At 44.0% G+C, this 288,358-nt stretch overlaps 1 protein-coding gene across 1 annotated transcript; it reads left to right on the top strand.

Moving 5' to 3' along the window:
* Positions 1 to 64,407: 64,407 nt before the first annotated feature.
* MMRN2 (multimerin 2) lies at positions 64,408 to 283,808 on the top strand. The gene is made up of 8 exons (XM_078643296.1): positions 64,408 to 64,765; positions 248,918 to 249,040; positions 251,115 to 251,221; positions 262,982 to 263,059; positions 270,594 to 270,767; positions 272,649 to 274,586; positions 278,491 to 282,241; positions 282,286 to 283,808. The coding sequence occupies exons 1-7, from the start codon at positions 64,503 to 64,505 to the stop codon at positions 278,877 to 278,879; spliced, it is 3,072 nt and encodes a 1,023-aa protein (XP_078499422.1). The 5' UTR covers positions 64,408 to 64,502; the 3' UTR covers positions 278,880 to 282,241; positions 282,286 to 283,808.
* The last annotated feature ends 4,550 nt before the right edge of the window (positions 283,809 to 288,358 follow it).

The following is a 288,358-nucleotide window of genomic DNA, read 5'->3' as shown; positions in this document are numbered from 1 at the left end:
CACCAGTGTGGCATAGCTAACCTTGTGCAGGAGGTGCAGTGGCACCACTGTGGCATAGCTACCATTGTGCAGCAGGTGCAGTGGCACCAGTGTGGTGTAAATATCTTTGGTGGAGCAGGTGCAGTGGCACCAGTGTGGCATAGCTAAACTTGTGCAGCAGGTGCAGTTGCACTAGTGTGGCATAGCTACCCTTGGGCAGGAGGTGCAGTGGCACCACTGTGGCATAGCTACCATTGTGCAGCAGGTGCACTGGCACCAGTGTGGTGTAAGTATCTTTGGTGGAGCAGGTGCAGTGTTACCAGTGTGGCGTAGGCGTAGCTACCATTGGTGGAGCAGGTGCTGTGGTACCAGTTTAGTGCAGCAGGTGCAGTGGTACCAGTGTGTGGTAGCTACCATTGGTGGAGCAGGTGTAGTGGTAGTGTTGCTTAGCTATGATTGTGCAGCAGGTGCAGTGGCACCAGTGTGTGGTAGCTGCCGTTGTGTAGCAGGTGCAGTGTTATCAGTGGTACTTAGCTATGATTGTGCAGCAGGTGCAGTTGCACCAGTGTGGCATAGCTATACTTGTGCAGCAGGTGCAGTTGCACCAGTGTGGCATAGCTACCCTTGTGCAGGAGGTGCAGTGGCACCACTGTGGCATAGCTACCATTGTGCAGCAGGTGCAGTGGCACCAGTGTGGTGTAAATATCTTTGGTGGAGCAGGTGCAGTAGCACCAGTGTGGCATAGCTAAACTTGTGCAGCAGGTGCAGTTGCACTAGTGTGGCATAGCTACCCTTGGGCAGGAGGTGCAGTGGCACCACTGTGGCATGGCTACCATTGTGCAGCAGGTGCAGTGGCACCAGTGTGGTGTAAGTATCTTTGGTGGAGCAGGTGCAGTGTTACCAGTGTGGCGTAGACGTAGCTACCATTGGTGGAGCAGGTGCTGTGGTACCAGTTTAGTGCAGCAGGTGCAGTGGTACCAGTGTGTGGTAGCTACCATTGGTAGAGCAGGTGCTGTGGTACCAGTTTAGTGCAGCAGGTGCAGTGGTACCAGTGTGTGGTAGCTACCATTGGTGGAGCAGGTGCAGTGGTAGTGTTGCTTAGCTATGATTGTGCAGCAGGTGCAGTGGCACCAGTGTGTGGTAGCTGCTGTTGTGTAGCAGGTGCAGTGTTATCAGTGTTACTTAGCTATGATTGTGCAGCAGGTGCAGTTGCACCAGTGTGGCATAGCTACACTTGTGCAGCAGGTGCAGTTGCACCAGTGTGGCATAGCTACCCTTGTGCAGGAGGTGCAGTGGCACCACTGTGGCATAGCTACCATTGTGCAGCAGGTGCAGTGGCACCAGTGTGGTGTAAGTATATTTGGTGGAGCAGGTGCAGTGGTACCAGTGTGGCGTAGGCGTAGCTACCATTGGTGGAACAGGTGCTGTGGTACCAGTTTAGTGCAGCAGGTGCAGTGGTACCAGTGTGTGGTAGCTACCATTGGTGGAGCAGGTGCAGTGGTAGTGTTGCTTAGCTATGATTGTGCAGCAGGTGCAGTGGCATCAGTGTGTGGTAGCTGCCGTTGTGTAGCAGGTGCAGTGTTATCAGTGTTACTTAGCTATGATTGTGCAGCAGGTGCAGTGGCACCAGTGTGGCGTAGCTATCATTGGTGCAGCATGTGCAGTGGTACCGGTGTGTGGTAGCTACCATTGGTGGAGCAGGTGCAGTGTTGCTTAGCTATGATTGTGCAGCAGGTGCAGTGGCACCAGTGTGTGGCGTAGTTACCATTCGTGGAGCAGGTGCAGTGTTATCAGTGTTACTTAGCTATGATTGCGCAGCAGGTGTAGTACCACCAGTGTGGCGTAGCTACCATTGTGCAGCAGGTGCAGTGGCACCAGTGTGGCATAGCTACAATTGTGCAGCAGGTGCTGTTGTACCAGTGTGGCATAGCTATCCTTGTGCAGGAGGTGCAGTGGCACCACTGTGGCATAGCTACCATTGTGCAGCAGGTGCAGTGGCACCAGTGTGGTGTAAGTATCTTTGGTGGAGCAGGTGGAGTGGTACCAGCACAGGCACCAGTATGGTATAGCTATCATTACTGGAGCAGGTGCAGTGGCACCAGTGTAGCGTAGCTACCATTGTGCAGCAGGTGCAGTGGCACTAGTGTGGTATAGTTATCATTAGTGGAGCAGGTGCAGTGGCACCAGTGTGTTATAGCTATCATTAGTGCAGCAGGTGCAGTGGCACTAGTGTGGCGTAGCAGGTGCAGGGGCAACAGTGCGGTGTAGGTACCATTGTTCAGCAGGTGCAGTGGCACCAGTGTGGTGTAGGTACCATTGCTGCAGTAGGTGCAGTGGCACCAGTGTGGCGTAGGTACCATTGCTGCAGCAGGTGCAGTGGCACCAGTGTGGTGTAGCTATCATTGTTGCAGCAGGTACAGTGGCACCAGTGTGGCGTAGCTACCATTGCTGCAGCAGGTGCAGTGGCACCAGTGCGCCACATTGGTGTAAAACACTCACTACCACACACTCACCCCCACAGACTCACCACCACACACTCACCACTACACACACAACCACACACACAACAACACACCACCAGCCGTCAGTGCACGCTTTCACGAACCACAAACACCACCAGGCGTACAACACCAGCCGTCAGTGCATACTTTTACAAGGCGCACTCACCAGCAACCGTCAGTGCACGCTTTCACCAAACACACACACCATCAGCCATCTGTGCACGCTTTTACCAACCTCACACCCACCAGCCGTCAGTGCACCCTTCCACCAGGCACACACACCTCCAGCCGGCAGTGCACTCTTTTACCAAGCACACACACCACCAGCCATCAGTGCACAATTTCTACAGGCAGTCACACACACCACCAGCCATCAGTGCACGCATCAATTGTTAACGCATCCACAATTAACTATTGTAGCAATCTCAGTATGGTACACTTTACTTTTAAACATATTCATGTAAAGCACAGCATGCCACCATTGCTACAATTCCAATCTAACCCACATAATTCCACTACACACCACATGCACACACTCCATAACACATGGCGAAAAGACATTGCCATTTACAATGCCATTAGCTCAAACTCAAATAAATCCGAGCCCAATTGCATTTCCAATGCTTGTCTTACAGTCCCATTGGCCAGGTTGTTTGCCCTGGGCCCCTGGGAACTGTAGTTTTACACTTATCTTGGCTGCTGTAAAAATAAATGCAAAATAAGAAGGCATAATAGGAGCCTTCGGTCTTGCCATAAAATTTAGATAAGCGTTTATCAATTGCTGTAAAATATTTTATAGGAATTTTAATAGGCAGCATCAAAACATAAATATTAATCATTGGAAGTAACATAATTTTAATAGTATTCAGGCAGGACCAAGACAAAAATAGATGGAACCAACTCTGCATCAACTCTGAAATGATTGCCATTATAGCATCCATATTACAATTTAGGGTGTCACAGAGGGTTTGGTGGTACACAATTCCTCAACACTTGGGGGGCTATTACGAAAGTCTGCAAGCCACCGTAACAGTGGACGGAAACAACCGCCAGAGGTGCGGCGGTCCTGCTGTGGCCATTAGGATGCGACCGCCACCCTGGCAGTCGCATCCCACATATCTAACATTGTGGCGGGCGGTGCTCTGTGCAGCACCTGCCAAAAGGCCAAATATGCCTGTTGTGCATTGGTATGCACAACGTGACAGGCAACGCACTGTATCTGTCACCTTGTGCATGCCAGGTAGGTACCCCCCAAGTGCACCCCCAACCCCCCAACAACACGGGGGCCGGCAACGGACCCCCAAAGCCAGACACCGCATGTCTTTTCATGGCGGCATCGGCCGCCATGGAAAGGCTAAACTCCGCTGACACCGTAATATGGCGGGCGGTACCTGCTAGGCACCGCCACCACATAATTGCCCAGGACCGCACTGCAGGCAATCGTAACGATTGCTTGCCTGTGGTAAAGCGACGGACGGCCTTTCCGTCCACCGCTGGGTCCCCCGCCATCGTAATAGGGCGGGGGGTATTTGGCGTGCAGCCAGAGAAACAATTTCAGGCGATCTGCCCGACATCATAATGGACCCCTCAATCTTATCAGGCTTCCAGGCAAGACCCTTCTCAGCAAAAGGCACTTTGAAACAGAACTTTATTAAAGGCATCACTTCAGACTTTTCTACATTAAGTTTATATCATGAGACTTTTGAGTATTAACTAAGCACTTCAAAAAATTTAGTGAGTGGTGTTTCAGGTTTAGAGATATGAAGATGGATATCATCCACATAGGCTGTAAATTTAACATCAACCTTATTCAGCTGGAATCCAGAAATGGCATAGAGTGTTTCAATTTATAAAAAAAAGGTTTGAGTACTAGAATAAAAAGCATGGGTGATAAAGGGCATCTCGCCCGTGTGCCTCTATGGAGGGGAAAGTAAGAGGACTGGATACCATTGATCTAAACAGAAGACCTTGTGGAAGAGTATAGTATTAAATGAAGAAATTGAGGCCCAGCCTGTGCCAATGGAGATAAAAATTCCAGTCTACTCGATCAAATGCCTTTTCGGCATCTAAGGCCATTGCTGCAATGGAGTGATTATGTTTGGCTGCTTTAACATGGATGTTTAAGAAGCCATGCAAATTGTCTGTAATATTCTTATTCTTAACAAAACTGGATTGCTCCATATCAATTAAATCCGGCAAAAAGTCATTAAGACGTTAGACCAATGCTTTGGCGAAGATTTTACAATCAGGATTTCTAAGTGATATGGAACGATAATTCTTGCATAAAGAAGGATCTCTGTCTTACAAATAAGACAATTAACAGCCTCTGTAAAGGAACCAGATGATTTATTAAATGAGTAATTAACTTAAATAATTTGGGAAAAAGTAATTTTGAAAATTGAAGATTTTTATTTACCATGAACCCATCTGGACTCAGCACTTTACCCAATGAAAGGCATTTAACAGCATAAAAAAACTCTATCTCCAGTAGCGGAGCCTTGATAGGGGATAAATCTACAGGTAAGGATTTGCGCATAGAGGGATGTGAAAAGAATGAGCAAAGGAAATCCTCAGAATGTGAGGCTTCAGGGGCATAGAGTGTTTTGTAATAATCAACAAAATATCTAGCAATGCCCGAGTCACAAAAGAAATGAATTCCTAACTGATTGGTGGTAGAAGCAATAGAGGATTTTTCATTTCTACTTTTAAGATAAGTAGCTAGCAGAGTGCTGGGTTTGTTGCATCCCCCATAGTATCTAGGATTAATTTTGACAAGAGTACCACATGCCTTTTCCAGAGAAGTTTTATTAAACTGAATCTTGACAGTGACAAGTGAATCCAGGCCCACTATATTATCCTTAGACGTAAAGTATTTATGCTCTAATTTCTTAATTTCACAAAGAATGGCAGCCTATTCCTTCTCCCAAGCTTTCTGTTTGTTAGAAACATAACCAATTATAAACCCTCTAGATACAACCTTAAACGTATCCTAAACAAATTGAAAGGAAGAATCTCCTGTATTATTAATCTTGAAATATTCCTCAACAAATGCCTCATAAGAAGAAATTAAAGCCTTATCAGAGCGAAAGTGATTATTGAATCTCCAGCGAGATCTAGAAGGAGGATTAAAAAAACATCCAAATAAGTAGACACTGGATCATGATCTGAAATTAAGATTGAACCAGTCTCAGAGTTCACAAAATGTTGAATGAGATACTTACTAAGAAAAATATAGTCTATCCTACTCTGTGTTTTATGAGAAGCAGAGTAAAAGGGAAATTCTTGAAGAGCAGGGTGGGCTAATCGTCAAGAATCCAAAAGAGAATTATGCGTAGTAGCTTGAGTAAAAGCTTTGTGAGCTCTACGAGGACAAAATCTCACAGTGAATAACGATCAAGAAAAGGGTCTATGATTTGATTGCAATCAACCCCTAAAACAAAGTTGTCAGAATAGTGTTGAGTAACCAATTGTGAAATGTGTCTCCAAAACATGGGGTCAGGGTTTGTAGAGTCATATGCATTAAGAATCGTAAAAGTAACACTGCCAATAATGAGGCAAATTAAAACCCATCTACCTTCATTATCACTATCCTCAGAAATAAGGGAAACTTAAAACATTTTATGACTGAATGGTTACACCATTTTTATGCTGCAGAGAATCGGAAAAGAATAGGTTTTCCACCCATTGTTGTTGAGTTTGGTGATGTCAGTGTCTGTAAGATGTGTTTCGTGAAGCCACACGAGCTGGCAGCACAATCTAGATAGATGTGACAAAACAATTGGTGTTTAATAGGATTTTTCAACCTTCAACATTCCAAGTCGTGACTCTAGTGGTATACAAGGCAAATTCATGTGTGAACAGTGGAAATAGATGTATGAGCATAATATGAAAATGAAGTTTCAGCAGAGAATACAGGGAAAAAGGTATAGAATGGCGTGAGGGAAAAGATAAGCAAAACAGTTGATGGGGGCAAGGAACCCCGGCAAAAGGAAAACGGCAACACAGGAAGAAAAAAACCCTAGTTGCAAAGAACACCTTACAAGTAAAAATAGACATCCCCAGAGATAAGGAGAGAGCCAAGCACCTGAAAATGTTGCAGCCAGACATGGCTCCGGAAAATACAAGACAAAAAATAAAGGAGCACAACAATCTCAATGAAGAGAGGGAGAGAGGCATGTAGGATAAAATTAACATCAGACAATATATAGGAAGGTAAATACAAGAGGATGAAAAACAATTGACGATTAACTTACCATGGACTATGATGAATGAAATGCTGCGGAAAAGACATGCACAGTGAGGGAGGGCGAAACGAAAACGGAACAGAACATACAGGTGAATGATACAATTCGACTGGAGGACAATGAGAAAAAATATGACTTATACAAAATACAAATACTATGAATGAACAGAACCGAAAGGGAAGAAAAGATCAATTACAAGACGTTTAACAATTAGAACAATTATGAAAATCAAGTCTTTGCAGCCACGCCAATTATCACATCCTCGAGGCAGTGTTGACAAAGGAAGTTTAGCTGGATCTTCAGAAGTGTAAGAAGATTCTTTATAAGTTATGTTGAAGAAACATGGGTGAACAATACCTTATCTAATGTTCCTGGCTTTTAATTGTGGATGAAGATCCAAGAAGTGTTTTCTTCTTGCAACTGTTGCATTAGAAACATCCTGCGAGAAATACACCTTATTACCAGACCAATGGAGTGGGCCCGCTCATTTGTCAGCAGACAGAATATGCATCGTCAGTGTAATGTAGAAAAAGAATACTGATGCCCCTTTTGTGGTGTAGTTCCCACTACTCTGTAGGACCTGCGCGTTTGTTGGACAACATAAACTTTGGGTGAGGTGCCTAGACTGATTCCGGGCACCCCCGTAGGATATGTTGGTCTAGAGGCCAGCTAGTTTACAGTGCCACCATATCTCCGCCTAACATTACCAGGGAGTGAATGGTTTCTGGAAACCACTGAGCATGACAACCCTTACCCCTCATTGATCATGGAAACAGATCATAACCTTTCGCTCAGTCATTCATGTTTACTTGTGCTCAGATAAATACAGAAACCCTGCAACTGCTTTTGTTACAGTGGGGCCGATATTGCAGAAACTGGCCCCCAGTTAGACAAACAGCCCCCCAGTGGTCCAAAACGTCCCTCCACCCAGGCCGGCCCCACCAAAGACCCATATGTCGTAGTTTGTTTAAGACTTTTGTGCGATCCAAAGAACTCTGTGTCACAGTATTACACATGAGTGAGCCCCAATAGACCCATGTGCTGCAGACTGTTTACCATATGTGTGAGCCCCTAAAGGCCCATAGTAGCCTACTCTGTTTTCCCACCATGCACCTGATAACAGTGAAATCTGCCAAACGTGCAATAATGGGAGCAAGAGTCTTAAATTTGTCTCTTTTTTCATATCACCGTCTGGAATTACGAGAGCCATAACTACTAGGAAGAAAATTTAAATATTTCGAATTCCAAATTCTTTTTAAAACTTTACCTAGATAAAATGTTTTTCAAACCTGCGAAATTCGCTAAATTCACACATTTCATCTTACAGGTGTGAAATTTCGCACAATTGTCCTCTGAAGAGGGGTTTGCACAGAAAATGTCTCAAGGAGACATTTCATTTTTGACCCAGCCTCCTGTCAACATTTTGCATCACTTTTGAACATGAGGTATACCTTCGCATTCATTATTCATGCGAGATGAAAGTGAATTATGTGAAATTTCATGTAAAATGCGCAATACTAAAAATCTTTTTTGCCTTTCGGCGCTACCACAAAACTCAGCAGAGCGACAGACCGTTGATTCACTGCAAATATCGGCGATTAGATCTATGAGGTGAGTTACATATCCTCGAGTCAATTAATATATATCCGTTTAAATCCATTCTGTCTCAAAAGCCATCATTTTGAACTTCTAAGGGCTCACAAACAAGACAGTCATCTTTTAAATACTTGAGGTGCACATAGAGCTTGCCGTTTTACACCTAAAATACCACTGTAAGCGACAGGTGTGGTCATTACCACAACTCAGTGGTACAAGTTTTCTTAACATCAACCTGAATCAATGTGACATGCTAGGTCTTGGATATATAGCTGAGTGGGTTACGGTATCTGTTGCAGGGATTCACTTGCTAACCACTTATGACATATCAGTTTCGAATCTGCGCATGGGGCAACTCTGCCTCATATATTAATGTTCCCAATATAGAGACACTTGAGGACCCTGTAAGTCATGAGTACTCACAAACTTTCTCTTGGGGGCCGAATTTACAGTGTGGTTTGTGGCCAAGGGTAGCACCTCTGGGGGCGGAGTAAGTGGGGGAGGGGCTAGAGAAAAAAAACTGTAACTATGAGGTTGAACACAGGCCCCTGCAGTGGATGCCTTCGTCCACTGAGCCAACAGACCCGGCATACACACATCTCTCCCTCTCTCCCTCTCTCTCCCTCTCTCTCTCTCTCTCTCTCTCTCTCTCTCTCTTTCTCTGCCTCTCTCCCTCTCTCTATCTCTCCTTCCCTCTCTCTGTCTCCCTCCTTCTCTGTCTCCCTCCTTCTCTGTCTCCCTCCCTCTCTCTATCTCTCTCTCTCTTGCTCCCTCCCTCCTTCCCTCTCTCTCTGTCTCTCTCTGTCTCCCTCTGTCTCACTCAGTCTGTCTCCCCCTCTCTCTGTCTCCCTCCCTCTCTTTCCTTCCCTCTCTGTCTCCCTCTGTCTCTCTCCCTCTGTCCGTCTCCCTCCCTCTGTCTGTCTCCCTCTGTCTGTCTGTCTCCCTCTGTCTGTCTCCCTCTGTCTGTCACCCTCTGTCTCCCTCTCTCCCCTCCCTCTGTCTCCCTCCCTCTGTCTCCCTCTCTCTCCCTCTGTCTGTCTCCCTCTCTGTCTCCCTCTGTCTGTCACCCTCTGTCTGTCACCCTCTGTCTGTCACCCTCTCTGTCTTCCTCTGTCTGTTTCCCTCTGTCTGTCTCCCTCTGTCTCCCTCTCTCTATCTCCCTTTCTATCTCCCTCCCTCTCTCTATCTCCCTCCCTCTCTCTATCTCCCTCCCTCTGTCTGTCTCCCTCCCTCTGTCTGTCTCCCTCTGTCTGTCTCCCTCTGTCTGCCTCCCTCTGCCTGTCTCCCTCTGTCTGTCTCCCTCTGTCTCCCTCTCCCTCCCTCTGTCTCTCCCTGACTCGCTCCCTCTGCCTCCCTACCTCCGATTCCCCCTCTCTCTGTCTCCCTCGGTCTCCCTCTGTCTCCCTCCCTCTGTCTCCCTTCCTCTGACTCCCTCTCTCTCTCTGTCTCCCTATCTCTGTCTCTCTCTGTCTCTGCCCTCTATCACCTCACCCGTCTCTCACTCCCTGCTGCCCTCCCCCACCTCAGCTGAGCTCTCACTCCCTGCTGCCCTCCCACCTCACCCGGGCTCTCACTCCCTGCTGTCCTCCCACCTCACTGGGCTCTCTGTCCCTGCTGTCCTCGATCACCACACCCGCTGTCCTTCCCCCACTCCTGCGTGTGTGTGTGTGTGTGTCAGCCCTTGCTGACACAGCTTCCCGGGCACAAACACAGCCGCACCCCAGTATTTCACAGGTCTTTAAAAGACCATTTACATGTTAATGAGGCTTTGTTCACCTCTTCCTAGCACCCTTGCAGCTCCACTCTGACTGTGGCTGGAATCGTCCGGCCCCCACAGAGCAGTACCTGCGGTGTATGCTGACACTTAAAAAAAGAACACAGGTACGATGTCTGTAAGGTCCGCGGGCCGCCAAGGATGGCTTGACGGGCCCCTGGCGGCCCACGGGCGTACTTTGAGTACCCGTGCTGTAAGTCGTTAATTTAAATAACAGCGCAACCAAATTATCTTTTCGCCCACTAATGTCGATATAAGCCGGACTTGTTGGTTGAACGTTCTCTTTGTTGTTTGCAACAAAATAAATACAAAGATCAGTGGCAGAATGTGCTTCATAAAAACACAAGTCATTGTTGAAAAAAAAGTCAAGAGACTATTTTTGTTCATGGTGTGGTCAAGAGCAATAAAAACAGAAGCATCATACACATAGCCCCGCGCTTTACGAAGGCATTGGCACCTTCTGCAAAAAATGTACACTTTAAAGAAAGTTTATTTGTTTAATAATGAAGAGGCTGCTATACGTGGCATCCCCTCTAGATGGCAATCTACTCTAGCGCTGCCTTTTTTTTTCTTTGAGAATAGTTTTATTCTGTACTTAAAGGCAAGTTCCTCTTGGTAAGATCTACCCTAAGGGGCAGGTTCTGTATTCTTTCACACAATGCAACAAGAAAACTTTCTGCGCTGCTTTGCATGAAAGGGAGAAAGCAGAAATGCACCAAACATATGGCACATGTCTGCAGTCTCCTAGTGATAGCCCACGTGTGGCTCCTGAAGTAGCATCATTTTAGCCCCCCTCTTTACAGGTCACAGAAGTGCAAGAGTTAATGCACATAGACCTATATATTCGATGTGCTTAACTTTATTAATAACAAGTGAAGTATTTCAAAGTACTACCGAAGTTCATTCACTGTAGAACCTATGAATTCATAAACGTGTGCACATTTTTAGCTTAAAAATGATGAAGAAATGTAGTTCTCAGATATGTTTATGCTTGTCTCAAGTTATGTTGCATATATTTGGAAGTGCTTTACTCAATGTAAGCATGAACTTTAGTTGTCTTCACACTGTTGCATTTATTTTGAAGTTATATCTGCAGATGTAATCATGTAACCGAAATGCACATTTTAGTGTTCAACCATGGTAATTTAACTAGCCCTGAATATGAAACGCATTTGGTTGGCTTGTATGTTCTTTTCATTTAAAAGTTTTAAATAGAGCTGGCAAGACCCGAGGTTATCAGAGCACTTTACATCAATACATATTCATAACAGATCACTCATATTATCAGGACAGTAGAATTAAATCTAAGCATAGTGTAGAAGCACGAGTTAGGAAGAACATTAAGAGTGGAGGGGAATAGGTCTTGTGGGTGGTGGATGTCCTGCTAGTTGTGATGTCGGTTGAGGATGTGATCCTTTAGCTTCTGCTTGAAGCTCAAGAAGTGTAGTGTAGTTCCTATATTCCCAATAGGCTCTGCGCATTGGAATAATATAAACAGCAGTGTAGACGTAGGACTGAGGTCGACTAGCTCTCTACTGACTATATTAGACTTAATTAGTTTTGCCAGCTAGCTCAGAGGTCACTAGAAACTTTCTCGAATGTTCAGGAAAGAGTTAACTCTCCGGATTTAGACAAGAAGGGATTAGCTTCTGACAACCGCATAAACATGACAACTTTGCTCCCTCAGAATAAGAGTGTATCTCTAGAGTCGTGTGAAAACAATAGACAGCTATTTTACTCAGTCAATCGTGCATACTTAGTTTCACCAGAGTGCAGAGAAATAAAGAGACAGGCGTTTTCAATAAAAGGTGTTATTTATTGAGCAGTCTTCTTTCTCATGCAAGAGAAATGAATTGCCACAATTGCAATACTTAACATGAAGTAAAGTGCGTACAGTAAAAGTAGTATTATCAAATAATACTGTAAAAGCATTGATATGGTTTCTTAGCCATATGATACTTTAAAATGGATTAAATATATACATACATAAAAACATTGACTAACGTACTCAACTGGTGCTTCTAAATACGCCTACCTCGGTGTACCTGACCTAAGCCTAATACGTGGGAAGGAGTAAGTAAGTAGCAATTTAAGTTAAGTTGGTTTTTGCCAAGGAGTCTGAATCAAGAATTCTCTTAAGAATTTAGTCAGCTCCGTACCTTGGTAATAGAATGTAAGAGGTCTTGTATCTCTTTCTCAGGACTCGATATCCCAGCAACCCGCAAGGGTGGCTGGAAACACCGGAGCTGGATTTTCTCGGCTGGAGAAAAAGACAGCGTCTTTCTCAGTGTGTCAAAGGGGAGGGGCGGCTTCCTTCGGCTCCTCGCATCAGCTGGGCTTCCGGGTAAGTAGATAGCCGCTCTGCTCCAAACCACCATGTGTTTGATTAAGGCAGCGTTGGTATATTTATACCTGAAAGGTGCCGGGTTTGACGTAAGGTTGGACATAAGACGTCACTAAGAACTAACAGTTCTTTCTGGACTCTAGGAGTTCTTGTGCAAATCAAAACAAGAGCAGGGGGATTTCCCGGGCTGCTGGAGGCTTGGTTTGTTTAAAGAACGTGTTGTACTTTCTAGGAGTTTAGGGGAGTAGCCTTGCCGTATTTGGACTGCATGGGCTATTACTAAATATGGATATGATTCTTATGCCTTTATAAGGATATTATTTATTATAACCATATAAGGGCATAAATCGGGAATATCGAATTAGGGTCCTAGATAGCAACGCAACAGAAGGAGGGGTTTGTCATGATATGTATTGGAATGGAGTTCCAGATTTTAGGGGCATTGTTCGAAAAGGATCGTCAGGGTTTTTTGTTTGTGGGTTTTAGGCAAAATTAGTAGTAGGGTATTTGAGCTTCTTAGTTTTCTTGTCTGGCCTGCCTTTTTGAGTTTTTGTTATAAAACAACATGTGTGCCAGGACTGAGACTCATGGAAAACAAAAACTACCAATGATCTTTATGAATGAAACATAAACGTCTGCTTAATCATTTGCATCATTTAATGATGTACTTCACATTTTTTCGTTTTTGTACATTTTTGAAATTTTCGAAAGGAATATTCTTTTTGCAAAAAACCTTACAAGACAAACTCCAAATTATCTATACACATATATACAATATACAAGACATTTACAGTTGAAAATGTGTTGCTTAAACCACATACACACCTCTCTCAAACTTCAGACATGCATACTATACAGTGGTCCCTAAGTACACAATGGTAATATAAATGATTCAACAGAAAGAATAAAGCAAATTGTCATAAAACATTTACAACAGTTTTTCTATTTTTAACTGTGAATGAAACTACATAAACAATAATGAATCCGCAGTCCATGTGACCTGGGACCAGGTCGACGCGTTTCGAACCCTCAAACTGGTGGGGTTCTCATCAGGACCAAAAAGACACTAAAAGACAAAACCAAAACCCATTTGTAGATAGCTCATCAAATAACATCACCGTAAAAGCATCACCAATTGCCGGATCCCCTACCTTAAGTCTTCTCGGAAACTGCTTTCATATGTGGTTGAGCTGTCTCAGAATCTGAAAACCATACAGACCAAAGCTGTAACCAAGTCCAACTTACATCATACTCTCATCAAACTGACACACGGTTAGTGACAATCGATATCAAGAATGACGAAATGAGTCGCCAAAGAACCTTACCCCCATTCTATTTGGCGGGAGATGTGATTGGACCCTCCAAGCTGCCTGTTTAAACAGAAGGGAAAAGTTGAAATAAGCCTCTATTTTATTCAGGCATGAACTGAAAGGAAAACATCTTGGCATGACGTCTCACTTACCAAGTGTTGCCCCAGTGTCTCCAGGGGCTGTTTATGTATGAGCGCCGAGAAAATCCGTGCCTGCGCTCTCCTGGGGAACTACCTACGAAAGATGTACGTACATTAGTGGGTTATACGGCCAAAGGGCGCTTCGTACTGGCGGCGGCAATTTAAAGACCGGCATGTCTTGCTCAATCCAACTCTGGGGAAGAGTGGAACCTCCGTTAAAAGAGGGAGCGACGCTGCAACCCTCGGTGCCCAGTTCTAAGAGAGATGCCGGCTATCAGCTGAGGCTGCGGTTCCTTACCTAAATCTGTAGTTCACTTTGGTGTCTTGCTTCTCGTGCCGGCAGGACCATATCCCATGCCTCTATGAGCAGGTGCGCGGAAGGCAATGTCTGGAGCCGCCCCAGCACCGTCTCGTTTACTTCCTGGAAGTCACGTGGGCTCTAATGCTACCGGGCTTGTGGGAAATGTAGTCTCTATACCTGTTTGGCAGGCCATACGCCAAAACGGGGAGGGGGGGTTAGGTTGGGTTTGCTTGGATGTGAAAAGCTATTTCTGATATGATTTTGCTGATCGCGGTTGCGCGATGCCGATCTAAAAATGAGAAATAATTATAGTTGATCACGCTCGTAAGGAAAAGCTTGGATGCTGTATGCTGGAGATGGACTTTCTATGTTTTAAAAATTTCCGAAACTTCATTGAGGCCATTAATCGCGGTGTTGAATTTCATAATTAGAAACGCTTCTCATTGGCTAAGTCTGGCTTCCAGGTTGTTGCCCCGTCTGTCAACTTCAATTTTGGATAATACCGTCCTTTTGAGATCAGATTCCGTATGTTTTTTCATCAACCAGTGGTTCACCAATGATGCATTTGCCGCTGTTCTTCTTACCCGCGAATTATGCTGGGTAATCCTCTGGCGGACTTCCTGTGAAGTCTTACCAATGTACAGCTTGGAGCATGGGCACACTTTACTTTTTGTAAAACAGTCATGTTTACAGTGGATACCTTCGAAGGAGAAGACAGATCCTTCCATATTTTGATCGCAACAAGTGCAATTGCCGCACTTATGATAACTATAATTATTTCTAATTTTTAGATGGGCATCGCGCAACCGCGATTACATTTCCCACAAGCCCGGTAGCATTAGAGCCCACGTGACTTCTAGGAAGTAAACGAGACGGTGCTGGGGTGGCTCAAGACATTGACTTCCGCGCACCTGCTCATAGAGGCATGGGATACGGTCCTGCCGGCACGAGAAGCAAGACACCAAAGTGAACTACAGATTTAGGTAAGGAACCGCAGCCTCAGCTGATAGCCGGCATCTCTCTTAGAACTGGGCACCGAGGGTTGCAGCGTCGCTCCCTCTTTTAACGGAGGTTCCACTCTTCCCCAGAGTTGGATTGAGCAAGACATGCCGGTCTTCAAATTGCCGCCGCCAGTACGAAGTGCCCTTTGGCCGTATAACCCACTAATGTACGTACATCTTTCTTAGGTAGTTCCCCAGGAGAGCGCAGGCACGGATTTTCTCGGCGCTCATACATAAACAGCCCCTGGAAACACTGGGGCAACACTTGGTAAGTGAGACGTCACACCAAGATGTTTTCCTTTCAGTTCATGCCTGAATAAAATAGAGCAAAAACCACAGTTGATGGACAGAATGTAGAACAATGTCTTACATTCACCCCAGTACAAAGATCTGGGCCTAAATCCATCGTTTTTTTGCACTCCACACCACCCTAGGTCAGACAATGTCTATATGCAAATCAGCCTTGACCCTGTGCCTCATGGGTACAGTCCAGCCCGAACTACCAAGCCATGTCTTTCCTAGACCGGAATCACCACCCCCTTTTGTACCGCTTTTGGCCGCCATAAGTGTGGCAGGGTATGCTCAGACGTGAGTCCCTTGCTCACTTTGCCACTGGATTCAAGCAAGCCGGGCTGAAGACGGCTGGAATGCCAGAAACTGGTCCTCGGAATCTTGTTTCCGGTCCAGAGAAGACATGGCTTGGCAGTTCAGGCTGGACTGTTCCCATGAGGCACAGGGTCAGTCTGATTTGCATATAGCCATGTCTGAACTGGGGTGGCAGTGTGGGCTAAAGAACGGTGATGGATTAAACCCAGATCTTTTGACTGGGTGTGAGTGTTTGATTGATTCAGATGCTCCGTCCATCACCACCCCCTTTTGTACCGCTTTTGGCCGCCATAAGTGTGGCAGGGTATGCTCAGACGTGAGTACCTTGCTCACTTTGCCACTGGATTCAAGCAAGCCGGGCTGAAGACGGCTGGAATGCCAGAAACCGGTTCTCGGAAGCTTGTTTCCGGTCCAGAGAAGACATGGCTTGGCAGTTCGGGCTGGACTGTTCCCATGAGGCACAGGGTCAGACTGATTTGCATATAGCCATGTCTGAACTGGGGTGGCAGAGTGGGCTAAAGAACGGTGATGGATTAAACCCAGATCTTTTGACTGGGTGTGAGTGTTTGATTGATTCAGATGCTCCGTCCATCACCACCCCCTTTTGTACCGCTTTTGGCCGCCATAAGTGTGGCAGGGTATGCTCAGACGTGAGTCCCTTGCTCACTTTGCCACTGGATTTAAGCAAGCCGGGCTGAAGACGGCTGGAATGCCAGAAACTGGTCCTCGGAAGCTTGTTTCCGGTCCAGAGAAGACATGGCTTGGCAGTTCGGGCTGGACCGTTCCCATGAGGCACAGGGTCAGACTGATTTGCATATAGCCATGTCTGAACTGGGGTGGCAGAGTGGGCTAAAGAACGGTGATGGATTAAACCCAGATCTTTTGACTGGGTGTGAGTATTTAATTGATTCAGATGCTCCGTCCATCACCACCCCCTTTTGTACCGCTTTTGGCCACCATAAGTGTGGCAGTGTATACTCAGACGTGAGTCCCTTGCACACTTTGCCACTGGATTCAGGCAAGCCGGGCTGAAGACGGCTTGAATGCCAGAAACCGGTCCTCGGAAGCTTGTTTCCGGTCCAGAGAAGACATGGCTTGGCAGTTCGGGCTGGACTGTTCCCATGAGGCACAGGGTCAGACTGATTTGCATATAGCCATGTCTGAACTGGGGTGGCAGAGTGGGCTAAAGAACGGTGATGGATTAAACCCAGATCTTTTGACTGGGTGTGAGTGTTTGATTGATTCAAATGCTCTGTTCATCACCACCCCCTTTTGTACCCCTTTTGGCCGCCATAAGTGTGGCAGGGTATGCTCAAACGTGAGTCCCTTGCTCACTTTGCCACTGGATTCAAGCAAGCCGGGCTGAAGACGGCTGGAATGCCAGAAACCGGTCCTCGGAAGCTTGTTTCCGGTCCAGAGAAGAAATGGCTTGGCAGTTCGGGCTGGACTGTTCCCATGAGGCACAGGGTCAGACTGATTTGCATATAGCCATGTCTGAACTGAGGTGGCAGAGTGGGCTAAAGAACGGTGATGGATTAAACCCAGATCTTTTGACTGGATGTGAGTGTTTGATTGATTCAGATGCTCCGTCCATCACCACCCCCTTTTGTACCGCTTTTGGCCGCCATAAGTGTGGCAGGGTATGCTCAGACGTGAGTCCTTTGCTCACTTTGCCACTGGATTCAAGCAAGCCGGGCTGAAGACGGCTGGAATGCCAGAAACCGGTCCTCGGAAGCTTGTTTCCGGTCCAGAGAAGACATGGCTTGGCAGTTCGGGCTGGACTGTTCCCATAAGGCACAAGGTCAGACTGATTTGCATATAGCCATGTCTGAGCTGGGGTGGCAGAGTGGGCTAAAGAACGGTGATGGATTAAACCTAGATCTTTTGACTGGGTGTGAGTGTTTGATTGATTCAGATGCTCCGTCCATCACCACCCCCTTTTGTACCGCTTTTGGCTGCCATAAGTTTGGCAGGGTATGCTCAGACGTGAGTCCCTTGCTCACTTTGCCACTGGATTCAAGCAAGCCGGGCTGAAGACGGCTGGAATGCCAGAAACCGGTCCTCGGAAGCTTGTTTCAGGTCCAGAGAAGACATGGCTTGGCAGTTCGGGCTGGACTGTTCCCATGAGGCACAGGGTCAGACTGATTTGCATATAGCCATGTCTGAGCTGGGGTGGCAGAGTGGGCTAAAGAACGGTGATGGATTAAACCTAGATCTTTTGACTGGGTGTGAGTGTTTGATTGATTCAGATGCTCTGTCCATCACCACCCCCTTTTGTACCGCTTTTGGCCGCCATAAGTTTGGCAGGGAATGCTCAGACGTGAGTCCCTTGCTCACTTTGCCACTGGATTCAAGCAAGCCGGGCTGAAGACGGCTGGAATGCCAGAAACCGGTCCTCGGAAGCTTGTTTCCGGTCCAGAGAAGACATGGCTTGGCAATTCGGGCTGGACTGTTCCCATGAGGCATAGGGTCAGACAGATTTGCATATAGCCATGTCTGAACCGGGGTGGCAGAGTGGGCTAAAGAACGGTGATGGATTAAACCCAGATCTTTTGACTGGGTGTGAGTGTTTGATTGATTCAGATGCTCTGTCCATCACCACCCCCTTTTGTACTGAATAAAATAGAGGCTTATTTCAGCTTTTCCCTTCTGTTTAAACAGGCAGCTTGGAGGCTCGATTCACATCTCCCGCCAAATAGAATGGGGGTAAGATTCTTTGGCGACTCATTTCGTCATTCTTGATATTGATTGTCACTAACCGTGTGTCAGTTTGATGAGAGTATGATGTAAGTTGTACTTGGTTACAGCTTTGTCTGTATGGTTTTCAGATTCTGAGACAGCTCAACTACATATGAAAGCAGTTTCCGAGAAGACTTAAGGTAGGGTATCCGGCAATTGGTGATGCTTTTACGGTGATGTCATTTGATGAGCTATCTACAAATGCGTTTTGGTTTTGTCTTTTAGTGTCTTAATGGTCCTGATGAGAACCCCACCAGTTTGAGGGTTTGAAACGCGTCGACCTGGTCCAGGTCACACGGACTACGGATTCATTATTGTTTATGTAGTTTCATTCACAGTTGAAAATAGAAAAACTGTTGTAAATGTTTTATGACAATTTGCTTTATTCTTTCTGTTGAATCATTTATATTACCATTGTGTACTTAGGGACCACTGTATAGTATGCATGTCTGAAGTTTGAGAGAGGTGTGTATGTGGTTTAAGCGACACATTTTCAACTGTAAATGTCTTGTATATTGTATATATGTGTATAGATAATTTGGAGTTTGTCTTGTAAGGTTTTGTTGCACAAAGAATATTCCTTTCAAAAATGTACAAAAAAGAAAAAATGTGAAGTACATCATTAAATGATGCAATTGATTAAGCAGACGTTTATGTTTAATTCATAAAGGTCATTGGTAGTTTTTGTTTTCAATGAGTCTCAGTCCTTGCACACATTTTGTTTTATAGAGTATTTTGACTTAGCCTGAGTTCGAGTCAAGGCCCATTACTGTTTTCTGGTTTTTGAGTTTATGGACATTGTAGGCTGTTTTTCCATTGTGAAGGGCTTTGTGAGTCATACCAGTAGTTCTGAAGCTACACCAAGCTTCAGTTGGGAGCCAATTCAGTTATTTCAGGGCAGGGGAGATGTGGTCATATTTTTTGATTCATGTGACCAGTCTGGCTGCTGCTTTGAGAGTGGATCTCAGGGGTGACGGATGGACTTTCTCCATACCCGTGAGGGTGGTGTTACCATAGTATAGTCTGGACAGCACCAGTGTTTGCATGGTGGTTTTAAGATCATTCGGCTGCAGGTAGGGTTTAATTTTGTTCAGAAGTTTCAGGGTGTAGAGCGGCTTTCTTCGCCATGTTCTGTATATCATCTTTCATGATCAGTTTGGGGTACAGTGTGATTCACAGAGATTTGATGGAATCAGCTAGGATTAGATTGCAGTTAAGAGTGTCTATGGAATTTATCAATTTTTGCATCTGGGGGACAGCTCTGTCTTTGATATGAGAAGAATTTCTGTCTTATCTTGGTTGAGTTTTAGGTAGCTGTGGGATAGCCATTATTGTACTTCTTTAAGGGTGGCATTTAGCCGGTGTGCAATCTCAAGTGAGCAGATTTCCATGTCATCTGTGTATAGATTGAAGGGGATGTTTGCTTGGTTAAGAAAGACGGTGAGGGGCTACATGTAGATATTGAGCAGTGTAGGCGAGAGGACGGAGCTTTGGGGGGGACACTCCAGGTAATTGCTGTTGTGTCAGAAGTTAGATTGCTTATTTCTATTTGTTGAGAGTGGTTCTGATGAAATGATGTGAACCAATGTAGGACCACCCTTTGCGCGCCAATCCTTTTTTGGAGATAATCCAGGAGCAGCTTGTGGTTGATCGTATCGAAGGCTTCCAATAAGGCTAGGAGTATGAAAAGGCACCATCAGTCTATATCCAGGGATTTGTGATGGTCCTGTACTATGTTCAGAATAGATGTTTCATGCTGCATCCATCTCTAAAGCTCTATTGATGAGAGTCCAGGAGATTGTTGTTCTCTATGTGTTGGTTTAGTTTTGGAGAAGCCTTCACACACCCAGGCATCATATGGAAGTGGTAGATGGACCTTTTTCACGTTGGAAGCGTGCACCCAGTTTATCTGGCCTTCTAGCTTGACGGCTGTATGGGTAACAAGCAACACCTTGGCAGGTCCCTTCCACCTCAGCCCCAAACTGTTCTGTCGATGAAAATTCTTTATCATCACCCAGCATCCGGGCTGCAGCTGGTGCCTGGGCCGCTCTGGTACTGGTTGCAGTGTGGCTTGAATCTGTTGGTGAACAGAACGGTGATCTTTAGGCAACTCATACAAGTAATCGATCAACAGGGGGTATTCTATCTCGGAGTAGCGCTTGGGTCTCGGGATACCACAGACATTAGCAGGGCAACCAAAGACCACCTCGTATGGGGATAATCCTGCTCTAGGATGTGCTGTCACTCTCGTAGACAACAACGCCAAAGGCAACGCATCCGGCCATCACAACCATGTGCTCTCTTGGATTTTCGATAGTTTCAGCTTGAGAGTACCATTGTACTTCTCAACCAGGCCTGCTGACTGGGTTTGGTTTGCAGCAGGAGACTTTTACTTAATGTGTAAGCCCTTGCACACCAGATCAATGACTTTTGCATTAAAGTGACTTCCATTGTCACTCCAGATCACATGTGGCAATCTATAGCGTGGGAAGTACTCCTTCATGAGAGCCTTTGCTGTCGCCATGGCCGTCTTCTCTTTAGTGGGGAAAGCCTCAATCCATTTACTGAATGTACAAACTACCACTAGTACATATTTCATGTTATTTACTCGTTCCATTTTGATAAAATCCATCTGGAGATCTCGAAAGGTAAAGAAGGCGGTGTAAAGTTACCTGCCTCTGTTGGGGTGCCCTTTCCAGGATTATATTTCAAACAGAAAATACAGTGAATTACTAAATCTGTGGCTACCTTAGAGATATTGTCATTCTGCCATACTGGATCCAGTAGCTTACATATCCCTTTGGCACTAACGTGAGCCGGGCCGTGAGCCATAGTAACAACAGGGAGAGCATAGGCATTAGCCAGCAGCCATTTCTATTTCCATGACAAGTCAGTCCAACACCCATCCTCGTCCTGACGTCCCGTCCTTTCCTCCCATGTTGCCAGTTCATCTATAGTTGTCTCTCTCTGAATCTCTCTAACGTTTTCCAATGTGTCCTCAAACATCCCATTGTCTGGAACCCACCTAGCGGGATCTGCCACAAACATCTGTTTCATCTTTGATCAAGCTGCCTCCGTAGCCGTCTGGTCTTCAAATGCATTTCCTCTCCCAACACCATCTGTTATGGCTTTATGCTACATTTCACTATTGCTAACTTATCGGGAAGTGTTAATGCAGACAGCAATCTATGTATCAATGGGCCATCCTGTATTCGCAGTCCGTGCAAAGTTAAAAACCCTCTCTCTGCCCAGAGTCGCCCAAAATTGTGAGCCACCCCGAAAGCGTACTGGCTGTCAGTGTAGACATTAACAGTCAGTCCCTCACTCAACTCACAGGCCCTAAGGATGGCAACTAACTATGCAGCTTTGGGCCGACTGATATGGAATACCAGATCTCTCACCTACAGTGTATAACGTGGTGATTGCATAGGCTGAAGTAGTGGTACCATCCGGAAGTTTGAAACAAGAGCCACTGACATAAAGTTCCCTTGGGGGTCAGATAAGGGAACATCAGTCAGGTCTACCCATCCCTTCATTTCTTCCTCAGTCTTAAATAAACAATCATGGACATTGTTAGATCTGGCATCATTGGCGTGAGTCTCCCTTCCATTTTTGATGGATTGCCTCCTCTGTTTTGATATGTTTTAGCTGTATTTATGCTTTGGGCACTGTGCCACTCCTAATCAGTGCCACAGTGCAAGTGACCCTATGTTAAATTGATGTACTAATTGGTTATTCCATGATTGGGTTATTTGATTTATCTGTCAGCCCCTAGTGCAGTGCACCATGTGTGCCCATGGCTTGTAAATCAAATGCTACTGGTGGGCTTGCAGCACTGGTTGTGCCACCCACAGAAGCAGCTTGTAAAGTGTGTCTCAGGCCTGCCATTGCAAGGCCTGTGTGCAGTCTAGCACTGCCATATCGACTTGGCCCAGTGCACCCACTTGCCAGTCCCTAAACCTCCCCTTTGCTTCATATTAGACACCCCTAGTGTAGCCTCAAGGGCAGGGTGCATTGTAAGTATAAGGTAGGACATGCACTGATGTGTGTAGCATGTTCTAATAGTGAATTACTGCCATTTTCGTTTTTCACTATTGAAGGCTACGTGTTCTCATAGGCCAGAATGAGCAGTTAGATTATTACATTCCTATAATCCTAACTGACTCAGGGAACACAGTAGAAATTCGAATTTAGTATGCCTGCACTCAAAATAATAAAATACCTCTTTTAGTGAAGGTTATTTTAATATTCTGTGTTTGCAAATACCACTTTTAGAAAGTAGGTATTTGATTGCCTAACCAATTAAGCCTGCCTCTGCTGGATTGTTATTCCATGTCTGGATTTGTGAGTGACAGGGCTGGGGGATTCCAGGAGACAGGCTGGGGCAGCCCGGTGGTGAATAGAAAGTTCTGCATCCAGATGGGAGGGAGGAGTTACACCTGGGACTTGAATAGGGCTGGGCCTTCCCTCTACAATGCTGGCTCCACATCCTGTGGCTTTTCTGATGTCTCTGCCTTGCACTGTGAAAGGAGAGGAGGAATCATGTCAACAGAGTACTCCAGAGCTGTATCTTCCCTCCCCTGTGCTGGCTCCACCTCATGTGGGGTGTCTGATGTCTCTGTCCTGCACAGTGAAAGGAAGAGGAAGTCATGTAAACAAAGTGCTCAGGAACTGGTTTGCACTAGGCCTCCTTCCTTAGAGAACAAAGGATTTTGGGGTATAAGTATTGGGACCCTGATCACAAGAAATGAGATCACTTCTGGACAAGAAACCTTTCTGCCAAGGAGAAGAACCAAGGAAGCTGCAGGAGTTGTACTGCCCCTCTGCCAGTGTGATGTTGCTGGGTTGGCCTGCAGTGGTTGCTTCATTGCCAAGGGAAAGGAGAAGGAACTTTGTAAGGACTTTCATCTACAGAATATTCTCCAAGGGCTTGATCTGTGCTTGCCTCCTGCTGAAGTCTCAGGGACAAAAGACTTCACCTCCAGCTCTCTCCTGAATTTCCTTGCTGGGAATTCTGACTCCTGTCACTTGCGTGCCGCTGGGAGTTGGAATCGCGACGCATCGAGAAGAAGCGTGTCACCGCCGCAGCTGAAATCATCGTAATGCCGGAGAAGCAAGCCTTCGTCGCATCTCCCTGGAAGCGTGTGTTCATCGAAGCTGCCTGCCGTCGCATCACCGGAGAAGCGTGACGCCATCGTGAGAGTCGCCATCGTGAGAGTTGCCATTGCATCACCAGAGAAGCGTGTCGCAGGGCCTGTCGTGGCTCCAAAGTACAGAGTTGTCATCACATCACCGCATCAAGGGCGCCATCTTCTCGCATCGCAACCGGATCATGGCATCGCATCAAGGTGCCATCTTGCGCCCCGCAATGGGCCTGCAAGCCGAGAATCTATGCATCACCTCCGCACCGGTAAGACTCACGACGAGTCCTCTACTCTGCGCAAGCATGGAGGCAGGATGCAACCTTTCCCCCGGATCACGGAACAGATGTATCTCCCCTATTGCGAGCCTTTTATTTACTTTGCGTTATGCATCCAGGTACTTTTTTGAGAACTTTGTCGCACTTACCAACAACTTGAACTAAGCAACCTGAATCATCATCATCAACATCTTTATTTCGGCAACATTTGCCATAAAAGATAAAAGACACTATTATACAAATAAAACAGTTAATTACATCATGGACAATTAATCAAAGATTATAAAAGCAGCAGCATGATTCCTTAATACATGACATCATACTGATGGAGCAAGGATTCGCATATTACGCAACTTGCTTGGATTCAAGAACCTCGAATAACTTATAACAATGTAATTCAACCTGTTTGTCTTACTAATTTCCCTTTATTCTGACATTTGGGGTGTCCTAGTGATGCTTGCCTATGTGTTTACTAACTCAATAACGCTCGTAACTAAAAATGGCCGCTGGTTGGCGGGTTTCGTTCTGCGCATGCGTTAGTCACACTCACGTGACATGACGTACTTGCAGTTCTGGTGGGAAACTTTGCGCTTGCGCAGTGCTTTTAAGATGGCTGTTGGTGTTCTCACATGGTGAAGCTTGCACTGATGTTTTCATGTTATTGTCTGTTTGCACTAATCCCTCACGCTATAGATATTATAAAGTAAGGGGTATAGAGTAGCTATTCATGGTATACAGTGTATTCATTTATTTCTATGTTTTAATTTGTTTTCGCTTACTTTTCATGTACCGCGATATTGAGGGTCTGATGGGACGCTCGAGACTCCATATTGAAATGCTTTCTGCGCATGACAGTCTTCGGCCAGTGACATTGAACGGCTGCCAACCAGAGGTCGCGGCCAAAACGCGCCTGGGAAGATGCACCTTCACCCAGCCGAAGAAGCTAAAATGTCTTACAATTGAAACAAATGTATATCTTTCTATTGTATTCTGTAGAATAGGTCATGGGAACCCCAAAATCACTAGGCGGTCCCAGAATATGCAAAACTAGGCTTGTAGAGGTAAATTGTGATTGGTGTGTTGACCTATCCTACTTGAGGAACAATCAAAATTGGGGATTCTGACACTTGCAACATTTGGGGGGTGGTACACTGACCCGAAAACAGTATAACTAGCCTAGGTTTAGCTAGAGAAATTGTCCAACTTGTCTGAATAGCTGACCTGTCACTGACCCAACGCACTCAATAGGTGACTGATACAGAGCGCTGCGGAGCACTCTGTCCGAAAATATTCCATAGACTCTGGAGGATTTACTAAACCTTAAGTGCTGGCGGAGCACTTTGCTGGAGAATTCGCTAACCCAAATCGGGGTTCTGACTGATAGCTGCAGAGAGGGTGGAGCGCAGGCGTTGCTTCCGAACTGCGGGTGCTGGTCGTTCCTTGGTGGTCCTGTCCTGATCCTAATCTGGGTTTCCTGTCCTGTCCTGGGGTGTCCATTCTGCACCTGCTGTCCTGTCAATGACTGTCCTTCCTTGGGGTTTATCCTGTCCTTAACTGACCCGTGGCCAGGGTTGTTCTTCACACCAGTCTAGGTAATTATAGTGCTAAAAAGACTATTCTGCACCTTCTATTTTTCTGTCTTTGCTTCAATAAAGACATACTCTTGCATATGTTAATTTTCCATGCTTTTTTGCAATCTACTATATAAAAGTCATACAGTAATTTTCTCTTAGCATGTTCCTATGTTACCCGTCTTTATGCACCTTTCTCCATATTGTTTATGACATATAGATGTGGTTTATAATTTTCTCCTGAAAAGCTGATTTGAAGTAATGTTGCTAATAACTATAGCGTGTTCCCTTTTTCCCCTCCCTATAGATGCATAGGATTTCCAAACTTTCATTCAACCTTTGAAGTATTTTTCCAGTAGTGAAGTTCTTGTCTAGGATTGCCCATCCATAGTTATTCACTCTCAAGTTCCATCCCTGCAGAGCATGTTTAGCGGGTTCACTGTTCTTATCTCACTTTAGACTCATAAATGGTTGCCCTGATTTATTTTTTATATGGTTATGTGCTCTTTGTCATCTTGATTATTGATTGCCTATTAGTTATAAACTGTATGCTTGCTGAATCTGAATTCTAGATAAAGCTTTTAAAACTTCTCGAGTTAGTGGTTATTTTATGAATACAAAGAAATATAAAAGTTGGTATTTGTATTTGTCTGCCTTTTCTTTTACAGCTAGCTCCCTGATCCGTTGTGGTCATAGGTACCCGTAACGGTGGATTGGTAAGTCGGGTACAGTAGAAATAAATAGGAAGGAATCAGGGTTACTGGTAGTAGAGTGCAAGGTCACCTGATTAATGTATATGATAAATTGAAGTTTATGGGCCCGATGTGTAAATGGTCAAATTTGTTGGTTAGGTGACCTGCGCGCTCTATCAGTAATTTTCTGGTAGCAGAGATATGGTTAGGGACTAGTTAAAGTTAGGTAGTACTAGTTAAGATAAGTAGGTCGGATGCTGCAAAAAAATTTATTGCTGCTAATCAAGAAAATTATTGCTGCTAAAACGGTGAACATTTTTGTGAATTGATCAATCACGTGAAATGTTTTGCTTTGAAAATTATGAAATGTTTTAAATTGTTTTTTCTATTGATATACTGATATATGTATTAACCCACTCGTTAGTAATTGTTTAATGTTTGTCCGGAATCCCCGGGAATTGAATAGCGGGTGGTGAAGAGAATCCACGTCGTGGTGAGGTCACTGGCTCTAGGAAAATTGGTGCAGGTTAGGCAGAACTGGAAGCACTGATTAGGGTTTTCTGAAATGAATAGTTGAATAAATGATAGCAACGAGTTCGCTGGCAAAACTTCTTTTGTGACATAAACCTAGTAAGGGTCACACCGGAAGGAGTAGCAGGTTCGTCGGTCGTGGGTGACAGCAAAGGGGTTCGCTGGTGAAACTTTGGACTTAGTATATATCCCGGAAAGAAGTGGATGAGTCAAAGAAGTAGCAGGTTCCCTAATGCTTGAGTGAAGGGTAGGCGGAAGAGATCTATCCGTAGTGTTTGAAAAGTAAAACAGAAGAAGTTTACTTGCAGTAAAACGTAATCTTTCCTTTCTAGACACTCGAGTACAGTGGCGAATGTGTTTACGTTGTTAAATAACTTAAGCACTTGCACTTTAAAAGAGAAATCAAGTTTCCGTTACCTTGTAAAGGAGGGAGTCAGTTGCGGAGCTGCTCTGACGTCACTCTGTGCCGTGCTGGTATTGGTCGAAACAGCGGGTGTGTAGCGGAGCTGGAATTGTAAAGGAGGGGTGAGTGCCGAAGCGTGAGAACCTGTCTCACGAAAAGGCCGCACACCCATTGGTCGGGATTATTTGAAATCGTGCATTTCATTGGTCGCACGAAAATAAAAGCCGCACTTTGATTGGAAGTGATTTAGTAAACGATGTCGCTCGCAGCAATCGTATGTGGCACACGTATAGACCGCATACTAGACCTGATCCGAGACATCTACGGTTTGAGAACGATCAGTGGAAAGGTCATAACACTAGCATTATGTACGGAAACAAGATAAAACTGTCCCTTGTAAACAAAGTGAAGAACTATTTCAAAAAGGACAAACCTATTAAAACTAGAGAAGGTGTTGTCATACCGCCACCTAATACTCCTGCATCTTTCATGATGTTTGATAAAGGGTACCACTCATGTGTATGGTTGGAAAATTGGGCGGAGTACACAAAAGATGACGGAATTTTGGCTTTTCCGTTAGAAGGTACATTCAATGGCAGAATTCTATTTAATTTAAGAACCCGAATGAATGATTTGCATCCCAGACCCAGATTGACCCAGTACGAAGCCTTAGAGGAATGGGAAATCGAGGCTTTTGAGAGAGATAAGCCCCGATTGGACAAAGGGTTAACAAAATTGTATCCGAAATTGAAGCAGGAAACCCGAGATAAAAAAATGAAACAGTGGAGACAGAATATGATAGTCGAGGGACTATATCCAATGATGTCAATGAGTGGTCCTGCGGGAGAGAAAAAGACCGAAAAGACCAAGCATTGGGTGTCCAGTGGGGATTCGGATGATGATTTATTGGATGATATGTTTATTAAAAACCCACCTCCTTATAATGAAAGACCCAGATCCTCTAGTGTAGGGGATGCTTCCCGAAGACCTCCTCCTCAGGAAGGGACAATCTGTAAATGTAGGAGATGGCTGTCAAATACCTCCCTATAACGAGGGCCTAGGACCCATAGGTGCTAGAGATTCCTGTCCAAGACTACCATTTAGTGGGGAGTCAAGATACTCAGGTGAGAGAGACTTCTGTCCCAGACCCCCCTATGAGGGTGAGGCAAGACCCTCAAACACAGGGAATCCGTTCTCAAGACCTCCATATGAGAAAGAACCAAGATCCTTAAGCACAGGAAGCTTGTTCCCAAAACCTAATTATGGTGAAGGACCAAGTATGACTCATCCAACTGCCCCAACATTGTCTCCTCAAATAGTACCTGAAATGAGCCTGGAAAGAATACTGCAGGAAAAAGAGCGAGAGGCCCTAGCCAAACAAAGAACCAAAATAATTCAGAAAATCTCCCAGTTAAATACAAGCCCCGAAGCCTTGACAATCCCAGTAACTATTGGAGCAGTTGTTCCTTTGTATGGGGATAGACTGGGGAGTCCAAAGACTCCGATCATTACCCCAGCTATAGTGCAGCCGAGAAAAGAGCCCTTGATTGTAGATGATCTGACAAGCGAATGCGAATCTGAAGTCTCTTTAATGGATTTACCAATTAGGGACCCAAGAAAGAGCTTGCAGAAAAGACATAATCCTTTCAATATGAGAGAGATTCAGATGGAATCAACCTCAGGTACCAAGAGTGTCACGTTGGTGACTCCCGAAGAAATTGAGAGATGGAGTTGAGACCTAGAGAGGCAAACTCCTCAGACAAAACCATTAGATATTTACAAATTGAGAATAGAAATGGAAGAACTAACGGCCGGAAACGTGGGGTTAGACAGATTAAATACCTATTCTGAGGAAGAGCTGCTGTTTATCTGCAAAAGTCTTACCCGGAATACTAGAGTGCTCCATGAGAAATTAACAGACACTGCAGCTAGTATGGGAATAGATATTTCAAAATCAAGGCCATTACAAAAACCCTATAGAGCTGAGTTCTCAGACAAAGACCTGGAAAATATTAATGTGTCGGGGAAAAAGGCGCAGATCAAAGAATTCTTGACTGTGTTGCAAAAATGGGGAGACGTAGAAAAGTGGAAAGCCAGGTGGGCAAAGAAAAAGGATGAGGCTAGATCTAAACAAACGACTTCTGAGTTTGTTTTAAAAGAAGCAGACAAGCCAGAACAGTTATACCCCATGCGAGAAGTGCCAGGTGGGAAGTATGTGCACGTTCCATGGTCCAGACAGGATATTGTGTCCTTTACCAATGACTTTCCAAAATTGCGAGAAAAACCTGTGGACTGGTACAGGCAGGTGGAAAGGTTTGTAAAGGTGCAAAAATGCCTATGGAAAGACCTGGATGGGTTTTTCGACATAGTGGTTCCTGTTGATTTATGGACCGAATGTAAGATTGCCGTTGGTTGGCCTAGTGAGGAATACCCGAGGGACTCTAAAACAGGAGCTCCCTCTGATGAGGTAATGAGAAAATACGACCAGGTCATGTTACACCTGAAGAAAAAGGTGCCTGCAAAGGAAACCGATTGGACCAAGATAGATAGAACCACACAGGAAAGGGATGAGACTGTGCACTCATTCTATGAAAGATTGTTACAGGTGTTTAAAACGTACAGTGGTATAGATAACATCGAGATGAAGGATATGACCCACTTCATTTACAGGTTTGTAAACGGTTTAAGACCCGAAATTTGCCAATGGATTAAAGACAATAAAATCTGCTGGCAGTCTAAGAAAATGGATGAGGTCTTACGGTACGCAAAGTACTGTGAAGACGAGATGGCTGATAAGCGAAAGGCTCTGAAGGAAAAGGTTATGTGGGCACAAGTAAAACTAGCGGAACAGCAGGAAAATCAATTAGGTAAAATGAATAAGAATTCCCAAAATCAAGGTTCTGGGGGTGGAGGGAAGCCCAGAGTGAAAATGAGTCGAGAAGAAGTCAAAAAGAAATTTCCCTGTCACCAGTGCGGAGAAATAGGGCACTGGAGAGACGAGTGTCCATACTTACAGAGTAGTAACCCCCAAACACCTGATTTAAATCCGCAGACGCAGAATGAAAGGCCAAGAAAGACCCAGCAACAGGTAAAGGCAAGTCAGTTGCCCCGTGCTCCTAAACCAAATTATAAGGGAAAAACTCCGCAGGGGGATGACATAGAAATCTGGGGAGGCAATGAGGATAGAAATGCAGCAACTTCGCAATTTTTATTGAATGATACTTTCCTCTGTGACGATCAATACTGACGGGGCCTGAGCGGGGAGGACAAGGAGTGCGTACTTGGCACCTCCTTGCCGGTAGACCAGTCAGGGCCATACATTGAAGGAAAGGTTGAAGGCAATGATGTCACCTTTCTGTTGGACACTGGTGCTACCCGTTCTACTGTGAGAACAGCAGACGTTCCAAACCTACCCCTCTCGGGAGAAGCAATCCAAGTAGTGGGTGTATCTAATCAATTGATTAGTACCCCAGTTACTGAGCCCATGGAGATCACAATAGGGAACTTCAAAGAAATGCATACATTTGTGGTTTGTGATACCAGTCCAGTAAACTTACTGGGACGTGATTTGTTGTGCAAAATGAACTGCACCATCTTTTGCACACCAAAAGGCGTCGAAATTCAGACCCCAGACGAAGATGGCATATGCAAATTAATGTTAATCAGACCTGACTCCGAAATTAAACAACTGACAATACAAGACTTACCCGAAGAACTCCAAAAGACAGTGAAACCAGAAGTATGGGACTTTACCGGAAAAGATGTAGGTCTAATGGCAAATGTTGACCCAATCAAAATAGCCATGAAGGAAAATGCAGTTTACCCCAATACCAAGCCATACAAAATGAGTGCAGAAGTAAGAGCAGGAGTTGCCACTGAAATAAAAAGATTGCTAGAAGCAAACATAATACAAGAAGTGATGAGTAGCCCATTTAATTCACCCATAATTGGAATCAAGAAACCTAGTGGCAAGTATAGGGTAGTGCAGGACCTGAGAAAGGTAAACAAAATAGTGGTCCCCTGCTGCCCTATTGTTCCGAACCCAGCCGTGATCCTGTATCAGATCCCCTGGGATGCTGAGTGGTTCACCGTGATTGACTTGTGTCACGCATTCTTTTCGATCCCATTGCATCCAGACAGCAAATTTCTTTTCTCATTTGCATTCGACAGTCATGTGTTCGTTTGGAATCGCGTCCCTCAAGGGTATACAGAAAGCCCCTCTATCTTTAATCAGATTCTGAAAAAGTGCCTTGAATCTTTAGTCTTACCTGGAAAATCTGTTTTGGTGCAATATATAGACGACCTCTTGGTGGCGTCTAAAAGTCAGAAAGACTGTGTTGTCGACACCATTGCCCTACTGAACCATCTAGGTGAAGGAGGACATAAAGTATCACCTGACAAACTACAGTTCTGTACCAAATATGTAAAATATTTGGGGCACCAAATAGAGAAGGGTATCAGGAAAGTTACCTCAGAAAGAATCAGAATAATTCGAAACATGCAGTTACCCAATACTCAGAAAGAAGTTAGAATGTTCCTTGGAGTCGTAGGTTACAGCAGGCAATGGATTGTGGGATTTGCAGTCCTAGCAAAGCCTTTGATAAAAATGACCAAGAAAGGAGCAAAGGACCCAGTGGAATGGGATGAGGAAAGCTTGACAGCATTCACGAAATTACGAGAATGCCTGTGTACAGTCCCTGCTTTGGGAATGCCTGACTATTCTAAAGAATTTTCATTGTTTTGTGATACACGAGACAATTGTGCACTGTCAGTCCTAACACAAGCCCATGGTTTGACTAAACGGCCAGTGGCATATTTTTCTGCTACTCTGGATCCAGTGGCTGCTGGATTACCAGGATGTCTGAAAGCAGTAGCTGCAACTTGCACGAGTCTAGAACAGAGTGAATCCATTGTTATGGGACATCCTGTACTGTGTATGTTCCACATGCAGTTGTAATTTTACTGACCAGAACTAAAACCCAGTATCTCACCCCTAGTCGGCTGACTAAGTATGAAAGGATTCTTATAGGTGCTGCAAATGTAGTCATTACTCGGTGTAACATACTGAATCCAGCTACCCTATTACCAGACTCAATAATTGCAGAAGCAAAAGGAGAGGTCGAGCATGACTGCATTGACCTGACAGAATTCACTGCTAAACCACGCCCAGACATCAAGGAAACACCCCTGCCTGTAGAAGATAGCGAGCTGTTTGTGGATGGCTCATGTCTGAGACACGAACTTGTAGGCCTAAGCGCTGCTTATGCTGTAGTCACGGTAAAACGCACTGTAGAAGCATCCTGTGTATTTGGAGTGAAGTCTGCACAAGTAGCCGAATTGGTTGCATTGACAAGAGCCTGTAAAATTGGAAAAAATAAAAGAATAACAGTATATACTGACAGTCAATACTGTTTTGGGGTTGTGCATGACTTCGGCCAATTGTGGCTACAAAGAGAGTTTCTGACTTCTTCAGGTACTCCTATCCGAAATGGAAAAGTTGTACAAGAATTGCTAGATGCAATCCAGTTACCAAAAGAGTTGGCAGTAGTCAAGTGTGCTGCTCACAAATCGGGCACTGATCATGTGACAGTAGGAAATCGATATGCAGATGAAGTAGCCCAACATTGTGCCAGACATCGAATGTCTGTAAACATCAAATTGGGGGATATGGAAACAGCTGCCAACTTATGGTGTTTGAGGATGTGCCTACATGGGAAGAATTGAGAGATTGGCAGCATGCTGTGACACCAAAGGAAAAGGAAAAATGGAGGAAACTTGGTTGTCGACAGAGAAGTGAGGATGGTGTCATTGTGGGCCCTGATGGTATGCCTGTGTTGCCTAGACGCCTGCTTGCTTCTATGGCCAGACTGATGCATGGAGATGCACACGTTGGTAGGGATGCCATGGTTCGGGTTTTCCAACAAACACGGTACAACCCGAAGTTCAGGAAAGTGGCAGAGTCACTCTGCCAGAGGTGCTTAACATGTCAGCAGTTCAACGCTGGAAAAAGAACAGTAGTCGAATTGGGAAAAATTGGGAAATCAGGAGGTCCCTTTGTAAGATTACAGATAGACTTCATTCAGTTGCCCCTTTGTAAAGGAATGAGATACGTCCTTGTCATTGTCTGCCTGTTTTCAAAATGGGTGGAAGCTTACCCAGCCAAAAAGAATGACGCTATGACTGTAGCCAAGTTGTTACTGCGAGAGCTAATACCTAGGTACGGGGTTCCAGTCACAATTGAATCAGACAGAGGTGGGCATTTCCAGAATGAAGTGATTGATCAGCTCTGTAAAGCCTTCAAGATCACACAAAAGCTGCACTGTGCATATCGTCCAGAGGCTTCTGGAGTGGTGGAACAGATAAATGGCACAATCAAGTCGAGATTAGGGAAGATGTGCGAATCTACTGGCATGAACTGGATAGAGGCTTTACCTCTTGTTCTGATGGGAATCCGAAGTATTCCAGACCGAAAAACAGGCCTGAGTCCCCATGAAATCCTGATGGGAAGAGTGATGAGACAAGCATGGGTACAGGATACAAACTGATAAGCATTTCTGATGATTTGGTACTTGAGTACTGCAAGCAACTAGGTGACCAAGTGCGTTCTATCTCTCGCCAGAGTGGGGAAGACGCTGTCGCCAGTCCAACAACTCCAGTCCATAATTTGGTTCCAGGCGATTGGGTTGTACTCAAGAAGCATACTCGTTCAACTTGCCTTGCACCGAAGTGGGGAAGACAACGCCAAGTGATACTGGTGATCACGACAGCGGTGAAGTGTGCCGGAGTTCCAAAGTGGATCCATGCCAGCCATACTAAGAAGGTGATCAAAGACGAGAAAACTGACGCTGAAGGTTGTCCAGCTGAGGGGTCTCCAGACGATGGTCCTGAAGTAGCTGATGACGAACAACCGAGCACCAGTCAAGAGGAGTGGATACCCATAATCGTCCTGACTGACGATCCAATCAGAACAAGAAGTCAAACCTACGCAGATAGAGAGTGGAATAGAGAAGAAGAGACAGGAATAGGAGAAGACAATCAGATTATCGAAATCCATGTCAAATCTGAAGGAGAAGAAGATCAGACAGGGACAGTGCAAGTAATAGACACACCTCCACAAACTCCTGAGATTGAAAAGGGACAGACAGGAACTAGTGTAAAGGTTCAAGTGGAAGAAAATCAAGTGCTTGAACAAGACCAGATAGAAATAGAAGAACGTGTTCAGAATACAGAAACTGAAACGCCCAAAAGTCAAAACCAGTCTACACCTGAACAAGGTCAGCTTAGCGGCCAGGCAGAAGAAACTGAAGTAAGACCTGGGACTAGTCAGACAGGAAGGGAAGAAGCAGAAGCAGAAGTGCCACAAACAAACGAAAATAAAAGAGCGTTAGAAGAAAGCCAAACCACAGTGCCAGCTAAAAGACTCAAGAAAAAAAAATATCGAACCAAGATATATTAAGAGACTGAGACTGAGACTAAAAACAGTAGAAGAAAAACTTGAGCAAAGAAGGAAAAGTTCTCGTATAGCAGAGCAAGCTGGAGAAAGCGCCAAAAGAAGAAGTGATCGAATAAAAAGATTGAACGAAAAATATCAGGATCCTGAATGGACTTATTTGATATTGGAGGAATTTGAGGATCTTGATATAACTGACGAAAGTGACGAAGAACAGACAGCTGATCAGTCTGCTGAAGAAGACGAACCAACCTGAAGTTGCTCAGTGTAAGCTACCTGTGCAAAGTTACAAAGAGGGGTTGAGAACTTCTTCTAAGCGAAAATGTCTGATTCAAATGTGAATGGAAGGCCTAGAAGTAATTGTTGTAAAACATGCTGTAAAGTATGTATATGTAGTGTAGCGATAGTATTAATATTATGGATAGGACTAACAGTTTTTATTCCTTATCTGGTGAGCAAAAATACTAATATTGACCTTACCCAGACTGTGACCAAAGACACTGAAGAACTGACAACACGAAGTGTAGAAAGACTTGAGAAAGCACTTAGCATTAGACAAACAAAACCAGACTTAGAAGCACCAGATTAGGAAGGACTACATTATCACGGAATTAAGAACCAGACTCATTTAAATGTATTCGCAAATCTGTTAGTGCATTATATAGAGACCATGGAAATAGAAGACTGTTACGTGTGCATGAAGCTGCCTACTTCTGTAGCTGAGGGAGTGACTTACCATCACCTGCCCCTGACATACGGAATTTCCTGTGGCATTTTAGCTAGTTTGTACTACAAAAGAGGACCATTACAGTACTATTACTCTAACTCAGACGTAATATTTTCTGAACTTCCTATACGTGGAAATCTAAACCCTGTACATACAAAAAGTGAAGTTACACGTTATATGGGAGAATACTTTCTGACTATAGGTACCATAGATTTAGGTGAAGCACACAGAGATAACTTGACCTGTTCATTACATGAACAAGAGAAAATGTTCTTAAACATGGCAGAGAAGAGAAGGGAAAGTTTCCAAAGGAAGGCAAATGATAAAAGACTGAAAACCCCTAAATGGGCTGAAAACATGGAAAGCACCTCAAATGGTGGGGCGGGTCCTGCTTTGTTGCTGGATTTTGAAAGAAAGGGAAAACTCTGTCTTCACCGCGAAAAGATTAGTTATTATAATAACATTTTCATTGGTTCCAGTCAATGTGAACACAATTACAAGGTAATTGGAGGTTGGGGTTTCAAAAATGGGTCAGAACCTGTGTTTCCCGGAATTTATTATATATGTGGAAACAAGGCTTATTTCAAATTGCCGGATCACTGGTATGGAAGCTGCTACTTTGGAATTGTCTTCCCGAAAATATACCATGTGAATGAAATTGCTGGAAGCAATGAAGACACTAATGGCTTAGTGCGTAGTAAAAGGGAAAGCGTAGGTGAAATAATGGGTAGTATATTTAGTGCACTGATACCTGGAGTGGGAGTGGTTCTGAACACACACAGAATTTGCAAATTGTCAACAATAGTGGATCTGTTGTCTACTGACACAGCTCATGGATTTCTATTGGTCAATACCGAAATGGTTGCGATCAGATCTATGGTTTTACAGAACAGACTTGCTCTTGATACCTTATTGGCAAAAGAGGGCGGAGTCTGTCGGATGTTGAAAGCGCAACATTGTTGCACTTACATACCAGATAAAAGTGTGCAACTCAAAAGGTATGTAAGGAACATTACAAATTTGGAAAAGGAACTCAAACCACTGGAGGTTGATAGTGCCTGGAAGAGACTTACTGATGGTCTCTCCGCTGTAGGTCATTGGTTTTCTAATTTAGGTAAAAGTTTCTTGTTTAAGGTGCTGATGCCAATTGGAGTAGTAGGTTTCATCATATTCCTTATATTTATCTGTTGCAAATGTCGCAAACACCAAAAGAAGTACACTGTGAATAAGAGAGGTGTGAAAAGGAGTGTGGATGAACTTGAATTGGAAGAACTGAATAATCAGATTTACAAAAGGGTGAAAAATTCTCACCCTAACAAAGAAGTTAAGGAAAAACTGAATCGAATGTTGGAAGAGATTGAAATGAACAAAGTGTGAAAAAGTTGGCATCTGATTCCATTAGTTTGTGATGATAGTAAATATCCTCAAAGAGGGGATTGATGGAGCAAGGATTCGCATATTACGCGACTTGCTTGGATTCAAGAACCTCGAATAACTTATAACAATGTAATTCAACCTGTTTGTCTTACTAATTTCCCTTTATTCTGACATTTGGGGTGTCCTAGTGACGCTTGCCTATGTGTTTACTAACTCAATAATGCTCGTAACTAAAAATCGCCGCTGCTTGGCGGGTTTCGTTCTGCGCATGCGTTAGTCACACTCACGTGACGTGACGTACTTGCAGTTCTGGTGGGAAACTTTGCGCTTGCGCAGTGCTTTTAAGATGGCTGTTGATGTTCTCACATGGTGAAGCTTGCACTGATGTTTTCATGTTATTGTCTGTTTGCACTAATCCCTCACGCTATAGATATTATAAAGTAAGGGGTATAGAGTAGCTATTCATGGTATACAGTGTATTCATTTATTTCTATGTTTTAATTTGTTTTCGCTTACTTTTCATGTACCGCGATATTGAGGGTCTGATGGGACGCTCGAGACTCCATATTGAAATGCTTTCTGCGCATGACAGTCTTCCGCCAGTGACATTGAACGGCTGCCAACCAGAGGTCGCGGCCAAAACGCGCCTGGGAAGATGCACCTTCACCCAGCCGAAGAAGCTAAAATGTCTTACAATTGAAACAAATGTATATCTTTCTATTGTATTCTGTAGAATAGGTCATGGGAACCCCAAAATCACTAAGCGGTCCCAGAATATGCAAAACTAGGTTTGTAGAGGTAAATTGTGATTGGTGTGTTGACCTATCCTACTTGAGGACCAATCGAAATTGGGGATTCTGACACTTGCAACATTTGGGGGGTGGTACACTGACCCAAAAACAGTATAACTAGCCTAGGTTTAGCTAGAGAAATTGTCTGACTTGTCTGAATAGCTGACCTGTCACTGACCCAACGCACTCAATAGGTGACTGATACAGAGCGCTGCGGAGCACTCTGTCCGAAAATATTCCATAGACTCTGGAGGTTTTACTAAACCTTAAGTGCTGGCGGAGCACTTTGCTGGAGAATTCGCTAACCCAAATCGGGGTTCTGACTGATAGCTGCAGAGAGGGTGGAGCGCAGGCGTTGCTTCCGAACTGCGGGTACTGGTCGTTCCTTGGTGGTCCTGTCCTGATCCTAATCTGGGTTTCCTGTTCTGTCCTGGGGTGTCCATTCTGCACCTGCTGTCCTGTCAATGACTGTCCTTCCTTGGGGTTTATCCTGTCCTTAACTGACCCGTGGCCAGGGTTGGTCTTCACACCAGTCTAGTAATTATAGTGCTAAAAAGACTATTCTGCACCTTCTATTTTTCAGTCTTTGCTTCAATAAAGACATACTCTTGCATATGTTAATTTTCCATGCTTTTTTGCAATCAACTATATAAAAGTCAGACAGTAATTTTCTCTTAGCATGTTCCTATGTTACCCGTCCTTTATGCACCTTTCTCCATATTGTTTATGACATATAGATGTGGTTTATAATTTTCTCCTGAAAAGCTGATTTGAAGTAATGTTGCTAATAACTATAGCATGTTCCCTTTTTCCCCTCCCTATAGATGCATAGGATTTCCAAACTTTCATTCAACCTTTGAAGTATTTTTCCAGTAGTGAAGTTCTTGTCTAGGATTGCCCATCCATAGTTATTCACTCTCAAGTTCCATCCCTGCAGAGCATGTTTAGCGGGTTCACTGTTCTTATCTCACTTTAGACTCATAAATGGTTGCCCTGATTTATTTTTTATATGGTTATGTGCTCTTCGTCATCTTGATTATTGATTGCCTATTAGTTATAAACTGTATGCTTGCTGAATCTGAATTCTAGATAAAGCTTTTAAAACTTCTCGAGTTTGTGGTTATTTTATGAATACAAAGAAATATAAAAGTTGGTATTTGTATTTGTCTGCCTTTTCTTTTACAGCTAGCTCCCTGATCCGTTGTGGTCATAGGTACCCGTAACGGTGGATTGGTAAGTCGGGTACAGTAGAAATAAATAGGAAGGAATCAGGGTTACTGGTAGTAGAGTGCAAGGTCACCTGATTAATGTATATGATAAATTGAAGTTTATGGGCCCGATGTGTAAATGGTAAAATTTGTTGGTTAGGTGACCTGCGCGCTCTATCAGTAACATCATACAAGCAGTCTTGGTTAATCCATAAAAACAATAAAAATATAAAAGCTAATTGGATGTTGATATTTATTAAAATTAAACACTTATTCTGGAGCCCTGGATAGTGAACATCTTCTCTTCTGCCAAAAGGTTTCCAGATATTTGGCTACCGCAAACACAACCATGCCAGAAAGATCCGTTTTAAGAACCCTATATGCCTGGAGACAGTGGGTGAAGCCCAGGTTTTTACAGGCCGGTACAATCCAGTGCCTTCTTGCCAGCGCATAAGTTTGACAAAAAAACAATATGTGCAGCTCAGTTTTCTGCTCATGGTTGCACCCAGGACAATGACTCAGGGAGGGCTCAGTCCATTTACTAGTGAAGGCACGGATTGGTAGACTTCCGTACCTCCACTGTAGGTACAGTTTCCTGGTATTAGTTGGAAATATGACATCTAGGGTTCCCTCCAACTTATAGGTGTCCTTGATCTTTAAGAAGGAATCGGTCAGAGTACCAGACTGTGGGGCTCATTAGGAATGCGGATTTCCCGCAACCTCCGGGCCGGCGGAAGCCACCGCCAGCCCGGAGGATGCGGGAAAACCGCTGCAGACTGAAAAAGACCCCGCGCCAGATTAGGATGGCTGGGGGATCGTTTTTCAGTCCGCAGCTTTTCCGCCGCGGTCGCCTTCCGACCGCGGCGGAAAAGCAATAACATGGCTGGCGTTGTCTATCAGACACCGCCAGCCATATTATGATCGCGTAGAAAGTATGCTTTTCCACGGCGGCTTTTCCGCCGTGGAAAAGCATACGGAGATTGCCTTCGGGGGCCCGTTGCGGGCCTCCTGGGTGAAGGGGGGCGTGGGGGGTGCACATGGGGGGTACCTATGGTACCCCCCTGCATTTGCATGAACAAAGCGGCAGGCACCGCGCGGTGCCTGCCGCTTTGTGCACGCAAATGCTGTGCATGCATTTTTAACATTGCGGCGGGTGCAGCTTGAAGCTCCACCCGCCGCAATGTTAAAAATAGAGGATGTGACCGCCACCCTGGCGGTCACATCCTAATCTGTATGGAGGGACCGCCGCTGCCCCTGCGGACGGTCCCTCCTACTCTATGGTGGCGGACGGACTCAAGTCCGTCCGCCATCATAATCGGCCCCACAGTATGTCCTGTCTATATGCCACGATTTTACTTTCATGGTACAGTGAAAGCAACTGCTACCGGGAAACCATGGTTTCCACAGAATGCCTCGAATCCCTTGAGGACTCGTTGAATCCCCATAGGTGATTTAGACAGCAGCAGGGTGTTGTCCGCGAACATAATCGCCGGCACCCTGCTGCCAGCAAGTCTGGGGGCATCGCCGTCCTCAACCTCATTTAAATGGGCGATTACCCTGTTGACATAGAGGCAAATAAGGGTCGGTGCCAGCACGCAGCCCTGTCTTACCCCCCTGTCAACGGGGAATCTATTAGATAGAGAACCATCCCGGCCACATCTAACCTGCGCATAATTATCCGTATGTAAACGAACAATCAAATTTAAAAGGTGTTGTGGTACCCCCATATTGGATAAGACAGACCAGAGTTTTCTGCGGGGTACGAGATCAAAAGCCGCCCGTAGATCTACGAAAACGGTATAGAGGCTGCCACCCTCCAACTTTACCGTTTTCCAATATAAAAGGGCCAAGCGAAAAATTTGATCTATGGTAGAGACTTTCTTCCTGAACCCTGCTTGATAGGGGCTCAGGACTGAATGATCAAGCATCCACTCTAGTAAACGGTCCAGGATCAGCCTTGCAAAGACCTTTTGTGGGACGTCTATGAGGCTGATAGGCCTGTAGTTGGCTGGGAGCAGAGGGGAGCCCTTCTTGAAGATAGGTACAATCTCTGCCCCCAGCCAAGTACTAGGCACCTCCATCCCACCCAAGATTGAGTTAAATACGACCTGTAGATATGGGGCCCAGACAGTTGGTTCATGTCTGAACAAGTCTCCCGGTAGCTTGTCCAAACCCGGAGCTTTCTCCGGTGCAAGTTTAGCAATTGCAGCACCAACCTCCGCCACAGTAAATTCTACTAGGGCCAGTAAAGGGCTAGTGCCTATCACTGGATTACCTGTGTCTTCTACGTGATCTGTGCTAGCCTGTGAATATAGGGTACGGAAGTGAGCCTCCCAGACACTAGGAGCAATATTAGCTTCTACTGCTGGTGTTGGATCCACAGAACCATTTTTAACTATCTGCCAAAATTTCCGGGCATCTCTAAAGTTAAGTGCACCCACCATTTCAGACCAGTTTTCATTATCCCACTCAATCTTGGCGGTTTGAATTACATATTTATATTCATTCCTCTTAGCCCTGATCAGCACGGTGTTACCCCTTTGCTTCATGGCCTCCAGGAGTACGGCTTTGGCCTTCCTACAGGCTGTATTGTACCATGAGGCTTTCAACGGCTTGGCATTCTTTTTCAATACTCGCGAGTTCAATACCTCCGCTAATGCGCTGGTAAGCTCCAAAGTGAAGGTCCCCGAGTTTATTGTGTTTCTCCACAGACGGGCATAGTGAAGTAAGTTCTTCAACTCTTTCTAAAACCGGGACTATTGTGGCATAAAGCCGGGAGATGGCTTCTGGATTCCCTATGACTTTAGCCCATCTAATTCTGCGTCTATCGCTAGATAGGATCGCTCTAGGGTCCGGGGAGGTATTAGCCATCTGGTTCTCAGTGGTAGTGCCGGGCACCAGGAATTTCAGGGTCAGCGCATTGTGGTCGCTTTCATCACGTGGGGTTACCTGAAAGCGCCTTACCTTGGCCCAGTCATGCATCTCCACAAAGATATAATCTAAGCGTGACTCCTGCCCCAGTTTGTTAAAAGTGGGTTTCGGTGGAATATCCCCACTGACCCGCCCATTGCAGGCCCTTATAGAGTTATTAAGAGTCAGGGCCATAATTTGGGTAGACAGCGGCGTCCAGGACTTCACTGTTGGGCCCCCTACAGGTGGTATATCCCATTGATCATCCTCTTCCAATGTGGACTGGGTAAGAGTGGTCTGCTTAATTCAGGCACTCTGTTCATCACCACCCCCTTTTCTGAATCATTTTGTCCACCATAAGCGTGGAAGGGTATACTCAGATGTGAGTCCCTTGCTCATTGCACCATCAGGATTCAAGCAAGCCGGGCCGACGACGCCTGAAATGGCAGAAACCGGTCCCCGGAAGCTTGTTTCCTTCCCAGTACAAGAATTGGCTTGGTAGTTTGGTTTGCCCTGTTCCCATCATGCACTGGGACAGGAACAGACTAATTTGCATATAGCCAAGTTCTGAGCTGGGATGGTGCAGTGAGCTAAAAAACGGTGATGGATCAAGCCCTGATCTTTGGACTGGGTAAGAGTGGTCTGCTTAATTCAGGCACTCTGTTCATCACCACCCCCTTTTCTGAATAAATTTGTCCACCATAAGCGTGGAAGGGTATACTCAGATGTGAGTCCCTTGCTCATTGCACCATCAGGATTCAAGCAATCTGGGCCGACGACGCCTGAAATGGCAGAAACCGGTCCCCGGAAGCTTGTTTCCTTCCCAGTACAAGAATTGGCTTGGTAGTTTGGTTTGCCCTGTTCCCATCATGCACTGGGACAGGAACAGACTAATTTGCATATAGCCAAGTTCTGAGCTGGGATGGTGCAGTGAGCTAAAAAACGGTGATGGATCAAGCCCTGATCTTTGGACTGGGTAAGAGTGGTCTGCTTAATTCAGGCACTCTGTTCATCACCACCCCCTTTTCTGAATCATTTTGTCCACCATAAGCGTGGAAGGGTATACTCAGATGTGAGTCCCTTGCTCATTGCACCATCAGGATTCAAGCAAGCCGGGCCGACGACGCCTGAAATGGCAGAAACCGGTCCCCGGAAGCTTGTTTCCTTCCCAGTACAAGAATTGGCTTGGTAGTTTGGTTTGCCCTGTTCCCATCATGCACTGGGACAGGAACAGACTAATTTGCATATAGCCAAGTTCTGAGCTGGGATGGTGCAGTGAGCTAAAAAACGGTGATGGATCAAGCCCTGATCTTTGGACTGGGTAAGAGTGGTCTGCTTAATTCAGGCACTCTGTTCATCACCACCCCCTTTTCTGAATCTCCAGAAAGGCTGGCAGCGGCTCGAATTGACAATTAAAGTCACCCCCTACCAGATATGGAGTGCCTTGAGGGATGGTACCAAGGAAGAGGGATAAACCCTCAATTGTTCCTGAGACATTAGTTACTCCCGTTGGTCTTGAATATACATTGACTAATACTAGTTTAGCCGCATTTGCCCATTCCAATACCACACTTTGGATATCCGCAGAGTTTGTCTCAAGTGTCCTTGCAGAACATCCTAAGTGGGAACCCATCCAAATGAGTAATCCGCCAGACGGGCGACCCTTCCTGCCCCATTTTGCCTGGATTGAAAATGAGGCAAAACCAGTGCGCCAATAATCCTCCCTGGCCCAAGTTTCCTGGAATAGGCACACATCTTGCGTGTCAATAAATGACCCCCATTCAGGCAAGTCAAGTTTATTTAGTATCCCTGCCAAATTCCAGGAAACAATTGACAGGGGACCTAATTCTCCATTTACTCTTTGGCTATAATTCTTTGCCCCGTTTAGAGCCCGGGATGGTAGTGCCTGGGTTGTAATTGGGCTACTAGATCCACTTAGATGTTTAGTATCCTCACCGTTGCTATCCGGAGGACAGTCCAATACTCCTACTTGAATGTCGTCATCATTAGTCTCACCAGCTAGTTTGGGGAGTCAATCTACACCCTCCAGATCTGTTAGGGGATCAAACCTATTATACACTGGGACAGGGTGCACTAACCTGTGAGATGGATTAGCTCCCCAAAGTCCTCTCAGTCGGGGGATGGAATGGGAATTATGACATCCATTATTCATAACCCCTGTGTAAAAATAATGAAGGCCCAGGGATTGAATATCCCCCTCTCGGCCAAATCTAGGTTCTCTTCGAATATGGTCTACCACCCATGTGTCCCTAAAATTCATTAGAATACAGTCCCCTTCGAGATCTTTGGGGTTGTTACCTACCCAATGCACCCTTCTAACACCCAAAATCTCTAAGTAATCTCAAGTGTAGAATTGTGGATTTTTGTCGTTTGTGGTCTTGTGTTTAAGTCTATATAAAGAATACTTATTATTATAAAACCTGTGTTGTATCCATCTGTAGTGTTTTCACTGTATTACTGTGTATATTCACAAATGCTTAACACACTGCCTCTTAGATAAGCCTGTCTGCTTTTGCCAAGCTACCAAGGGGGTGAGCAGGGGTTATTAAGGAGTGTAATTACCTTATCCTGCCTTAGAAGTAAGGGTCCCAATTTGGACAAAGGTGAATACCATTGCCAACTAGAGACCCCCAGATCTAACAGACATCACTGTCCTTTTCCTCCAAAGGGAGGGGTAAGTAACGTGGCTGGGTTCAAAGTAGTGCATCAATTAATGGTAATGTGCGGAGCAAATAAGGTTAGCTCATATCCAGTGAGACGTGCACTGGTGAGGTGCTGTGTCTTTGTCTTGTTCAAAAGCGTATCCACAGCGTGAGGTACCATCACTGTGAGATCAGTATCAAGGACGAGCCCTGCCGATTGCCAGATAGGAACCACCACCGCCGCAGCAGCTCTCAGGCAGCTCAGAAACGATCTGGCGACATTGCCCAGAAACGATCTGGCGACATTGCCCAGAATAGCAGAGAAATAAGCGCAGGGTCTCTGCTTTCCACCGAAAACCTATGTTAGAACTGAAAGCGTGCAACCGTCCGCCTCATGCATGTAGAGCACAAAAGGCTTCTGGTAATCAGGAGTACCAAGCACAGGAACGGAGCAAAGCACAACATTTAATTGCTCAAAAGCTTGCTGGCATGCAGGTGTCTAAGGCAGAGGTTCATGGACATTTTTGGTGGTCAGGTAAAGAAGGTGTTTTGTTAGTAGGGAGTAATTAGGTATGCAATGCCTACAATATGAATTTATCCCAATAAACTCGCGTACCTCACATTGGGTCTTAGGAACAGGCATATTGGTAATAGCAGCTATGTGTTCAGGTGTTAGGTTACGACCCTCCTTCGACAGTAGGTGACCTAAGTAGGTGACCTCCTGTCGACAATATTGAAATTTTGAAAGTGACAGCTTGTGTCCATGATGAGCCCAATGCAACAATATTTTAGATGTGGCATCTTTGCAGTCATCCTCCGTGTCCGAAGCCACAAGGAGGTCATCAACATACTGCAACAGCACATTACCAGGGGGAACCTCCAAGGAATCCTATTGAGCTTTCAAAGCTTGACTATAAATACTGGGGCTTTCTGTATAGCCTTGTGGAGCATGGCAGAATCTAAAGCTCTGACAGGCTATTGCAAAACCGGACAGATATCAGCTAATTGTGGGTATCGGTATGCTGAAGAAAGCATTTTTCAAGTCAATTGCGGAAAAGAATTTGTCTGATAGGGGGAATCATTGTCAGGATCGTGGTAATGTCTGGGACCACAGGGTACTGAGGAACCACTATTTTATTGACCTCTCACAGGTCGACCCCAAAACGGTAAACATCAGGGTGAGCATCAGACGAATCTAAGTGCGTCTTTTTAAGAATACAAAGAATAGGGCTATTTCACACATTCGCCACTGTCTCTTCAACCATACCAGACTTAATCAATCCTGATATTTGTAATAAAGCCTTTTCTCTTGCCTGCGACCTCTCATACTGGGGAATGCGTGGCAATTTGGCATTGTCCTTTATCTGGATGGAGATCGGTGGGAACTGAAGCAACCCCACATCTGTGTCAGCTGTAGCCTACAATGTGCTTGGCACATCTGTGAACTCTGTAGGGAAGGGAGCATCTTTTGCAAAGCATTGTTTTGCATGAGCCACTTGCGGGCCAACAGTTATGTAAACATTGTCTGGGGAGCAATAAGTTGTCGCATGCAGCCTTTTTAACAGATCCAGTCCTAGTAAGTATTCCCCACAATTTGATATAAGTAAAAATGATGAGTCAACCGTAAAGGGGCCAATAGTCAAAGCAAGAGGCTTTTAAATTGAGCTAATAACAGGCACACCTGAGAAACCCACCAAGACATTGTTTTGGCCAGACAGTGCTGCCCCCGGGACCAGTGAACAGGAAACAGAGCTATTCATAGCCCCTGAATCAACTAGAAATGTATTTGTGGTGCCCTGTAAATCAGCAGTGACGTAGGGTCCGCGCTGATCCACAGGCACAGGAACTGGTCCCTTGCCCTGTCCCTGGCTGTCCTAGCTGTGAGACAGCTCAGTCACTTTGTCCATATTATAGTCGTCATGATAGTACTGTCTTCCTCGAGGGTTGTCAAAATAGTTCCCGCTCTGCCTATTGTACGATGAGTTCTCTGACTGTATCCCCCCTCGGCCTCCTCCTTGTCCCCATCCTCCAAAACCCCACCTCTCGGACTCCTCCTTTCTGCAACAATTCCGGACACACATTCCGCCAATGTCCCTCTTTCTTACAGTACTCACATTGATTGGGTCCCACAGGTGCACTTGAAGCACCACCCTGTTAGATCGAGGTGGCCATTAGCACGACGAACCTCATCCTCTTCCACTTCCCCTCGCAACTTGCTGCAACAACACCCTCGTATTCAAATCTTTCGAGTTCTTCTCTACCTTTTTCTTGTCCTCATTCTCTCTATGCCCGTATTACTGTGCCATACTCAAAATCACAGACGGGATGATGTGGTCCAAGTACTTTCCGAAGCCTGCAACCTGGTTGCAATCTCGGGATGCAAATTAGTGACAAATCTGTTAACAAACAAACTAACACCACCTTCCTGCGACAGGTCCTGACCACTAAAGTCTAGAAACACCCTTTCAAATATAGTAAAGAAAGCCGACACACTTTAATCCTTCTTCTGATGACACGCAGTTAACTTATCCCAATCCACTCTTTTTGGCAGGATAAGGAGTGCATGTAAGTGATAATACGCCCCGATAAAGCTAGGAGCTCCGCTTATGGCTTATCGCCGGGCTTACGCTCCTTATCCCATCCCTTGATCTCATCCCAAGTGCCACCCAACTTAGTGGCATAACAAAACTTGAGGGGGCTCCCCTGCAAGGTACGTGGAGGAGCCCCTCTGACTCAATCAGGAGCTCTGGGTGCTCTGCTGAGGGGGCCCCCTGGAGCTTGAGGGCTCCCCCTCACCACAGGGGCTGCAGGAGCCTATGTTACACCCATGAAATGAGGTGCAAAATAACATTTGGTACAACATAAACAGGAGTAGTGTGGCAATAGTGTAAAATTAAATGAAGCTGTCAAGTAGCTCAAAAAAGCTAGAAACTGCCGTAGAAAGTTGTCACATGAGGGTAATCAGTGTGCATGAACGTGATAGGATGGCAGCTCATTTACGTGAAAAATCACCATTGGTACAACAATAACATAGGTTTGCAAAACGTTTATAAACACAAACGTGCAGCATCACAGTTATGAGTAAATTCACTCTGTGTAAATGATGCAGGGTGCACTATCACCTTTTGGATCTAAATCTTATGGGTGCAAAACTACACGGCATGCAAATTTAGCAGGCGTGTGGAAACACATTTAGGAGTACAAATCTCTTTTAGGAGCAAAAACACATTTCAACAAAATTGAATTTAGTTGCAAAATCAGAGTTGGAAGAAAAAAGAGCTGGGTCTGATGAGACGCTTTCGGGTGGAAAAATAAAATTAAGACAAAAAGTTGTTTTGGGGCAAAAAACCATTTAGGTGCAATATCGCTCTAGGCACAAAGTCAGCAGGAGTGTGGCACCATTTTGAGGTGCAAAGTCATTGAATACAGAGAGAAAATACGGTTATAAGATGTTACATTAACTGTACATATGAGATGGACTATTTTCCAATCACCACTCCAAAATGTAAAGCAGCGCGATACACATATGGCTTTATACAAATTGGTAATACCCTTCAAGTAAGCAATGCTGAAGGGGGCCGACGCAAACAATTCAGTGGCTGGAGGCTGTTGACCCAAAGCTCATTCTGTGGATTTTTGTTTATCGGTGACGTGAACCTTAACAATCAGCAAGGACTCTCTGTAGCAAGGCCAAATATTCATGGAATGGAGTGTGCCACAACTGAATGCACCCAGTGTGCTTCCTGCCCTAGCTTGTGACGACTCTGAATAGGTCATTGTTTGCCAGTGGGACTGGGAGAAGGAAAGGTGAGGTGAGGTGAAGGTGAAGAGAGGCGTCACAGAGGTTGGAAATTAAAGTGCAAAACATGTTCCCACAATTTGTGCTACAAACACTTTGTAGGATCCCCCCTTCCTTCTAAGCAGCCCACCTCCACAAGGACTGAAAAAATACTCCACCTCATGGGCAGTGCTTATGTCTCACAGTGTGACTGACCTCCCAGTTACAGAGGTATCAGATGAGTGTCCTCTACATCTAAATATTGCTGCTACCCATCTTCCTCAGTCACCATAGCCCCCAATGGCACCACCCTCCACTCAGCCGCAGCGCCACCCTGCACTTTCATCTTCCTAAAACTTCCTCTCCTGCATTCACCCCAACTTTCCTCGATGTTATGTGTTCCACTGGTGTGTTGGTCTATATAAGTCGGAATGCATACACACAATGAAAACATGCACCTGAGCTCAGGCGTGCAACGCCCATTGGGCTGAAAGGGTTTCAGCCCCCCCTGTCGTGTGTGTCAGCCCGGGCTGAGACAGCTTTCCTGGGCACACACACAGCCACACCTGAGTACTTCAGAGGTCTTTAAAAGACCACTTACTAACGAGGCTTTGTTGTTCTTTCACCCCTTCTTAGAGCCCCTGCATCTCCACTCTGGCTATCACTGGAAGAATTAGCCCCAAAAAAATGTTTTGCAGCCCACCCGAAATGTGGCTCTAGTTACGCCTTTGCCTGGGCCTATAAGGGGTTCTCTCATCTGTGTGGCACCTGCGCCGTGTTAATGAGCTTGTACCATTCCAGAAATGGGCAGATGCCCGCGCATTCCATTTTACAAGAACGAGATAGCGGCCCCTCCTATAACAGAAAATAGAATGGATGTACAAGAAACGCAGGATCCTTTGTCTATGCTACCAGTGCACTCATCAATATGGCCCCAGTCCATCCACACGCGATTCCCTAGAACAGTAATTAGGTATGTTTACTTTACATTGTGGAGCAGGGTTCCTCTTGCAGAGAAGCTGGGGTAGTTGACTTCACGTCCGCAAGGCAGCATATTCAAGTGCCGAGCTTTCCTTTTACTATTGAAGGTTTTCAGGTTCGTTAGTCCAATTGTTTAAGATGAAATGAACCAGTGCTACAGTTCTACAATGCATGATGGCCTGCAGCTTCAGTGGCAGGCGCAAGCGGGCGGCAGAAGGCCGAGCAAGGTTAGCATTGGCAATAATTAAATTAAGGCCGCACCAGTCAGTCCTGGCCCGCATGGTCCCCCTCAGCCACTTCACCTCACGTGCACTTTTAATTGTGCAAAATGGCATGAGAATGAGCAGCTGTGCAACATTTAATTTATGATGAGGCGGCCGCATGTGCAACTACGGCGAGTGTAACATGTTACGTAACTCCCAGCATCCAAGATGGATCAGATGTGTGGGTGCAAATGAGAGCCATGACAACCCTTTCACTCGCTTTAGAATGCTGTTCAGCAGCATTTTTAGAATCATTGGAACAAACAAAAGGCTCTGTCAAACAATTTCAGGTGAATGAGGTACGCTGTTTGTATTTGTGGGCTTTGGGGGCCCTTCACTGCTGAGGGGAGGGGAGCCATCATTTTACGTTAGGCCGTCGCCTTGCTGACGACACCCTCCTTCCAAATGCACCAGGTTACATGAGCTTGTGAGGCTGCGCACTGGGTCAGGTGAGGTGAGTATTCTTTGAAGTTTTTCTGCACAGAGAGCTGCGCACAGCGAAGTTGGTTTTCGGTGATGTTGTGAAATCTCAGGCTCCCCATACTCAGCCTGGTAGCCGAGTGCAAACGTGGACAGCGCAGCTGAGTGCAGAGCGGGCTGGTACATAAAGATTAAAGGGAGGGGCGTTTTGCATGTACTGAGAGAGGACTGCAGCGGTGAAGGCTTATAAAGCCCAACTAAGAGCCCCACAGGCTCATGAGCATCACATATGAGGTGGGTGCTCCGCCGGACACTGCAGTCTGCAGCCAGGTGAATATGTGCGTCCTAGAAACAATGAGATGACCGAGCGCCTTCCTTATCGGCAATATAGTTTTTGCTTATATCGTAAGAAGGTGAGCTCCACTAATGGTGGGGGGCCATGGCAAAAATAAGTATTGGAGCAAAAAAGGATGGCAACCCTTACACAGTTCCCGATTTAAGGGACAGGAACGTAAACCTGATTTCCTTTCAGAAGCCTCAAGTTTTGGACAAGGTAAAGTGGTTGCTGGCTGCACGGCCACGGTGGGGGCCCCTGGAGCCCGGGGGCCTCCCCGCACCACGGGGGCTATAGGGGCCTGTGTTACGCCCCTGACCCAACTCCAATGCATGATCCTGCGTATGCACCTGCCAACATATATCCACTGGTACCAGCAGAACAAAGAACAATTCCATATCAGCTAACGTCATCACTGTGGAGGAGGCCGCATCCGTCAAATCCTTATAATATGCATTGGGGTTTTTCGGGGGTCTGGCAGCTGACTCTTTAGTGATAGGATCTCAATCCTCTTTCAAGAAGTATAAATCCACTGCTCCTGAACCGAGCATCAGCCCGTGGTCTACTTACAGTGTCTGTGGAGTCACGCAGTTCTGGTATTTCAGGATGGTAAATGGGATGAACCTCCCTCATAGGGTGCTGTGCCCCTATTGTCGGAATCTTTTTGAGCAGTCTGCCACCAGCGTTGTTACTTTGGCAAAAACCTCATTAGTAGCCATACCTGCAGCGTATACCCTATCCTGTATGTCATAGATGATCTGCCGTGCAACACCCTGAAAACACTGTTCCCACAGTCCTATTAACGTGGCCGACATGTGCTTAAGAGCATGCTGCTGTACGAAAGGCTCATAATCTTTCATCACACTCCACAGGTCTTCCACACTACAGATCGGGTTTAGAGCCCACTGAGCTGCTTGATTCACTACCATTCTCTTTTCTTCATCACCCATCGCAGAACGCACCAACACTCTCCATGCGGTCTGGCGCTGCAGCCCAATTCGTTTCATGCATCCCACGCACAGGCGTCTCAGCATTTGAGAGTATTTGGGGGGTCACACCCAAGGGGGAAAAAGCGGATGCAGAGACAGGTACCATCATGTAGGGGGACAAGGTTATAGGGGTGAAAAAAGGTGTAGCAGTGGAAAGAGAACTGATAGAAGGGACTGGAGAGCTAATGGCTCCCGCCTCTGTGGCTGGCGTGGGTGGAGGAGAAGGGAGTTGGGCCGTGGCTGAAGCAGTAATGTCAGAAATGGAAACACTAGAAAGAGCGGCACTAGTGGCTGAAGATTGAGACGTTGGGACTGTCAAGTGGCAGCCTAACGCTAATTGGAGTGTTCCCACACCTGCTGAATAAATTCTGCACTATACGATCTCCCGTATCGGCACCCACACCTAGGCACTGAAAAGCTCCAGCTTCCTAAATCCCTGTGCCGCCGAAGCCGATCGCACTCACGGCACAGCAACACAGAGGTGGTCAGTCCTGACACTGTGTCTCCCCCAAGGACTTTGGATATCCGTCTGAGCCTCCACACAATCAACCGCCCCATACCTCCTTTCCCTTCGGATTGATCCTTCCTGCCAGACTGTGGACACAGATCCGTGCCACGTCCAGGTTTTCCAGCCTCTAGCTCCACCATACGCAGATCTTGCTCACTGCACCACCCTTGTACCCTCTGATTGATCTTTCCTTGCAGACTGCGGACAAAGGGACCGTGCCCCGTACAGCCTTCGGCTCCGCCAGACGCAGACCTTGCTCGCTGCGTGACCCTACACACACCACCCGACCAGAGCCGCAGCACTGCTCATCCTGCAACCCAGTCCTGAAGATGATCCTGATTTAGTAGGATCGAAACGTTGTCAACTTCGCAGCGCAACTGACGGCGCATAACCTTGTGTGGTTCAATCAAATTACTGTCATTTCCTATCTAATCATTGCAAATCATTGCCTTGAACCACTGATTTCATTGTACATATTTCACCTATTTTTCACTGTGCGCCTTTTGCTGATCTCAGATTGTCACTTGCGTCGCCACTTTTTTGTGTCACGAGCACAATTGTGCACAAAGTCCTATTTGAGTTGCCTATGCATCCCTTGCCTACAGTGCTGTTAAAACTGTACTCTTTTATTTTGTGCCTTTAATTATATGATGCCATGTGCACATTTCAAAAACTAATCCGGAGTCTCCCTTCGTCCTTCCTTGTAATGTATTGTACATTCTTGTCTAATTGACTCCCTTAATGATACCAGTTGAGATATTGTAGCTTCTTCTTCCGCCAGAGGCGTAGCTAGAGCTTATGGCGCCCGGGGCTATTCCTCAGATTGCCGCCCCTAGGAGGGAGGGGGTTTGCTGGGGAAAAAGGACGGCGAGCACTTGAAAGAGGTCTGAGAGACACATAGTATCGCCGCTAATAATTACCTCGATCATGCAAGTTACATGCACATACATGACACAGTCCAAGGCTACACAATTGAATACACCGGTGATCGGCAGTACAAAGGAGAACACATGTTCTATCTGGGGACTCAGAAAAACCGCATGTGACATCCATCAGAGACCTACGTGAACGATTACCTGGTAATCCCTTCAGCACAATGCAAACATGCACATACATGACACTGTTCAGGGATCCGTCATCTACAGCTGAGTTGTAATGGAAGGCTAGAACAAGACAACAGAGACAATGCAAGCAAGAGAAAGGCCAGTTCCAGCTACAAGGATACAGGCAAACAAGAACCTAGGGTGGAATGTTTGTATTAGAACCTAGATGAGGAACAATGCATACCAAAGGAGAAATATAAAATCCACATAAATGTCACACTAGAATGACTCTTAGATCAACCACCTGTGTCATTTAGAAGGGCAAATGGCCTTACTTTCCAACAACAACACTACCATAGCTGACACTAATTAGGGGGAAGGATTCAAGACCCTAACCTCCACTTTAAATCACCATGCAGAACCCCCAAACACACTCAACATTAACACAGGTTAGGCTGGAAAGTGTCAAGAGGCAAAAGAAGGGGGTTCCCCAATGGGCTTCTTATTGGATGTAGGCGGGTCGAGGGGGAAGAAAGACTGAACAAAGAACAAAGAACAAACCCCGCCAGTGGATAATGTGGTCCCAAGTCTGGGATCCTAATGTACATGGGGTGATAAACCTAGAAGTTGGTACTGCACATTACAAAATTAACATAAATCAATTATTTATAAGAGACAGTTTTTATGTACATCCATAACACATAATTATTTTATAAATATAATACACATAATCAATTTTGAATGTTTGATTCTTAGGTAGGATTAGGCTTTGAAAAACTGAAAGAATGATAGTATGATTGAAGTATGAAAATGTTACTGGGTAGGTTCGAAATAAGTATGTAATTTTGTCACTTTTTTATCGCTTTCAAATTGATTATGTGTATTATATTTATAAAATAATTATGTGTTATGGATGTACATAAATGTTTTCTACACTAAAATAAAAATACTTATATATTTGCTAAAAACTGTCTCTTATAAATAATTGATTTATGTTAATTTTGTAATGTGCAGTACCAACTTCTAGGTTTATCACCCCATGTACATTAGGATCCCAGACTTGGGACCACATTATCCACTGGCGGGGTTTGTTCTTTGTTCTTTGTTCAGTCTGGAAAGTGTCAAGAGTCTCTCCTCCCCCCAACTCCCTTTATAGAACAGCTCTATGAGGATAACCAATGTCTTCCAAGCCAACCACCCACATTAATTTGATTCAGTTCCCCTACTGGAAAACCTCTGATAGATGAATCACAAACGCAGACTGATGTCTGCATAAAGTGCAGAGGCCAAGTAATTGGCTAACTCTGAACCATATCTGGCAGGTCAACATAACAGAACTGCTGCTACACATGCTAAACCTCTTCTATGTGCATTTGGAAACGTTGCATACCAGCTGCCCATACTGTCCCTATGCTGTGTGTGAATTAGGGAAGCTTTATGAGACCGTTCCACTTAAAAAAAATCATAATGGCCGTCCTTGTCTTTTTTTATATATTTAGCTGCTTACAATTGTGTTTCCATTATTTTTAATCCAATTTCCCAAATTAAGCTTGAATATTGACGTTCAAACAGTTTGAATCAACCTTCTATGTAGGTACACCAGGAATACACTGTTGTATGTATCAAGTCTGCATCAACTAGGGCAGTAAGGGCGCAGCCTGTCACCATTTCACATAATAGTAACGAAGATAGCCTAGGTGTGCAAGGATAAACGTTTCCTGTCTCTGTCTGCACAGTGAAGCTGTTGTACCGTACAACAATGGGAGGTGGCATACCTAGTTGTAACGACCCTCAAATGAACTCCTGATAACTCTTTCTCTAAAATGTCAACAGCATTGGTTTTGCCAACTTACATACACTATCTGAACTGAGAGGTTCTTCTGGGTAATGTTAATGTAACATGCACTCCAATCTCCAAACATTAAATTGTGTAAGCTGCATAATTGTTCACAACTTTATTTAAAAAACATGCATAAAGAAACATCATCCTCAGCAAAAGGCTCAATATGTTTCAACATTTACAATGGCTTCAAGTGGTTTCATCCGCATCAATGCATTAGATACAGGCAAAGCCAAATTAGTTGCAACCTTTCCACTGCTTGTAATTCCCCAAAGGTAGATTGATATTGTGAATCTATGTTTTAAAGCTCTAACAAAGTCAAAGGTTACAGGCATTAGTTGTAAAAAATAATGTTGTTCACTACTAGTGTCCTTTCACCACGGTACTGGCGCACTGCTACTAGATTACAATGTTCTCCTTTTTAGCACTTGACTCTCTCCAGGTAGTGGGCTGGCCTGGCCCACTACCTGGAGAGAGTCAAGTCCCCATTTCTAGAGTCAAGTCCCCATTTCTACCTGGAGAGAGTCTGTCCCCATTTCTCTCACAAGATGAAGCCTAATAGACAAGAACTGCTCCGGGGCTCACCCGCCCGAATGAAGCTCCCACACGCCGCACCCCAAAAAAGTGCTCAGGGCTCCATGCTCAGCAATCTGCAACTCACCACTTAGCCTCTCTCTCAAATGGAGAAGAAAACCAATACCAAATCCAACACCCACATGAGTGGACACCAACTCTCAACCACATAGCGCTCTGATATCCGGAAGGATCCTGACCGCGCTCTACAAAACCTTCAAAATAAATTAAATAAACAAATACTCCAAATCTCCACCAAAACTCACCATCCAGAACATATCCGATCACTACTTACCGATCACAGCATCCAGCGATGTGCAGGGCAGCAGCACAACAGTGCCAGTGACATCCCAAAGCATGGTCTCAGTCACAATCAAAACCCTGCAAACAAGTGTTCTCCCGAACTAGACCCTCCAGTAGGATATGGGGTGGTTCATCCAGCATCATGCCTTTCACAGAATAGCAAAAAAGGCCGCACTCAGGAGTTGCCACAAATGCCAGCAGTGCTAGAACCACAGCCATAGCAGATCAGAAAAGGAAGCCATCACAAGGCTATACATGGCCACAGAACAGACACAACCAAACAGAAGCCACCAACACAAACAAAGTGGAGAAACCCATCCCAAAATACACTTGACACCTGGGCAGCAGCAGGAGACCCACACACATACACACGCCGTCTAGCAACACAAGATGTAGACTCCCACATTTCAGCCCTGTACCATTCCGCCACCCACTATGGGACTGCCCGTAAATGGCGATGCACCGCAAAACTTTTCTGTATAGGTGTGCCGCACATGCGCAAATCATAACAGTCTCTGTTACTGCCCAAATGTTGATGGGGCATAGGCACAAATAAATAGAGAAAAACACAGAGGTCTGTACAACTCGAGCCCTTATCAGCTAAAAGACTAATAGCCCCAGCTCCCACCCATCTGGACTGATTGTCTGACCAGACCAAGGCCCTTTGGAGCCCAGCCTCGCTGCCTCAAAGCCCCGCCACCCTCCCCTGCTCCTCCCTTTCACCTACTCCACTGCCTCCCCTGGTCCCCCACTCCCGTGCCCCTCTCTTTACCCCTTCAACTATGACTCACTCCTTTGACTTCATCCCTGCGCCCGTTCTCCACTCCCCTCCCTTCGTACCCCTGTTACACTCTCTCTCCGTTCCCGTCTTTGCCCGTTCTCCCCATACCTGCCCCTCAGGCCCGGCTCCAGGAATTCCCACCTGGGTGGGCCAAGGGTTCCCCCATGCGGGCCACCACCGGCCCAACCTGCCGCCCCTGGAGGCAGTCCACAAGCCACAGACCACATCTCATCCACTTGCAAACAGTCACCAAGACACAAGGACCGCTTCCGTGTGTATACAGAGTATGTGGAGAGCCACCCATTGGCGCCCCACCACTAACCTCCCTCCCCGCAGATACCTCCACCACCATCCTCCAACAGTGCACTCCATCTTTCCATAGCCCCTCCTCATGACCTCCCCCCCAGACTCCCCCACCACCACCCTCCACCAGTGCCCCCATCTCTCCGCATCTGCCACCCTTCCCCAACGTCCCCCTCCTTGGACTCGCCCATTGCCACCCTCCAACAGTGCCCCTCATCCTTCCAAAGCCCCTCCTCCCCATGACCTCCTACTTGGATTCCCTCATTGCCACCCTCCACCAGTGCCCCTCATCGCCCCATAGCCTCTCCCCCCATTGACCTCCTCCGTGGATTCCCTCATTGACATCCTACACCAGTGCCCCTCACAGCTCCACAGCCTCTCCCCCATCACCTTCTCCCCAGACCTCCTGACCACCACCCTCCAACAGTGCACCCCATCCTTCCGCAGCCCCCTATGACGTCCTCCTTGGACTCCCCAACTGTCACCCTCCAACAGCGTCCCCCATCTCCCCGTAGCTCCTCTCTCACACTCGATCTCACCTGTTGTATAGCGCCACCCACAGTGTAGGGTGTCACAGCACCCACATCACGCAAAGACAATGAACCACACAAGCATGCAAATCAGTCCATAGGGAATGTCACACAAGCCAACAAGGATTGCAAGGTGCAGGCAATACACGTCATCTACACTGGTGGGCAGCATGTCTCAAGAGGGTTTGCTCTGGAGAAGCACAAACACAGACCCAAACATACCCCAGTGGTTGCGGAGTTGGCCCCACTGATCAAAATTTATATCTGCCAAAACAAACTCTCCACAGCAACACCAGAGCAATGAAAGACAGGGAAAACTCCAACCACATTGCAACACCAAAAAAAACAAGCTCCAACCACACCATTCAAGTCTGCATGCAGCTCCTTGACGTCAGCCCACAGGCCACTGTCCCGTTCCAGGACCAAACCTCTGTACTGCAAGCAACTCACTGAACAATCCACACAAACACAGTTTATCTGCATCTAAAATCCAGGAACAGACAAAATACTGCTCTCCAGCAGGACCACCAATCACCAGAGTTATCTGGACATTCCAGTAGCTCTGTCTTGCATCCGTCATGAAAACGACACAACGATATAAAATATACACATCACACACGAAGCACGTGTCATGCTGGGCCCTCATAGATCCCCCAAAAAATAACAAATATACGGATCACTGACAGAATATCGACAGTCAAAATATCGAGATGACAAAATATCAAGGTAAAAATATAGACTGCAAAAATATCGACTTCCTATCTTCAAACAGGTAAGTACAAAAATATCGACTCCAAAATATCGAGTGTAAAAAATATAGACTGTCAAAATATCGATTTTTTTAAATGTCTTAAAAGTAATTTAAAAGTAATATAATAATAAATAAAATTAATTTTAACTTATATAAAATACTTAAATAAACATAAAATTAAAGAATAATTAATGTAACTTAAAAAAAATATATTTTTAATACATATATATATATATATATATATATATAACTCAGGAAGTCGCAACCTTGTAGCATGCAGAAGGACGACAGCGGACCCAGGAATTTAAGGTGCAAAGTTTTATTTAGTGCAAAATACATATTATTAACAAAACATATACAATATTTTTACCGTAGAATAACGAGATGTTTAAATTTACTGTAAGGACTCCAGTAAGTGCAACAGTAGGGAAAGCATTGGATAGCGTAGAGGTAAAAATTACTATTCCCACTCCAGCAAGTGCAACAGTAGGGAAAGCGTTGGATAGCGTAGGGGTAAAAATTACTATTCCCACTCCAGAGAGTGCAACAGTAGGGAATGCGTTGGATAGCGTAAGGGTAAAAATTACTATTCCCACTCCAGAGAGTGCAACAGTAGGGAAAGCGTTGGATAGCGTAGGGGTAAAAATTACTATTCCCACTCCAGAGTGCAACAGCAGGGAAAGCGTTGGATAGCGTACGGGTAAATATTACTATTCCCACTCCAGCGAGTGCAACAGTAGGGAAAGCGTTGGATAGCGTAGGGGTAAAAATTACTATTCCCACTCCAGCGAGTGCAACAGTAGGGAAAGCGTTGGATAGCGTAGTGGTAAAAATTACTATTCCCACTCCAGCGAGTGCAACAGTAGGGATAGCGTTGGATGGCGTAGGGGTAAAAATTACTATTCCAACTCCAGATAGTGCAACAGTAGGGAAAGCGTTGGATAGCGTAGTGGTAAAAATTACTATTCCCACTCCAGAGAGTGCAACAGTAGGGAAAGCGTTGGATAGCGTAGGGGTAAAAACTACTATTCCCACTCCAGCGAGTGCAACAGTAGGGAAAGCGTTGGATAGCCTAGGGGTTAACATTACTATTCAAACTCCAGAGAGTGCAACAGTAGGGAAAGAGTTGGATAGCGTAGGGGTAAAAATTACTATTCCCACTCCAGCGAGTGCAACAGTAGGGAAAGCGTTGGATGGCGTAGGGGTAATAATTACTATTCCCACTCCAGAGAGTGCAACAGTAGGAAAAGCGTTGGATAGCGTAGGGGTAAAAATTACTATTCCCACTCCAGCGAGTGCAACAGTAGAGAAAGCGTTGGATAGCGTAGGGCAGTGGTTCCCATACTTTTGACTCCTGAGGACCCCCATTGAGTCACCACTGGAAGCCGGGGACCCCTAAGCAATTTGTATGAGTTAAATTTCAAATATTAAAACAGTAATTCGAAAAAAATACACACGTGTGCACACAAAACAAATACTCAAAGTACTTAGGGGCAGATTTACAATAAGTGATGCATCCATGCATATCAGCAGGGATTCGCCACTTATTGGGTGCTATGCCTTCGCCATCATTGATGCGCCGCATTTACAATGCTGCGCCTCATGGGGCAAAAAAGCACAGATGCATGACGCATCTGTGCCGTAAAGGTGGCGCACTGCTGGAGTTGCGTCGCAAGCGCGACACAGCTCCAGCAATGCTCTGGGGGGCCGAATCTTGTTAATGCTGCGTCAATCCTTACGCCTGCTTCAAGCAGGCGCAGGGTTTTGACGCAGCATGGGCCCCAAAGTGACTGAGTGAAATCTTGTGGATTTCACTCAGCCACTTTTAGGAGGCGTTCCTGCGCCGGAACGCCTCCTTCTGGCGCAGGGCTTTACAACGTGGCGCATCTCCCAGATGCGTCACGTTGTAAATACCCTGCACCATGGCTTCTTTTGCGTTGCCGCTTCATCACGAAAGTGACGCAATGGCGGCGTAAAAGAGGCACAAGGGGCTTGTAAATCTGCTCCTAAGGATTTTGGGGCCAGATGTACGACCATTTCATTTAGCGCCTCGCAATTGGCGACACATTGCGAGTGGCAAATTGCGAGTCGCTAAATGAAATGTACAACAGTGTGTTTTAACACTGTTTTGGATTCCCAATGGGGTCGCAATTTGCGAGGTTCATTAATATTAATGAGCCTCTCGCAATTTGCGAGCCTATTGGGAATGCCAGCCCTCCTAGGTATGGTGCCTGCTGGGCACTGCAGGCCACCATGTCTGGGACTGCTTGTAAATAAAGCAGTTTAAAAAAGTGCAGCCCATTTACCATGCATTTAAAAAAAAGAAAATGAAACGCCTGCCCTTAAAAAATAATTTTGCATGCATTTCCAAAGGGGAAGCGGTCCACTGGGAACCCCTTCCCATTTGCAAATGCATTACCATCTACTTGAAGTAAGTGCGAGTGTTTTGCGACCGCAAAACATTTGTACATGGTTTTAAGACTCGCTATTTGGAAGGGAATGCCCCTTCCAAATAGCAAGTTGCAAAACCTATTTAGCGAGTCGCAAACAAATTGCGACTCGTGAAATAGGCAATGTACATGGCCCAATACGTTTTTTTTACATGTGAAAGCGGGTTCACGAACTCGTTCAGGCATATAAAAACGGACCGTACATCTGGCCCTTAGTATTTTATATTGAAGTAATAGCCCCTCTGTCACATGTTTTTCATTTGTTTTATAGCATCTCTCATACCATTGTAGGATGTCAGAGCACTTTACATCACACACATATAGAGACATTGAATCGTACATGTAAATCAGTGTGTATATAAAATGTTTAAAGATTGCTTGGTCTGGAAAAGCACAAACTCCGAATTCAGAACATAACACAGTGGCTAGCACTGACTTTAACATTAAAAATGTATTTCCACCCAAATAAATCTTTTTAGCAGCATCTGGATAATGAATAACTGGGAAAAAACAAAAGTTACTAACTGGTACCATGCAGTTTGCAAGCAGCTCTTTGATGACAGTTTATAGGTCCCTCTGCTACATTACGATTGTCACTTATGAAGTGCACAGTAACAAAAGAATCTCTGTGAAAAAAGCAGTAACCACGAACCTATGCACATAAAATGCTGCTTTTTAAAATGCATGTTACACGTTCTTTGCAGTAGGCACATTAACCCTCTGTGCTACATTAGTTAAGTCAAATCTGCCACTAAACAAAACTCTCCTCACGCTCCCGCAGGTACATTAATCACTGGCTTTATCTTGACACTTTTATTGCTGCTGGAAAGCTGCTAATTATACAACAAACTTTTCTGTGCTTTTAAAACTGTTGCCTGCGGACCCCCTGGGAATGTGTCACGGACCCCTGGGTGTCCGCGGACCACAGTTTGGGAAACACTGGCGTAGGGGTTAAAATTACTATTCAAACTCCAGATAGTGCAACAGTAGGGAAAGAGTTGGATAGCGTAGGAGTAAAAATTACTATTCCCACTCCAGCGAGTGCAACAGTAGGGAAAGCGTTGGATGGCGTAGGGGTAAAAATTACTATTCCCACTCCAGAGAGTGCAACAGTAGGGAAAGCGTTGGATAGCGTAGGGATAAAAATTACTATTCCAACTCCAGTGAGTGCAATAGTAGGGAAAGTAAATACTTCATATATAAATAAAAATAACATAAATAGTAATACCAATTACAAATTAATAAAAATATTTTACAATTGTATAAAATATATTAAATATACAAATTAAAAAATTGTTACTAATAAAAATTACCTACTAATACTAATTAATTACCTATTAACAATAAATTATTTTACAATTTAAAAATCAATTAAATGTAATTACTAATTATATTTTATTTAATTACCAATTAATAATTAATTAACAATTAATTCTAAATAAATACCAATAAATTAAATAACATATTTATTAATTAAAATTAAATTACTTCCCACCCTATTCCCCTATAAACCCACAACCCGCTACAGAAAAAAAATTACTAAAAATAAATTATTTATCAATTAATCAATTAAAATTAATTACCAATTATATTTTAATTAATTACCAATTAATAATTATTTAACAATTAATTCTAAATAAATAACAATAAATAAAATAACATATTTAATTAATTATAATTAAATTACTTCCCACCCTATTCCCCTATAAACCCACAACCCGCTACAGAATTATATTACACAAAAATTAAACATTAATATTAATTTACCTTAAATTCGATATTTTTGTTGTCTATATTCTGTCTAGTCGATATTATGCCCATTCTATATTTTTGATTCGATATTATTGCTATTCTATTCGATATTATATTTTTCTAGTCGATATTTTTGTAGTCTATATTATGTCTAGTCGATATTATGTCTATTCTATATTTTTTACTCGATATTTTGTCTAGTTGAAATTAAAAACTCGATATTTTGACTACTTACCATTCTCCCAACTGCTCCGTTCAAACTCTGTGGCACAGCCCGATCTCACAAACAGCCGAAGGGGTCAGGAAAGGTGAATCTGGACCAAGAAACTCCTCCTCTCCAGCGCCGAAACATCCACGCAGTAGGACAGTGTGTACACATCACCCAGCGCCAAAGAGGATCTCTCCCCCCTCGCCATGCCCCTGCACCTGCACCCAGCCCACCCGCAAGAACCGGTTCCGCTGCCCCTCCCTCAAGCCTGCTCTGCCTCCGTGGTGTCCTACCGCTCGTGTCTGCCCCAGTCTCCCCGACTCCCCACCTGCATCTCTCACGCGCCACGCATGCCCCCTCCGGTCTCCTGCGGCGCGCACACTGGAATCCAGACGCCACTGCCAGGTGCACAGCGAAAGCCCCCAGACACTCGCAGAACGTCACGGGCCCATGCTAGTTGCAGGCAGCAGCCGCAAGCAGCAGGTGGCGGTGCGCCTGCAACTCAAACAGGGCTGCGCTCGCGGCACTGGTGGCCCGCCGCAGCGGGCCCACAATCCACCTGGGGACCCAAATAAACCGCCCTAAACACAGCGCTGCCCGGGGCGGATCGCCCCCACCGCACCCCCCTAGGTACGCCTCTGTCTTCCGCACCTACCCAGATCTCAACCTGGTTTATGGGTTATACTCCTGTTGTTTTCACATGATATAAGTCAGACCACTGGCAATCAGTTGGCGTAGCATTCCAACCCATTGTTGTTTTCCTCTCCATGTCACCTCAGTTTGGACCCAGCCACATACAAATCAGTCTCGACCCTTCTCCAATAGAAACAGTCCAGCCCGAACTGCCAACCAGATACTCCCTGAACTGGAGCACAAGCGGACCCAGACCGTTATCACTCTGACTGTGAGTCTTCAGTCAGATGTAGCTTAGCTCCAATGGCACAATGATCATAGGACCCACGTCTGGGTATACGTTAGGCCACATACAGCAAATCACAGGTCTATGAAATCCACGGGAAAGACCTAACCCAAAGACATGCACTGACGCTGGACGCAGCAAAACGGTCTCACAATATCCCTACTTGACCTAGGTCAGGAGGGCTCACATACAATGAATCACTCCCCACTTACCCCTGAAAACCCGATTGTCTTTGTTTTGGCCACAAGGAAGATAGTGGAAGGGAGAAGGGGTTTTGGGTAAAGCCCAACCCAGATTACACAGGCAAAACGTACTCCCCTTGTCCAAACAACTCTGATTCATCATGGTTATTTAACAAGATTTTGGAGACGATGTAAACTGATGTAAACTGCACATTGTGCTGTGGACAACGTTGGACCAGCAGTTTCAAATGGGCCTCCGAAGTTTCCATAGAAGGTAGAGACCCAGATTTACCAATTAACGGATGACGTTCAAAATGGCGAACATGAGATGAAAACAGTTTTCTTTAGCATCATTCTCTTGTAATCAGCTATCGTGCTCAATTTTTTTTGCCACCTTTTCAAGCCCGTTGGCGTATTTCGAGCATCAGGCCCATTCCATCACTACTTCATCCTTCAATGTGTCCAGTTCTTCAGTTGCCATAGTGATGTGTTCCTTTGCGATGGTCTCGCGCTCCTTGAGGCCTTTACACACCTCAATGGATCCAACCTCTTCAAATTGTAAACACGCCCCACCCCCACATAAACTTGGGTGGCCTCACCGCCCTGTCTAAACCATATAGGTATCTTGACACATCTGTTCGACTCTTTCTCCAACCTCTCAAGCGCCTGGGCTCGAAGCTGGACAGGGTGTGTTAGTCTTCAAAAGTCGACATGAAATGTATCTTTTTTTCAAACAGTTGTTTCAATAACCCTATTTATTACAGAAGAGCTCTTTATTAATGGCACGGTATGCTTTCGTGTCTCGCTCGCTTGAATGTATTACTTGCACCCGAAGACGTCATTACACCGATAAGTTTCTGTATGACGCTTTCCTCGTGGTGGGATGGCTGTCAGGGACTGGCGTTCTTTGCGGAAGGTTTGCTGTGACCTCTTTTCAGTCTGTTCCCTTTACGCTAACATCCCTTTCCTGTGTAGCCCCCGTCCCTCGGGACCAGGCCGGCGATAAGGCCGGGTTCCTGTTCTCAGACAAGTTTAAGAGGCTGCCAGGGCCCTGGGCTTCCTTGAATAAACCACCCCTGCCCTTTTGCGGCAGGGTCTTTCCCTGCAGGAACAGGCTTCATATTGTTTGTTGACCTTTCACATTTCCACACTGCCTGGGAGGGGACTGACGTTTTTTTTCCGCCCTTTGTTGCCGAAAGCGGGTTTCCTCCGTGTTAATTAATATTACGTTTTCGGCAGGGGAGAAAAGTCCCTCAGTGAGCGAAGGGCCTTTGAAGGACAAACATCGACGAGGGGCTGTGCGGCTGGACCACCGCAATGTTGGGGTATTTCATCCTTCTTTGCTGCTCAGTTGGGCCTGCGGAGCTGGTTCGGCCTTCACGACAAGGGTACAAAGCTGGGGTGTCGCCGCTCCGTGCCAGCCTCGAGGTGCATGGCATATCCCGGCACCCCAACGGCTACCCGTCGCAGGAAGCAGAAACGGTCCAGGAAGAGCTGCAGGCACGCGGGCCGAGCCCCATCGCTTCGAGTCCGGAGGCGAGGGAGGACCCCGACATGGACAAACCCAACCAAAGGAGAGGGTAAGTCATAGCCTCCAAAGGGCACACAGATGCCTTCTGCTGGGCTTTACAGGACCCCTGCTATTATGCGGCAAGGGAGGACAAAATTATGCGGTGAGGACAAAATTATGTGGTCGACTTTCCAAAATTATGTGGCAAAGACATGCAAATTATAAGGCATAATGCGCCACATTTTGTGATAGTATCAGTTTATTATTTTGTTATTTTTACACATATTAACAGTCTGCAAAAAAAAAAGGTTTCATCTTAGTACACGTTTTACACACAAACAAAGCAATATGCAACTGAAAGGTGAACAGTCAACCTTTGTGGAGGCCTTCTGTTGCACACCAATACACATCCCTGCTCTTTTAGCATCTTTTGACCCGTTTGAGCTAGAAACAATCTATTTTTTGTTAAAATCTTTACGTTAAGCAACAGGTGACGGATTATTGCAAATGGTGTAAATCCATAATTATGCGGCACTGGTCAGAGCAATCTGAATGCTCGCCCCTGAGAAATGAGAGAATGTGGGAATAAGGTATGGTTTTAGGAACCATGCGTTGTAATGGGGTTGTGGGGATAGAGCCTACAGTAAACGATCCGGGTGGGGAAGCGAAGGCCAGAAAGTCAGAGGTTGAGGGACGCAGGAGGCGAGGGGGTGGCAGCAGTAGACACAGTTTGAAGGAGCACCAGCTGGGCACCCGGTGGGCGTGGCAGGGATTCAGGAAGCGCGTGCATGTGAAGTACGGAAATAGTGCTTCATGCACGGATGATGTCATGCGCTACAAGAACAGCCAAGGCTAACGAGGTGGCAGTGAGTGGCCTCTGTTCACTTTCCCGACAGCCGCTTCACTCAAAGACTAGTCATGGATATTACGGTGCAAGCGAGCTGGGGTGAATTGGCGAAGAGCGCCTTGAGACCTCCTGCAGTGCGATAAACACGCACTTTGAAATAATCTGACAATTGCTGAGAATACTTTTATATTTGGTCTTGGCCATTCATGATGGAAAAATAGCAAAAAGGCATATCTAGTTGAGCGATTGAACAATAGGAGTTATCATCATCTAACTCAATGGAGCGCATATTGTTATTGACCACAGAAGGATGAAAGGCGGAGTCTTCCCAGTGGGATTTTACCTTAGGTCTACAAGTTACGAAGATTTCTCTGTAGTGTGTATCAAACCCCATCAGCTATTGAGACGCTTTGCTGTGCTGCGAGTGCTAAAGGGTTAAAAATAAGTTTAGTAGTCCAGTGTTTTTCTTTGGAGTCCACTGTTGGCACTATCAAATGCAGGGACTGCCAGGCTTTGTTTTCACTCTCTGACACCTTTTTTCTACCACCCTACTCTTCCTGTCTAACTCACTCTCGTAAGTTCATTTTATATCCCTCCCTTCTCCCTTTTTATTTGTGAGTAAACAGGTTCAAAACCAAGTTTATTTAGACAATTGTCCGTAAAACATTCTAAAAAGTACATATTATTTAAAACCTTTAAATGAACCCCCCTCCTCACCACCCCATCCCCATTACATTTCATTTTTTAAAATTCTGTTTAACAGATCGTATGAACCGAGCAATCCCAACTGCCACATCTAAGTATCGCATCTCAGACAGTAACTCTACCGCCTTGTTCCTATGAAGAGCATCATATTTAAAAAACAGAGGTCTTAAAAACCTGATCCAATTTGCAAGATAAAAAGCGCAGTCTATAAGAATATGCATAATAGTGCATTTGGCTTTCAAAGGGCAGGGACAAAGACCACTATTATTTTGCACCCTTGTCTTATATGGGTGGGATGAATGCATTGGATTACATCCGACCCGAACCCTTAAGATTTCTTTTCTCAAACCTGGATCTGGTAACTGTGATAAGTAAGGTAAAACACCATCCTGGCCAAGTGAAGCTAGCGAGAAGCTAATAGATGATTTCTTCTTTAGATATAATAAATCACATTTTTGTGACACCATAGCAGCAGATTCTCTCAATTTTCGTTTGCCTAGAAAGGTGAGCCAAGATGTGATCAAACCACTATTTAAATGGTAATTCTTCATTGCAGTCATTCTGGTTCTAACGGCCTTTGCCCACAACCTTTCGCTGCTTTGGCTCTCTTCCCAAGGAAATACCAAAGGGCCTTGACTCAACTCAGTAAGGCTGAGTCTATATAACTAAAGAACGAAACCAATGCCAGTACTGAACTACACTCACCAAATACTTCTAATTAGACCTTATGAATGAAACATAAAGATCCACTTTTTAAATTGTACCATTAAATGGTTTATTTACATTCAATTAATTTTACCTAAAACAAATTTTTGTGCATGTATATTCATATAATTCAAACAAACGGACTATATACATTAAGTACAATACATTTACAACAGACACCTATACCCACTCAATGTATACCAGCAAACGTACCCCTCACAGATTTGGCCAAACACTAGTCTCACACTCTCACCCACCATACATCCACCGTGCCAGTGCGGGTCAGGCTCACTGTTGCGTTACCCACAACCTGGACCACAATATTCCCAATATCAAACAAAAAATACTAATTACAATACATTCCAAAAACCATGTAAATATGATTTGCCATATTCACAACAGACCAATAAATCTTCTAGCTATTCACAATTTGAATGAACATTACATTTGACATGGGAAGAAAACAAGGCTCTCTTCCCAGTACAATCTGGATACTTTAGCCACCTCATCATTCTCCAGCAGGGTGTTAAAGTATCTTAGAGCCCAGGTGGCGGCCGCGATGTTCCAATATACCAGACTAAACTCTCTCCTTATAGCCTGGACCATGGTACCTTGTGGGAGTGATAGAAGTCTTTTAAGTACTGCCCCTTCCAGTCTGTCCCATTCATAGGTTGGATCAAGAGAGAATATCTCTCCTCCATACAGGCCTATTGGTGGAATCTTCCCTTCATAGGCCTTTAATAATGGGATATGGGATAGACCCCCAAATCTACCATTAAATCCAGATAAACAGCTTGCCTGCAGAAGAGCCTTCTGCCTAGGGGCATTACAATGTGCACCCCAATTCAAATTTTTCCTAAAAGTTAAACCCAGGTATTTATACTGATCCACTTGTTCCACCACCTAAGAATCAATATACCAGGAAAAACTCTGCATTTTTTCCCCAAAAATCATAATTTTCGTCTTTTCCAGATTAATACGAAGCTTGTTCTGCTTACTATAAGAGGCCAATGCGTTGAGTTTCCTCTGCAGACCAATTGGAGTGTAGTCCATTAATACCAAATCATCTGCATAAAGCAGATAAGCAATATGCTGATCCCCAATTTTAGGCGAAAAAGATTTTGATTGGGAAATAGCTGTTGGGAGGTCGGCCAAAAATAGATTAAAAAGTAGGGGTACTAAAACGCACCCCTGACGCAGGCCATTGTCGATAGAGATTATTTGGGACAACCTTCCTGTCTTGTCTAACTCCACCTGAGCCTAATAGCCAGAGTGCAGGGATTGAAGAGCCCCAAGGAGGTGTACTGGTAATTCCCAAGCGGCGAGTTTTCCCCATAAAATATCCCTGTCAACAGAATCAAAGGCTGTCCGGAAATCTGCAAAACAATTGCACAGTCTTTGATTTTCCTCCACTGCCTTTCGAGTAATAGCCCACAAAGCAAAGCAGTGGTCTATGGTTGAGTGACCCTCCCGAAAGCCCGCCTGTTTTTAAGGAATTCTCTTAGTTTCAATGGCCCATTCTTCAAGTTTGGCTAAAATAATCTTGGAGAATATCTTTAATGAAATGCTTATAAGCCTGTAATGCATTGGGTCTGTACCACTCTCTTTTTTAAAAATCGGTTTCACAATAGACCCCTTCCAGGTAAAGGGGTATAGGGGTATAGGCCAGATCCTGCAACCCAACTGAACAGGGTAGAGTAAATTTTAGCCCACCAAACATTTGTTTTAATTATTACCGCCGGGACATTGTCATGACCGGCGGCACAAGAGAGTTTTATTCTCTCAATAACTGCCTTAACTTCCTTCACTGAGAACCAGTTGGCTGGGAGGGTTTTGCCCATAGACGTACTGAGGGCCATCTAAACCTAAAGGTCCCCTGTATAACTCCGTCAGATGAGTGGCCCACTGTGCTTCCGGTATCATGCAGGTCAGAAACCCCCTACTTTGTCCATTAAACTTTTTGACCTTTGTCCAGAATTTTTGCTGATCATTTAATAGTATAATCTCCTGCATCTCCTCCCACTTCCTATGATAAAAAGCTACCTTTTTCGACTGCACAAGGGATTTATATTGGCGTTTAAGTTTAACCAGCTCTCGGGTGGCTAAAGGAATGAAATGACACCTAGCACTCCTTGCTTTTTGTCTCACCAGTCGTTTCAGCTTTTGGCAGTCCTGATCAAACCAGCTCAGGACACCCTTTGTGCGGGATTTTGTCTGTCCACCCTTTCCACTTATTTTCACTAAAATACAGCCCAAAACGTTTGCAAAATAATATTATACCACACAATAACATCATCAGCATGAGTAGGGAGGATAGGAACCATCTCCTCTAACTGAAGAGTTGCTAATTGTTGAAGATGCATAGTGTCTAAATGTGTTGTGAGTCTGCGCGGATAGGACATCTCTAAGGGAAACACTCTCTCAGGGGATACTGGCTCACACAAATCAAGAACTGCTGTGGTTGCCCAGTGGTCACTGCCCTCATATTTTGCCACCTCAAAGCTCTTAAAGAGGCCAAAATTCCAAAGGGACGTGAATATATAATCATTAGGGCCCAAAGAGATGTTGCTATAGCTGGTGAATCCTTTTTTAAAACGTCCATTTAAGTAAATCAGACCTTGACTTGCCAGCCTTTCACTCAGCACTTTGACCTCTTTTTTTATGGTACCTGCTGGAAATTGTGCTAAGGGAATGTTGTAGGAATCCAACACTTCTTCTCAGTGTTGGTCTAGCTGTACAGGGAATAAAGAAGCATTTACATCCCGCCATTATCACTGCTGCCGGGTATTTTGCCATCTAATGCTGGATAGGGGATTCAAATAATTCCAGTCAGTGATTCATTTGGCGATGATCTTCTTTATGAATATAAACGTTTATAAGTAAAAAATAACTGGGGACATTTTTACCCACAACCATTTCCACAACAGATAACTGCAGACCACTTGAAACATTTATGACCTCCAATGGCCTCTTAATCACCTTGGTCGATATTAATTTTAGTAGACCTGCAGATGCTCTCCCCGTACCCCGGGAATGACCTTTGCTATTCAGGGTCATAAAGCCTTCGACTGACTGGTCCTCTCTTAGCCAAGACTCCTGAAGGAATACCAGATGAAAGGATTTCAAACTTTCTTCCAGTTCGCCGCTGTTACTCAAGCGTTAAAACCCGTGGATATTCCAACTTAGGATTCTTCGATTTTGAGAGGACTCCTCGTTCTAGAGTAGAGTGGGCCTTATATTCCAATCTCCTTCCTCCGGCAGGTGTTGCAGTGGGGAAAACCTATTACTTTGAGGCCATGCTAGTTGTCTAAATTGTGAGAATGGTCTATCGTTTACTATAACCACTCTCAAATTGGTGGCTGGATGGCTACTTTGTTGTGTTGCTTCGGGCCATTGGGACAGAATATATGATAGGGATCGTTCCCATTGAGTTGCAGATAACCCACTGTGCATATTTAAAATGGCGGGAGGGAATGAACCTGGCTGAGGTACTAATAATTGAGGGCTCATTTTTACGGGACATTGGGCCTGAAGACCTACTTTTGCTAGGTCTTCGTCTGCCTTAAGAACAAGGTCAGCGATACAAGGAGTTATAAAAGAAACTCTGGAAACTTCTCTACCTTGATCGCCCAATTGAAACCCTACAGAATCTAAGTCCAACGAGGTTATCCCTGAAAGTGAAGGGATTTGTTGGAACAACTGGAGGATTTTGGAGCGATTTAGGGGTCGAAGTTTCTTTGCTTTTTTCCCCCGACGAATAATATCGAGCAGAAGTTCTGTACTTCCTAATTGCGATCTGTGAAAGGATTCCTGAACTGGGGGGTGTTCTAAGGGCATTTTAATTAAGGGCAGAGGCTCAAGCATCTTATTACGAGCTACCTTTAGATCCTTATTAGGGATGGTAGAGCGAACGGCCGAGGAAATAGAAGACAAGTCAGGACAGATTTTAGGACAGGGTTTCACACTAAGTTTTACGCTTTTATGTACCTTTTTATGTACCTTTTTGCATGGAAGCGCTTTTACAGTACTACCGCCTTGGGGTCTGGGATGTTGGACTTGAGCTTGGGAACCAATACCACTACTATATTCCCTTTTCTTATGCATGCGTTTCTTCTTGCATACACGTGGGGCATACCACCCAGGCAAAGTTTAGGAGTCCAGTGTTTTTCTTTGGAGTCCACTGTTGGCACTATCAAATGCAGGGACTGCCAGCCTTTGTTTTCACTCTCTGACACTTTTTTTCTACCACCCTACACTTCCTGTCTCTTTATCTCACTCTTGTGGGTTCATTTTATATCCCTGCCTTCTCCCTTTTTATTTGTGAGCAAACAAGTGAGCAACATTTCATCTATCTGAGAGTGTTAGGGGAAGAACAGAGGATCATGGCAGAGGAGAACTATTACTGCAAATAAATACTGAAAAAGTCAATAGATCTCACTTTTATTGCTAATTACATTTGACTCTGTTATTTGCCACTACTGTGCAGCATCGGCAACAAGCAAAGTGTTTTTTGGTGATACAAGTCATTACTTCTGGGTGGAAAGGCTCTTTCCCATCTCGGTCCCTTATACTGGAACAAACTTCCTCTGCATATAAGACAATGTTCAGACCACCTACAATTTAAAAAGCAGCTTAAAACCGCTCTCTCCATCTGTGATGTTGTAATTCAGCCTCATGTTCTGCCACACATCCAAAGCGCAGCTATACCCCTTTGGGAGTCAATTCAGGTGCTATACAAATAAATAAATAAATAAATACTGCCACACAAAAAAACCATAATGATGGGCCGCCACTGGCAGCCGTATAATTTTTTCTTATTTATTATTCACCATTCCAAGATGGCAGAATGCACATGGATCAGTAAATAAAAAGCTTTTTTCTTTTTAGATGTGAAAGTGCCTTTTGGAATGTGTAGAGATAGGTAGCAAATGGCAGTTCCTGGGCCCTGCAAAAATAAAAAATAAAATGGAAGCATTTGCTGTACCACGATGGGTAAGGGAGGAACAGAGAGGCAGTTGAAAGGTGAATCAACAGATAGATTTGAGTATTTCAGAGGGGTGAGAAATAGCAACAAAACACTTTCATTCTCATGGAGAAGTTACTGAAATGTGAGCAGTGGGGGGTATACAAGTCAGTCAATCAAAAGGATGGTAAAGAGGATATGTTCCAGGGGACGGACAAACAAGAAGAGGAAGGCAAGCCATCAAAAAGAAAGCAAAAGAGAGTGACAATAAAGGCAACACATGTTTATGCAGTATACCTACTGTACATTTTTGGTCTGGACCACAAGAGACTTTCATCTCTTTTGGCAAGACCTAAAAAGGGCATAATATGTGTTTTAGGTGTATCCTGCGGCTGTTTTCCTACCTCCCACTGCTCTTCCTTTGCCCCTTTCTACCTTTTGCTCTGGACCAAAGCCTGAGGATGAAAAATAAGTGCTTCTGGTCTCCAAGAACGTGGCAACTACATGCACATACTACACTGTGTGTCCCCCACAGACATGTTTCCTTTATACATTAGCACCAGCAGTAACAGAAAAAGATGAAACATTGCCGCTACACTGGAAAGGACACACCAGCCCTCCCCCACTATGGGAAATATCTGCCTGACTCTTGTGTGGTTTTGATGTGTTTGCTGGTGTTTCCTGAAGGAGTGTGGGGATTGATGGCCTTTCTGGCAGGAAATGGAACTGGCTGCAATGCTGTGATTGATTGGTGCCTCTGCTTCTTGTGCTGAAACATCTCTTTATAAATAAATAAATGAATCACTAAAAAAGGCCAGTACGGTCACTCAGTGTCAGCAAAACAGGTCATCCCAAGTGCATATGGTAAGCCAATTTAATGCAGAAATCTTCATTGTTTTCCTTTTCAGTGTAATTAACGTCTTAATATCTAAAGCCACTAAACAACTTTAGCTATTGAGTGAATTATGAGATTCTGCGGCAGTAGTGCTTTCCTTATAATTGTGAATTAACAGCATTTGCCACATAATCCATAATTTGTTGTATAATTTACAGATTTCAACAAAAAATGTGTCTGGCTTAAACGGATCAAAATCTACTAAAAAAGACAAGTGTCTCGAGGCAGGCCCTTGCAAAGGTTAACTGGTCATTTACCGGCGATGATTGCTGTACTCAGATTTTAAATGGGTACAAATGAGGTGCAACTCTTGCCCAGGCTGTATGCTATAATGAAAAAATGCCAAAATACTGCCAATGAATGTACTTCAATGTGCTGCATAACTAGTCTTTTCATTCCAAATAATTTAGTCAGCATTGCTGTATAATTGCGGCCTCAGTTTCCATAAAACTTCAGAGGTTCTGCTTATAAAGAATCTTAAACAGAGTGAGGATGGTCACCGTTCATCTATGTCCCTAAAATGCATATCTAAATATGCTGCATGGGAACCCCTAAAAAGATCTCTGGTTTATAAATGCAGCCGTTTCTGATCCTGCAGAAAGGGAGGCAGGGAGAAGTCCTTTCTCCAATCTTTTAAACACTGATGCCTTGGCTTAAACGTGTTAATTCTTGGGAGCGATCCCTGCCAGTCACTGTTATGGATTCCCTGAGGGATCAAATTCGTTACCCTCCTTCAGTCTGCTGAAAAGCTCTGACATCACCTTCCTCATACAGGTGGCCCTCAGGCTTCGTAAGATCATTGGCTCTCCTTAACATCACAGCTGACTGCTCAGAGCTCCCGAACTGCTATTCATCCTGTCCAACATCACAGTCAATCTAACAAAAGAGAGTACACGGTTCCCCAGAGAGGAAAAAACTCTAACAACAGTTGAAAACAAAGTGGGTGAAGGCACAAAGGAGGGCAATCCTCCTTGTTGGAACTGGAGTCCTCACACACCCAGCAAGCTAGGTGTCATGCTTCATCATATGGGCTCGCTCCTCGTCGGGTCGGTGGTGCAATACCCGACGGGCACCCATAAAGGGGCTCTTTAGCGGAGATCTTTTGTTCCTGCCGTATGGTGCTGTGGGTGTGAGGGCCCTAGGGGAGGAAGTGAAGGGTGTAGATGTGTTATTAGATTGTAGTCAGGGCACGTACACTGGACCCCTTTAAAAAGCCCTCCCTGTCCCTCCTTTTGTTGCAACATCACAGTCACTCTTGCCAGCCATCTATTTAGCTGCCTGAATGACCCAGTTCAATCACAGTTGATGGTCATTAAACATCCCTTGTGTACCAATTCAATTTACACTCCGAATTACCTCACAATTTTCACCCAATCATCAATACATGTCTTTCTTTCACAGCACAACAAATTGGTGGTTAAATACCCTCAGCACTTGCTTGTAGTGCATTTTTTTCGGATTGGTCCTGTTGGAGAGCTCTGTTGCTCCACACATGATACACCCCCATATTCTGTTTGACCGTAGAGAAATTTAGTGCCTTTCTCAATACCAAAATTCCCACAATTCCCACAAGGCCAGTAGGTGGTGACCCGGAGGCCAATTTATCGATATATGCCCATGTCTTCCCCATTTTTTGATGTTCAAAATGAGTCATACATTGCTAGTGTCTTGTTATGCCCTGGGCACAGTTGATAGGTTATGTGTGCAGGGAGTAATAAAAGACTCAGAGGCCAATATGCGGGCTAAATGAATACTTCATTTCGACTTCTGTCAGCACCATATTTGTTGCTCAATTTCTGCGGGAACTTGTCTCCACCCATGCTGCCCCTGTTCTCGAATGCCGTGCTCCTCCCCACACTTTCTGTCCACTTCCAGGGGCAGGAAGAGGTGCCCAGTGCCCTGGCTTTGCACCTCTGAGGACTCTTTCATGGAGGGTTCTAGTGTGCATACAACATGACATCTCCCCCTCCATAGCGGAAACTGACACATCTCGGGCATGGCATCTCCCCACTCTTAGAGAAGAATATCACAGTGTTCCCCGCACCCCCGCTTGAGGAGTCACCAGTGTCTGTCCGTGCATCTGGTCTTGCTAACTCAAAGTTTGTTGAGCCAGTCAGGCTGTTCCTGTTGCTGGTACTGGTGTGTTCATGTTTCTGTGTGGCTCCAGCTGGTGCTAGTTGCAGCTATTGATTCTGTTGATCTGATGGAATGTGATGCCATGCTGTCTGAATGAGTCAGCTTTTCAAGTGTTTTCCTGTGTCTTCAGGCAGTTTCCTGTGTGAACGTTCTCTTGACTGTGGTGAAATTGGTGATTTCATCGATTGGCCTGACTGTGCTGAGAGGCTACTAGAGTTATTAGATGTTTTTTCTAGCTGTCACCCATTGACTATTCTCAGATGATTTTCCGCCTGGGGTAGTACTTGGAACTAGGGGATCATGCTCAGCTCTGACAGATTCGCGTTCTTTCTTATCCAAGGTTTACCAATTCGGTTGAAGTAATTAATGGTAGTCTGTTACTTTGTCGCTTTAGGTCATTTAGGTCTTGTCTTCATTCCTCCCTTGTGAGACTGACCGCTGTCTCTCAGTTTTCCACACCTTGTTGTTGTCTTTCTCCTGTGCATTTGTACTATTTCTGGGTATGGTTGCATAGACTAATTTACAGCGGTTTGTGTACTGCTCTCTCCTCATGGGACCTCTATTGTGTGTGCCACTTTTATGTGGGGGTGACACTGCAGGACAGCTTCGCAGAGGTGTCTATGAGGCTTTGCAAACCATGTGTCACACAGCTCATTTGTGTTTCTGACTGGATTGGCCTGGTCTCTGGACAACCAGCTTGGGGCGAGGGGGTGTAATTCCATATCTCCCAGCTGTGAATTCCACGTGTGAACCACAGTACACAAATTTCAGACAGAGCCTATTTCCTTGATTGCAGGTTCTTTAATAATTCCATCTTCTACCAAAGATGTTCTTCCCACCATGGTTCCCACCGTAGAGTCAATCTCAGAGGAACATTAGGGACATTGCATAAATCTAGACAAATTAATTTTTCCCATACTAAAGAGGATGACCGAACCGTGGATGAATTGATACACCTGATTGCCGGGAACATTGTAACTGGTGCAGCACTGTCTAAAAATACCAGGAAGCAAATCTCACCAATTAATTTATCTTTTTGCTCCCCAGGAGCAGCATTTAGATCATCACTCTCCTCTTCTGAAGCCTCTAAATCCATTCTGTTAACATTTTATTCTCCTTCTTGAATAGAACCATGATGATTGAGGTTTTTTCTTCAAAGCAACTATTGTTTTCACCATGGTTTGCCGTAGGCTTTCATCATCATGGTCTCTTGTACTGGTTTACGTCTTACTCTTAGCAAGCGAAGGAGACTTTGATCTGGCACTGGAAGATGAGGAGAGGAAATCGTGATGCAACTCTTCCTCTCATGCTTCTCCAGACTGGTGTTTCAGTAGAAATAGCTCTTTAAATGCAAGTACTAACAAGAATTGAAATCAGAGACACAACTTCTCCCTCATTTGAGCCCTTAAGTAAGGAAAGACTTTCTTCTGCTTCGTATTTTGTGGCCTCAAATGAAAATGCCCACATGTGTAGACCTCACGACCCACTCTATATGTGGGATGGGGGTGACATTACCATTCCCTAGTTTTTTTTTTCTCTAGCGGCTTTTAACCTAACAGTGATTAGAAAGAATGCTGCCTCCAACCGTGTTGATTTCACGGAGGAAGAAACAATGAACAAACTGAAAAATTGTCCGCAATCCTTCCTAAGGGTAAGTTTTGGAACCAGCAGTGTCTGGTTGGCTGAAGGGATGCCCCCAGCTCCTGTCAAGGACAGGTGATTACACTTGCTGTATAACCCGTGCTCATCCTTGGGTAGCTTAGCACTGAGCAATCAGGCTCACTACAGAGGTAATGTGTAAACCAAAGGCACAGCAGCCACTCGTGATAATTGCACTGAATGTCACAAAAGAGAATTCACACAGGATGTATGCAACAATGTTTATATTCGGCACACATATTCAATCATTATAACATGACCATCATATACTTTTGGGCATAAAACACAATCGGAAATATTACTAGCAGTACAAGGCCCGCTCGTATTGTTATGATTTCACAAGTATGCACACTGTGGGCAATTGAGAGAGAGCACCCTTATGGGGTGCACCATATCAAAATTATGTACATACACAAAAATAAAACACTTTTTAGCAGCACCGCTGGCCAAAGCAATGTGGGAGAAACCCAATAGAAAAAGTACTGTGCTTTTGGCATCAATCAACATATAAGGTGGTACTGCCAGCCAGTGTCATGAATCACTGGCGGTCTGCACACACTAACTTTGCACCACTACGTGGTGCGACAGGTATCAGCTAGTCAATGCGGCATACTCTTATACATATATATATATATATGCACTCTGTACCCTAATGCAGTGCCACTGGAACCCAGCAGGTAAATGGTTCACCCTCTGCAGACGCTGTTGCCCGAGCCTCCGTCCACCCTCTAGTTCACCCTCATTTTAATATACCCATGGATGGAATATAACCAGCCCCGTCTCCCAAACACTGGGCTGCACATGTCCAAATTCAACCTTAGTCTTAGTCCTCGGAAAGCAGGTGGGAATATGTAACAGTTTAAATTAGGAGGTAGACGTAAACAAGGGAGAGGTTAGCAGCAACTTAGGAAGTTCACCCACAGGTCTAAAAACTCAAAGGAGTATCGCAGTCTCTAGACCCACTTCAGAACTGTCTCTGAAGCGTTTCTTCAACCCTGTCAATGTCTCTCGCTACTGCCTCTTGCCATGATGTCTTTGGGAGAGGCCAAGTGTGGACAGGGCAGTTGGTCCGCCTTGATGAGGGTCAACAAGGGAACAAGAGATGAATGGGGGGTAACACAGGGAGCCTCTCGATAGGATGAGGAACCCCAATCAGTACACGATGATCCGGGTCATACCCTGGCGATCCGGGCACAGCGATTGGTGTCTGTAGGGATGAATCGCACCAGGCACTTCAGATTTCAAACAAGATGAGTAACAAATTCTGCACCTCCCTGGTGAGGCGGCACAAGGACTGATGCACGTTGAGTTGGGTTGCACCAGACAATTCCGGTCACACACACAGTGAAGAGTTGCAATTACGTACCTCTCTGGAAATGAGACACAAAGGCTGGTACACGATGATATAGGTTGCACCAGATCATTCTGGTCACACACAAACAGACTCAAGTTCAGGAGAGCCACATGAGGCAGAATAAGGCATTACTCCGGGTATACCCCCACCTCTGAGGGTCGCACTCTGTGAATTGGACACCGCTCGCAATGAGCATATAGTCGGAGTGTTGCACAAGAGAAATGCAGCACTATCGGTGAAACTGGCAACATGGGTTCCCGCAACTGGTGAATCCGCTCACCATCACTAGCTGCTTATGAGTGTCACGGTCCCCACCATACGGTAGCCACACGCCTTAGATGCCGGTAAGATTTCTGGGGCTCCACACAAGACAATCCGGTCTCTAGAAACAAGTCTTAAGTCCACGCTCACACCATGCCACCAGTTTGGATTTAGTAGCTGAGGTGGGCACTGCTCTCCAGATGTCACATGTAGATGGTGTAGATCCCTTGGGGGAAATGTTAGAAGTCCTGGAGATCTCCTGGACAACAGGAGGCACGGGGTCCGGCCCTTAGATAGCACACTTCAGGGCCCCACGCTTCAGGAGGCCCTCGACCCTGGCCAGTCTCTATTCGGACATTTATCCTCCATGTGCACAACGGAGTCCTCTGACAATGTGCACCACGCAGTCCGGCTTCTCCGGTCCCACGTCCACACAAGCGTATCTCACTTTTGCTGAAGGATGGCACCCGTAGTTATACTGTTGTGTCTTAGAACTTGAGGTGGTTTAGGGGATTTTACCTTTGAACCACATATGTCTCCCCTAAACTGTAGGCCTGTCTGCCATGGGGCCTTGGAATGCTGATCTTAAACTTTAATGGGGACATAATCAGGCCCTTAGAGGCATGGGGCCATACGCAGATGACACCCAAATAGTGGTGTCTCTGCTACCAGGTCAGGAGGTGGGATTGGACAAATGTTTCCAAGACTGTATGGAGTCAGTCGGGAGATGGATGTGTAAAAATTGCCTAAAACTTAATTCAGGCAAAATGGAAGTCATGCTGTTTGGTAATGATACCAACTTTTGGACCCCAAATTGGTGACCGGACACTATGGGATCTCTCCCAACGCCTTAATTTTTTTTTTAAAACCTAGGAGTAATAGTGGATGAGAGACTTACCTTTGGTGACCAAGTAAATGCAGTGGCATTGACAACAGCATATGTTCTTAGAACAGTGAAGAAAATATTGCAGTTTCTCCCAACTGTTAGCCGGCAAACAGTGGTCACAGCACTGGTTATGTCAAGGCTGGATTATAGTGACAGTCTTTACTTAAACATCCAAGAAAGATTCATGAATAAACTCCAGCTGCTGCAAAATGCAGCCGTCCGAATACTCACTGTACTCCAAGTTCTCCTCAATCTCTAAAGCAATAAAAAAAATAGCATTGGCTCCCGATGAGGAATCGAGTGCGTTTCAAATCTCTCTTCACGGTTTTTAAGGCTTTTCAAGGTATAGGACCCGAACATCTAAAACACCAGTTTCAATGGTATACACCAAAAAGAACGCTTTGCTCGGTGGTAGCCAAGTTGGTCACAGTGCCATCCACAAAAAAAGTATTGTGGGGAGGGAGGAACTTTGCTTTCTGTGCGGCAAAAGCCTGGAATTACCTTCCATTTCATCTGAGAAATGCCACTGATCAGTTGGCATTCAGAAAGGGGCTAAAAACCTGGCTTTTTGATGAGTAAAACTCCTCTTATCCATTTTTTTCTGCTTTGCTTAAAGGAGTAGTGACTTGTGCCAGTACACCCTCGGGTAACCGTTGCACTTTAAAAATATCCATAACATAACATACGACTATTCAATTTTGCGAGTTGCAAGTTGCGTAGAATTGCGACTCGCAATTTGCGACTTGCAAAATGAATGTACAACAATGTCTGAGACACTTTGCGATTCCTAATGGGTCGTAAATTTCATGCCTCATTTATATTCATGAGGCTGTTGCAATTTGCGACCCCATTGGGAATGGCACGCACTCACAGGGATGTGGCCTGCTGGGGTCAGCAGACCACCATGTCTGTGACTGTTTTTTTAACAAAGCAGTTTTTTTTTAATGCAGTCCAATTTTCTTAAAGGAAAATGGGATGCATGTGTCCCTGGGGACCCCTTCCCGTTTGCGAGTGGCTTACCACCCTTTTGAGAAGGGTGGTAAACTGTGAGTGTTTTGCGACTGCAATTGCAATAGCAAGACAATCATACATAGGTGATGGATTCGCTATTAGGAAGGGATGCCCTTGGCACGCCCCTTCCCAATAGCGATTATAAGAGACAGCGGTCCCTTTAATTTTGATAATCAGAACATTGGTGGCCAATTTATCACAATAGAGAATGGCTCTGTTTCTGTCTTAATAGACAATGTCAAGATATTTATTTACATATAATTAAAAACACAACAAAATATACAAGGTGAGTGAGCTTAACGTGATAGAGTTATTGGAACTCAGCTGAATTCCGTACCACAGGCAAGTGACTTGAAAAGTGACTTTTAAAATGGACAAATATAGATATGCAAAAGTCACAATGAAAAATGCATCTAGTACTCCACATGAATAATGAATTAAAGTATAGAGTTAAGATGCATCTTAACTCTATACTTTAATTCATTATTCATATGCAGTACTAGATGCATTTCTCTTTGTTACTTTTGCATATCTATATTTGTTCTTTATAAAAGTCACATTTAAAGTCACTTGCCTGTGGTACGGAAATCGGCTGATTTCCAATTACCCTGTCACGTGAAGCTCACTCACCTTGTACATTTTGTTGTGTGTTTAATTATATATAAATAAATAGCTTGACATTGTCTATTGAGACAGAAACAGAGCCATTCTGTATTGTGATAAATTGGCCACCAATGTTATGATTGTCAAAATTAAAGGGACCGCTGTATCATACTTACTAATACCCTTGGTCCCTTTTCTACCCTAAGGGTTTTCCTTGTTTCTACATCTCTGCCTTCCTAATAGCGAGTCACAAACTATATTTTGCAAGTCGCTAATAGGTTAGAGACTCGCAAAATATGGTTTGTACATGAGGCTGACCTATTTTGCGGTTGCAAACGGGCCAAATTCCCATTTGCGACTGTCACAAACTGTATCTTCAATCTATCCCATTTGACCCTCAAATGGAAGAGCACTGGCCTTCCCGTGGGATGCCCATGTTATATGGTTTTCGATTGGGGAATGCACAGATCTGCTCCTCTAACCCCTAGTGTCCACTGGAGCCAGACACCATGGTCCCCAAGACTCTTGGAGCTTAGAAATGTCCATATTCTATGAGTGGCATTTCTAAGCGAGTTATACCAAAACCCCCTTTACCAATTAAAAAGATTTGCCACTGTAAATCCATTGATATGAAAAATCATGAGGATGCTCCTTTGCAATCCACCATTGCAGTGTGAAGTATTGCCAACCACTTCCCCATATTAACTTATGGACAGAGCAGGCCTCATAGGTAGTGAAAACACATAGACATTCCTCACGACCTGGGCGTACGTGCACTATTGCACACTCCGACCTGCGATGGCAGGAGGGACACTTACGTCCCAGCACCAGTGGTGCCAGTGCACCTGCCCGAGTCTGTACAACAGTCTGAACATGGGTTTAACCAATACATGCTTCCGTGCACACGCACTAACCTGCATTGGCAGGTGGCACAAGTAATCATGAACACCATAGGTGTGGGTATGCACTCACAGTGGCCTTCACTGTTAAGTTGCTCATGAGTTTATTCACGATCGATGTCAGTGCGCATCCACCTTTCTGCAATGACAGATCGGCTGTGTTTCAGAACATGGAGTCAGCACCATTCCCCAACACAAATGTGAAGGGTGCACGCACTTTCACGTGGCAAGAACAGACCGGGCACATGGCTTACCAAGGCCCTAGCATCTTTGGTGCCGGTGCACACACACCTCCTTGCTTGGCCCAGCTGGACATGAGTGGGCCCCCTCACCGGTATGGTTGCACACTCCCAACCAGCAAATGCGGACCAGGCACCTTGCCGCTAGCACCATGGATGCAAGCGCACAGACACAGGCTTGCACCGGCAGGCCTGACCTGGAGGTTAGAGCACCGGGGTTGCAGGTATACGCTCATCAGCCCGCCATGGCAGGGCAGGCATATATCCAATGAGCCATAGGTGCAGGGGCGCATCCTCCTGCCTGCCACAGCTTGCGGCACACATATCTGAAACAGCTTCAGTGCCAGTGTGCTCACCCTGGTCTACGTTGGCAGACCAGCCCATGTTCCAGAACAGTGCGTCAGTGCCTTGCACTAACCTGTGTAGGAAGGCGCACGCACTTCCCCACGACTTTGACAGAGAGAGCAGGTGAAGCCTCAATGGGGGTTTTATCGCGACCCAGCAAGGAACATACATCCTCATGTGCCTGCCCCGCCTTCAACCTACCACCCCCCCAGAGCTCTCGGGGGTTGGTAGGCAGGGTGCCCTCATGATATGGGATAACCAACTATAGGTTGGCAGAGGCGCAAATGATGCCAATCTAGGCAGGGGTGCAATAGCATCCCACAGACTTGCCGTGCCAGACTCAATATAGGGTTGTTGGCTATTCAGCGGGTGGCACACTCAGTGTTAGGTCCCACTTCTTAGCCCCTTGCGATATCCACCCCAGGTATGTGGTGTACCTGTTTAGAGGGCGCATGGAAGTGCGGCACCGAAACCCTATCATATTCGCACCCCAGCCCAATATGGGAGAGACAGGAATAAGCACCTTCCTTCTGTCTTACAAGGGGAAGGTGCCCAATTTCTTAAGGTAATGCAAAGAGAGTCAGGGAAGAGTAGGAGGAAAAAGCAAAAAGTTTTGAGGTAATTTCCCCCAAGGAGGCCATGTCCAATAAAAAGTAATAGAATATAATAGAAAATAATTGTACCATAGTCAGCATGTGCTTGTAGGGGTCAATGGTAAGTATAACCGTAGCAAAATCCCATGATGCCCTCTAGTGATGGAAGCTATTATGGAGGTCGAAACCCAGCTAGGCCTCTCCATATCTTCCCTGAAGTCCTCATCTGAGTCCAAGACAGGGAAAAGCAGTAGGATGCTGGGATTGCCAGATTCTCTATGGAATCCAATAGGGATGGTTGCAGCTTTCATTCTTAATAATTACTGGAGTTTTCTTCTCATTAGGAGGTGGAAATTTCCTCACATGTGTCAGGATTCAGCATGGTAAAGCCAAGAAGATGGGAAGACTCGTCGTAATATGCAGATTTGGCCTAATGCATGCCTAATGTACAATTGTTATTACTCCCTTACTCCATGGTGACAATTTGACAAATTCTGTGAATATGATGGTGGTGTGCTACAACAATTTTTATTGAACCATTAACTTTGAAGAGAAACATTAGTCTCTCAGTATTCTCATTATCGCCGCCATTTTGGAAGAAGCGGTGAGTTGGTGTTCTATTCCCTAGTCCGGGGGTCCATGAAAAGGAGGTAGATATGAAAGCGTCTTGCATCCCTTGATTAGTGTACCCTGACTAGAGGTAGTCATCTTACCCACTCAGCATCTTATACCACTCAGGGAGCACTCCAAGACTACTAATTGCTGCTTCGACTCTCTCCCTTATCAGCTACACCTGTTGGAGTATTTTTCTGCAGTTCCATTTTCTTCTTTTACCTGACCACATAGCCTACAGACAGTTGTCTACACCGCCATGGAATCTATAAGACTTAGCATTTGGTTACCTTCATCTCAAGTATATTCTTTGCAATATTTTGTTACTTGGTTCAGGTAACCTCTAGTTCAAAGGAATAGTTTAGCCTTTGAGTTGTGTGGATTTTAAACTCTGTCTCGGAAGGAAGACCTCCTGCTACATTTGTTCGAGGAACTTTTCTCAAGTTCTAGAGACAAAGTTATTTCCTGTGAATTCCTTTCAAGTACTTTTATCTTATGGATTTTAACTGTCACCAACTATGAAGTAATAGCAAGGAACAGCGTTCTCTTTTCTTATTTGAGCACTGCTATTGAACCCATAGTAGGTATTTATGAATGTCTATTTCTATTGCAATTTTTATACAGGAAGTAGTTGTTTTGGACCAACCTACTTTATTTCTTTCTATAGTTTTATTTATATAAAATAATTAGTTGGTAGAGCATCACCAATTCCAAGGAAATGTATGCCTTTGGGTGGGAGCTTTTATAGCTCATCAGTCACAAACAATACATTATGCTCAAGCATCTATATTCCCTTTTGGTGTAGGTCAAGAAAGAATCCAGACATTCCTCAAATTGGTACCAGCTGCTGTCTCTTTCCCCTTTCCCCTTTCCCTCATTGTATACCTTCCTAAAAATTACTATAGGTCCCAGGTTTGGAGTCAAGGAGTACAAGTGTAAGTTATCATCGGCTAGTATCCTTCATGGCATAGAGAGTAAGCTGACACATTTGAAGGTTTGGCTCGGTACTATTTGAGGATCACTGATTTGAAAGTGATCAGTGGCTCGGGTTATATATGAGCAACGTGGAGGAAGGAGTGAGGAAGTGCTCTGGTTGTTTAGATGGGGGAAAAGGAAGCTTGGAGTCTGAGAGATTAGTGACTTCCGGAATGCCAAAGATAAATATGCTGAATAGCGTGGATGGAGGTGAATACTGAAATGAAATGAAATGAAAATGAAATGAAAGGAATCTTATAATGCGCAACTAAGCCCGAGGGCATCAAGGCCCCTAACAACAAAACCATGAAAACAAATATAAAGTAACTACGGGTACGCCCTAGCGAACAGCCAAGTTTTCAAGGCTTTTCGAAAAAGCAGAGCGGAGGGCTTAGATTTAATTTCGCAAGGAAGAGTATTGGATAACTTAGGGGCGATTGAAGAAAAAGCCCTACCACCCCACTTATTCCTGCGGAAACAAGGTACCACAAGCAAGTTCTTTGAGGAGGAGCGTAAGTCTCTACCCGATACGTATGGTAGCAACAGCTTCTTAACACCCTCAGCACCCTTACCAGAGAGGGCACTATAAGTGAGACAGAGAGTTTTGAATGTAAACCTCGATTCAATGGGAAGCCAGTGTAAGGCCTTCCTGGCTGCTGTTGCTGACGCTGATCTGGGAGCGTCCAAAACAAATTTGGCGGCCGCATTTTGGGCAGTCTGAAGACGCTGTAACAAGCTCTTATTCATGCCAATATATAAAGCATTACAGTAATCTAGTCGCGAAGCGACAAGAGCTACCACCACTTGCTTCCGCGCCTGAGGAGACAGATAATGTTTTATTTTTCTGAGTATTTTAATAATACCCCAGCAGGTAGCAACCGTTCTGTTTACCTGCAAGGTCATGGAGAGAGCGGGGTCAATCAACACTCCCAGGTTCCGCGCCGACTCCGTAGGCGTGGGACAGGCTCCCAGAGAGGGCGGCCACCAATCAGGCGACCAGATGTTCTGGTTAGGGCCAAACACCAAGATCTCAGTCTTCTCGCCGTTCAGCTTAAGTGAATTGTGAATCATCCACAAGGAAACAGCTTCCATGCAGTTCCTAAAGCTGAACGGCGACAAGTTACCCAGATGGGAAAGGGACACCTGTCATGTATTCCTATAGGTTCTGAATCGATCCCCCTATTCCTGACCCTATTCTGGTTAAACTAACTATCAAGTTAACTAACAATCAGCCCATGAGGCAAGAAAAGCCCCCATGATGCAGATACCGTTATCTGACGCAGTCACACTACGGCACAGGAACGTGTTATCTGATTAGGTCATAACGCTTGAGATCTAATTAGACAAGCGACATTCCTCCAGCCCCTGATAAGGCATACGACGTTCTCATAACAAATCAAACCTATGACAACCTGGAAAATCCGTGCGGCCATTGTTTTGATTTCACAGAGAACTTCAGTAAAAGAATGTGCTAACGAGCAAGTCGTATGACATCTTTATTGACGCATCTATGTCCATCCTTACGTCAATCTCGGCACCTTTAAGGTATAAATATTGCCGATCTTGCCCTATGCAAACACACGCGTGGTGACGAGACGGAGCAGCCATACTTGCCGAAGCCCAGAAGCAGAGCAGACCCCGCTGGCAGCAGCCCCGCCTTCCTGACGCGCTGAGAGACGCGCTGCTATCTCCTACCGAGAGACCCAGCACCGGCGCTTTCGGGCAGCCCTCGCAGGCAGCCTGGAATATCGAGACCAGAGAAAGAGATACCATTCCTCATTCATCCTAACTTCCAGGTACAGAACTGAATAACCCCTCACAGAGAATTCTTTAGTTATTCACTTGGCAAAAACAAACTTAACTTAAACTGTAACTTTCTATTCCCGCCCACGTATTAGGCTTAGGTCAGGTACACTGGGTAGGCGTATTTAGAAACACCAGTTGAGTACGTTTAGTCAAATGTATATGTGTATGTAAATATATTTTAATCATTTTAAACATCATATGGCTCAGAAACCATATCAATGTTTTTACAGTATTATTTTATACTATTGCTTTTAATGTATGCACTTTACTTAACTATAAGTATTGCCATAATATCGATCCATTTCTCTTGTACGAGAAAAGAGACTGATCAATAAATAACACCTTTTTATTGAACACGCCCGTCTCTTCCTTTTCTCTACAATCTGATGAGACTAAGAATGCACGTACTGACTGAGTAAAATAATTGCCTTGTGCTCACACGACTCTGGAGATACACTCTTGATTAGGGGAGAGCAAAGTTGTCATGTTCTATGGTTGTCAGAAACTAAATCCCTTCTTGTCTAATCAGGGGAGTTAATTCTTTCCTGAACATTCGAGAAAGTTTCTAGCGAACTCTGAGCTACGCTGGCAAACCCAAAACTTAAGTCTAGTATCGACAGTAGTAGACCTAGTTAACGTCTGGCCTAGGCCTTTACTGCTGTAGGTATTATTCCAATGCTCAGAGCCTATTGGGAAGATAGGAACTACACTACATGGCGCCCAACGCGTTTGGAAAGGGCGATAAAACTAACGTAAGACATTTAGAGTAACTCAGTCGTGCTTTCTCACTCAGACCCCTTTTCCCAAATACTCCAAAGACGTCTGGAGTGGGTGAAAGGTAATATCCTCCAAAACCTCGCAGGAGGGAACTCCTATGTAAGGTTCTTGGTTTAGTCAACGTTGAAGGATACACTGTTCCAAAATATTGTGCATCTAATCTTTGTTCCATAAAGAAACCTGATCTGCAAACAAACATAATACCATCCTGTCGGTAAAATGTCAGACAGTGATGATGAAAGAGAGGCAGTTAGATTAGCAGCTGAAATAGCAGCAGCAGATACTGCACTAAAGGATGCAGACGCGGATATAATACTCATTCCGGTCAGCAAAAGGAAATCTATAACCTTAAAACTTATAGAAAATGGACTGACACCTAGAGGTGGCACAGTCATATTCGTAATTGAGGCACACGAATATCGGCAGACAGAGGTATACTATACATGGATACATTTTCCAGCAGCAAATGCTGTAACAAAGTACTTCCACTATTACAAAATAGAGGTTCCACCCGACATTTACACTCCTTTCGAGGAGGTGGAAGTACCACTCAAATTCCAAGAGCATTTGCTCTTATTTGATGGCGCCCTAATACATAACAATCACATTACAAGGCTCGGTCCTTTAGGTAGACCAGGAGCAACGTGGCCGGTCTTAGCCGGATACACACCACACCCAGACATCGAAGGAATGTCTACTGGAGAGCTGTTAATACAGCTAAAACAATTACTAAAAATTCATAGACAATTAGTCCAGTATGTAATGCGGACTTCAACAATTCAGCCAGCGATTAAACTTCCACAGCTGACCCCTCACCAGGGGAACACAAATAAAATCACACCACAGAACATCCAATCCTGCCTAGGTAAAGTTCCGGCTAAACGGGAACAGATACCATTCTGGTTGGCACAGAAAATCACCCAAATAGAGGCGGTATTTCCTGACACCACCCCGCTAGAAAAACACAGGATTTTGACTATATGTCTCCCAATGGGAATCGCACCACACATAGAGGACTGTGACACTTGGGGTACAGTCTTTGCTTCAATCTACACAAAAACGCACGGTGTTCCATCCATTTCGGTAATACCAGATGTGCTAAAACAAATTCAAGATGAATACGGTCCAGAACCAGCTTTAACTCTTGGTATGAAATTACTGAAAGACTTCAAGCAGGTCTCGGCTATATTATTAGCCAATATAAAAGGTGAAGCAGCAAACGTGGCGATCCGCCAGAGGTTAAAAGAGACAGATATAGCAGACCAACCAACTGAAATTGCCAGAATCATAGAAAAATCTTATGAAGAACTAGGTAGAGATAGTTTAGGTGGAATACCAGTAAAACCGCAACTGACTGAAAGTCCAGAAAAAATATTTTTTAATAATAATTCACCAAAAAAGAACTGGGATGGAAACAAACAATCCAATCCAAAAGAAAAGAAATTCCAGTCCCGAGGAAGGTCTCCTAGGCGAAGGGAGAAATCTCCGAACCAGAGACACAGGTCACCCCAGAGTGACCCCTCTGGGAAAAGATATAACCTTAGAAATAGGGATAATATTAAAAAACCTGATAGATATCAAGACATTGATACACGTCCCTCTCAATCTTTTCAGACTTCCTCGCAGAAATCGGAAAGAAGAGGACGATCAGAACAAAGAGAAGAGCACGCCAAGTCCAAAGACAAGGAACCTGCTCAACAAAAAAAGAAATTACAATTTCCAAAAAAGAAGGTAGCCAGTATCAAGGTAGTTAACAATGCCGAGAATACTGAGGACACAACTGAAAAACGGAGAGTGGGCTCAGACAATGCTAGACAGCGCAGCAGAAGTGAGCATAGCTCGCAAAGTCCTTATGAATCATCTGGAGACAGTGGACACGAATGAATATCTTCAAGTGGAAACTGCAGACACCAGAGTTAGCAAACCCCACAAGATATACGAGATAACATTACGTATAGAGGGAGATAAGACTAGGAAAATAAGGGGACTATTTTGGGATAACCTCTCCAAGGGTTATGACATCCTTCTAGCTGAAAAAGACTGGCCACCAGAGTTTGTCAGGGAGTGCCCTCATGGCGAAGAAGTAATTATGCCTGCCTTCTCGAATCAAATCCCGATTCATAAAAAATACACACTTGCTAGAAAGTGGGCAGTGGCCTTAGCACCTGCTTTATATAAAAATCATGTAGGATGGGATGAGGATTCTCCTCCTCACAAAATCCAGTTAAAATCACAACCTACTGCACAAAGGCAGTACCCAATTAAGCAAGAAGCTAAAAAACAGGTAAATGAAATACTAGATCAGCTAGAATACCAGGGGGTGATTGAAACTTGCACCTCACAAATGAACAACCCTTTGTTTCCGGTCTCCAAACCAGACAATTCATATCGTCTAGTTTTGGATTACCGACACCTTAACACATGTTGCAAAACCTTTGCAGTGCAAAACTCACCCAGTGCTGCACTAATGAATAACATAGTGCGCAAAAAATACAAAACAACCTTGGACATCTCCAATGGATTCTTTTGTCAAAACATAGCACCAGAGAGCAGATATTTAACTGCATTCTCAGTAAATGGCACTCAAAAGCAATTCTGTCGGTTAGCCCAGGGGTAAAAGAACAGCCCGGGGGTATTCTCAGCGAGAGTAACAGAATTACTACAACTATATGATGATGAAGCATTATCTTATGTCGATGACATTTACTTAACAGACGATGACTTGGATACTCACTTGAAAAGAGTGAACACCATAATACTTGGGTTCGCAGCAGAGGGTTACAAATTCAACTTTAAAAAGTCCAGAATTGCCCATCTGACAGTCCTGTTCTTAGGATATGAGTTATCAAGTGAAGGTAAAAGCCTGGTTGACAATTTCCTAGAGAAATGTGCCGTAATCCAAGCTCCTAAAACACTAAAAAACCTACAGTCAATTCTAGGCTTCCTAAATTTCGGAAGAACATACATTGCAAATTACGCAGAAAGGGTCAAACCCCTTTATGATCTAATTAAACCAGACTTTAAAAGATCCAATTGGACTCAAACACACACAGAAATTTTGAGATCCTTACAAACAGACATGCTAATTAAAACAAAATTAGAAACACGTGATAACACACGCAATCTTGTGATTCGAGTCATCCCAGGGAGATGCGGATTCACATACCTAACCTCTAATGAGGGAGAAAAGGTACCAATTGCATTCAAATCACACTTGTACACAGAAGCTGAACAGAAATTCAGCAATACAGAAAAATTGATTCGTGCAGTTCAAACCGCAATAGCTAGAGAAAAAGAGATAGCTGACGGTAGACATATCACAGTCAGAACAGCAGAATCAGCCTTTGAGGCACTAACAACACCGTGTAATTTACCAACAACAACATTGAATCCGGAATGGATACAATGGGTGAATTCAATCACAACGGACAAAGTATACTACTACTTTGAACCAGAACTAGAAGAATTAAAAAATCTAAAATATGAAAAGACGTATCCTCTGCCAATCGACATTCTGCCTCTACGACATTACGCCTGTGTAATCTATACAGACGGACATGCTCAACCCTCCGTTTGGGGAGAACATGCATACAACCCCACATGTGAGATTACAAAAGAAGTGTGGCGAGGAGGTAAACTAAGACCTCTATTAACAAAAACACACTCAGTTGAAACTAATTCAGAACTACAAACTGAAATAATAGCATTAAAAATGGCGCTAGATAATGCGGATCGCGAATTCCCGACACTTATAGTGTCAGATTCATATTACTGCGTCAAAGCATATAACAAGGATTTGCAGACATGGATTCAGAACGATTACAAAGATAACACAGATGCACCAATAAAGCAGAAATTGCTCTGGGAACAAATAGCTCTTTTACAAAAAGAACTACCAAAGACTCACGTGACACACTCACTGAGTCATCAGCGTGATGGCGTTCACGTTGTAGGGAATTCATTGGCTGAAACAGCCGCAGCGGCAGCCACTAAACCGGCTCCCGTAGATCGAAAAAAGCGTACATTAAAATACATTGACGGTGAAACAATGCTGGCGGTGAAAACGTCATCAAAAGGCGACTGCTCAGCGTTACCGATCAACTATCCACTCAATTATACATACATAATCGATGCAAACTCCGTCCCTTTTGCTCGAATCCCTGGAGTGGGGGATAGAGTGATTCCAAACATGGACAGGAGAAGCTTGTTAATCGCAGACGCACACATGGGCGAGGGTCTCAGACACCTCAAACTGAAAGATTCTCTGGAAGAATTACAATCACGGTACTGGTGGCCAGGCATGAGCCTGCATTACACCATGTTTGTAAAAAACTGCCCAAACTGCAACAGAGATCGCAGTGGGGAGAGAAACAGTTTAATACCTCGTCTTATCAAGGCAGATAATATGACCAATTAAAAGCAGGGCTTGCGATTAACTTATACAGGCTAGTTTCCACTTATAATGTAGATCACCAGCACTCGGCTGACGTCCGGACTGTTATACAAAGATTTGCGAGTCTAAATGGCATATACGCTAAGAGCATGTTACGTTTGACCATTGTCTTCACTCTAGCCCTCCGGCCGGGGGGGAAACATGGCCAAATGAGCACAGCCTAGCGGGAATCTTCTCACTTCCTTCCTGAGGGTACGGGATGGTGTAAAGAAAAAACCAAGGCAGAAAGCATTCTATAATGGAAAGGATATTAGGTTCGGGAGCTGGGTGGGTCAAACATCTAATAAGTGTCCAAACGTAGTCTAAATAACTTGCCAAGAAATTCTCTGAAGGGATTCAGTCCGTACGAATTATTATTTGGAACTAGAATGATTATCTCTGACCTCGACAGTCAGACTTCAGTGGTTAAAGAAAAAAGCTTTGATGTCAAAGACCGTTTGGCTATTTTGCAGGACTTAAACAAATCAAGAAAAGACCTGAGCAACATACAGTTGAAACAACAGCCAACAACCACTGAAGAATCACCACCTGTCCCAGCAAGACCTGTCTGGATTCCAAAAGTCGGGGATCTAGTCAGGGAGAAGATCGCGTTAAAGAAGGAATTTGGGCCTTCTTACAGAAAAGCAGTTCCTGTCTTGTCTGTCAACGGGACAAGATCAGTTGTACTACCGCCACTTGCTGGTAAAAAGGAGAACCGAGTTGTATCCATCGACCTGGTAAAACCACAACATGTGGCCGATAACAAACAGTAGGCCAAGTGGACTCCCAATAAGTAGCAGAACACCAAGGTTTGCTACCAGTACAGAGGTCCTAACAAAGAGGCTCATCACATTCGAAACGCCTACAGAAGAACAACAAGGACTATGCAACGATGCAATAGAACTCAGACCTCTGAAAACCCAAATAAAAACATTTAGCAGAGACACACCAATCTATAATGAAGTACCAAGTGAAAAATGCAAGAAACAAAAATCCTGAAGCAATTGGAACAATTGACAGAACTGCATCCGGCTACTTCATCAACTTCAATGATTCCTCTGAAAGCCTCAGTGAATCAAAGACACAGCCATCATCAAAATCCTTTAAAGACAAAGCTAAGGAACTTTTGAACCAACTGAAAGAAACATATCTGATTTCTCCATGGATTGAATTTTGGGTGGGTTTTGGTGCATTTATCCTCATACTTTGGCTCATCATGGTATTAACTTTGGGACGCTTCATTGAGGGAAAATATGCTAAAATGGACACAGCAAGTCAGAACATCAACTTGGTCCTCAAACCACACACATCTTCACACGTCGAGAAAAGAGAACTTTCTTCAGCCAACTTCACAGCCAATCCTATACCTGGTGGGGTAGCCTGGGACAACACTGACTATGAAATTTATGGTCCGGTCGAGATCCTGAAATACCCACACCAAATCAAGATCTCCTTGAGTGACTTTGCAAAACCAAACTCATTTGCTGATGATTGGGACTTCGAAAGCATTAATAACATGATGTCTGATTTAGTAATGTCTGCTAAATTTACCAAACATGATTATTTGCAGGGTTCTACAAATTATGACAGTATGTATTGCTATAACCACTATGGTAATCACTTTTTACATAGATCTGCACAACCTAGAAATGTGTTAAATTATAATCAATGGGAACATTGTGCAACACCTCCAAAAGGGAGCTCAAGAACCGTTTACGACAAATATTCATATTTTTCAGGTTTTAACACAAGTAATGCTGAAACATTTTATTTTAAATTGTCAAACAAGACAGGGATGAAAACCATGATAACCAACACAAAGTTGATATATTCAGATTCATTCTTCGAAGAAATGAATACTTTAGGATTTAATTATTGGGACAAAAATGTTGATTTGAAAAGTGTTTGGGGTACAAAAGAATGGCAAGTACAGGGTTTAGAAGCTTTGTTTAGAGCTTGCATGATCCCAGAACAAATGATATTTTTAAATGACACTGTTCAACAAACCACCTGTCTTGGCCTAGCCAAAATCAAAGATTTAAATAAACCGTCTATTCCAAAGCCAACAATGTTTAGCAATAACTCTGATACAGATGAAGAGATAGACGTAAACCATATATTAAACCAAAACAGAACACATCCTAATTGGAAACAATGGTTGATCTGGCCCACAGATACAAATAACTGTCAAGACAGATTCCTGAATAAAACACAGGGGTTCAAAATGACCAGGCCAGACCCTAGATATCCCCAAAGACATCACCCAGGGATAATAACAACCTACAGTGTGGGCAAATTATGCCTTCAGTGGCTACAAACTTCCACACTGCCTGAAATTAAGCAACACCTAACTTTACTTACTGATGGTGCTGACTTGCGTGATTTCATAATGGGACCACGCAAACAGCGTCAAAAGCGTTTCATAGCAGCCTCTGTATATGCAGCATACAATGAGGCCTGGAAGGTTACTCAAATTGAAACAGCAGAAAGAATACGGGAAATTGACCGTATTAATTTGGAAAAATCACTTTCTGTAGTGGACAATGGGTTAATGACTCTGTCCTCCAGAATTTTTTCATTGGACAGCATTGTGTCGTCAGCAATCGATATATTATCGCAAGACTTACTGTTATTACAACATGGTCAGTCACAATTGCGTTCTATTGTACAGCTTGGCTGGACGTTACAAAATCTGCGTTCAGGCTATGTGCCTTGGCGTTTAATCAACACAACGTCACTATTCCAAATCTTTAACCTTACTGATAGACAAATCGGTATGGCGCAAAAGGGTGCTGATTATACAATCTTGAGCATTGAAAAACTAGAAAGATTACCAATGACAATGTCAGAACGACCTGTCAGTGAATGGATAATCCACGGAATCATAAATATTCCAATCTCAACCTTCAGGTTTCAATACTGCCAAAAATATATACAGGCTGGCATGTACGAGAAATTGGGAAAGGGGTACCTTAAAACAACTTGGAACCTGCCCTATTCGCATGCATGTGTCAGTAATAAAGGACAGAAAGTGTTTCTTAGTGGCAACAATTGTGCTATGTCACTAAGCGGCACGCTTCTGTGTAACGGAATTAGTTTGCATGGAGCCTGTGAAGGGAATTCATACAACCTTTCATGTCACCAGCAAGGCGCACCTGCAACCGAAATAGAACCATTCTTTCAAAGACTCTATAATGGGAGTTACATTCTTATTGTAGACCGCAAATGTTGTAGTCTTATGCCCGGGACTCCTTATCTAGTCACTACGACTGCGAAGGTCAAGTGCTGTGGACGTTCTTTGTTCCCCAGCTCCTTTCTAGACAGGGAGGCAAGGGCATGGCCCAGTTTGAAAATTACTTCTATTCGAATAGATACTTTAAGCAGAATGAAAACAGTGCTTCTTCAGACGCCTACAAGGCTCACGTCATCAAAAGAAACGTATGATCTACAAGTCGCAAGGACGACTGCAGAGATACATACATTATTATCGACTAATTCCCCCGTACATTTCGCGGAAATCCTGAGCGAAATCTTAAATATTTCTGATACCACTGGGGTCTCAAAGGTATTTAAGACAGTATTTTCGATGGCATTAACACCATTCAAAGCCATACTGGGTATTTTTCCAGATTTCGTCCATTCGATTTTTGGCGGACTTCCCCTGATCCTGGGACTAATTGCAGGAATCCTATTCTTAGTCCTTATTTTTCGTTATGGCAACCCATGTCACAGATCAAACTCTCGCGACAATGGAAGATACAATCCTAGCCATTGGATACCGGGACCGGATATCAAAAATCCTGGGACTCTCCCGGCTTAGAGACCTGAACATGACTTGGTATCTATCATTTCGTCCAATGTGGCAAAGATGTGTTTTACCTGTATTGAGATGTCTGCTATGCGGAGAAGAATGCGTGTTAGACACCTGTCTGACGCTACAATCGGATGCGCCAGTGGATGCAGATACATTGTTGGTTCCTACCAAGGTTCACGCTTTGTGCTGCCCTCAAAGGCTGCCAATCCTGATGACGGCATTCGTGGAGTCTTCACCACTACGATTGAAGGGTAGTGAAGTTCAAGATGAAAGCAGCATTAATCAGGTACGACCTTCTGTCAGCAATGCGAATCAGAATGTCAATGGAGACAATCATGCGCACGAATGCATGGTTACACCTATTTCCGACTTAGTGGAACTTTCCCATGAAGCTGTTGACAGTTTTTTCGAAAGCCTTAATGATATGATGTTCTCTCCAGAACAGAAATAGAGACTTTTGAGCAAGCTCGCACACGGCGTTCCCTGAATTCGGCCTTCAACTTTGAAAATAAAGTCACATGAACAAATTTTCCCACCAGTTCACGGACAACAATTTCTTAGCAGCCCCAAATTATTTTTTACAAAATTTTCGGGACACTTATCTTCTGCTTAAAGTAAGAAACTATTCCTAGAGAACTAAGATTTCTATTTTTAGATACTTTATAAACTTTAGTTGCCCGCTGGTATGTTCACAAATATTTTATTATGTGATGAAATGGTCTCGGACTTTCTTTCTGTATAGCCATATTAAGAGCCATTTCATGTGTATTTCTCATATACCAAATAAGCAATAATGTCTACAAATGCGTGTTTATTTTAGCATTTAATTCATAGCTTAAGTGCATACAATATATATGACTGCAATTTTTCAGTATATTTGAAAATTTCAAAATGCATTTATGTATTTTGGGGTGGTAAGGTATACACTATACTCTATAGTATGTTGTACTATGTTATACTATGCATAGATTAGTAAATATGATCATAGTTAGCGTGGAGTGGGTGTCATGTATTCCTATAGGTTCTGAATCGATCCCCCTATTCCTGACCCTATTCTGGTTAAACTAACTATCAAGTTAACTAACAATCAGCCCATGAGGCAAGAAAAGCCCCCATGATGCAGATACCGTTATCTGACGCAGTCACACTACGGCACAGGAACGTGTTATCTGATTAGGTCATAACGCTTGAGATCTAATTAGACAAGCGACATTCCTCCAGCCCCTGATAAGGCATACGACGTTCTCATAACAAATCAAACCTATGACAACCTGGAAAATCCGTGCGGCCATTGTTTTGATTTCACAGAGAACTTCAGTAAAAGAATGTGCTAACGAGCAAGTCGTATGACATCTTTATTGACGCATCTATGTCCATCCTTACGTCAATCTCGGCACCTTTAAGGTATAAATATTGCCGATCTTGCCCTATGCAAACACACGCGTGGTGACGAGACGGAGCAGCCATACTTGCCGAAGCCCAGAAGCAGAGCAGACCCCGCTGGCAGCAGCCCCGCCTTCCTGACGCGCTGAGAGACGCGCTGCTATCTCCTACCGAGAGACCCAGCACCGGCGCTTTCGGGCAGCCCTCGCAGGCAGCCTGGAATATCGAGACCAGAGAAAGAGATACCATTCCTCATTCATCCTAACTTCCAGGTACAGAACTGAACAACCCCTCACAGAGAATTCTTTAGTTATTCACTTGGCAAAAACAAACTTAACTTAAACTGTAACTTTCTATTCCAGCCCACGTATTAGGCTTAGGTCAGGTACACGGGGTAGGCGTATTTAGAAACACCAGTTGAGTACGTTTAGTCAAATGTATATGTGTATGTAAATATATTTTAATCATTTTAAACATCATATGGCTCAGAAACCATATCAATGTTTTTACAGTATTATTTTATACTATTGCTTTTAATGTATGCACTTTACTTAACTATAAGTATTGCCATAATATCGATCCATTTCTCTTGTACGAGAAAAGAGACTGATCAATAAATAACACCTTTTTATTGAACACGCCCGTCTCTTCCTTTTCTCTACAATCTGATGAGACTAAGAATGCACGTACTGACTGAGTAAAATAATTGCCTTGTGCTCACACGACTCTGGAGATACACTCTTGATTAGGGGAGAGCAAAGTTGTCATGTTCTATGGTTGTCAGAAACTAAATCCCTTCTTGTCTAATCAGGGGAGTTAATTCTTTCCTGAACATTCGAGAAAGTTTCTAGCGAACTCTGAGCTACGCTGGCAAACCCAAAACTTAAGTCTAGTATCGACAGTAGTAGACCTAGTTAACGTCTGGCCTAGGCCTTTACTGCTGTAGGTATTATTCCAATGCGCAGAGCCTATTGGGAAGATAGGAACTACACTACACACCAAGATCTGTGTGTCGTCAGCATAAGAGACTACCTCCATCCCGAAAGATCTTACAAGCCTGGCAAGAGGGGTCACGTAGATGTTAAACAGGGTCGGAATTAATGCCGACCCCTGTGGGACCCCGCATTGGGATGGAGATAAGAACTCTCCCAACTTGACCCTCTGCTCTCTCTGGTCCAGGAAGGAGGCCAGCAGACTCAGAGCCGTCCCTTCCACCCCTATCTCCCTCAGGCGAGCTGTTAAAACCGAAGGGGACAGGGTATCGAAGTCGGCTGTCAGGTCCAAGAGGACCAGGATCGTGGTGTGTCCCTGGTCTGCCTCCATATGGATGTTATTCAAAACGACCGTGAGTGCTGACTCGGTACTATGGTACCTCCTGAAGCCATGTTGGGATTGATCCAGGAGACCCGAGGAGTCCAGAAAAGCCGCCAGATGTTGATTGAGATAAGTCTCCATCATCTTTGCCGGTGCTGGAAGCAAAGAGATGGGGCGATAATTCTTAAGCACCTCGAGGTCAAGTGTAGGCTTCTTCAGAAGGGGCTTGACCACCGCACTCTTCCATTGAGATGGAAAAATGCCCTCTCTCCTAGCCCTATTCATGATATCCAACAGTGAGGGCAATAAACAGTCTCTGCACTCCTTCAGGACTTTAAGGGGGCAAGGGTCAAGTGGGGACCCCGACTTTATCTTATTTAAAAGCAGATCAAGCTCCTGATATGATATAGGCGGAAACTCAGGCAGAGTCTTTGAGATGGTGAGTAAAACCTCCTTCGAGAGCAGAACAGAGGAGACGGGCGGGAGAGAAATAGAGAGAAATACTGATCATGAATAAGAAGCGAGCCTGACATGTAGAGGTGCGAGGTATGGAGTAGGCAGTTTTATACTTTCTTTTGCATGATGGTTAATAGGTGAGAGCGATAGAGTTGTAGTGAAGATGGGATCATGCTAGGTGCAACCTCAGAGTTACGGGATGAGAGGGTATATAACTTATGTATTGTAATTACAGGATATACCACCCTTTGGTAACAATACCCCAGAGAGTGAATGTTGACAGAGGATCATTTGAAGATAAGGACAGTCTGCATTATTCAGGAGAAGGCAAACTCATTTGTCTGGATAATATTTCCAGATCTAGATTAAGAGGGCAATTTAGCAAATTAACTTAAAATGATGGGAGACTTCTGAATGGTCAAAATTAAGGAAATTGCCTATTAGATTTGAATTGAGTTATAATGATAAGTTGTTGAAATATGATGGTGGTGAACGATATGTGGAATGGGTGTATCAATTTAGTTATGGGTGTTTTTGACACATCTGTGCCACATTTGTAGGGAAGCAATACCAGGCAATATATCTATTAGCCTGATGAAGGTGACTCAAATAATCCGACACTATGACATCATAGTCGATTGTTAGATAAGGAGTGGGATTTTAGGAAACATCGAAGAATACATATTGAAGTCCCACAGATGGCAGAATATATGTTACTGGACTCTAATTTTGACTCCCTAGTTCACCCATTTTCATTCATATTGTCTTATTAATTTGTGTTCGATGTTGAAAGAATAATGAATTTACAGGTTTTTAATGTGGAGAAGTATTTTAGGAGTGTTCAGATGTGTCACAACTATATATAAATGTGATAAAATAAGCTTGGTATTTTAGGCTATAGTCCCAAGCCAGTTGTTTATTACATAATAATAGATTCCATACTACCACTGTAATTAAAATTATCATCAGCTACAAACACCATTGTGGACATAGGTTAGTGAGATTAGTATACATTCTGATACAAGAAATTTCTTTGAAGAGGATGAGTACTGTGGAGGTAATGCACAAGATCTGTGCTCATCTTTTTGTAGCAAGGTGCAGGTTCATCAGCATGGTTTAGAGGTTCAATTTTAGAAATGGAGCAGAGAAGTTCTGAATGGGAGAACTCTGTGAAGTGAGACAAATTATTTGGTGTTTTTCGGGACAAGATGTTACTGGGAGAGTTGGGAAGGCATAAAAGGATGTTTATAATACTATTTATGAGGGTGGGCCTGCACACCTGAATTTTTTAATTCTAATCAAATCTTAAAATCTAATGTATTCTATTTATAACGCTGTTTGGCGTGCTATTCACGATGTGGGGTTAGCTCTAATCCCCTTTTAGGTAAAATTGCATGTGAACAAGGCCGAGGGAAACCCAGGCCTGCGTGAAGCACAGTTAAAGACTTCACAGTCTCTCCTAATTCTCGATATTTTCAATACAAGCTTAAATCAAAACCATTTCGAACCATTTCGAAAAAACAAACTCAAAAACATTTGAATTAGAGTTATTACCACTCTCTTGTATTCAACAAGTTGTCATTCTCAATACATTATAAATGTTTATCATCATGTATGTAAAATGAAAAGAAGAAACATATTTTCAATCTTGACAAACAATATTACAATAGGACCCAATGCATTTCGGGTTTTCAAAAAACCCTTCTTCAGGGGTAATCTGATCCAAGAATTCACAACTTAATTGACGAACTGTCCTCCGTTCAGAGCTACAACAGAAATCAAATGAGTATACAATGAGCCATTGTCATATCACGATGTTAGCAAATGACAAAAAATAAACTAAAACTAGGATTTGCACCCAGGAGGGTTAAGGGATAAAAGGAAGGGTGCAAAGTGACTGAAATATAGTGTGCTAGAAAACACTGTGATGTTTGCAGTAGATGAAAAACATTATTAAAGTTGCTTGTGAATGAGAGAAACTGACTGCTCTCCATCACCAATGCCCCACGTAAACTATTGTGCTGGATTAAAATATCAAGAGGCAAATTGCTGCTTACCCGCCAATTCAACTTTGTGCTCTGATAACTGAGGATCTGAGCACTGCGGAACACTGTGAAAACAACACCACCACAATGTATATTGAGCGTATGCACAGCGAACAAGTTATATCAAGAGGTTACGGTATGGCAGCCTCCGCCGTCTAAGTGTAAGAGCGCTTACCGATACAGACTACAGGACCGCAAGTATTGCTCCATAGTGCACTTGAAGAAATTGAATTTATATTCTAAAACAAACGAAAAAGGAAACGTGTGGTCAGGTTTCCCCACGAACCCCAATACTCGTCACAAAACTTTGCATGGCAGAAAACTCACCAGAAGAAACGCCATGAGATAGACCACAGTGCTTGAATGTCGAAGCCTGCGCACTGACGTGTATAACGTAACATCCATTTTTTAAAGAGCCAGACCGGGAAAAAAAGGTTAACTTGCTTGAAAACTTTATAGTGCCACATCTCCAGGGACAGAGAAACACCATCTGGTGAATGCAACATGTATACCACATACTCAAAGCCATGAATCCCGAAGAGTATTTCATTACTTATATGAGACTACTCAACAAAACAGTTTCACGAACGCGATCTCCAAAAAGCCTCATGTGAATCCCATACCTAGTCACCACTGCCGATTATACGAGCGCGATCTCCGCAAAACGTCTTGTGCGACCCAAGCCCAGTAACATGTGTACCAAATGCTCAAAACCATGAATCCCGGAAAGTATGAACATTTCTTATGTAAGACTACTCAACAAACTAATTTCATGAACACGATCTCCATAAAGCCTCATATGAGTCCCATACCTAGTCACCACTTCCAATTATACCAACGTAATCTCCGCAAAGCTTCTTGAGAGTCCCGTAAACACTGCTGAAACTCATGCTGTTACGCCTATGCATCATGTGATCCCTAACTGCTGTGTGACACTAAACAGTCTAAAAAATATGTCAGAGAGGAAAAGGAACGCAAATGAGTGCAAATCCTGTACAATGTAGGTGTCAACTAACACATTTTCATCTGAATAAGATATGCATGTATTCGATTAGACTAACTTCTTCAGAGAAAACATAATAATTCATAGTGATCATTAAGACCCCGAGGAATAACGGTGCCTAAATGCTTAATACAGTAGGTCTCCCTACGTGCTAAAACTGTATTTATTTCAATTCCAGGGATCATATGAATTTTTTCAAGAATAGTATACCTCACCTGGGGGATTGTGTGTGGGGTGTTCACCCAATGTGCTGCCAGAGATGAGTTTAAGTTCTTATTCCGGATTCTACTCTTATGTTGATTCATTCCTGGGTGGTTCAATTATAGCTTAGTTTCTGAATACTTGTAAGGTGATATCAAGCCAAAATCGGAATGTGTGGAAGCTTGCGGCATTGAGAACAGCGTTGGGTAGCTTGCAGTGGTGTAGGAACAGCTATGGGAAGCATGCAGAAGTGAGGAACGTGTGGAAGATTGCGGCATTGGCAGCATTGTCGGGTGGCTTGCAAAGGTGTAGGGACAGCTGAGGAAAGCATACAGAAGTGAGAAACGTGTGGAAGCTTGCGGCATTGGGAGCAGTGTCGGGTGGTTTGCAGTGGTGTATGAACAGCTAAGGAAAGCTTGCAGAAGTGGGTCCCCATAAACAAAAATAGAAAATCATCCCCAAAAAGAAAACGAAAAATACAGATTACGGCTGCAGTCCCCTTGTGTTCCTCTGATTAAGTGTTCTCCTTCTCTCATGTTTCCAAGACAGAGGTCGGCACAAAGGAGCTGCCTTCTCCTACAATGGAGCTATATTGACACCTCATTGATCTGAGAGCAGCCCCGAAGAGCCACGCTGAAGAAGCATTTTTAGGTCTTGCCTACGCAGCGTGCAAGTGCTGCTTTGAAGTGACCTCTTGAAATCGCTCCAGGCTTTTGTGGAAACTCGTGCATGTTCTGCACTGTTTCCAATGGGCACTCGTGCATGTACGGTGTTTACCTTGCGGGATCGAGCAGCGGCGCCATCTGTTTGCAATTATTGCACCAGCCGCTGCTCGCTCCCGTAAGGTAAACACTGTACATGCATGTGAACACACAGATGGCTCCCCACCAACTCTACTTTTGAATATTAAGATGCAAACTGCTCTGAGATTAGGCTGCAGAGGGAGACAACGAGACAAAGGTGAATCTTCCCCCTTCTTCCTGCACTGTCAGCTCATTCCCGATCTTGTTTTGCCTTTTTGTTTTCTAATTTATTGTTTTGTTCTGAACTCTTGTTTTTTTTTTTTTTAACAAGAGCAGACCCTCATCACAATAGCTCATTAAAATCATTTGGCGCTTGAAATATTTAGCTTCCCCTCTTTTCTTCTTTGGTGTAGATTTGCCACAGAGGCACCGTTATCCAACCTCCCAGGGCCAAAAAGTCCCTGTGTTATTTTGAATTGCCTTATTAGAGTGAGACTCGAGGTTCCTGGGTGCGCCTCGAATCACACATGCATATGCATAAACACAGGCGATCAATTATGCATCAAATAACCTGCTTTAATTGGCAACTAGAAAACAAGCGCGGCGGCCCCTGTGAATACGGCCCCTGTGAATAGCGATAAACAGCTTGGCGGGGTGGGGGCGGGGCTTAGCGCTGCAAGGAATGGGGAGGGCGCTTCAGAGCAGGCTTACCTGTCAACTGGCCTCGTGTAGTGAAGGGGACATTTTTCTATGCACGTTTGTCAAGCCCATGACTGCAAGAGGAAACAGACTTCGGGGCAATTCACACCTATGTCAAGTGCTCAATTTGTAAAATAAGTGCGGGTGCACAAAGCTTCCTCAAAGCCCACCGTCCAGGCTCAGCTGACGAATACCAAGGCTGCATAGCAGTGGTTTATTTGTAAAAAAAGAAAAGAAGAAAAAAAGAAAAATAAGTGCTGGGTCCATTTCTCCTGTGCACTCCACCTAAAACAGAACTAACTGCTATAATCATGAAAGTGGGTAGAGGATGTGGCGTAATGCAGCTGGAGAAGAAGGTTCGAGGCAAATCACTTAATCTCTCCGGGGCTTACCATAAATGAATGTGCAGTCCTTAACTGGCGCTCCCTCACTGAAACAAGCATTGGCATAGCCAATAGGTCTCGCCTTTGGGACCTTATAAATGTTTACCCATGCAACAGTTGATGTTTTTGCACCAAGGATATTGTGCTGGATAACTAAACACTTATAAGGTCCCAAAGGCGAGACCTATTGGCTATGCCAATGCTTGTTTTTTTGGGAGCTGTACGGATGCTCAGCTTGGGAATGTTGTAATCAGCACGGCTGTATAAGAAGATCACCCCCAGTCGCCCAACTTGAATTTCGTTATACGGATGCTGAGGATAAAGGGGGTGTTGAGTGAATATTATTTTTTTTATTCTATTTCCCAAAACAACCCCACGAAAAATTGCATGTGTAACAATTGCCCTTCCATCACTTCCTGTAGCGAACAAAAGCAGTTCTCCATTTATTTGCTTTCAATTGCGCTACATTGAGTACGTGGTTGGTGAGCTCCGGGAAACAAAAGGGAAAATGGGGCTACGGTTGGACGCATGGAGGCAGGGTAACTAAATGAGAGAAATGAATACAACAATTCTCAAAAAATCTGAGTGTTTGTGAGAAATGGTGTGGTATAATAGCATGACCTGAGGACTTTGGAACTGAGGAAGCAGGTTTGAGTCTTGCGTTATTCATTTCATGTACAATAACTCCTCAGGTGCCTCCTGCAAAGTAACGCAGACTTGCATGCAGCGGCATCAACATGTGAAATCTATTCGTATTTGATTGCATATCATAACAGTGGGAAGTGTTTGTTCACGCCTGCCCCATACATCTTAACCGCACAGGAAACCATGTACAAAAAGGCAAACTGTATAATTCAAGAAAAATGGGTCACACATACTAAAGACATAAACATTGAAAGACCCAGCTCTCACAGTTATAAAGTCTTCTGATGGGCAGACTACAATAGTAACTTGAACGGCGAATTGCATTAGACAAAAACGGGGCACCAGGACCAAACGATCTTCCAGGCGCCATATTTAAATCTGATATAGACTTTTGAATTAGAACCTACTTGCGTTGTTCCAAGCTTTCTTTATGCACACACAGCTCCCACAATCATGGCGTGGATCCATACTACAGTTAATACACAAAAAAGGGAACACATAGTAGCCGTCAAATTATCAGCGGATAGCCTTATTAGACATGGGGGCCAAAGCATACACAAATATTCTCTTAAAAGACTTAGAAAAGTGGATGGAAAAGAACCATTTAATTAATACTCATTATCAGACTGGATTTGGACAAAAGGCATCAACCATAGACAACATTGCTGCACTTTCATACCTGGCCCACTGAGTGAGTTGTCCTATCCAGCCGCCTATCTTTGCCTGCTTCGTAGAACACCCCACGGCTTTCAATGTCATGGACCGGCACATACTTTGCCAGAAAATAGCCTATTGGGATATGAGGCAAACACTACTGAAAGCAATAGTGGCAATCTATTCAGATTCACAAGTACAAGTCAGACTGGGTCATGTTGATAGGGTGTCAAAAAAAAATACACAAATAGGGGCATTAAACAAGGCTGTGTACTGGCCCGATGTTGTTTAATCTGTACACTGCCAATTCGGGGACTGCAATAAGAAAGGCAAAATCATTCCCTCCAAAAATAGGGCACCATAAACTTCCAACGACCTGGTCATATTGGACCCAAAAAATAGGATACAAAGGCTGTTGAATAAGCTCCATAAATACAACCTGAACGACAAACTGGTGGACAATGCTAATAAAACAAATATAATGCTATTCTGGGCGAAGACAAGATTGATTACTCAACAACATATAATTATCTGGAGATTTGGCTATCGTATACAAGTAAAGCACTAACTCAGTTGAATATCAATGGAGAGAAAAAAGCACAGCACTGAATATTTGTACTGTGCAGACTAAATGGCAAGTAAAATAGCCTATCTTCAGAACCCATTATAAAAGTATTAAAGGTCAAACTAATTCCCGCAATATGGTAGGGACAACAACACTTCCCGGGCAAAATGGATCCTATTTTAGACAAATTACAATGTTTCACCTACAGATGCATATTCCATCTTCCAGGGTATACCAGACGTACTCAGATCCAACTGGAATTTGGATTATCAAAACAAGATCTAGTTTGTAAGTCCCAATTTCTGAAATACTACTGTCAGATAGTATTGTTTCTGCTATTATTTTTAAAATATTACTGGTATTTGGGCAGTTGATTGTTTCACATTGATTTTTTTTTTTTTAACGGACCGCTTACCTGCACTCTGCTCCACGCACACATTAGAATCTTGGAGGGACACTTCCTGCTTGGCCTCCATCTTGGGAAGGGCGCGCTCTAGCAGCTGGGGGGAACTCATAATAAAGCATGCGTGCGGCGCGGACGCGCCGCTGGCGTGCCGAAGGCGTGCCTAAGGCAAGCCCATCTGCGCCCGCCAGCGTCCCGGAAGCGGCCAGCGCCAGCCCCGCTGCCCATTTTCCATCAAATGTGCATTCTGAACGCAGGTCATGGAGCAGGGAGAAACTGGGATCAATTGGTGAGTCCCTGAGCAGGTGCGCTCACGTTTGGACCGTGCTCGAAAATATAGATATCATTTGTCCGAACTGTAATTTTAGATTTCTTCACTTGGGGGCTCTACTCCCTTACCCAACCATATTCCTCCTTCCCCTTTGGCCGGGCAAAATATTAAAGCAGCCCTGATTAATGTGCTGTCTATGGCAAAGCATGTGTCAGATATTTTTGAGCTTCTGGTTGATAACCAGCTTGACCTTTTATTTATAACCGAGACCTGGTTAAATGATTGCTCCGCCCCGGTTATTACATTGGCCATCCCTATGGGTTTACAATTGCCATGGTTGACCGTAAAACTGGGAGAGGGGGAGGGGTTGCAGTAGTTTATAGGGAAAGTTGGATTTTTACACAGGGGAATTCCCATGATTTTATGGAGGGCTAAGCGTTGGTTTTCTCCCTCACTATTTCTCCTCATTTTTTGATGGAAGGTACACTTTTATATCGGCCCCCTGAGTCCCCTAGTTCTTTTCTCAAAGCGCTGGATGAAGCCATTGTGCATAGAGCTTTAAAATACTACAATTATTTATTGCTCGGCGATTTTAATATTCATTTTGATTGTAGAGAAGCTCCCGATACACATACTCTTAATGAGTCTCTGGATCTTGCCCAACTGACACAGTGGATCAACTCCCCCACCCATAGAGGCGGTCATACTATTGATGGGGTCTGCTCTAATTTTCAACTAACTGTACTTGACCCTCTCGCGGTCATTTGGTCGGATCATTTTTTAATTCAATTTACTTGGACCATTCAGTCATCCGCCTCTGCTACGAATATTCCAGTGGTGAGACCTCCCACTCGCATTGAGCCGGCTTCTTTTGGTATGGTTGTGGCCGACTCTCGTCCAGGCACATCAGGGGATTTACTGGAAGCAGTTGGCATACTTTAGACACGGTTGGCCGATGCGTTGGAGAATTTCTCTGTTCCACTAGGTCACAAAAGAGCAAGAAAATCCCCGTCCCAACCTTGGTTCTCTAAGGAGTTAAAAGAACAAAAATCTGCATGTAAGAAGTTAGAATGGGACTGGAGACAGGCTTACTGTCCTCTAGCCAAAACAGCCCTTAGGAAAGCTCAGAATAACTATTACTCTAAGTTGAAGGTGGCCAAAGGCCACTTTTTCGCAGAGCGCATTGCTCAATCTAAAAATTATTCAAAAGAAATATACTCAATCGTTCAAAGCTTCCTAGATCCCCGGGCTGAACAGAGGACTTCTCCTGGTTCTAATGATTGGTGTGAACAGCTTTCAGTTTTTTTTATTGATAAAATTAAAGCCATGCAGGATAGCTTTGGGTCCGTCAACCAGTCTTGGGAGATTCAGCTCCATCTAAAAACTGCAATGCCTGGTTTAGTGTGCCCTTCTTTGGCTACATTTTCTTCTATCCCCCTGTCCAGCACCCTGACTATTCTGAAATCACAAATCAGGCTCTCCTACTGACCCCTGTCGACAAGGTTATTGGCGGCAGTTGTGGATATAGTTAACCTGGAAGTTAACAAAATTGTTAATATGTCCCTTCTGACCGCCACGATTCCACCTGAGTGGAAACAGGCAAAACTTCTCCCTTTTGCTGAAAAACACCCTCACTTAATCCCACCATGCTGGCTAGCTACCGCCCAATCTCACTTCTCCTGGCTGTGGCGAAGGTGTGTGAGAAGGCTGTCCATAAGCAGCTCTCTGAGTTTGGCGAGACCTCGGGCGCCCTCCACACCGCCCAGTCGGGCTTCAGGGCCTCCCACAGTAACGTGACGGCCTTGGTTGAGATGGCGGAGGCTATTAGAGAGTGCCTGGATGCCGGCGGCAGAGCAGCGTTAGTGCTCTTAGATCTCTCCGCCACGTTTCACACCGTGCCTCACCAACAACTTCTGGCACGGTTGTCTCACATCGGCATCGTGGGGCAGGTTTGGAAGTGGATCGAATCCTTCCTAGCCAAGAGATCACAGCATGTATGGCTGCCTCCTTTTTCTTCTACTCCTAGAAGTCTGAATACGGGCTTCCCCCAGGGCTCTACATTGAGCCCTCTTCTGTTTAATGTTTATATGACGCCCCTGGTTTACTTGGCAGAGGAGCTGGGTGCTAAGATCATAGCTTATGCTGACGATACCCAGCTCCTCTTCACATGGATCAAAACCAACTCCTCTCCGACCATTGCTAAAAATTGTCCTGCTGAGGTCTTTAAGAGGCTAGCAAAGGCCCAACTGAAGTGCAATGAGGAGAAATCGGAAATGTTCCTCTAAGGTTCCTTCCCCCCGCCTGTGGGCTACCCCATGCCCAGCTCCTCCGTGTGTCCAGCAAAAAATCTGGGGTTCTGGTTTGGTGAGGATTTGAAATTTCTGCTCCAGATTAATAAGCTGGCGGGTGTGTGCTTTGGCACACTGAAACGCCTAAAGACGTTTTAGCCTCTTTTACCAAAAAGGGCTAAGGAAATGGTGACCCGCGCGCTCATCCTGTCAAGGTTTGATTATGCCAATGCCCTATACATTGGTCTTCCGGCATATCAGCTAAAAAAGCTAGATTGTTCAGAACGTGACGGCTAGAGCCTTATTGGGTATGCCAGGTAGATCCAGTGCTAGTCAGAACCTTTGAGATCTGCATTGGCTCCCGGTTGAGCAGCGGGGTACAGTACAAGGCTCTTACATTAGCTCATTGTGCCCTTTACAAGGTAGGGCCTCAATACCTTAGGAGACATTTTTCGTTGTATGAGCAGCCTCGACATCTTCATTCTACAGGCCAATGCCTTGCTGTTGTTACTAGGTTCTGCCTGACTAGGTTAGGCGGTAGCTCCCTTTCCGTTAAAGTGGCCATGGCTTGGAATGCCCTGCCCTTTGAATTACGAAACATTGAGAGCCTCAGGGTGTTTAAAAAATAATTAAAACCCTACTATTTAAGTAATCTCATGTTAGGCCATCCCTTTTCCTTCTCTACCATTTGGCTTTCGCGCCTGTACACTTCCGAGTAGCCCTGCGCGTTATAAATGGAGGCTAACATAACATAACAGAGAATCCATGCCGAGATGGGGTCATTGAAAACAGTACAGCAAGACATTGTTCACGGACTGACAACGCATGGACCAGATATCTAAACATGACAAGTTCTGACTTGGATATGAATCTCAATATCTTAAGATCAAACACCCTCTTTCTCAACCCTGAAACAGATCATGAAAAAAACAGGTAATGGGGAAATCAATAGAAACAGATTTAGAAACCTTGCAGTCACAGACATCACCATTCCAAAATGCAGATTCTTTAATTACAGCTTCACCCATCTGCTTCTTGCTGTCCCGAATTCAGGACTGCTTGCTGGATCCTGTTGAACCAAATATGTTTACTGCTAGGAATAGGTTTCTGCAAGGAGGCTCTGCTCCTGTGTTTTAACTCAGCTGACATTACGGTCCTGGCTCGATAATTATTTCAGAACTATGCTGAACAGATTTAACCATGGAACTAACCCGACATTGGAGGCTTTAGGGCCTGCGGCAACACTATTTATCACTGAACAAACTCTGGAAGGCCTTACATTTCACAAACCCAAGATTAGTCAAAGACTGAGCCATGGAAGGACGGTCCCAGTGGCGTCACAAAGGCCCCTACAGCCCCCGCAGTGTGGGGGCTGGGCTCCAACGGGCCCACCAACCAGCACAGTACTCTGGCCGGAGAACTTCCTAATGAGTCCGGAGGGGCCCATCCATGCAATTTGGAGAGGAGCCCCCTTAAGTTTGTTAGGCCACTGGATGGTCCGGATCCCCCTGAGTAAGCATCTACTGGGTCTGAACACAACTCACACGTTGACTGAAACAGCTATCACTTACTCTCCCTGTGCCTAACAAAAATGAATGTGTGTCCTCATGTAACGTAACTGGTGCTTTGTAAAGCGCTCTGATACCCGATTCGGGTCAAGTGTGCGCTATATAAAACTCTGCAAAAAAAATGATATACAATAAATGTATTCATCATCATCAATCAATCAATTCAATTCTTTATTCAGATAAATACATATCCATAAAAGCCCAAATCATATTACAGCACATAAAATAAGCAATAATATCATGATAAAATATGTCAAATCAAGTAAGTTAAGACATTATTCATAAAGTGCACATAGTTTTGCCGGCTCGCACAGCAATTTTCAAAAAGGCACCTTCTTGAAGAACCAATTCCTCATCTTCCAAAAGGAGGATGGATCTGTATGCAGTTTCAAGGTGAATAGGTGAGCTATTTTTAAAGTATGGTATTAAAAGCCATTTAGCATATTTATTATAAAGCTTACAGAAAAATATAAAAAAGTAATATAGGTTGCCTGCTCTGGCCATTGCACGGGCATGGCAGGAGATCGAGATTGACATGGAAGCCGAGGGGGAAGCGGAGTAAAAATGTCACGGTGCATGCTCTTAAGCGGAAACGGAGTCCACTTTCCCACTGGCCGATAGGTTTTGTAAGATAACTGGCCAACTGGTAAGAGGTGTTCTCAATTGACGAAAAAACAACTACAGTTGGTTTCTTCGCTTACCTGTCTAGTCTTACCTTGCTATAATTTGTGTAAAGTGCTGTGCGTAAGTCTCTTTTGCTAATAGTGTCTGCCTCATTTGGATTTGTGACAATATATTCATAATTAACCCTGCTTAGACTGGAGCGCACCTTTGCTAGCCTTGGGATATCCATTCCTTTTTCACATTTGAAGCAATTTCCTATAATCTCCTGTGTGAGGGTTGCCGCTTGATTTTTCCAGATAGCTATCCAAAATAGGGCTGTGCGTGCCTGTATACAATCTTCGATGTAATAAAGATCCAATTCTCTGTGGCAGACATTTTGTGACGTGGAGATTGGGGCAGGCAGAGGGAATAAAATAATAAGGAAACAGTGGCATTGAAGTGAGGAGAATATTAGAAAAGCAAAAATGATGAGAAGACGATGCCAGAAAAAATAAAAAGTTAGAGGAGGCTATACAGTGACAGGAACATAGTACTGGGATATAAGTATAGGGTGCAGATCATTCCTGTGTCTGTGTCAGTTCACACATATTGGTATATGGTACAGGTCACAATACTATTGTTCTGTATGAACTCTTGATATGTGAGTAGTGGGGTAGCAGTGTGGGTTTTAGGTAAGAATACATGTGCTTTATGAAAACTGTGCTAGTAAAAATGAAAGTGAAAATTGAGGGACACTGTGAACGCACTACAGACGAATCAGGAGTAGGATAGTGGTGCCTGACACAAGTGACTGTAGATGTGCATTGAGAACCCTGTGAATGTGTTAGTAATATTGGTGCATGGTTCAAGTCCAAGTGACAGCAGGTTCAGTGTATCATAATTGGAACATTAGTGCAAGACAAAAGTCAACTCAGAGTGATTTGGAAAGATCTCCCAGCACTGGGGTTCTAGTGCATATTGCACAGCACTTGGCGAGCTTTGTGGGTGCTTTATTACTTGAAATACAGTGACATAGTAGGGGTGTTTGGAAATGTGTCAATACTGGTTATAGTAATGAATGACATATCTGGGTAAATGTGTATGTTCAGAATACTCCGGCCTTAGGATAGCAGCGTATGATGCAAGCTAACACGTAAATATGTCAGTGTATGGTTCAGGGCAGTAAAGAGGTAGATCATGACAGCCCTGTGAATGTCTCCGGGTTCTGTCAGCTGGTGGATCAGAATGAGATGCATGTCGACTTCTGATTTTCTCTCCATCTGTGGTCTCAGTACAAAGTTTCCCATTACTTCCTGACAACTTGCCTCGAGCCTGACCTTAAATATCAGGACACCGTCCTGGAACTCACACTTACAGCTCTGCCAGATGAATGCAGCTGAAATGGGACAAGCAGGGGCGGCTTCTCCACTAGGGCGGAGGAGCATTGCACCACTGCTTTCTCGCAGTGCGAGAAGCAGAAACATAAAATGGTAAAACTATCATTTTATGTTTCTGCTTCTCGCACTGCTAGAAAGCAGAAGTGTATGGTTAGGGGTGGGCTATGTGCTCTAGGGCAGAAGAGGAGTGGCTTGCCCACTGCTGAGGGCGCTGACTGTTTGGTCAGCCCCAGGCCCAACCAAACCAGTCATGCACACACTGCCCTTTCTCCATGTAGGCTGCATGGAGCCTACATGGAGAAAATGGCCTCCCTTTAGGCGCCTGGCTGGACTGCGTCCCGACCAACCAGAACGCAGCCATTGCAGCATTATGATTTGCTTTGGGGAGAGAAGGGAGGCTGCCTGCTTCCTGTTCCTGCCAGCGGCAGGAGCAGACCGAGCAGTGAAGATGCAGGACACATGAAAAGTACATATTAATTATTTTTTTGTATTATTTAAACTCCTCTCCCCGCGTGACCACCCCCTTCCCTCACGGTCATTCGCCCATCCCACCGACCCCGCATCCACCCGTGACCCACGCTGGCCGCGACAAGGGACAGGCGATGGCCCTTGCTATTCTGCTATTTAGATGCATGCACTTTCACCGAGGAATACTTGATTTGAAATCCTGGAGCTCTTGCTACACCTGTGCAACCAAAGGGTGAGAAAGGGACCAGAGAGAGAGTAATGGTCAAGAAGGGCTATTTCCAGAAATATATTGCCCAGGTGAAAAGCACCTCTCCCCGTAGTGCTCCTCTCTTTCTCTCTGTCTCCACCTCCCTTTCTCTCCGTTCCTCCCCTCCTCCTCCTATTTTCCACACATATTTTATCTGTCAACCACCTCAACCATTCACTATCTTTTCTATTCTTATTTTCCACTTCTATCTCCTGGAGTCAGTGCAAAGATTTTTGTCCAACCCAGGTGAAGGCACTTTTTGTACAACTCTCACCCACTGGGAATGTAGTTAGTTTTGCTATTTTTACAGTCACTGTGGCATCCCCTGCTGGGAGTAACCTAGGCACCACCTAGTATCATCTTACCAAAGAACTGGCCCTACCTGCTCCTCTTGCACACACACCATCCCATTTGTCACACTCCCTTTCTCATGAAGCCTTGAGTATCATTCAGCCTTCTTCCTCTTATCACCGACATGCACCCACACCCTTCCATGCCTCATCCCTTTCTTCCATATCACATACTTACCTTTCTCACCCTCCTATTCCAAGCCCTGTTTTTTCACACATCTCTTTTCTGTCTATCCTTTCACACTCTTCTGTATGCCCGACACTTCCCTCTAGCTTAATTTACAATTTACGCGTCTTTTTCACGCTCTCTCTCCTCTCACCACCCTCTCTCATAATTTCAGTTCTCACAACTTCCTTTCACCCATGTATCCTCCCCTTCTTCCTATATTCTTCTCTCATTTAACACCCCTCTGCTCTCTTCTGTCTGCATTCGTATCTCACAACACAGCCCCATCTCTCGAGCATGCCCTCTGATGCTCCTGCCTCACTAAAGCTCCCCGTCCACTTACCCTACCATCTCACATGTCACCTCCTAATTCCCCAGTGAACCCCTCCCCCCATATGTTTACAATTCTTTTCCCCACCCTAAATGGCGTAACGCTCCTTGTAGACGCGCACTCTCAAACGCGCGCGCGGTCGCCCGCGTGCACAGACACGCACACGCGCCGTCCTTCAGGCAGACCTAACCCCGGTGTTGCAAGAAAGATTTACGGTTTGGGACCTGCCCTGGTGCTCGTGTCTGAACGTGTCTGGGCGGGATACACGCCCCACAGATTACATAGAAATAATGAGCGGGACATGGCGTAAGGAACAAACCAACCCTGCTGCAGGTGCACCGAGGCTGACACCGCCCTAAGCTTAAGCGTGGCGCCTCACACCCAGCCCTTTTGTTGTTTCGAGATGTGCACGCCACCTGCATTTCAATAATATACGTGAAACGACCAGAGAAGCGTGCAGCCGACAGTAGATGTAGAGGGAACCATTACTCATGTCTCTGGGGCAAGACTTAGGCGCCTCTGGTCAGATTCAACGCGTTTGAATATAAAGCGTTGCACATTAAGAAAGTCGAGCATCACCTTGCTATTTTATGTAACAGGCTGACTCAAAAACCATTTCCAGAACAGAAGTCACCTAAACAGAGGTAGAAGGATCGTTATTCGACACCAAATTTGATCCACCTTTCTACAAATTCCAAAGAAACCCAATATAAGGGATATTCACAAAAGCTAAAGCTTGAAATCCATCAACAAATAACCACAGCCCAAGCAAGAACGTCCCTTCAGAGGACTAACGCACTAATACTCTACTTCGGCACATAAATTATAGAGGAACATTTGTAAAGTACGACAGAAATAGAATCTTTGTCTTGAAAAAGGTGGATAAAATTGCAACCAACCACGAAACGCGTCGACGCCCTAGTACAGTGTGATTCATGGTTCATACATCACTGTTGACAGAATAATATTCTATCTGCACAACACCGCTGTTCCATAAAGAACATTAGAACACATACCGTGTATTGCATAATTTGTATGTCTCACTGTTGTTTCTGTCTCTTTGTTTCAGCAATATTGCTGGTCAATATTGAATATGGATTGTTACTTTTATTGTGTTTTAACTTGTGTTTAAGCAGTCAACTTTGTTCTCTGCTTTTTTTAACCTCATTGTATACAATAAAATGTGAACAATTTTTTTTTTTTTTTTTTTTTTTTTTAAATATGGTCTTTCATTTATTAGACTGGCTTTGCAAATATCATAAAGCTACGGAAGGAGAGTACTGGAAACTTAAAATGTGAAAGTTCTAAGCAAAGTTCAGTCAGCAATGGATCCCCGCCTCTATTAGATTCAGCAGATGAACTCTCAAGCGCAGAATATAAAAGTGATGGCGAACTGGAGCTAACAGCAGAGCAGAAGGAAGGTGCATTCTCTAATTTCAGTATCTCTAAAGATACCATCAGTCTTCTTAAAGCAAGAGGAGTAACGCATTTGTTTCCTGTGCAAGTAAAGACATTCCATTCGGTGTACAGTGGTAAAGATGTTGTTGCTCAAGCTCGGACTGGGACAGGGAAAACGTTCTCTTTTGCTATTCCATTGATTGAAAAACTTCAAGGAGTTGACCAAGATCGGAAAAGAGGCAGAGCCCCCAAGGTGCTTGTTCTTACTCCAACAAGGGAGCTAGCCATTCAGGTGTCCAGAGACTTTAAAGACATTACTAAAAAACTCACAGTTGATTGTTTCTATGGTGGCACAGCATATCGTGCACAATTTGATAGCATTCGAAATGGCATTGACATATTGGTTGGTACACCGGGCCGCATCAAAGACCAGTTACAGAACCACAACCTTAATCTTTCCCAACTAAAGCATGTTGTTCTTGATGAAGTTGACCAGATGTTGGACATGGGCTTCGCTGAACAAGTTGAAGAGATTTTAAGTGTGGCATACAAAAAAGAATCTGAAGATAATCCTCAAACATTGCTATTCAGTTGCCAAAGTTATTGTTTTTCCTCACTTATGGTGTATATGTGAATGACCTTTCTCAAGGGAATTGTTCTTTTATATTGGTCCAACACTTATATGAGCCTGTAGGGAGCTGGCTCTCTATATAGTGTAATAAAACGAAATTCACTATGCATAGAGTCCAGTGGGTCCCCAGTCAGTTTACAGAGGCTAAAGTAGATAATACTAAGGTTCTCTTTTGTGGTAGTGTGGGCGAGCAGTTAGGCTTATCAGAGGGCTGTGCTAAGTATTTGTTTTACTTACAGAGGCAATAATTAAGGCACACACTCAAAGAATACATCTGAGACCAATTTAGAAAAATAACACTTCTTTATATATATATATATATATATATATTTCAAACTCAAGAACTTAGTTTCAAGGTAAGTACAGTTTTTGATAAAAAAGAATCACGGAAAAGTAAACTCTTCAAACTTGTCCGCTTTTACACACAATGCAATCCTATGGGAGGAAAACTCAAAGATACATGAAGATAGGTACAGTTGGTTTCAGGGGTTCATCTTCTGGGATCAAAGTAGTTGTGGCCAAGGTTCTAAGTACCACCAGCTGTTCTTTGGGAACTGCCTTGGTTCTACCGCGCGCAGGGTGCTGCTGAGGCTGGTAGCTTGTGCGCTACGGAGAAAGGGGGCCACCTGAAAAGAGGCTGCTCAGGGGACTTGTGGACAAGTGTGAGGGATCCCAAACAGGGACACAGGAACACAGCCGGTTTGTGGAGAACTGGGGTCTCGGGAGCAGCGTGGTTTGGTCGGCTGGGCTGGGTGCGCAAAGATGCACCTTGCAGTCCCGGACAAACAGCTGGCAGAGGCAAAATCAAGGCAGCTGCACCTCTCTCAAAGTGGGTCTTGGTGATGCTGATGTCCCTCGACAGCTGCTTAGTCCTGGTGCGGTGAGGATCCAGACTTGACACACATGGTCGGTGTTTGGTGCATGGTGACCATACCTTGGGGGTTGGTACAGCATGGCTCTGATTGGTCCTGGTGTTGTCATACTCCGTGGGGAGACAGATCTGACCTTCCAGAGTATGAGTACCTTCTCCTGGTCATCTGTGGCATCAGTTGGGCAAGGGAGCTGCATGGCAGTGGGCCAGACTCTGCTTGTCATTGCCTGCAGACTACAAGGGAGTAGCTCCTCTAATTCCAAGAGAGACGTTCGCTGTTTGTTGAAGTGCTGGCAGACTACCCAAGGCTTTGGTAGTTCTCCAAATTGCAGGACAAGTTGCTCTGTCACGACTGCCGAGAGAGGGCTGAGGAGGCAAGGTTTTGCGCTAAAGTCCAAAGGTCTGCTGCAGTTCTTGCCAGACAGTAACTCGTCTTCATCCTTCTTCTGCTGATCCATCAAATCTGAGTTATTGGGTTCAAGGGGGCCACATAAACACTCAATTTAGGGCAGTTATGGGGAGTGACAGTTAGTAGTCAATGGGCTACCAACCTTTAGGGTGTCTGCACCCTCTATATGACCACTTCCTGTGGGAAGTGGGCATAACCCTGACCCTAGAAGGCTTATTCCATCCAAAAAAACATGGAGGAATCTGAAAAGTGGGATTCACATCAGCTGTCCCGCCCCAGGGGTGGTGCTGGCTGAATGTGGGCACACCTCCTAATCGTACCAATTTTCCTGCCTGTCTTCTCACCAAAAAGTGGGGTCAGGACAGGGGGGTGGGCACCTGCACTATTGGACAGCAGGGCCTTTGATGTTTCCTGCTGTGGAATGCACATCCTGCTTGGAGGAGGTGTGAATACCTCCGCCCAGAGCAGGCTTTGTTCCTGTCCTCCAAGAGCGAAGGCTCTCACCTCAGGAGGTTTTGAAACCTATCTATGGTGGCTGGCTGGTTGAGACCAGTCAAAACACAAGTAGTCAGTAGGTTTTCAGGAGGCACCTCTAAGGTGCCTTCTGTATGGATTTATTAATAAATCCAGCACTGGCATCAGTGTGGGTTTATTAAGATGAGGTGATTGGTACCAAACAACTTGGGGTACAATGAAGCCATCATGTATCTGGGGTACTCATAATGATGAGTGTCCCACCCTTGTACTCATTATGGCCTCCCTGTTCACTGGCATGAATGATTCTTTATTGTTTAAGTTAGTTAAAACCATAACAATATACCAATAAAACTATATATGTTACAACAAATGTGTTTTACATCTTAAAAGTTTGATTGACCGATATTATACTAAAAGGAGAGAAAATAGTATGTAATCAATTATGCAGCATTTGTCGTAAAGTGCTATTGTGCACTTTTAATATGTAAGGGTGAACCTAGGTATCACCGGGACATATCCACTCTCTCAGGTATGCCCGCCCTCACATGGGTATAGGGCACACTGCCTTAGGGCTGTAAGGCCTGCCATAGGAGTGACTTACCTATGCCACATGTAGTGCTGGTAGACATGACACACAGAGATGTGTGCCATGTCGACTATTCGGTTTCCAGTGCACCGTTACGCAGACTGAAATGGCAGTTTGCATGAGTTTGGTGGGTCAGGGGTCCCTTAGGGTGGCAGAATGTGTGCTGCAGCCCATAGGGACCCACTTTAGTTCCAAGGCCCTAGGTACCAGGGGTACCACTTCCCATGGAATTACAGAGATCCTAAAGGGGTGCTAAATGTGGTACAACAGTTTAAGGAAAGAACACTGGTTCTGGGGACCCAGTAAGCAGGAACCCAGCACCCTCTGAGTCTAAGTTGCACCAGAAACCAGGCAAAAAGTGAGGGTTAACCATGTCAAACAGGGCACCTTCCTACAGGGCCCCTCTGGATGCCTTTTCCATTTTCCTCAAGTGCCCTACACAACAGTTTTTAAGTTAAACAAAATAATGTAGTTCAAGGGAAAAAGGCGTGGTGTCTGGTACTATCCATTGTTCTGGCCATGTAAGCTGCCTTTTTCCTATTGAAGACTGCACCCCTGCTTGCAATCACATTTTATATATAAATGCTGCAGACGGAGAGCGGGACCATGGAGAGCGTATGGTCTTGCGGATAATGCTTCTATTGCCCAGTCCCCTTGTGACATCCCCAGCACCTCCACTTTATTGTACCACCTAAGGAACTACTGAGGCCTTTTGTTCTTCTTCACATAGCAGAACATCAGTGCAATGTACTGTGAATACCCCTCCTATAACTGGGCGATGACAGATAAACTTGATTAGATGGACATCAGAACAAGAACTGGTTAGATCACAACTCAGACACAAGGTAAAAACTCGGAAAGCAAAGAGGGACTCGCACTCTGTTTCAGGAAGACCAGTAAAATGGTACAGGCAAACACTCACAATGACAAGAAGACACAAACGAAATCAGTGAGAACCACTCTGGAGGTCAAGGAATCACATGCAAGGGAATAAGAGGACAAAGAGAATTTCAGGGATGCAATCTTGAAAGAATTTATTAAATTAAACATAATACTTTTCTCACCACATAACTTCCAAACTCCCTTTGCAAAACCTTTGCCATTACGTGAGTCATGAAATGTTAATCAAAAACTATATTACAACAGTGGATTTAGGGGCATAAGACCCACATCAGTTTATAGCTAGTACAGTAGTGTGTCTGGTGTTTGTGGTGCCTGTCCTGTTTAGTAGGAAGAATGGCAGACTGCAATCCTCAGCCCTAACTGAGACTCACTGTGCCTGACAACCGATAAAAGGCAAGTTGTTGGGAAAGTGTATTGGAGCTTTCATTATAAAAGTGTTCTACGGAAGTAAATATGCTGTCAATCCCACCCACGCGTACTGGCAGAACAGGCAACTGAGAAATGTCCTACTAGGCCAGATCATCTGAAAGGACGGCAGGGTTGAGAGTCAGTTGTGTGTTAGTATTAAGTGTAACATGATTGCCTCTGGATAGCCATAACAAGAGTTATTAGGCATTTTCCTCTGGGGTCACTGCCCACTATCCTTATATGTTAGCCTGGCCACACGTGGCATCATTAAACTCCCTTCACAATTCCTTCTAAAAGATGGCTCTCTGAGAAGTCGAGTCTTAAAGGCTTTGCACTGGAACAACTTTAACATGCGGTAAAGTGAGCTTATTAACAAAAGTAGTTTGTGGTCTCAACTGTGGGACTGGAAGCTCATGGCATAAGCAGTTTCTGTGGTTGAAACAGAGAGGTTGTGGGGGGACAGAGACAGCCGTCAAGCAGCATGGCAGATTTGTCGGGGTATGCCCAGTTTGCCAATCCTACCTTTCTTAAAATTCTGGCACAGAGCCTTACTGCCTCCTGTAGGCTTCTGTGCCACTTCCACGGCAGTAGGAGGCGAAACAACAGCGTCTGCATGTGAATACAGGGGATTCGATGTGTCCTGTTTATTTAAGAGACCAATGGAAGTGCTTCCGGTTCATGAATCTATTCTGTCCCATAACGAGGGAGTAAGACATGCTTCTGCAGACACTGCATTTAAGGAGACCCATTTTAAAGGGAGAGCGGCTCCTCTGTCCTTTCCCAAAGGCCTCACAACTGACTGCCTTTAAAACCATAGTTCAAGGATACTGGCTGCAGACCATAACTCTACTACTCATTAAACTGGAGAGTTCTTTCTTGAAGACAAGGGAGGAGATAAGAGTTACACCTCGCTGGCAGGAATTTCAGATGCTTCTCAACATATTTTGCCATGGCGGTCCATACCTTTGTGTTTGGCTGGACCATAGTGTGCTACTTTGTAAAAGCAATTCTATTCTATGATGAGGCCCTGATATCGAAGACAATAAACAATAACTAAGATGGCCTCAGCATGGAATATCATTGGGTCTCAAAGGAGGCAAACACTATTGGCGTTTACTGGATACAAGAGATTTTATGGTGAACCTTAGTGGATGACTCTACATTGCGATTACCAGGGCACAAGTCCTAAAAAAAAGAAGTGGGGGGACGCTGTCACCGGAAGTGACGTCACGACAGGAAGTGACATCACGAAAGGTGGCTTGTACCATTGGGCTCATTGCCTCCCCTCGCTAACCCCTTAGATGCAATTGTACTGTGAGCTCCAAGCTCCTCGTCCCAGAGAGGCCAAAGAGTGAAGTCCAACTGTTTGGCAGGGGGGACGGCGTCCACCCGGTAAAATAAGCGGGGGGATGCCGTCCACCCGCGTGGTACCCCGACTCGAGCCCTAGCGATTACTCAAAGGCCATGACTGGGTAGAAGGAATAATAATATTAACCAATATTTGACTCCCCCCACATAGATGTCATTATTTGAAACTTTAATTGTAGGTATTAATTGTTCCAATCACAACACCACTCAGTTTATCGACCTCAGTACTTTGGTAGTCCGAATACAGAGACCCAGCTGGTGACACAACCTGTGCCTTGCAGGTTTAAAGCAAAAGCAGTGGATGGTCAACTTACTGAGCCACGTTGGTGGCTAGAAGAGAAGGAGGCAGGCATCCCTGTCAACCTGCATTACAAATAGCACACCATAAGCAACAACCTGCATGGGCTCTTGAGCCATGCTCCCACCAAGAACAATGCGGGCAGAGCCACACAAGCCGTATCCCTGCAAGCGTAACCATGTTCGCCTGAACCATGAATCTGCCTTAACCATGCATATCTGGTTTAGCCATGCGTGCCTCTGTCATACAACTCTTTCATGCTGTTTAGCCATGCTCCTTGTACTGTGAGCCTCGGAGGAGGGGACTGAACAGCTGAAGAAGACACAGGAAACCCCTTTCATCCACAGACCAATGTTGCCGACTATTTGAAAGACGGACTGTAGGTGTTTAATAAGGTGATTAGGAGGACCAAAGGCTATTTGAGGAGTCAGAAAAGCATCAATGGCTGCAACTGCAAGCAGTGCCTTCTTGTTATTCGTTAATGACATCCAAAGTAATACTTACAAATCAGAACATGTGTGCTCCGCATTGAAAATGGGTTCTTTTAAAAACCACCATTTTTGTTTCAAAATGTTCTCATTTTGAAAACATTATAAACGCAGTTACCTATTAGCAGGCTTGGCGGGTGCATGCAGAGATACAACATGTAAAATGACCTTTAAAAGTTCTTTTAACATTTCTTAATGTGACAATATATATATTTTACATATTTGGTTTTTATAGCGCTTATAAAGTCAGGGAGTTGCATCAGAGAGCAGCATCAGACCTTAATGGGCCTGTCATTGTGATCAGGGCTGGACCCCACCAGTCACTGGGCGAGTCTAGCTCCCATTCTTCTCACCAGTCTCGCATGTCTCTTTTAATGCGTGGTCTTGGGAATTTGTTTTTTCCTCTGGTAAACTACAGGGATTCCTCCAAGATATTGGTTCAAAACCAAAGTGACCGCCTTGCCTTCGCCCTTCCTGGTTTCGCCTCCCATCATCACCTCGACAGAGCAGGGTAATTCCGAGCTCCGCCAGGATGCTCTGAACCGGATACGTCAGTGGTATTCCAACAAAAAAGGAAGCGCGCGCCATTCTAAATATAAGCGGGGGAAGGAAGGGTCAGGCGCTGCTGGCTCGAAAGCAAATATTCTGCTCATGTGCGATGCACCATCCGCCAGGGCTTAGTTTGTAAAAAAAAATGTATGCATGGGATCAAAGCTTTACTCAGAAGCGCGACACGTTGCTGCCCAACACCGTGTGTGAAGAATAACATGACTGTCTGCCCCTGTTTCCTCAGGATGTATAACGTTACAATGCATACTTTTACAACGCCTACCTTTACAACGCAACATCCATTACAACGCATTCCATTACAACGCATGCCATTAAAATGAATTTTTAAAAACTACCTTTACAACGTATTCCATTACAACGCATACTACCTTTACAACGCATACCATTACAACGCATGCCATTACATTGCATGTATGGTAAGTATTGGATGGATACTATTCTAACTCCAGGGGGGTGCAACAGTAGGGTAAGTGTTGGATAGTGTAGGGGTAAAAATTACTATTCTAACACCAGGGGGTGCAACAGTAGGGTAAGTGTTGGATAGTGTAAGGGTACTATGTGTTGTGATGGTATGCGTTGTAATGGTATTTGTTGTAATGACTGCGTTGTAATGACATGCGTTGTAGTGGTATGCGTTGTAGTGTCATGCGTTGTAATGGTTGCGTTGTAATGGCATGCGATGTAATGGATGTTGCGTTGTAAAAGTTTTGTTGTAATGGTAGTGCGTTGTAAAAGTTGCGTTGTAAAGGTTGGTTCCTGTTTCCTCCTCTTGACTCTTTCTTCCAGAATCCTACAGTCCTTTTCTCCGTACGTTACTTTTCCATATCCTTTTCTCCCTTGTCACTGTTCTGTTTCTTCCTTTCTCCACCTTTCTCCCCTTTCTGCATTCGCTCTCTTGCTCTTTGTCACAGTCTGCTGATGAAAATTAAGTCCCGACCCCCAAAAATGTCTGATGGCGCTCACCACCTGCTACATCACCTCACTGCTCTGTAAGCTGTAATTAAAGAAAATAAAATGATAATAACTAGGGTTATTATCATTTTAGTTTTCCTTTCCTGGTGCATAGCAGGGTGGGATGGACTTCCAGAGCAGGGCAGGGGAGGAGTGGTTTGCCCACACAAAGGCGCGCAATGACGCTTTGACCATCCCTCTCAGGCCGGCCTAACCGTCATGCGCACTTTGCATGTTCTGCACCCGGGCTGCATGCAGAACATGCCCCAGGCTCCCATTCTCTGCCTGAGTGCCGATCCACCACGCTCAGATCAATCACAGCATTAGGGGAGACAGGAGCCTGGATGCTTCCTGTTCCTGCTTTCAGGAGCGAGAGGCAGCGGCGCCAAGCTAACCGAGAAGGGGGGGGGTGTGAGAAGTTGGCCTGGTATATGATGCTCACTAGTTCTAGTGATCACCTTGTACCATGCCAAGCAACCCCTTATGGTGCAGGTTGTAAAGTCAACCTTATAGACAAGCTATCCTAGGGGTAGCATGGACTAAGCAGTCTTAGGCTAAACTCTGTAAAGGCATGTGAAGCAAGCTGTTTTACCATATACAATCTCTTGAATACCAAATGAAAGGACACCACACAGATATATATTGAAAATATATATAGATTTATTACTACAAATATCCCTGATACTTTTTATGAGCACAGAAGCAAATGCGTTAAAACAAAACACAGTTTAAATACACAAAAGTTGCACAATATGGATGAGCCCTAGGGGCCACCTAAACCATATACTAAAATAGTGGTATAAGAACCACTATGGGAAAAGTGAAGAGGCATAGGGCCTGGGGAATCGCTGGAGCTGTTCTGGACTAGCAGTGAAGAAGTCGGGAAAGGCCCGCGGGACTCGGGTGCAGTGCGGAAAGTGCACGCTTTACCAATGCAATGTCAATGGTGCGTAAAAGTTACAAAGTTAGTTAAAAAGGAACCTTCCGAGTGACCTAGAAGGATGAAACTTGAGACACAGACACTAGAGGTCTGTACCAGTGTGGGAACACCGGCGGAGCTGAGTTACCTCACCCACAGGAAGCGGGTGCACAGGGTCGAAGTAGTGTCGGGTTTCGTCACGCAGGTCGATGGTGCTTGGAGCTGAAGATGCTGCAGGCGACTCGATGTGAAGAGTTCCGGTGGATCCAAGGGTGGATCTGAAGAGGTGAACACCTGAAAGCAGAGGGGACAATGTTCAAAGTCACTAGCCAGTGACTACCGTGGAACCAGAGTGGAACCAGGCGATGTCGGGTGCAAACAGGCATCGAGGTGTAGCTTCTCTCTGCAGCCACGTGGACACGAGGGGTCGAAGACGTCCAGGAGTCGGTCACGAGCTGTCCCACGCAAGCTTCTCGCTGTTGGCGGTGTCGGCAACTTGATTGAAGCAAACAGGCCTTGGCTAGTGCAAGCCACGCAGGAATCAAAAAAGGCTTGTTACTCGGACCAGCAAGGTCAGAGCAGGTACTCCTTTTTACAGGAGCAAGGGCAAGTCTGGAGCAACCAGACCCGCAGTGAAAGTTGTAGGTTTCGTTGCCAAGATGGCCGCTAGCCACGTGGCAAGTGGCCGGGATGGCGCATCGAGTGGCACGGTGCAAAAGGGCCCCACGCAGATCGTGGAGATGCTGGGGGGCTGATCTTTGGTGCAAGGGCTGCTCGAGGTTAGGGCTTCTCAAACCCCAAAGCACAGCGTCGAGGGTGCCTCTGATGCTGCGCAGTCAGCATTTCGGGGGTCTTCCAAGATGTCCGGTCCCACGTCTCTCGGTGCCTCCACGGGTCACTTCTTTGCAGGGACTGTGGATCGGGCGGTGAGAAGTCTGGGAGTCTGGGTCTTGTCAGGGTCTGGGCTTGGGCTCGGGCGGGAGGCGGCGGCAAAGCAGACGTCGAGTTGCTGGTTGGTGCCTGTGTTCACAGGGTGGTCACTCCTTGGCCACAAGGGAGATTCTCTTCCGTCTTCTGTGCAGCAGAATGTCAAAGTCCAGTCTTCTTCTGTATTTCAAGTTGATTCAGGATGATCTGAAGTCTCAGGACACAGCTCCCACTCTTTTTTTTTTTTTTTTTGAAAACCTTTATTATATCGTTCAACACAAAATACAGAAGTAGCCCTGCATCGACAGGGGCCGGTCACCACATGTATGCAGAACGTATCAGGAAATCCAATAACACAGCTCTTCAGCCGACAACCCATGGGTCCGGCAGCGGTAGAGGATAGACGATGTATTGAAAACATTTCGAGATCAAGGATATGCCTAAGGTTTCATTTTATATTTAACCCCCCCCCCAAAAAACAAGATAAAGAAGAAGATACAGGATATCCGGAGCTACACACTGGAGGTATAAAAATGCGGGTAGGCGTTAGAAGGCAGTCATGGATCAAGATAGACCAACAGTAAAAATGCAAGCGCCAGTATGTTCACTAAGGGAGAAGAACAAAGCTACCTATCTATCATCATAACCACCCACCCCAAACCCCACCCACTCATATGCTGCAGGATGAGATCGAAAGTATCGCTACCGGACCCTGCGAAAAAAAAGAAAAGGGGTCATAGAACACAACAAAGGCAAAATAACAAACCCCCCCCGCACCCCCCACCCTGCACCCCTGCAATGGCTACGGCCTACCCCACTAGCAGCGTGCCTGTCGCCCAGAGGAATACCTTAAAGAGAGAGAAAGAGAAGAAAGAAGGGGCCATAGAACAAAACAAAGGCAAAATAACAAACCCCCCCCCCACCACCCTGCACCCCTGCAATGGCTACGGCCTAACCCACTATCAGCGTGCCTGTCGCCCAGAAACGTCCCTAAAAGAGAGAAGGAAAGAAGCGGAGGAGGAGAGACAAAAAAAACACACTCCCGGACTCCCTTACCCTCCACCAGACGCAACCACCCGGAAACAAGTGCAAAATAAATGTAGCGAGATGCACAATCAATCCGGGAAGTACGAAACATACCACCCGACTCCCGCATTTCACAGGTCACAATCCCAGCAGCAGATTAAATTATTTTCACGTATCCTAAAAAGTCCCACAAGTTAACCCTGGCCAGTACGAATGTCCACTGGAGCACTTATAACCCAGGCCACTGCAACAATGAGAGAGGTAAAGTTTCCATGAAAGTTCAAGTCAGTATGAGCAAGCCAAATAAAGGATAAAAGTTCACGATCTCCACAGAGCAAGCGAGGAAAAGCGTGGAAGGATGATAAAACTTTCAATAGTCACAGGTGATCTTGTTAAGGCAGTCAAAGTTGTCCATAGTGATATTCGGCGAGATAGGGTTCAAGCAAGGGACGCTGACAATGTCCACGGGCGCGCGATCTGTCTCATAGGAATCAGCAGCGCGAAAGGGATCCGGCGTCTGCACAGGGACCTCGAATTTGGATACACGATGTTTCACTGGTGGCACCGCTGGCTGCGATGATGGCAAAAAGCCGCTGTCCGGTCTCCGGCAAAGATCATCCATTGTTACCGACAGTGCCTGGTAGTTGACGATGATCTGTGAGTGGAGCGCTCTAATGGCCGCCATTACGGCGCGCAGCGGTGGTGTGTCTTTCGTCCCCTCCATCTCCTCTCGTAAGCAACAGATCAGGTTGCAGACCCCGGAGGCCGGCTACTCCGGGGAAGCAGGCAAATCTGGAGCGGACACCAACCACGGGCGCTCTCACCTCACAATTTTGCACCTTCGCCGCTGGTCGGGGCTCCCGTCCGCACCCCCCCCGACAAGCTTACTATGTCTCCGGGCGTCGGATACAGGGCCGCAGCAAACGATGTGTCACGCCGTGGCGTGTGCGTTGCAGGCAGGATACAAAATCGCCGTTTAAAACAGGTAGATTATGTCCCCGTTCGGGAGACCGGACAAAGCCCAAGGTTCACAGCCGATGTTGTTCAATTCCAGCCCGGATGGGTTAGAAATCGAGGCCCCGGCTTCCACTCCCAGGTAGGCCGAAAATGAAACACGGCTTATCTCCGTCATCCGGTGTGTTAAAAAGTTCGGGATTGCGCCTTCAGAGTCAGTCACTCCTCATATATACGGGAGTCCGGTTGGAAAACAGGATAACTTGCAGGATATACGAGCTGCTGGCGGAGGTCTGCGGAGCCGGGAGCTTATGCGGCCATCTTGCCTGCTAGCGTAGCTCCTCCTCACAGCTCCCACTCTTATTCGAATCTGGGGGGCCGGATCACCTACTAGGTCCCTCCTCTGGGTGGAACCAGGAAGGGGGGTGGTTACACCCCCTTTCCTTTGTCCAGTTTCGCGCCAGGACTGGGGCTGGAAAGCCCCAGCACCGGTTTGAACTGGCCTATGCACAGGGACACCTTGTGTGCCCCAGGCATGTCTGATTCTATTCAGCCCTGTCCTACCCAATACACAAAATCCTGTCTGGAGTGGTGCTAGCACCTCCCCAGGCAGGAAACCCTTTGTCCAAGCTGCCCTCGCTGGAAGGACTCCCAGCAGCAGGAGGTGAGACTTGTGTCTGTGGTGGCAGCATCCATTTTGGGATGCTAAGGCTCTGTTTAACTTTAACCGGGGTTCAGGTTAGGTACATGTCGTGTCCCTCTAGAAGGGTGGAATGCTACCCCCGTCGCCAGAACTGGCGAGGGGGTAGTATTCCAATTCGTATGACACCTTACTCGACATGTTTTGATAAAGCCAAACCCAAGATAGCATTTAACCGCGAGGTTCATAATGCACTTAAGAGTATATGGTATGGCAATATCATGAAACAGCTAAAGGATTTGGTTCCGAAAGCTGCAGACAGGCTCAGCTCATGCCAGAGCACCATCTCACATATTTCCAAGCACTCTGCCTCCAGGATTGATGAGGCCTTCCATAGGAGTGACTGATAGGAACATATGTGTCCATTTTAGGTTAGGCATAGGCATACTACACCTAAGTAAGGGGTGGTTACACCGACTTACCCCAGCTGAGTGATCAGCCAGTTGTGTCAAATATGGAGGCCAGGCCAGGGGTGGCACAATACATGCTGCAGCCCCTGGTAGGCCTTGGAAGCACCTATGCCCTGGGTACCTGGGTACCCTGTTACAGGGGCCAATAAGGTGAACCAGTTCCAATTTCGTTATGCACCTAAGGTACATGGGTTACAATTTAGAGAGAGAACAGCAGGCCGTGGGTCTGATTAGCAGGCCCACAGCCACATTAAGTCATAAACCAGTGAAGCAAAAAGCAAAAATTTGGGGTGACCATAGGATAGCAGACCCTACTCTCCTACACAACCCCCCCCAAACGCAGGGACATTAGACTAACCTTGACCAGTTGTGTCTTCATGTTCTAAGTGGAAGTACCTGGAGAGACCATCTGCATTACCATGGTCAGTCCCTGGGCGGTGCTCCACTGTAAAGTCCATCCCCTGTAGGGAAATGGACCACCTGAGCAGTTTGGGGTTTTCACCCTTCATCTGATTAAGCCATAAGAGGGGCTTATGGTCGGTCTGAATCTTGAAGTGAGTGCCAAACAAGTATGGTCTCAACTTCTTCAGGGCCCACACCACAGCAAAGGCCTCCCTCTCAATGGCTGACCAACGTTTCTCTCTGGGGGTCAGCCTTCTGCTAATGAAAGCAATGGGCTGGTCTTGACCATCTACATTAAGTTGTGAAAGCACAGCTCCCACTCCCAACTCAGAAGCATCTGTTTGGACAATAAACTCTCTTGAGTAGTCAGGACTCTTCTGGATAGGTGCAGAGCACATGGCCTTCTTCAGGTCATCAAATGCCTTTTGACAGTATTCTGTCCACTGAACCTTTTTGGGCATCTTCTTGGATGTCAGATCATTAAGAGGAGTCACAATGGACCCATAGTTCTTAACAAACTTCCTGTAGTACCCAGTCAGGCCCAAGAAAGCTCTGACCTGAGTCTGGGTAGTTGGAGGAGTCCAGTCCTTTATGGTCTGAATCTTACTCTCCAGTGGTTGAACTTGGCCTCCACCCACAAGGTGGCCCAAGTACACAACCTTACTCTGCCCTAACTGGCACTTGGTTGCCTTGATAGTGAGGCCTGCCTTTTGCAGAGCCTCTAGCACTTCCTTCAGGTGGACCAGGTGATCCTCCCAGGTGGAGCTAAAGACAGCAATATCATCCAGATATGCTGCACAAAAGTCATCCAACCCAGTAAGGACTTGATTCACCAACCTTTGGAAGGTGGCAGGTGCATTTTTCAAACCAAAGGGCATCACCACAAACTGGTAATGCCCACTGGGGGTAGAAAATGCTGTCTTGGCTTTAGACTCCTCAGCTAACCTGATTTGCCAGTAGCCAGCTGTCAGGTCAAATGTGCTCAAATACTTGGCAGAAGCCAATTTGTCTATGAGCTCATCTGCCCTTGGAATTGGGTGTGCATCTGTCCTGGTGACAGCATTGAGTCCTCTGTAATCCACACAGAACCTCATCTCTCTCTTTCCATCTTTGGTGTGAGGTTTGGGGACCAGAACCACTGGGCTAGCCCAGGGGCTCTCTGAAGGCTCAATGACACCTAACTCCAGCATCTTTTGTACCTCAGCCTTGATACAGTCTCTGACATGGCCAGGCTGCCTGTAAATTTTGTTCTTTACAGGAAGACTATCACCAGTGTCCACCACATGGGTACACCAGTTAGTCTGACTGGGTGTCAGGGAGAACATATGTCGATATGACTGCAAAACCTGTCTACAGTCATGTTGCTGATGTTCAGTGAGGCTGCCATCTAAGGCCACACCATCAACTGAGCCATCCTCAGGGTTCTGAGTCAGCAGGTCTGGGAGAGGGTCACTCTCTTCCTCCTGCCCCTCATCTGTAGCCATGAGCAAGCCCATGTCTGCCCTGTCAACATATGCTTTCAGCCTGTTAACATGGAGCACCCTGTGGGGGCTCCTGGAAGTTCCAAGGTCCACCAAGTAGGTAACCTCTCCCTTTTTCTCCATGATTGTATGGGGTCCAGACCATCTGTCTTGGAGTGCTGCTGGGGCCACTGGCTCCAACACCCATACCTTCTGTCCAGGCTGGTACTCAGTCAGGACAGCCTTTTGGTCATGCCAGGCTTTCTGTAAGGCCTGGCTAGCCTCAAGGTTTTTGGATGCCTTCTCCATATACTCAGCCATCCTGGAGCGGAGACCAAGTACATAGTCCACTATGTCTTGCTTGGGCTTTTTTTTTTTTTTTTTTTTCTTTTATTAATATAAAGGCGGTGCAATCAGTGAGAATTGTACATACATTCGGCATATTTATGCGTATATAACTGTAAACCAGAGTCATAGGCGGTGGCAATCTTGTTACATCACAATCTCAATTCGCCTGTCGGAATCCTGTACATGATGTTTCGCCCCTCTAGTACATACGACCAACAGTGTTCAACATGTCAAGTATTACTCCCACGACGCCCCACCCGTGAAAAGTGTCTAGTAACTTTTAAGAAATATTTCCCCCCCCATAACCCAACTTAGTGTCATCACATTCCAATTAGAACTCAGAATTCTCCTCACCCCAACACGCTTCACTGCTCAGTGTCTGAACTAGTTGCAATCACCTCATCTCACTGGCATAATTAGTACTGAGAAACATAACTTCGTAGTCCCAGCTATTACTCCTCCTCCTCCTCAGAATCAAGGTCCTCCCCCTCAGGTAAGGGCTCACAAATGTCCCCCCTGTAAGCATTCCAGTCTGCCCACACCTTGTTCCATTTCTTGGGAGCAGCTCGAAGGACATATACAGTACGTTCCGTGACCATTAGGATGTCCATGTGTTCGGCCCATCTGTCCACAGTGGGCAAGTCCGGAGCCCCCCATTTCTGTGCAATATCACGTTTCGCTACTGTGATGGCAAGCGTGGCCCAGATGATACCGTATCTGTTTAGGTCGTTGGGGTCCCATATGTTTAGAAGACATTTACGCGGGTCTGGCAAAGTGGAAACCTTAAGTGTCTGGGATATGGTGCGCAGTACCCGTGTCCAGTATCCCCGTATCTTGGGGCATTCCCAAAGTGTGTGGAACAGTGTTCCCTCCTCCCCGCAACCCCTCAAGCAAAAGGGAGTGGGCGCTCTGTGTATTTTGTGGAGTAGGGTCCTGGTGTAGTATATGCGATGTAGAATTTTTAATTGTACCAGTCTAAATTTGGCCGAGATGCCTACTTCTCTTGGAGAAGCCAAGGCCTCATTCCACTCCGATTCGTCCATCGCACCAATCTCACCCTCCCACCTTTCCTTAAGTTTTGTCGTGGGATCTTGTAAGTTGTTGATTATCTTCTTGTAGGTGAGGGACGTGGCGCTCTGTTGCATATACTCTGTCAATAGCCTGTCCTCCAGCGGCGAGGAGTCCGGCAGATCAGTGCCCTGTGGGATCGCTCTCAGCAGTGCGTGTCTAATTTGGACATAACGGAACGTTTCCGTGGGTCTGAGGTCATATTGCTGTTGAAGTTGCGAGAATGGTATCACTGTGTCATTGTCCCAAAGGTCCCCCACCGTGGAGATACCGATCAGGTCCCACTGAGTGAATCCCTTGCATGCTCTAAGGTTACCCAGTGACTTTGCGTCCCACAGTGGTGTCATTTTGGTAAGTCTGCCCGTCCAGCCCAGGCGTGCCTGCGCCATGTGCCAAAGGGTTGCTGTGTGTCGTGTCGGGCCATGCAGGTGTTTAAGCTGCGGTTTATTATACAGTACCGATAGCATGGAATCTGTCCCCAATTGCGCCCAATCAGCCCTGTATGCTGGGTCGTTTCTCGGGGCGTGAACCCATTGATTAATTATTTTAAGCTGAGCCGCCCAGTAATACATCTGAACATTGGGAAGCGCGATCCCCCCCTCATACCAACTTTTTACCAACTTGTCGTAGGCTATTCGCGCTGTACCATTGCTCCAGAGGAGATTGGAGACCAACGCCGCAATCTGCGTGAAGTATCGCGGAGGGACAAGATGCGGGGTGTTTTCCAGTATATATAGAAATCTGGGGAGTGCCATCATCTTGAATAAGGCTGCGCGCCCCAGGAGGGTGAGGGGCAGGGTCGCCCAGTGCTTTACGTCAGCGCGCAAGCGGTCCAGGGGTGGTTTTAGGTTGGTAGCGAAGAAATCTGTTTCAGAGTGCACAATGACAATGCCCAAGTATTTGAAGGAGGTCACCGGCGCCGCCAAAGGGCAATCGACCGGCAGCCTCGGCGCCGGACCCTTCAATGCGAAGAGCACCGATTTCGACCAGTTAAGGGTATAGCCTGAAGTCGCCCCGTGCGTGTTACAAATGTCCAGAAGGGCTGGGATGCCGTCATCAGGGTCGACCATGTAGATGAGCATATCATCGGCATATAGGGAGATCTTGTCTTCCCATCCCTCCTCCCACTGAATGCCCCTAAACAAGGGCGTGCGTCTGATCAGGATAGCTAAAGGCTCGAGCACCAACGCAAATAGCAGGGGTGATAGAGGGCACCCCTGTCTGGTTCCCCTGCTCAACGGAAACGCCGGCGAGATGTGGCCATTAGACACCACCTACGCCACTGGATTAGTATAAAGTAGCCATATCCAGGAGATATATTTTGACCCAAAGCCCATACGTGCGAGCACCTCGAAGAGGTACTCCCATTCCACTAGGTCGAAAGCCATTTTCGCATCTAGCGAAAGGATCACTGCTCTTTCGGCGAGAAGGTGCGACCTCGCCAGCACCCCATGGACCCTCCTGAGATTCAGCGCCGTGCTCCGATGGGGTAGAAAGCCTGACTGGTCGGGATGTATCAGGGTACTCAGGTGTGGCATCAGGCGGTTGGCCAGAAGTTTGGCCAGGATTTTGGCTTCTATATTTAATAATGAGATCGGGCGATATGAAGTACAATCGTCCGGGGGTTTACCTGGTTTAGGTATAGCTACGATCGTGGCCGTGCGTTGATCAAGTGGCAGTTCAGCCCGTTCCCTACTGTCTAAATACATGTCTAGCAGGGGACCACTAAGGTCGGTGGCCATCGATTTATACCATTCCACCGGAAACCCGTTAGGTCCCAGTGCTTTGCCTGATTGCAGCGAGTGAATCGCCAATAGGATTTCTTCCTCAGAAGGGTCTGCCTCCAACTCCTGTGCAGCCTCCGGCGGTATGCCGGGGAGGGCAATGTCCGCCAGCGACTCCGCCGCCATTTGAGCAGTGACGACATGTTCCGGTGTATATATGGCATGAAAATGACGTGCCAAAGCACGTACTATGTCCTCCGGGTGTGTTAGGACTTGGCCATCAGTATTAATGAGGCGTGGAATTCCTCTCGCGCCTCCTTCCCTCCTATCTAACCACTCCAACATTTTCCCTGCCTTGTCTCCTACTTCATAAATTCTATGTGCAGTATTTGCTATGTATCCCTTCTCTGTCGTTCTCAGGTGGGCCTGGTATTGCTGCTATCGCAACTGCAGCGTGTGTGTCGTACTCGGGGAGGGGTCCGCCATGTGCGCCGTGTTAGCAGTGTGGAGTGCCATTTCCAGCTCCGCGAGCTCCTTCCGGGAATCACGCTTGTGTCCCGTAATGGCCGCTATCGCCGCCCCTCGCAGGACGGCCTTGTAGGCTTCCCACAGAATCGACGGGGAGGTCACCGAGCCACTGTTTTCTGCAAAGTAGTGTGTCGTCACTAGTTTCAATTTCCGTCTTATTTTAGGGACCTTCAGGTAATTCGGGTAAATGGGGTAGAGTCGTGTGTTTTTTTGTTCCCTAGTAGTAAGGGTGAGAGCGACCGGTGAGTGGTCAGATATGCCCCTCGGCAAAATGTCTATCTTGTCTACCATGCCCAATCCTCCCCCCAGGAACAGAAAATAGTCAATGCGAGATAGGCTATTGTGGACTGTGGAGTAGAAGGTGTATTGGGTCGCTGTGGGGTGTAAGTGTCGCCATACATCAACAATGCCCAACGCGTCTAGGAATTCAGGAAGAGGTGAAGTTCCTCTAGAGCGCGCCCTAGCAGGAAAGGCGTCTAACGCTGGTTCTACGATGGCATTCAGGTCCCCCCCAATGATAGTGTCACCCTCAGGGAGGTCCAGCAGAAATTTACCCAGTGCAGGCAATGTCACGGAGTGTAGTGCCGGGGGGATGTATACCGACACCACATTAAGTGGTCTACCCTCCCATTGACCCTGTATCGCCGCGAAGCATCCCTGGTCGTCAGTAGTATGGTGTGTGAGTATAAAGGGCGAAGACTTCTTCAGCAGTATCCCCGTCCCCCTGGACCCTGAAGTGAAATCTGCATGTGTTGCCATCTTGTATCCGCGCCGATCAAGCGCTTTGCATGTCGCCCCTGTAAGGTGTGTTTCCTGGAGTAGAACCACATCCGGGCTTTGCCGTTTAATAGCCTGCAGTACCAGGCCCCTCTTTATTTTGTCACCCAGTCCCCTGACGTTCCATGTGAGCATGCGCAGAGGGGGCACCCCCACCGTTACCGTGGCGGTCCCAGCTGGTGGATCTAGAAGTAAGGTAGCCATGAGACCGGTTTGAGATTGCTGGCAGCAATGTGTTGGTGACTGGCGTGATGAGGACGAGGAGTATGCCCCAACCTAGGGTGACTTCAGAACGTGTGAAATGTGTGATGACCAATACCAGAAATACAAACAGTAAAACTTTACCCCCTTCCCCCCTCCCTGCTCCCCTGCCCCACGGAAATCCCGCCCGTATCCCCAACTTGGCAGAGTGCTTAATCCCCTCCCTGTCCACCTTACTTGCTCGTGGGGTGGTGAGACCCCCACAGGCAACGGCCAGCGCCCGCCCTACTCAGCTCCACCAGCTTCAAGGTCCCAACGGTTATAGTAGGCTGACACTCAAGCAGTCCAAGCAATTCAGCCCCGAACAGGCTGTCCAGAATCAAGTGGGTCTCTTTCAAGATCTGAGTCTAGTGCCGTTGCTCCTTCCTCGTGTACGGGGCTCCTTGATGGTCGGTCCGGCGGCCCTCCGCTGCGCTGGCGCTGTCTGTCCCGGTGCGGGCGTTGAGGTCGGCCCACCTGTCTCCAGCCATCAAGCCAGTCTCTAGCCACCTCTGGCATGTCAAAGAACCACGTTTTTCCTTCGGCCACAACTCGCAATTTGGCGGGGAAAAGCATTGAGTACTGCAGGCCTCTGTCGCGCAGGGCTTTCTTCACATCCGTGAACGACTTCCTACGCCTGGCCACCTCCGCTGTGTAGTCCGGAAAGAAGGCCAAAGTTGAGTTCTGGATTTTCACAGGCGGGGAGATTCTTGCAGCTTGCAGGATTGCGTCCCTGTCCCTAAAGTTGAACAACCTGGCAAGTACAGGCCTCGGAGCGGCGCCCGGTTTGGCCGTTCCACCAGGAACTCGGTGCGCCCTCTCAACAGAAAAGAAATGGGACAGACCTTTAGGTTTCAGTTGGGTGTTGATTAGGTCCTCTACGTATAGGTCCATTGCTGCTTTGCCCTCTGATTCCGGCAGGCCTAGGATGCGGACGTTGTTTCTTCTGGAGCGCCCTTCCTGGTCGTCAAGCTTCTCCTGTAGCTGCCTCGTGACCCTTTCCATGCGCTCCATGGCAACCTGTAGGTCTGAGGTGTCCTCAACGAGTGATTTCGTTACTACCTCCACTTGCGACACCCTCTCCGCCATTTTCTGGAGGTCCGCCCGAAGCAGAGTGACCTCGGAGGAGATGGAGCCCACTGTCGTTTTGACCTCAGTGAGGGTTTTCATTACGTCCTCTAATGTCACCTTGGGAGCACCACCCGTCTCAGGAGGCACTCCAGCAGAATGGCGGCCGCCACTCTGGGTTGGCCCATGATGGTTGAACGCAAATTTGTCCAATTTCGCCTGCGTCGCCGCACTCCTAGTGCCCTTGCCGGCCATCGTTTCGTGGCGATTATGGAGGGAAATGTATCCGGCTGTAGGGTCAGCCCTCAGCTGACAAGCTGTTCAATCCCCGCAGATTTCTGGCAAGTAATCGGGTGTCGCACCGGTTTCAAGGGGGCGCCTTATAACCCCCACAGGTCTCGGAGATGTCACCGCCGGTCTTTGGGAAGGTTCAGTGCTGTCCGCTGTGAGGATGAACCCGCACCTCCTGTAGATCTTGGTGCGAGCAGGTGCGGTGTAGCGGCGTGTTCACAGTCAGTTCCCGCCGGGGGGCCCCTTTTGGATCCTCACCGTCCTTCCCCGTGCTCCACTACTGCTCCACCAACGCTGGATTGTCCGCACAAGTAGAGCGCCACTCAAGGACGCCCCCTGCCAGGATATTGGGGCTCAGACTAGCCCCTACGCCAATGCGTGGTGAGCCTCGGAACAGCGGCCCCCCAGGTACAAGGTAGGGTTCCCCAGTGCAGATCGCCTCACCCAGGCACAAGAACGGCGTGTCCGGCCGCCCGGTCTTCTCAAGATGGCGCCGTCCGGGACCCAGGGAGGCTCTCGACCTCACCGAGAGCCGTGCTGCCTTCAGGTAGTATTCCCGGTTAGGTCCAGTCCCAGCAGTACCCCCCGTCCTCACCGGGGGCACGTTCCGGACTGGCGGTGTGGTTGGGCACCCTCCGCGACAGAGTGCGGCAGCGGCCGTCCGCCGTCACCGCGTCCGGGCCGGGAAGGATGAACTTCCGCCCGGGCTCACCAGCCACTCGAGGTCGGTGCGGCCAGGCAGGCGCAGGCCCCTGCACGTCGTCGCGGAACGGAGCAGTTCCCGGCTTCGGATTTTCACCGGGGCTGGAATAAGTTGCGCCGCTTGGGTCCCTGAGCCAGTGTCGCTCCTTCGAGCGGGCGAAACGACGGATGTAGGTACGGATATTTGCAGCGGGCCGCGTAGCCTGTGAGAGCTCCCGCTTTAGGCTGCCATCATGGTCGGCAGTTGGCCACGCCCCCTTGCTTGGGCTTTTTGAGAGGTAACTCCCATCCTCTTACAGGATGTCCAAACAACAATTCAAAGGGGCTGAAGCCAACTCCTTTTTGTGGGACCTCTCTGTAAGCAAACAGAAGGCAGGGCAGAAGGATATCCCATCTTCGCCTGAGCTTCTCAGGTAATCCTTTGATCATGCCCTTTAGGGTCTTGTTGAATCTCTCAACAAGCCCATTGCACTGTGGATGATAGGGGGTGGTGAACTTATAGTTAACACCACACTCCTTCCACATAGCTGTCAAGTAACCTGACATGAAGTTTGCACCTCTATCAGATACTACCTCCTTAGGAAACCCCACTCTGGAGAAAACTCCAAGTAAGGCCCTGGCCACAACAGGAGCTGTTGTGGTCCTAAGTGGAATTGCCTCTGGGTACCTGGTGGCATGGTCCACCACCACCAGTATGAATCTGTGCCCAGATGCTGTAGGGGGATCCATTGGTCCAACAATGTCAATCCCCACCCTCTCAAAGGGTACCCCTACCACAGGTAGTGGTATTAGGGGGGCCTTTGTGGTACCACCTGCTTTGCCACTTGCTTGGCAGGTTACACAGGAGCGACAAAACTCCTTGGTATCTTCTGACATGTGAGGCCAGTGAAAGTGACAGACAAGTCTGTCCCATGTTTTGTTCTGGCCTAGGTGTCCTGCTAAGGGAATATCGTGTGCCAAGGTAAGAAGGAAGCCCCTAAATTGCAGAGGTATGACCAACCTCCTGGTTGTACCAGGCTTGGGGTCTCTACCCTCTGAATAAAGGAGCCCATCATCCCAATAAACCTTATGGGTACCTTGAGCATTCCCAGCAGCCTCAGCAGCAGCCTGCTGTCTGAGGGGTTCAAGAGAAGGACAGGATAACTGAGCCTGCCCCAAGTCTGCCCTAGAAGGTCCCCCTGTCCCCAGAAACTCAACCTGATCAGGTTCAAGCTCTATAGGGACAGTTCCTTCAGGGGTCTCAGAATCATCTTCCTGTGAAGGCTGATCCTCACTTGTAGGCTTTTTGGACGGCACAGCCTTTGCCCTCCTGTTCCTTGTCTTGGAAGGTACTTGGTCCATTGTTCCAGGATCCAAGACCTGAGGTTCAGAGAGGCACTTTTTGGCCTGTGACCTGGTCACAGCAAGGACATGTGATGATATCCCTAACATCTCTGCATGAGTCCTGTACTCAACCTCTGACCATAGAGAGCTCTCCAGGTCATTGCCCAACAAACACTCTACTGGGAGATCAGCACTAACCACAACTCTTTTTAGGCCAGTTACCCCTCTCCAGGAAAAGTTAACAATTGCCACACTATGTGTAGTAGTGACATTGCTGGCATTGGTCACCAGGTAATTATCACCTGGTATTTACTGTCCAGGGTCCACAAAGCTAGGCGTCACCATAGTGACACTGGCACATGTGTCCCTGTATGCTTGAGCCACTTTTTCATTAATTAAAGGTGTCTGTCTGTACTTGCCCAAATTATTGGGACTGACAGTAGGGGAGAAATCAATCTCTCCATCACAGATCAGAACAGCCTGTGTGGGGACTCTGACTAGGTCAGAATCTCCATCAGTTCCCAAGGTGATACCCACTACCCCCTTAGTCTGTGGTCCAACACTGCCAGCTGTACTAGTGGGTGCAGGTGCCTTAGGGGCTGCAGTGTTGGTGGCTCCACCCTTTTTACAATCACTTGTCCAGTGAGTGGTGTTTTTGCAAAAGCTACACCAGGGTTTTCTTTGACCTTCTTTCTTCTTCTTCTTGGAAGTTTGGGACCCACCCTCAGTATTAGTTTGGGGCCCTGTTGAAGACTTCTGGTCTTTAGCTTTCTGCTCCCCACCCTTCTGGTCTGTTTTCTTTTGGTCACCACCCTGGTTCTGGTTCTGGTTCTTTTGCTTAACTCTGGTTCTAACCCATTTGTCTGCCCTCTTTCCCAATTCTTGGGGAGAGGTTAGATCTGAGTCAACCAAATGTTGATGCAACTGCTGGTTCTGACAGTTATTTAAAATCTGTTCTCTCATAAGCAAATTATACAATCCTTCATAGTCTGTAACCTTACTTCCCAGCAACCAGCCCTCCAGAGCCTTAGTGGCACATTCAACAAATTCAGACCAGTCCTGAGTCTGTGTCTTCTGGGTGTCTCTGAACATTAACCTGTACTGTTCAGTGGTTAAGCCTAACCCATCAATCAGAGCACTCTTCAGGACCAGGTAGTTTCTAGAATCCCCATCACTAACTGTGAGGAGTCTGTCTCGGCCTCTACCTTCAAAGGAGAGCCACAAGATTGCTGCCCACTGTTCCTGAGGGACCTGCTGTACTTTGCAAGCTCTCTCAAGTGCAGTCATCCACTTGTGGATATCATCCCCAACTTTGTAGGGGGGCACAATCTTACTCAGGTTTCTATTGTCATAGGACCTGTCTTTATCCTTAGGGATAGTGCTGCCACCAGTGGAATCTAATCCACTCTCTCTAGGCTGCCTTGCTCTAGCACGTTTCTCTTTGGTCAGGGCAACTTCTAATTCTTGTCTCTGGATCCTAAGTTCAGCCTCTCTCATTTTGGCCTCATGTTCCCTTCTCTGAGGGCTAGTGAACTCCCTTCTGGAGTTACCATGAGAACCTTTAGAAACATGGGAAGTATTGGACTCACCTGAGTGATTCCTCCTCCTCCTATGCTCCTGGTTAAGTCCATTTGGGGGTCTGAATGGGTTGGACCCACCTTCAGTCCCAAATAAGCTTAAGTTAGCCTGGTTAAGCCTGCTGACTAACACCTGGCTATATCTATCATCATCAGAATCACTTTCTTCTACCTCCTCTCCCTCTTCTTCCTCAGGCTGGGAATTCCCAGGGGTCTGGTCTTCCTCATCTATCTGGATGACAGGGGCAGGGGCATCAGGGTTATCATCTTCAGAAGGAGAAACTTCCTCACCAGTCCCTGAGGTGCCTGGCTTGGAGTTCTTTAGAGCTTCAGACTGGTCTAACAGCTCTCTGAGGTGTCCTGCTGTAGGAGTAGGACCTGTTTTGATTCCTCTCATGGAACACAGTTGCCTCAGTTCCTTAAATGGAAAGATAGCAAATTTGGATGGTGCCCTTGGAGGGTCACTCTCAACAGAGGTGGTTCCAGTGGATCCCTCTGCTCCAGACATTGCTCTAGTGTGGTGGATGTGTTGCAATCTACCTACACTTGTGTTTTCCTACAAAACCTATCTAGTAGTTGTAGTCAGGGTGTGCTACTCCCTATCCTCTACAACAACTAAGTTCAGTAGAACTTAAGTATATCTAGTCTTGTTTTAGTGTACCTATCAGGTACCTGTATGATCTTTCAAATGATATTTTCAAAGATTGAAATGGTAAAACAACAGCAAGCTCAAATCCCAATCCGCTGCTCACCAATGTGAGAAGTTGGCCTGGTATATGATGCTCACTAGTTCTAGTGATCACCTTGTACCATGCCAAGTAACCCCTTATGGTGCAGGTTGTAAAGTCAACCTTATAGACAAGCTATCCTAGGGGTAGCATGGACTAAGCAGTCTTAGGCTAAACTCTGTAAAGGCATGTGAAGCAAGCTGTTTTACCATATACAATCCCTTGAATACCAAATGAAACCACACAGATATATATTGAAAATATATATAGATTTATTACTACAAATATCCCTGATACTCTCTATGAGCACAGAAGCAAATGCGTTAAAACAAAACACAGTTTAAATACACAAAAGTTGCACAATATGGATGAGCCCTAGGGGCCACCTAAACCATATACTAAAATAGTGGTATAAGAACCACTATGGGGAAAGTGAAGAGGCCTAGGGCCTGGGGAATCGCTGGAGCTGTTCGGGACTAGCAGTGAAGAAGTCGGGAAAGGCCCGCGGGACTCGGGTGCAGTGCGGAAAGTGCACGCTTTACCAATGCAATGTCAATGGTGCGTAAAAGTTACAAAGTTAGTTAAAAAGGAACCTTCCGAGTGACCTAGAAGGATGAAACTTGAGACACAGACACTAGAGGTGTGTACCAGTGTGGGAACACCGGCGGAGCTGAGTTACCTCACCCACAGGAAGCGGGTGCACAGGGTCGAAGTAGTGTCGGGTTTCGTCACGCAGGTCGATGGTGCTTGGAGCTGAAGATGCTGCAGGCGACTCGATGTGAAGAGTTCCGGTGGATCCAAGGGTGGATCTGAAGAGGTGAAGACCTGAAAGCAGAGGGGACAATGTTCAAAGTCACTAGCCAGTGACTACCGTGGAACCAGAGTGGAACCAGGCGATGTCGGGTGCAAACAGGCGTCGAGGTGTATCTTCTCTCTGCAGCCACGTAGACACGAGGGGTCGAAGACGTCCAGGAGTCGGTCACGAGCTGTCCCACGCAGGCTTCTCGCTGTTGGCGGTGTCGGCAACTTGATCGAAGCAAACAGGCCTTGGCTAGTGCAAGCCACGCAGGAATCGAAAAAGGCTTGTTACTCGGACCAGCAAGGTCAGAGCAGGTACTCCTTTTTACAGGAGCAAGGGCAAGTCTGGAGCAACCAGACCCGCAGTGAAAGTTGTAGGTTTCGTCGCCAAGATGGCCGCTAGCCATGTGGCAAGTGGCCGGGATGGCGCGTCGAGTGGCACGGTGCAAAAGGGCCCCACGCAGATCGTGGAGATGCTGTGGGGCTGATCTTTGGTGCAAGGGCTGCTCGAGGTTAGGGCTTCTCAAACCCCAAAGCACAGCGTCGAGCGTGCCTCTGATGCTGCGCAGTCAGCGTTTCGGGGGTCTTCCAAGATGTCCGGTCCCACGTCTCTCGGTGCCTCCACGGGTCCCTTCTTTGCAGGGACTGTGGATCGGGCGGTGAGAAGTCTGGGAGTCTGGGTCTTGTCAGGCTCTGGGCTCGGGCTCCGGCGGGAGGCGGCGGCAAAGCAGACGTCGAGTTGCTGGTTGGTGCCTGTGTTCACAGGGTGGTCACTCCTTGGCCACAAGGGAGATTCTCTTCCGTCTTCTGTGCAGCAGAATGTCGAAGTCCAGTCTTCTTCTGTATTTCAAGTTGATTCAGGATGATCTGAAGTCTCAGGACACAGCTCCCACTCTTATTCGAATCTGGGGGGCCGGATCACCTACTAGGTCCCTCCTCTGGGTGGAACCAGGAAGGGGGGTGGTTACACCCCCTTTCCTTTGTCCAGTTTCGCGCCAGGACTGGGGCTGGAAAGCCCCAGCACCGGTTTGAACTGGCCTATGCACAGGGACACCTTGTGTGCCCCAGGCATGTCTGATTCTATTCAGCCCTGTCCTACCCAATACACAAAATCCTGTCTGGAGTGGTGCTAGCACCTCCCCAGGCAGAAAACCCTTTGTCCAAGCTGCCCTCGCTGGAAGGACTCCCAGCAGCAGGAGGTGAGACTTGTGTCTGTGGTGGCAGCATCCATTTTGGGATGCTAAGGCTCTGTTTAACTTTAACCGGGGTTCAGGTTAGGTACATGTCGTGTCCCTCTAGAAGGGTGGAATGCTACCCCCGTCGCCAGAACTGGCGAGGGGGTAGTATTCCAATTCGTATGACACCTTACTCGACATGTTTTGATAAAGCCAAACCCAAGATAGCATTTAACCGCGAGGTTCATAATGCACTTAAGAGTATATGGTATGGCAATATCATGAAACAGCTAAAGGATTTGGTTCCGAAAGCTGCAGACAGGCTCAGCTCATGCCAGAGCACAATCTCACATATTTCCAAGCACTCTGCCTCCAGGATTGATGAGGCCTTCCATAGGAGTGACTGATAGGAACATATGTGTCCATTTTAGGTTAGGCATAGGCATACTACACCTAAGTAAGGGGTGGTTACACCGACTTACCCCAGCTGAGTGATCAGCCAGTTGTGTCAAATATGGAGGCCAGGCCAGGGGTGGCACAATACATGCTGCAGCCCCTGGTAGGCCTTGGAAGCACCTATGCCCTGGGTACCTGGGTACCCTGTTACAGGGGCCAATAAGGTGAACCAGTTCCAATTTCGTTATGCACCTAAGGTACATGGGTTACAATTTAGAGAGAGAACAGCAGGCTGTGGGTCTGATTAGCAGGCCCACAGCCACATTAAGTCATAAACCAGTGAAGCAAAAAGCAAAAATTTGGGGTGACCATAGGATAGCAGACCCTACTCTCCTACAGGGGGGGCAGGTGGCTGGCCTGAAGGTAAGTGGCTTTTTTTTCTATTTTTCATTTACAACCCTCCCCATCGCCCACCCCGGTAAATAGCGGCCCCCACTGGATTAGAACAAATCAAGCAGCTCCTTTCCCGCCTTGGGATTGTAAGATTTTTTAACTTCTACTGATGTAGAAATGCTGCTCTATGCCCTTTGGTGGTGCACACTGTCTGCGGTTCTGACTACAATGGCCCCTTTTTGGAGCCGAAGAACTGTGTATCTTTCTCTTTGAAGACATAGAATGGCCTTCATGCTTCTGGTCCATGAGTTTGATTGCTCAGTTGGTACTTCGCTGAGAGATGACCGTCTGCAGCACAGCTGCTTTCAAGACATACAATGGTTACTTTGACTATGCAGATACTTTTAATCTGTTTTCCAGGCTGCAGTTCAAATATGGAGTTTTTTTGCCAGGAAGATGACATTTGATAGCCAAATGTATCTTCATTCTCTGCCAGCACTTAAGCGGTATTCCTTGTACTTGCTCTTTTGCAGGACTGGAAGGTGACAGGATGGAGCTGATGGACTCCAATGCAGAGAGGTAGAGGGAGTCCACCCATTGAACCCATAGATAGAAGGAGGCTATTGTAAATAAAGCACTCTCCTCACAGGGTAGCTTTGAAGGTATCTTTAATCGACCTGCCACAACATGACATTCTTCCCTGCCAGCCTAACACCCACTGACACAGGAATTCAACTGACAACATTCCCACAGAACCTTGGAACACAAGCTCGACTACCATCACCAGAGAGAACCTTGGAACAGTAGAGCCGCAGATATCATAAATATGGCAAATGCCCATGGAGCAAATCCTGTTTCCCTATCCCCATGGGGAGACAGAAAGTGGCGGCGGTACGGTATGCCCAATTTGTTTTTCTCTCCCCAATAGTCAAATCTTCATTCTAACACCTACATTTTTAATTTAGCTTTCACTGGCAATGTCTAACTTTCCTTCTCTCACTGCGTGTGGTTGTATAACTCATAGGAGCTAATCTCTTTTTGGGGGGGTTGCACAAGTGGGTCTATGTTGCTCTCCCAGGAGGTGACACTTTTCAGCGCATGAGGCACATGCAGGCCTTCTGGAACCATTCTGTCGTCTCAAAACGTATAGGCGTCTATACAGGAAATACCCACTCACAAGGGAGTAGCCAGAAATTAAAATACCCCCCCCCCCCCCACTTTGAACAAACGCTCTGAAGGCACCAAGCCGGCAAAGCAAGTGAGCCCAATCCTCCCCAGAAGAGCTCCCTTGTTTCTTCCATTCAAGCATCTATCCATCCCTCCTTTCATCTCTCCATCCACCTGCTGGTTTCCACCAATTCACCTTTATTTCTGTCATGCATTAATTCTATCATCCATCATTCAGTCTTTCTCCATTCATCCATCCACCCTTTCACCCATCCATCCTTTCAACCTTGCTTTCACCCATCCTTTCACTCACCCAGATATCCTTTCACCAATTCACCTACAGAGGCATCCTTCCATCCACCTATTTATCCTTTCACCCACCCACGCATTTTTTCACAATTCACTTTTTCATTCATCCTTTCACTCATCCATACTTCCTTTCACCGATCATTACAACCTCTCATCCTTTAACCCATGCACTGATTTTTCCACTTACCCATGCATCCTTTCACCTACCCACGCATCCTTTTACCCACCCACGCATCCTTTCACCCACCCACGCATCCTTCCACTCATCCACACTTTCACAGATCCATTCACCCACCAAAGCAACCTCTGGTTGCAACTTAAACACATTCAAGTTTCTTTGGGGTACAGGGGCCATATCCAATCAGACGCACAGATATCTAGCACCATGGCAACCAGTCAGTACTTTGTCAAAAAGCGTCTCAAGTCAGCAGCTTGGTACCTAGGAGCAGTGTTGTCTGTAGGGGTTCACTCTGGGGTGCAGGCTAGCCACTCATGCTTGTTAGTGCTGTATCCTGGGGTTGGCACCTCAGATTAATATTCTTTTTCCTCTTTGGGCAGCAGAGACCACTTGGGCACAGGGTCTGAAGTGGGTCAGACACAATCACAGGCACACAGTGGGTGTTATGGAACATTGTGATCCTTTCTTTGGTCAGGCAGACCCATCAGGAACATTTAGGTAGGTGCCGCAGCAGCAAGAACTGGGGCTACATTGGAGCTCCTCCATCACGCTTCAGAAGAAGGAATTCAGTGACCAACTCGTAGACTGTAGGACTTCGGTCACACAGGTTGTGAGTCTCTGGTGGATGAACCACAGCACCGGAGTCAATTACTTCTGCCCACACCAACAATCACATCCTCCTGCACAGTCAGCTCGCTCCTTTCTCCTCGCTTATGCAGGACTTCACATGTTTCCAGGACAAGACAGGCAATTCTTTCCTCCAGATCAGACTCCCAGTGATATCCCCTCAGTTCTGTGAAATGGGGGGGTCAGACGGACCCCTGCTCTGGTTATGAAGTAGTCCTCTGGGTAGTTGGTGGAGTAGCCCCTCCTTGATAAGAAAGAACTTGGGACTGCAGCAAAATGTGGGTCTACAGCTCCCACTCTTATTCCGACATGGCCAAAAGAAATACAGATTTTCTACTTGATCCTTCTGAACTGGTTTGGGTCATATCTCTTTTCATTTGTCATTTTTAGGCAGGCCTCCAGACTTTGTTTTGAGAGATGGTCCTCACAGCAAGGTCACCTCCAGGCTGGGGTACCCACAACAGAGGTACAAGGAGGTGTGACCTGATTATTTAGAGCCACACCTCACAGACGTCAGGAAGGAGTTAACGTCTGACCCATTTCTGAAAGGACCTGTCGCTCCTTACAGAAGGCAGTTGCCGTTCCAACCTTCACTCCTACCATCCTCCAAATGGTTGTGTCAGGAAGATCAATCATCAGCCCTCTGTATCAAAAAGAACTAAGGTAATTTAAAAGGGGACGTCTGTCTCCCCTTTCCCCTCTTCAATATCGTGGTTCCATCTCTCCAGTCTCAGGAATGTCAGTAATACCCCAGTGTGGGAAAGCAACCTCATCTCCATCTTGTGGACATACACAGGCCAGGGGCTTCCAAAATGGAACCCACAGGCCTCCGTCACTCTGGTTCACTCAGACAGTTTTGCATTGTGTAACACGCTTATCACATACAATGCACATTCATCCATGCATTTGGGATCTCTGTGCTAGGATTCTAGGTTCACCATTAGCAGCTGAAATATATACAAGAGGGCTAGTAACCTTTCTCTCCTGTGACATGAGCAAAAGCCCTACCACCCATGGATGGCTTCAAAATATGGCATGCTGTCATCACCATACTACACTTTGGTACCTGTGACTTGGACAGTGGTCCCCTGTCACTACTGAGGGCTTGTTTGGTGTGCCCATCCAGCTCCAAGGCAGGTCCAGGACCAATCACAAGTCAAAGACAAGCCTAGCCTTCCCACACACACTAGTTCAACATGAGGCTGAGGCCAAAAAAATAGAAAACGGACCTCCAGATACAGGCAGTTGGGTACATAGGGCAAGAAGTGCAACTGTACCATAATACAAGTGATATTTTCATCTCAATGTTCCCCTCCCCTCTCTTTACTAGCTGCTATGAACCACAAGGAGCTGTATACAATGCATTAGCTCTGAGACCATGGGCGTCCGCAGAAAATTTTCCGGGGGGGGCAACATTTTTACTTCATCACCATCCTCCGACATAATTGAGCACAAGTATTAAATAAACAAATAAAAAATCTAATAAAACAAAAGAGCTTAAATAACAAAAGAAACCCATGGGGTGGGAGAAATATCATGTAAGGCTTCACAGCAGATTACCTGGCAACCACAATGAAACAGAGGAAAAAATAAACAAGCAATGGCATAGCCAATAGGTCTCGCCTTTGGGACATTATAAGGGGCAGATTTATGAAGGCCTTGCGCCGCCGGTGCGTCATTTTTAACATGGGAAAAAGTGACGCACCGGCGGCGCAAGGCCTTCATAAATCTGCCCCTAAGTGTTTAGCAATGCAACACTTGATGTTGTTGCACCAAGGATATTGTACCGGACAACTAAACACTTATAAGGTCCCAAAGGGGAGACCTATTGGCTATGTCAATGATGTTTTTTTTTTTAATGACAAGCAGTGCTATAGGGCTCCGGCTGCCACTTAGTCCACCACATCCCACGTAGATGCTGCAGTCATCTTTGAATGGTTTTAAAGCCAATTTAAAAGCTGTCACCAGTGTATGTTAATCCCTATCTCAACTGTGAGACTGCTCTCCTGCTTCCCAATTCTATTAAATACAAATTATGTAAAAAGAGCATCCCATTCTGAGCTACACAGCTCATCCTACCCACGTTTCATGCGCAGATTTGAAATACTGATGGTTTGGGCTTCCCGGAATTCAACTGGTTGAGAGGTGGACAGGTGTAGAGAGGTAGAGAGAGAGAGGTGTAGAGAGGTAGAGAGACAGAGGTAGAGAGAGGTAGAGGGAGAGGTAGAGAGAGAGAGGTAGAGAGGTAGCGGTAGGTAGAGAGAGGTAGAGGTAGGGAGAGAGAGATAGGTAGAGAGAGAGGTAGAGAGAGAGGTAGAGGTGTAAAGGTAGAGAGAGAGAGGTATAGAGAGAGAGGGAGGGGTAGTGAGAGAGAGAGAGGTAAAGGAGGGGAGGTAGAGAAAGAGGTCGAGAGGTAGAGGTAGAGAGAGAGTGGTAGAGGGAGAGGTAGAGAGGTAGAGAGAGGTAACGCGGTAGAGAGAGAAAGGTAGAGAGAGAGAGGGAGAGGAAGGGAGAGAGGAAGAGAGAAAGGTAGAGAGAGAGGTAGAGAGGGGTAGAGAGAGAGGTAGAGGTAGAGAGAGAGAGAGGTAGAGAGAGAGAGAGGTAGAGAGAGTGGAAGAGAGAGAGATAGAGAGTTAGAGAGGTAGAGAGAGAGAGGAAGAGAGAGGTAGAGAGAGAGGTAGAAAGGGGTAGAGAGGTAGAGAGAGAGAGAGGTAGAGAGAGAGGTAGAGGCAGGGAGAGAGAGAGGTAGAGAGAGAGAGGTAGAGAGAGAGGTAGAGGGAGGTAGAGGTAGAGATGTAAAGGTAGAGAGAGAGTGGTAGAGGGAGAGGTAGAGAGGGAGAGAGAGGTAAAGAGGTAGAGAGAGGTAGAGAGAGAGGTAGAGAGAGGTAGAGAGAGGTAGAGAGAGGTAGAGAGAGGTAGAGAGAGAGAGGAAGAGAGAGGTAGAAATAGTGGTAGAGAGGGGTAGAGGGGGGTAGGGAGAGAGGTAGAGAGAGAGGTAGAGAGAGAGCGAGAGAGCGGTAGAGAGAGAGAGAGAGAGGTAGGGAGAGAGAGAGGTAGAGAGAGAGGTAGAGAGAGAGAGAGAGAGGTAGAGGCAGAGAGATGTAGAGAGGTAGAGAGATGTAGAGAGGTAGAGAGAGAGAGGTAGAGCGAGAGGTAGAGAGAGAGAGAGAGCGCTAGAGAGAGAGGGAGGTAGAGAGAGAGAGGTAGGGAGAGAGAGAGGTAGAGAGAGAGAGAGGTAGAGAGAGAGAGAGGTAGAGATAGAGGTAGAGGTAGAGAGGTAGAGAGAGGTAGAGAGAGGTAGAGAGAGAGAGGTAGAGAGAGAGGTAGAGAGAGGTGGAGAGAGAGAGGTGGAGAGAGGTAGAGAGCGGGAGGTAGAACGAGAGAGATAGAGAGAGAGAGAGGTAGAGAGGGAGAGGTAGAGAGAGAGAGGTAGAGAGAGAGAGAGAGGTAGAGAGACAGGTAGAGGTAGAGAGAGAGAGGTAGAGAGAGAGGTAGAGCGGGGTAGAGAGAGAGAGGTAGAGGTAGAGAGAGAGAGGTAGAGGTAGAGAGAGAGAGGTAGAGAGAGAGGTAGAGAGAGAGGTAGAGAGAGAGAGAGAGCGGTAGAGAGAGAGAGAGGAAGAGAGAGAGGTAGAGAGAGAGAGGTAGAGCGAAAGAGGTAGAGGTAGAGAGGTGTAGAGAGGTAGAGAGAGAGGTAGAGAGAGAGAGGTAGAGAGAGAGAGGTAGAGAGGGAGGTAGAGAGAGAGAGGTATGGAGAGAGAGGTAGAGAGAGAGAGGTAGAGAGAGAGAGAGAGAGAGAGAGCGGTAGAGAGAGAGGGAGGTAGAGAGAGAGAGGTAGGGAGAGAGAGGTAGAGAGAGAGAGAGGTAGAGAGAGAGAAGTAGAGGTAGAGAGCTGTGGAGAGGTAGAGAGAGGTAGAGAGAGAGAGGTAGAGAGAGGTGGAGAGAGAGAGGTGGAGAGAGAGAGGTAGAGCGAGAGGTAGAGAGAGAGAGATAGAGAGAGGTAGAGAGGGAGAGGTAGAGAGAGAGAGGTAGAGAGAGAGAGGTAGAGAGACAGGTAGAAGTAGAGAGGTAGAGAGAGAGAGGTAGAGAGAGAGAAGTAGAGAGAGAGGTAGAGAGAGAAAGAGAGAGAGAGAGAGAGAGGTAGAGAGAGAGAGAGGTGTAGAGAGAATGGTGTAGAGAGGTAGGTAGAGATAGAGAGGTAAAGAGAGAGAAGTAGAGAGAGAGGTAGAGAGAGGTAAAGAGGTAGAGAGAGGTAGAGAGACGTAGAGAGAGAGGTAGAGAAGTAAGAGGTAGAGAGGTAGAGAGAGGTAGAGAGAGAGGTAGAGAGAGAGGTAGAGAGGTAGAGAGAGAGGTAGAGAGAGGTAGAGAAAGAGGTAGAGAGAGAGGTAGAGAGGTAGATTGGAGAACCTAACATTTCCAGAGCATTAAAGGCTCTACTCATTTGTAACGTCATTCCTTTCACTGCACATTCTGCTTTATCTAAATAACTAGACCCCTCAGATACAAAAGGATGTTGTGGTCATAAAGCTTACAATTTGCAGCATCACAGTGGTTGCTACTGATGGTTTTTACCCCTTCTTAGGGCCCCTGCAGCTCCACTCTTCCTTAGCTTGAAAAATGTGCACCCCCCCCCCCCCCCCGAAATTTGACTCTAGGTGCGCCTTTGCTTCAAGCTGTGGGAGCAGCCAGGCCCGGACCTTCTCTCTTGCCCCTCAGCAGCAGTTTTACCGCTCATCAAGCAGGACCGTCATTGCAAGCGCTTTCGCACGCTTTTAAAATTGACGGCCCTGCAGACAAACACCACTGTCTGTGGGGGCTGTCAATAGTGACGGACCGGTGTTCCGGGGGGGGGCAAGTGCCCCCTCTTGCCCTCCCCTGCGGACGCCCATGTCTGAGACTTCAAATACTGACCTCAATGGCTCAATCCCCCGGGGGAAATGGCCAAAGGGATGAATGGCCAATCTGGCCCTGCTCGCCCGACCCCCGGATATGCAGCTGGAAAGGGATTCTACCTGCAAATCGCTTATTACATGGTTACATTTTGACTTAATCTTGATGGACAAAGTTTAAAAAACTATCACAAAGACTAAGCTCTTTAAAAATGTCATGGATTTTGTATCAGGGAACATCCCTCAAGGCTTAGCACACCAACTGTCACCATATTGGCCAATCTTATAAGTCTCTCTCTCTCTCTCTCTAACTAGGAGAACTCCCTACTTGCATTAGAATCAACCAAATCACTCCACATTCTGATCCTAGTCAACTTATCTGCTACTTTTGATACATTCACATAACTCTCAATGAACCCCTCAAAGAACACATGGGCATAGATGGAATGGTCTTTAAGTGGCCCTCCTCTTATTTGACGAATAAATCAGATCAAAATTTACTCCTGCCTCTCAAATTCAGTGGCTTTAATGCAGGGAGTCTTTCTGTGTATCATTTTTGCTCCTAATCTTTTTAACCTATGTGATGTACCTTTTGAAGTCATAATAAAGAATTCTGGGATCCTGTTTCTTCAGTATGCAGGTAATATGCAGGTACATCTTAAGATCTCTTCTTACAATGATTTCTCTCATCTTGCTCAAACTCTAAAATCAGTCCATTACTGGATGACTGCCCGCCTTTTAAAGCTCAATACTTCTAATACAGAGTTTCTCCTTATCTCATCGTCCCAGGCACTGCTTCCAGTTCAATCATGGATTTACTCGTTCAATGTCCTTTACTGTGAACCAGTTATCATTGATGGAAGCAAATCCTTAAGCATCATTCTTGGCAAAAAATATATTGCCTGATTTAAGATTTGGGGGACAGATCACCACATCAAGATGGTGGAGAACATTACGTTGGCCGCCTTGACAGAGTAGTGTCTACCAAATTTAGAGATGACCTCCACCCCATTGGGAATCTCTGAACATTGAATGGAATCACCATCATGGCAGTTCTTTTTAATGTACAAAAAGTGAGGTGATGGCTGCTGCTGCTTTTGATGGCTGCCCACCAAACCTTTTCAATTTTTTGTTTTTCATGACAAACTCTAAAAGCAGGAGTTTATTTCTAAAAAAAAACAAAAACCTAATTATCCCCCTACAAGTGCAGTTTTTATTTTACTTTTTTCTGTCCCTCTCCAGCAGGAAAAAAAGACAGTATACTATCCACTCCATTAGGATGGGTGGTATAATGTCTTTCACCGGACAGTCTGGACCCTATGCGCCATCGGAAGAAGTATTCTGTCAACATAGGCAACAAGGGTTTCATTGACTGAATACTTAAGGTCTCCAAGTGATAAATGAGGCAGGTTACCTGCCATAGGTGCATGAGGGTTTGGCGTGACTATTGTCCAATCACTGGTGCTGTCATTGTTTGCCTATTCCAGTTCTCTCCTGAACTCTCAAAGTTTTTCAAACTCCTCTGAAAAAAGTACTACACACCGTAATGCATTTTGTCCCAGGCACCAAAAGAGATGCCCATACCTGTCTGGAGCTTCTAACTCTCCATTGGATCTCTAATAAACCCAGAGCTGAGTACAACATTGATTGAAGCCTTCCCAAGGACATACTTACCTCCACTCCAAAATACATGGTATTGAAGCTGAAGTTGTCTAGCAGGCGCAGATCCTCATTCATTGCTGATACATGGCTTCTAGAATCACCGACATTTAAAAAGAACTCAAATGGCACAATCTTTTTCAGAAGTGCTACCAGAATGTGGAGCTTCCTTTCTTCAGGCCTACAAACCACTACTTTACTGTCTCCATTCAAGTTGGAACGGAAAACCCTTCTTTTCCAAAGATACTTTTTATCAGACCAATTCACTTCAAGACCGACTTCTTGCAGGACTCCTTCCGCAAGGCACATTGAGCTCTCTACCAGGAATCACACTAGACTTCTGTCCCGCTTTTGCTATCTTGCCCTTGTGACCTTTCTTCTGCCACTGACATGTAAGTCACTTGCCAGAATTGCCCCTCCATCCTCAATTTAATTGCCTTACTCCCCACCTAGGGTCTTCCTGCTGACCATCGAGATTTGTCATGCTTTTTACTTACTGCCTAGCCTACACTTTTTCCTCCATTTTTCAACTCACTCATGCTTCATAATCCTCTCCCTGTGAGTGTTGTGATTGGTTAACTCCTGCATATTATTCTTTTCACTGTCTTCTTCGGTGATCTCTTTTTCTTTCAGGCAAATAATTTATTTTCTTGCAACATACCACAACCAATGTGAAATTTCTGAAAAGTTTAGGTTACTTGCAGGTTTATATTTGTGTAAAATATATATTTTCTTTATTCGTTTGTAGCCTCCAATCCTTATGTGAAGAGTTACAGTGCCTTCGTGCAATATCCGCACCATATAAAATTGCATAAATAAATAACATTTTAATTAAAGTAGTATGTTTCATAAGGTTATTGGGAGTTAATAAAAATAATTACGGCCCCCTCATATACATCCGTAGAAAAAAAGAATTCCAGGGATTTTCATTTTTGATTTGTGTTTTTGGATCCTTAGTGAAATAATTTAGCTTTGGTAGACATTGTTGATCTGGGCCACAATTTTCTGGATGATATTTTTTTTAAAAGCGGCTGTGTTGCAGTGATGATGTAATATTTCAGAAACCATGAGACCTATATACTAGATTTTGGGGGTCAAGTTTAGACTGATAATAACTTCTCAGAGCAACCCTTCCGCCATTTTGTAAAATGGTGACTATAATAGAGGAAGAAGAGACATATATATAGAAATGAAACAAATAATAATGGTTTTTAATCCTTTTATTTATACACCAAACAATATTAATGATATGAAAATGAAAATAAAATGATGTTTATCACTTTTGTTTTAGACTCATTTTCATAATTCACTTTATTTGTTTCAGCAATCCCTTGTGGTACATTTGCAGAATGTTAAACATTTGGAAAGAGCAAGTCGGCAGGGACATCTTTTTGTAGAACAGGTTTTGCAAGTACATGTACGTGTAAGTTCTGTGTTTAGAGACTTTAGAATTTTGTATCATCCCAACCAAATTCAAACAGATCTTTCTCTACATGTGCATGAACCAATACATTTACACATCTTCTGATCAAGTAGAATGCTCCTTTATTGAGCTCATGCATAGAATGCTTTTTGACGTTGCCCCGGATTTACAAGGATGTGTAATCTGAGGCAGTGCCAAAAGAGGAAGCATTAGAGTGGCGAAATGAGGAGAAATACGTATATACATTCTTGCTTTTTCTATGTGTGAACACATAGAAAGAGCAAAACGCCATTAATAATTGACTATGTGCAGGAAGGGACCCCTTTCTGCACATAAACAATCATAAAATAGTGATGATTTGCTACTTCTATATGTGCTACAGAATGCATGCAGCACACATAGAAGTAACAAATTGCCAATTTGGACTGTTTATGTGTAGGAAGGGATATCTTCCTCCACATAAATAAGCATTCCCTGCAATACAGGCACCCTTGTACTATGGTACAAATGTGTCTGTGCTAGGCTGCTAATTTCAATATTAGTGCTAGGGAAAACACTGGGGTGGGCCATGTTGTTGTAAATATGGTGCATATCTGCGTTTTGGAAATGTTGGAGTAGGCGCTGCCAAATTTGGCACAGCTCAGTGCACACACATTTCGTTGTAAATATACCCCTTGATTTTCAAGTTTTCTGATTTTGAACTGCGTGTATTGAACATTGCCTGGCTTTGCATTATGTCTTTTGAATGAAGTGCACCCTGTGCCTTTTTCATTTCTGAGGTAAGATATGCAAAACCTAATTCATCATTCTTGTTCCAGAAAACATTCCTTTTTTTATTTTTTTTAGGTGATCATAGAGAGACTGTACAGAGACTGTACAGATACATACCAAATACATTATACGTTATACATTATACAAAAATACTGATAATACCATGATGATCGTGTTACACAGTTAGGGGTTACATATATAACAGTTCAAAGGCGAGAGCCATTACCCTTCCTATATACAAGATAAGTTATTATTTTAGTTTATTATAATGATCATCCCCTTTCTTATATTCAAGCTCCAATATTGCCTTCCCTATCTAGCCATTTTGATATTGTAAGCCAAACCTTTTCCCCTATTTCCTAGCTTGACGTCCCTTACAAAGTAATTATAAGGGACGTTCCAGAAAGCATTCCAATGCAATGTTTCTATTGCCTCAAATTTGATGAGCATACCTAGTAATGAACGAACATAAAGAGTTCCGCTCAATACTGACTGGACAGCTTTGCTTCTAAAGATTTCAGCCTTAATAAGTGCATCGTCTATCCCACATCCACAGAGACAACTTCCTGCATATCGTAACACAACTTTTGTCATGTGGAAAATGCCCATCATTGGATAAAGATCATCAAATTTTACTGGATTGCCTATAAAAATGTAAGCTACAATACCGAAAACACCTTAATCACAGAAAATTGTCAGGATGGGCTGGTCTTCAAGCTGAGCATGCACATTCAGGATTTTTTTTAGAGCTGTGCATACTGTTACGTAGTTTGTGACTGGAGATGGTATCACTTTTAAAAACCGAACCTTCTTCAGTGGGATGGTATTCTGGGACATCAAAGCAAGAATTCCAGCCCACGGAGAAACTGCCTTTTCTTCCTCCTTCAGCCCGAACCGAATAAGCAATATGATAAATTCAGTTAAATCGGCTTTGCAGACCCCAGCATCAGGTGGAAGAAGATCCATGTCCTCAGCCACTTTGAAACATTCTGGTAGAGAGGAATGTGTTGATGGCTTGTATTGATTTTGCACACATTGACAAGGCAGTTGGGCTTTGCGTTTCCAGCTTCATTTGTTTATGCCTACAGCTGACACAGCTTGTTTTCCAGTAGCTGTTTCATTGGTACAGTTTTCAAAAAACCACCAAGGCAATATCATTTGTGCTGGATGTTCCAGACAAAGAAGAGCTGTCTTGTCTTCAAATTCAAAATTATCAAGAGCAGTAATTGTAAATCATTTCCTGGTAAAGTGACTTTGAAGTGGTGTGCTGTCAGATTCACAAGATTTTACAGCATGAGCTGCTAAGTGCTAACAAGTTCCGGCTCGGTACCATGTCATTAAAACTTGTTGATACACCAATCCTGTTGATTGAAGTGGTTAACTCTCTACTTTTGCACTTGTCATACATTGCATGGCCAGTCATCATGTGAACCGGAGTTTTCTTTTTGCCGTGATGTAATACTAAAACATGATTTGAAAAAGAGAGTACATTTGCACAGCATAAGCCTGTCGATTCATGGAATTGTTTTCCATTTCTTCTCTTATATCTTCAAAGCCATCATCAATGTTGTCGGCTTCTGCCCCAAACTCAAGAACTTTAGTTTGTATCAGTTTAACTTTGCTGATATTAAATAATGAATTTAAAAATGTTAAGATAACATCAAGCATTCTTGTTAACTCCCATGATTTGCGGAGCTGTGGGGCATCACAAAATTTGTCATTAAGTGTAAATTCTAAATCTTTCAGGACGTTTCTTAAAATGGTTCCTATTGATTTTACTGCATCCTGCAATCTTATTTTGACAGCAAGAACATCAGGAGTCAAATCAGCTGAGAACACCATAAGTGGCTCATTCTTTTTGTTAGACTTAAAAAAACAAATTCTGTCATTGTACATTCTGACCAGAAAAATCTTTATTTCATTAAGGATCAGTACAGTTTCATCAATGTTGACCATTATTTCTCTGATCTCACTGATTGTGAACCCATAGCCAGCACTCGAGTGGCTTTAAAACTTAATTTGCTTTTTCAAAGAGTGAAAACATAACTGTAGAATGGCGGGTACGTTGCTGCAGAGGGCTATTTGTACGTTTATATTTTCAAATGTATGCACACATGTAGTTCGGGTGGGCATACAAATCCACTGCAAATACATTCACCTCGCTGTTTAGATCAGCTACTCGGCTGAAAACTTCATCTTTGGAGAAACTAGCTGCAGATAAAAACATGTTTGCCCTTTGAGACTCACATACTCTGTGCTTTGTTCTTTCATCAATCTCTTTACACCTTGTTCTGACTAAACCACAGACACATTGAAGATCCTCTGCTTTGTGATCAGTAGTTGGAGGTGGACGAGGGGTAGCCATCGATCTTCTAAGTGAAAGGGTTTGGTTGTCTTCGCTTTCTCAGAAGACTCAGATTCTAGTTGTGATTCACTGGTTTCTGCTATTGTTTACAACTTGTTTCCAGGCTTTTTTCCATTGTATATGACTTGTGGCACTTCTTGTTACAATGGTAAAATAGTTGATCCTCTTCACCCACCAGTTTCAATCTTTTGTGAACCTTATCTTGTTGTATTTCAGCACCATATCAAACTCTCCTCTGTCCAGCCGCAGTTAGTTTTTCTTTCGGATTAGTTTGGCATATGACACATTTTTCTTTGTTGAAGGAGTCCCCAGATGTTGTAGTTGCAATACTCTGTCAGGAGAGAAAGATCATCTGCATCCACCTGCTTTGCTTATGTTTACAAATTTGAATGAACTGAAAACCTCAAAGAAAAACAATATAATAGAATACATTACCAAAATGATGGCTAAAACACATAATTATAGAGCTGCTATTTTGGAGAATGGCAGAAGGAGTACATGTCTGTCTCTGTAAGACTACTTGACCCACAAACCTATGTTTTGACACCAAAATGAAATATATACGTTTCAAGGTTCCTGAAATATTACATCATCACTGAAAAACATCTGCTATTTTTAAAAATGCCATCCAGAAAAATGTTGCCCAGATCAGCAATGTCTACCCGAACTAAATTACTTCTCTAATGATACAAAAACACCAATCAAAAATGAAAAACTCTGGACAACATTTTTTTATGGAGGTATTTCACGGGGCCAGGACTAAAAGGGGAAGCAGCATTTCTGGTGAGGGAGACTTTATAGGGCGTGAGCCTCATTCATTCTCCTAACCTCCCTCACATGTGCTGTCTTTTTTGCATGAAAACGTACAACATTACACAAGGTGCTTATTTTCTTGATCGTTTAATGATGAAAGGCTATGTCAGCCCTGCAGGTACACTAACCTTTGAACTGCAGATGGTACATAGAACTCTTTTGCAGTCCGAGTCTCCCAGTCCGTCTTAATCTTTCCAACTCTCCAACTTTTACTGTTACGTCAGTCTACTGTCCATCGGAGTTCTGGGAAAAACAAATTGTTTCACTATGGCTTCGAGGTGTTTCCCCACCAGTATTATGATTATAGGGATGTGTTAATTTTACTTTACCACACCACTAGGAGTTGTGTAAGATGAGTCTGCATACCCTTCTTAAAGGGCAAAGATTTTAGTATGTGAATAAGGTAAAGACGTTTAAATAACCCATACATTGTTTCCTATACATGAAATGGCACAAGCATACTCTAGTCAAGTGGTAGGCAAGGCTAAATATTCTCTGGCCACCAGGTGACACTCATCCAGAAGTATGTAACCCCTTCCATTGGTTTTAAATGCTGACTTAACCTACATTTGCAATCCATACATCTCTTTCTGGCACGTCTCGCACAAGGTGGGTCCCTGGAAACGCAGCATTGGTCTTTGAAACCTGGTCCATTTTACAAAATCTAATATTTGACTTCATCTGCCTACTGTGCAAGACCTTCTTTTTTTCAAAGCACTGCATTTATTTGAAAAAGTTAAGTAAAACCTTGAAATAATAATGTCTTCATTGTGAATGGGCTGTGTAGGCACGGCTTTAGTGTGAACATATGCTTTGCAATTTATTGTCCACACTGAATAATTCTACATATTTGTGCAGTGTTGGTAGATTTCCAGGCTCTCTCTAGTTCTCTTACTACTTATTGAAAGATACACAATCACCTCCAAGCCAGAATTTGGAAAAGGCTATTTAAGACCTTAACTCCCACCTAGAGACAGATCATATTTTACTGTGCTTATCGCTAGAGTCTGTCCTAGGGCTCTCTGCTGTAAAGAATGACTCATTGAGAGAGTGCCCCTTTTGTGAGCTGCCTCAGAGAACCCCTACAAAAAGGATGGCGCCATGTTCATCAAGAAAGCACATCGCCAGTATTGAGAAAATTGCCATCTTCTCATCAAGAAAGACTGTATTTTGGAAATTGCTCCCTTGTCATGTTCATCAAGAAAGCACATGGACGGTGTAATGGAAATCACCCCTTGAGTGCCACATGTGTTTGTGGGTGCGTTTGTGCTCCAAGGGAAACTTTGTATAAAAGAATGCAGCTCAACAATTTGAGCTCCCCTTCAGCAGCAGCAGCTCTTCCGTTATGCTGGAGGAGCGATGCCTCCTCTGCCCTACTGCGTGCCGGGCAGCAGACAGAAACAGGAAGAATAGAGTGATTTTTTTTTTAAAGTACTATCATTTTTTTTCCTTTCTGCTGCAGGCAGTCAAGTCAGGGTGGGGCCATTACCAGTGCAGGAGGAGGAGTACTGCACACTGTAAAGTGTGCACGACGGCTTGGCCGGCTGTCTAAGTCCGTCCAATCCGTCATGTACACTTTGATCTTTCTCCACCTGAGCTGTATGGTACTGCTGGGTGGGGTAGAGGAACAGTTTTCTAGGACCTGAGTGAGCGTTAAACAAGCCTGCTCAGGCCAATCACAGCGCTGCTCTCATGAGAGTAGCATCTTGATTGGCATCTAGGAGCTTGCACAGAGTGCAGGGACGCTGAGCAGAAGAATCCAGAGATGGCGGCCAGCAGCAGAGCAGCATTTTTATTTATTATATTCCCCCTACCCCCACACCTGCTTCCCCTTCCCCCAGGCCCGCCACTTGTTATGACAAGGAGCTGCGACTGCTGTTCAGTAATATCCATTTTGTTGATACAAGGAGAACGGCCCTGCAATAAAGAGTGGACAATACCTACTTACTTGAGGAGGGGATGGTCCCATTCACAAGAGATAATTTCTTTCTCCATGTCCCTGTGACAGATGCAGAAGTAGTACACACTGTCAGGGCAGCCGGATTCACGTACTCTCCTAGAATTATCAGAAATGATCCCGGAGAAAAATTTCCTTCAATCCAAATTTAGATTTCATATGTGTTTTTAGGAATCTACTAACAATTCTCTGTCTACATACATTACACCACACTTGCCAGGAAGAAATGAGAAAGGCTGACTCTAAAATGATTAGGTTGTACAAAAGGAATCGCTATTTTATTAATAGATATAAAAAGTATTACATCAGCAACTTGAATAGCAAGCCATAGACAAGTATTTACATGAAGCAATTGGGACAAATAGCATATGTAAAGGAAGACTAGTTATCTGAATACACTGCACGTAATTGAAAAATTCAATACAATGTTGGTTGATTATTGTACAGCTGGACTATTTCATTCAGAGTCGCCAGCGTTTCAATTCCTTGTGCATAGATACATTAGACCATCATGAGAACAGAAATATTTTTGTTCTCTCTTTTAATAAGGCTTATAGAATGTCTATGTAATCAGTGCTTCTTAAAACCAATTAATTAATTGAGCTATACAAACAACCCATGTGTGCAGTCAAGTATGCAGAATTTATAAAAAAACATATCTCAAAAGGTCATCATAAAGAAGCAGTAAATACCCTATAATAATTAATGAAAAACACAAGTTGAGGGCAAGAGATTGATTGTAAATTCCAGCCTTAAAGACTACTTACTGATCGATTTCTCAACATCATTGTGTCAACAAGGACTGTACAAACCATTAAGTTTATCGATGTTAGTAAAGTAGCCCCATGTTTTACTTAATTTACTTCATTTTTTCCAGCATGTTGTTTTTCTGTAATAATTTTTCATGCAGCATATTAATCTTTTATTTTGCATCCTGTGCTTTGGGTCATCAATAGGTGTCTGTTCTATCTCAGGCTGTGGGTGAGTGTTTATAACAGGCCACAATGGAGAGGTCTAGAGTTGAGGCTGAAGGCAGTGCGAGCTTCTCACAGTACCTGTCAGTGGGTCATAAGTCAGTCAGTCAGTCAAAAAGCTTTATTATCGGTTAAAAACCATAAAAGCACATAAATAAACAATACAGATAAAAACAGTTCATTAGGCAACAATAAGATACATTCATAAAACTGCCTATGCACATAAAATGGTTAAAAAGGATACAATGATGCGGACATAGCAGAGACCTGTGCAATTCAAGATAGAGCAATCGATGGACCGTCCCTGGGCAAATTATTTGTAGGGTACCTTCTGTGTTGCAGTATTTATGCTAACACGGGAGAGGCAGTTTTGACATTTTAAATTTTTGCGCCACTAGTGCACCACATAGACAGTAAAAATCTAGCAGTCGCAAACACAATCAAGGGGGTGGTGTCATATTTTAAAATTCTAAATACCTCCCTATAATCCCTGAGGCCCCTGGACTTACTGTCAGTGGGTCATAAGGTGTTCAGCGTACATACTCCTCCAATCTTTGGCTCTTCTGCAGGGCACATAGTGCAATGGAGACATGTGCCACATGTAACTGAGGATATGGGTGAAAGTGCACTAGAGTGGTGCAAAGCTGTTGAAATACTGAAAGGCAACAGTAAAAGAAAATGAAATGCTTACAAGTGAATGTCTGTGTGGGGGGATGCCCAAGTGAAGGAGATGCGAGGAAGTACGTGCAGAAAGAGTGTGAAATGAGGGTACAGAAGAGGAAAGAAAGGCTGTGTGCACTAAGCATGACAGAGGAATTTCATAAAGATGTAGAGAGGAAAAGAATGTAATTGTCTTATAGAGGCTACTGAGGAAAGTGGTGTGAAAGGAAGAACATGAGCGATCGAGACACTCCGTAGACTTCCACCACTTCCACAGACCTCAGTAATGTTTAATTCGCGGCCTCATATTTTCAGAATTGAAATATTTTCAATTCCAATTTTTCACATGATCATTTCTTCTCATTTATCTGATATTGATAACAAACACTGGCAAAGCAAATAGGTCTGGCTAATGTCTGCTTTCGTGCGGTGTCTGGATACAATAACAGAAACCCACAAAAAGACAATGAAATAAAAGTCAGGGAGCATGCCGTGTGAAGCACTTGATTTTCGTTTATGTGTTTTAAGGTACCCTTCATTACACAGGGCATGCATTTTGGAAAGTAGTCACAATTATCCTTCTATGGCCACACAAACTTTGAGGAACTGATACTGAAAGCTGTTTGCCTACTCTACTATTTTCTAAAATGCTCACTTTGTGGTGCCACCAATCACCAGAACGAGGCTACTACGCTCATTACACTGTGCACAAACTGTGTAATTGTACAACACACACAAAAAAATGGCTGCGGTTCATCAGAAATGTGTGTAACTTAGCATGCATTATCAGACTTTACCAATCTATAGGTTAGAATAAAAATGGATTGGCATAGCAATTCAGTAATTAAATACAACATTTTAAGAATTGCATGAGCATTAGCATTTTTGCAGTACATGTAGCGGGATTAAGACATAAGTACTAATAAATTAACTTTCTCACAAGCGGGGGCCTTTCAATGTAGAAAACATTGGTATTCAGAATATGCCAGTTATCCAAGATCAATTTCTTCAAAGCATTACTCGGTGTACAAAAGGTGGTAGCAAACAACCATTGGCTGTGTATAACTTGCCATCCAAGTGAATACATTGTTAGTTCAAGAAACACATTTCATTTGCTTCATACAGCACCACAAGTAGAAAACTTTGCGTTTGCCTTTAAAGCCAATAGAAGGTGGTCTGTAGAACAGTAAGTGTCCCCTTCCAGAAACTAAAAATATCTTCAGTGTGTTTACTGTCGTTTGGTGTAGGTTTGCCAAAGATGTGTAAAAATCTTTTCCCTCTCATTTATCAACTTATTGACGTAATACTTGGATGTGGTCTAACGGCTAGGGCGGTCGACCTCAAATCTGGGGAACGGGTTTGAGTCTCTGCAATGACCCTCAACATCATGTGATTCTTGGCAAACCACTTAATCTCCCTGTGCCTAACAAACATGAATGTGTCCTTGTTTAACGCAACTGGTGCTCATATAAAGTACTTTGATACCTTTGGGTCGAGTTCGCCCTATATAAAAAACTCAGAAAAAATTGCCCATTCGCTGTGCACACCTGTCTTTTATATTCCTGTCAGTTTGTTTCCCTTCTTCTTGTCATATGTGAAGTGTCTCACATCTAGCAATATATTGCTATATAATATGTGGGAGACTGTTATACTGCTATATTATTTTGTATTTTATTTTCATATTACAGGTGTAATTAGGTCTCAAAACATGCATATAATTAAAAAAAACGACGCACCTAGTCACTCGTAATAAGCTTTAATATTTTGGAGACTGTTAAACTGCTATTTTATTTTTTATTTTATTTTCATGTTACTGGTATACTTAGAACTCAAACATGCCTATAATAAGAAAATTACATACCCAGTCGCTCGTAATAAGTTATTACAAGCAACTTGCGATGTGGCATTGCTCAAGGGGAACTGAGGTTTTTCTACATGGTGAGCGAAGTTGTTGCACATGAGCCCAAACACCGCCTGGGTGCCAGTAGCAATTTAAAACGAAACTGTAATTTCCCTGGGTAATGTTTCGGGTCACATGTTTCAGCTTACCTCATTATCTCTGGGATGGAAAACCTGCTGGGTTGTATGCAACCAGTAGGAATGAGAAGTGCAGGTCTGCCCAAGAAATACAATCATTTGTTTCTTGTATGAAGGGCAGCAGAGCAAACATATGGACTTTGCAACCTGGTTGTATGGCAGTACAACACATTCCATTTGCCCATATGCCTTCACCACGCATGTGTTACAATGCGAATACTTGTACCACACATAACCTTTACCATGCTTTTTTTACGGATATAACTTTACCACACATGCCTTTACAACAATTTTAGTTGTAAAGGTATGTATGGTAAAGCCCTTTGCAGATTAATGGTTTTCTCTGCTCCCGCTCGTAAATTGCTCCCCATTGCCCCCCTCCGCCCCAGCCCTCAGTCCTTGTTAAAAAACCCTAACCCTTCCCTGAGCCCTAAACGTATACCCCAGTGTTCCCCCTCAGCCCTTTTTAAAAAATACCAGATCCCTGCCCTAAGACTAAAGCCCAGCACAACCCCTCCTCCCTGAGCCCTTTTTAGGTTTCGACCTGGCGATCTGCGCAAGCAGTTCGCGCAGGTGAAATCTATTGTTTACCATATTGGCTATTGGAACGTCCCTCGGCTGCCATTGGCTAGCTCCATAAATGGAGGCTAGCCATTGGGAACCGGATCTGTCCGTCAAGGCCGGACCAGATTCGGGGGCGTTCCCGAGATTTTTTCCCTGGGCGTGCCCTCTGTGTAGTCATGCGGCCGTGGGCGGGGTTTATTTTTTTTTTGTTAACCAGGTTTGTGTTCGTCATTCTGCGGCCGACCGCCGCCGGAGGAAGTCCAGGTCCAGGTGAGTGTTTACCCCCCCCCTCCCCACCCCACCCCCGCTGTTCGTGTCTTTCCCGCCCCCTCCCCACCCCACCCCCGCTGTTCGTGTCTTTCCCGCCCCCCCCCCCCTCCCGCTGTCCGTGCCTTTCCTTGTTGTCTTTTGTAGCTGGTTTCATGCCAAATAGTGTAAGGTGTGTGTGCCGATCACCATATATTGTGGGAGGCGTGCATGTGTTGTGTTGAGTAATGCATTCTGACGAGTTTCTTCGTGTGTAGTTGTTGTTGCGCTATCTTTACATTGACGCATTTATCATGAGTTTGTGATCTTTGCTTGTACTGCGCATAAACTGTCCCGTCTATCTGCTCGATTGATGAACTGTGTTATTTTTTTGGGGGGGTTTTTCACCCCGGCGAGTATGTGGTGAAGGTTATGGTGAAGACCTTTCTCCCCCTGCCAACCTACGCCCCTCCCCCTTCCTTTGGGCAGCATTGAGTTGTGCTTCCTACTCTGTTTCAGATGTTTTTCAGTGTTTTTTGCTGCACGGCCAAAGAACGTCTCACAAACACTGAGTCAACTGGTTAAAAATAAATCCAGCAGTTGTTGAAGGGGCAGCGTGCAATGAGAACAAGGAAGGCTAATTGTTGCTGCCTCTAAGCATCAGACAGAGCCTCGGGCAGGGGAAGGACAGCTGGACACCTCCGCTCCCTCACAGAGGGCCCCTCCCTAGCCAAAGAGCAGCGTTCTGCGGCCGGAGAAAACGTGTTGGGAGGAGGCAGAACAACTGATAGGCATCTGTGTTTGTCTCTTCAAAGAATACAAATTAAAATAAAAAAACTTAAGAGTCAGAGAAACACACGAGTCTGTGGTGTTCAGTGTGGAGAGCAGCGAGCGCGCGCGCTCCTGGCATGCAATCGTTCCTTTATTGCACGTGGGAGACGGCAGGCAGTGTTCCAGTCTTTTTCATTACGGTTCTGGGACGAAGAGTTCTGGCCTCCGTTTCCTGGCTGTGGCATTCGTGCCCTGGGAGCCTTTCTCCTGATAGCGACCATCGGAAGCTGGAGACGGCAGAGTCCCCATGTCTGAAAGGCTCGGTGGTTTCTGAAGCTGTCCAGAAGGCTCTCTCTTCTCAAAGTTTACTGAAAGGTGTACTCACGGTAGGTGGGCAATGCTTCTTAAACTGCCACCGCAGTGGGCGAGCAGAGGAAGGAAGAGTTCTGGCCTCCGTTTCCTGGCAGTGCCTTTCACACTACTGCTTCCTCGCAGCATCTCGACAGTACTTAGCAGGGTCGAAAGAATGTTAAAAGTGAATGGGAAAGGGAGAAGTGCTTATTTTGTGTGTGTGATTCCCTTCTTCCCCCCACCTCCTAAAGTTCAAGGGCTCAAAGATTGTTTGTAATGGCACAACTTCCAAATGCTGTGATTTTCGAAAAACAAGGTTGTGCAAACTCCATTCGACCCCATTCTAACACCTTGCAATTCCTTCATCTCACTCTTGCAGGTTCTGTCTCTTCATCACTGCTTTCTCCTTTTTATCACCATTTTCAGTTTTTCTCTGACCCCCCGCCCCCTTCTATGTTTCTTTGATGTCTGTTTCTTTCTGTCGTTCAAGGCCGTCAATGAAAAGTAAGTCACAGTCCCTAAAATGACTGCCACTTTGCATGACAGTTTAGTCAATTCTGAATTCGTTTTAAGTAAGGCGATGTCTTTATTTATTTGTATTTTTCTGGAGCTACACCTTTACCGTGGAGTACCCTGGCACTCACTGGTTTTATAGACAATACATCTGCTGAAATCTTTTTAAAAATGGATAGACGAAACATGTTGTTGTTAACAAAAAAGACACCTGTTTAGAGATTTAGTGCAATTGGGGTGAAATGACGTTTGAGTGTTTTGTGGCTAGATAAGAAAAGAAGATCTTTACAGTCAAGCGACAGAAAGTCGAATTTGAAAAGGTTCTGTGTTAAGTGAGCAGGGAAAGGTGCTTTTGACACATTTTCAATAACTTCTCACCCGAGGCCAGGCCTGATATTGGTATTCAGTTGGGCAGAGAGACTCTTTCTGATACGGACCTCTGCAGCTTGAAAATGTTTAGGGAACACATGGTCGCAATAGTGTTGATAAAGATGTGCATGAGGGCTTGCATATGTCAGTTTTAAACTGGTGAATTCAGTAGAGGAGGTATTTGTGCCAAGTGTTGATTATGCCACAAAACAAAATGAAGGTAGGTAGGTACAACGTAGTATAGTTTAAACCACACGAAGAATGGTGAAGGGAGAGGAAGAACTCTTTGTAGATTACTAAGAGTTCTTTGGTCTAGTTATTTATAAAGTTTTGTTGGCCTGTAAGATGTAGTATCTAGAAGTTGAAGCCTGATTTGTTAATCAGTTGTGGACATGATTGTATTTATGCACAGTAGTGGTTAAAGGGAGCAGTGGGCGTGTGTGTGACTGCTCCAGTGTGTGTTTGTGTGACTGCTCCAGTATGTGTGTGTATGACTGCTCCAGTGTGTGTGTGTGTGTGTGTGTATGTGACTGCTCCAGAGTGTGTGTGTGACTGCTCCAATGTGTGTGTGTGTATGTGACTGCTCCAGAATGTGTGTGTGTGTGTGACTGCTCCAGTGTGTGTGTGTATGTGACTGCTCCAGAGTGTGTGCGTGCGTCACTGCTCCAGTGTGTGTGTGTGTGTGTGTGCATGTGTGTGCATGTGACTGCTCCAGGGTGTGTGTGTATGCGACTGCTCCAGGGTGTGTGTGTATGCGACTGCTCCAGGGTGTGTGTGTATGCGACTGCTCCAGAGTGTGTGTGTATGTGACTGCTCCAGAGTGTGTGTGTATGTGACTGCTCCAGAGTGTGTGTGTATGTGACTGCTCCAGAGTGTGTGTGTGTGACTGCTCCAGTGTGTGTGTGGGCTCTGGGTGTGTGTGTGTGTGTGTGGTAGTAATTGCTGTCTGCTGAGCTCGTCCGTAGGGTACAATAGGTCTCACATTTGCGAGAGATTAAGCTATTGGCAATGTAAATGACAATGCCATTTATTTATCTGTTTTCAAAACCAACACATAAATACAAATTTTGTCATTTACAATGCCAATAGCTCTAACTTTTCCAAAGGCGAAACCGTTGCATTGTAAATGCTTGTTAATAATTTCCTGACCCTGCCCTAAGCCCTAACACTAGACCCCAGCACGTCCTCCTCCTCCCCCGAGCCCTTTTTAAAAAAATATCCGCTCCCTGCCCTGGGTCCTAAAACCGCCCCAGGTACTTTTTAGATAAAAAAACACCCCCAGTGTAAACCCCTAAATCGATGCCCAATCCCCCTTACCTTGGTAGATGAGGCTCCTCTTCTTATGCGAGCCATGGCACAGATCGGCAAGAGGAAGCAGAAGTCTCTCCATTTCTTCCGATGACGCCACTGTGCCAGTACCTTTACTACAACGACACAATAGCACATCAGTTACTGGCATATCCATTACTACGTACGCCACATTGTAAAAAACAAATGTGTGGGAATGGCTATGGGTATTAACAGTGCATGCGTTGTTAAACATGCATGGTAAAGGTACTGCGTGATTACAACCGCGTTGTAATGGCTGTTTCCCCTCTACCCTTGACCCATGAAAGAAAGGATTTTTCTTTCTTGGATGGACAAGACCTTCTGATTCCTGGAAGATGTCTACGTTCAATTGCCAAGAGGCCCCATGTCCTTGATGACACCTTCAGCAACTCCTGCCTTTTTAGCCTGCATCAGCTTGCATTCTGAGGCACGTTGGTTTGTTTCAACACTTCAGCATTGTTAATATCAGTATGCAATTTTCATGGAGCTATTGTCAGCTATACAATGTGTTTTGAGATAGACAAAGCAAGAAGTCCATATATTATACGGGATAAAGTACTCATTTCTTTAAGTAATGAAGGATATGGCAAGTCACCTTGGAGTCCCGTGACTAATAAAGGCACTCGACCAATAGCCTGATTCAGCTATATGGTTGTGGAACTCTTTGGTAACTTGCAATATCCTCATAATATACAGAAGCTGGCAATTTACTCCATGCATATAGTCTCAACTGTCTCTGACCATGAAAATACTTAAAAATTAAATTCAAAATTAGGATTGTCAATGATTAACCACAGGTGTCTTGTTTGGAAATATTTACATATCAGGTACAGGCACAAGGGCAAAAAAAGGTAGTGGAGGGGCACACTATTGTTTGCCACCTTCTTATGGGGCATTTTGGAAGGAAGCATAGAAGACAGCAGTGATTTCGCCCTCCTCATCGTGTGAGAGAGAAGCTGCAATCAAAGAGTTCATGCCTGCCTTGGGTTCCCGCCTGAGATACAGTTTAAACAGACTGGTGCTCTGGAAAGCACTATTGTGTTGTCATTACACTTATGAGTCATAGAGTAAATGTAGTTATAAGTGGCTATGTAGATTATCCCACATATTTTTCATTGCAAGATCAATCTACTTGTCCAAAATGATTCTAATAAGAAAGCGACATATGCAGTCTCTTATAGGAAAGCGTAGAACTGATTTATTCATTTTTTTATATTGAAAGGTTAATGAGGGGATCTGCAAAAGCAGACACACCCATATATACATATATTACCTACTGGCGGTCGCCAGTAGGTAGTTATATTTAGGACCTTGTTTGCATAGGAAGAGCATTTTTTGTTTTGCTAATAACTTTGGCACCATTCAACGAATCTTCAGAAAATGTTCAAAACTAGTTTGGCAGCCAGCTGTTGTTTGGACAGTTTCGGGGTGATCCATCAAGCGAGGGCAAAGAAAAAGGTGGGATCTTAAAACACGTTTCCCCCATGCTTTTTGCTTTTTTCACCTACACACATACTATACCACATTATGCCATACCAAGCTTACCATCAACATCGATTCTGCCATGATCTCTCTATTCCTGTAATGTGTGGACTATCCCAATGCCTTTTTCTTAGAACATGGGGCTGAACCACGAGGAAACACCAATGGACCAGATCAAATTTCTCTAATGTTTAAACAGGGCGGCTGAAGTGGCAATGGGCTGTGGTGACTGTTGGCGTGCAGAGTGTCTGAAGAGTGTCGTCGCTCGCCTTGCTTTTGGCTGCGTGCTGGGGATAAGTCGCCGCTGGTGGTGCTGGGTGGTTTGCGGCTCGAAGTTGCACCAAGGGAGAGATGCTGCCAAAAACAAGCCGTCAGCTAGGGCCAGGAACTGCGAGCTAAATTTTACAGCTGAGACACTGGCATCTCCTAGCAAAACAAACTCGCGCAGCAGCAGAGGGAGGCACGCGCACAGCAGGAGGAGGCGCGGAAGCAAGGGGGATGAGGGGGGCCTGCACTTGCGGGAGCCATAATTGCTACCATTTGGCAGCGCGCGCTCCCACAAGTAGATCGCCTCACGTGCACACGTTGCCATTGATGGCAATGAAACACGTGCATGTTTTTGACTAAAAAGCCAAAGCTATCGCAAAAGGTATTTTCCCCTATGCAGCGCATGCGCGCTGCGTAGGCGAGACCTAAAAAAAAGGTGCTGTAGGAAAAAGGCAGCCTTCAAGATGCAACTCCAACAAATGGGCCAGATATTTAGCTAAGAAAGGCACAAAGAGGGTGGTGAGGAAAGGGATGGTGGCAATGGGAGGTTGGTGGCCGGGAGCCTAATAGACTGATTGAAACAGAGAAGAATAGGACAGAAATTAGGAGCTGACAAAGCTAAACGGTGTATGAATCCGAAAGCACATTGAATCAGGATAACAACTAATCACCACCTTCAGGCTAGCCCTAGGCACAGAGCAAAAAGCTTAAGCATCCCAGATGGACAGCATCGATTCTGGTAGCCAGGAACTTGGAAAGCCATATTCTTCCATGTATGATGATAGACCTGGTGGCCTGATGTCTGTAAAGGAGAAGTTTTGAGAGAAAACTCTCTTGTGCATACAACTCATCCACCAGTTAGACATAGCTCCTATTTTTGATGCACTGTGGTGTGTGGTAAAATAAAATAAAAATAACACTGCTATTTTTAAACTCTGTGGTGGTGCTGTGTTTTATCATTGAAGATCGACGAAGTGTGTTTCATTCATATATATATATATTACCTACTGGCAGTCGCCAGTAGGTAGTTATAGTTAGGATTGTTTTCCATAGGAAATCCGCAACATTCTATTGGGAATAACTCTGGCGCCGATTGAGGGATCTGCCTGTAATTTTCCTTAAAATGGTCTCGCTGCGCTCCGCTCCTTCCCTGAAAGTTTCGGGGGGATTCGTGAAGTGGGGGCTGAGAAAAAAGGGGGGTCCCAAAACGTGTTTTCCCCATGTTAATTTCCATAGGATGGTCTGACAAGTCTACAGCCCGAACCGCTGAACGGAATTACGCCAAACTTGGCAAAATTGTAGGGACTGGTACGCAGATGTGCCTTTGCTATGTTTGCTGAAAATTGCTCCAGTGGTTTTTTGAATATTAACTTCAAAAACACATATATATCTATAAGCGCTCTCCGAGCGCTCACGGGTGCGCGTACCGGGGAGCGCACCCGGTGCGCGTACCGGGGAGCGCACCCGGTGCGCTACGGGAGTGCGCGAGCGGAAAGCTGATTGGCTGTCTGGTGTCTGTCAACATTCTAAACAGTCCGGTGAGTCCGCCATCTTGTGTCTCGGTAGAATCGAGACACAGGAGGTGAAAAAGAAAGGGGGATATAATTAAAAGGGGGCAGAGTAGACACCCTCTGACTCCCTAGTTTTTCTGAGGCGAAAATTTCACGGGGTAAACGCTGGCTGCGATGACCGGTGCGCTCTCCGGTACGCGCACCCTGAGCGTACCACGGGGAAAAACAGTGTAAAAAAAATAATGTACAGTGTTTAGAGGAAAGTGATGCATTGCTGGAATGTGTCACAAAAATGATGCAACTCCAGCAATGTGCAGCAATGCATTCTTTGACATAGGGCCAGTCTTATGTCAAAGGGCCTGCATCAGTCTTACGGCTGCTGTTAAGCAGGCGCAAGATTTGGACGCAAGAGCCTCATAAAAGTGACGCAGTGATATCTCTTAGATGTCACTGTGTCACTTCTACGACCCTTCCTTATGTCAATAAGCGCTGCGAGGCCCTAGGGCAGTTATGCGCTATACAAATGCAATTTTTCATTTCATTTCATTTCATTTCATTTCATTTCATTTCAATACACACCGTTTGCATACATTACAGCTGGCGCAGGTATAATGTGGTGCAGGGGTTTACAAAGTGACGCATCTACCTAGATGCGTCCCTTTGAAAATATGACTCAACAAGGTGTATTTTTTATAGTACTGGTGCGTCACAAAAAGTGACGAATCGGTGGCGTAAAAGTGACGCATAGCCTCATAAATGAGGCCTTCAGTCTTCTACTCATGCGTGAAATTTAATTTATGACGTGTTATGTCGCAAGTAGTTACAGATACGTCAGTATTTCTGACATATCTGTAAACGCAAAAGTGATGCATTGCTGGAGTGTATCACAAAAGTGTCACAACTCCAGCAATGCATCCTTTCACATGGGGCCAGCCCCATGTGGAAGGGCTTGCATCAGTCTTACACCTGCTGTGAGGCAGGCGCAATATTTTGACACAATGGCGTTCTAAAAGTGATGCAGTGAAATGTCATAGATTTCACTGCGTCACCTCTACGACCCTTCCTTGCGTCAATACGCCCCTTTTGCATACATTACACCTGACGTAGGTATAATGTGGCGCAGGGGTTTACAAAGTGACACATCTACCTAGATGCATCACTTTGTAAATATGACTCAACAATGTGCATTTTTTACAGCACTGGTGCGTCACAAAAAGTGACGCACCAGCGGCGTAAAAGTGACGCATAGCCTCATAAATGAGGCCTTCAGTCTTCTACTCATGTGTCATATTTAATTTATGACACAATATGTCAGAAGTACCTACAGATACATCAGTATTTCTGACGTATCTGTAAGCGCAAAAGTGATGCATTGCTGGAGTGTGTCACAAAAGTGACACAACTCCAGCAATGCATCTTTTCACATGGGGCAAGTCCCATGTGAAAGGGCCTGTATCAGTGTTACGCCTGCTGTGAGACAGGCGCAAGATTTTTACACAATGGTGTCCTAAAAGTGACGTAGTGAAATCTTTTAGATTTCACTGCGTCACCTCTACGACCCTTTCGTGCGTCAATACGCCCCTTTTGCATACATTACACCTGATGTAGGTATAATGTGGCGCAGGGGTTTACAAAGTGACACATCTACCTAGATGCGTCACTTTGTAAATATTACTCAACAAGGTGCATTTTTTGCAGCACTGGTGCGTCACAAAAAGTGACGCACCGGTGGCGTAAAAGTGACGCATGGCCTCATAAATGAGACCTACAGTCTTCTACTCATGCGTCATATTTAATGTATGACACATTATGTCGAAAGAAGTTACAGATACGTCAGTATTTCTGACGTATCTGTAAGTGCAAAAGTGATGCATTGCTGGAGTGTGTTACAAAAGTGACGCAACCCCAGCAATGCATCCTTTCACATGGGGCCAGGCCCATGTTAAAGGACCTGCGTCAGTGTTACGCCTGCTGTGAGGCAGGTGCAAAAATGAGGCCTTCAGTCTTCTACTCTTATTCTTTCTTTCACTTTCTCTGTTTCTTCACTGCCTTAATTACCTGGTCTCACACTTACTTGTCTTTATCCAGTCTGTATCTCTAGTCTTTCCAAAACATCACTGCTCTTTTCTTACCCTTCCATACCCCCGTTCCTTTACTACATTTTCTTCACATATCCACATTCCCCATGTTCACTCTCCTTCTCCTCACTCTCCTTCCCCACACTCACCTTCTTTCAGTCCCCCTACTTCACGTCCCTTCTCCTCTCGTCCCTTTCTGTGCTTTCTCACTCATTTTCTTCTCGTTTATCAATGCACTCCACTTCACTTACTCTTTTTCATTTTTTTAAGAACACAGCTCTTTGATGAGAATTGGAGGTAGTTCTGAAAAGAACTTTTTTTTTTCTTTTTTTCTTTTTTTAGAACAAAAACAAAAACAGGGAATTGGAAACTGCTCAACAGGAGCAAAAACACAAAACAAAATTAGGGCTGGGAACGGCAGCGATGGTTCTCCAATGCTCGAACCATGAGTAGAACACTTTGTTCCCCATAGCAAAGTAACTTATCGCAATATCTGCATTTAATAACGCCTTTATTAAAAGCAGGCTGGATGTTGGGAATCTGCTCTTGTGATTGCTCCCTTCCTGATGCAGTTTGTCCTCCGGCTGAAGTAGAGGCCCCATCACTGGGAGCCTCTCATGCCAGAGCCCTGACACTTTCCCGGGCAAAATTCTGGGGGTGCCTCCTCTCCACATGATGAATCATTGTGGAGTTACCAAAAGAATATTTCTTAGTGGGGTCACCCCGTGACAGGACAGTGTGACAAATCCTGCACTCCACTTTTGGAGCATTTACTTTCTTCTGGTCATCAGGAATAGAAAAAAACGTCCAAATAAAGTGTTCTTTTACTTTCGGCTGAGGAGCCTCTTCATCAAAGTCAAAGTCAAAAGTCAAAAAGTTTATTATGTTTTTGGCTCTCAATGAGGGCCACATAAAATTGCACACACAAATTTACAATATAAACACTAAGTAAAATGACAATACAAAACGAAATGAAAACACTACTTATCTGCAAGTAAAGTAATCATCAACATCTCCCTGTACATCATTAATAAATATCTAAAAACCCTTTAAAAAATTTAAAAATTCTGGAACAGAACATTTCATTTGGAGGGCAGTAAAGTGCATGGAAGAACATTTTTACATTTACAATTCCTAATTGTAAACAAATTGGTTTTAACCATTTATGACGCAATGGGCGCAATGCAGGACAAATAAACAAGACGTGGTTGCGATCCTGGACAGCATTATTACAAAAATTACATATTGGAGATACCCCATACCATTTTGCTAAAAGAATATTAAGTGGAAGCAAGTCATGTCTTAAAAGGTACCATAATCTACGGACTCTATGGGGAATATTCCAAATAAGGTATTGTTGGGCTAGCTTTGGGATATATGTTTTTACCAGGGATTCCCTTTCTTGTTGTCTAGGTTGGGCAAGTATATCCAACTTGTAGCACAGTTCCCAAGATGTACATTTTAGTTTAGACTTTAGCTCAGAGGGTGAGAGTAGGAATAGAGTTCTTTCATCCAATTCTAGCAGAGATACTGCTTTTCTAAAGTTTTTTACTAACAAAGAGAACTCGTTAAAATTGCCCAGGAGTTCCTTTTTAATAGCTTCTCTTAAGGTACCCGGTCTACCTCTGGCCAAACAGGCTACCCATCTTACGAGGGCAACCAACCCCTGTACCCAACAACTTCGGAGTCCGAATTCCAGCCTGCATGAGGATATAGAACATGCTGTGTTAAAAGAAGAGATTTTCCTTAGTACCTTTCCTTCCATTTTTTGCAGAAATCCCCATTGTTTCAACTCCACTAATTCAATTCCATATAGTAGAGTTGCAGGAATTTTCGCTCTAAATACATCCAGAAAGAGAGAAAAGTGTCTCTTCCCGGTAGCGTTATACAAAGAACATAACCCCGTACCATGGGCCAGCGCTTTACGTGAGTTATGTTCGATATGGGGGTTCTCACTAAGATTCGCTGATATTATTTTACCTAAAAAGGTATAGGTTTTAACCACCTCGAGTTTTTGTCCGCCAATAGCCCAATTATAACTTCCAGACCTACATTTTTTCTTGCCAAAAATGCACATAATTTTACTTTTCGATGTATTAATTTTCATGTAATGTGCTTCAGCAAATTGGTTCAATGCATGTAGACGATTAGATAAACCCTTCGGGGTCAAATCTAAAACAAGTATATCATCCGCATACATTAGGACCGATATAGCTGATCCTCCAATTGTCGGAGCTAAACCCTCACAAGCTGCAATGGAGGATGGTAGGTCGGCCGTATATAAAGAAAATAATATAGGCGCCAATATACACCCTTGTTTTAGGCCATTCTGGGAGGGGATAGATTGAGAAAGACCCCTTTCTCCACCTTGTAGCACCTTACACCATGTGTTCGAGTGTAGAGACCTAACTAATTCGAATAGATATCCTGGCATACCCAATGCAGCCAGCTTTCTCCACAGCGTTGGACGATCCACCTTATCAAACGCCGTGGAGAAGTCTATAAATGCCGCGTATATGCCACCACCTCGAACACGTGCATATTTGTCCATAATCACATGTAATAATGTCAAGTTATCTAGAGTTCCATGCTCTTTACGAAATCCTGTTTGTTCCATAGGTAAAATACTATTTAATTCTGCCCATTCCGTTATTAGCATTAAAAGACATTTTGCAAAAAATTTTCCTATTGAGTCCAGTAAAGCTATTAGACGATAGTTAGAGGGCTTATCCCGATCACCCTTTTTAAATATGGGGATTAATATACTTCCCCTCCAAGAGTCGGGGACTGTTCTTGATGTAAAGCATGCTTGAAATACTGGAAGAAGAATCCTACTCCAGTTGGTAACATCTTGCTTAATTATTGACATGGGCAGTTCGTCCGGACCCATAGCTCCGGAAGAGCGCATACTCTTTATCACGGTAGCTATGGATTTCTCGGTAGGGAGTTCTATTTTATGCTCTCTATTTGGGCCTGGATCCCATGTATCCCCCACTGCACCATTGGGTGCATATAAGGTAGTCACAAATAGAGTCCAGACCTCTTCCGTAATAGAGATTGGAGTGGGAGTTGTTATTGAACCACATCCTTTCCTTATTATGGACCAGAAATCTCTAGATTTATTATGGGTAGAAGCCTCTCTTAGCTTTATCCATAGAGAGTCTTCTTTTTCTCTTTTTAACTTAGATCTCAATCTAACCCTCCTTCTTTTTAGTAAGGCTAACTGACAATCATTTTCCCCAGATCTATTAAGGTATTGTTTCCTAACGAGTTTATTTATCTCCTTATTTAGCATTAGTAATAAGCTAGGAGAAAAGCGTAGCTTTTTGGGATTTCCCGTTTTCTTGGCTATCCTGATGACTTTTTTAATAAGATTTTCGAGATGTAAAAATTCCATACCTTGCCAATGATCTAATTCTAATAAAGTTTGGGCAAGAATATTTTGTACATCCTTCATATTGGTGGATCCCCAAAAACATCTACCTGGCTTACAATTAATAGTAAGACCTCTGTTCTTTAAGGACCAGGAATTAGTTTCAGGGGGGATTAGTGAGACAGTTATATTAATCATTTTATGGTCACTCAAGGAAGAGTGAGAGATCATCATATCTTTAATAAAAGAGAACGTATCATAGTCCGTAATTGCGTAATCCAAAATAGATTCACCCCTAAATGATCCATGTGTATAGTTAGCGGGCGTATCAGAGGCCATCCTACCGTTTACGATAAGCCCCTCTAAGTGACTAAGTTCCTCAAGGAGAATCTTACCTCTTTTATTAGTTTTTATTTTAGTAGGGAAAAGTGCTTGAGGTATATTGTATGCTTCTTCCTTAGATTTGTTTCTAAACATGTCTAAGGTTAAATTAGACACTTTGCTATTTAAGTCACCTACCAATAATATATAGGGGGGGCGATCAACCTCTAGTAATTGTTTGACATAGGAAAACATTCGCTTTAAAACTATATTAAAAGTATCTTCGGGAGGAATATATGCATTTAAAATTATAAACGAAGACCGTCTACCCACTGAGGTTAGATTATTAATGGTTATAGATTGGAAAAGATTACTAGTGTCCGTGTAGTGGGAGAATTGCCATTGTAAAGAATTAGATAGCAAACAGGCAATTCCTCCTTTTGCATGGCCATTTTTAGAAGGAGTTGCAGGGGCCTCCAGGACAAAGTAATCTTTCCCTCCATATGGGAGATTTTTACACCATGTTTCCTGGATACATAGCACGTCTGCATTTAAAGAAACTAAAAAATCAAATTTCTCTGGGCAATTATACAGACCAGCGGCATTCCAAGAGACAATTTTTAAATGGGTGTTAAAGATGTTGAAAAAGTCGTGGGTTATTCGATGTGTTATTTGATAAAACTCCTGGTAACCAGTTCCACATCTGATTGTCATCTGTTAGAGGAATATCTGTGTTGTCAGGTAATGGAAGTACCTGAGAGACCATTCGTTTGCCTCTAGAGACCCAGATTTTTAAGTCTTTATTGCAGGTAGAGGAATCGTCCTGCCTAGAAACCAACTTTGTATTTCTTTCTCTAGAGGGATTACACAGAACGCTATTAACATAGGGTAACACATCAATTCCTCTACATTGAAAAACTTCCGCTTGTTGAAAAACAAGATTAGCAATTATTTTAGAGTAAAATTTTACCCTTGTTCGTTGCCCATTTACTGATCTTATTGGTAGGACTAAATCAATATCATTTGATAAAATTAATTTTAGACTTTCAATCTCTTTAAAGCAGTTAAGCAACCAAGATCTGTTCAATTTTAGGTCTAGATCAAATAACGGGAGAAAATCCAATGACAAAGTATCCACACATATATTAGGACTTTTTACTGGCTGAATAATTGAGCTCCTAGCTACATCAGGTTGAGGCCGAAAAGTGGGCGCAGATGGATTAAGTACCTTTGCTACTATCGGCATATTTCCAATCTCATCAAAAAATGATGTTAGGGGTTCGAGAACATTTACCACAGAGCCTGGAACTACCCCATTCACAGTAGATTCAACAGGGGTACCCACCAATACATTGTTAGTGATACACTCCACTACCTCTTTGACGGAAATATCCGATAGTGAGTTATCTCCACTTTCTATAACATCAGGCACTTCAGGTATTATATGTTTTTGGAAGATGATTTGCCTCGGTTCTTTCTTTTTGTATTTACGTAGCACCTTCCTTTTTTTCCCTTTAGATTTTACTTTTGTAGTTTTGTTAGTCGTCAAAGTTCCTTCCGGTTCTTTTTTTTCCTGGATAAAAATGGGAAAGAGTTCATTTCCACCCGTTTGTAATACCTCTACTAGACTTTCTTCCTTCACAGGAAGCTCAAAATCTTGTCTCTGTATGAAGGAAGATGGGGTAGGGGTCTCAGGGGGCTTATGAATATCAACCTTTATGGACAATCCCAGCGGTGGATTTTCCCCCAAAACATTAGTGTTATCTACGATTTTTAGAACAACAGGTTCAGTAGGAGGAATAATCATATTCTCAACGTTTTTAGCCAGCAATGCCTTCAATATCTCGGTAACTGAAGTCAGAATACAGTCGGAGCTCACAGCAAATTTACCAAGTAGGAGTAATATAGAGGACAAAATTTGCTCAAGTGCTATCAAAGACTCAGAAATTGGTTTCTCATTTTTTGGATAGCTAGATGGAGTAAACGAGCAAATCCCCGATAGATTGAGTTGTGGAGATTTCAAATCACTCTGCATTGAAAGATTGTCATTTGATTTGATAGATGGAGTGCTGCTATATAGCAGCAGTCCTGATGGCGTTGCTCTAATTGGTGATTTACTGTCCGCAAGCTGAGGTAAAGTTCTCTTGTCCATATAGCGACCACAGAGTTCAAGATCAATACTGGTAGAAATAGATACATCACCCATGTCTTCCTCCACGTTTTCTCTTTCCTTAGGGGTGTTGTGATGAAGTACTTGCGGATTTATTGACATGGGATCAAAATCATCTCCATTTAATGTATGTGTAGGGAAAATTACTTCATTTGACTGACTCTGAGAAGGCTTATTTATTTCCGTCTTTGGGTCTAGATTGAGATCTTTCTCCACATTAGATTGCAGTTGCACTTGTGGTAGTGTATCTACATCAATTATAGTAGGAAGTTCTAGGGATTTATTCACAGTTTTTTCCCAAATTTGTACCAACTGCATCTGACCTTTCAATTGTAAGCTATTTTCGTGCTTTTTTCTCAGGGGAATCGATCCTGATGTTATACATGGCTTCTCCCCTAGGACTTTCCCAGAACGTAATGTCTTTGCCGTCATAATGGCTAAGGGTACTCTAGCCCAACAGCAGGATTCACAGTCCCGAATATAAACACGCAATTAATTAAATATGGATCCACAGGGCAAGGAGGTAATGCTCATACAGGCAGATAGAGTTTTTCGTAGCAGAAAACCAATCTGTGTGTTTTCATACAAACATATACAATGAAATACTAAAGCAAGATACTGAATAAAAATACAAGGGCCCAGCCCGGCCTACCTCGGCCACTGAGGGCCACAGAGGGCCCGCCCTTTGCCCGGGCTTAGCCCGGCGCCGCCCGCGCGCGTCCCGCGATGCGCGGTACTGCAGCGCAATTTGAGCCAGGTGAGGGGGGCGTGGCGGGGAGGTTCTCCAGGCCCAGATGGCTTGTGGGCGCTGATGTTTCCTGGCCTCCTTGCCTGCCAACAAGCCCACAAGAACGAGTGTTTCCCGCGAAGCGGGAAACGCGAGCAGTGAAGCACAAGCGCTGCCAAATAGCGCTACAAAGTACAAGCGCTGCCAGATAGCGCTACGAAGTAAACAGGAGCGTTGCAGTTATGGCAGCACGACGAAAGTTCTCCTCCTCTGAAAAACGGCAGCCAACTCCAATTCAGCAACAAAGATCTCCAACAAAGATCTTCATCAAGAAATTCATTGGAGTCATCTTCACTGCTGGATGGTCTGGCAGCCATGATAATCCAAGATTTTATTCCCACAAAGATCCGACAGCAAAAAGGCAGGTCTTGCAGTCACAAAAGTGAAAGAAGAAGTGAAGGAAATGGGTGGGGATTTCATTCTTTGTAAAAAAAACTGTTAGCAACCAATGAAAAGAGTTATTTTAAGGTCACATGACTTGACGCGCTTACGCTGCGCGCACCGGAGCGCTTCTGGGGGCGCTCACGCGGCGCGAACGTAGGCGCTTCCGGGGGCGCTCACGCGGCGCGAACATAGGCGCTTCCGGGGGCGCTTACGCGGCGCGCCTGAGTGACGTTTTGATAGCTTTACGTAAATGCAAAATCATTTTCATTTCGTAAATCAAAAATACTGCTTTTATAAGTATGATACTAAATGTCTTCCATTATTATTTTGTTGTCATGCATATTTCTTTTTACGAACGCTGAAATAGCGCTCTCGGTGCGCTCTCGGGAGAGCTTACCGGTACGCGCACCAGAAATAAATGTAAAAAAAATATATATACATTGAACAAATATTTTTTTTTTCAAAAAATATAATTAATAGTTATAAAAAACAGCTAATAACAAAAAAATAGTAGGTTACAAAGTCAATATACAAAGGAATTACTATTAAAAAACCTATACAATTCACTCAAAAAACCATAGGTTTCACAAACATTATAGTTAGGAATTATGTTTTAAAAAACCTTTGAAATTCACTAAAAAAACCATAGGTTTCACAAACGTTTTAGTTAGGAATTAGCATTTAAAAAACCTTTGAAATTCACTGAAAAAACCATAGGTTTGACACTCGTTATAGTTAGGAATTAGCATTTAAAAAACCTTTGAAATTCACTGAAAAAACCATAGGTTTCACACCAGTTATAGTTAGCTGAACATTTTACTCATACAAAACCATTGAAATTCCCACGTTATAGTTAGTTGGACTCACTATAACTCGCGCGCCCGCAATCCACAGCTGATGATGTCACATATTACATCATTCATGACATGGTCAGTGACATCACTGATGACATCACTGATGACATCTCAAATGACATCACTGATGACATCTCAAATGACATCACTGATGACATCACTGATGACATCATTGATGTGATAATACGATGCACCTCCTCACACTCTAATCTAACCTTTGATACACACAGTGTTAAATACAGACTACCATTCCAGAAACCATTGACACACCAATACCCGTAACTACATACGCACTCACTGATTCCTAAGTCTACACACACATCCACTCATTCACCCATACAATCACTCATACATACATTCACTCATCAATAGAACACTATCATATGCACTCATACACCTATACAGACACTCACACACTGCCACTCATCCATGGAGTTACTCAGACACCTAGTCAGTCATGCAAACAATCAATCACACTCCCATTTCCTCATCTATACAGTTATACACACAAAACCTTACTTATTCAAACATAGACTAACACATACTTACTCTCTTTTACAATCACTGTTACAAGTACACATTGATAGATACAGTCACTTACGCAATCACAGGCTCTCATGTATAGTCATTTATATATGCCAACTCTCACATGCACTGTGTTTTACATATGTACTTACTTGGACATGTAGCACTGAGACATCCATTCACTCACCAACACACCCATGCACACAGTCAACCACTCATACAGCTCTTTCCACATGCACTGTTGAACCCATATACCAAGTGAATCAACTGCTCACACATCTATGCACAGAGTCACACACCTCCCAGCCACCCACACACACACACTCACCCTCACATACAAATACTTGGGCAACCAATCAATAACTCATATAGCCACTCATATAGCTACTGATCAACACATGCAGCAGCTTACACACCAACAGACATACTGATGCACACATTCAAACAGATTAGTCACTAACCAATGCATTCAGTAAGACACATTTAATCACTCACTCATACAGTCAGTCACACACCTACTAAATCCTTCATCCAGAGACTCATTCTTCCACTCATTTTTCAATATATAAAACATATTTTTACTTTACAGAAACACACATTCACTAGATGATGTCATCAGTGATGTCATTTGAGATGTCATCAGTGATGTCATCAGTGATGTCACTGACCATGTCATGAATGATGTAATATGTGACATCATCAGCAGTGGATTGCGGGCGCGCGAGTTATAGTGAGTCCAACTAACTATAACGTGGGAATTTCAATGGTTTTGTATGAGTAAAATGTTCAGCTAACTATAACTGGTGTGAAACCTATGGTTTTTTCAGTGAATATATATATATATATATATATATATATATATATATATATATATATATATATATATATATATATATATATATATATCAAAACATAATTATACACTGCTGCAAGCCACATCCAATGCAGCAGATCTTTGCAACCCTTTTCATTAGTCCCAATCCACTCCCACTACAAATATGGATGTAATTTTGGGCTCACCATTCGTTGCAGCTGCGACTCCTGGCTTGCGAACCCCCTGGCACTGCCTTAGCGACCCCAGGCCTCAGACGTGGCAAAATCAGTGCCAGCAATGCAAGGGCAGCTCGTTGTTATGGACATCGGTTGCGGCTTCAATATCCTTGTTTTCTGTACATTTTGTATTAATGTAATAGTGAATAATATTTTACTATTCACTATTACTGTAACAAAAGAATGGATTACAATTAGCTGGAATATGATCCTCCCTGGCAGCTGAGGTAAGTAAAAAAAATGCTTTTAAATCGAGTTGTGTGCATGCTTGCCGGTGAGAGGGTGTTTGAGAGTGAGTATGTGAGAATGTGTGTAAGCATGCATGTAAAGCCTAAATTGCACGTGATGTCACTTCCGCTACCCCTTGCATTTTGGTGAATTTACATTCATGACTACCCTCAACTAACACGCAAATGCAAGACTGGTAAATCACACACCTATTATGATAGCAAAGCACATTTTCGCCAAGGGTTCCCACCAATCCCTGATGACGAAATAGTAGAGATCTCAGGGTCACAACATGTGACTGCCAGGGACAAATGCTGGAAGCCACAGTCACGCTCCACTATCTGCCCAGGCATATCAAGTGAATTCAATTGGACCATGGCTTGGCGGTGGCGTCACTATGATCTGATCTTTTTCTTATTATTTTGAAAACAAAGAATTCCCATGCTTGAACAGAAAAACGAATAGTTCTGTAATTCAAGAACGAGGATACTTAAATGAGCTGTTAAATACAGTTCATAGAATCGTTTCATAATACACTTTCCTCAGTTTTCTCAAATACCCACAGGTGACTTTGATGCGCCTTGTCCATTAATCTCTAGAAATAAGGAATGTCCGACACTCCACAGAGGAAGGTCAATTGGCCTCTTTCCGATTTCTAGGAAGAGCTACGCTTACGGTACTTGAGGCCAAGAAATTAAAAATCATTCTGATTCGTTTGATGGGGCATTTTTTCCCAAGATCAAGTTCATTTTTTTTTTTAAACATTTTTTATTGCAGAATCAGATACAGTATACATTTGTTAACTTCGGATCTCCTTGTGCAGACTCATCGCCAAGATCAAGTTCATCACATCAATCTGAACACAATTCTGATTGGATGCCTAAAATCCTTGTGAAACCTAAGGACCAAAATGTTTCAGTATGTGTGTGTATACCGCCAGCATATATACAAATGTTCCAATTTGGACTCAATAGCTGCAGTCGGTGGTAGATGTTCTCTAAATAGCGATAAATGAGGGAAATAATAAATAATAAAGTATGACATTAATAAAAACAATTAGAAAGTAAGAACCAGTAATTGGCAATTTATTTGACTGCAGAATAGCTTGATTATGTTTTTGTTCTTGGAATCCCTCTATATCTGTAACACATCTAGTAACTACATCATTTTCATTGGCCCATCAAATAAACATGTCAGCCATTTTGAATGCAAGACGACAGGTAACTTCATGGTAGACCTTAGTGGTGCTTTCTTGGTTTTCTGTTTCTAAAGGCATGGCATGGCGACCACTATGATCAAACGGTATCAGATGTGGTTGACATTTTTATTTATCCCCAGGTAGGTTTAGAAATGGCACGTCGCATATAAATGCTTTTAGTTTTCCAAATGTTTTTCTCTTTCTATGCGTGTTGCATTCTGCAGCAAATATAGAAAGAGGGAAATGCCATTAATTGTTGTTTTTGTGCAGGAACGTGTCCTTTCCTGCACACTCATAATCTACCCGCAGTGCAGGCACCCTTGCAAAATGACGCAAGGGTGCATGTGCTGGCACATGGCAGCCAATTGTGTGCCAGCACAGGGATGCGTTGTATTGTTGTTAATACGCAGCATCCCTGTACTTTGAAAATGACGCAGCACGGTGCAGCTGAATGGATTGCAGCACATCGCTGCATCATTTTCTTGTAGATGAGGCCCAAAGTTTCTCATTCTGAATGCAATACTCTTCATAACAGACTTAACCCACCAGATATTATGGCAAACGGATGACCAAGAGTTGCGTAACAAATAAGATGTCAGCAGTCCTCACAAGATGGAAGATACGGTACTCCCCTCTTGGCCAATTATCTCAATATAGAGGGTTGTCATATTGCGCAGTACTTCTACTGTTGCTAAGTAAACTACATGAATTAACATAGTCATTTAAATACAATAATTAGGTGAAATAAGTATTACACTCTGCTTCTTAGGCTTTTACTACAGTTGGGGTGGGGTGGTGAATTACAATATGTGTGGCAATTACTTTTACAAAAATTATGGCATATTTCAGAATTTTGAGTACCGCTGTATTCACACTACTTCACATAATCGTTCCCTGGTAAATTTTGGTAGATCAAGTCTACTGAAATTTACCGGGTGAAAATGTTCAGTAGGTACCAATGCATGAAGAATTTGGTGTCATACCTAATTCTGCATGTCGTACACATTTCCTGAGCGAAAACACTCAATAGGAAGTGTGTATGCTACCTGTTCCATACCTCTCTCCTGTATTTACCTGGTGCCTATCCCACCTTGTACAGTCCACACCTTACGGTCGTAATTAGGAATTTGGGTCGGATGATGCCACCTTAACCAGCCGTGGCCCATGCAGGTAAGGGCAGTGGGGTGGTGGGGCTGAGTGGGGTGGGTTATTTTGACACACAACAACAAGGGAAAATTAATTATTTATTTAATTTTCCCTCTTGGTCATCTTTCGATCCTCCACCCCCCCCCCCCCCCCAACCCGGCCCCGCCATTCTCACCTGCACGGGCCGCAGCTGCCCTTAACCCCAGCTATTTTCCACATAGTAATATGGCTTCTGGTATTAAAATAGAGATTGCATGTGCTTGATGTTTTGGTGCCAGGTGCTGCTGTATTGAGACAATGGAGGCCATGAATGTGCCAGGTCACTCCCTCCCAGCACAGTAACAGCTTCTAACAGACACAACCCCCGCCTTCAAGATTTAATGCAAACAAACCCTCGAGCAGGGAAACAATCGGAATCACTTATTACACGAGCCAGACAAAATACTGTTGTATAAACTACTTGTGGGAAAGGTTAAAAAATCACCCTATCTGTTTTCCTACTTATGCTCTATTTTGATGACATATACAGGGGGTCTGTGGTTTGTCTGAAACAGGAAAAGTTGATGGGAGTAGGCAGCCAAGCCTGCGTCTGTTTCCAAAGTGTGCAAAACTGATTAAACGAAGAAGAGAAATGACATTCATATCCTGGGCTGTGAAGGGAAGTGAGAACAATGGCGGCTTGTGGAAGGCTTGGCTTGATCCACCCTCAGATCTAATCGAGCTCTGCTTCTTGCAATGGCCAGTGCCGGGTGACTCAGGAGTTCCAGGTCATCATTACTCTTTATGTTTGGGCACATGAACTTCAGGGACCTTCTTGCATTCTCCCCAGCCATGTCTGAGCAATGAAAGGTGAATACCAAGGCCCCTACATTAACTCCTCTGTTGGTGAATCCCTTTCTAAGAAAATGTACCCCTTCCCAAGCCCACCAGTAGACCTCTTCTAGGACAACCTACCCAGAAGACATCTTGTTTTGCCTTTTTTTCAGGCAAGGCAACCGTGGTCCTGTTGTAGCAGGGCTTTTCTACACTCTGTTGTTATTTTTATCCTTTTTTGTTCTATTTAAAATTTTCAAACTGGAGCACCTGGTAGGATTTCCAGGTCCTCAACTCCTGCAGGGCTTGGACCATGAACGCTGGTTCGCCAAAAGGTTAGTGGGGGTGATATCATGTGCCTTTTGACCTGTAAGGACATCATAGGAAGTTACCTCACACAATGTCATGTGACCTTTGTCTCTAGTCACAGCACAGTAACTGACTACTGAAGTAAAATAAGTGCAAAATGGAATAGGTTCAATATTATTAACATAACAGAAAAGTTACTAAACCAGACATTTACATTTTTGGCGCTACGCATATACTAATTAGGCTACTGCCATATATCAGAGATGCAGATCACATATCCAGCAGCAACCATTATATGCAGTGGTGGCTCCCCCATTAGGGCGTGGGGGCGTCGCCCCACTGATTTCTTGCTGTGCAAGAAGGCAGAAACATAAATGGTAATAGCCACCATTGTTTCTGTCTTATCGCACGGCGAGAAAGCAGAAGTCCCCCCCTGCCCTCGAGCAGAACCGCCCACTCTCCCTTTTTCTCTATGTATGCTGCTGCATGCAGCAGTATACATAGAGATAATGACCTGGGTGGGGCGCGCTCCGCTGCGCCTCACCAATCACAACGCTGCCATTGCAGTGTTGTGAATGGCGGGAGTGAGGGAGGCTGCCTTTCCTTTATGACGAGGGCTGCAGGTCGGAATTGAAAAATGGTGGACGGTGGGTGCGGGAGTCGTACTCGGAACCCATCCAGAAGCGGGACGGTAAGTTTTATTTGATAGTTTTCTTTAATTAAACCGCTCCCGCCTCCCCCCATCTCCCCCGCGATTACCCCATTTCCAACCCTCCCCCACCCACCCGCCCGTCATGCCGGCCGCGACTTATTATATGCCAGCCATTATATAACCAAAACTACCTCAGATGGCATGCACAGATCCAAATTCAATGCCAAAGCACAAATTCAATTGGAAAGAAACCATGAAAACCAAAACAAAGACAATATTACTGATAAGGAGAAGGTCTGCTGTTGGATTAGCTAGACGTAGCCTCAATAGCTCGAAGTATTGGGCCAAGCTTCAAGCTTTTAATCCTGTCTAAGTGGTAGCCCACTCCCTATCATGCTAGATAGTAGGAAGTAATTTCCAGCCCTGTCCGCTGATAAAAATGACATATATATCCACCATCTTAAAACTGATTTTGTTCATGACACACCTGGCTCTTACTAATAAAATTTGCAGTAGATGGAGAGATATTCGATGTCATTTGGAACACATTCTTTAAGAAATCCTAATCTGAACAGCTAGTCCACAAATTCGCAGATTTTCTCCAAATCCATTTCAAACTGAACCAGTAGTTTGTAAAATTACCTTAACAAAGTCTTAGATATGGACCTCAGCCAGCGGTGACATAATGCCAGCAATGAGCAGTTCATAGAGAGACCCTTTCTCCATCTATCTCCACTGTCAGACACTGGCTAGGAGAAGCACCATAAAATAAACACCCCCTGGCCCTCGTTATGAGTGACCTGTTAAATTGCCATCTATTCCTAAACATGTGTTTGTCCGGCAGCCTCAATACTAGACTTCCTGCCACTTTGAAGGCAGCCTTCCAGTTCAGGAAACCTCCTTAATCTAATGAAAGCACTTCTAGCACAGATCCCCCTCATACATTTCTAACTATAGGAATGCCTTAGTGGGCAAGAACTTCTCCATCACTGCTGGCATACAACACGTTTGCACAAGCTGACCAGAAGGAGAAGAAGAATGGTATCAAGGAGGGGTGATATAAGTAAAGGTTTTATTGGATGACCATCTGTCTCCCAGATAGCGTGGATCGCAAGTGGTGTGATGTTTATGGCGCCCAGTATGGCGTGATAACGATTTACCATTCATTACATTTCACCAAATCAACCCTGCCGGAATAAAAAATAAAAAGTCTTGGTTTTCACCAGTACATATGGATTTCGGTTCAGTAAGCACCAACATTTGCATTTACTACCCGAAAAGTTGGAGAGTGCGATAAATATCACATCCAATAACATCCAAATGCTGGATTTTATTCATGCAATAATTATCTCATCAAAATACTGGGCGAATCGCAATTGGGGCCTCTGCTGCTAAGACTAGCTAAACCCCTTCACGTTTACTTCAAACTCCTATTGCATCAGGTGCCTGTGCCCCTGCAGTTTACTCACACCAGACTCACAATCCCAGTGAATGCTGCACAACTCGTTAAGAGGCACAGGATGTCCAAACAAATAAAGACAACTCAAATGTCACTCTTTCCACCCAGCCAGTGTCCTTGGATGGTAGAGCTGGCCCAATGGATGGTGGAGACAGCAGTATCTGGGCACTAGTGATGGGCACAGCTGCCATGGCCAGGGTGCATGGGATTAATTCATCGAAGGCTCGATATTCAACGTGCGTTCACATAATGTAGAACAGCATACACACCATGCACTCATAGGCTGAATGTAAAGGATAAGCCTTCTCCAAGATCAAGCGGGTATGAGATTTCCAACGTGTTCTTCACTGCATGCTTTGAGTGCATCCCAAAGTCCAGATTGGAAGCATCAGTGGGGTCTTGTAAGAATTAAAAAACACAGGGGCATATTACCAAGGGCCTTATCGCCGCTTTAGCGGGAATTTTTCCCGCTAAAGCGGCGATCATTTTATCGCCCTATTACCTAGCTGTCGCTAACACCAGTTAGCGACAGGTAGTAGGAGATAGCGATCATCTTGGGGCCCACTTTGCATGTCAGCGATATTTATCGCTAATGACATGCAAAGTGGGCGTGCCAAGATGTTAGCGACTGGAAACAGTCGCTAACATCGCTATCTCCTATTACCTATTTTTGGAAATAATCGCGCTAAGCGCGATTATCTCCAAAAGCTAACGCCTGCCCAGAGCAGTTCTTAGCCATGTTATCCAATGGTAGGTGGATAACATGGCTAAGAGCATTTGCTCGGTAATGCATGAATATCGCTGACTTTACAGCGATATTCATGCATTTCGGCCGATTTTTATCGCTTAGGAGATAAACCTTGATAATTTTAAGGTTTCTAAGCGATAAAAATAGGCGAAGCACGGCGATAAAATTATTGCCTCTAACCAAGCTTAGCGATAATTATCGCTTATTCTTGGTAATATGCCCCACAGATATTGCAGCTGTGCTTTACTAAATGAGTACGTCCCATAGCGCATCTACCCCGTACTGCCACCGAGTCACGGTGCCCCTTGTATCCCCAAAGGTGACGTCAGATACATCCTGTAGAAAAGAGGTATTGCAACAAGCACAATTGTTTTGCCAAACGTTGTTAGCTTCACAAATTGACAATAGAGCCTGGTTCTGTAGGTCTGGTTATAAATACTCTAGTTGCATCAGAAGCTGTTGTGCGCTTTTGTAGATGTGCCATCATCACCCGGATGTTGTTTTGTTTTTGTGAAGTTTGCTTGCGCTCAGTTAAACTTTGCCTTTCATCTGTTTGTATGATATTCATAAGTGCGTTTTGTATCTTGGCAACAGTTTAGAAAAGTTCATCTTTACAATATCTGTATATTTGTGGACGCTGCTGACGACTCTTCCTCAATCAGAGGCATTATTTTTAGGTCTAACACATGATCGCTCTTCAAAACATCCTCAGGATCTAAACATTACTTTGATCTATTGTTAGAACGAGGAGCATTCAACAGGAAGAAAATACCGTGGACGAGCTCATACGAAGTAAGCACGTCACACATTCTAAATGACCACTTAAGTTTCGAATCGCACTAAGTGGTTCATCAAAGCCACACAAAATTGGGATTTTAGCATTTTATTAGTTAACATTTTGGATCCCACTTGCTTACTTAGAACATTGTCAACGGCCAAATCATGTCAGAGCAATTTTCTGGGTAGATAAAGCCATCCAGGTTTAAGTGTAACAAAAATGAGAACAGACATATCTGATCACAATTGCTAAGTTAATAAATCAACCAACATTTTGATTAAAATGCTAAATGATGTGAACTGTATTTGACCATATTTACTTAGAGATTCCAACACCCTCGATTTTCAAGGCCGAGGCACAGCACAGCTACCTTGTGAACTGAAAGTGCCCATGGCAAGTGTTAGAAATGGGATTTGTGGTAGGCTAGGGCACAGGCCGAAGCCAGGCAAAAATCTCCACTCTAGTCAGGAAAAGGAGTTACACTCCTAAAATAACCCCTGCTCACCCCCTTGGTAGCTTGGCATGAGCAGTCAGGCTTATCTTAGAGGCAGTGTGTAAAGCATGTGCACAGAACCCACAGTAATACAGTACGCACTACAAACGGACACCACACCAGTTTAGAAAAATATCCAATATTTTTATATAATTACAAGACCAAAAACGACAAAAATCTATAGTACTACATGAAAAAAAGTCTGTAGTTACCAAAATAAGTTTAGAACAAAGTTCCTCGATGTCGGTAGCTCCGTCCGGGCTACCACTCTTTCGTGAACAACAAATCCAACAGTTCTGGCTGTTCGCGGGCCAACTACGGTGTCGGGAAGACCCGCAAACAGTACCTGTGAGAAATGCAGGGTGATGAGGCCCTTGAAATCACTTGCGTTGTAGGTCGAGCTCCTCTCTAATAGAATCAGAAGCGCTGGCGTCGGCAGGCGTCGGGTGCTGCGGTGCGAAGTGCAGTGGAGTGGCGTTGCGTGCGGTGCCCCCAGGTCGTGGTGTGAGCAGCAGCTCGGTGGCAGCGTCAGACGGCATCGTAGGTGAGATCAGGGTCACGGTGTGAGATGAAGGCGGTGCTCGTCACAGTGCTGGCAGTTGGTGGACAGAAGGCAGAACAATGTCGTACGTTCACCCCAGTACAGAGATCTGGGCTTAAATCCATCGTTTTTTTAGCAGTCGTCAGCTGATGAGCAGGAGTCGATGGTGCCGGCGTCGGTGGACCAAGGCTGCGGTGCGGGATGAGGGCTGTGCTTCGTGTGACTTACGAGCAGTGTCTTCGAACGCAGAATTTAAAAATCACCTTCACTAAAAGATGCATCTTTAGATTCTGAGTTCAGGCATACTAAATTTTCTTTTCTTACTGAATTCCCTGGGCCAGTTATGTTTATAAGATGTTCTATCACACTCCGCGGCAACACTTTTGGTGCCTCACCTCCAATCATTGAATGTTACACAAAAAGGCCTGCAAAACTACATCTTTAATTGTTGACCAATAACATTGCCTGTTTGTCAGTTATCAGTCTTTTAAGCATTGCCAACACATTCCAAAATAACTAGAACTTTTAGTGTTTATGACTTTCTGATGTGTTATTTGTGATTTATACACAGTCATATAAACTGGGTTATTCCTTATTATTAGGTCTGTTTGATCTCTTCACCTTGTATTCATGATTTGTATTTGCTATTTATTGTGATATGAAGTATTTCTAATGTGCGAACTGATTAACCAGATTGGCTGTCCTGGCACTGATCTAACTGACCTAAGTCATGTTTGCTGCAACAGCCATGTTTTCACGTTCTTACAGCACTTGCAGTATTTTTGTCAGCCCTAAGGGAAGCAGGGAGTCTGATCCACAGCTCTGGAGCTAGGACAGAGAATGAGGTATCTCTCCTTCCCTTCTTTTTAAATTGAGGGGTGGTTAGGAGAGCTTCATCCGATCTTAGAGCCCTCCTTGGTATGTATCGCTTTAGCTTCTCAGCAATACTCACTGGTCCCATTTCATGGAATGCTCGGTATGCCAAATAGGCCATATTAGAACTTCTGTCCCTGATGAAAAGAGGGCCGGTGAAATCGTGAGCATTATACTGACATGTACAAACTTACCAAATCATCTTCAAAAACTACGACGTGTATTTACATCACAAAAAAAAGTATCAGGACCCCGAGACAGTCCTTGTAAAAATGTCACTGTCCGTAAAAATGTCACTGTCCGGGAAGATCTGGGTGGTCTAATCACCCTACAATGGTGACATGCAGAGGCTGAACAAGGTAGTGCTTAAATAGAGCCGTGGGGAACTTTGTAGTGAAGAAAGTCCACGCAGGAAGGTAGTATTTCAAGATGATTTATTTCATGAAGATAACAGGTTGTAAGGTACAGGTCATCATGAACATATGTGGTAGATCAGAACCCCACCAGGAGCAGCCTGTCTGCTGCTCAGCCCATGACCAACTGTCCCTTTGCCTCTCTCAGTCCCAACATTCCGAGGCATCATCAGACTCTAACATTCTAATGAGTCAGAGCACAGGCACTGGGAGAGCAGGGCTGGTAAAACACCTTACAGTATATTATGCAGTATACTACAAACTTCATGTGTCAGGACTCTCTGATTAGATGAGGAGGGTATACTGATAATTTGGGTGCAATTATTTAGAAAAGAGGAGAGCCACTCTACCTCGAAGTTGGATGGGAAGCTGTATCAAATGTAGCATTAACCCCTTCAGCGCTGATGACAAAGCCAGCTCGTCATGGGCATTACCTGCGCTACGCGAATGACGAGCTGGCTTTGTCACAAACCGCACATTTTTGAAATTCCAGCGCACAGCGGGAAAACGCGGTAGCGCGGTAGAGGTTAAGATCCAATAGTACTAGTGCTGCACTATACCCTTTGCCCAAAAGATTCCTGATGAAGTCTAGGGCTGTTACTAGAGCAGTCTCTGTGTAACTTAGGAACCTAAATCCAACTTGCCCTTTATCCAGCACATTATTGATCTCAATATGTTCAACATATTGTGTATTGATTCCTTTCTCCGTTATTTTCGCAGGAAGAAGTATCAAGGAAATGGGCCTGTAGTTAGGGAGTTGATTTGGATCTGCAGTTGGTTTTTTAAAACAAGAAGTACATGAGCTTATTTCTATAACTGTGGACAACTCGCAGAGGCAATTAATGAGACTTAATTCCATCTTTGTAACCACCTGTATGGGTTTAATGAACCAAATAAAGATATACTTGACTGAATGATTGTCCATAACTATTTTCAGTTAATATTTGACTTTATTAACCATGGCTATTGCAAGTGATTTGAAGAGTAACACATGAAACAGGGAAATACATTTATGCTTCTGCAAACTAAAAATAAATATCTCCAAATCAGGAAATTTGGGGCAAGAAGTGTGAGAGAATAAACTTAATTTATGTAGTAATGTACAACTACATTTACAGTATACATGAAAGCTGTAACTGTCAGACGCTTTAAAGTTCTCAAAGAATGTGCAAGATTAGGAATAGGTGAACCTAGCAACTCCTTTATTTTCAATAAGCCCTTTTGTAGCTAATTTACAAGCTAAGAGCAATATTGTTCTTTAAGTAGCCATATTCTCTTCATGCTAATTATGTCCACGTTCAATTATAGCAACATACTGTAAAAACATGTTCATGCCCTGTTCTCAAACCTCGCCAACTGTGTCTCACTTTGCATGTGTTTTTTCCCAACATAGAGTTGCAAATCATGTGATTGTTGAGTGTACATGTTACTCCCCAACATTCAAAGTTTAAGCTCATTCAATAAAATGCCAATCTGTGTGAAGTATGTCTTTTGTGTTCGGTAGCCTTTGGAAATGACATGAGTGATCTTTCTAATATTCCTACCTCATCTAACTGCAAATAAAAGTTTGTGTACTCTACACCACTTTTTGCTAATTAAATATCTTTTATTTTCAAACATTAGGTTTCTACATTGTTGTTTAAAAGGTAGAAGGCACAATTCAGTTAAGTGCACAATTTGGACTGTGGCTTGTGTTCTCTTTTTAAGGATAAAAAGAAACCCTCTATAATAACATCTATAGTAATATTTGGCAATATCCTTGCCCTGCCTGTGAAGATCATTGCATATTATTATAATCAGTGAGGTTGTATAATTTGTTCATCAGTCTCAAAAGGTAGATTTTCTCTCATACTTGAAGGATGATAACTGCTGAAGTGAAGTAAAGATAATTATATGTTTTACCATATTTACCACATTTCTGTAAACCGCGCCTACCTGGAGTGCAATGATCTCTTGTGGTTGATTTTATGATTGCATTTTTCCAGCTGAAAAATGTTAAAAGAAAAACTAAAGACATGTTTGTTTTATTTAAAATAAATTTTTTAAAAAGTCTAAGTCTTTCTTTTAACATTTTTTTCAACTCAAAAATGCAAACATAAAAAGTAATGTTAAAAGAAAGACTCACAGGCATGTTTTCATTTTTTTAAATAAAACTTTATTAAACGTTTTAACAGTGATCACTTTTATTAAACATTGTATTGCGTGAATTCCTAAAATATACATTTGATAAAAAATATTGGTGATTTTTGGTTTGGACTAGGATAATAGATTTTCTTTATATATATTGATAGGTTCACCCCTTGATAAAGCCAATAGGCCCACTTTTTATATGTTGGTGTTGCGACTCTTTGACAAAGTCAGTATACCTGCCTGAGTGTGGCCAAGACCTGAACTTTCATGGTCCCTGAACATGAACATGCCATGCCTCCAATGTCAGAATTATATTGATTCATAATACATAAACATGTACAACCTCCAATTGCTAACTTCTTTGTGTGAACATACACAAGGAAAAGTCCTTGACCCAACTTTGGCACACTTCAAACCTGCTAGACAGTTCATCATCCAGAAAGAAATCACATGTGCACATGACAACATGGAACCTCAAAACTCCAAACAAATTAAGGGCCTGATTTAGATGTAGCCGCATGGCCTGTCGTACTGCCATGGAAATGGAGTAATTTACTCCATCCCCATTAGGAGGGACCGCCTGCCTATTTAATAAATTACAGCCAAGCAGGCAGTCATTTATGAAAGTATTGGCAGGAACCACTGTTATGGTGTTCCAATTCCTGCTAATGTATTTTATTCCGTGCTACGAGGCTGCATCAGCAGGTTGCAGCCTTGTAACGCAGAGTATTTCTTACAAAAAGGAATTGTCAAAATGGGATTTTCTTTCGTAAAGAAAAAACAATGCTCCCCTCACCATGAAGCCGTCTCCCAGGGTGGGGGAACATTATTACAATTGTACTGTTCCTTACCACTAGATAAAAACAGTAAACATGTCCACCCATCTAAATTGAAAGGGCAAATATGTAGCCATTTCTACAATGGCACTTACTCCAAAGGCACTTGGAGAAGTTTGGACACGGTCGAGAGGCAGGTTGCAGCCTTGTAATGCAGAGTATTTCTTTTTTTCTTTACAAAAAGGAATTGTCAAAATGGGATTTTCTTTTCGTAAAGAAAAAACAATGCTCCCCTCACCATGAAGTCGTCTCCCAGGGTGGGGGGAGCATTATTACAATTGTACTGTTCCTTACCGCTAAATAAAAACAGTAAACATGTCCACCCATCTAAATTGAAAGGGCAAATATGTAGCCATTTCTACAATGGCACTTACTCCAAAGGCACTTGGAGAAGTTTGGACACAGTGGAGACAGAGTATTCTCTGCTGGGACCAAACTGAAGGTCTGTCCGCATATAGATTGGGTGGGCAGACCTCCATGTTGGTGGGGAAGAAACTCTGTCACCACCGTGATGGAGTTCCTTTCCCTCTAACATATAAATCGGGCCCTAAGTCATCCACTGCAAGAGAATGATATTGTCAGGCTGTCCCTGAAACATAGAATTGAGAGCAACAACAAAGGTCTACTTAGAACAGGCGTGATTTACTTCACCCAAGACAGTTGGCATATTGGTAACAAAGTACATATGTCTCAAAGAGACATACACATTTTTGACATGCAAATATATCACATCGTAATGTGCAGAAGGGTTAACTCACTCATATTGCCATTAACAAAGGTGTAAAAAAAATCATGTATTGTTGTACGATCAGAATATCAATAGCACCATTAGTGAAGGCACCATCAGCGCTGTTCTTCAGTGCAACTGCATGTTTGCAGGAGATTGTGCCAAAAAAGCGTGGGATGATTTGCCCTACTTACAATTCCATTTACTTTCAATTCTAAAGTGCCTTCACGAGATGGGTTTAGGAACACATATAATTCCCAATGGACAGGGAATTGACAATGAGATGAGGACGGTCATTGAAAATACACAAGTGGCTATGGCTCCACCAAAACAAGAGTAGGTGTACAACAACAGCAAACAGCTCTAGTCCCTCAACCTCCAGGTAATGTTTGTTGTCAATCATTTCATCACAAAAGTCTGTGCAAATCATAGAGTTACACACATGATTGAAGGATGCAGAGGAAGATATTAGAATGACGGCGCTTCCAATGCATATGTCCATAGCAGTAACAAGCATTGGATGGGTAACGACATGACATTATATCTGGCATTCATAAGAAGATAACATCTGCCAAATGCAGTGGCAACTGTGCTCATAGAACTTTCCATCCACACATAACAAAGGGTCACCTAACAGTGGGCATAATAATACACCTTCTCTGTGGTATTCATGCGTCGCAAGCATGAAGAGTGGTGTACATCCAACCAGAAGAATTCTGTCATAAATTCACTAAGAAGTCTAGACACACACAGAAAAGAAAATTTGTTCATGAACACATTTCATTATGGCCTCATGGCCATGGGAAAAGATAACAGGATAAAGCTGGTAGACTTCTGTGTTGTGTGGGCTCTGCTGTTGACAATGTTGACAAAAAAGAGAATGTGGTCTGCTGATGTGTCTGAAAGAGAAAATGTGACATACTGTCAACACATGCACTGCCTTCACACAGTGGACAGCCTTTGTCCTGAAGGACCTGACAAGCCGGTAACAAAAAATTGCTTAAAGAAGTATAACATGTGTTGGCAGGTTCACTTTATGCATCCTCCAACGACAGAGGGGAGAATTAATAGGTGAGAGCTGTTAGGGGGTTCATACTATGATCCATGTTGAACTGGTTCATTGTAAGTGTGTTTTTAATTTTATTCTACACTGGTATGTATTTCTCTACCTACTTCTGGTCTACGCCTGTGGCACTAGTGCTACGATGCATCCTCTTGGTACTCTGCACCTCTGAAGTACAAGATTGCACATTTATTTTATATCCTGACTTGTTTCTTCAAATAGGATGACACACTGTTTCCTCTCACTTTCCAGCTTCTGACAAACACTATCTCTAGACCCGGCCAGGGTTTTCAATATGTGCACATTGGTTAGTCAATCCGTTTGAGTCTCTCGTTCTGGCTGCAGTCACATGCTAGGTTGTTTTGTGATATTGCAACTGGGAAGGTAGCCAGCTCACTCCAAGTCTTTTAGAACACATTTTCTAATTTTAGGATTGCACGTGTAATCTGAGTGTTGTAGTCTTCATTTGGTTAAATTGCTTTGACTACATTAACACACTAGATTGCAGTGCTTTATAGTATACCTGTAAGAAATTGGGTTGTTGGTTGAGGGGGGCCCTTCTCAAGCAAAATCCTTTACAGGTGACCCACAAAAGTCACCAAATTAACCGATGCTTAACCCTCTGGTAGCTTGGCAGAAAAGCAGTCAGGTTTTAATTTGAGGCAATGTGTATAGTATTCATGTAGCACTAAAAGAGTAATAAAGTGAAAACACAGCACAAGAAAATCTCACACTAATTTAACACAGTAGAGTAAATTATGATAAATTATTTGTCATCAAAACAATAAAAATCCAATCAATATAACTGGAGAAGCGCAATTTCAAAGATTTAAGGTAAGTATAACTCCTAAAAGCACAAATGCCACTTGTGGGTTTCTGGTCGTGCGAGACCAGTAGAAAGTCATAACTTCAAGCCAACCATGACGGAGCACGTGCCGGATACAGAGACCAGGTCAGTCCCGCAAAAAAGTTACCTTCTAAGTTTCAGAGTGAAGAGTCCAGTTTATGTGGAGGAGGCCGTGAGGAGCAGGAAGACTGTCATGGATGGATGTTGCTGTAGCACGGAGAGCAGGTGGGCCTTCGCGGATAGTCATCGCTGTAGTGTGAAGGTTCTGTCAGGCTTAGCGGATAGTCGTTGCTTGAGGTTCATATTGGTCAATGAACTGTCAATGCTGTACAGCGAAGTGAAGATTGGTATTACCAGTCATCATTGTAATATGAAGAGTCAGGTTCACTGGAGCTTTGCGCTGGCAGTCAGCGTGGATGGTAGATATTGGTGCGAATAGGCCTGTTCTTTGCCACTAAGAGCCTAAATCTTTAAGAGTTCTCCTTTTCTTCCTGAAAGGGCTCACCTGATGCCACAGCAAAGGTGTACGACCTGGGAAACACCTCTTGGTAGTCAGAATCCAGTTGCAGGTCCAGGGAGGTCCAGTGCTGCAGGTCAGCTGGGCAGTTGCACAGAGACTTCTGGAGCTTGTTGTGGCCCTATAGTTCAGAACAAGAGAGCAGTCAACTGCCCTTGAAGTCACATCAGCCTGGGATGAAGGGTGCATGTCAAGTCTTCATTCTCAGACAGCAGGGCGGGACTCAAGTAACATGGTAGTCCTCTGGCAGCAGGGCAGTGGTTCCGCAGATCCAGGAGTGTACTGAAGAGTGGGTCTGAAACCCCTTTATATACCCAGTGCCCCCTTTGAAGTGAAAGAAAGTTCTGGAGCCATATCCTTACAGAGTTGTCTGGAATTTCCTTCCTCCGTTCCCAGGAACCAGTCTTTCGGCAGGCATAATAGGTTGGTGTGAAGTCCTCTGTGTGTGAGCTTATGCATTGTCTCTGAAGTGCAAGTGTTACAGGTGACAGCTTTACTGCTCTCGTTAAGTCAGTCAGTCAGTCAGTCAGTCAAACACTTTTATTCGATTTTTAAAAAATCATAAAAAGACACAGGATACATTTCAAGGGTTACACGTACAAAAAAAGTTAAATAACACAGAGAGAATATTTACATAATATGTACATAATAATTCATAGTTCATAGCAGCTGAATGTAAAGTGACATGAGCGCAAGCAGTTCCTCTATACAAAGAATAGATAGATAAAAAAATTAAAAAATTTCGTTGATAATCAATCCGTTATTACATTTTCTGCGCTTTTTATTGATGCGTACTCCTGCTGCTAAAAAACTTGCAACATGAAAAGTGACGTGTGCATTGTGCAAAAGTTGCAGGAATAAGAGCGCTGGCTTCACCTGTAAGAAGCGGGCCTCTCTAAGGATGGGGACAAGATATTTCCTTCTGATTTTACCATAGTGATCGCAGAACATAATAAAATGTAAGGTGTCCTGGGGTGAGAAGTTATCACAATCACATGGTTTATTGTTTTCCGGCGTCTCCCATCTATAGTATGAGCCCAATAAAAAGTGAATTAGATTCAACCGAAATCTAATTAAAAGAAAGCGGTGGAAAGAGTTGTTTACAAATATCAGGTAGGGTTCTGGGCCTGGGACGGTTTTCAATCTGAAATTCCTTCTCACTGTAAATTTCATAAGTTCAGTTTCCTCTCGCTCTGAAATAAAAAGGTTCAGCAGTGAATCCTTAACTATTTTAACGTCCGCTTTGGTTATGCTCATAGGTGAGTAAAAAAGGTCAATGCGTCCCACCTTTGCTAACATATTTTTTACATACAGCATCCAGGGGATCTTAAGGACTCCATCCAAATTTAAACAATCTTCTAGAATTTTATGATTTAAAGAGATCTCTTCATTTAACCAGGTTTTGAGCCAAATAGTAACCGGGGCAGATTTTATCACATCAGAGACATACCCAACTCCCAGTTCTGAGTGGGTGGAGAAAGTAGGGGTAGACTGGGGGACAGAAAGCAATGATCTTAAAAACCTGTTTTCTGCCCTTTGAATGGGGACAGGCTCTATGTATCCCCAGATTGAAGCCCCGTAATTAGCGATTGCGATGCTCTTGGCATTATATACTTTGAGGATCGCGCTCGTCGGTCTTGAACCCAGTTTTCTGGCAAAATTCAGGATGGCTCCTGTCGATCTGCTTAGTGCATTGGATTTTGCCTTAAGTTGGGGACCCCACGTACCTTTATCGTCAAATAGGACGCCCAAGTAGGTAAAAGAGGGAACCCTCTGGACCTCCTTACCTAGACAGACCATGGTTATTGGTCTCCTCTTTATCCCTTTTATTCCCATGATCATGACGTGAGATTTTTGTGTATTCACTTTTAGGTCTAGTGAGGTCATGAATTCCCCAAAGGAGGCCAGAAGTTTATTCAGGGCAACACCAGTTCTCGCCAAGAGGACCGCGTCATCCGCGTACAGGAGAACTGGAATGTTAGTGTCTCCTGCACGCGGGACGTCGGCGCCCAAGGCAGAGAGAACCGGCTCGAGGGTGTTTATGTACAAAGTGAATAGGAGCGGGGCAAGAATACATCCCTGCCTCACTCCTCTCTCGGAACTGAAGGAATTTGTGCACCTACCGTCCCTGGTCACTCTCACTGTGGCCTCCAGCCCCTGATGTAAGTCAGCCAGAAAGCCCACTAAGGATTTATCAATGCCTATCTCCAGAAGGACCCCCCACAGCCTCGACCTGTTGACCAGATCAAAGGCTGAGGAGAGGTCCATGAAAGCCATATATAACGCTCCTTTTTTGACTATGGTGTATTTGGAGGTTATCAGATACAAGTTTAAGCATTGATCCAATGTGCTTCTTTTGGCCCTGAAGCCATATTGGGCGTTCGAAAGAATTCCCCTGCCCTCCAGCCAGGATGTTAATCTCCCCAAAATGACTCTGCCCAGGATCTTAACAGCAGAGTCAATTAGGGAGATAGGCCTGTAACAGGCAGGGTCATTCTTGAGGCCTTTTTTAAAAATGGGTATGATGATAGAGGTTGCCCAAGACTGTGGTATCACACCTATTCTGGCTGCATTAAACACATTTCTCAAAATCTTTGACCAGAATGTGGGTGCTGCTTTGTACAGATCGGCCGGGACCCCGTCAGGTCCTGGGGCCTTGTTAATAGATGTCTTATTTATTGCATCCTCTATCTCTTCTATTGTGAAAGCTTCAATTGGGTCAGCATTAGAGTAGTCAGGGCTATCCTGTGATAGACTGGATCCAGTTTGTTTATATATATTACCAAAGTGGGATAGCCACTGATCGTCAGGGATAACACACTCTGCTGAGTGGTTGTCTCCTTCCGAGAAGTATGAATGGTTAATAACTTCCCAGAATTTTGAACTATCCCGAATGACCTCTGGCGATTGAAGGTCCAACCAGGCCTGCTCTTTGATGTCCTTCTTCCTTCTCCAAATTGCCTGTTTATACTCTTTCCTTAGTTGGATGACTTTGGCCTTGTTTCTTGGTGTCTCTTTGAGGGCATATAATAAGTTAGTGTGGGCCCTTGAACAGTTAGAGTCGAACCAGCGTTTAACAATCTGTCTCCCCCTTTTTGGTTTAAGGGTTAAATCCTTATTAATTTTTTGGCATATTATTTCAAAAGCCTGTACGATGTTACTCTTGGTAGATAGGGGGTCTAAGCAGACACCGACTTCCCTTTCGGTTTTTGTTAAAACTTCCTGTAAGAAAGCAATTGGTGTCACTTTAGACCATTTCAACTTTCCCCCTTTACATGTTGATGTTAAATTTTTCATCGATTGTACCCCTGGTTCATTAGAATCTTTAAAATCAATAAATCCTACTTGCGATACCACTAATGCCACAGGGTTGTGATCGCTAAAAATAGAGTCCACGACTCTATAACTTAAGATATAATTCAAAATAAAAGATGAAATAAAAATAAAATCTATAATTGAACCTGTGTCATTCCCTTTGTATGTCGAGGGTCTTGGCCCTAGCGGGCTGCAACTAGACTCATATAAGTTATGCATGGCCAAAAAATTCTCCAGGCCCTCTCCTCCTTTTGTGTGTTCAAAGTGTACTGAGTGTGCATTGGGTGGGCCATCCTCATCAATAAACTTACAATTCATACTACAGGGATGAATATTAAAATCTCCTGACAATATAATCTCATAACCATGTTTGCTTAATTTATAGTTTTCCAAAAATTCATCAAGTAGCATCAGAATTTGGTTGTTATGAACAAATTCAGGAGAATTATAAAAGTTAATCAACAGAATAATAAGTGTGTTTGACATTGTTACCTCTACAACCAGGAAATGCGGGGAGCAAGACAATAACTGTTTGGCAATCCCTTTCAAATTAAGTGAAATGAAGGTGGATAAGCCACCTTTTGCTCTACCTGAGGTGCTCGGTGTAGCTAAGATATTAAAATGCATAAATCCATCAATCTCAAATTTGTTATCAATGGCCCATGTTTCTTGTAAGGAGATGATATCAAAACATGAGATAAAACTCAGCCAGTTTTCATCATCAGCCTTCGATCTTAGTCCTGCAATGTTCCAGCTGAGGATCTTACAGGTCTTCCCATTAAACTCATCAGATGTCTGATTGGTGACACTTGGCTTCTCTAGTCAAACCGAGTCTTCTGTTGTTAACAAAGGGGAGAAACGGTTAGACAAGGGGACACTTTCACTGTGTGCGTTAGTCAGTTGTGAATTCTTTACGGTGAATCGGGTGGCAAGCTGGTTAATAGGTGCTATAGGTTTAGCCTTAAGGTGCATTGCAAAGTCGCAGGGTCCTAGGGTTGGGCTAAGTCTGCCCCCAGATGACTTATGTTTGGACAAGATGGTTTTCTTGGCCCCCCTCGGTGGATAAAAATAGCCCAGAGGTAATGGTCTGATGTCATCGTCAATTGTGGGTGAACCATCCCAGAATAGTTTATCAGCCACTCCTTTGTCCGAAAAATTAAGAACAATACAATCTCCTTTAATGCACTTGCTACCATGTCCAACCCACCCCACCCTTCTGGCCATTATGATGTAAGGAGTAATATCTAAATCGCCGCTTGAATATTGCTTGCACCAACCTTTTGATTTATCTAAGAGATCTGTGATAGACTCTCTCTCCTTATCAAGCAGTGGTGGAACTCCGCATATAACTGCTACATACGGGGCTGCTTGAGGGGGAAGGTACAGTCTAGCGGTGTTGGTTGTAGAGCGATTGTGCATATTGTTATGGCTTGTTAGGGAATTTCCCTGAGTGATGATCTGAGGGGTGACACCCGCACTTGGCACAGTATCTAAGGCTAACAAAGCCGATGGTGGTTGGTCAATGGTGTGTGTCGTTTTTGTATTGGCTGGACTAGTTTTGGTTGTAGTACAGTCCATTATTTCAACACTGTCTGGAGTATTGGATGTGGCCTTGATAATAACATTTGACACCTGCTCTTTGGCCCTAAAGTCATTTATAAATGTATCAATTCTCTCACACCTTTTTAACAATCCTGCTAGACAGCTATTTAGGCAGTCCACGATGTCTTTCCCAATTTCTTCTAGTATTGGCTCAAGGCGAGCAGTGACCATATCCTCCAGTTTATCCCCCAATGTTAAACAAATGTCATTAACAAGATCCTGGTGGTTAGAAATGGGGGTGCCTCTCATTCCAGTTTTGCTAGCTTTCCTTTTGGGGCTGTTAGGAGACAGCGGACGGCCCATCTCCCCGTTATCGGTTTTGTGCTCCACTGAAACTATAGTGTTTGGGTTATTGACTGGCAAGCCCTCCTCCTGCGTGCTCACCACAATGGGGTGTTGGGAGTGCTCGTGTTCAATGACAGTCGAATTAGAAGCTTTACCCAATTCTAGTTCCTTCTCGGCATTGGCGATTTTTTGATTTAATGCGCCAACCGCCGATGTGAGATAAGAGATAATAGTGTCTGCCCTGCGTGGCACTTTAGCTTCTTTAGCCCCCTGACCCTCAGGGCCCAAGTGCTTGCGCTTACCCATTTTCAGATCCAAAGGGGGTGGCCCGTCCCGGCCTCCTCTGGCCCCTGACGGCCACAGACGGCCCGCCCTTGTCCCGGGCTTCTCCCGGCCGCTCCCGCGCGCGACTCGCGGGGCGAGGGGGGTGTCAGCGTTTTGCTGGCGCCTCCTGGCGCTTCTGGCGCGCTGGCGCCCCAGGGGCTGCTGGGAGGTGTGGTCCGGTGGCTCCGGTTTCCCGCTACAGCCGTTTCCCTCACGGCTTGGCCCGTTGGCCTGGCGAGGCTGATGTAGGTGTTCTGGTGAGGCTGATGTAAGTATTCTGGTGTTCCCCCAGGTCTCGCGGGGGTCAGCGTTTTGCTGGCGCCTCCTGGCGCTTCTGGCGCGTCACGGGCGCGCTGGCGCCCCAGGGGCTGCTGGGAGGTGTGGTCCGGTGGCTCCGGTTTCCCGCTACAGCCGTTTCCCTCACGGCTTGGCCCGTTGGCCTGGCGAGGCTGATGTAGGTGTTCTGGTGAGGCTGATGTAAGTATTCGTTAAGTCAGTATGCTCATTCTGCCAACACATAGACCCTCTATTGTGTGGCTGTCTGGGAGGAATACACAATGCCAACTTCCAATTACACCTAGTCATATGGCTTACAAAACAGACTGCAGACACTAAATAGTTAAGGCAGAAAAAGCCAACTTTCTAAAATTGGTATTTTTCGGAATCGTGACTTAAAATCCAACTTTATCATTAAAGACAGCTTTACATTACAATTCCTCAGACCCCAAACATGGCATTCCTACTTGCTCCAAAACAAAAGTTATACATTATTAAATGAAGTAAGTCAACCCATTGTTATACTACAGGAGAGGTAGGCCTTTCAATGAGCTTAAAATAAGAATTAAACGTAAAAGTACTTGTCCAACTTGTCCAACTTTTTAAATACCATGTACCCTACCCTATGGGCTGCTTTGGACCTGTGCTAGGGGTGACTTATATGTATTAAAAAGGAAGGTTGATGCTTGGCAAAAGGTTTAAAACTGCACAGACAGATTGCAATGGCAGGCCTGAGACAGGTTTTTAAAGAGCTACTTAAGTGGGCAGCACAAAGAGTGCTGCAGACCCACTAATAGGATTTAAATTGATCAGGCCTGGGTATAAAACTTTACTAGAGACTTACAAATTAATTGAGTGTAAACCAATTTTACCATGTTAACAGGAGTGAGCACAAGCCCTGATTAGAAGTGGTAATGTGTGATGAGTCCTAGGGCTATACCCTAAATAGACAACACATTCTCAGATCTGAGGCTTAAGAAACCAATGTTCATATTACTTTGTTAAAATATATTTTTATGCAATTGACAAATGCAATTTTGACACCGCAATTACATTAAATGTTCAAAATGACATCTGGATTTAAGGTACATGTGCAATGGCCAGTTGTTTTATATATTAAGAAAGGTCGAGGTCAATCTATCTGAAGAAATGCATCTAAAAATGCAGAATATAAGAAACAGCTTCCAGAATTTATTGTGGTAAATACTAATAATGCATCCTATGCCTCATTTCCGAAAACAAAATTCAGAATGGCCATTATTTATAATGGATTGTAACTACCTTACTCAGAGAAATCAGTATTTATCAGATCGGAAATACCAAACCTCGTTTCACAACACTCATAATCATGCCCACAGACAACATAGCCGATGTTTATTTCCTACCCCACTTATTTATAAATTACTAAACATTAACCCCTTCCATGCTCATGATGAGCTCAGCTCATCATGAGTCACAGTGGAGCTGTGCTCATGACGAGCTGAGCTCGTCATAACGGCCACGGCCCGCCTACGCGCGGCTAATTCCCCGCCTGTGCGGGAGAATTAATCAGTGGGCGGGTCATGAGCTCAGCTCCACTGTGAGTAATGGGGAGCTGAGCTCATCATGAGCACAGCGGCGCCGCGGACCCCCCCTGCACCGTGGAGGAATTACCCCAGCAGCCAAGGGGTCAAGTTTTTGGACGCACCTATTATATTACTGCTGGTATTTTCTCTATACTGTCGCTCAAAACTGATCAATACAGTTTTCCACACAGTCTTATTTGGTTTTACACACACACACTGACCCACACACTGACCAGCTCACTAGAAATGTACAATAACTATCTCTCTTCTGATCAGTGCAGAGCTTATGACTTCATATTTTCCAGATCAAAATTGGATGAGGACTTACATTTTCTTGTCAACACATACTTGAAAACCATACCCTTCAAGAACTTCCTAATACTTTTTGTGATGCAAATCTATACTACTATTATAAAGAGAGAACTTGCACCTTTTGGCCAGGTAAACTCGGGAACCACAGCGCCAATCTACACACCCGATACATCTATGAAAATGTCAGGGTGTGTAGATGGACATAGGCTATATAAAAAAAAAAAAGTAAATTAAAAAAATTAAGTTTGTAAACAAAGTAGTCCCCTGAAAGTAGCGCCGGCCGGGACCTAGCGCTGGCCGCGACGCGACGTGCGTGATGACGATGAAGGAGGAGGGCGGTGCAGGGACGAGCGGCTGTGCAGTGAGGAGCGGCGGCACAGGTAAGGAAAGGGAAAGTGAGACTGTGTGATGCAGGGGGAGGCAAGAAGGAGGCAGCAGTAAATGAAAATGTCGGAGCGCGAGTGAGTCGGGGCGGGAGGGGGGCGCGAGTGAGTCGGGGCGGGAGGGGGGCGCGAGTGAGTCGGGGCGGGAGGGGGGCGCGAGTGAGTCGGGGCGGGAGGGAGTCGGTGCGGGAGGGGGGGGTCGGGGCGGGAGCGTGTGTACTGCCCCCAGCCCCTTTCTGCCCCAGGCAACGCTGGGGCGGGCTGCTAGTATCTATATATATTAACAACAAATCACAGAAAAGCCTACTCTGAGTTAATCAGTGCTTAATTGGAGCTTGTGGTTGGGCACTTATCCTTCCCCATTAGACGGAAGAAGGAGGAAGAAAAAATCGGAAAACCATGACAGAAAGAAAAAAGAGGAATCTGCTAGAGTGGGGGATAAAGCGACTGGGAGTGTCTGGTGGTGGATAATGAGGCATGAGATAGAAACATGACTAGGCATCCTTGGAATTTGGCATGCCAACATTGACTAGCACTCGTTGCAGGCTTCTGAGCAAAACTTTGGACCTCCAGCACTTATTCATTTACAAATTAAGCACTAGAGTTTATTTCTATTGTTGGTGTTATTTGTTGCAGTAATCTTTGTTTTAGCAGAGACAACAAATATTTCTAGTGGACTTGAAAAGGAATCTCAAAATGCCGCTTCGTGCATGCAAAGGTCAACATGCACTTTTTAACCTTGCGGTGGGTGCTGCTTGAAGCAGCATCCGCCGTAAATGTAGGGGATGTGACCGCCAGGCTGGCGGTCACATCCTAATTGCCATGGAGGGACCGCCGCTGCCCATGCGGACGGTCCCTCTTCCTCGGGGATGGCGGACGGACGCAGGTCCATCCGCCATCCTAATAGGGCCCTAAGTTACAGTTAGAAAACATTATTGATTCTATTAAAAAAAAAAACTTAAACTGCTCAAACATTAGAAATTCTAAAGTTATAGTTATACCTTAAGGGGCAGTTTTATGATGACTGGCGCATCCCCAGGGATGCGCCAGTCATATTGCGCCGCTGCTCCGCCACCCATGGTGCGCCGCATTTACAATGCGAAATAGAAATATTTGCCTATGCCTCCGAACTAATTAGGGTACACACTGATTCATGTACGAGTAAACCACAATTTATTAGTTTACCCAAACAACAGTTTATGTCTTTCAATTTTTCCTCAATTTACAAAAAAAATATTCAGAAAAACAGACCTAAGACCACTATCAACCTCATGTCTTAGCCATATACAATTTCGAAAAAAACAGTTATACATATATACAGTGAAACAAACAGATACTTGACGTTTTAACAAAAAGTGACTTTTTACCATAAATACATATCACCATGAATACATTTATATAACATGGACAAATTGACCATACACATTTGTGAATAATGAAGAACTTTTTACCAACAATCACAAATAACGGGAGAAAAAAGAGAAAAGAGTGTTTTTCAAAACGAATTCAACTCCCAAGACCTGAACAAGAAACAATTAGTTAAATTTCAGGAACATTGCCCATTTTTGCATCATTAACATTGGCCAACTGGCCAGTGAAAAAGAAAAGGGGGGTGCCGACGCGTTTCGAATCCTGATTAGTGACTTGCAGGATTCTCGTCAGGGCAGTATGATTCTAGTCCATGGGAACTGTTTAAAATAAAGAACAAAACAGAGTGTTTACTAAAAAGTGGGTCCTCTAGCCACTACTCTCAGAACTCAGTGAGTGACAGAATAAAGCGTACCTTGTGTTATTCCTGCCCACAGTCACTCCTGTTTGCATGGGAATGTCGTCTATGCCGTGGGGTTTACGCTGCAACAGAGTAAGGAGTGAGTCAAGTCTGGCGGGGGTGGAGGCCCTATTTACACATGGATGTTAAAAGGTTTGTTTGTTACCTGCGTTATTCTTGGAACCTTTGGCAAACTGTGCCGGTGTCTTTCAACACTTATGGTTGTGCTCATTTAATTTCTGAAACAAGTAGACAAAAAGAAGCGCGTGTTTTAATGCACTGCTCACTCGGTGACGCGCTAGTGATCCGCTAGTGATCATGGCCATTGATAGATGACTTACTTGAACACCGATCCGCGGTGGCGGCAATGGGGGTTCTGGTTCTAAAACCGTGTTTGCCCAACAATGTTTCACTTCGCAAATCTAAGGGGGTAAGGAAAGGAAAGTGTTAGCGCCCTGTTGCGCTAATTCTGTGTGCTTGCAACCTGCAATGATGGCAGATCTGATTACCGGCGGGCTCCTAGCTTACCGCAATTGTCCGTAAACCTCCGCTCCGTGTACTTGCTCCAGACCGACAGACAAAGGTATGTGGGTGTCCGTGGCATTGCCGGTTTAGAAAATCACGGACCATGTGATTCGTCTGGGGCCAATCAGAATTGAGAACAGATACTAGTGCTCTCTGGGACCTGTAGTTTCAAAAAAACAGTCGATTGTTTTTTCTCTGTTTCTTTCACTGAAACTATTCAGAACAGATTCTGATGCACTCTGGGACGTATAGTTTCAATGAAACGGGCGATTGTTTAATCATGCCCTGTTTATTTCACTGAGACTATTCAGACCCTTATTCACACTGTCAAACTTGAGGATTAAATAAGCCTCCTTGCGCAACAACATTGCGTCCACGTCTTGAAAATGTTTAGGGTCAATCCATGCCAGTGTGGTCCATTTGAAGTCATTCTCAGAATGATCGTTACTGATAAAATGTTCCACCATGGGGGCGGTCAAGACTTTTTTCTTTAGACGGGATCGATGCTGGGTAATCCGAGCGTTAATGGGCTGGTTTGTTTTGCCTATATACACTCTGTTGCATGGGCAAACCACCGCATAGACGACATTGCGAGTCTTGCAATTAGTGAAGCATTCATGCTTCCACCTGATGCCATTATTCATGAATGTATCACCTTCTAGCGTACTGGAACACGACACGCAGTTGCCACATTTGTGGTGCCCGCATATTGGTTTCAGCTTCCACTGTGCGACAAGGTCACTTTTGGGTAATGGGATATGACTGTCCGCTTTAATCAATTGTTGCCCTATGCTTCTATTCTTGCGCATAGCGAAGATGGGTTTGGAGAGGGGGTGCTCCAAAGTCTCAAGCAGGTGCCAATTCTTCCGAATTATATTCTTGAATTGATTTGTGTGTTGGCCAAATGTTGTGACGCAAACCAATTGTTCCAAATCTTTCTTTTCTTTCTTTTTAAATAATGTTTCTCTTGGAGTGAATTTGGCCCTGTTTTTCGAATGTTTTAACAGTTTTTTTGGGTACCCTCTTTCTGCCATCTCTCTGCAGAATCTTGTTGCATTACAGTCAAAATCACATAGATTCGTACAATTTCACCTGATCCTCAATAGTTGCCCGTAGGGCAAGTTGTTTTTTAGTGATTGAGGATGCGAACTAGTATAGTGCAGGATTGTGTTCCGGTCAGTTTCCTTCTTATGCAAGGAAGTCGTCAACTTAGATTCGCTGGTGCCTACAGTGACGTCAAGGAAAGTCATTTCTTTTGGACTGTGATTCAGCGTGAATTGAATATCTGGGTGCCTAGAGTTCAACCACAGATGGAACTGCTCGAGTGACGCCTGACTCCCCTGCCACAGGAGCCAGACGTCATCGATATATCTCAGCCACTGAGTGATATGGCCTGAGAAAGGGTTGTCATTCAGGACAAATCTCTCCTCGTATTGTGCCATATAAAGCACTGCCAGCTCCGGTGCATAGGGACAACCCATGGCTGTCCCTTTGATTTGAATAAAAAAGGTATTCTCAAACTTAAAATAGTTACTACGAAGAGTAATCTCAGCCAATGACAAAATGAAGCTGGTAGGCACCCGGTGGGGTCTCGCCCTTTGTTCTAAGTAGAGTTCAATGACCTCTAAAGCTTCATCCTGCGGTATTTGGGTATAGAGCGAGGCAACATCCAATGTCACCATCAACTCAGTCTGTTCATTGAATGTGTGCCCCTCGATATGTTTGATGAAGGCTGTTGTGTCACTGAGATGCGATCGGACTTGTGCTATACACGGTTTTAAAAAGAAATCGATATATATCGATATTGGTTCAAGCACCGAATCGCATCCAGAGACAATGGGTCTACCAGGGGGTGCCTTTTCATTTATATGAATCTTCGGTAAGAAGTAGAGAATGGGAGTTCTTGGCATTTTTTTGTTCAGAAATTCGTACTCTTTGGACCCTAAAAAACCTTCGTCCAGACCTTCCTTTGTGATTCTGGATATTTTATCCTGAATTGCATGGACGGGATCTTCTTTTGAAGGTCTGTACCATTCCCTATTGTTCACATGTACTTGGCCTTCAGCAAGATACATCGGGCGTGGCCAAAGAACCACTGCCCCGCCCTTATCGGCTTGTTTTATGACTATTGATGTGTCAGATTTCAGATCACCAATAGCTTTTTGTATGCCTTTGCTGATGTTGTTTTTAACAAAACTATTTTTCTTCTCAAGTTTAGTGAGGGAAGACAGTACAGCTTGCTCAAAAGCAATGATCTGTTTTGGGATGGTTGAAGTTGGAGTAAACCGTGACTTCACTCTGAGTCCAGTGGTTTCCTGTATTGACGTCATTTCGGCTCCTGCAAAATAAGTTTTCAACCTTACCTTGCGGCAGAAGTCAAGTGCTTCCAATTTTAGTTTCGTAAAATCAGTTCTTTTGGTGGGGACGAATTTGAGGCCCAGGTTAAGAAGCATTTCTTCATCCCTAGATAATTCTTTATTAGAGAGGTTCACTATAGTGGACAAATTTAATTGTTGTTGTAATTTTTGTTGCGAGTTCGCATTTGCCATGGTTGCTTGAAACGAGGTCGCGTTTGGCCGCCCCTGGACAAAAAAGGAGCCGGCCCTCCAGTCGCGCCTCGTTTGTTGAAGTTAGACTGCCTAGAGTCTGTGGAAGAATCAGAAGAAGTGGTGTCTGAAAAAGTCAGAAACCTATTTTTAGATCTACCCTGGAATGTATTTAGGGCCCCTCGTGATTCACCAGAAGTGTAGAAATCCTCTTTTAGAAAAGGATACACCCGATCTAGCTGGAAAGATTTGGAGTCTTTATCAAACTGTGCTGATTTTGTGTTCAGGGTGTAATCTTTAAATGTGGCAATTTCCTTTTCAATTTTGTCCAGGAGTGCCTTAGCTTCAGTCGTGGTCTGGTTATCATTAATGATTTTGATCAAATCCTCTATCTCCTTTTCTTCCTGGCTGCAAATGCGTTGGGCAGTTTCAATAGTATGTACCATTAAATCTCTACTACATTTAGTATTGATTTGACTGAACCCTTTCTTGTACTCGGTATCCTCTATGAAGATGACCGGAATGTTCTTCACCTGAAGGCCCCAAGGAATGGTGCCTGCTTTTAAATGTCTGAGTAGGAAATGGCCGTGAAGTTCCGTTCTAATGTGCTTCTTTTGAAGCCTAGTTAATTTGTCCGCCTCGTTTTGCTGCTTGGCTGAGGCACTCAGAGTAATAGAAGAGAATGGCGAGGACGCAATGAGTTTTTCAATATGGCTTTCCGTGAAGGACAGCGTGTCCTTGTCTGCCATGCTAAGCAAGAGTGAACACTCTTGCACGGCAATTAATCCTCACTAGAAAAATCAATGGACACCTTTTTTGTGTCGTTCCCAAGCCACTCGGGCAATTGCCCGCACAAATAATCAGAAAAAACAAGGGTGGCTGGGCACAATGGGAAGGAGGGTAGGCAGGGCCACACTAATATGAAATAGAAATATTTGCCTATGCCTCCGAACTAATTAGGGTACACACTGATTCATGTACGAGTAAACCACAATTTATTAGTTTACCCAAACAACAGTTTATGTCTTTCAATTTTTACTCAATTTACAAAAAAAGATATTCAGAAAAACAGACCTAAGACCACTATCTACCTCATGTCTTAGCCATATACAATTTCGAAAAAAACAGTTTATACATATATACAGTGAAACAAACAGATACTTGACGTTTTAACAAAAAGTGACTTTTTACCATAAATACATATCACCATGAATACATTTATATAACATGGACAAATTGACCATACACATTTGTGAATAATGAAGAACTTTTTACCAACAATCACAAATAACGGGAGAAAAAAGAGAAAAGAGTGTTTTTCAAAACGAATTCAACTCCCAAGACCTGAACAAGAAACAATTAGTTAAATTTCAGGAACATTGCCCATTTTTGCATCATTAACATTGGCCAACTGGCCAGTGAAAAAGAAAAGGGGGGTGCCGACGCGTTTCGAATCCTGATTAGTGACTTGCAGGATTCTCGTCAGGGCAGTATGATTCTAGTCCATGGGAACTGTTTAAAATAAAGAACAAAACAGAGTGTTTACTAAAAAGTGGGTCCTCTAGCCACTACTCTCAGAACTCAGTGAGTGACAGAATAAAGCGTACCTTGTGTTATTCCTGCCCACAGTCACTCCTGTTTGCATGGGAATGTCGTCTATGCCGTGGGGTTTACGCTGCAACAGAGTAAGGAGTGAGTCAAGTCTGGCGGGGGTGGAGGCCCTATTTACACATGGATGTTAAAAGGTTTGTTTGTTACCTGCGTTATTCTTGGAACCTTTGGCAAACTGTGCCGGTGTCTTTCAACACTTATGGTTGTGCTCATTTAATTTCTGAAACAAGTAGACAAAAAGAAGCGCGTGTTTTAATGCACTGCTCACTCGGTGACGCGCTAGTGATCCGCTAGTGATCATGGCCATTGATAGATGACTTACTTGAACACCGGTCCGCGGTGGCGGCAATGGGGGTTCTGGTTCTAAAACCGTGTTTGCCCAACAATGTTTCACTTCGCAAATCTAAGGGGGTAAGGAAAGGAAAGTGTTAGCGCCCTGTTGCGCTAATTCTGTGTGCTTGCAACCTGCAATGATGGCAGATCTGATTACCGGCGGGCTCCTAGCTTACCGCAATTGTCCGTAAACCTCCGCTCCGTGTACTTGCTCCAGACCGACAGACAAAGGTATGTGGGTGTCCGTGGCATTGCCGGTTTAGAAAATCACGGACCATGTGATTCGTCTGGGGCCAATCAGAATTGAGAACAGATACTAGTGCTCTCTGGGACCTGTAGTTTCAAAAAAACAGTCGATTGTTTTTTCTCTGTTTCTTTCACTGAAACTATTCAGAACAGATTCTGATGCACTCTGGGACGTATAGTTTCAATGAAACGGGCGATTGTTTAATCATGCCCTGTTTATTTCACTGAGACTATTCAGACCCTTATTCACACTGTCAAACTTGAGGCCTCCTTGCGCAACAACATTGCGTCCACGTCTTGAAAATGTTTAGGGTCAATCCATGCCAGTGTGGTCCATTTGAAGTCATTCTCAGAATGATCGTTACTGATAAAATGTTCCACCATGGGGGCGGTCAAGACTTTTTTCTTTAGACGGGATCGATGCTGGGTAATCCGAGCGTTAATGGGCTGGTTTGTTTTGCCTATATACACTCTGTTGCATGGGCAAACCACCGCATAGACGACATTGCGAGTCTTGCAATTAGTGAAGCATTCATGCTTCCACCTGATGCCATTATTCATGAATGTATCACCTTCTAGCGTACTGGAACACGACACGCAGTTGCCACATTTGTGGTGCCCGCATATTGGTTTCAGCTTCCACTGTGCGACAAGGTCACTTTTGGGTAATGGGATATGACTGTCCGCTTTAATCAATTGTTGCCCTATGCTTCTATTCTTGCGCATAGCGAAGATGGGTTTGGAGAGGGGGTGCTCCAAAGTCTCAAGCAGGTGCCAATTCTTCCGAATTATATTCTTGAATTGATTTGTGTGTTGGCCAAATGTTGTGACGCAAACCAATTGTTCCAAATCTTTCTTTTCTTTCTTTTTAAATAATGTTTCTCTTGGAGTGAATTTGGCCCTGTTTTTCGAATGTTTTAACAGTTTTTTTGGGTACCCTCTTTCTGCCATCTCTCTGCAGAATCTTGTTGCATGACAGTCAAAATCACATAGATTCGTACAATTTCGCCTGATCCTCAATAGTTGCCCGTAGGGCAAGTTGTTTTTTAGTGATTGAGGATGCGAACTAGTATAGTGCAGGATTGTGTTCCGGTCAGCTTCCTTCTTATGCAAGGAAGTCGTCAACTTAGATTCGCTGGTGCCTACAGTGACGTCAAGGAAAGTCATTTCTTTTGGACTGTGATTCAGCGTGAATTGAATATCTGGGTGCCTAGAGTTCAACCACAGATGGAACTGCTCGAGTGACGCCTGACTCCCCTGCCACAGGAGCCAGACGTCATCGATATATCTCAGCCACTGAGTGATATGGCCTGAGAAAGGGTTGTCATTCAGTACAAATCTCTCCTCGTATTGTGCCATATAAAGCACTGCCAGCTCCGGTGCATAGGGACAACCCATGGCTGTCCCTTTGATTTGAATAAAAAAGTTATTCTCAAACTTAAAATAGTTACTACGAAGAGTAATCTCAGCCAATGACACAATGAAGCTGGTAGGCACCCGGTGGGGTCTCGCCCTTTGTTCTAAGTAGAGTTCAATGACCTCTAAAGCTTCATCCTGCGGTATTTGGGTATAGAGCGAGGCAACATCCAATGTCACCATCAACTCAGTCTGTTCATTGAATGTGTGCCCCTCGATATGTTTGATGAAGGCTGTTGTGTCACTGAGATGCGATCGGACTTGTGCTATACACGGTTTTAAAAAGAAATCAATATATTTCGATATTGGTTCAAGCACCGAATCGCATCCAGAGACAATGGGTCTACCAGGGGGTGCCTTTTAATTTTTATGAATCTTCGGTAAGAAGTAGAGAATGGGAGTTCTTGGCATTTTTTTGTTCAGAAATTCGCACTCTTTGGACCCTAAAAAACCTTCGTCCAGACCTTCCTTTGTGATTCTGGATATTTTATCCTGAATTGCATGGACGGGATCTTCTTTTGAAGGTCTGTACCATTCCCTATTGTTCACATGTACTTGGCGTTCAGCAAGATACATCGGGCGTGCTTGAACCAATATAGAAATATATCGATTTCTTTTTAAAACCGTGTATAGCACAAGTCCGATCGCATCTCAGTGACACAACAGCCTTCATCAAACATATCGAGGGGCACACATTCAATGAACAGACTGAGTTGATGGTGACATTGGATGTTGCCTCGCTCTATACCCAAATACCGCAGGATGAAGCTTTAGAGGTCATTGAACTCTACTTAGAACAAAGGGCGAGACCCCACCGGGTGCCTACCAGCTTCATTTTGTCATTGGCTGAGATTACTCTTCGTAGTAACTATTTTAAGTTTGAGAATAACTTTTTTATTCAAATCAAAGGGACAGCCATGGGTTGTCCCTATGCACCGGAGCTGGCAGTGCTTTATATGGCACAATACGAGGAGAGATTTGTCCTGAATGACAACCCTTTCTCAGGCCATATCACTCAGTGGCTGAGATATATCGATGACGTCTGGCTCCTGTGGCAGGGGAGTCAGGCGTCACTCGAGCAGTTCCATCTGTGGTTGAACTCTAGGCACCCAGATATTCAATTCACGCTGAATCACAGTCCAAAAGAAATGACTTTCCTTGACGTCACTGTAGGCACCAGCGAATCTAAGTTGACGACTTCCTTGCATAAGAAGGAAACTGACCGGAACACAATCCTGCACTATACTAGTTCGCATCCTCAATCACTAAAAAACAACTTGCCCTACGGGCAACTATTGAGGATCAGGCGAAATTGTACGAATCTATGTGATTTTGACTGTCATGCAACAAGATTCTGCAGAGAGATGGCAGAAAGAGGGTACCCAAAAAAACTGTTAAAACATTCGAAAAACAGGGCCAAATTCACTCCAAGAGAAACATTATTTAAAAAGAAAGAAAAGAAAGATTTGGAACAATTGGTTTGCGTCACAACATTTGGCCAACACACAAATCAATTCAAGAATATAATTCGGAAGAATTGGCACCTGCTTGAGACTTTGGAGCACCCCCTCTCCAAACCCATCTTCGCTATGCGCAAGAATAGAAGCATAGGGCAACAATTGATTAAAGCGGACAGTCATATCCCATTACCCAAAAGTGACCTTGTCGCACAGTGGAAGCTGAAACCAATATGCGGGCACCACAAATGTGGCAACTGCGTGTCGTGTTCCAGTACGCTAGAAGGTGATACATTCATGAATAATGGCATCAGGTGGAAGCATGAATGCTTCACTAATTGCAAGACTCGCAATGTCGTCTATGCGGTGGTTTGCCCATGCAACAGAGTGTATATAGGCAAAACAAACCAGCCCATTAACGCTCGGATTACCCAGCATCGATCCCGTCTAAAGAAAAAAGTCTTGACCGCCCCCATGGTGGAACATTTTATCAGTAACGATCATTCTGAGAATGACTTCAAATGGACCACACTGGCATGGATTGACCCTAAACATTTTCAAGACGTGGACGCAATGTTGTTGCGCAAGGAGGCTTATTTAATCCTCAAGTTTGACAGTGTGAATAAGGGTCTGAATAGTCTCAGTGAAATAAACAGGGCATGATTAAACAATCGCCCGTTTCATTGAAACTATACGTCCCAGAGTGCATCAGAATCTGTTCTGAATAGTTTCAGTGAAAGAAACAGAGAAAAAACAATCGACTGTTTTTTTGAAACTACAGGTCCCAGAGAGCACTAGTATCTGTTCTCAATTCTGATTGGCCCCAGACGAATCACATGGTCCGTGATTTTCTAAACCGGCAATGCCACGTACACCCACATACCTTTGTCTGTCGGTCTGGAGCAAGTACACGGAGCGGAGGTTTACGGACAATTGCGGTAAGCTAGGAGCCCGCCGGTAATCAGATCTGCCATCATTGCAGGTTGCAAGCACACAGAATTAGCGCAACAGGGCGCTAACACTTTCCTTTTCTTACCCCCTTAGATTTGCGAAGTGAAACATTGTTGGGCAAACACGGTTTTAGAACCAGAACCCCCATTGCCGCCACCGCGGATCGGTGTTCAAGTAAGTCATCTATCAATGGCCATGATCACTAGCGGATCACTAGCGCGTCACCGAGTGAGACGTGCATTAAAACACGCGCTTCTTTTTGTCTACTTGTTTCAGAAATTAAATGAGCACAACCATAAGTGTTGAAAGACACCGGCACAGTTTGCCAAAGGTTCCAAGAATAACGCAGGTAACAAACAAACCTTTTAACATCCATGTGTAAATAGGGCCTCCACCCCCGCCAGACTTGACTCACTCCTTACTCTGTTGCAGCGTAAACCCCACGGCATAGACGACATTCCCATGCAAACAGGAGTGACTGTGGGCAGGAATAACACAAGGTACGCTTTATTCTGTCACTCACTGAGTTCTGAGAGTAGTGGCTAGAGGACCCACTTTTTAGTAAACACTCTGTTTTGTTCTTTATTTTAAACAGTTCCCATGGACTAGAATCATACTGCCCTGACGAGAATCCTGCAAGTCACTAATCAGGATTCGAAACGCGTCGGCACCCCCCTTTTCTTTTTCACTGGCCAGTTGGCCAATGTTAATGATGCAAAAATGGGCAATGTTCCTGAAATTTAACTAATTGTTTCTTGTTCAGGTCTTGGGAGTTGAATTCGTTTTGAAAAACACTCTTTTCTCTTTTTTCTCCCGTTATTTGTGATTGTTGGTAAAAAGTTCTTCATTATTCACAAATGTGTATGGTCAATTTGTCCATGTTATATAAATGTATTCATGGTGATATGTATTTATGGTAAAAAGTCACTTTTTGTTAAAACGTCAAGTATCTGTTTGTTTCACTGTATATATGTATAAACTGTTTTTTTCGAAATTGTATATGGCTAAGACATGAGGTTGATAGTGGTCTTAGGTCTGTTTTTCTGAATATCTTTTTTTGTAAATTGAGTAAAAATTGAAAGACATAAACTGTTGTTTGGGTAAACTAATAAATTGTGGTTTACTCGTACATGAATCAGTGTGTACCCTAATTAGTTCGGAGGCATAGGCAAATATTTCTATTTCATATTAGTGTGGCCCTGCCTACCCTCCTTCCCATTGGGCCCAGCCACCCTTGTTTTTTCTGAGCATTTACAATGCGGCGCACCATGGGGCAAAAACGGCACAGATGCGTGACGCATCTGTGCCGTAAAGGCGGCGCATTGCTGGAGTTGCATCGCAAGCGCGACGCAGCTCCAGCAAGGCTCGGGGGTGCCCTATCTGACCAATGCTGCGTCAAGACCTACGCCTGCTTCAAGCAGGCGCAGGGTTTTGACGCAGCATTGGCCTGAAAGTGACTGAGTGAAATCTCATAGATTTCACTCAGCCACTTTTTCGAGGCGCACCTGCCCCGGAACGCCCACCCTGCGCCGGAACGCCCACAAGTGGCGCAGGGCTTTACAACGTGACGCATCTGCCTAGATGCGTCACGTTGTAAATGGGTCGTAGGGATGCGTCACGTTTACGCCGCAGTTGCGTGACGTAAACGTGGCGCATTACCATCATAAATCTGCCCCTAAATGTTTAATTTGCGCTATCTTCAAATTACTATAACTCGCGCAAATCTGAATACCTTGTTGTCAACTTGCAAGCCATACTACAATACCTGTAACTCATGCCTTTATGATCCCAAATGATCTCATTTGAAATGTTATAAAAGAGAGTACAGTGGAGGGCAGTGTCGTACAGTGGAGTGTCGTACAGTGAAGTGCTGTATACAGTGGAGTGGAGTGGAGTATAGTGGAATAGCATAGAGTGGAGTGGTGTAGAGTTAAATTCCATAACGCTGAGTGGCATAGAGTGGAATGGCATAGAGTGGAGTGGCGTAGTGTGGAGTGACTTTGAGTGGAATACCGTACAGTGGAGTAGAGTGGCATAGAGTTGAAAGTCATAGAGTGAAAAAGCCTAGAGTGCAGTGGCGTAGAGTGAAATACCGTGGAGCGGCGTAGAGTGGAGTGGTATACAGTAGAGTGGCATAGAATGCAATAGCAAAGAGCGGAGTGGTGTAGAGTGGTGTGGCATAGATTGGTTTAGTGTGGAGTGGCATAGATTGCATTGGGATAGAGTGGAGTAGGGTAGAGTGTAGTGCGGTAGAGTGAAGTGTCGCAGAATGGATTAGCGTGGACTGGAGTGGCATAGAGTAGAGTGGTGTTGAGTTCAATAGTGTAGACTGGAGTGACAGAGTTGAATAGAGTATAGCGTGGAGTGGCATAAAGATGAGTAGAGTTGAGTGGAGTGGCACAGATTGGAATGCAAAGAGTGGAGTGGTGTAAGGTTGAGTGGCATACATTGAAAGGTAGAGTGGATGGGCAGAGAGTGGAGTGACAGAGTGGAATAGCATACAGTGGAGTGTCAGAGGGTGGAGCGGCTTAAAATAGAATAGCATAGAGTAGAGTGGTGTAGACTAGTGTAGAGTCAAGTGGCGTAGAATAGAATGGTGTAGAGTTGAGTGACATAGAGTTGAGCAGCATAGAGTAGAGTGGCGTACAGTGGAGTAGCGTACACTTGGGGCGTAGAACGGAAAAGCATAGAGTGAAGTGGTGTAGAGAATAATAGCATAGAGTGCAGTGGTGTAGAGTGGAATGGCATAGAATAGAGTACAATTGGGTGGCATACAGTGGACTGCCGTACAGTGGAGTGTTGTAGAGTCGAGTGGCATATGATATGGTGCTGGTTGCCAATCACAAAAGTATAACTGCCTATCTCCCGATCAAAAGGGGAAAATAGTCAGTCACACAGAAAAGCATCATTGAGTGGAATGGCGTAGAGTGGATTGAAGTTGGGTAGAGTGGGGTGGCATAGAGTTGAGTGGTGTACACTAGAGTGGCGTAATGTGAAGTGTCATAGAGTACAATAGCGTAGAGTGGAGTGGCATTAGGTGGAGTGGTGTAGAGTGCAAAGGTATAGAGTGGAGTAGCATAGATTGAATTGGGGTAGAGTGAAGTGGTGTAGAGTGGAATAGCGCAGACTGGAGTGGCATGGAGTGCTGTAGAATTGAGTGGCATAGATTGGAGTAGTGTAGAGTGGATCAGTGTAGAGTGGTGTAGCCTATAGTGGAATGGCAAAGAGCGTAGTGGCATAAAGTGCAGTGGTAAATAGTGGAGTGGCCTAGAGTGAATTAAGGTAGAGTGAAGTGGCGTACAGGGGAAAAGCATAGACTGGTATGCGTAGAGTGGAGTGTTGTAGAGTAGAGTGGCATAGAGGGGATCAGCATAAAGTGGAGTGCAGTGCCGTATAGTTGGTTGGCATAGAGTAGAGTGACATACAGTGGAATGGCTTTAGAATACAATATCGTAGAGTGGAGAGGCGTAGAGTGGAGTGGCTTAGAATGGAATAGCATAGAGTGCAGTGGCATAAAGAGGAATAGCTTAGAGTCGAGTTCCATAGAGCGGAGTGGCTTAGTGTGGAATAACATAGAGTGAATGGGCATACAATTGCATACAGTCAAGTGACACAAAATGGAATAGCGTAGAGTGGAGTGGCGTGGAGTGGAGTGGCATACAGTGGAGTGGTGTACAGTGGAGTAGTGTAGAGTGGAATAGCGTACAGTGGAGACCAGGAGAATGGAGTGAAGTGCCATAGATTAGCATAGAGTCAAGTGGCATACAGTAGAATAGTGTAGAGTTGAGTGACAACAGTGGAGTAGCATACTGTGTAGTGGCATGGAGCAGAGTGGCATAGAGTGGAAAAGCATAGGGTGAAGTGGTGTAGAGTAGCGTAGAGTCAAGAGGCATAGAGTATAATAGCATCGAGTGGAGTGGAGTGCAGCGGAGTAGTGTACAGCGGACTACTGTACTGCGGAGTGTTGTAGAGTTGAGTGGCGTAGAGTGGAATAGTGTAGAGTACAGTGGAGTTGGGTAGAGTGGAGTGTTATACAGAAGAGTGATGTAAAGTGGGGTAGTGTAGAGTACAATAGCATAGAGAGTAATGCTATAGGGTGGAGTGGTGTAGAGTGCAGTGGTATAGAGTGGAGTGGCATGGAGTGAAGTAGGGTAAAGTGAAGTGGCCTAGAGTGGAATACCAAAGACTGGAGTGGCGTGAAGTGGAGTGAAATAGAGTGGAATAACTTAGAGTGGATTGGCGTAGAGTGGTGTAGCATTGAGTGAAGTAGCAAAGAGTGTAATAGAGTTCAGTGGTATGGACTAGAGTGACATAGAGTGAAGTAGAGTAGAGTGAAGTGGTGTATAGTGGAATAGTGTAGACTGGATCTGCCGTGCAGTGGAGTGCCATAGTGTGGAATGGCATAAAGTGGAATAGCATAGAGTGGATCAGAGTGGAGTGGAGTGGCATGGACTGGGGTGGCATAGAATTGAGTAGCGTAAAGTAGAGTGGCGTACAGTGGAATGGCATAGATTACAATAGCGTAGATTGGAGTGACCTAGATTGGAGTAGTGAAGAGTGGAATAGTTTAGAGTGCAGTGGTGTACAGTCGAGTGGCATAGAGAAGAATAGCATAGAGTCAAGTTCTGTAAAGTGGAGAGGCTTAGAGTGAAGTAACGTAGCGTGAATGGGCATACAGTAGGGTACAGTCAACTGGCGCTGAATGGAATAGCTTAGAGAGGAGTGGCGTAGAGTGGAGTAGCATTCAGTGGAGTGGCATAGAGTGGAATATAATAGAGTGAAGTGACATACAGTGAAGAGGCATAGAGTGGAATAGCGTGGAATGAAGTGGCATACAGTGAAATAGTATAGATTGGAGTCGTGTACAGTGGAGTGGCACTCTGTACAGTGGCATAGAGTGGAGTGGTGTAGAGTGCAGTGGCGTACAAAAGAATAGCATATACTAGAGTGGTGTAGAGTGTGACACATATTTTCATAATTTGTGTCCCTAAGATTCAGAAAGAAGACTTTTGAACTGCCTAATCAAAATAATGTTGGCCGATTCTTGAATTAAAAGTGATTTATAGTGATTGTTTTTCATCTAAATTGCGAATATTCATAAGTTTCTTCTTTGTTTTGTGAATTGGCAGTATGTTGCGCAGCATCTACCAAAGACAGTTTGACATCATCAAGGTGACTTTGGTCTTATCTTTGCTAAGGTGGAGGTAGATGGATGTTATTTAGTTTATTTTACTTGATGAACGAATGAACGGGGCTCTATTTGTTAAGAAAGACAAAATGAATGAGTTTTCTGCATTGAGTTGACAAAGGGAACTCCTTGATCTGATCATTACAGCTAGCAGTAAAGATCACTGAATAAAACAGGCCTAAGGGTCGTGTTTAGTGTAACCTGAAACTGAACCATTTCTTTGACTCTATTGTAATAAAGGGATGCACTGTATGCAGTTTCCTAATTCTCATGCAACAAGCTGAAGCCTTTCAAAACCCAAATTTCTGTCCAAGGATGCAGAGAAGTCAAACAGCATCAGGACCAGCTGCAAATGCAGGTCCACCAGTAGCCATCATTTGTCCCTTTGACTTTCTATTTGACAGATATGTTCAGCACTCTTGCAGATGATTAGCCAATTCCTCCAGAACCTCCAAAAGAAAAGGCCATCTTGAAGTTGATCAGATTGATAGGATTAGGAGAGATTGTCTAGAGATGTGAAGAAACTATCGCTGTTTTTAATTATGAAGTTGGGAGAGCCTCCATGGAGGCCTGCATTCATGTTCGTTGTCATTTCAAGAAGCATTGTATGCATGGATTGATACCAAGGCCGCAGTTAAACAATGATACTAGCCTTGTTGGCCATTCAGAAGCCATAGGGGCATATTAGCAAGTAAAGTCAATAATTATCGCCCGTGCCAGGTATCGGGAGTTTTGTTTTCGCCTCCTTTGCCTCATAATTTTCAGCTCCTTACTGACGTATTATCAACACGTCTGTAAGTGGCGATATTGTCAGGGAAAGGGCGCGATAACTCCCACTAATAGGAATTCATGCGATAGCATGGATCAACGTGTTAGCGGCGATAGTATTGCAGCTAACATGCCAATTGACACATTTAACATCCTGTAAGACCCGATCTGTGGCACAAGATCACTGGCACCATTAGCCTTGCACTCTGCAGCAGGAACAACTTTATGAGGACCTGTTATGTGATGCGGTGGTGTGTTTGTTGCAGTGCACCCCCCTTACAACACCACACCACCTTCTTGTACATGAGCAGCAGAAATAGGCTGGCTTACATGCACCTACATGCTTAGGGGCTATTAATGCTGTACCTTTTTGGTTTCTGTGGCTCCTCAGATGGCGTCAGGCCTAGTGTCCCTTAAGTACCCCAATGTATAACCATGTTTAGTAAGGTTTTTATCAGGTGTTAAAAACCTGCGATCTTCGGGGATTAGCGCAACTTTATTTATCACGGCACAACTTTGCCAATACTGGGAAGTGGTGTTAGCGAGTTTTAACGTGTACAATTTGATTAGAAACGCCCACCTTGCATGTCATTAGCGATAAATATCGCTGACATGCAAGGTGATAGAAAATGCAACAACTAATGCCTGAAAGCTTGCGCTAACGCATGTTAGCGCAGGCTTGCTCATAGGGCAATAAAAATATTGCCGCTTTATCGGCAAAAAGTGGCGATATTGCCCTTGATAATATGCCCCGTAGACGTTAGTACATATGATCATTCCCCGATATTTGTGTTGGCATCTGATCTTCATGGAACAAATGTTTGCTTTTTTAAGAACTGTGCGTCGAGCCTACTTGATTTCAATTACCAGAAGGGGGTGGGGGGTGTCTCACTGCCCTAATAAGACATAATGCCATTTGAATGTCACATTGCATTGTTCTTTGGATAAGAATGCTATAGGTCACCTGGCAGTGCCAAGTCCACCCCATGGTCTACACCCCATTGTGATTTTTATTTTGGAACAAGCATGGCTCTTGTGGGAAAGAGCTTTCGCTATGATGTCATGCTGGCTGTGTTATTTTGTCTGGAGAGGCGGCGTCCATTTGGGAAATAGTGATAAGTAAGAATACAAGTGTAAACTTTCAGTTAAATACAAAGGGTTCTTGTTTCCCAACATTGTTCCCATAATACAACATGAAACTTAACTAGGAGACGAGGATCAGATGGGCCTTTGCTAGTGTCCACTTCAGGTGGGAGGGAGGTAGGCTTCCACATGCTTAGAAACATGGGGGCATATTCACAACAGAATGGCGGAGTGTTGTGTTATGCCACAATTGGTAACTCCGTGCTCTGATATTCTGAAAACGCAGGGATGTGCCATATTTATAATAATGCTGCATACCCTTGTGTTTCCCCTAGCGCTGGCATTATATTTAGCTGCCTAGCGCCAACACAGGCACCCTTGCACCATAGTGCAAGGGTGCCTGCGTTGCAGCGAAAGTGTCCCTTTCTGTACATAAACAGTAGCTAATGTTGATTTGTAACTTCTAGGTATGCTGCAGAATGCAGCACATACAGAAGTTGTAACTCATCAATATTTAATGATTATTTATGTGCAGGAAGGGACACCTTCCGGCACATGAACAATCACAAATGATGATTTGCTCTTTCTATGTGTGATGCAGATTGCAGCACACACAGAAACAGCAAAAACGAGGAGAAATTAATAATTTCTCCTTGTTGTGCCAGTTTAAGACCAGGTTTTGGCACTGCCCTATATTTACGCCAGTCTTGTAAACAAGGGGCATCGTCAAAAAGCAATGGCTGTTGAGGCGGAACGCCCACTGCAACACCCATTGCCAGCCCCTTTCACGCTAAGTGCTGTGTGCTGTGTGCATAGGGGTATTATTTACAGGTCAGCGTTAAGCCACATTAAATGGCTTAACGCCACCTTGTATATAAGGCAAAGGGGAAAATCCTTTGTAAATATGCCCCATGGTCTAATGCTGTCTCCTTGCATCCCTCTCTGTACTCACTCAGCATGCTCCGTCAATCCCCGTGGCGGACACTAGCAGCACCCCCTTCTTGGTTTACACTTACAACATTTTACTGCTTGGTGGTAGGAGTCGACACCTACAGAAAGAGTCTGGTTTCGCAAGCCAATTAACAAACATGCAGAATGATTTCTTGTCAATAATAGCCAATCTCTAACGAGGGATCTATGCAACAAATGTATGCTTTCCTCTCCCCCTTGTGCAGAATTTCCAGACAATTACAAGAGAGAAAATAAGAGCCAAATGACCTTGCGTATGTATAGGCAGACACAGGTCCTGGGACAAAACTATGTTATGTGAAGCTTTTGGAAGAGACAGTGAAACAAAATGAATGCTAAATATTGCCTTGTGTGAAAAATTGTATCAATTTGCAAAATAAATATTTCCCTTCCTTGCTCTCCATTGCTGACTTTGGGTTGTGCAAGTTTGACAGACAGAGGTGTCGGTGTTGTAGTGATTCTTACTAGTTGCAATATTTTTGCTCTGCCCTCATCTTGAAGGGAATGGTTCCCAAAGTAGGGATGAGAAGGCACCTTCATCTGTCAGTTATGGGACCTAGCACTTCTAGATGTGATGATGATGATGATGATGATGATGATGATGATTATTACTATTTTGCTGTATCATGGTCATTATTAGTTTGAGTATTAATGATAGTAGGATTGGCGTTTAGTAGGCACCTATCATGACTATGTTGTCCCTAATAGTCTGTTGTAAGCGTGGAGTTAAAATAAATGGTTCTTCAGTAATTTTCTTAAATGTCTTCAGGTCTGTTTCTATCATAATAAAGTCTGTTATTCACCCACCAGAGGCACCTCAGTTTGTTGTGAAGCTATACAAATGGTTAACATTCGTCTTACCAGGAATTAGTAAGGCTTCGATACCTTTTTCTCAGGTTTGCGCTATAGAAATGCCGGATACGTACATACAATTATATGGAAACACTGGTACTAGTTTGTCCTGCTCCACCAAGTGAAGCCATTGCACCTGGAAGAAGATTGTAAAATTGCCTTCAAAGCATCCATCCTGTCACATCTAGACTGAGGCAATGCTCTACTGCTCAGTACCCCTAAGACATGTCTAATTCCCTTTTAAGAGCATCCTATATGCAGCGCTCACCTTATCAAATGCCTTGAATAGGGTGGTAGTATTACACCCATCCTTAGAGCACATCACTTGCTCCCTCTGGAGCTTGAAACACATTCATGAAGTGCTACATCATCTGTAAGGGTGATCTACTGTGGCATCCTAATGTACCTAGCAATCAAGATCAAGACTTAGGGGGGAATATGCAAGCAATGCTGCAGCAGAAGCAGTACCTGATCCAAGGAATGTAAGAAACAAAAGCCTATATACAATGCCTTCTTCATCTACATCCCACAGATCTGGAAATCCATCCATTTTCGGATGCACCTGCTTCATCCCCCTTCCTCATCAAAAAAAGAGCTTTACACCCTACTCTTCGAGCAGCACCTCACCACAAAGTAACCTTCCAGTTCCAAGTCACACGGAAAATAGTGTGCCTCTTAGATCCACCATATTGCTTCTTCTCTAAGCCTGGCAGCTTTGTTGCCTGCTCTCTGGTACTGCCTTTCTGTAATGTTTTATATGTGCTTCATTAGTAAAATCTAACTCTATCCATTCCATATCATAGCAATGCCCTGCTGTGCACATCCCTTAGCCCTACCACTCTCTGTTGTAAAACTCCTTCCATTTGAACAGTTCCTAATAACTAGGGGCCATATTATCAAGCAAGGGCGATACATTATCGCCACTTTTATCGGCAGGAAACTGCCGCTAAAGCGGCGATAATGGGCTTGATAATACGCCCTTGTGAATTCCCATAGAAGCTTAGGTTCTGGAAATTCACAAGGGCATATTATCAAGCCCATTATCACTGCTTTAGCGGCAGTTTCCTGCCGATAAAAGCGCGTAATGTATCACCCTTGCTTGATAATATGGCCCTAGGTTTGTGGCATTTGTCTCACACATACACTCAAACATAGCTCACTGAATCTCGCATAGTAACACCCCATGTATCCATTTTGTTCTCTGATCCACCAGGTAAAAGAAAATCCAAATGACTGTATTGAATAAACCCCAATAGTTGTTGTCCTCATCCACAACTATCATCCTAACTGCAGAACCAATCCTGGATACCAAATATGGCCTGGAATGTTTTACTCAACAATGATCTACCTAGTTTTGCTGAATGATGTGCCAAGTCCCTTTGAGTCAACAGTGACTCCTAGATCTCTTTTGAAAATCCTGTGAGCAGAATTTTAGGATTGGCTTGGTACAGCCTGAGTCTACTCCACAAGACCAAGCAAGCTGCTCTGTCAATTAGTGTTCCACCATATGGGCCCTGACCCATTCCTACATTTATGGGTACAACAAACTTCTCACCAGATCTCAGCTAGTAGCTTCACTAAAGCAATTTTTCCATGCTGTACTGGTTGGTAGTTGGCTAAAGAAAGATAAAGCACATCTCCCCCATTTTAAGGGGACACCAAAGCCTCCACTCCCAACTCACATTGAGGGTAGAATGTAATGCCTCATCTACAAGGCAATCCACTTCAAAAACTGATTGATGTTTGAGGTCTGTCTGTAGGATGAGACTGCTAGCATGTGAGGGGAGTAAGGATACTTAAAGACGGATGTGACTGCGACTGTGTAAGGTATGGGAGAATTCTTCTGATAGTATGCTACTGCTAGTCGGTGATGGGTTTGAAAGTACTGTTAGCCGTTAAGGTGTTTTGCTTTTCCACCAGATAGTATTTAATAGCTCCCCATATGTTTTCATGTAAGCCATGGCTGAAGACACGCTGTGCACTTATTTAATGATGGATGAGTCAATGTGGAAATGAAGCTGCAGCAATTCTTCCTATGTGGAGTCCTCTTTCTCCGCTTGTGAGCCTTGACAGTCTATTTTCCCTAAAGATGTTACTCAGTGATTGAGTGTTGCATTAATGACCCGGGATTTAAATTTTTACTTTTAAAAACGTTTGCCCAGTGGCCTCTGGTAGGCCATCGCTGCCCACCAACCCCAAGTACTTATCAGTGACCCCCACTTCATCTGTACAACCATGTGTATACTGTTATAAATAGGCATTGGTTAAACAGTGTACAGAGTCTCAGACACCCTTCATGGTCCCATTGGCTCCCAGACACTCACCAGCTCTTCAACACTTTGCCTCTGGCCTCACATGAAAAGATCTGCAGCAGCTTCAAGAAGCTGCTCTCCCTGGACAGTGTCAGTTATATTTCTCCGACCCCCATTCCTCTGATGTACACATGATCTTTACAGTGATTAACTTCTTCACTACCGGCCAGGATCTCTATAGTGTGCGTGGGCTGAAGAACACGTTCTTCTGCATGCATCGAAGAGTGCCATGCTAACACACAAGATAATCCTGCATGGTATTCCACATTAGTGTAAACTCCAAATTGGTGTGGATAAAATATCCTGGACCAAAATATCTACACGGTCAGTGTGCATAGGTAAGCATAGGTTTACTTTGCTTGATTCTGCATCCGTCTACCCCGACAATATACATATGATCAAGGTACATTAATGTGGAGTTAAGAGCAGTAAATCTATACTTACCTATATGCAATGATCTTCTCGATATATTGGTCTTCAATATTTGAGTCGTGATATTTTGGAAGCATGCTCTTTCTGTAGTCAGTTTTTAGACTTACAACTACCAGAATAACGTGGCACAGACCCAACCCGCCACTGTCATCGCCCACTGAGGTGGAGAAGCAGTGCTCTGTGGGAAGGCCAACACCAAACAAATCAAGTCAGGGAGGACATCACATCACCTCATGCATTTTATTGTTAGTGCAACCTGCACTGTGCACTTTATATGCCATCACGTTATCACATTTGGACGTGGCCTCCCTCTCGGGAGTAGGAAATCCACAGCACATAATGCCACGGTGTACCAGCCCTGCACATGCACATGATGAGAAATTGTTTAACTCAGGTCTGGTTTCATCTGAGGCAATTGGCAATAAAATGCACCTCCATTGCAGTACATGTGGCAACTGGTTTGCAGAGTATCAGGTAAATCAGGGCTTACCACCACCAGTTGTGGCAGTTGAAGTCTTTTTACCTCTGAAGTTCTCAAGCCACCTTACCATGGGGTCCAAACTGAGCACCAACTGCATTTCATTAGCACGTGACCCTCACGTTAGCGAAGTACAGCATTAGTCCAAGGCTTACTCAGGGAGGTGGTGTAGGTTCCATGTAGCACACAAATAACTGTAAATGAAAGAACAGCCAGTGCTTTTACTTTTTAAAAGAAAAAATATTTAAATTTATATTCAACTAAATGCTAAACATAGAATTAAATATGTACACAGTCAACACAAGAGCTCTAGCCTCTGCTGAATTGAAGATCTTCATGAGAAGGTCTCTCAATGTAAACATGTAAAGCCCCTTCCTATGGTGCCTTTCTCCAGTTTCAATGTAAAACATCTTCCTATTGCATTTGTCACCAAGTTCACAACTCCTTCCTATGTTGTCATATGGTTACCCTATGCAAAGTTTCTTATGACTCTACTTGACACAGAGTGTGCGTTAATACATTTCTATCAGATATGAGCAAAGAAGCTACTTCATAAATGGACTGACATAATTGATACAAATTAAAAAGCCGTAAAAACACCCTTTTAATATCTTAATTTTTTGGCCAATTTAGCAATTTGAAGCGCACCCTTTGCAGCCAGAGATCTCCTTGTCGCCTAAATACACACTTAGACACATGGTTGTTAGTGCAGAGCACACCAATGGTAAAGCGCCTACCAAGGACTGTGATTTCACTTCAATGTGTGAACTTTTTCTTATCCTCAAATGATAGGTCAGTTTCAATGTTCTTGGAATAAATGTGGATAACTCCCACCCCACTTTAATGTCTTCCGTCATCATAAAATGGAACAATGCAGCACTTCATGCGGATGTCCCAGGACATTCATCAAAAGACTAAGCATTTCCTGTGTAATAATGAGTACAGAAGACACAAGAATAGGAAACACACTACAGTCTCTATGCCAACAGAATCCGAAATGCAAATAGATATTACAATACCATGTTTCCTTATTCATTGTAAAGGGCAGCCTATGAAATCTGAATCTCACTAGGCAATTTCTTGAAGTGGGTGTTGAACATGAAGCTCATTGGGCTGTATTCCTTGGCCCAGAAGAGAAGATAGAACTCCCGAGCTATGATTGGAATTAAACTCTGCCCTCTTGCTACAAATCACACATTTAAGAAGGCTTTCTGTGGCTAACGATGTTTTCCACACTTGAACAGAATTGAGAAGCACGTTGTCTTTTCAACTTGGGATGTAAAATAATAACATTAAATGATAAAAAAAAATGATGACTGTCCACCTCTTATTCACGTTGGTCTTTTCTTTCTCAAACACCTTTTAATCCTTTGGATAAATCAGAAATAGGGCACTTACCTTCTAGTCCCAAGAAGCTGCGGGTCAGACGAGGGATATTTTAAAATATTCCTATGTAACCTCAGTTTCCCCATTGGTGAACTGTGAAGGTGCTCCTTCTGCTTAGAGGTAGGCCTCGGCTCACAGGGTTTGCCGAGTTTTTCCCACATTGCGCAGCTTGCGGCATTCTAAAATCACGCGAGTGAGGAAAATCTTACTCCAGGCCACCTCCTGCGAGATTTCACAATGTAGGTGGTCGAGGACGGCCGCTACTGCTCACGTTGAGAAACCTTCCATTCGCCTTGAGGAAGCTGCCCCTCAAGAATAACATCTACTCTAGTGGCAGAAAGAAGCAGCATACACTGGCGTCGATCATGGTGCCGTTCGGGCTGATTTTCCAGAGTGGTACAAACACCTGACACTAAAAATCACCATGAATGGTGCGACCTAACGTACTGCCCCACTTTTGGAACACCGCATAGCACAGCAGAGGTTTTTGTTTACTTTGCAGAGTTCTGCATTGCCAAACTCTGTCCAGGCCTACTCAGGGGTTCGGCTGGTGTCAAAACTGCATAGAGGGGCACATTTCCAAATGTACCTGTTAGATGTCTGTTACAGAGGTGTCTCTTTTATCCATCCTGGGAAGGGGCGACTCTATTCCTACCTGATGTTTAGGAACTGTTTAGGTGGAAGCTCAGAAAGCAGAGAAGCAACAATTAATCTTGCAAGAAGGTGTGCGGCCAGCAATCTATGTCCCTTGGTGGTCTACCCAACTATCGGACTCCGCCTGTAATATCTGTGTGAAATACAATGACTCTGGGCCAGTTCTGTGCTTTCCTTCCAAGCCAATTAAGGGGCATATTTATTACAGAGTTGCATCACCATTGCACCACGCAATTGGGCTCAAGATCAACACAACTCTTAAGTTGCATTTATCAAGCCAAGCCAAGCAAGGCTACCATGTATGGGGAAACATCCTTTACAACGCGGTCAGTACACCGCAGTGCTGTTACATCGCGGTCGTTACAACGACAGCATGTAACAACGCTATGCCTTTACAACGCAAGTCTTTACATCGACTGGCGCTAGATGGCGTGCTAACATTAAAAATAGTGTAGTTTACTATCCCAACACCTTCCCTACTGATAAGTGGACTGGAGTTGGAATAGTAAATTACACTTTTTTAATGTTAGCCCGCCACCTAGCGCAAGTCGATGTAAAGACTTGCGTTGTAAAGGTATAGCTTTGTAACATGCAGTCGTTGTAACGACTGCGATGTAACTGCACGCGTTGTAATAACACACGTTGTTACATCGTACATCCCCATGTATGGTTTGATAAATCCAGAGTAACCCAACCCAGCACAAATCTCTGCATTGCATTATTCTTCCCCAGGGAGGCGTTCCATGGGTGGAGCATGGGTGTTCTCATGTACCCACCCATAGATTTGGGCGCATTCCCAGATTTACAATCAGTGGTAGACCTGGGAATGCGTCAAAATGCTACAGCTTACCAGGTGAGGCATAACAAGGAGAAATATCTTTATTTCTCCCTGTTGGTTCTATGCCTGCAGCGCCCTGCAGCACACATAGAAACAGGAACATGCCTTAGGGCAGTGGTTCCCAAACTTTTGACTCCTGCGGACCCCCATTGAGTCACCATTGGAAGCCGGGGACCCCCACGCAATTTGTAGGATTTAAAATTCAAACATTAAAACAGTAATTCGAAAAAAACACACCTGTGCACACAAAACAAATACTCAGATTAGTAAGTATTTTAGGGGCATATTTGCAAGCCCCTATTACCATGAGAACGTCACTTTTTGCGACGTTCCCATGGCGAAAGGGGCTTTGCTTTATTTACAAGGCAGCGTTAAGCCACTTAACATGGCTTAAAGCTAGCTTGTAAATAACACCTCCTTTCACCCAATGCTTAGCGTGAAAGGGGTGGGCAGTGGGTGTTGCGGTGGGCATTCCACCGCAACACCCATTGATTTTGACACTGCCCCCTATTAACAAGGACAGCGTAAATGGGAGGCAGTGCCACAATTAAGACCAGGGAAAAACAATCTTCCCCTGCACGCAGACACCCTTGCACTATGGTGCAAGGGTGCCTGCGTTGGCGCCACAAAGTTAAGTTTAGCGTGAGCCTCGGGGAAACACAAGGCTGCATCGTATTTTTGTAACTATAGGTGCAGCCCTGTATTTCTGAAGTGGCAGAGCGTGTCGTTAAGCCAAGGAGGCTAACGACTCTCTCTGCCACTTCTGTTGTATTTTATATTGAAAGAATTTGGAAAAAATGAAGAAAATAGATGGGAAGGTTGGTGCTGCATCACTGTGACTAACTTTTAAATGGTTGGTTTTATTTCGCAGTACAAGGCTTCTGCTCCTGCCAGGGCCAGACTGGAAACTCAAAGCAGCCCTGGCAAATGTTTTCAGACCAGTCCCCATAGGGTGCACACCAAGTGCAGTGAGTGAGCCTGACCACTAAAAAGGGGGCTTTGGGATGCTCCCCCAAAAAAACATTTAGGAAATAATGGTGCAGTCTAGAACACAGTTATCCTTACATATTGAATTTTATTAGCTTTTAAAGAATAGTAAATTAAGTCCTTATTATGCACCATAATACGACAATCTTTTTAGGGGTTCTTCAATGATTCCCCCACTATCACCCTCCAACAGTACCTCTCACTTCTCCATAGCCCCTCTGTCACATGTATGACATTTTTTATAGCATATCTCATACCATTGTATGAGAGAGAGCACTTTACATCACACACATATAGAGACAGTGAATCCTACATGTAAATCAGTGTATTGAAAATGTAACATAAGGCAAAGGGTTCTACAAGGTGTAGAATTCACGTCATTCATACTGGTAGGCATTTTTAAATAGTGCTTGGTCTGAAAAAGCACACACTCGGGATTCAGAACATAACACAGTGGTTAGCATTGACTTTAACAATAAAAATGTATTTCCACCCAAATAAACCTTTTTAGCAGTATCAGGATAATGAAAGACTGGGAAAAACATGTCACTAACTTGTACCTTGCAGTTTGCAAGCAGCTCTTTGATGACAGTTTATAGGTCACTATGCTAGATTACGATTGTCACTTATGAACTGCACAGTACCAAAATAATCTCAGTTTTTTAAAATGCATTATACATATTCTTTGCAGTAGGCATGTTAGCCCTCTGTGCTACATTAGATAATTCAAAGCTGCCACTGGACAAAAATCTCATCTCTCCATTAATCACAGGTGTTATCTTGGCTCTTTTATTGTTGTTTGAAAACTGCTAATTATACAAGATACCTTCAAGTGCTTTGAAAACTGCTGCCTGCGGACCCCCTGGGAATGTGTCACGGACCCCTGGGGGTCCGCGGACCACAGTTTGGGAAACACTGCCTTAGGGGATTCTTTTTGTGCATGAAGGTGCCCCCTCCTGCACAAAAACAATCGTTCTCACAATGCCGGCACCCCGCACCATGGTGCAAGGGTGCCTGCGTTGGTGCTAGGCGGCACATTGTGTGCCAGCACTGGGAAATTACATGGATTCGCTGTATATTAAGTACAGCACTTTCCTGCCTTTTCCCTATAACGCAGCGCAGCAAGGTTACATTTGCTGTGCTGCGATGCATGATTGCTTCATAAATATGCCCCTGAGTCTTCCCAGCACTATTCACTGCTGATGCAACATATTAACAACTCCCATCTGACCACTGAGCCTTGGGGTACCTAACAGGGATGAGCTGCTCAACACAGGATCCTCTGGGAATCTATCTGCCGGATGTATGACGGTACGACGCGTACCGTCACAACGCGTGTTTTTACAACGCGTCCCTTACAACGCAAGTCGTTACCACGACTTGCGTTGGGGGCGCGGATTGAGAATATTATAATTTACTATTCTAACACCAGTCCCCGTGGACACTAGGGAAGGTGTTGGAATAATAAATATACTATTCTTAATCCTCTAGCGCCCTCCAGCGCAAGTCGTGGTTACGACTTGCGTTGTAAGGGACGCGTTGTAAAAGCCATGTGGAGTAAAATCTGCGTGGGAATGGATGTTTACCCTATCTGCCTACTAGTGACTTTACAAAGCCTAGTTCGTGGTAATCCAACCCTTGAGTCTCTTCACAGGGTCTGGTCTTTACTTTCAAGTGAGGGCCCTGGTCTACTATGGTCCTGGCAATTTTGAGTAATTTCAGCATCATAACAAACTTGCAGGGATTGGCGGGGCGAAAACCCATAGAGATGCTCCATGGGCACACCGTTGAGCATGAACCACTCCGTAAATTGAATAAAGAGTTCTGGGAAATTCCACAAATGTGCACAGAAAGCTAGCCTATCAGACAACAGCGCCTCCCCACGTCAACCAAAAACTAATGACAGCATCACCTTTTGCATCATCCTTTTCTCCTGGAGGGGATTTAAAGTAAGTTCCTCAGTGTTTCCAAACTTATGTCTCACCCAGTAAAGAGATTGCCAAGCACCTGAAACTGTAACATTGCTTCCATATGCCCCTTCTCCCACCAACAGAGGTAAGACAGGCCTATACTAATTCCATATAGCTTAACATAACTTAACATAGTGTAGCACAACATAACATAATTGGCTGGTGCATCCCTTAAGATCTTAACAGCCAATAAAGTTTAAGTATTTTTCCAAGTTGAGAGCCATGGCACCAGGAGGCTATTCTGCCTATAATTCTCACGAGGCCCACTTATTTAATCATTTGTCTGTGAGGTGTTAGAAACCTTGACATTATAGACAATTAAAGTGAAAATGCAATAAATGCCCAATTACCCCATCTTGCTATGATAAACTCAAAGCACCTAAGATGAGGTCAAGCACATCAAGAACAATTGGGCACAGGTGCTTGAAATACTAATAGGCCCAATTTCTGGACAGCAGGAACAACCGGGAAAGATGGCATAAAAATGTGGTCTTTTTCAGAGCTCGAATGTGTTATAGCTAGGTGATAAAAATGCGAGCATCCCACATTACAGGCAGTTAAAGTGCAATTGTGATAAACAGCCATTAGCCCCATCACTCCATTTTCCGCTGAAAACTGCTGAAAGAGAACCAGTCAGTCACATCACGAATCATGGCACGACCAAATGCTAAAAATAGTAGGAACCTCAGTTTCATTAAATTTTATTAAAAGTCAGTTGTAAATACCTATCTAGCTAAGGAATACAAAGTCCGAAGGCAAAGTGCTATAATGCCCTGGCATTCAGCATCTGTGTGAGGCTGCATACAGTTTTAAAATCTTGCAGATAACTGGCACAAGTCCCTCTTTAAGCTTTCATCTACGGCCACTTGCACAATCTGATGTTCGACCATCTGAATATTGGCACTAGCCAAAAGTGTCTGGGGCCTATGAGATATGTGCACACACACATAATATCCGTCGAGGTGCGACAACCCCTACATAGGGCATCATGATCAGCTGCCAAGGGTCCATACTGGTACGCTTTCAGTGGAATGAGGCCAAGTTGAAACAAAGTAGTTGAGTTCTTGCAAACAGTTTGGACGGCTGAAATAAATCTGATGGCACCGCTAATGGTTGATAAAGATCAATAACTAATGTTGCATGAGCCTTAGAACGATGACTTCTAGATCATCATGGGCTGATAGCGTCCTTGCCTGTTTCGAGAGTACCTTGCTAGCTTTTTTAGCAGGAGTGAGGATTGAATCAGCTCTTTAGCAGCAAGTCCATCCATCACCGTGGTGCAGCACAAGTTTGCCCACCCTTTACACATCACAGATATTTCAAAATAGGTGACATGAACGTGCACTTAACACATGTTTCTTGTATAGTTTAATTATTGTTATTAATGTAAGTGTTGCCCTTGGCATTATTATTAAAGAGTGCATTCACTGCAGGACTAGAGAATTTACTCACTTTATGTGTTTTATCGTAACTGACTGTCTATTTCATCAAAGTCTTAATGAATTAAAGCTGTCCTCATTTAGTAGATAACGTACTCACTATAAAGATTACATTTAACATTCATAAATGTGTGCTATAATGTAGGAATAACAAGTATTGGCTTGCAAACTAAATAGAAACCATTCTCACCTATGTAGAATGTGATTTCGTTTAAAACAATAACGTTTATGTAATGTGTGCACTAATGTTACACATTTAACCGCGTTGCGGCGGTTTTAGTGAGTGGGCGGGGCCGCGTTGGTCAACGGACGTGCGCAACACTAATGAGGTAGTGCTCGCAACGGCCGTTGGCCGACGGGAGCACATAAGGGGATAAGCATTTAACTGTTTTTCTTAGCCATACTTACACTTGATTATTTTAAAGACTTTCTGAATGTTAGATGAAATATTAACCCAATGGATTAGAAATTTATATTTATTTGTGTTTAAATGTGCACACTCATATTAAATGTGCAGCATTGAACGAATACTTTAAATTGTCCTAAGTAGGCCTTTATTTCACCATGCTACATAAATGCCAATTTCATTTTTCTGCTAACATGACATTTCTTGAAGGTTCATGCATTGTTAATTGTAGAATAGATACATTACTGTACTAGAGATAGAGAAAGAGCCTGCGAAGAGGACCTTAACAAAGAAGCAAGGGGAACCAGAACATCTCCTGAAAGACCTATTGAGCAAATGCTGCCACTTGATGGGTGTGTGAGAAGGAGATGCGGTTCACATGTCCTATGCGAGATTTTTCCCTAATGTTCCCCAATGTTGTAGTCTGCAGCATGAGAAACAATGGACCCCTGATGAGGCATACTAATTGGATGTTACCTAGTGGACTTTAGGTGTTATCATTTAGTGTTCACCCTGTTAGGGATTCAGTCTCTTTTCAGAACTTTCAGAAGACCCCTTAAGAACCCTTAGCAGGTGCCCCATCCATTCTAGATTAATGCTTTCCAGACTTCTTTCAGATTCTCTCTTGGAGCCTTCCTGACCACTATTTGCAGCCCCCAAACTTTATAAGGTTTAGACCTCAATGCCTACCTGATCCCTTCCTAAGTGTGACTTAGGCTAACACTTTCCGACCCATAGAAGACGCTTGACCAAGGTTCTTTGATGCTGACACTTTCTAAAGTAAGGGCCTGATTTAGATCTTGACAGACAGGTTACTCCATCACAATTGTGAAGGATATCCCATCTGCCGAAATATAAAACCTATAGGCTGGAATGGGATTTATGTTTCGGCTGACGGGATATCCGCCACCATTGCGACGGAGTAACACGTCCACCAAGACCTAAATCAGGCCCTTAATTTTCAGATTTTTGAGTCTCTTTAGGTTAGTATAACTATCCTCTTGGTTTGGACCTTGATTTTAGTGACTCTGGATCTACCTTTGTATAGACAACAAAACCTGAGACTTTTCTCTGCTTTTATTACTATTTTGCACAGTGGCGGCAGAATTTCTTGTTTGTTTAATACTGGTATGCCTAAACTTTTTTAGGAGGTTGGGTTTCCCAGTTGTTAATTTGTATCTTTATAGCATAGTGTTAAGAGCTGTGTATTTGAACTTAATTTTGGATTTGTAATAAACCCTCTTGACCCAAGCTGCTGATTCCTGGTCCTCATTGTGTATCCAAATGGGTTGCAGTGGTAATTGAATTTAATTGATGTAAATGCTAACTCCTATCACCTCTTAGTTGGATAGAAAGGTCTGTCAGAAGACCAGGTAAGCAAGTGTGCCCAGAAAATGCTGTTTCAGCTGTCTGGTAAAAGTTATGTATATCTGATTTCTTGTCTTGTACAATAGACCATAGAAGATGCCTGATAGACAACAATTCTGCAGATTTCAATTTAGCACAGAAAGAGAGAAGTTGAGGATAAAGAGAATAGTCCTAGCGTATCAGATTGAACTCAAGTTGAATTTGAGCCTGAATCATACTTGTCGGACGCTGGAAGAGATGTCTGTAGCAGCGGCACTGAGAAAGATCCAGCCAATACTTTAGTTGTGATTTAAAGACAAAGGCCTCACATTAACATGTATATCAAGGTGAGCATCAATTTACTATCGATCACTTAACAGATTGACGACAGATCTCGACCTGAAAGTTAATTAGGAAGGCACTGGAAGGCGACATTTTCCACCATGGGTAAAGCCTCAATATGTTTAAAAGAACGATCTAGACCTTTGAACCATACCCATAGGAATTTAATTGATAAGACTTTTTCTATTATTTGCCCATTTAAAAGACATTCACCATAACTCAGACCCCTGGCCGTCTTCTCCACCCTGCAGGCTCTCTCTCTACAAAGAGAGGCCTGGCTAACTAATCCCATGAAAAAGGCAATAGCTTCCATTCATGGATGCACAAATAGTGTAACGGCCAAATCCACCAATCAGAAAGCCCGACTTTAATGGAAACTTGATGATGCTTGTATTGCCCCTTTTGTTAAAATTGAGCTCTTCTACTTTTTTTAAAATTTAAATGTAACCGTTTAAAAATTAACTCATCCATAACAGATTAAATAAAAAGATTTTTTCAAACAGTTTACACAGAACACTTTCTATATATTATTGGCAAAAGGCACTTGTGAAAAGGTGTGGATGTTCTTGGGACAGAAATATGCATTATAGGGGATCCCATATTTAAGACATAAAAGATTGTTTATTTCTGAATGATCATATCTAAGCCATGGCTTTATGTTAATTAGGGCAAGTGCTAGGCATGGGCAGTGTGGGCAGCCGCCAAGAGCCTTAGACTAACCAAATCAACATGAGGGCCAGTGTACAACAGCCAGGCCATGACACATTGGTCCTCTTGTAACCTGAGCCCATCTAATTGAGAGCAAGGTGTGTCTCATAGTAACCCTGGGCCTCACAGCCATGGTGTAGCACTGCAAGGCTTAATGGAGGCTCACCCTTGTGAGCCGCTTGCAAAAAAGATACATTCTGCAGGTTAGCCCTGCAATCAATGATGTTCATAGTGCCACATTTCAGATACCTGACCGTTTAAACATTCTCTCGCGATAATCAATTCTCACTTTTTCAGCCCTTTCTGAGCTGTAAAATAGGTGCTTGTAGGAGGCGGAGTGTGAGAAACTGCAGCTCAGGAGGGGTCCTACACAAAGCAGCTTCAGTTGCACAGCCATCTATTGGGTTGCAAACAGACTTGAATGTGTGAATGAAAGCCATGCTGTGGACCTATCCTGGTAGTATGCCCTTGATATCTATTTTTTCCATTAAGCCTGTTTCAAAGTGCTGGCAAATTGTAAGATCGGTGGACCGAGGTACAATGAGTTTTTATGGGGCCAGGATAAAACAGTTTGTTAAATTAGTAGACCCAAAACTGCAGAAAACTGCTACTTGATGTAAAGGCTATACTTGCACTACTGTATTGCATTTTGGTGTATATGCCATGTGGCTGGGTAATTCTCCCCTCCACGAGGTAACATCTACTCAATTTTTTTTAACCACTCAGTTAATTTAATTTTTTTAATTTAAAAGAATTTATACTAGGATCTTATAAATTGAATCTAAAATCTCTCAATCTTGCCAAAGTGCTAGCAGTTGGAATACGTTTGAAAAAGGGACTGCTTAAGGGCAAACGGAGGGCAAGAACAAAATGTGTCTCCTGGTTCTACATTTCCAACCTCAACTTGGGTGACAATGATTCTGATGGCAAGGCCAAGGGGCTGCCCTTCCTACGGAAATGCCACTGGATTGCCGGTCCCTCCAAGCTTTAGAATACCGTGTATATTTCCAGTCTAAAGCTGAGAATAGATGCCAAATATCCCAGTTCCATGGCTAAAATGTACCCACTGGACCAGGCATGTGGCAATATCCGTGATTTTAAATTGTTGGTGACAGCTATGTTAATGCAGACTAATATTTTATTCACACGACAGTCTCTGCAGCACTGTCTTTATTTATACTCTTCTCACTTAGCCCAGTTTGAGTGTTTTTACTTTGTCTGCTAACCAAGGAGTTTTTGTACAGTATAGTTAGAAGCTCCGCTGAGATTTTTTTGCTCCACTTTTGCTCGACTGAGAAAAAAAGTGATGGGTGAATGCTTGAATGTAATCTTGACCGTGGTCATTAATTGGCAAGAATTCCAGTCCGTTTTTTTATTCAGTGTTACTATTGTGAGGGGCGTGATTCTAGAGAGGGATGAATCTTCATCTGATTAAGATGTTTTGATCCTACTGATTCTGCCCCTTACTATTTATTCCCTTTTGTCACAACAACTTGATCCACCATAGTTGTACCAACTGGCTTTGACGTACCTCTGAACTGAATGTGTGTTTGTTTGTTTTTAAAAAAAAAAATCTTGTGAGAGTGGTTCAGTATGAAAGTAATTAATGGGATTTGAATGCGGATTGGTATGATGTGTGCGGGACCATAGCCTTGATCTATTTACTTGTCTTGATTTGTATATGTTATGTGTTTTATTCTAATGAAATCAGAGCTCTATACAAAACCGACTAAACATTTAATAAAATAAAATGATTCTCTGAAAGTATACACTGGTCCTTGTGTATGCGTGGCTCCAATTCTAGTCTATTAGCCGTTTTGATAAGGTAGGATCCCCTTCTGGGACCTATACATATCCTTGGGGCAGGGTTTTTGTTTCTTTTTTGCTATTGTGAGGGGCCTACCTTATACAAATCAGTCCTGGTCTGCTCAGATAGGAGCAGTACAGCTATGTCATGTGATGCCCTTCTCAAAGGGAACACAAGAACACTAAACTCGTCTCAGCTTTGTTTTGACACCTCCGTGATGTGCAGATTGCGTTACATGGCCCAGCGAGCTATGGAGCCAACATCTGTGCATCCCCATTGTTCTTGGAGAGTTTCATTAAGAAGTAGGAAAAGATGAATGGTAGAATACTTGAATTAATTTCACTACTTATAATTATTGTAGCAAGTATTACTGGGCTATCCTTGTTTTGCTAGTGTGCTACAGATAAGGACCAACTATATGCAAATTAGCCTTGGACCTCCTGCAGAAAATATAGAAAAATACCAGCTTGTGTTCTTTTATCTAACATTTCAACTGGTTTAGACATGAAAATACTGTTCATGCCAGTAAAATATTGGCCAGGTGGCAACCATAAATGCATGGCCTTTATCCTATGAGCCATAGTCCAGCACTGTAAGTAGACTATCATGTTTTAGATGTAAATCTATAATAACTGATAAACCCCCATCCAGAGGTGAAAAGCTCCATTAGAGTAAATATATAAACACTGATAAACACTTGCACAACCACAAACTAAAATTCCACTCGAAGGAAGGAAAGTGAAAGTAAAGGAGTCCGGTTTATTTCTTCCTTAAAGGGCCTAAACAATGTAACTTTGGTATACAAGGTAGCAGCATGAAAGGCTGGTGTCAAATTATTCTGCTTGAAGTTTATTGTTTAGAGATGTCACAAAAATATTTTTTATGCTATTTATTTCCTCCAGTTTTGTGTCTTTGTATTAAAGGGGCAGGGTGTCAAAGCAAGCTTTAGGTATGATCTCATTATTTTATACATTGTTGAGTCTCTGAATATTAAATCATGTATGATCTTCTGAGTTTAATTCTCTAATTGATTGGTGAAATGGCTGTCTCATAAGAATCTTGACCAATTTGCATTCCCACATTTACCCACAGGCACAAAATGGGAAAACCCTTTGATACATCAGCCCCCCTTTTTACCACATTATTATTGATAGCAAGATTACATTCCAAATACGCCGGGCTTTAAACATTCAAAGCAAGGTGTAGTAACAGGTGCCTTTGAAGAGTGCTGTCGCCATTCACATGGGATAATGGTGAAACATAACACAAGATTGTCCACATACCAAAAAAAAATCATAGTTGCAAGGTGTCCCTTAGGTAATCCTGTTTTTTTACCCAACTGCACTTTACTGTTTGGGTTTTTGTGATCCCATAGTTATAATGTAAACAGGAAAATGTCAGGTCCCAGAATACAATGTGATGTCTGTTAGAACTTAAGGACTGACTTTAAGTGAGACATTTGCCATGGGGGCACGTGTCAGCTATTGATATCCAGCAGCACAAACTTAATGAATCAGATGGCAAAGGTGCAGTAGAGTAGTGGTGCGCATGCTTAAAGCATCATATTTTAGTTGCCTTAGAATGCAGGGCTACACATTAATAAAGTGTTATTCAAAATTACAAAGGTTTCACAAAGTATTGTGCTGCTGCCAGAGTTGGACACCCCTACGATGTCATAATCTTCAGTAAGGAGTAGGTGGATGGCCCTCAACTGTGTTCAGGAATTTGTTTATTAAAATATTTGAAGATAGCACTCCTACTTTTTTAATCCAATAATAGTCCTGTAAACCAGACAAAGGCCTTACTGAGTGTGATAGGACATGAGATGTGAGAGAGGGTAATGAAATGTGAGCATGAATGAGAGTGTAATACACAGCCTTTCTATGCTTAAAACAGTTAATATAAGTTAATTGGACAGACTGCCAATAGGACAACACTACATACCTAGTAGTACTTCTTTGAATTTCAAATGTGCTTCATAACAATCACTGCAAAACACAGCACGTATTTCAAAAATTGAATAACCACTTTTTATTACTATTTTTGGTGTTAGGTAGTTGAAGAAACACTGATAAGTACTGATAACAGAAGGTTTGTAAAACATTGGGAAAGGCACCTCTGAAATCCACAAAAAATAAACACTGATAACAGGACAGCTTAACTAACTACAAGACACATGGAAATGGGTCGATTAGTAAGCAAAGGGTATAGCATCTTTCAATTGCATTTGAATGTGTGCATTCCACGAGTGCTGCAAAATTTGGAAATTCACCATATGCAGGTGAAAGGAGATATATATCAAAACTGTTAGCTGAATCTTCATCATGTTCATTTATAAAATGAAATGTCCTCAGGAAACTCTGGAATAATTAATGTCAGTACTGCAGAGAGCATTGATAAGGGTCTTGTAATTGTTCTGGGCACATGCCAATAAAACCTTTTAGCCTAGATATCATTGTATTTCGGTATTTTATAGTGACTTGAATGATGCCTTTAAAATGTGTCAAGCTATTTGCAATTTTGTTTGCTTGGATATCTTTCTTGCTCAAAAAACGTCTGTGCCACACAACTTATCTTACACTAGGTATCTGGAAAAACCATCTCAAGGTCGTCGTACTTAAAAGCACACTGTTTAGTAGGAAGGAATACAGTCACATATCCCCAGCCCTGATGGAACGCAATAGGCTCCTCTTGCTTCCCCACATCATTTTCACATCTAACTGTATTATCTAAAAAGCCATCATGACTGGAAACACCTGTATGCAGGATGACATGCTCACCATCTCTGCTTGCTGTCCGCAACCCTGTGACCAGAACACCTTCAGACAAGAGACGAAATGCAAAAAAGCCACACATAAGGCTTTTTCTACCTGGACACAATAATCTACATCTGCCCAGACAACTCCAATCCAGGTCTAATTTAGGAAACAGATGGGTGATCATTACATCATGAAGCAGTAACAGTCCACAACAGCTACCCCTCCTAACACATGGGGACACATGCATCAAAGGAAATTGCATTCGCAAATGGTGCGAATCGCAAAATTCGGCCGTTTGCGAATGCAATTCCCATTTTTGGGATGCATTATCTTTTTTGTAATTTTCGCAATTGAAGAATTCGCAAAATTGCGATTTCTTAAATTGCGATTGCCTTTAAGGAATCTCAAATTGAGATTCCTTCAATGCAATGCATCAAACTTTTAAAATTTGCGAATTCGCAAGTGAGGGGAGCAAATTACCATGAAGTTGACCTTTGCGAAAACTTCGAAAAATTCACTAAAGTGCATTTTTCAAAGTTCCACTTTACACACACACACACATGTGCAAATTGTACTTCTAAGCAGATTTCAGGGGTGCAACAGGGTGTCCTTTGGACACCCTTGCACCCTTGATATTGCATTCTTAATTTGCGAATTTCTAATGGTGAATTGCAAATTAAGAATGTCTCTCCATACATTCCTATGGGCCTCTAGGCCCATAGGAATGGATGGGGATGTATTCCTTAATTGCGATTCTCAATTAGAGAATCGCAATTAAGGAATTTTAAGAAATAGCTATTTTTTTTTAGCAATTTCTTGATGCATTGCAGTTTGCAATTCCTTAATTGCGATTCCTTATTTTTCGCAATTAAGGAATCGCAAAATGCAATATTGATGCATGTGTCAGATGGTGACATAGGAACATATTTACTAACATTTGGCACAACGCAGCAAGACAACTTGCTTCGCTTCTCTGCCATGCGTCAAATGGAGACAGCAGAAATGCACCACATTTTCTAAGATATGGAGCATTCCTGCTTTCTCTGCGCTGGTGCACTGAGCTCTGCCTAGCGCCAACACAGTCACCCTTGCGCCATGCTGCAAGGGTGCCTGTGTTTCAGGCAGGATTGTTTTTGAGCAGGAAGGCACACCTTCCTGCACAGAAACAATTCTCAGCTGCATTTTCCTCTTTCTATGTGTGCTGCACAATGCAGTACACATAGAAAGATAAAATACCAAGGAGAAACAAACACATTTCTCCTCATTACGCCTCTGTTGGGATGACATACCACTTTGACGCATTCCCAGTTTTGCTGTTCTTAGTAAATTTGGAAATGCACTGAAATCCTTGGGTGGATTTGTGAGGAATGCTTGCACTCCACCAATGGAACTCATCCCCAACACAGTGCAACGCAGGGCTGCGGCTTGCGCTGCTTTGCATTGCTCTAGATTTACTAAGCCACATAGAGCCTTGAAAGGTGGATTTGCAGGGCTTAGTAAATCTGACTTTAAGGGCTTGCGTTGCTTAGTAAATCTGGGTGTCAGTTTTTGACTTTGACTCTATACAGCTTTGTGCTGCGATCTGGCTAGGTCTGTTCTATGTAATTAGCATATATAGAATGCATATTTATGCATTTATATAGAAACAACTTTTATCATTTGATTAAAGATATACTTTTTGGGTAGACCTAAGCCAAATATTTCCACCCAGTAGTACTAATATAATGCATTTCCACTTAGTAGAACTTTAAAATACTTGCACGTATTTTATTAATGTTGTTAGGAAGGAAAGTTCCTTCTTTCAAAGTCGCTTCAACGATGCCAGATGACAAATAGTCAATTGATGAGACTAATTGTGGTGTCATTCTCTGTAATGCCACATTGTATGCAAAAGGTCTCACACATTCTTTTTTTTTGTGGGCCCAAACATTCCTAAAACTGTCCCTGATATTCAACATTGACTTTTTTCGGGTAAAATGTATGCTTTATATGTTTAAACGTTTGATTTCTGACCAAATACTACATTTTAAATGAGTCGATGGCGGTTTGAATCATTTTAAGGTGACCATGACAAAATTATCAACAGATCCGTTGTAGAACAGATAATTTCGAGCAGATTGAGAACATCTCTGTGCTCCCCTGAGCAGCAGTGCGATTTCTGGTTTATTACAAATGTACTGCTCCACAAATGAAATAAAGCACTTGGGGCCTCATTTATGGAAGTGAGCATCGCTGCGTCAAAGCAGCGATGCGTCACTTCTCAGTGCGCACTCCTTGCGAAATGATTGATGCATCATATTTATAATATGACGCATCATGTCGCAAGGAGTTACAGATACGTCAGTATTTCTGACGTATCTGTAGGCGCAAAAGTGACGCATTGCTGGAGTGTGTCACAAAAGTGACGCAACTCCAGGAATGTAGCCTTTCACATGGGGAAAGCCCCATGAGAAAGGGCCTGCGTCAGTCTTACGCCTGCTGTGAGGCAGGCGCAAGATTTTGACGCAACAGCGTCCTAAAAGTGACGCAGTGAAATCTCATAGATTTCACTGCGTCACTATTACGAGGCTTTTTGCGGGGGAACGCCCAACCTGCATACATTATACCAGGTGCAGGTATAATGTAGCGCAGGTGTTTACAAAGTGACGCATCTGCTTAGATGCGTCACTTTGTAAATAGTGCGCAACAGGAGGCATGTTTCACGCCGCCGATGCATCACGAAAAGTGACGCATCGGAAGCGCAAAACTGACGCAAGGCCTCATAAATGAGGCCCTTGGAATCCAAAGACTGCAGCAAAACAATGCTAAAGCGCAAATTCTTTACTTCCAACACAAGAGACCGCGATCAAGCGCTATATACAACTGCAGCACTCATACTCTCTGCTAGAACTCACAAGATCAGTGACTGTAGGTCTGCTTTCATTCTGTGTCCATGCTGATGTAATTATATGTCCAGTGGAGTACTCTGAAGTATATTGACATTTGAATATATTACTAACACAGTTTGCTTTCTGAATGCTGAAAAATACATCCGTATACACAGAGAAATTGTACCCTACAAGAGAAGTTGCTGTCATTATTCATATTACCCCCCGAATTACAAAAATGACGAATACTATAAGATAATCCTATCTATTTTGATCAAACTGAAACCTATTTGTAGACACAATTTTAATTTAATGGGTGCTTCTGATTAATTCTAGGAATAAGGCAAAACCAAAGGGGATGATAGATGGAGTGTTGAACATTGCAAGCACTCACCCCCAGTCAACTGATCTGGATTTAATCCATCATCATTCTTTAGCTCACTCCACCACCCCAGTTCAAACATGGTTAAATGTAAATCAGTCTGACCCTGTGCCTCATGGGAACAGTTCAGCCTGCCTGAACTGCCAAGTCATGTCTTCCCTGGACAGGAAACAAGCATCCTGGGACCTGTTTCGGGCTCACAATCCTCATCAGCCAGGCTATATTGAATCCAGTGGCAAAGTGAGCAAGGGACCCACGTCTGGCATACCCTGCCAACTTAGGGCGACGAAGCAAAACCAAAGGGGATGATGGATGGAGTGTTAAACATTGCAAGCACTCACCCCCAGTCAGTTGATCTGGGTTTAATCCGTCATCATTCTTTAGCTCACTCCGCCACCCCAGTTCAGACATGGCTATATGCAAATCAGTCTTACCCTGTGCCTCATGGGAACAGTCCAGCCCGAACTGCCAAGCCATGTCTTCCCTGGACCGGAAACAAGCTATCCTGGCTGATGGGGGTGATGATGCTGTTTGCGGTCCATGGAGGACCTGGCTTGGCAGTTCGGGCTGGACTGTTCCCATGAGGCACAGGGTCAAGACTGATTTGCATATGGCCAGGTCTAAACTGGGGTGGCATGGTGAGCAAAAGAATTATGGATTTAACCCAGATCTCTTGACTGGGGGTGAATGTTTTGATTTGTTCTGCATTCCGTCCATCAATTGTGTGTCTTTTGCTTTCTCGCCCTAAGGTATGCCCAGTCGTGGGTCCTGGGTGCACCGTGCCACTGGAATCAAGTTATACTGGCTGATGAGTGGGTGTAACCCCGAAACAGGGCCTAGGATGCTTGTTTCTGGTCAAGGGAGGACCTGGCTTGGAAGTTCAGGCTGGACTGTTCCCATGAGGCACAGGGTCAAGACTGATTTGCATATGGCCAGGTCTAAACTGGGGTGGCATGGTGAGCAAAAGAATGATGGATTAAACCCAGATCTCTTGACTGGGGGTGAATGTTTTCGGAAACCAGAGCCTTTGTCTGCCTCATTCTGGTCCTAGACCATGTAAGTACATTTTAGTTAAGAATTAAGCTACCCTGTAATAATATAAGACTGGTAGAAATGTATCAGGCTACCATTCTAGGGTGCTTATTTACAAGCCCATTGTGCCACTGGGGCATAAGAATGGCGCAACGAAGAGAAATACTTTCATTACTAGTAATTATTTCCTCTTTCTTTGTGTGCTACATTCTGCATCATTCATAGAAAGAGGAAAATGCCATTAATTATTGTTTTTGTGCAGGCAGCCAATTGTGCGCCAGTGCAGGGGAAAGTACAGGGATGAGTCGTATTGTTGTTAATATGACGCAGCACGGCTCAGCTAAATGGCTTGCGGTGCCGTGCTGTGTCAGTTTCATATAGATGAGGTCCATGATTCCTAGGAACTTTGGCCTATACTGCTGACCCTTTCCATTGTGAAGGCATGCACTGCAACCTGTGTTTATCGACATTAGGAAATAACATTATTAATCTAATATGGTAGGCTGTCACACTGGTATCCTTTCAATCGTCCAACTTGTCTGGGATCCTTTCAATCGTCCAACTTGTCTCTGCCATGCGGGGTACCTCAAGGCTCATCCCTAAGTCCGACACTTTTTAACATTTATGTGTCGGACCTATCTAACATCATTCGAGCACATGGGATGAGCCTTACCTCCTACGCGGATGACACGCAGTTGGTCCTGGCCATTAAAAACAACGGCCATAAAATAGCAGAAGACTTCAAAGAGGGCATGTTGGCAATTGGGGACTGGATGGCCACCAATTGCTTAAAACTTAATTCCGACAAGACGGAAGTCGTCATTTTTGGACAATTAACGCCAGAATGGTCCTCAGTTTGGTGGCCCATGCCTTCGGAAACCCTCCCAAACCTGCCAGCAAAGTGAGGAACTTGGGAGTGGTCTTCGATGACCGCCTCAATTTTCTCCCACATGCCAATCAAATTACCTCTTCCGCCTTCCATAAACTGCGACTTATAAAGAAAATCCTCCCCTTTCTCCCTGAAACGGCCGGCAAAACCTTGGTGACTTCTCTAGTGCTGTCCACTTTGGACTACTGTAACGCTCTGTTCACAAATGCCCAAGCAAGGGTCATCAATAAAATGCAAGTTATTCAGAACTCAGCAGCTAGACTCTTGGGCAGAATTCCTAAATATAAATCCGCTACAGAAACCATTAGAAACCTACACTGGCTGCCCATCAGAAATAGGATTACGTTCAAAACCCTCTGTATTGTGTATAAGGCTCTGCACAATCAAGGACCTGCATTTCTTACACAAAACCTGATTCCTTACTGTCCACCCAGATCTCTTCGTTCTTCTACTCTAAATGACCTAACGGTTCCCCGTACCAAAATGGTTTCCTGGGGGGATAGAAGGTTCCTGGTATCAGCCCCGAAACTATGGAACACCTTGCCCCAGTCAATAAAAACAAGCCCCTCACTTTGGTCATTTCGCAAGCAGTTAAAGACCTGGCTGTTTAATCAGTGAACTTAGATCCTCTCTTTCATCAGGAGTAAGTACATGCAGATTTTCTAGCGCCGAGACGCTCATGGGCATTTGTTTGCGCTCTATAAATGTTATTAATAAATAAATAAATAATAAATAGATCATCACTTTCTTGAAAGTAGGGCTTTTTGATGAAGGATCTTTAAGTTTTGACTGGATTTGCTTCTGTAATGCTAATGACATTCAATTGCTGAGGTTTTTTGTTGCCTTTCTCTGAATGTATTTTCCATTTTTTCCCCTAGAAACTGGTGCAGTGTTGTGGATTCCAGAATTGTCACTTTCATCGCCTCCTGCAAAACAGAAAAATATGTAATAAAGTCCCAGCAGCCATGTCCCTACGGATCGCCAGAGTGCCAGAAGGTCATGTGAGTACAACTGGCATCACGTTGTTTGTGAACTGTTTATTTCAAACCTTTACGTTACAGTTGAAGTACTCCTTGGTCTTTGCTTAACTAACTAATAAGAGAGGCATGATTCCAAATGAAGATGCAAGTATGTCTAGTTTTAGATCCACCACACATAGGTATTCAATTCACTTCTATTCGTATTTTGGTAGGAGTATATAATTGAAGGGGCAATACTAAACTTGCAGAAAAATGGAGTGATTGATGTGAACAAGAGAAACCACAAAATATGATCCAAATCTAAAAATTAGTCTTGCACAGATCTTGGAAGCCTTTGTGATGGATGTTTGGTCTGCAGATCACAGGGTTAGTAGTGTTGTTTGCAGGAAAGATGCATGTACAATCTAGGGATCTCAACTTGTTCGAACATGTCGTTTGTAGACTCATAGAAAACCAATATTACGGTAACCCTCTGCCGAGTAACCAATTAATTAAAAAAACTATTTTGAAGGAAAACGTATTAATAGAAATACAGCTGGTTTCAAAATAGTGAAAAAGGGCCAAAAATTAAGAAATAATATTGATCCCCTGAGATACCATCCCTTCATGAGTGGAAGGTGAGGATGGATTCATATATGGCGGCTGAGAAAGTTACTTATAAAAGCAGGGGGTGGCTGTGAATGTTCTATAAGATCTGGGGTGGCTGGATAAAATATTATTACCGTGATTTGATAGAATATGGAAATGGGACCTCATCTGCCCAGGCGTAATGCTCTGAGCTGTGCATTTACTTGTATTTGTATGACTTTTTGTTGCCTGTCTGGCTGCTCTCCAGTCAGTCCCTGTGAAATTTGTAAAGGCTACCACTATGACGCTGCTCTCCCACTCTGGTTATTTTATTGTTGTGGGTGCAAGTTCGCCTCCTTTTGTTGTTCTTAAAAAAAAAAATCTCTTTTTTTTTTTAAAGAAATAATATTGATTTGCTAACGGAAAAATAAAAAACTATATTTGTTTTTAAATGTAGAGGGTGCTGGGTAGGGAGTAGGTTCCAAAGAGGAATGAGAATACAGAAGCTCTCGAGGTCATTTAATGGAAGTAATCTCTTCTCCCTTTCAAAAAAAAAGTGTAAGGAGAACCAGAAAGGAAGAAAGAATGTAGGAGAGAAATCCTAGTGTAGGTTTGCAAATATAGGTCCAGATTTACTAAACTTTTACTCAACGTAATATAGCAAGGGAACTTGCTGTCATATATTTCCTCAAAAGGGGAGAGACCAGAAAAGATGCCATATATACAAAGATATGGCACCGTTCTGCTCTCTGTTAATGCAGGCGAATTTCTGACTGCCTTTTGCCAATGCAGGCACCTTTGCTGTAAGGGGCAAGGGTGCCTGCTTTCTGGTCAAAATCGTTTTGTGGAGGAAGGCGTGCCTTCCTGCACAAAAACACATTTTATAGAGGTTTAATCTCTTTGCATGTGTGCTGCAGAATGCCCACCCTCCACCCATGTAACACCTCAACCATGCAAGGTAACTCAAGGATGCGCTGTGCTCTACCTTGTGGTACTTTATTTTTAGTTTTTATATATAAATCAAGCAAGCTATGCAAAACAGATTTGTGTGGCTGCGTAAATCCCAAAATAGACGATGCACCTGTGTTGCATCACTCTTTTGACTGGGTCAGAATCTTAGAAAACGCTGAACACCCATAATCTCACTGGGTAGAGGTAAAGGATTTCTTTCTCCACATGGGAATATATTTGTCAGACAAAGAAAAATAGAATTAGATATAATGTATAAATCCAATATTGCTTTGCTTCCCTCAAATGTCTGCATTACAGATAATCCTTATGACTAATCGTAGAGGAACGTAAGTATGACAGGATTTTCAAGGTCACCTTCTTGGCATTTTGTGGATAACAAAAAATGCTGCAATGTTTGGGAAACCTAGTTGGACACCTGCGAGGCGTAGATTTCCGCATAAATTCTTGACTTCAGCTTGAAATCCTTACTATTTATGGTCTTTTCATTGTTCTACTGCATGCCTTCCCTGGATGTCAGAGATGTTATGACTGGTAAAATCCGGTTCTTGATTTCCAGGTACCGGGTGGCTGTGAAGCCAGTGTATCAAGTGAAGCAGAAAGTGTTGACATCTGTCAAATGGAAATGCTGCCCTGGATACTGGGGAAGTGACTGCCAACAAAATGGTAAGGCAGTTCATGGCCGCAGTTGCTGTCTCTTTGATGTTCTTGGCAGTGATGATATATTCGTATGCATTATAGGGGGAATACATTTATTAAACATGTGAATGTGATTATTTTCACCCAAGAGGCCACAAAGACAATGCATAGGCCTGATACTATAAGAAATAGTGATATATGACAGAGCTATTCAACCGTGCAATGAATACTGCAGAGTTGTGTATAACCTGTGAGGAGCTACTCCAAATCCAAATAGAACAAATTTAGCTGCTCATCTGTCCTGTGTCAACCTAATTTGTATGACTGAATAATTGTATATTGTTAAAAAACACAATTTATTTAATCGTTAATAGGTATTTTGTGATTACCGTCATATAAATGTTTGCAATCAAGAAGGCAGGGACATCCAAGCCTCACAGAAATGTGTTTGTGTAAATAGAAGTAGTCCAATAGCAATATATCGCAAGACGTTTTGCGTTTGTTGACTGTATTGTCTCCATCACATGCTGCATGTGTTCATCAGTGTTTAATTTGTCAACTGTAAAATCTATCATTTGTATTTGTGTGCAAAATAAAATTGCCTGTACTTCAGGCATTAAGGTGGCAAGGTGCTGGCACCAGTCCTTGCCTGTTATAAACCTTTACACTAAGGGCCTAATTACGAATTTGGCAGTCCACAGACTGCCAGACATACGGGGGTGCAGAGGTGACGGTCTTCCTACCGCCGTAAGATGACCAGAGTGGTCGGGTTGGCCCTGGGACCACCGCAACCCCCAAGGATCAGAAATCCCTGGTGGTGGCGCGGCGAGCAGATTTTGGCCCATGGGAACCCAATCCCGGTGCACACAGACCCCTCCATAGGGCCGATTTTGACCCTGGAGACCCTATTCCCTGGGGCTTGGTGCAATTTTTATGGGGAGGGGGCACACGGCCCCCGTCCACATGCCAATTTCCCTACTAGAGACCCCCTCCCCCAGGGTCTGGAGCAATTTTGAAGGAGGAGGGGGAGGGCAAGAAGTTCTCCTCCCTGGGCAGCCACCAAGGACCCCAACCTCTGATGCCTGGTAATATATTCCTGGGCTGATTTCAGCTTCGGGCAACCAATCCACCGAGGCTCAGCAACATATTCAATCTCATGCTGATTTTGGCCCCTGGGACCCAATTCCCTGGGGCCTGGCAGAATAGTAATGGAGACGGGGGAACCCGACCTGTCTCCCAGGCCTATTCCGGCCCCGGGGACTCCATTCCCATGGGTCCAGCAATATATTCAAAGGGGAGGGGGCACGCATCCTCCTCGTCTGGGGCCCGGAACCATTAAGGGTGGGGGCTGTGGGGGGAGCACCAAGGTCCCTTCACCCTGAGCTTGCTCCCCGCATTGAACAGGAGATGGAATTGCTCCCGCTGTAGGGAGAAGCTCATAATGCTGCTCCCTCCGGGCAGGAGCAAAATTGTGATCTGTGAAGTAATAAACATTCAGCAAGGATCATTGTTTCTTGTAGTAAAAGATGTTTATTTTACATATAACATCCCACTGGCGAAGAGCGGTGTGGCACAGCCTTCAGCTACCCGTTTAAACACCGTTAAACACAAGGAGCATTCAACATTCTCTCTTACATCATAAAAGGCATCATTACATCATATGAAACCTAGCAGCAGAACGGGGTGATGTAATAACCTAACTGCACAACATGCCTCTTTTAAAAAAAAATATATATATATATATTACCTACTGGCGGTCGTCAGTAGGTAGATATAGTTAGGAACTATTTTCCATAGGAAATCCGCAACATTCTATTCTCAATAACTTTGGTGCCGATTGATGAATCTTCGCGAAATGTTTAAAACTTATGGCCAGCTCCGGTCCGCTCCTATCCTGAAAGTTTCGCGGTGATTCGTCAAGCGGGGGCCGAGAAAAAAGGGGGATACCAAAACGTGTTTTGCCCATGCAATTTCCCATAGGAACCTTTAGTTGCAGCTACAGCCCGAACTGCTGAACGGAATTACACCAAATTTGGCCAAAAGTTAGCCCTTGGTTCATAGTCGTGCCTTTTTGTTAAATGGTGGAAATCCGTTCAGTAGTTACTGAGAAATTCATTTGTTGATGGTACCATACTAATTTTAGGAATTGTGGTGTGTTCCAAGGTGATTTTACCTTGTGAAAAATCTTCTGCTGGGATATCATGAATCATGTTTGAGAAAAACTATTTTCTCATGCTTGTCCCATGGAGGTTTGGAAGGTGCTCCAGGAGCTAAAATGAGAGCATATTTTCTGTAAATTCACATTATCTTTCTCATGTGAGAATGAAGTCTGACATTCTCATTAAAACATGTACATCCAAAAAGGGCAGAGACTGTCAGTTGATTCCTTTGTGTTCCACTGCAGCTTCCCAGAGTGCTCTGAAGAACAACCAGAGTGCTAACAGCCTAACTAATGACACAATTATGGCACACCTGAAGCCATCTGGATTGGAATAAACTGGTAACACTTAAAACATGTAATTTAAAAAGGAACAACATAATCAGGTTTATTTTCTCAGAGAAATTGTGGTTAGTGCTGTAGAAAGAAAAATTAGGACATGTATTAAGTGAGATCTCAAATATCTTCCTGTTATATTTCAACAGGAGCACCCGTCAGTTGATTCCTTTGTGTTCTACTGCAGCTTCCAGGAGTGTTCTAAAGAACAACTAGAAGCTAACAGCCTTACTAATGACAAAAGTATGGCACACCTGAAGCCATCTAAATTGGAATAAACTGGTAACACTTACAACATTTAATTTAAAAAGGAACAAAATAAGGGGTTTATTTTGTCACAGTTATCATGGTTAGTGATATAGAAAGAAAAATTAGGACATGCTTTAAGTGAGATCTCAAATAACTTCCTGTTATATTTTAACAGGAGCAGCCTGTGAGTTGATTGTTTTGTGTTCTTACTGCAGCTTCTCAGAGTGTTCTAAAGAACAACTAGAGCGCTAACAGCCTTTCTAATGACAAAAGTGTGGCACACCTGAAGCCATCTTGATTGGAATAAACTGGTAACACTTAAAACATTTAATTTAAAAAGGAACAAAATGAGGGGGTTCATTTTGTCATAGGAATTATGGTTAGTGTTGTAGAAAGAAAAATGAGGGCATGTTTTAAGAGCAATCTCAAATCCTCTTCTATTTAATTTGTAAATTCTGACATGCAGACTGAACAATCACTTTCAATACCAGCAGTAGACTTCCAGTTAACTCCCTTGTGAGCACTACCCCCTACACTACCCAAACACCACTGCACTACCCTAAACCCTAAAACACTACCCCCAGCACGACCCCCTACACTACACAAACACCACTGCGCTACCCTAAACCCTACAACACTACCCCTTACAGTACACAAACACCACTGAGCTTCCCTAAACCCTAAAACACTACTCCCAGCATGGCCCCCTATACTACCCAAACACAACTGCGCTACCCTAAACAGTAAAACACTACCCCAGCACGACCCCCTACACTACCCAAACACATCTGCCATACCCTAAACTCTAATACACTACCACAGCACGACCCCCTACACTACCCAAACACCACTGCACTACCCTAAACCCTAAATCTACCCCCAGCATGACCCCCTACACTGCCCAAACACCACTGCGCTACACTAAGCCCTAAAACACTACCCCCTACACTACACAAACACCACTGCACTGCCCTTAATCCTAAAACACTACCCCCAGCACGACCCCCTACACTACACAAACACCACTGCACTACCCTAAACCCTAAAACACTACCCCCTACACTACACAAAGACAACTGCACTACCCTAAACCCTAAAACACTACCCCCAGCACGACCCCTTACACTACCCAAACACCACTGCACTACCCTAAACCCTAAAACACTACCCCAGCACGAACCCACAAACACTACACAAACACAACTGCACTACCCTAAACCCTAAATCAACCCCAGCATGACCCCATACACTACCCAAACACCACTGCACTACCCTAAACCCTAAAACACTACCCCAGCACGAACCCACAAACACTACACAGACACCACTGCACTACCCTAAACCTTAAAACACTACCCCAGCACGAACCCACAAACACTACACAAACACAATTGCACTACCCTAAACCCTAAATCTATCCCTAGCACGACCCTCTACACTACCCAAACACCACTGCAGTACCCTAAATCCTAAATCAACCCCAGCATGACCCCTTAAACTACCCAAACACCACTGCACTACCCTAAACCTTAAAACACTACCCTAACACGACCCTCTACACTACCCATTCACCACTGCACTACCCTAAACCCTAAAACATTACCCCAGCACGATCCCCTACACTACCCAAACACCATTGCACTACCCTAAACCTTAAATCTACCCCAGCACAACCCCCTACACTACCCAAACACCACTGCACTACCCAAAAACACTACCCCAGCACGACCCCCTACACTACACAAACACCACTGCACTACCCTAAACTCTAAATCTACCCCAGCACGACCCCCTTTACTACATAAACACCACTGCACTATCCTAAACCCTAAAACACAACCCCAGCACAACTCCTACATTACACAAACACCACTGCACTACCCTAAACCCTAAAACACTACCCCCAGCATGACCCCCTACACTACATAAACACCACTGCACTGCCCTAAACCCTAAAATAATACCCACTATACTACACAAACACCACTGCACTACCCTAAACCCTAAAACACTACACCCAGCACGACGCCCTACACTACACAAACACCAAAGCAATACCCTAAACCCTAAAACACTACCCCCAGCACTACCCCCTATACTACGCAAACAACATTGCACTACCCTAAACCTTAAATCTAACCCCAGCACTACCCCCGACACTACACAAACACCACTGCACTGCCCTTAATCCTAAAACACTACCCCCAGCACGACCCGCTACACTACACAAACACCACTGCACTACCCTAAACCCTAAAACACTACCCCCTACACTACACACAGACAACTGCACTACCCTAAACCCTAAAACACTACCCCCAGCACGACCCCTTACACTACCCAAACACCACTGCACTACCCTAAACCCTAAAACACTACCCCAGCACGAACCCACAAACACTACACAAACACAACTGCACTACCCTAAACCCTAAATCAACCCCAGCATGACCCCATACACTACCCAAACACCACTGCACTACCCTAAACCCTAAAACACTACCCCAGCACGAACCCACAAACACTACACAGACACCACTGCACTACCCTAAACCTTAAAACACTACCCCAGCACGAACCCACAAACACTACACAAACACAATTGCACTACCCTAAACCCTAAATCTATCCCTAGCACGACCCTCTACACTACCCAAACACCACTGCAGTACCCTAAATCCTAAATCAACCCCAGCATGACCCCTTAAACTACCCAAACACCACTGCACTACCCTAAACCTTAAAACACTACCCTAACACGACCCCCTACACTACACAAACACCACTGCACTACCGTAAACCCTAAAGCACTTCCCCAGCACAACCCCTACACTACACTAAGACCACTGCACTACCCTAAACCCTAAAACACTACCCCCAGCACAATCCCTACACTACACAAACATCACTGCATTACCCTAAAACACTACCCCCAGCACGACCCCCTACACTACCCAAACACCACTGCACTACCCTAAACCCTAAAACACTACCCCCTACAGTACACAAACACCACTGCTTTTCCCTGAAGTATATATGGGTATCATCCGCGTACATATGGTAAGAGATGTTGGTGGTGTGAAAAGCTGCGGTAAGTGGCTCTAAGTAAAGATTAAAGAGGGTGGGGGACAGGGTTGAGCCTTGGGGGACTCCAACCGTGACCGGGGTGGGAGCTGATAGGTTGCCGTTGATGAGGAATCTCTGAGAACGGTTATGGAGGAAGGACCGGAACCATTCTAGGACCACACCATCCAGGCCCATTCTGAGTTTAAGGCATTCAAGTAGTTTGCCATGGTTGACCCTATCGAAGGCGGAGGATAGATCTAAGAGTATTAGAAGGCAGGTTTTGCCTTGGTCTAGGGCTTGGAGGGCATCGTCAACAATGTGGAGCATAGTGGTTTCAGTGCTGTGTCCCGGTCTGAATCCAGATTGGAAGTCATCGAGTAGGTGGAAGTTGTTGATGTGGTGGCTTAGTTGCTGTTGTACACATTTCTCCAATACTTTGGCTAATAGCGGGATATTGGAGATAGGTCTGAAATTGTCAGGAGAGGCTGGGTCCAGTGAAGGTTTTTTTAAGATAGGGAGGACTTGGCCGGCTTTCAAGGGGTCCGGAATCGAACCCTGCTGGAGGGAGGCGTTGATTATTGCAGTCCAGTAAGGAACGATGGATAGGGAGGCAGCAGCGAGGCAGTTGGAAGGTAGCGGTTCATTGAAATGGTTGTTTGGGTTTAAGGAGGAGAGGATTTTGGAGATGGAGTCTTCGTCATAGTATTCGAAGTCAGTCCAGCGAGCTTGGTTTTTAGGAGAGGCCATAGGGAGTGGTGCGGAAGAGGGGGGCAGGTCTGGGAAGGGTTGAGAGTAAGTGGCGGCATTTAGTTTAATTCCTAATGTCGTGATTTTATCTGCGAAGATAGAGGAGAATTCTTCTGACGATATTAGGGATTTGGGGGATTCTTTGGGTGCTTTGGCCAGTTTATTAGATTGGTGTTTGACCAGGTCAAATAGCTTACGAGGCCTATTCTTGGCGTTCTCCAATTCCGATTGGAAATATTCATTTTTTGAGTTGAGGATGTGTTTGTTGTAGGAGTTTCTCCCCTGGCGGAGCAGTTTTAGAGGTGTAGCAGAAGGGTGTTGTCTCCAGTTTCTTTCGGATTGGCGTAGGGCTCGCCTTTCTGTGTTGAGGGGACCAGTGAACCAGGGGTTTCTGTCTTTGATTTGAGTTCTTTTTAGTTTTAGAGGGGCAAGGTTTTCCAGAATGTTTGCTATAGATGACGAGTAATGATCATTGAGGTCGCTGACCGTGGTCAAATGCGAAGGGGGGAGGAGGTCAGATTTGCAGTGAGCCTCCAGTTTTGTAAGGTCGAGGTTCTTAGTGTCTCTGGTCCAGCGTTTAGGAATCACCGGTTGCGGTGTCTTTGATTTGTGTGTCCCAGGTAAGATGAAGGATATGTGGATAGTGGTGGTCGGACCAGTCACAAGGGTCTATGGAGAAAAGCTTGATTGACAAGAAGGGGGGAACGGTAGATGCAGGCAATGCCTCCTCCTTTCCTGTTGGAGTGTCTGTCGAGTCTGGCGATATTGTAATTGGAAGGGACTAATAAGTCCAGGCAAGGGGAGGAGTATTCATTGAGCCACGATTCTGTAAGTATAGCTAGGTCTAAATTTTTGTTCAAGATGAGGTCAGCAATATCAGCTGCATGCTTGACTGCTGAGCGGCAATTGATTAAGAGACCCGATAGGGAGGGGTCTGGGGGATTGTCGGGGGTCTGGACGGTCAGGATTACAGGTGCGAGGTTGCTTTTCATCACACTTCTGTGGTGGAGGGTAGGAGGCCTGTTGGGGTTGATGGTGACCGTGCTGATGGGGTGTCCAGGATTCGTGTCTAGTGGGCACAGGATGGCTTCGGCAGGGTTGTGGTCTTGGAGGATGTCTAGGATTTCGTTTTCCGTGAGGTCTAGAAGGTTAGAGGAGGCGGTAGTAGAGTTGTAGGAGAGTGCAAGAGCTTGGGATTCCTCCTCTGAGAGGTGGCAGGGTTGTTTGCGTGGGCGAAGATATCTCAGGGGTAGCGGGAGGGGCTGTTTGGGCGGTTCAAAGAGCGGAGGATGTAAGAGGTGACTTGAGGTTGGCAAGAGAGAGCTCGGCAAGGTGAAGGAGGTTCATAAGGTCTCGAATGGATCTATGAATATTCTGAGTGAGTTTAGTCGCTCTGGAGTGCAGAGTTTCTAGATCACTATAAGCAGGGAGTGCAAGAGGACAAGGAGGCAAAGGTTCAGGCAAAGGTTCGGGAGCAGTCCCAGGGGCAAGCAAGGGCAGGGGGGAAGGTAGGTTGGATTGAGTAGACTCCAGGGTCTTTAGTGGCGTACCTAGCTCGCCATTTTGGTGGCTGACTGGTGGGGGGAGGTCAGAGGTCTGGAAGCAGCTCTGTTAGATGGCCACTGGATTCAAGATAGCCTAGCTGATGATGATTATGAATCCGAAACCGGTCCCAGGATGCTTGTTTCCGGTCCAGGGAAGACATGGCTTGGCAGTTCGGGCTGGACTGTTCCCATGAGGCACAGGGTCAGACTGATTTGCATATGGCCATGTCTGAACTGGGGTGGCTGAGTGAGCTAAAGAATGGTGATGGATTAAACCCAGATCAGTTGACTGGGGGGTGAGTGGTTGATTTGCTCAAACGCTCAGTCCATCATCCCCTTTTGTTTCGCAGTGGGCGAGTTATAGCGGTGAGGACGAACATTGTTGGGAGCCAAAGGAGGAATAGTTTGAGTTAAGTCCGGGGTCAGTGTGGGCGTATCAGTCTCCCTGTTGGTGTGGGGCGTTAGGAGGGAGGTGATCAAGGGTATAGGGGAGCGTAGGTATTCGGGGTCGGTAGGCATGCTGGGGGGATAGGAGGAACTGGAGTGGGAGCCCTTGGGAGGGGGGTAACCGGGTGGCTGGGCATAATAGGTTGGTCGGACGGTGGGTCATTGGCGATAGGAGGAGCTGCAGTGGGCGCCCTTGGGGTGGGGGGTAAGCGGGTGGCTGGGCATAGTAGGCTGGTTGGACGGAGGGTCAGTGGTGGAGGTGTTAGTTATCCTATTAGTGTCTTGAACATGGTTTCTGAGGAGGATGAAAAGATCTGCAAATTTATTCAGATTATTGGTTGAGGCCTGGATCAGAACAATGCCATTTTTGTAGAGGGTGATGGTGAGGTCTGCTCGTAGGGTAGAGGAGGGAATGATTGAGAGTTTGGTGCCATAAGGAATGTTATTGGTTGAGCGAACATTAAGGAGGTGCGTTAAAGAATTGTGCCAGGTGGCGGTTCTGCTAGAATAGAAAATGAGGTCATTTATGCAGGTGCCACTGTCCGCGTTGAAGCGCAGGTCAGATATCAGTGTTTCAGGGTGTCTTTTTAGGGTGGCGTGTTTGAAGGATTTAGCAGCTGTTTTGGAGAGTTTGGGGGGGTAGACCAGAGTGTAGGAGTTTTCCCCAGCCCATGTCAGGTCAGGATGAGGCATGATCGTTAGGGAAAGGCGCTGGTGTGAGTAGGAGGGTAAAAACTGGTCTTTAAGGGAGGTCTTCTGATGAGCGTAGATGAGTCCTGAGAAGCCTTAGTGTAGTAGGGATCTGATGAAGTAGCGATCTACACTTTTAGAGGTAGGTGAGACTTCAGGGAAACAATGGGAAAAAAAAGAGGTTGCGGGTAAGACTATAGCTGCTTTGGTGGGGGGCTCTGGCGGCGACGGTGGCCGCCTCCAGAGCTGTGGGGGAGTTACAGGGCAATCTGGAAGCAGACGGGTACAGAAGGGTACATCAGCGCGGCACCATAGCGGGTGCCAGAGCCAAATCCTAATAGCCTCATGGGAGGATCCTGGAAAACCGTGTCGGCACCCCATTAGTCCTTCGGGCGGTAGTGGGCCTGAACAACCGGGGGTTTGCTATGCTACGCTCCGCCCTGAAAGGGGCGTGAGTAATAAGGGACCATGTGTCACGTGATCCGGGAAGAGGATAACAGAAGGGGCAGCACTGATGGGGTTCGCCCCAGTGCTGCTTGGCTCATCAGGCGGGCAGGTGGCCCAGTTGGTGACCTGCCTTTGGATCGCCCATAAGATATCCCACCATATTACATAACGGTGTATGTAATAAACCTGCAGCAACTTTACCCAAACATGAAATGTGTTGTGTGTTTATTTTTTAGCATGCATGTTACATTGGAGGGGTGGGGAAGGCTGCCAATGGTGATAGTAAGTGTGCGAGTCCCTGAATGAGCAGCCTGCAAAACTTAGTAAACTGTAGAAGTATGTGTGTCACTGAATCCGATGTGCAAATTGCTTTTAATGTGCAAACTGACTTTACTGAAATTACGTATGCGTACCAATAATATGACACGTTATATCATCCAAAGAGAAACTCTAGTGTGCACATCACTGACGCCAGCGTGCAATTACAACTGATTAACAAGTGTGCGCACCACTGCTCTAATGTGCGCTTTAAGTCCTAGCAAAAACTTCACCCAAAATGGCTGCCACATACAACTACTTCCTAGCACCTCTCTGCGCATCAACAAACATTCTGCATGTGAACACTTCATTCAGCCCGTCATGCGGCAGCGTTGCCAAACATTAGCCCATAATGAAACTGAACAGTACCTCTAGAAAGTCGTCATATGTCTGGTTTTTCCATAAAATGCATTCAAATATTAACGTTTGCCTCCAATAATGACAATTTACGGTGGTGTCAGTTCGTACCGACAATCCTTCGAAGTCTTCAATGCTCTTTAAGCACCTCCTCTCAGTGGGTTGACCCTATTTTCACTCATTGCCATTTGAAGCAATATTTTTCCAAAAATGGGAGTTACCGTGCGTTGTAACATATTTTACCAATATTTCAGAACTCCAGAGCTTCCAAACAGTGAGATTCAGAGGAAATAGCAGACTGATCTACTCTTGATTCACAGTGACAAAAATATTGTTGAAGAAAAATAGTAGGCCATATCATAAAAGGAAGCAACATTTGGAGACCACCACACAAAAATGGGGACTGCAGTTTGCATCACCATTTGGAATTATCAAGAACATTAGTTCATGAGGGGCAAATTGCTGAGTATTTCTTTCAGTAGAGTTAGGTTCGAACCTAAAAACGATGTATAATATATAGTATTTTGATTAGGATTTTTGTGGCAGTAATAATTGCCATCAATAGCACTGCCCTTAACCAAATGGGGGAAGAAAGTTAAGCAATATACTGTGAAGCTTTGTTCTTTCAAAATAACAGGGGAATGCCTTATCCAATGGAGCATGCTTCCCCGAGTGTACATGTGCATAGTCACAAGGATTGTCCTGTGTGCACACTGATGCAATTTTGGTCGGGACCTTCTGCACAGCACGTTTTGTGGGGGACATTCTGCACAGCACTCTTGGGTCCCTATGCGCACATGGCAATTTGAGCATGTGCACAGGCAAGAGTCATTATTTTATTTGGATGGGGCAAAGCAGTGTTTAATTTGTATTGCAGTTACTGGAGGTGGGCATTGGCACACAGGTTTTCCTTCATGAAACTTTTACCCAGTGCAAGAGAGAGAAAAGCATAGAATGGAAAAAGAAGGAGTAAGAGAAAGAGAGGAAAACACTTACCAAGGGATAGAGCAGGGATGAAAAAGAACGCGCTAGAGTGCGATTAAAAACCACAAATTGTAGGGGGATCAAGGAAAGAGGCATGATGTGGAATCAAGACTAGGCAGCCTTCTTAGTCATCAACACCGACATTCAGAGGCGCCAGCAGTGGAGCCATAAGAGCAACTCTGGGCATTGTCCTAATGTGTTAAGTAAATTAAGCACTAGGTCTAAGGCATCATACAAATGAGGAGACACCCATATGTGAATGCTTAGCCTCTGCAGAAGGGGTATTATAGAAAGTCCCTTGCACCCTCTCCTTCAACAGTACATTTATTCCCTAAAGCGCGTATGGATCAGAGGGCAAAGCTTGTCTAATCTGCCTCTTGGGCATTAAGGAGACATTGAACGTTGATGTTTAGTAATACTCATGTTATCTCCTCTTTATTGCAGATCCGAATGCGATTTTGATTCCCCCCAGTCACATCACAGGAATCAAGGGCGAGACGGAAAGCCCATTTCCGGAAGAAGGTATGAAGCTCAACTGTTCTTTCAAATGTTTTTGCATTTTGACCTATGATGTTTTCTGAATTTCAAATCAAGAAAAAACTTTGAAATATGTTCTCTAAACAAAAATATGTAGAAGGACGTGGTATGCCATCATTGTTGACAAACAAACATAGGTAAAGAGACATGATATGACACAAAATTCGTCTATTATCTAATTGAGCAGTAAATAGTTGAGGATATGCTCTTCTGGACTACAGCCCTAAAATGAGTATTCACAGCTGTTCTAAACAAAGTTACTCTGCTAATGTATTTAGCCTTATTGCTCGCACCTGCAGGCAGTAACAGGTGTTCATTACCCTATGGTATAGGTTATAAGTCCAAGGCACAGAAGGGGGCGCACTAAAATATGGTGGGGTAATTAATAGTTATTATTGTCCTGATGCTGGGGAAAATAAGGCTATCAGCGCCCCCTCGAAAAAGCGAGCACTGCCTAAGCAGAAGCTTCCTCTTAACAGAAAAAAGATTTTTTTTAAAACAAAACACGTTTATTTACATCATGAAACCTACTGTGGAGCTGGGGTTTTAAGTGTGTCATCCTTCTTCGGCTGTAACCAACAATTCCCTTTTCAGTCAGACTGCTGAGTTGCCCCCAGGAAGGACGAAAAGTGATAGATGGACTGCACGAATTAATGCCAGCCAAGGTAATATCCTTTGGACTTGGACTTGGACTTTGCACTTTTTAACCCCTTCCATGCTCATGACGGAACGGTTCCGTCATCAGCGTCGGTGCTCCGGTGCTGATGACGGAACATTTCCGTCATGAGTCAATATGATTTATTACCCTTCAGCACTGCAGCGAAATTCGCGCAGCACTGAAGAGGTTAAAGAAACAACCAACAAAATTGAGTTTGTAGAAGTTGGTTTATTGTACAGATGCAGGGACCTCTTGGACACAGCTTCACCTTCCCACGTAGGCTTGGAAACTGTAATTTCAACCCTCCAGCTCCAGTAACCTAGTTACCCCCAAGATTCTACATGCTCTGCACATATCATAAGAAAACAAATATGCATGTGAATATAACACATCTCCCTTCTTAAAATAAATAAAGAAAAATAAACAAACATACAAAACAAAAAAAACATTTTACAATTAAGCAAAACATTTCTATGCACACACATAGTCATCAAATCTTTTAGGTCTTACATGACTACGTTCTGAAGATCTTCTAATCAAAGTATTGGAAACATCACGAGCGTGAACAGATGATTCATTTTTATCTGCGAATACTTTTAACTCAGTATCAGAACATAATGAAATTTTTCTTGTGTTCCACCAATTTCCGTCATCTAACATCACACTATTTCCCTTAACACAAACCACCTTTTTTGGAGATGACCATTTCGACCAACCCTTCTTGGAATTGTCACCCACAAACACTCTAACAAACATGCCTTGAGTAAAGACACGCTTGGGCATGACAATATTCTTATTGTGGCGATCACAATAACCTTTTTGATACTTCTGTACTCTCTCTTGTAATTTTCCTAAATCTACCTCATGTTTACCAGCTCTATTCATCCATGCTGGCACTGCTTGAGAACAAGGAACCCTTCCCTTAAGAAGAGAAAAAGGTGTTTCTTTAGTTACAGAATGTGGTGTTGTGTGATACGACCACAACATGCTCCTAACATGCTCCCTCCAAGGTTTCCCATTGGTGCATGCCAACTGAACACATTCCACTAAAACGTTCAACAAGACCATTACCCCTTGGATGATAAAGAGGAGTGGTGCTGTACTTTATAGCCCAACTACCCAAAAAGGACTTAAACTCATCTGAAATAAATTGTGGCCCATTATCCATGATAATTTCAGCTGGACACCCTTCTCTTCTAAAAATGTCCTCACAGAAAGAAATCACATTACAAGATTTAATTTCCTTCACAAAAGAAACCTCAGTCCACTTAGAAAAATAGTCAATCATGACTATTGCAAATCTCTCTGATACACCCAGAATATCAAAAGGACCAAAAATGTCTATTGCTAACTTCTCCCAGGGACCCTTGGGTAATGAGGATGACACAATTTCAGTCTCCCTAGAACAATGAGTCTTGTCACTACATGCGCACGCAATACAATCACGGACAAAACGCTCCATTTGAATATCCATGCCTACCCACCAGAAACTCTCCCTACACTTCCTTTTTCAAGGCAGACATACCTCCATGTCCCTCATGCAAAATCTTTAACAACCTTTCTCTAATACTAACAGGCACTACCAACCTATCCCCTCTTCTGAGTAAATCATCAATGACGTTCAATTCAGACCATACTAACTTGAATGGCAACAAGTCCTTATGTGCTCTCCAACCTTGTTCATCACACAAAACATCTCTCACTTTCCCTAAAACTTCATCTTCATCTAAAGCCTTTTTCCAATCTGCTAGACTAATGGCACTGCATACATCCTCCACCTCAGCAACAATCCAATCATCCTCCTTAAAATCTTGTCCAACATCCAAAGGTAACCTTGATACACAATCAGCATTAACATTCTTTGCCCCAGGAATATACTTGATATCAAACACATATTCTTGAAGGCGATACAACCATTTAGCTATCCTTGGAGTAGCTTTACTTGCTCCCTTCATAGAAAAAAGATCAATCAAGGGCTTATGATCTGTATGCAATTGAAAATGATTTCCCCATACAAACATTCTAAAATACTGCACGCCCCAACAACAGGCTAGAGCTTCCTTCTCAATTGTAGAATAAGTAGGTTCCGCACCCTTCAACGTGCGAGACGCAAAAGCTACAACTCTTTCTACACCATCATGTATTTGAATAAGTACAGCACCCAAACCATAGTTGCTGGCATCTGTAGAGACAATATTTTGATCAGCAGGATCAAAAGGTTTCAGAGAGACAGCGTTGGCAATGCATTTCTTGATGGAGTCAAAACTTTGTTGACAAGCAACTGACCATTCAAACTTGACCCGTTTCTTCATCAATTTCCTAAGCTCATACACTCTGTCCGAAAAATGATCTACAAATTTAGAATAATACTCAGCAAGGCCAAGAAACGACCTTAACTGGTCCTTGTCCTTAGGAGCCGGTGCTTTTTCAATCGCTTCTACCAAAGTCTGTTTGGGTTTGACACCCTCATTAGATAAGGTGTGACCTAGGTACTCAACCTCCGTCATGCCAAATTTGCATTTTTCCCTAGCCACTGTCAAACCAGCATCCACTAGTTTCTTGAGGACTTTTTCTAGATTGCAATCATGATCGGATTCATTTCTCCCCAAACTAAAACATCGTCCTGGAATACTACCACCTTATCTAAGCCAGACAGAACCGATTGCATCACCCTTTGAAATACAGCCAAAGCTGACGCCAACCCAAAAGGCATGCGTATAAATTGAAAAGCTCCTTCAGGAGTAATAAAAGATGTAACATGTTTGGAGTCTTCATGCAATAAGATCTGGTGGTACGCATTTGATAGATCCAAAGTAGTAAAATGTGTCCCCCCTTTCACAGTGGCCAATAACTCATTTATCCGGGGAAGAGGATGGCGGTCAACCCAAATTTTAGCATTCACATCCCTTAAATCGATGCGCATCCTAATCTTGCCATTAGTTTTTTTTAGCTAAAACGATCGGACTTAACCAATCCGACGCCTCGATAGGTTCAATCACCCCTGCATTGCAAAGTCTAAGTAGTTCTTCTTTCAATTTATTTCTTAAAACAAAAGGCACATTTCTAACTGTATGTACTTTGTGAACAGCACCCTCTTTGAGAATTATCTTGTGTTTGAATTTTTTAAGGCAGCCCAATTTTTCACTGAATAACTCAGGAAATTTGGTATACCATTTGGAGGTATCACCAGCAGACACTGCTAGTACCTGTAAAGGGTGATTTGGATTTAAGATAATACCAAGAGCTCTTTGATCTTTCCACCCCAACAGAGACTTGCCTTTGTGAACTATATACAGTGTTACTATAGTTTTCCTATCACAAAATAACAATTCTGTTTCAATAAATCCAATAATAGGCAGTTTTACACCACAATAGCCTTTTGGAAGTACATCTGTTGACTGTAATTCTTCCAACTTTCCTCCTATACTTTCCCATGTGAATTTGTCAATTATGGTAAACGGAGAACAAGAATCCGCCCACACTTGTACATCCTTGCCCCTTATCTTGATGTTGCATTTAGGAGGACGATAACTGTCATGTTTATCTATATCGCATTCCAAAACTTGTTCATGTTCAATCATCATGACTTCAAAATCATCATCCTCAGCAATGTCATCATTATAATCTATGTCCACCCCATGGTCAAAATTGTCAACTAAATTGACAGCACTCTGAGATGGACCAGATGATTTACACCATCTTGCAAAATGTCCTAGTTTTTTACATTTATGACACTTAGTTTTAATGGCATGACAAAAATTTGCATCAGCAGTATGCTTTGGACGACCACATCTAAAACAATATTTGGTTTTAGGTTTGAAAACATCTCGTTTACCATCCGTAAAAGTTTTCTGGAAACTCTTCTTCTGAGTTTTATTCACAACATGAACAGATTCATTATCTTGCACAACTTTTTTTGAAACACCATTGAGTTCTTTCATGTACCTGGAAGTATTTTCCATTCTTTTGGCAACTGATAAGGTTTTTTCTAAGGTGGGGTCTTTTAAATCAAGAATTTTTTCCTGAATTCTGAGATATGACATTCTATTAATTAATTGATCTCTTATAATATCGTCTCTCATCGTATTAAATTTATATGTGACTGCTAACATTCTTAAACTCGCTACGTACTGCTCAATGGTTTCACCAGAAGCTTGTGCACGTGAGAAAAATTTGTGTCTTTCAACAACCACACTAACTTTCTTACCAAAATTATCTTCTAAAGCCTTTATAGCAAGTTCATACACATCCACATTACTATCACCAGAAGACTCACTATCAATAATAGTTTCTACACGTACCGTTTCCATTAATGGTAATGTGTTCAAAACATTTCTTCCCTCCAGACCCAAAAATTGTTTTAAAATAGCCAATTTTCTTTTAGAAACATAAACATCACCACCAATAGCTTCCAAGTAAGTCTCAAATGTTTCCTTCCAATGCTCCCATAACATGCATGGTTGACCAGGATTCTGTAAGAAAAATGGTGGTGCAGGAATAATTTGGGAAGACATATTCATCTAATAATTGATGTGTTTCAACTACTGTCTCCTAGAACAAAAAACAATTATTAAAACACAACGAAATACCAGACAACTTAACAATGGTTACACAAAAGCAATATTGATATGGTGTGTGTATCACCGTTGATAATAAGAAACACACAAGAATTGGTAGAGTGTGAATCACAGAAATTCCGAAAATTTTGAATGTATATCACCACGCCAAAACGTGTACTTGAAAGGTATTCCAAACACTGGAGTGCATAAAACTAATAGTCAAAATACCTTTGATAAGCAGTGAGCGTATCACTGAATTCAAAATCGTTCCCAATGGAGAATGCTGTCCTTAAATTGTGAAATCCCCCAAAGTAAACTTCTCCACACGAGTCCGCCGTCTGTTGCTAAGCGCCAGGAGGAAACAAAACAGAGACGCTCTACTTGTTGACGTTAATGATGTTGAATACACAAATGCACGCATGCGTCGGTACCGTAATGAAGACGTCTACACTCTACGAACTCCACACTGCGCACGCGAACAGATCCCGTGCAGAGACAGAAGCTTTGATCGTTGCTTGGTAAATTAAAAGATGCACATTCAGGTAACAGATTTTTTTTACTCAACCGATGAATGCCAATTCTCACTCGGTATGGTAAAACGAGGAATAGTAATTATGTGACTCACAGTGGACGGCAGTCAGAAATACTTAAAACTTAATCTTTAAAGTCAAATCAGGAGACAAACACGCCGTTCTTCACACATTACGCGCACAACTTGACAGCAAGAAATATTAAAATAATTTCGAGAGTCATAAGATTGTAATTGTTGAAAGCGCAATAGTTTAACTTAGCTTTTAAATCAAAAATTGTTAGGATTATGACTTATTTTTTTACTCGTAAACTGGTCTGGAAAGAACTTATAGTAGATTAATATCAATGATAACCACAGTAGGTTATTTTATGTAGAGAAGGATTGTGATAAGAAGCATTTTGTGTCATAAATACCTTATCCAGAGGTCACTTTGAGGTTGAAATTTCCAGAATCGAGTTGTAAAAAAAAAAAATTCAATCTTCAGCGAAGGTGTTCTTCATTGGAAATGAACCATCCCATCCTCTGTCGCCAATTTTGAAGAAACAACCAACAAAATTGAGTTTGTAGAAGTTGGTTTATTGTACAGATGCAGGGACCTCTGGGACACAGCTTCACCTTCCCATGTAGGCTTGGAAACTGTAATTCCAACCCTCCAGCTCCAGTAACCTAGTAACCCCCAAGATTCTACATGCTCTGCACATATCATAAGAAAACAAATATGCATGTGAATATAACAGCACTGTCCATCGTACTAGTTGTATTGACTTTTTATGGGTGAAAGGCGGCATAGACACTGCGGGTTTCAGACCTGTGAACACACCATCAGACAGCGGGGATGAACTAGCCAACTCAGTCACTAGAGACAGATCTTTCCTCAATCCTTTCTTGCCAAAGCCCTTCTTAGGGCTGTTTGCCCAGACTCTTTCAGAGGCCGCCTTTTGTTTATATGTTTCATTTTTGCCAATCAATCTACTCAGACCTTTTCTCCCAACATTCTCCCTCATTGAGAGGGGCCTACTTCTCCCTCCCCTTGCCCCTGAGGATACTAGGGGTAAATGCGAATCTAGGGTGGGATTACGAGGTGCACCCTGAGAGTATGCTCATAAACAAAAAATAATTTGGGTTAGAGAATTCTCCATTTTCCCAAGGAGTTCCACCCAGATGTTTAGACAGCTGCAGAAATGTTCACATCAAAAACTCCTCATCTGTGCAATTACTGCAGATTTTATAATTCTGAGTACATTTTGAAGATTTGTGTGCTTAAGTTCCCCATCTTCCTGCTCTATACCTAAACCTGCAATATGTCTGTGAAAGTTTGCCCCACGGTGCCACCCCGGCTAATCATGCTTCTTCACCTCATACATGTTTAACCCTGACATCAGAAGTCCTGCTGTTTCACCACCTTCATTTCTAGCATTGACAGTTCGCTGTCCCCTCCTTTGCTCTTCTCTGGATTATGCCCCAGGGGCACTAGTTCGGGCATTGTGGCTACTCCAAAATCAGTCCTTACGTAAACCCCACAGAAGGAATGTGATCGTTAAAAAACTGAAGCTTGCGATGGATACCTTTGTTCCTTCTTTATAAAAGATGTGATGTATATCTAATTACACATTACAGCCCGTTCCAATGATTTATTTATTACTGTTTTGATCCTATTTCACAAAAAATCTATCCCGGGACAGGTGGTGCAACAATCTATGTAAGTGATACTATATTATATGGTCCTTAAGATATGCATTCTACGACTCTTCATTTCTCTCATACAAACAGGCACAGCACCTACAGCAGAGCCAGTAAAATTTATTAGAACAATACAAGACCAGGAATCTACTTTGGAGGCTCTGCAAAATGATGTACATCAAGCAACCAGCAGCTTGAGGGATTTACAGAGTCTTCTGGAATTTAATCTTACCACCAGCCATGACATTAACCAAACCAGCACAGGTAAGGGGAGGTCTTTTAATATCTGACTTGGATAAGACGCTTCCGTCAGATCACAAGGAGAGGTTTTCTGCGATAATATCCTGTATTTTGTAATTTGCACATCTTGTTAGTATTCTATTGACCTTACTTATGTTTTTTGTCATTTTCTCAGTCCTGTTACTCGGGTTGTTTTAAGAAGTTTACTTGTAACTGTAAATGTTTATTTAGTACTTAAAAGGAAAGCAATATCAACAATTAATTGTCGATATTGTTTACATTTCAATTACTTAATAACAATGATTAAAGTAAAATAAATCACAAAGGAGTAGGAGCTTTGCCTAGATAAATCCTAAGCAGAGTCGCTCTGACCCAAAAGCACATCTAGATATTTACCAACAGAGAAGACATCGCGTCTGAGAGTAGAGTAGGGGCCTTATTTAGGTCTCAGCGGATGGAATACTCTGTCACAAACGTGAGGGATATCCCATCCACGGTATTACGATCTCCATAGGATATAATGGGATCATAATCCGGTCTAAATCTTGATACAAGTTAATCATATGTTAAATCTCATATCTGTGTGGTTGACTTTGCTGCAGCACTACCGACCAATCAATGGCAACTGCCTGTCTAGTCTTCGCTAAATTAATATGTTGGTCATTCCACCTTTACAAGAGTCATTGTCTAAAAGAAACATTTTGCATGTATGTATGTTTGTAGATCACAGCCTACGTAAATGGGCGTTGGTTATTTATTGTTAATGAAGCAACAGACATTGCACACTTCTCACCGCATGGAACTAAAGCATATAAAGGTGTGGGTGGTAGCAATACAAAAAAGATTAATTAGCAGTGACATGCTTAGAGGATGCCCGGTGCAGTGAATTAAAAGGAGAGCGTATGGACTTTGTTGTGTGTATTAGAGTCGGAATAGCAGTGTGGAAAACATGCGTCAGATGATGGCTTCTTTTACATTGTTTATCACTTTAAACCACTTGCACTCTATCACAGACCCCCACTTGGGAGAGTGAAAGCCAACAAAGGGGGGGGGGCAAACATTTAATATGTGAACAGTATTGCAAGATGGCCCTCCTACCGACATAAATATCTATTCATTTCTATTATCCTTCATCCCTCTTCCATCAACAGGAACAGAAAAACAGGCCTGCAATTAATATGGCTTTGTGCCAGCACTAGCATGGCACAAAGCAGTGCAACATTCAGCTGTGTGTTACACAAAGCAGCCCATTTGTGCACCAGCACAAGGGATGGCACCAGCAGTAGGACAATCTCCTCCCTTGCGAAACACAGCACAGCAAATGTGGGTTCTTCACTGCATTGTATGGAAAATTAGTAAATCTTGGTCTTTCTTGCTGTCCACAATCCCCCCATATCTTGCCTTGTCTTGAGGATTATTTTGGCATCCCTATTTTTGTCCTGCTCATCAGACACTACTTAGTAATTTGTCACTTTGCACTACCTGCCTCTTTATCAACCCCTTATCTCAATGCAATTCTACTGTTCCTTCTATTTATAGATGCATAGCAGTGGAAAAAAAGAAGTAGGCTGGGAGGAAGCAACCCTGATCACTGCCCTGCTTCATGAACCGTGATCCTTAAGGGCCCTCCTATTCTGCCCAGAGGCACATATTCTGCAGTCAGGGCTGCTTTAATGGGAATATTTTTATTACTGTGCAGCGAAGGGGAAAGAAACTATAGTGCTCTGTTGATATCAGTCTGCACCAATGGTAAACAAAGTTTAGATGATCTTGCATATCTATTGGCAGTCTGACTGCTCCCTAACCTACACTATGCTAGTATAGTATACCGTTGTATGTAATTTTCATACACTGACTCCTAAAAGTATGATAGGTGTTTCATGGTGTTTATCGTTTTTATTACAGAATTTGAAGAACAGCTCTTGCAACAAGTGCTTTTGCCATATGTTGAAAAGTTCTTGAGGGAACATTTTAACCCAGTCTTGACGAGCTTCAATAAAAGTCTCCAACTTCTCTCCAACAAGATGCAAAACCTCTCAGAAAATGTTGAATTCAATCAAAAAAATATTGAGAAATTCCACTTCAACACAGCAGCAAAGAAAGACCTTCAGGAACTCGGAACCAAGTTTGAATCGAAGATTCAAGAGAACGTGGATCAACTTGACCAGTTGAAGCGGGACATGGATAACAATTACCACGTACAGCAAGCTTCACTCAACTATAATCTCACCATGATGAAGGCTGAGACTGACTTCAAAGTGAAGAGGAATCTCAAGATTCAACAAACCCAGATTTCAGTTTTGAACAACAGTATTGACGAAGTGAGGCGAGGACAAGAAATTCTTCAAGATGAGATTCAAACATTGAATCGCAACATAACAGCACTTTGGATAAATTGTGGAACTAAGGAAGTCCGCAGCACTCCAGACATGATACGTGAGTTGAATAAGTCCCTTGGGGAACACTTGCGACACATAAAAGACCTAGAGCTAGAGTCAGATGCAGCATTTGAAAATATCAACACTCTAGAGAAGTGGGTGAAGGATCTAAGAACCCAGTTCAGGAACACAGCCAGTGAACTTCAAGTGTCATTAATAGAAAAAGGTCTTATCATGGAGGAGAACAAGGTGGCTCTTCAAAGGCAAATAATGGAACTTAATTACACTATCATAAATCTACAGGAAAGTAATGATGATTTACTTTCATATATAAAGAACTGTGATTGCCAAAGGCTTACTGCAGACTTGGAAACTCTTGAAGAAGACCAAAGGAATCTTAGCAGCATTCACAAGGATGTTTTTCAAACTTTGACAGAACTTAGGAGAAAAGAAAGCAATTCTCAAAATTCCCTACAAAATTCTATAGAAGATCTTTCAATGGCCCTCCATCCCATCCAGCAGTCTCTGGTATCTCAACAGGAGCAGAACAGGAACATAATGCAAAGTGTCACTCAGCTATCATCCAAAGCAAAAGACATTTTAGATGACGTAAATTTGCTGAAAAAAACAGACGAGGCTGTTCATGGTCACATCAAAAATCTTGATAGCTCATTCAGCTCCCTCTTAGAGGATGCGATGCGTCATGACAGGGCTCTGGAGGCCTTACTAGGAGAAGAAATAATGGAGGTTTTATCAGAGGAACAACCAGAGGCCCTAAAGATGTCCATTTTCCAGGTGTATGAGGTTATCAATACAACATCCAAAATGCTTGAGAAGCAACAAGCAAGTATAGAATCCATGAAAAAACGAATTGAGCTTCTGGAGACACAAAACGAGGCCCACAGTGACTCACCAGAATCACACAGGCTATCCGACGCTGGTAAGCCAACAGAGAGCACTGCAGACAAATTAAACAACAAACGCACTACAGTAGAACATATGGAACCAAACCATGAGGCTGCTAGAGATGATCAACTGGATAATCCATCATACAATGATATTATGTCCATTAAAAAAGAAGTTAGGCACTTAGGCACAGAGTTGAAAAAATTGGAAGCACACTGGACTAAAAGCAGTTTTGGGTTAAATGAATCTGTTTCACACCTTGCAGGATCTCTTAATAGTTCCATTGATATGTTGAAGCTAGACATGGCCTCCCTAAAACAGCATTTTAGAGGCCATGTCAATCTCTTTGAGAAGCTGTTCAAGAATGCACACGAATGGGCAGCCTCAAATAGAAGTGTGGATGTTGCAAAGATTCACTCTGCTATGGCCAAGAAAACAAGAAAGCAACATATAATTGAAGAGAAGCAGGATAAAAGAGACTCACAACAGACTAAGGCACAAACACAAACGATTGATGATTTTACAGAGAACATACTAGATGTGAAACTTCATGAGAAAGGTAGGATATTTCATCACTCATCAATTTATCATTTATATTGTGCCATGCTTCATATGAGCAGAAAATCTGTTGTAATGGCTAGGAGACATAAACATGAGTCAAGTATTGTGCAAGGATTTCCATAGTATGTGTGCTGAGTCCCATGTGACTTACATGTACATATCAGACTTAATGCTGAGTATTAACAGATTCATTTTGAAAGGACTATTTACCACATAACAAAAAACCCACCAAAACATTTGTATCAGGCAGATATGCTCATTAACAAGAGAATAATTAGCAAGCATGCTAACAGATTCAAAAATATGCAATGTTTAATATGAGAAGTAGCTGAGAGACAATGTTAATCATAATAGAAAATGGCTGCTTTGGAGCTAAGCTCCAGCTGATATAATATTCAGATAATTTGAAAAGACATATGTTTGGCATAGGTAATTGTATGTATTCCCACAATGGAGAAGGGTAAAAAAAATGTAATGATGTTTCACTAAAGGTAACCTTGATAGCTGTTTGTTTATTTAAGCCCCATAGGAAATATTGTGTGCTAACGAGACTGTGAATTGTTTAGCAGTTTTCAGCTTTACCCTCGGCATGAACATCAATTCCTCAACAAGACACTTCTTAAGTCATTTTACAAGTGGTTTTCGATTCGTTATGTTAGTAATTTGCTAAAGCAGCAAAAGCACAAACCTAGATTCCCTGGTGTTCTCTGAGACTTGCCCACATGCTAATGTGGAGGTTGTAGCTTCATCACTCTCCCTCACCCTCTGAGGCATAGATAATGAAAGATATAGCATTAGAGAGAGATAGAAGAAGAAAACAGAGACTGATTAGTTGTGAAATAAATAATCTTAATTCGGAGATAAAGACTAGCAGATGATTGATGCATGTGGGTGAGTCTACACTTACAGCCTGATTCATCAAGCTAAATTGCACTCGCAAAGGGCAAGATTCTCAGAATCTTGCCTTTTGCGAGTGCAATTTTAGCATTTGGGATTCATCATCCCAAATGCCAAATTCGCTATTAAAGAATTTGCACATTTGCGAAGAATTGCATTTAAGGAATCTCTATTTGAGATTCCTTAAATGCAATTCATGAATCATTTTAAAATTGCGAAATCGCAATTTTGGGCTGCTATTTACCGCGAGGTCAGACCTCGTGGTAAATAGCTAAAACTTAGAAAAATGCATTTAAATGCATTTTTCTAAGTTGCATGTTACACATGTCCTTTGGACATGTGTGTGCGCAACACCAATGTAGATTACATTTCAGGGGTGCTACAGGGTGTCCTTTGGACACCCCTGCACCCTTGAAATCGCATCCTTATTTGCGATTAGCTAATTGCTAATCGCAAATAAGGAATAACTCCCCATTCATTCCTATGGGCCTGTAGGCCCATAGGAATGCATGGGAAGTTATTCCTTATTTGCGATTAGCAATTTGCTAATCGCAAATAAGGAACATGTAGGAATCGCAATATTTTTTGCAATTCCTACATGAATCCCGTTTTGCAAGTCCTTAATAGCGATTCCTTATGAATCGCTATTAAAGACTCGGAAAACGGGTCTTTGATGAATCAGGCTGATAATTCCTTGCAAGGGGAAGGCTCAGAAACAAGGAAGATAAATGGACCAGACTGAATGGCATTTTATATGAAAGATCACAGTTAGCTGGCAGTTCGGGCACAGATGAAATGTGAACTTACCTTTAGTTATTTTGGAAAAGTACACTGGATGGTCAACAAGAGTAACAATTCATAATATGCAAGCAGTATGTTGAAGTCAGGCTCGCAGGGCTGTAAAAAAACAAGTTATGAGGACGGCAGAATGTTGGCCTCAGTTATATAAGTTACTTGTTAAATAACGAACAAGACAACATAACTGCAGAAAGTGATGAAACATTGGAGTTAATCTTAACTATTGAAAGTTGATCAGAGTACATTTCATTCCATCCTTTCTCACCCTACCATTGCAGACAAGTACAAGTCAACAGCCACTCATTTATGGGTGAAAATGCTGCAATTATTCTTTTTCACATCATTTATATTACATTTAAAAATACATACAAGATACAGTAACACTTCAAATGTAAACGAAGTCATAGCATAATGACCACTTGGTTCGGTTTAGGGCTTACATTAGGTCTATTTTCTGAGCAGTTGGTGTAATAGAAAATTCATATAAAATCAAAAAATTACAAGCAGTCTTCTGTGTATACTATTTTCACAGAACAGACACCCAATCATGAAAAAAAGAGATTTTATAAAAGACCTCTATAAAAAAAATACATTAAATAAATTTAAAAATAAAAAATGTATTAAAGATTTAAGGATTCAAATGCACCTCAAATCGAGTTGTTAATTGGTAAGCAAATCCTAAGCAATTACTACTGTGAAATAACGATTCTTCATAGTATGCAAACCTTTTATTTCTGAAACGTTATTGTAACCTCTTCATATTTGGAAATATTGATATTTTCTGAAGCAAGTGACTATATAACCAGAAATCACAAAGCAGCTCAGTCCCCCCTATATCAGCACTTGCTTAACAAAAGAGTAAGGTTTATAGATGCAAACAAATGGGAAAGTAAAAGAGAAAAGGATTAGCAGGAGCGCAATGATAACAGAAACACGAAGAACTCAGATATGTTAAGTCCCTTTCAAAAACGGGCTTCATTATTTTGATCCAGGTAGCAAATATAAGAATCTCAGTCTGAAAATAGGATGCAAAGAAACGATGACAACAATGTAAAGAATGAAAATCTACAAAGGATGTTGTTTTTTTGTGTATAGTCTTATATGCAGTTCTGGTCAATATAGCAATCCCAACACAATTTCTTTAAAATGTTAAAGCTTATTGGACATTATTACAAATATACCATAATATTTGAAGAATGGCAAGATCATATATAATTAAATATCTGTATGGTTCACCCTCTAAATGTTCGCTATATATTATGCATTAACTATGCTACGCCTCCTCAGATATACTGATTTGTAGGATGGTGGTGAAAGTGCAAGCAGAATCTAAGGAGTGCTAGTTTAACTGAGGCTCCACCTTTTATCTGTTTCAGACATGCACTACTGTGACTATTGCTCAGATCTAGTTATGTTTCACATTCATGTATTGGATGGGTTACGTCCAAGGAGAAGGTGGGCTTTTCCAGTACAAATAATTAGAACTGTGTAATTATTTAACCCAGTACAGGAGGTTTGTCAAGGGTAACTCTACAAAGCACTTCTAGAGACTCTACATTGGTGCTGAGCTGATTTACACATGGTGCATCGCTGAACTATAATTCTTTCCTGATGCAATTTGTACATTGTTCTGCATTCTGTCCATCAACTGTTGTTTTTGCAATTTGTACATAGTCTCTTATATTGTAGGCACACATAAGGACTGGAACTCAGCCTAGACCTTGAATGAGACAGTAATATAGAAATTGGATCACAACATGACAACAAGACTTTACTGGTACCTCATGTTACACTCAATTAATAGCTTTAAATTCCAAAATTGTTGTACTCAATGTATAAAGTAGGCTGCTCAATGGCATATGTCATGAAACTGCTGTAAGCCTACGCAAGGAAACTCAAGTTATTATTTTTTAAACCGAAGACTCCCTTTCCTTCTAGCTCCTGAGGTTCTTTCAAGTTTCTTTGCATTTTGTAACTAGAGAAGAGGTAGGGAAGTTTGTAAAAACTGGGAGGGATTATTGAGGATGGGATCTCAGCCTCCATATGGATTGAGATAGTCAGCCGGTCACAAAACTCTGCTTTTATTACTGAAGATTGTTGTTGATGGGATTCAGTATTGACCTGAAATTTCAGGACCTTCAGAAGTGCTGCCAAGCTCTGGGGGGTTGAAATTGATAGTTTTCTTGTGTTTTATCATGTTTCTGCAGTTTCCTCTGTGGCCTTCTACGCTGGATTTTCAGAAGGAGACAATGAAACCGGAGTCCTACATTTTAACGAGTTATACCTCAATTACGGGAATGCGTATCTCCTGGAAGAAGGATATTTCAAAGCCCCTCAACAGGGTGTCTACCTCTTCATCATCAGCGTGGAGTTTGGCCCGGGACCTGCAATGGGGCAGCTGGTTTTTGGTAGTCGGAGCAACATTCCTCTACACAAAGGAAGAGGGAAGGAGTCAGATGAAAGCCCAACTACTAGTTTTGCCATTGTTGAACTTAAAAAGGGGGAGATGGTGTGGTTTGAATTGGTGCAGGGCTCTGTGGTTAAAAGAAGCCCACCTGGGACTCTCATTGGTGGATACTTGATATTTAAAACCTGAAAAATTGCATTCATTGGACAAAGAAAGACTTGTCAGTAATATTTTTAAATCTCGGTGATGGCTTCTACTGTTCTATAAGCATCTAATGTTGTAGATTTTACATATTTATCTTTGCCGCCATTGCCTTACACCTCTTCGTCATAAGAACTACATGTTGATTGTGTAGTCTAACAGCTGTGTTGTACCTCTATTTTTAGAGGGGATTAAGAGGCGTAAGAACTGTTTGCGTTCTTCCGGTGCTTTCACATTGATATCATAATATGTTGGGAAATATTGAATTTGCACACACCTTATGTGCACAACTTTTCTAACTTTGCAGGTGGGGACAGAGTCTGCATTTTACAACCCTCCCCCACACCCAAGATTCTACCCTGGGAACAATTTAACCCCTTAAGTGCTGCCGTCGGCCATTGGACGTCACAAGCACTACCTTCGTAGTGCTGTGCACGTCCAACGGCCGACGCAGCCCCGCCCGTTTTACAGAAGTGCCGCACTGCCGCGGCATCGCGGCCGCGGCAAACGGGTTAATCCAACAGAGTCCCAAGAACATAAACATTCTAAAAGAACTGTAGGGCAAATGGGCTTCTGCTGTTAATAACTCAGCATGATACTAACATTTCAGTAGTGGTACAGTTGAATAACTCAGTTGAGGTGTTTTCAGGCCACACCATTGCTTCTACAAATAAAAGAATCTGCAGTGGCGGTGGAGCCCTTGCCTGACACAACTTTTATATGTATGTGTGTGGCAGCCATATTATATCTACCTAAGGGGACACTTTGCAAAGATTTGCAAGGGGGAGGCCTTACATTTTCAATATGCCATTAACTCGGTGCCGTATTTGTGTCCCTGGCTGACTTCAGAAAGTAATAGCAGTTCCTCAGGCAAAAATGTTTCTCACTGTGGGCCTCATTTACCATCTTTGATGTAGGGTAGTGCCGCAAGCCTTCCTGCTGCACTGTCCTAGGTCAGAAGAAGAGGACAGGAATGCGCCATATCTATCAGATAAGGCTCATTCCTGTCCTTCCTTCCCCCTGAGCTGGAGCACAAATGGCTGCCAACGCAGACACCCTTGCGCCATGGTGGAAAGGTGTCTGCATTTTAGGGGTGCTTTTTTTAACAGGAAAGGACACCTTCCAGCACAAAAACAATCAGTAGAGGTGATGTCCTTTTTCTATGTTTGCTGCAGAATGCAGCACACATAGAAGGTGGAAAAAGCTGGGAGAATTAATGTTATTTCCCCCTTGTTGGGCCTCCCCTACGCCACCCTTGAGGAGGCGTAGACTTTTGATGCATTTCCAGGTTTCCGAACTCTGGTAAATTTGGAGAGGCATCAAATGCCATGGGTGTTACATGGGAACGCCCACCATAACACCCATGATACGCCTCCCTATCGCAGGGCGAGGCAACGCAGTGACTTGCACTGTGTTGCATCAGTCCATCTACAAGGCCATGAAAAGCCACATAGGGTGGCTTTACGTGGCCTTGTAGATATAGTTTTGCAGTGTGTGCCGCCGGACTGTCACTAAAAGTGATGTTCCAGCGGCGCAGGAGCCTTTTAAATGAGGCCCTTCATTTGTATCTAAAAATTTCCTTCAGCCAATGCAATTGCCACCATGCCTGTGACTCATCACATGAGAAAGGCAACTCAGGAAAGGGAGGGAAAAAGATTTAAGATGCTTCGAAAAGATTCTGCTTTCATTTACTAAGACTCATAAGGATGCATCTCCTGAGACTCCCTATCATCAAGAGTATCCCTTCTTAAATAAATCCTTTCATAGTCAGTGAGAATTAAGAAAAATTAGAAGTCAATAATCAACTCTTTCTATGATTGAGGGCCTCATTATGAGTGGGCTGGTGATACTGGGTCTGGTATTGCCATTACCAGGTGGTATTGCCATCCATTTACCTCCAGTTGTGAAGCGTGTAATGAGGAATAACTTGCAGGACCCAGAATTACCGGGCCATTTACCCCATGTTTTTCACAAAGTCCAAGGTCTTTATTTCTCGCAAAGCCAATCTGAAATGAGCAGGTGGAATGTATGACCGGAAAAAAGTAGTAATAGCATGTGTGGTATGGGTGCACTACTAGCACCTAGTAATACGATGCTAAGTGACTCCTGCAATCATGGAATGGTATTACCACTGAAAACCATGCAGTAATACCACCCCGTCCTTGGACCTTGGTAGCCAACTGCGTTTGTGACAGAATTGAGGGACAGAGAGAGAAAGAGAGAGAGAGAGAGAGAGGTACACATAATATAAAATGCATATGTCAGGCCTAGAAAATAAATTGTAAACCGTTTAGTGAGCAATTTCCTCTGCTCACCACCCTGGAATTTTTCCTTTGCAAAGCCTCCATCCATTCCCATGATTAATTCAATATGTCTGATTACTGGTGTATGTATTTAACCACTGCCAGAGACTGGTAGTGCTTCTGCAAAAGCCTAAAACTAAATATGTAATTGAAATGTCATGTATTTAACTCGCCTGTGCCCAAATTACCTAAACTTCCCACTGCGTGCACCGCAGTTTTCATTGCTATACTCCGATTTGGACAGTGGTGCTGTTTAGCGATACATAACATTTTGAAAAATAATTCCCAATATTCACCTTGCATATAGGAAGACGGAAGCTGTCAAGGAAAATCACGAATATGTAAATCGTGAAACTGCAAAGTCCAGTAGTCTAAGATTGTCATGTTTTAGTCTCACAGTCAAATGTATTTTTGAAAAATAAAAATAGAATACAGTTGCCAGAACGATTTCATCAGAAGAATAACCGTCTGCACAAAGAAAAGTTATTTGTGTGTGTATTGTCTTTGTGTTTTTGTCCTGTCTAACTATTCTTTGTGTTTACAAACAATACTGTTGACTGCCCAGTTTAATATAGTCATTCAAGCCTCGAGCTGTTTGTCTAGGACCCACATTTAACAATGCCAAGTTTCAAAACAAACTCCTTTTGAAATTACTGTACAAAACGTCCCTGTTTTTCCCCAAGCAGGATGTTTTTTTGAAGGTCGTTGTTTTGCTACCATATCCTAAATAAGCATTGGCAGATCCAATAGAATTGTCTTTAATGGTCTCAAGCATCACGCAAACAAAGGCATGCACAAATGCTGCTTGCATGCTTTAAATAACTCCAGAAATCTTCCAAAAGCGACTAAAATAGACATTTATAATTATTTTGCTTATATTGTCTGCCGAGCAATTAGTTAAGATGCGTTTTAATAAACTGATTGTTTCGTGTGAATTTCAGAACAGGCAGCAAAGTCTGAACAAGTGTTATTTTAATAAAATTCTACAATTCTAGGGAATGGGCCTTGCGGGCCGTTGCCATGTATCAAATAGCTTTTGGATTTTTTGTTTCCTCTTAAACAGTAAAAAAGCTGGTAAAAATGATCATTAGTTTTTCTGTTTAGAATAATGAGGTGTTACATTTCCGGAAGCATGAGTGCCGTGCCGGAAGCTCTGCTCTTAAGCCTCTGGGCGGTACCGCGCCGAATAACAAGCCTGCGCAGACTGAAATCCAACTCATGCCTCTTTCATTCACTGCCCCTTTATCTTACTCTTGTAGGTTCCCGCTTTCTCCTTTTTGTGGAGGTTCTTCCGTCTTTCTTTTGCTTCGTCCTTCAGCTTTCTGTGTTTTCCATCTCTTGCTCTCAGAAAATGTCTGATGGAAAAATTGGTGCCGGTCCCCAACAATTTGTGGCGCTGACACCCACCTGCAACCACTGGCTCAAATTAAGAACTGGAATAATGTTCTGAGAAGAAAGAAGTTACTGATAAATGTACTCATTAAAGTTTAAATCATCATTATTTTGAAAAAGTTCAGAAAAGTAATGAAAAAATGTATTGTGACTCGTACTAGGTATTAAACGTGTGACCTTTGCATTGCCTTAGGGGCACGTGCTCACTAACTAAGCTAGTTAGCCGTTTATGACAAAAAGTAGTAGCAGTGGTACTTATTCTAGCGCCACATTGTTATATCTTAAACAGGTTTCATACAGTAATTTAGTGATACCGTATATTTTGGAATCTGAAACCTGTAGTTAGTGATAGAGGAAATACAAAGTTAGACTGAATAGACTAGCAATTCATATATGTAGGTTAGTCTGTTGACTTTGTGTGCCAAGACTGCACACTGCCTTATCATATGTATGCAAATGTATCTCCTAAATATCAAGTGCGTAAACAAGACCCGTAACATGACAGTGTTCAGCTACCTGCCTCTATGCAGAGTGGAACCTTCCACCATTACAAGATGGCCTCCGCTGTGGTTTATAGGGATAAAAGAGCAGAAACCACAGAAGCAGATGGTGCTCCGAATTCACTTTGCTGGTGTTATGTTTGCTGGTACCCCTGATAAAAGAAAAAATGGACACGCCTATTTGTTCCTGCAACTTGATGCTGGCATCAGAGAGCAGCAAAAGAAGTAAACTACTTTACCCCATCACAAACACAACTGCTGAAAATATAAGCATCCACAAATGCTGTGTATCGTCTCAAAACGTGACAAACAAACCAACAGACAAATGCCTGTAAGGGGCATACTGAAACAAGCCTGTGGCCAAAGGGGACTGTCCCAAAATCTGTGTCTTTTTGTTAGGTTGTGCTGACGCAATCTGGCAAACAGCTAAAGGCTGCCTATATCCTGGCATAAAAAAAGATGAGCTACATTTCTTCATTTTTGGGTTTGTTCAACTGAGTTGTTCAAAAAAAGGAGTATATGTGACTGAGTATAACTTTATTAGCTACTCAACACCCCCCCCACCCAACTTATTAAAGTTCCATCATTGACCTTACTAAAGAAGTGATTGTTGGTGGCCTCTGGCTTTGTGCCCTTTGACCTATGTATTATAAACTTATTAGACCAGATTGGTGACATTGTTAAAAAATGTTGGGCATCAGAATAAAAATGTTTCACGGCCAGGTCTCCGTATGAGTCGTTTGTTCATGTAAAACAATGTAAACTTGTCATTGTAATTCACATTCAATTTACAAAACCTTGATGTGTACCTGCTATGTTACATTCAATGTATTTTTGTTAGTTTTCATTGTAACGTTCGACCAAGTACTTACTACAGTACTATATAACAAGCTTTGCAAGGGTATACATGAAACATCAGCTATAAGATTAGTTTTCTTCGTCAGCGACCATGGTGGAAAAATCAATTACATTATAACATTTCAGTAGTTCAGGAATTTCGACCGGCAAGTAGATCCGGGGGAGGGGGTAACGCATCGTACGTGGGAGTAAAAGGATGGTAAAAGCAGGAAGTAAATGCTATTATGAAACCCATCATTGTGAGCATGTCCTGCGGTTCACTGTTAAGCCATGTAACAGGAGTAAATTTGGAGTAGTGCATTTATGTTCCAGTTCCAGCCATGTGCTTGGCTGAACGTCCACTGTTTCTCCCAGTGCAGCTGGGGGTGTCGCCAGCTCAAGGGTAGTACCTTTATTCCCCTGCGTCAATAGCTCGCGAAGGATGTCCGGAGGCCCTCCCATTGTTGATTATGTTTCCTTGTCCTTTGTAGTTACCTTCCTGTAATGCTTTTAGTTCTATTTCAGCTCAGTGCCAAGTCAGGTTCGTCCAAGTCTGTATCCGGGGTCCCAGCAGGAATTTCCAAAAAACATCAGTTCCCTCTTTTAGCTATACTTAATGATGATGCTATACATTTGTTAGGCATTTCCCTTTTTTCTGACTCAAATGTCACCCCTAGAGGCATCATTTGGGGGTCGAATTGTTCTCTCCTCTTTGTGACTCATTCCAAGTATCCTGTCACCTTTTCTCAGAAATTTGATACCCGGCATCACATCCACTTATGGGACACAAGTCACCTCCTTCGACTCACCATCTAGGGCATTCATCACTGGCAGTGGGTGACATCAACTTTATTCTTTTTGGGGTGAGGTATGCCCTATGCAAAAAGTAAAAGTGATGTACCATGAATTCGGCTCACCTTACGTCTTGTGCAGAATAGCCCAACACCTTTTCCCAGTCTTTGTCTATAATTTCTTCATCCAATTTATCCAGCCATTTGGATTTTAATTTAGAGAGGTGGCATCTAAGTCAGTATGAGCCACTCTATAGAGTTGTGTTATGACTGTTCACCCTCCTCCCAGTGTCAGCATTCTAAGTATGGTTAAACACTGCCCAGGATATTCAATTATCATAAGACTTCATAAATATTGGAGCTCTTCTACCATTGTCCCATAAGGAAGGAAAAGGCCTACTTAAACCTCATATTTGTCCATTATTTCTTCAAATGTGTACAATTTACTGGAGCGATATAGGTCAGCCACTGTTTTCATGCCCAAGCGGTGCCACTCTAGTCCTCCGCTACTTGGGTCTCTTCACCACGGCTCTCAGGGGGATGCTGGATGCAGAAAAGGGGAGCGACTTGTCTTTTTGTCGTAGCTGGGTCACCCCGTGGATTGATGCTGTTGGTGAAAATAACATGGGCCGAGGGCCTGGTCAGGGACTATGTCAAGATACAACGCAAAATGTCATCAACCTCCATGCCTGGCCAGGTACATGATGTTTCTACTAGAAACCACAATATGTTTCTACTGGAAAGACATCTGCTCCCATTCTGGTCACCCACTGGAGCTGTGCTGCTATATGGTAGCATTTAAAATTGGGGAACATCCTTTTCAACGCAAAGTTTACAACAAAGTACCTTTATGACGCAACCATTACAACGCAACTTTTACAACGACTTGCGCTGGGGGGCGCTCTAGGATAGGGAATAGTTTTAATTTACTATCCAACACCTTCCCTACTATCCACGGGGACTGGAGTTGGAATAGTAAATTAAACTATTCACTATCCAGCGCCCCCCAACGCAAGTCGTCGTAACGACTTGCGTTGTAAAACTTGCGTCGTAAAGGTATGCATTGTAAAAGCATGCATTGAAACGTCATACATCCTTTAAAATTCGGTACTACCATTCCACCTTTTTCAACCGGTACCGACAGTGTCTTTAAAGAGACTGTACACCTGCTCTCGCCTTATTATCATTGATGAGGCCAGAGCATCCATCTTCCTATGTGTCAGGAGAACCAATAGAGCAGGTTGGTGCAGTAGTAATGAAGCCTGGGCATTATCACCATTTTAATCAATGCCACTCATTCCATAATGTTTAGTGGGAGTTTCTTCCAGAAGTGGGGTGCAGCGACTTTACTGTCATACCGATATTAGCCTTGATAATTTCACTTGTTTAATCTAATATACACAAGGCCAAGTGCTTAAACATGTTAGGTTCTCATCACAGACTTCCACCTGCTTGTCCCATATCGAAAGACTCTTCAATAGGGTTGGTGGGGAACACACGTTTTGATATTTCATTATGATTAAATCTGAAATGCACCCAAGGTCCTCCATAAGTGTAAATGTGTGTTGTAGGCCTCTGTTTAGTTCCCTCAAATATATCAGGACATCATCTGCATATATCAAGATCACATGGAATAATTCTGCTTCACGGATCTCCACCTCGCGTCGCGTTGCTCTCACTCTGAAGCAACCTGTTAAGGGTTCCATCCCCAGTGTAAACAACAGTGGAGTGAGAGGTCAACCCTGGCGTGCTCCCCAGTAATCCATATAGACGCTGATAATGTCCTACCAGTCTTGACTCTCGCTTTGGGATCCATGTATAGTAATTGTATCCATCCTATTAAGGTCAGCCCCAATCCCATTTAGGACATCACATCAAAGTAGGACCAACTGATAGTGTCAAAGCTTTACATAAGTCAATCCACACCACTTCAGGTTTCGTATTTGCATCCTGTTTGGAGCTTACAATTTGTAGTAGGTGGCTTATATTGAGAGACGTGCCACGGTCCTGTATAAACCCATTTTGAAGAAAAAAAAGTGTCTCGCGCATTGTGGTTGGTAGGTGGCTTTGGTCAAAGGCTGCGTAAAATAAATCAAAAAATTAGGGGGCAGATTTACAAGCCCCTTGCGTCACTTTTACGCTGCTGTTGCGTTACTCTTGTGGCACAACGGCGGCGCAAAAAATGAGGCAAATTTACTACGTGACGCATCTAGGGAGATGTGTCACATTGTAAAGCCCTGCATGACATTATACCTGCGTCAGGTATAATGTTTGCAGGTTAGGCGTTCACACTCAGGAAAGCCTCGTAAAAGTGACGCAGTGAAATCTACAAGATTTCACTGCGTGACTTTTAGGATTCCACTGCGCCAAAACCTTACGCCTACTTGAAGCAGGCGTAACTTGTGACGCAGTGTATTGGGAATAGGCCACAACACGCATTGCTGAAGTTGCGTCATGCTTGCGACAAAACTCCAGCAATCCATTACTTTTCCACCAACAGATGCGTCAGAATTTCTGACGCATCTGTCAATGCTTGCTCCATATTGCGCCATATTGTAAATACGGAGCATCTATGGTGGCGCAAGGGTTTTCCACTCAGGCGCAGGGAAACCGACGCATCTATGCAGATAAATCTGCCCCCTGGAGGCTATCCTGGGTGTGTATATTTCGTAAAATTCGGCTGACCAGCCACCTGAACCAGGAGTTTTAGTAGAGGACAGTGCAGAGATGACCACCTGCACCTCCTGTACAGTAACATCACTGTTAATAACCTCCCTTTATTCAGGAGTCACTTCGGGGAGGTACACGCTTTAGAGGTATTGCTGTATCGCTTCAGAGGAGGGGGTGTTGCCCTCAGCATAAATCTCTGAAAAATAGGTGTGAAAGACATCATTGATAGCTTGGCGTGTGAAGCACTGCTGCTTTTGTTGCTGGTATTTAAAGAAGAACAATGGTTCCTGTGGAATAGATACTTGATAGTGATTTATAAAAGGACGTAAGATACGTATATTTAAAACAGGAGTTAAGTGAGATGTCGAAGAGAAAGAATTTCCAATACACCAATGTAAGCTTTCAATGAGTTGCATTGAAAAACATTTTGAATTGTATTAAATACTTTTATACATAAAGCAACATTATTTACAGTTGTGTAAAGTGTCCCAAGTGAAAGTATGAACCAAAGCATTAGAGTAACATAAGTGAAAAAATACATGTGCAAGGTTTCAATAGTTTGTTTTTTTACAAAAGCGACTACTGTCTTTCATACAATTACATAACATCTATACAATCATAGAATGCTATTTCTCAAAAGGTTTGCTTTTCTCAATAATCTACGGCATTTCGACCCTAATATGGTTGTAGGGTCTCTTCATGACCTACGATGTGGGACCTCTGTCTTTCAGGAGCCCTGATTACTGGTGGTGTGCGTGAAAACCATGTAAGGGTGAAATAAAAGTACTCACTAGGCAACCCAGCCGGGTTCCCTAATGAGGGTGTGTGTCTAGCGATTCCGGGTGGACGCACAGTGGCTTTCCTCTCTTTTAAAGAAGCAGTATTCAGATGTGCTTCTTATGGACTAATAATGATTTTGTTTGCGGGTGCTCGTGGGCAGTGACCGCGTTCCAGGATGATTCTTTTGCGATGAT

Source organism: Lissotriton helveticus, chromosome 5_1 (genome assembly GCF_964261635.1).
Source record: "Lissotriton helveticus chromosome 5_1, aLisHel1.1, whole genome shotgun sequence".
Classification (NCBI taxonomy): Eukaryota; Metazoa; Chordata; class Amphibia; order Caudata; family Salamandridae; genus Lissotriton; species Lissotriton helveticus.
This window is presented reverse-complemented; position numbering and strand designations above follow the sequence as displayed.

Excerpts from the sequence above, each read along its gene's own strand:
- MMRN2 (XM_078643296.1), top strand. The coding sequence starts at position 64,503 with ATGTTGGGGTATTTCATCCTTCTTTGCTGCTCAGTTGGGCCTGCGGAG. Across the intron at positions 251,222-262,981 it reads AAGTGACTGCCAACAAAATG|ATCCGAATGCGATTTTGATT; the intron begins GTAAGGCAGTTC and ends TCTTTATTGCAG. Across the intron at positions 270,768-272,648 it reads CATTAACCAAACCAGCACAG|AATTTGAAGAACAGCTCTTG; the intron begins GTAAGGGGAGGT and ends TTTTTATTACAG.